Source organism: Diabrotica virgifera, chromosome 2 (genome assembly GCF_917563875.1).
Source record: "Diabrotica virgifera virgifera chromosome 2, PGI_DIABVI_V3a".
NCBI lineage: Eukaryota > Metazoa > Arthropoda > Insecta > Coleoptera > Chrysomelidae > Diabrotica > Diabrotica virgifera.
Genome location: NC_065444.1, coordinates 282472582 through 282709977, shown reverse-complemented (window position 1 = coordinate 282709977; position 237396 = coordinate 282472582). Strand labels below are relative to the sequence as shown.

General features: G+C 32.5%; 5 protein-coding genes across 9 annotated transcripts; 3 read left to right on the top strand and 2 right to left on the bottom strand.

Annotated features, from left to right (window-relative positions):
• Nucleotides 1-29902: 29902 nt before the first annotated feature.
• Nucleotides 29903-38180, bottom strand: LOC126879926 (uncharacterized). Its single transcript, XM_050643277.1, has 4 exons — nucleotides 37704-38180; nucleotides 37542-37642; nucleotides 35992-36265; nucleotides 29903-30198 (listed from the first exon to the last, which is right to left on the bottom strand). The coding sequence occupies exons 1-4, from the start codon at nucleotides 37749-37751 to the stop codon at nucleotides 30154-30156; spliced, it is 468 nt and encodes a 155-aa protein (XP_050499234.1). The 5' UTR covers nucleotides 37752-38180; the 3' UTR covers nucleotides 29903-30153.
• A 1713-nt stretch (nucleotides 38181-39893) lies between these two features.
• Nucleotides 39894-119943, top strand: LOC126879924 (glycoprotein-N-acetylgalactosamine 3-beta-galactosyltransferase 1-like). Of its 4 annotated transcripts, XM_050643274.1 has the most exons (10): nucleotides 39894-40122; nucleotides 47618-47716; nucleotides 76504-76565; nucleotides 100077-100187; nucleotides 104295-104456; nucleotides 104724-104841; nucleotides 105949-106087; nucleotides 107504-107663; nucleotides 108913-109134; nucleotides 115535-119943. In XM_050643274.1, exons 3-10 carry the CDS (start codon nucleotides 76551-76553, stop codon nucleotides 115697-115699), a joined length of 1092 nt encoding a protein of 363 aa, XP_050499231.1. In that variant the 5' UTR covers nucleotides 39894-40122; nucleotides 47618-47716; nucleotides 76504-76550; the 3' UTR covers nucleotides 115700-119943. The 4 variants fall into 4 exon arrangements, with proteins under 4 accessions (XP_050499231.1, XP_050499230.1, XP_050499228.1 ...); XM_050643273.1 differs by lacking the exons at nucleotides 39894-40122; nucleotides 47618-47716 and adding an exon at nucleotides 59690-59979; XM_050643271.1 differs by lacking the exons at nucleotides 39894-40122; nucleotides 47618-47716 and adding an exon at nucleotides 66040-66241.
• Nucleotides 119944-121293: 1350 nt separating this feature from the next.
• On the bottom strand, nucleotides 121294-135217 carry LOC126879925 (uncharacterized). 2 transcript variants are annotated; one of them, XM_050643276.1, is made up of 6 exons: nucleotides 135114-135217; nucleotides 131789-132257; nucleotides 130132-130254; nucleotides 126250-126423; nucleotides 123631-123931; nucleotides 121294-121512 (listed from the first exon to the last, which is right to left on the bottom strand). In XM_050643276.1, the coding sequence occupies exons 1-5, from the start codon at nucleotides 135123-135125 to the stop codon at nucleotides 123660-123662; spliced, it is 1050 nt and encodes a 349-aa protein (XP_050499233.1). In that variant the 5' UTR covers nucleotides 135126-135217; the 3' UTR covers nucleotides 121294-121512; nucleotides 123631-123659. The 2 variants fall into 2 exon arrangements, with proteins under 2 accessions (XP_050499233.1, XP_050499232.1); XM_050643275.1 differs by having other exon boundaries at nucleotides 123806-123931.
• Nucleotides 135218-145611: 10394 nt separating this feature from the next.
• Nucleotides 145612-193745, top strand: LOC126879923 (myrosinase 1-like). Its single transcript, XM_050643269.1, has 8 exons — nucleotides 145612-145787; nucleotides 167685-167969; nucleotides 172384-172787; nucleotides 177120-177214; nucleotides 181305-181604; nucleotides 187464-187601; nucleotides 190826-190929; nucleotides 193297-193745. The coding sequence occupies exons 1-8, from the start codon at nucleotides 145726-145728 to the stop codon at nucleotides 193586-193588; spliced, it is 1680 nt and encodes a 559-aa protein (XP_050499226.1). The 5' UTR covers nucleotides 145612-145725; the 3' UTR covers nucleotides 193589-193745.
• A 19020-nt stretch (nucleotides 193746-212765) lies between these two features.
• Nucleotides 212766-235739, top strand: LOC126879922 (myrosinase 1-like). The gene is made up of 8 exons (XM_050643268.1): nucleotides 212766-212930; nucleotides 219587-219868; nucleotides 224658-225061; nucleotides 225436-225530; nucleotides 227447-227749; nucleotides 229545-229682; nucleotides 230477-230577; nucleotides 235286-235739. The coding sequence occupies exons 1-8, from the start codon at nucleotides 212869-212871 to the stop codon at nucleotides 235584-235586; spliced, it is 1686 nt and encodes a 561-aa protein (XP_050499225.1). The 5' UTR covers nucleotides 212766-212868; the 3' UTR covers nucleotides 235587-235739.
• The last annotated feature ends 1657 nt before the right edge of the window (nucleotides 235740-237396 follow it).

The window sequence follows — 237396 nt, the reverse complement described above, 5'->3', positions numbered from 1 at the left end:
GGTAAAGGTAAACAAATGTATAATATATTAAACAATATTTTAAATCTAAGACTTTTCGTTAATAAACTGCTTTCTGGCTGCATCCCATATCTCCGGATTTTACAATATATAATCACGTAGAGACGACGAAAATAGGAGAAAGCAAATAGAGGACACTTAGGCCACGCATTTACCTTCTCTTCGTCTAGGAAAAGGACCGAAAGACAGTTTCTAAATACTCAAAAACTGAGTAAAATGAAAAAGATTAAAAAGGGTTCAAGGCAGGTTTTGTTTATATTCGATTCAGAGTTGGACTACCATCTCCATATAGCAACTATTTCAGCATCCTTATGCATCATCAGTGAAGATTATGCAGTCACAACTCTGAAGGGGATATAAACATTCTGCCTCTTTTAAGGCAAAACATCGCGATGCAATGAACCCACCTTTTGAGACGCAAATCAGCGACATCTCTCGTATTACGAGGAAAACAACGAAAAGCCCCAGATACAAGTCCCGGAGATATGGGATGCAGCCAGAAAGCAGTTTATTAACGAAAAGTCTTAGATTTAAAATATTGTTTATTATATTTTTATTTCAATTATTCTAATTGTTTAAAAATTAGTAAACTTTGTATCTGGGGCTTTTCGTTGTTTTCCTCGTAATACGAGAGATGTCGCTGATTTGCGTCTCAAAAGGTGGGTTCATTGCATCGCGATGTTTTGCCTTAAAAGAGGCAGAATGTTTATATTCCCTTCAGAGTTGTGACTGCATAATCTTCACTGATGATGCATAAGGATGCTGAAATAGTTGCTATATGGAGATGGTAGTCCAACTCTGAATCGAATATAAACAAAACCTGCCTTGAACCCTTTTTAATCTTAGTATAATATATTAGTTTTATTGTTGTGAGGACAGAAACAAAAAAGTTTATAATATTGTAGTGACTTTTAAATAGTTTTTAAAAGCAACAGGTACGTAATAATTGTTAATGTATCATGAGTATAAACCTACCTATTTGATCTGCCAAAATACATAGTATGTAATACTTTTATTTATATAATTTGATTACCATCAAAATTTCTATCAATATTCACCTAATATATTGTTTTTTTACTCTATGTTTTGTTGTATTTTTTCAATTCTAATCATTTCAATTCAAAATTAAAATAATTTGATCAATTTTCAAAATATCAAAATATCACAAGTTTAATCCGTTTAGTTAGTCGATCTTCGTAAATAATGACACATAGTGTCCGTGGCTAAGCGGAGAAGGCGAATGAATTCCAATACCAACCGCTCTTATCAGCGCTGGTTCGAGTCCCAATAGAAACTTTCTTTTTTGTTTTTTTTTAATACATTTTATGATTGTAAGTATATTTATTATATAATTGTATTTTCAGAAAATACGTATTTATTTAAAAAAATTTCGACAATTAATGTTCAGACATCATTTGTGGCTTGTTTAATGTGTTTGTGTGTGTTTTATTCTTTTATTATTTTAATTTTTGGCACTGTTCTAATAAAAATGTTTAAGAAGTAGTAAGTATAAATTAGTTTAATATTTAAACAAAATATAAATAAAGAGTATATTAATTTCGTTTAAATCATATAATAGAAGTATAACTTCTTACGTGCGTACAAAGTACACACACATTCTTGTTTTTTAAATGGAACACCCTGTATTTTATTTTATATTCGAAATCTTCTTAACTTTTCCATTACAAAAATATAAAGGTTTGGTATGTTATACAGGGTATTTACAAAGTTATAACAAATTTTATTTGAAAATTGTAACAAGTTCCACTCCCTGTATAAATAAAAATAAGCACATCGGCAATGGTTTATTGATGCCATATCTTTTATTTATTGTCAAAATTTTCATAAATGATTGATATTCCTAATTTTCTGTATATTGAATACAGGGTGAGTCAAAACGCAAGTACATCATTTTCTCAGTAATTTTAAATGAAATATCCTGTATTTTATATCACTATCGAAAAGTACTATTGCCGTACTTTAATTTTTATATAACATTCCCTATGTCCAAATTTATTAGTTTCTGCGATATTTTCATTTTTCAGAGCAAATTATTAGTTATCTTTCCAAATTTTAGGTAAGCCATGACTGAATTGTCTAAAACTGACAATTTACGATTAAGTACTGATTTATCAATCTGCAATCAAAGTGAGCTACAATTTTTGTTATTAACTTTTATTGCTATCTATTACTATAACGGATCTACGGAGCTTTACCCCACTAATTAATCGCACTGAATGGATAAATCGGTTTTTTATCATTTCAAACTATTCTAAAAATGTGGCTAATACAATGATATTTTAAAGTACGTTAATAAATCGATACAGATCGAGAGTTCCCTAGTTCGAACACGGCTGTTTCCTATCTTTTTTTAATTTTTTTAATAAATACTTAAAAGTTGATATACTTAAAATTCATATTTTATTAGTTAATTATTATATATAAATATTAAATATACCATTTTAAACAACCGAGGTATTATAAAAAGTACTTTTTTATACTAGTGTAATTTTTGGAATTATAATTATTTTAACAGTTAATAATACACCTACTAAAAATTCATATTTTATTATTTCGAAACATTTCCTGTATATAACAAAACCGTGTTATTGTAGAAAGTACTTTTTATTATATTGTAATCTTTGGTATTTGAAGCATTTTTTATTGTCAAATTATTTTATATTCTCTCCTATAAATAATAAAAACGTTTTATTATAAAAAAGTTGTTTTTTATAAAAGTGTAATTATTTTTAAATAAAACACCCTGAATAGCATATCATAATAATGAAATAGAATAGCATAGAATATTTTAGAATATAATAAAATACAACACAATAGAATAGATTACAATACAATATAATATAGAATAGCATAGCACAGAATAGAATTGTCTAGATGCCAAAGGTGACATCATATTTTTAGAATCCTAAAATGGACTAAAGGAGGCCCCTGTATCATTATCATCAATCAGCCTATCGCCTCCACTGCTGGACATAGGTCTCCCTCAGTTTTTCCAGTGTTCTCTACACTGGGCCGCTTGTAGCCAGTTTCCTTCTACTCTTTTTATGTCGTCGGTCCATCTAGTCGTTGGTCGTCATCGGCTTCTTTTATAGTTTCTGGGCCTCCATTCCATGTTTCGTAGTGTCCACCGTCCATCTTGTGTTCTAGCTAAGTGCCCTGCCCAATTCCACTTAAGCGTAGAAGACGTAGCTCTTTCGATGACGTCTTGAGCTCCTGATCTTTGCCTGATTTGTTGGTTTGTTATGTGGTCTCGAAGGCTCACGTTCAGTATTGCACGTTCCATGATTCGTTGTGTAACTCGTGAGTTTATTTGCGGATTTTTACGTCAGTCTTAAAGTCTATGCTCCATAAATTTGTACAAGCAAAACACATTGGTTTTAAACCTTTCGCATGACCCACATGAGAATTGAACTTTTTAGAATATGGCTTAGTTTGCCAAATGCTGGCCATGTAGACTCGCCTCTGTATTTCATGTGTTTGATTGTCTCTGCTTATTTTGATCTCGTGTCACAGATATTTGTAAGTCCCACTCATTACAAGATTTGTCATAAGTTTAGTTATCTCAAAGTTCATTTTTAATCCTGCTCTCTCAGACAGAGTTTTAAGCGAATGTATCATATTCAATACCTCGTATACCTCGTATTATACCTCGTATAATATTCAAAAAATTTGATATTTGATGGTTAAATCTTAGGTTTTGGACCATGCAGAGTTTTTTATAAAGAATAACTTTTTTTCGAAAAATTAATAATAAAAAAGTTTTCCATATGGATACAACTTACAGGGACATACTGTATACATATAATATGTTATTTGTATATACACATCATCTTATATATTTTATATACAGTGAGGACGTTTGAGTTGGAATAAATTCATTTTCTCGAGAATGGTTGAATTTGGAGAGAAATCCGGAGACAGGTCCATTTTTATTTTTAAATTATGACTTTTTAGCATATATATCATACTAGTAACGTCATCCATCTGGGCGTGATGACGTAATCAATGATTTTTTTAAATAAGAGTAGGGCTCGTGTGATAGCTCATTTGAAAGGTTATTTAATTCTCTATTCAGTAATATAAACATTAACATTATTATTTATACAGGGTGTACAAAAAACATGTTTTTCTATTAAATTAATTTACACAAAAAGAAAAATGTAACCAATTTATATAATTATAAATGCATTTTACTGCTGTCAGAAAAACAGGTAATAATATTTATTTCACAAATAATCATTGCTTTTCGCTTAAACGAAATGTTCAAACTGCCAAGAGACAGGTAGGTGGCAGTTTTAACATTGAATTTAAGCAAAAAATAATGTTTATTTGTCTATGTAACAGACATTTCTTTCTGTTTTTTGACAGCACTAAAATGAATTTTGAAATAAATGAATTACTTTTTTTTTTTTTTAACTAAGTTAATGGCACTGGCGTAGCCAAAAGGCCAGTCATGTTTTCTTATAGTTTTATCAACCATTGCTTACTTATACTTACATTTATATACGTGGTACATTGAGTAACAATAATTTGTATACAATACAATATTGGTATGTTAGTAAATGCCTAATGATTTTGTTTGCATATTTTTATTATTTTTTTATGTATTTTTTTTGTTTTTTTTTGTTTTTTTTTTAATTTTTTTATTTCTCTTCGTTTTATTAGGATTTATGTATTTTTTTATTGTTTTGTTTTTTTTTTATATTATTATTATTTTTTTATTTTTTAGTACATATTTTATTTTGTTGTTTGTCTTTTTTATTTATTTTTTTAATTATTTTTTCGGTTTAGGCTTACAATGAAAAAATTTTTTTTGTCTGTCGCAATACTGCTTACAATGTAATGTTAGTGATGTGTATTTAATTGTAAGGTTCTGAGTAGAGATGAGCATCGTTAGAATAACATCGATGGTCACCATCGATTGAACATCGGAACCGTACCATCGATGGTAATAAAACATCGAGCCTAAACATCGATGTTTTTTAACAAGATTGTTTACCTACAAAAATGCGTTGCTGCGCATAATTATTCGTTATTGCGCATGCGCGTAACGATTCAAGAATGGTTTTGTATCGAGTTGGAACAAACCTTTTGATGACATCAATAATTATATGAACAATATAGTGTAGGAAACAGAGGTTGAACCTTGCAAAATGGACACAAGTCAGGTTTTATTTTTTTTCTGGTAGATCAAGGGGTGCTTATTATAAGACTAACTTTTTCTGAAAAAATTTCGCCCCGGAACCCCCTTTTTCACCCCTCTAAAGGGGGTAATTTGTGGTTTTTGCGAAACGTAGCCCTTCCTGTACCTTTTACAAAAAAATTTTTTTATAGAAATATGAAGAGGACTATATTTTCTATGATTTATTTCCCGACAGCATATGTCTATCATCCACCGTTTAGCGGGGGTGGCGCCCCAAAGTTGACAAGTTTTTAAAAAAGATGTTTTTAAAAAAAATGTATTTTTCCCTAACTGTAACGGAAATTACGAAAAAGTCCTGCGACAATTTTTCACAAATAAGTGACTGATTTTTTGGTATAGGTTTTACTTAAGGGTAATTGCCCTATTTTTAATTACAGGGTGTTACATTTTAAAAAACCCCTTTTTATACCATCTGAACCGTTTATGCTAGAGTAAAAAGACGTTCAGCGATTACCCACGTACTGGTGCTATTTACAAATTTATATAATACACCCCCATTTTTTTCCCCGGAACCACCCAAAAAAAGAAGAATTAATAAATAAAGTGATTCTCTTGGAATCCTTCATACACAATGCCCTTTATTAATATGCTTCATATATCGTTTTGTGCACGTTATTATTACCCATGCATGGACACCAAAAGCGATTTCCTGGTGCAACCCCTGTAGCCAAAAATAAATAAATAAAATGGGGGTTGAAATTTATTTTTTGTTTTTTGCTTTTTGATCCATACGGGCATATGCTTCATCAATAGTGCTTTTCAAAAATATATATGGTTATTGCAACATTCCTGCGGAAACCACCCCTATCCTTGAAAATATACTGCAGAAACTACCCCTATCCCTTGGCGAGCATGTTTTTACGATTTCCTCATTACTTATGCATTATTTTTAAACAAAACTTATACAAGATTAAAGACCACTATTTACTCTAAAAATTAGGTTCTATTCATTTTTTTCGTATAAGCAACCGCTACGGCACAGTGGCGCCGTAAACTTCGTGATAAGCTTGGCGGGCTCCAGTTTTTGTTTTTTATTTCGTCACTTGTTTATTTTATTGATAAAGTACTTATGTAAAATAAAACAACACAGTGTAAGCTACAAATTATGACCTATACACATTTTATATTCTTTGCCCCCCAAAGCCACAGTGGTGGCCCAAAATCAATTTTTGCATATTTTCGCCACATACACGCATTTTATTTCATTAATGCTACCTTAATAGCACAATATTCACCCTTAAGTGGTCGCTAAGCAGTGGCGAATCCAGGGAGGGGTGATGGGGGCGATCACACCCCCTCAAACCAAAAGTGATATTATATTTAAAGATTATAAAAATATTCATTTATTTTTATAGAAATACTTATATTATTATTTTTATAATGATGGCGTCCTTTTTATGTTTTAGCGACAGTGGCGGATCCAGCATCGTTAAGGGGCGTGCCAATTGGCTAAATTTCTATAAAAATAAATGAATATTTTTATAATCTTTAAATATAATATCACTTTTGGTGTGAGAGGGGGGGGTGATCGCCCCCATCACCCCTCCCTGGATCCGCCACTGCTTAGCGACCACTTAAGGGTGAATATTGTGCTATTAAGTTAGCATTAATGAAATAAAATGCGTGTAGGTGGCGAAAATATGCAAAAATTGATTTTGGGCCACCACTGTGGCTTTGGGGGGCAAAGAATATAAAATGTGTGTAGGTCATAATTTGTAGCTTACACTGTGTTGTTTTATTTTACATAAGTACTTTATCAATAAAACAAACAAGTGACGAAATAAAAAACAAAAACTGGAGCCCGCCAAAGCATATCACGAAGTTTACGGAGCCACTGTGCCGTAACGGTTGCTTATACAAAAAAAATGAATAGGACCTAATTTTTAGAGTTAATAGTGGTCTTTAATCTTTTATAAGTTTTGTTTAAAAATAATGCATAAGTAATGAGGAAATCGTAAAAACATGCTCGCCAAGGGATAGGGGTAGTTTCTGCAGTATATTTTCAAGGATAGGGGTAGTTTCCGCAGGAATGTTGCAATAACCATATATATTTTTGAAAATCAGAATTGATGAAGCATATGCCCATATGGATCAAAAAGCAAAAAACAAAAAAAAATTTCAACCCCCATTTTATTTATTTATTTTTGGCTACAGGGGTTGCACTAGGAAATCGCTTTTGGTGTTCATGCATGGGTAATAATAACGTGCACAAAACGATACATGAAGCATATTAATAAAGGGCATTGTGTGTGAAGGATTCCAAGAGAATCACTTTATTTATTAATTCTTCTTTTTTTTTGGGTGGTTCCGGGGAAAAAATGGGGGTGTATTATATAAATTTGTAAATAGCACCAGTACATGGGTAATCGCTGAAAGTCTTTTTACTCTAGCATAAACGGTTCAGATGGTATAAAAAGGGGTTTTTTAAAATGTAACACCCTGTAATTAAAAATAGGGCAATTATCCTTAAGTGAAACCTATACCAAAAAATCAGTCACTTATTTGTGAAAAATTGTCGCAGGACTTTTTCTTAATTTCCGTTACAGTTAGGGAAAAATATATATTTTTTAAAAACATCTTTTTTAAAAACTTGTCAACTTTGGGGCACCACCCCCGCTAAACGGTGGATGATAGACATATGCTGTCGGGAAATAAATCATAGAAAATATAGTCCTCTTCATATTTCTATAAAAAAATTTTTTTGTAAAAGGTACAGGAAGGGCTACGTTTCGCAAAAACCACAAATTACCCCCTTTAAAGGGGTGAAAAAGGGGGTTCCGGGGCGAAATTTTTTCAGAAAAAGTTAGTCTTATAATAAGAACCCCTTGATCTACCAGAAAAAAATAAAACCCGACTTGTGTCCATTTTGCAAGGTTCAACCTCTGTTTCCTACACTAAATAGACAGATAATTTGTTCATAAACAATATAATCTGCTTTTTCCACTCCTTTAGTTGTAAATTTTTCTAATAGAGGCTTACGATTGCAGGTTAGGCAACTTTTGTTGCACACTAGTACATCAGAAAGAAACATCGTGGTTTCACCATCGATGGTCGAAAAACATCGACACATTAACATCGATGTTGAAAATATCGACCATCGGTGTGTGACCATCGATGTTTTCTTAACATCGAGCATCGATACTCATCTCTAGTTCTGAGTTGCTTGGCAACGTTGCGTTGGGCTGTCAACGGGACAGATGACAGGTAACCAGAAAATGGAAGTAAGCTCTTTTCTCATCTCTGTATTAGATATTTCATAATAAAGTAATCAAAGTACAATAGTTATTTGTATCACGGGCTCAAACATAACATTTTGGCGACGAGATAAAAATAAAGTGAAGTTCTTATTTACGATAGGGTTTATACAGAGAGGTGGTTTTAGTTATTGTAGCCAGCAGTATGGCGTTGATAGGGGGCGCCGTCCAATTCACCTAAAACCTTGAACTTGTCAAACGTCACGCGCATGTCCTATACGCTCCAACTCGTATACAGTCACTTCATCGAGAGCCCCAACTCATATACTTGACATTTCACATACTCAGGTGAAATTATTCGTTTTTAAGCTTAATTCCTTAATCGGACTAGACCACTTATAAATTTGCAGATGCAGAATTGGCTATTATTGACAGATGACAGCCTAGCTTGGAAAACAAATAAATTTTTATTTTTAGTGTTTATTTATACATACATTCTACAATTAGTGTAGGAAACAAAGGTTGAACCTTGCAAAATGGACACAAGTCCGGTTTTATTTTTTTTCTGGTATATCAAGGAGTGCTTATTATAAGACTAACTTTTTCTGAAAAAATTTCGCCCCGGAACCCCCCTTTTCACCCCTTTAAAGGGGGTAATTTGTGGTTTTTGCGGAACATAGCCCTTCCTGTACCTTTTACAAAAAATTTCTTTTATAAAAATATGAAGAACACTATATTTTCTACGATTTATTTCCAACAGCATATGTCTATCATCCACCGTTTAGCAAGGGTGGCGCCCCAAAGTTGACAAGTTTTAAAAAAATATGTTTTAAAAAAATATATATTTTTCCCTAACTGTAACGGAAATTAAGAAGAAATCCTACCGCAATTATTCACAAATAATTGATTGATTTTTTGGTATAGGTTTCACTTAAGCGTAATTGCTGATTTTTTAATTACAGGGTGTTACATTTTAAAAAACCCCTCTTTATACCATCTGAACTGTTTATGCTAGAGTAAAAAGATTTTCAGCGATTACCCATGTACTGGTGCTATTTACAAATTTGTATAATGCACCCCCATTTTTTTCCCGGAACCACCCCAAAAAAAAGAAAAATTAATAAGTAAAGTGATTTTCTTGGAATCCTTCACACACAATGCCCTTTATTAATATGCTTCAGACACCATTTTGTGCAGGTTATTATTACCCATACATGGACACCAAAAGCGATTTCCTAGTGTAACCCCTTTAGCCAAAAAAAATAAATAAAGTGGGGGGTTGGAAATTTTTTTTTGTTTTTTGCCTTTTGATCCATATGGGCATATGCTTCATCAATAGTGCTTTTCAAAAATATATATGGTTATTGCAACCTCCCTGCGGAAACCACGCCTATCCTTGAAAATATACTGCAGAAACTACCCCTATGCCTTGGCGAGCATGTTTTTACGATTTTCTCATTACCTATGCATTATTTTTAAACAAAACTTATACATTGTTAAAGACCACTATTTACTCTAAAAATTAGGTCCTATTCATTTTTTTCGTATAAGCAACCGTTACGGCACAGTGGCGCCGTAAACCTCATATATGCTTTGGCGGGCTCCAGTTTTTGTTTTGTTTTTCGTCATCTGTTCGTTTTATTGATAAAGTACTTATGTAAAATAAAACAACACAGTGTAACCTACAAATTATGACTTATCCTCATTTTACAATCTTTGCGCCCCAAAGCCACAGTGGTGGCCCAAAATCAATTTTTGCATATTTTCGCAACCTACACGCATTTTATTGCATTAATGCTACCTTAATAGCACAATATTCACCCCTAAGTGGTCGCTAAGCAGTGGCGGATCCAGGGAGGGAAGCTGGGGGTGATCACCCCCACCCTCTCAAACCAAGTGATATTATATTTAAAGATTATAAAAATATTCATTTATTTTTATAGAAATTTAACCAATTGGCACCCCCCTCTTAACGATGCTGGATCCGCCACTGTCACTAAAGAATAAAAAGTACGCCATTTTTATAAAAATAATAATATAATATAAGTATTTCTATAAAAATAAATGAATATTTTTATAATCTTTAAATATAATATCACTTGGTTTGAGAGGGGGGGGAGGTGATCACCCCCATCACCCCTTCCTGGATACTTCAGTACTTAGCGACTACTTATGGGTGAATATTGTGCTATTAAGGTAGCATTAATGCAATAAAATACGTGTAGGTGGCGAAAATATGCAAAAATTGATTTTGGGCCACCACTGTGGCTTTGGGGCGCAAATACCGTAAAATGTGCATAGGTCATAATTTGTAGGTTACACTGTGTTGTTTTATTTTACATAAGTACTTTATCAATAAAACAAACAGATGACGAAAAAGAAAACAAAAACTGGAGCCCGCCAAAGCATATATGAGGTTTACTGCGCCACTGTGCCGTAACGGTTGCTCATACGAAAAAAATGAATAGGACCTAATTTTTAGAGTAAATAGTGGTCTTTATTCGTGTAAAACTTTTGCTTAAAAAGAATGCATAGGTAATGAGAAAATCGTAAAAACATCCTCGCCAAGGGATAGGGGTAGTTTTTGCAGTATATTTTCAAGGATAGGGGTGGTTTCCGCAGGGATGTTGCAATAACCATATATATTTTTGAAAAGCACTATTGATGAAGCATATACCCATATGGATCAAAAAGCAAAAAACAAAAAAAAATTTCAACCCCCCATTTTATTTATTTTTTTTTGGCTGCAGGGGTTGCAGTAGGAAATCGCTTTTGGTGTCCATGCATGGGTAATAATAACGTGCACAAAATGATATATGAAGCATATTAATAGAGGGCATTGTGTGCGAATGATTCCAAGAAAATCACTTTATTTATTAATTCTTCTTTTTTTGGGGTGGTTCCGGGGAAAAAATGGGGGTGCATTATACAAATTTGTAAATAGCACCAGTACATGGGTAATCGTTGAAAGTCTTTAAACTCTAGCATAAACGGTTCAGATGGTATAAAAAGGGGTTTTTTAAAATATAACACCCTGTAATTAAAAAAAGGGCAATTACCCTTAAGTGAAACCTACACCAAAAAATCAATCAATTATTTGCGAATAATTGCGGTTAGATTTCTTCTTAATTTACGTTACAGTTAGGGAAAAATATATTTTTTTTAAAACATCTTTTTTAAAAACTTGTCAAATTTGGGGCGCTACCCCCGCTAAACGGTGGATGATAGACATATGCTGTTGAAAACAAATCGTAGAAAATATAGTCCTCTTTATATTTCTATAAAAGAAATTTTTTGTAAAAGGTACAGGAAGGGCTACGTTCCGCAAAAACCACAAATTACCCCCTTTAAAGGGGTGAAAAGGGGGATTCCGGGGCGAAATTTTTTCAGAAAAAGTTAGTCCTATAATAAGCACCCCTTAATACACCATAAAAAAAATTAAACCGGACTTGTGTCCATTTTGCAAGGTTCAACCTCTGTTTCCTACACTAAATATAATATATACAGTGCGTCCATAAAGTAACGCATAAATTCATTATTTCGTAAACCGGCGACTTTAAAGAAAACTCCCAAAACAGGTCGATTTTTATTTTTAATTTCTCATTTTTTGCCATATATATCATAGTAGTGACGTCATCCATCTGGGCCTGATGACGTAATCGATGATTTTTTTAAATGAGAATAGGGGTCATGTGATAGCTCATTTGAAAGGGTATTCAATTCTCTATTCACTAATGTAAACATATAATTAATAAATAAATACATAAACATGTAAGCGTATAAATATTTATACAGGGTGGTCAAAAAAATATTTTTTAATTAAAATAATCGAGACAAAAAGAAGAATGTATGTAATTTATTTAATTCAAAATGCGTTTTGCTACTGTCAGTAAACAGAAAAAAATTATTTGACAAATAAACATTGATTTTCGCTTGAACGAAATGTTCAAACTGGCAAGAGGCAGGTGGGTGGCAGCTTTAACATTGAATTTAAGCAAAAAACAATATTTATTTGTCAAATAAATTTTTTTCCTGTTTTCTGACAACATTAAAACGTGTTTTGAATTAGATAAATTACATACATTCTTCTTTTTGTTTCAATTATTTTAAATAAAAAAATGTGTTTTTGAACACCTTGTATAAATACTTATGTTAATGTTTATATTAGGGAATAGAGAATTGAATACCCGTTCAAATGAGCTATCACATGACCCCTATTCTCATTTAAAAAAAATCAACTATTAAGTCATCACGCCCAGATGGACGACGTCACTAGTATGATGTATATGCCAAAAAATCGGAAATTAGAAATAAAAATTTACCTATTTCGGTATTTTCCTTTAAAGTCGCCGGTTTACGAAATAATGAATTTATGCGTTACTTTATGGACGCACTGTAGAACCAGAACAGTCTACACGTTTATACTAAAGAAACATGTAAAAAATTGATGATATTTGACTCTGATTTACTTACTGGGCATTAGGGGGGAAATATTAGCCAATATGAAGAATAAAAGCTGTGATTGTGATAGGTCATAACTTCCCAGTGACTGAAGAAATATTAAATTCCATGGAGTTTTTTGGTGTCTACTGATAGGATTAATAGGATAGCATCAAATGGATGACGAATAATACGGGACATCGCTGAAGCCACTAATAGACAGGTTACACATTAAAAGTGGTATCTTGAAAAAAAGTTAAATCTAACAGCAAGTACTTTTGGACAAATCGTCTCATATGCAAAGGAAACAGGTCTCCACATAGTTTGTTAAAAAGCCTTGTTGTAGGTGAGTTAAAATATGTATATTACAGTACTTAGTAAATGAGAAACAAGAATAAAAATCCTAGAAGTTGTTCTGATAATTCGACCCCTGCAATGAATACCCTTGGTAACCAGCATTTATGATATTCTTCAGAAAAAAAGATAACAATTTCTTTGATTTTTTTAATTGCATGTAACATTTTTTCAGTGTAAGAAGTAATTATATAAATGTTAAACTCTTTCAGAATAAGAGGATAGGTTTTTGCATTATGGCAGTTACAGCTTTTGATATAAATATAAAGTGCATAGAATAATCTTGTAAGGGCACTTACGATGATCTTATCTGACACATATGTAGTACCTACCTGCACAAAATTATCAGAACTTAGTAGCGAATAAAGTTGTAACAACAGTTACGTGGCGAATAAAATTGTAACAACTGCAGTTACTGTGTTGTTCTACAAATAAGTCAAATATTTTTTACATTTATGGTATTACACCATTCGGATTTTTTCTTATAAATGCAGTTATAACTGTTATAAATTGAGTTAGGTGAGCTAACTAAATGACCATCAACGATTATAATTCAACTAAACTACAGGACAACAGGAAACTTTTATACTTGGATTATAATCGTTGATGGTCATTTAGTTAGCTCACCTAACTCAATTTAAAACAATAACCACACTGATAATATTGGCAGATAGAGCATAAAAAGTTGTACCAGAAGAACACTGTAAATAAAAATCGCCAAAAATGTTAGTTACAACGTCATTCTATGCAGGGGTCGAATTATTATTCTGCTTCTGTTTTTCAATGAGATTTTGATAATTGTTGTACATAAACCTCAAAAGATTTTTTTTCTTTGCAGGTGAATACAATGTTGATTAGGTATATAAAAACCATTCATTGGGCAGAATCCATAGAAAAGGAGCACCTTAGACAAAATTATAGTGTTAATTTATGGCTAACAGATTCGAGACTCCTTGGTGGTCCTGATGGAATTATTGAAGAAGAATTATGTTGTGTTAGCGATTATGATGAATTTTGTAGCTTATGATCTTTATGTAAGTAAAAAAGTACGGACTGCTACATGTTATATATAGAAAATACTAAGGAATCACTGAATTACGATATAAAATCTGTTTAGAATGTGGTTAATTGTAAGAGAAATAATTTTAATATTCCATATTATATGAAGTTTAACACTTTATTTGCGGATGGTTTTCATGTGAGCCACATAGTGCCACCATCAATGTGCATTGGATATATATGAACTTCTAAGACGAAAATAATTTCAAAAAAAAAAAAAAAAAAAAAAAAAAAAAAATCAATGGGAAAATCCCAATAGTTGGCTGTATACCATAGTTTAAAAAACCAATACAGAAGTAAAAACTTCGAGATGTATTCTGGTATAAAATCGTTTATTTAAAAACTATAAAATGTCATCGATTGCAGAACGTTTTCGTTCTAAACAGAACATCTTCAGTGCCTAGAATGAAGTATTTCCACGTTAGATTAAAGCAAAAGGTTAAAAATGTGACTGTTAAAATGAAAAAAGTGTGGGAATACTTACATCCTGCCGAGTATTTTGAAACTAGCACACCGTAAATAGTGTTAACATCATCATATATGGTTTACATAATGTAATATGTTAAAATGTTATGACTACAAGTCGATGTTAATGGATAAAGTGGAACACATGCTAAAAGGGTGCCATGGTTCCCTGCTCGAAGATACTAGGTACTTGCCAATTCAATGGGCACAGACCAACTGAGAAATTATGAAGTGGATTTACAATTTGACAAGGGTGACATGACATGACAAGATAAAGCCAATTTTTGGTTAAAGTTTCATTTGATTTTGGATTTTTTAATAAAATGCGGAGGTTTGTCTGCAAAAATAATTTAAATTATTTGAATAATAAAATCTACTGTAAAGTTTAAATTAGCAACTCTCTATTCCAGAATAACTTATAGATTCATTAAATTTAATGCAGATATATTACGTGGTTTAAGTTGTGACGTCATCGGATGTGAAATGACGAGTTGAAAGTTAAGTTTGTGGAAACAAGGAAATACACTACATAGTAAGATAATTAGACTTGCATGGAAAAACAAAGCTAAACAAGCCGAGAAAACCAGAATTTAAGAGTGTTTTTATGTGATGAAATGTTGGTTGCCTAACAAGGCAAGCAGACAACAGGTTGAAGGTAAATGGTAGAATATTGCGAGAAAACAGTATATATACAAAAGGTGGCTATATGTTGTGTTAAATTTATTATTATACTATTGTAATGAATAATTATGTCTGTTAAAAGTTGGAAAATAGTTGTTAACAAAATTAAATAACTAAAGATTACTGTTAGTGAGGTAGATATATGTGTGAAGGATATGATTGTATATAGTATTGTGAAATGAATGAGAGTATGTAATAAAATAATAAAATTAAACTATGTGACATAAAGTCTAATTCATCTTTATGTAGTTTTGAAAGGACTGAATGAATTGGAAGTAATGTATCTTGATAGTCTACCAACGTGGAATAGTGAATAAAATAATTAGAATGAGAGCTACCAATATAGGTCAAATTGTGGGTTGGTGTCAGTATGCAAAGAAGAATCTAAATTGAATGAGTATATGAAATAGAAAAGTATGAGATTGATTTCTATTGGTGATAGTGGAGTAAATAGACTGAACTAAATGATATATATTTAAGTGCACAAACTTTATGAACGTATGTGATTGTAACTGAAATCAAACAAATGCAAAATGTGAAAAAATTTTTATTTTAAATTGGGATAAATGGATATTGGAAGTTGCCTGATATGAATGGAAATGAAAAGATAGATGAAAAAAGAAGAATAGTGAATGCAATAAAACTTATGAAAGAAGTTTGACTGAATGGGTCGTAATGGATATAGGTGTGCAGTATCCTATTGTTAAGTAAAGTCTAAGAATCTAAAAAGAAAGCAGTGACAGAATGTTACTAAGTAAGGAAAGTGATATATATGACAGACCAGAGTGATTGGATGTATGGTGTTTTTTATTATTGTAAGCGGAGATGAGAGAAAATGAGTAAGTAACATAACAGGCAACAGGATAAGTGAGTGTGAAGAACATTCCAAAGAGACAATAAACCAGACCGATTTAAGGATTAATAATAATAAGAGGCATTTAAATAAATTATGAAAGAAATGGTGAGATGAGATATAGAGGACCTGAAAAAGAGACAGAGACACAAGGTCAAACCAGAAATGACTAGGAGTGGAGAAAAATATGAAGGATAGGAAAATAGAAGAATCAAAACTGTGTGAGGGATGGGATAGTGGGGGAGGCAGCAATGAAGTTGAAAAGAAATGCAAGTTGAGATATGTGTTAATGGGTGATTAGTATGGAAAGAGAAGACTGTTATAAACTAGTGGGGTAGTGGAAAAAGAGGGGGAGGGGGAAATGGAGAATAGGAGTATAGGGTTAGGGGGGTGAGAGGAAAAATGAGAGAAAACTAGGGTTGGATTAAGGGAATAGTTGTCGATGGATAGGAGTGAAAGGACGATTTAAAGTTGTTTGACGATTAACGCAATTGGGGCTGGTCCTCATGTCTCTGGAAATCTCAAGGTCCTCGTACAAATCCAGGCGTAGATTGTTTCTGTCTTGGATGTTATGAATTAATTTAACACCATCAGGGATGTCGAGATGATGATTATTAACTTTCAAATGATGGGAAAAGGCTGATGTAGTGTCTCTTTTAGAATGTTCAGCAGATCTGGTTGAGAGTGATCTGTAAGTCCTGCCGATGTAAGAGGCATCACAATCAGAACAAGTCAGTCTATAAACACCACTACGATTCATATAGTGTATTGTATCCTTAGTATTTGTCAAAAAGTGGCCAAGGGTATTTCCAACTTTGAAAGAAATATGTATATTCTCAGAAGAGTTAGATACAATACGTTTAATCTTTTCAGATAGATGTGGGTTATGATATGGTAGTGACCTGTAAATAGCAGAAGAGGAAGATGACTGATGGAAAGCAGAATTTTGAAGCAATTTAGATTCTCTTTTACGGATGAGTTTATCTATTATAGAGGGATCGTAACCATTGTTGACAGCTATTTGTTTTATAATGTTGAGTTCTTTGTTGAAAGAATCTGTTGACATAGGTATAGAGAAAAGTCTGTGTATGAAGCTTCTGAAAGCTGCTAGTTTGTGTGATAGAGGATGATTAGAAGAAATATGAAGAAATATGAATATAAAAAAATAATTTCAGTTGAGAATATAAGTCTTAACTCATTTTATCCACACTCAATGTTAATGATTCTGTTTTTAGTGAGCCACAATCAATTGTTAATGCTTTTGCCAATTTCTTCAGCAGTGTCCATAATGCTTCTTTTTCCTGTCCAGACCAGAGCAGTCATAGTCCCAATATCACTCATAGTGATAGTGATATTCACACTTAACTATTAAAATTTGTGACATTCTATCATGTTTACAGTGTCTTAATGCCAATAAAGGTCCTGATACATATAGAATATCTAATTTGTTTAGATTTCTGATGTACTGTTCTTTTAAATTGTGTAAGCCATATTCTTATTCTGGTATGATCAATTTATTGAATCTAGATTTTCTTCTTGTCAGAAGAGTTAACTTTGACTTCATATTTATTTTTAAGCTTGTAAATGAGATAATCCAATCTTCTGAAATGCTTCAGCTAATTTGTTATATTTCTTTCCGTTCACTGTGCCACAATTCACTTTTCTTTGTTCCTTATCGCAGAACTAATTATGGTTCAAATACAGGTATGATATTATGGTCTGACCACTATGCATGCAAATCAGTTACCTCATAATTGTTTAGGTTATGTATCAATTGCCTTAGGAATTTATTTATTGTATTTGAATCAGTCATTGCGAAAACAATCTTAGTCCATATTTTGGGTAAAATGACGATGCTTTTTGACGCCATGAAATTTACATTTAAACATATAAACATTTAAACTTTTTTTGCCTTTTAGAAAGATTCATTCATAACCCATAATACTTATATAAAATATAGTATTATCTAGGAATATCCAACTAATGAAAAGATTTTTACGTTTCCTGAAAAATTTACACATTGTAACATGTTTTCGCAATGACCGAATCATTTATGTATTTCTAATTTTATAAATATATTGTATATATTTTAATGCTGAATTCATATATAATTTTGACAGTGATTTTGTCTCATTTGTTAGTAATAAATACCTACATATCATTTAATTACCTAATGTATTAATGTAATATGTAATAAAAGTTCCTTTAAAAATTTATTTTTATTCCCAAAATACATTCTTAATAGAAGTAAGTTTACTAGACGTATTGCTTGGATGTCCAATGAAGGTCCAATTATATTGTGGACATCCTCTCAGGAAGCTCTCTCAGGAAGTTTATTAGCGCGACATTTTGGACCAAACTATGCCGTCTGATGAAGGTCCAAATGACACCCAGTAAACGTCCCCTCAGGACGTTAGGTGTATGTTTGGCAGCACCACATTTGGATCAAAATATAAAGTTGTTCATACTAAAATGGACGTTGGAGGGACATATGTGAAGGACTTTCACTGGACGTCCGTGTGTTATTAGGGAAATATTTTGAATGTGTATAAAATGCCCTAATTGTTTATTAAAATAATTTTGTTTTTCGAAATAAGATCTTCCTTTACTTGCACAAAAATAATATGTTTACTTATCTTAAATAATAGTTAATTAAGTGAGTCACTAGTTTATTAAGTATTATCTATGCTTTAATCCAGATTTTAACTAAATGCAATACATAACTGCCGAGCCCTATAAAGTTTAAGTGATATTTCTGCAATTAATTTTATATAAATTGAATAGAATAGAAAAAAGCTTTATTCTCAGGATTCACAAGTTTATACAAAAATAAAAATATCAGTAGGGAGAATGGTGTAAAATACAATTTATAAGGGTTTCTGAAACAACCTACACTTAACATAAAAATAACAGTCTCCTTGCAGGTCAGCTTGAAGGTATTATTCCACTTTGTATGGTCCTAGGTATATGAGTAACTGTTGAACAGACTTTCTATATTCTGTAGTTTTCTCAGATGTTGTTAGTCTATGTACTGGTACATTATATAGTTTATAAAATTGTTTGGTTTATGCCTACTATGCGAATTTATGCCTACTTCTAAAAATGAAAAGGAAGCATTCATATATGTATGTTCCTGTTATTGTTTGTAGGTTGAGTTTTTTGAAATTATCTCTACATGAATCCCTGTATTTCAAGTTAAGTAGAGTTCTGATTGCTCTTTTTTGTAATATAAAAACCTGTTCAGCCATACTACTTTCCCCCCAGAAAATTATTCCAAAAATCGCAATACAGAATGAAAATTTGAAAAAAAAATATATAGGTAACTAACTCGTTTACATTTTTCGTCCAAATAATTTGCTGTTATTCTGAAAGAGTAGCAGATAGATTCAGGGTATAAAATTGCAATTGTATTTACATAAATCACACTGTCTTTAGAATATGTATATGTATTATAGTACCTATAATCTATTATAATTAAAAATATTTATTGTGAATATTTACAAATTTAGATACAATTTGATCTAGATTTATTAGATTGTAAAAATGAATTGAATTACTGCAACTTAATGAATTACTGTCCATTTCAGAAGTTTCCAAACTACAGGCAATCTCCACTGCTCCCTCCAAGTCTAGATTCCTGGTGCCCAATAGTCTTGCTTGTATTCTTGTGGAACATAAAACAAATTGGTTCCTTATGGCAGACTTTAGATGTGCTTGAAAATTGCAATTTATATAGAAATTATTGCACTGATTCTCCTTCTACTTGCTGACTGCGTTTAAATATGTTAGTTTCAGCAATTTCCAAAGGAACAGGATTGTAAAAATTGTCCATTTTTAACAACTTCGTCCTATATTTTATCTATCATCTGCTAGTTATACACATATTTTAGAAATATATACTCTAATTTTCCAAAAACTACTTTATATTTTATTTTTATGATGTATTTTTATAAGATTTTTATTATACAGTGCTAGTCAAAAGTCCGTACCCCCCCTCGTATCTTTTGAACGGTTATACTTATAATATAGGTGTTTTCGTGGAGCACGTCCTGAACGTGTTCAGAGGAAGAACGCTTGCGCATTAGAATTTTGGCTGTTCGCGGTGTTGAAAAATCCTCCTCTGAATAAAAAGTTCTCTGTTCGCGGAGCGCAACAACTTGTCCTGAACGTATTCGGAATGCGTTCAACAAGTTATGGGATTAAAGAGAGGATTTATTGTCCGCACATGTGCAGAAGTTGATTTGACGAATTTATTTATTTTGTTAAGAGATTCGAGATTGTATTTCTAACCTAACAAGTTTAAAATTTTGAATTGTTGTGTTATCATACAAATTTTGTAAAAGGTAAGGTTTTTTTAATTGTATTATGTATTTCAGTTTCTTATTTTTAAAAACTTTTTAGATGATGAACCTCAGTTCAAGTGATGAAGATTTGGAAGAGATTGTAGGACTTTTAAATGTTCCAAAAAATGCAAATTTTTTTGAGGAAACTGTGCAACAATTTAATAACCAACAATTTATACAGCATTTTAGATTAAGTAGAGACTTAGCTGTAGATTTGGCAAATAAGTATGAAAGATCTCATTTCCACAATATTATGTAAAATTACTTTTCCTGTTTTGGAGTGTTGTTTGTCCTAGCGTAGATAAAGATAAAAGAATAAGGTTAGGCAATTGGCATAGGCAACCCAAAAAACATCCGGAAATTGTTCGTGCAGAAACAAATTCAGAATATATTCGGAGACACGCTTGCGCATATATTTGTATCCGGGTTAAGTTCAGAATACATTCAGGATGTGCTCCACGAAAACACCTATAGTGAAATTTGGAGGGAGGAAATGAACGGACGTATGCTTCTTAACTAGTCATGACAGGTGACGTAATTATGACAGATGACTTTACAGCGCCACTGTCACAGATAATTTTAAATGAGACCTTATGGAAAGTGATACCTCGTTAGAAAGGTATTGAAAATACCTATTCAGTCATACTAATTTTGTTTGAATTTAAGCTAATTTTGATGAATAAATACATAAATATAAAATTGTAGTTTCGCATTTAATTAATAAAAATTAAAAATTCCGCCTATGATTACTTGTCAAAAAGGTTGACGTTGACATAAAAACTACTAGAGAATTGAAAAACGTCAACTTTTTTAACAAAAAAAACCATAGGCGGCCATTTGAATTTTTATTAATTAAATGCGAAACTACAATATTATATTTATTTAATATTTTCACCAAAATCAAAATCAACTTAAACATAAAAAAATTAGTATGACTGAATAGGTATTTTGAATACCTTTCAAACGAGGTATCACTTGCCATAAGGTCCCATTTAAAATTATCGGTCACAGTGGCTCTGTAACGTCATCTGTCACTATTACGTCACCTGTCATGACTAGTTAAGAAGCTTACGTGCGTTTATTTCCTCCCTCCAGATTTCACTACTATAGGTATAGCCGTTCAAAAGATAAGAGGGGGGTACGGCTTTTGACTAGCACGGTATATCATTTTAATAGGTTAGGTAGGTAAATCAAATCTTCTCTTTTTCTTCCCATTTGTAATACAATCCAACAAACATAAAAGTATAAAATACTGTTATACTCTTATATTATATTTGTGGGATAATACATGTTCTATACTTTTTAATCGATATAATACATATAATAACGACATCATTAATTCAATTTCTAATTATATTATGTATAAATATTTATTCTCAGTATGTATGTGAGTTGGTATGTATATGAATAGGGTTGTATCCAACTTGGTGTGACTTGGTGATTATGCGTTTCCGTGACTATTTCTGTGTTACCGACATTTACAGTTTAGGCGAATTGGGGGCGACCCGTTGATAGGTAATATTGAAGCTTTTACCGGTGTTCCAGAAGAATTTGAATCCTACATAGAAAGATTAGAACATTTGTTTACTGTTAATAATGTTGAAGAAAATATGAAGGTTTCAATGTTAATCACACTGGGAGGTACGAGTCTTTTTCAGGTGTTGAAAAACTTGGTGGCCCCGAAGAAACCAACGGACTTTACGTTCCAAGAAGTGAAAGGGAAATTGATTAAACATTTTTCTCCACCTGTGTCCGAAATCTACGAACGTTTTGTTTTCAATCGGTGTGAACAAAAAGCTGATCAATCTATCTCTGATTACAGTGTAGAGCTAAGGAAGTTGGCAAATTCGTGTAATTTTGGACAGTTTCTAGAAGAGGCTCTAAGGGATAGGTTTGTTTGTGGGATTAGAGACGAAGGAATACAAAAGAAGTTGTTGGGTGAGGTAGATTTAAAATTTCAGAGTGCTTGTCAGTTAGCTTTGGCCTCAGAAGTAGCACAGAAACAAGTTAAGTTATTATCTGAGGGAGGTAATATAAATGTATTAAACAGAGGCAAGCATAGAAATCCAAAGTTTAGATCAACTCTCAGTGCAGATCAAAGTTGTAAAAATTGTGGCAGAAGTCATCATAGAGGTAAATGTCCAGCTGAAAAATGGAGATGTTTTTTTTGTGCAAAGTTGGGTCATGTCAAGAATTTCTGTCCAGATATTCGACCACAACCTGTGAATGTAGTACAAGAGGAAGAATATAACATTGATAGTGACGAGGTAAATAATGACATATTTAATCTTCATACAGTGAGTGATGTGTCAAATTCTGCATATCATGTAACCCTAAAGATAAACAATAAAAATGTAACCTTTGAGGTAGATACTGGTGCATGTAGAACAGTAATGTCTGTATCCAAATTTAATGATGTACTAAATCTAGCTTTAGCACCTGTAAATTACAAACTTACTGCTGTTTCAGGTCAACCTATTAAAGCTGTAGGTGAATGTACAGTGAATGTACATTATGGGAGTAAAACATGTGAGTTGCCATTGGCAGTTATAGAGTCAGGTAAGGAGTTCACACCACTACTTGGGAGGAATTGGCTCAATATCTTGTTTCCTGACTGGAAAGCTATATTTTGTATGGATGGGCAAATAGGTCATATAAATGAACGATATGACTTAATCGAGTCTATTAAAAATAAATATAAATTATTATTTGATGGCAATATGTGTAGTCCAATCAAACATTTTGAAGTAAAATTTAACATAAAAGATAATGTGATTCCTATTTTTAAAAAGGCATACTCAATGCCATATGCTATTAAGCCATTAGTTGAAAGAAAATTAGATCAGATGGTTCAAGTCGGTATTTTAAAACCTGTCAAACATAGTGAATGGGCTTCACCCATTGTAGTTGTAGCTAAGAAAAACACTGAGGATATTAGAATTTGCACTGATTTTCAAGTTACGGTAAATAAAGTTTTAAGTGTAGAGCAATACCCATTACCACTACCTGAGGATATTTTTGCAAGTTTAGCTGGAGGTAAAATATTTTGTTGTATAGATTTATCAGGTGCCTATCAACAGCTTAAAGTAAATGAGGCCTTCCAAAAATATTTAACTATAAATACACATATTGGCTTATTTAGGTTTACTCGGTTAACATATGGTATAGCAAGTGCACCAGCAATTTTTCAATCGGTAATGGATCAGATCTTAGCAGGTATACCAAATGTTCATTGCTATTTGGATGATATCCTTATTTCGGGTACTTCAATAGAACATGTAAGTAGATTACTGGAAATAGTTTTTAACAGATTAAGTAGTTATAATATCAAGGTAAATGCTCAGAAATGTTCATTTTTTAAAGATCAGGTTGAATATCTTGGTCACCGTATAGACAAAGATGGTATTCATCCTAATAGTGATAAATTAAGAGCTATTAAAGAGGCACCTGAACCTAAAGATATAACACAACTCCGATCTTACTTAGGATTAATTAATTACTATAGTAAATTTATCCCTATGTTATCAGGCCGCTTAAAACCGTTATATAAATTATTGGAAAATGGGCTTTGATCCATGAAATATAAATTTGTTTTCCCATACTTAATACATTGTGATACAATTCCAAAATATCAAGAAGTATATAATTTAAACTAGGATTTAAACAAAGGTTTTTAAGTTTTTCTACAGAACTTTTAGAGTCTGTGAATATAACAAATTTATCATCTTCTTGTTCTAAACACATACTAATTGCTAGTTTTATGGCAATAAGCTCTGCACTGAAAATTGACAACATTTCTGGTAGTTTGTATATTAACTTAATATTTTTAGAAGGGTAATAAACGGCACAACCAACTCCATGTTCCGATTTCGATCCATCAGTATAAATTTTTCCATACTCCTTCCACTTAACTGTACATTCCCGATAATGTTCTTTTTGTATAATATCACTGTTTTGGCACAAGTATCTAACATTAATATGAGTCTTTACTGGATATAGAAACATTGCATAGGGATAATTCCATAAAGGGATACCATTGGATTGATAAAGTTGTTCATATCTGTGTACATTGGTAATAAAACTTTCAACTAATAACGGTGTTTTTTTCTTCTCCCAATATTTAGATGTCAAAACCATACTGGCTAAACTGGATATTTTAGCCAACACCTTAGATTTCTGAGAACTTAACTTTAATACGAATTTGTCAGACAAAAATCTTCTACGCAGGTTCAGTGGTGGTTCACATGTTTCAGCTTCCATGACGTCTATAGGCGTGCTTCCCAAGTATCCAATACTGAGTCGAAGACATTTGTTTTTTATTTGATCTATTTTTTTAAGATTTGATTCCGCTGCTGAATGGTAAAATAAAGAACCATAATCTAAAATAGATCTGACAAGTGTTTTATAAAACAGTAACATTATTTTTGGATCTCCTCCCCAGGAGGAATGACTGAAAGTTTTTAATAAATTTACACTATTTTCTGTTCTTTTGATTACATAATTTATGTGTTCTTTCCAATTTAATTTACAATCTAAAATTACTCCTAAAAATTTAATAGAAGATTTGTAAGGAAATACATATTTTGATAACTTTATTTGAGAAGGACAACGAAATCTTTTTCTTGTAAAAGTAACTAATACTGATTTTTCTTCGGAAATTGATAAGCCATTATTGAAAGTCCAATTGTCTAAATTTTTTACTGCATAATTAAGTTGCTTATGGCCTATCTCAATGGATTTGTGACGAGTGTAAATAACAATATCATCGGCATATTGCAAAATAGATACATTTTGTGGGATGTCAACAATTAAATCACTTGAGTAAATTAAATATAATATAGGACTTAATATACCACCTTGTGGCAGCCCCATAGATGTTTGTCTGCATTCACAGAATGAGTTATTTTCTCTGAAAAATAGATTTCTGTTGTTGTATAGAATATATACGTGTTTAGCTAGACTTTGAGGAATTCCCATTTGACACATTTTTAAATATAATATATCTAATTTTACGTTGTCATATGCCCCTTTTATGTCTAAAAATAAAGCTGATGTTGACTGGTCATTGGAAAGTGATAGTTGAATATCTGTAACAATATTGACCAGGTTTTCATATGCCGATTTTTTTTTCGAAACCCAAATTGAGAACTATGAATAAGGTTATTAGATTCTAAAAAGAATTCTAGTCGTGATTTTATCATTCTTTCATATGTTTTTAAAACACATGATGATAAAGAAATGGCCCTATATGACGATGCTTGATTTTTTGGTTTTCTTGGCTTAAGTATGGGAACTAAAATATAGTTTTTCCATTGTGAAGGTATGTCGATTTTATTTAACCAAATATCGTTTAGTAGATTTAGAAGCAAAATTTTTCCTGGTTTAGAAAGATTAAACAACATAGAATAATGCATATTATCAAAACCTGGGGCTGTATTGGCAGACTTTTTAAATGCCATATCTAATTCTTGTTTTGAAAACTGATTGGTGAGATAATTGACACTACTATGATGTTCTGTCACCCCTGGACAGTCAAGAAATATTGGATCAGGTGATACATATGGAGGAGTTAAAATGTTATGAAATTCCGCTCGCCATTCTTCTTGATCTGATTGAGTTTGATTAGAGATTTTGCGATTTTTAAAGTTATTTACCTTTTTCCATATAGTCTTAAGGGGTACTGATCTATTGAGAGATTTACAATAATTTATCCAGCTATCTTTTTTAGTTTGCTTAAAAGTTTTTTTTGCTATAGCATCAGTTCTTTTATATTCTAACAAATTATCTAATGTGGGATTATTCATATATTTATGAAAACTATTTTTTCGTTTCTGTACTAAATACTGGCATTTTTCATTCCACCATTGTTTATTTTTATTTGAACATTGATTGGATTTAAATTTAGGTATAGAAAGGTTTGCTGTGGTTTCTACAATTTGTATAAAAGAATTGTAATCACCAACTTCTGTTTTACTAAACTGTTCATGGGAGTCCATATAATATAGATCCCAGTTAGCCTTTTTAATATTCCATTTTCTACAAGATAATGATTTATTAATTTTGGGAGACATATATATTTGTGTAATGCAGGGAATATGATCAGACCCGTAAAGATCCTTCAATGTTTGCCAATGTAGTAAATGTTTTATACAAGGAGAACAAATTGTCAAATCGATAGCTGACTGAGTTTGTAAATAATTTCCTATAAATGTAGCTGTTCCATCGTTTAGATAGACAAGATTATTTCGATCTAGGGCTTTCATAAGTGTTATGCCGTAGCAGTCTGTGTTTGGCCCACCCCAAGCAATATTATGCGAATTAAAATCTCCTGTAATGATTACAGGTGGCTTAAAAGAACTGAAGAATTTATCCCAAATATGCAAAGAAATTTTAGTTTTTGGTGGAACGTATAGCGATACAATAGTAATATTTTTTTTATCATTACATTTTACAATAATGGATGTTTGATTACAATTAGGTAGGAGAACAGAGATCGGTAGTTCCGTATACAAAAGTTTCGACTTAATAAGGATGGCCGTTCCACCACCAGTACGGTCCAAACGGTCATCCCTCACAATATTGTAGCCTGGAAGATTAAAATATTTATTGGATGTAAATCTAGTTTCTGACAAGCAAGTTATATCAATGTTTTTCTCATTTAACAAATATTGTAAGTTTTCTTTATTTGAATTTGCCGATTTAAGATTCCATTGACAAAGAGTTATCTGATCCATGTTCAAAAAGGTTATTTAAACTAGCTTTAATAATATTTGTAATTTCGTTTTCTTGTATATCGAATTTATTTTTGCTCTTTATTATATTTATGGTTGATAAAACTATCTGAAAAATTAAGTTTGAAATTTCATTACCTTCGTTTTCTGAATTATTTTCTTTTTGGATATTGGAAAGATATTGTTCTGTGCTCAAAATTCCTCCTTTTTTAAACGGAAGGTTAACTGAACTAACAATGGACTGGTGCTCTGACAATGTAGGATCGGGAGATAAAGGATACGATCTTTTACTTTTTTTTGGAAAGCTATTTAATTGTGCTTGAGAATATGAATGTGGATTTGATCGTTGAGAAATGGGTCGCGTATTGGACTGGTACGATATTGGTGGAAATGACTTGGACGATGTAGACGGTACATGAACATTAACTGAATTTAATAATGAATTTTGTTCTAGATTAGAATTAACTATTTTATTATCAATTGTGGTTGTAGTTAAATGCTTAGATACTATATCAGCGTAACTTTTTTTAGGAACACTACTATTTGCATCCTTGAAGGAACAATTTGACTGTGACATAATTTGTTTAATTTTTTCTTGTCTATTGTATTCTGGACATCTACTAAAATCGTTTGTAAAATGGTTTCCATTGCAAGAAAAACACTTTACTGTAACTTCTTCTGATGAGCAGGTTACTGTGTCATGATTCTGAGAGCATTTCAAGCATCTTATTTTAGAACGACATTGCTTACCAATATGTCCGTAACGATAACAATTATTACACATTACAACCCTTTGTTTATAAACTTCTACTTCGTAAAGAACCTTATTTATTTCTACATACTTAGGTAGAGTTTGACTTTTGAAAGAAACCAAAATGGTACTTGTGGGTATTAATTCTATTTCGTTATTTGAATTTTTTATTTTTCGATTCATTCTTTTAACAAATTCAACTTCAAATTTACGATGAAAATCATAGGCCCTAATTTTATTTTTCAAATAATCAACTGGTAAATCTTTATCAATGTGTCTAATAATTCCCAAACGAAATATTAAAAATTTAGGAATGTATGCAGACAAATTTTTATTTTTTAAAATGTGTGATTTTATTAATATATTAGCACTTAAATAATCTTTCAACAATACCCGAATACGATTTTTCCCTATAGACTGTATTTGTTTTATTTTATTATCAATTGCGGATATGATGTTAATATTATTTCTCCAATTTGTATTGCATTTAACTGCCCTGTATAATTATCCGTATTGTTTTCAATATAAATTTGAAAAGGAGCCGTGTCCGTAGACTGATAAAAGAATGTTGTTTTATCTTTTTTATCGTTGTCATTAGAAACCGATAAACTCGGTGTTGGATTTAAACTAGAATCTACAAACTTTTCTTTCGATACAAACTGATTTTTGTTGTTTTGTTCATTTGCATGTTTATTTATTAAAGGAGAATCTATAACTAAATTTAAATTATTTGAACCACTTATCTGATTTACAGGATCTATATTTTCTCCAGGATCTGGTTGAGGAGGGGGTTTCCCCTCAGTATCCACCTCCATATAAATGCACTAGGAACTCACAATATCCTTATATCTCTAACTATATTTATTAAATAATAATTAATATTACTACTACACTATTAATAATTGTTCTATACTTTAACGATGTTCTCACCTACGCTGTTGAAGTACGACTGATAAATGAATTACGTCCATTCTTCTTTTTGTATTAGTTAATTTAATGCAAAAAACAATTTTTTGCACACCCTGTATAAATAATTATGTTACGCTTATATTGCTGAATAGAGAATTAAATAACCTTTTAAATGAGCTACAACACGACCTCAACTTTCATTTAAAAAAAAACATTGATTACGGTATCACACCCAGATGGATAACGTCACTAGTATGATATATATATCAAAAAGTCATAATTTAAAAATAAAAATCGACCTGTCTCAAGATTTCTCTCCTAATTGACCCCTTCTCGAGATAATGAATTTATTCCAACTTAAATGTCCTCACTGTATATCAAATTGACTTGCTACAATTCAATTTTTTTTTTGTAGACGTAGTCAATAAATTTTTGAATCTAATCAAGCCCATCCTCACTTAGACGTCAGAAACGTGGACTATAACAAAAAGTGATAGAGAATGGTTAGGATGTTTTGAAAATAAAATCCTCAGATATATCTATAAAGGCATGCAGGAAAACGGATTATGGCGTAGACGCTATTATTTTGAGCTTTACCATATTTATAGTGAGCCTAGTATTGGTAGATCTATTGGTGGCTAGGCCACTTAGAGAGAATGAATGAGGTGGAGCCGTCGAAACACATTTATAGCCAGAGACCGGATGGAGTGAGAAGAAGAGGCAGGCCCAGAGCACGATTTAAGGACAAGGTGGAAGACAACTTGCAAGTGTTAGGGAGTGCGAAATTGGAAAAGCAAGGCGGAGGATAGGAAGGAATGAAAGCGGGAACAGGCCAAGACCCACCATGGGTTGTAGAGCCAATAATGATGATAAAAATAAGTTTTTCAATAAACTCACTAACTATAGTGTTTATTAAAGTAAAAAAATACATTTTAGATTACATAGTACTACAAAATAGAGCTCATAATTAGCTTATACTTAGATACTTACAATAATCTTCAAATATTAGATCATTCGAAAGTGATGCAGTCATACTGGTTACGTTAAAACTATACTAACAATATAGGTAACTAAGTAGTTATTAGTTAAACTAAAGTACATCATATATTATACAATTTATTAAAAAATATGTTACTCATCAGGAACATTTGGATCATCTTGTTCGCTAAGCATTTCCTAAAAACAGTATTTATTATTCTACATGATGATTTTAAAACAATAAAAGAAAAATTTTACAGTTTAGATCAACATTGAACAATATTCAGTAAAATTCATGTTGGTATATCGTCGGTGATGTGACAAGACCTTGCTATAACATGAGCTTTGTAGATGAAAAACCTTTTCTAGGGCTACCTCCTGTTTTCATATGATATTTCTTGACTTGATATATAAAATATCAACATTTTGTTTTATTAATTAAGTCAAAGAATATCATGACAACAAGAGGTAGCCCTAAAAAAGGTTTTTCCTCTCACCTACAAAACTCATGTTACAGCAGATAGGAGGTATTGTCACATCACCGACGATATTTGGTATTTATAGATTTGTTCAATGACAAGTAGTTAGAGTCTCGTCATTTGAGAAGACACTAATTTGCATATTATTGCACTGGATAGAAGTCAAAATTTCTTCCTAAAAGTTTCTTCTTAAGCCACGTCTTGGCATTAAATAATTTCAATACTCAGTAAAATTTCAATGTCAGTAACCAATCACCAACTTTAACACTTTCGCTGCTGACTTTTTTAGAGAGGTGTTACCCAGGAGCGGCAATAATTCGTTTTTCCAGAAAAACAATTAATATAATAAGAAAAATAATTAATATATAAAGAAAAATAATTATATAACGGAATTTTAGAAAAAATAACTTTATTTATTTTATAAAATATGGAAATTTGATTAGCAACACGGATTCCAAATTCGGGTTGATCAACACATTTTTCGCAGTGGCAGTAATATGTTGTCTGCTTTCTAATTTTGTTTTCGAAGCATGTTTTGAAACGCTTTCTGTTTGTTCGTAACTTATTTACCACAGGAATTTTTAAAATACTATGTCTGGAGGAAAATCTTTATCTTCTTATATACCCGTCTTCCACGTGCCATTCCAACTTTCTCAAATCATTACCGTTGAAGCATGTCTCATACTATCTGCAACAGTATGGGACAACGCCAACAGTAAAACCGGCAAAATTTGAAAAATGTTCCACCGATTCTAGGAACAAAATTCATCCTACCTTGAGGCATGCCTCAGGCTCCGCATAACGGAATAGGAATAGCCGAACGGCCTCAGGCTCCGCGGAACGGAATGGGAATAGCCGAACTGAAATGACTAAATAGTTCAAGCACAAGTCTATTGCAGATCATAGATTTCTATGTACACGCGGTATATACGAATGGATTATTATATTTTAGAAGTTTATGGATATGCATTTAAAACAGTGTTCATTTTAAATCATTATTCATCATCACCTAAAATATTGTTCTGAAGCTATTTCTTTGTGGCATTTATCTAATTTATTATTCTAAATGAGAAATAAGATTATACAATTTAACTTAAAAAATTATTTTATTAACGTTTCCACTTCCACATCGAACGTTTACATACAAAAGTAGTTTTTCTATGGATGCTATACAATGTGCAACTTCTCTCACTACTTACATACATTCAAAACGAACAATTTCTCAGACTGTGAGATAAGTCTGCCATTGCAGTGAGGAATATTTTTTCTCACGGGTTTCATACGTAGAATCGTGGTTTCCATGGTAACATCCACAATACAAACACAAATATGTTTGTCAAATAAAACGTGTCAAATCAAAACTTACCAGGAATTACCTTTCAAAATTGTTCAAATATAACTGGTAACTATAATTTTAAATAAATAAAAGTATATAAATATTAAGAATATTAAATACTTACATATGTGTATAATATGTATTTTATTTCAATTTTGGCATATAATTTACATCAAAGCACCTAAATTATTTAATTTTGAAGTTTGAACTCTTGACAAAAACGCATCCATAGAAAAAGTACAGTGTACAACACGTGAGAAAACGACATATTTCTCCCTCGCTTGATTTGCCAACAAACTTCTGCGCTCGTGAGAAATATGTCTTTCTTCTCTCTTGTTGTACAATATACTATTTTAAGTGTTTCAAAAATGTTGTATTTTGTGTGTTTTTTTTTGTAAAATATATAACTACATAATAAATTATTTTTCTTTATTTATTTGTTACATTTACATAAAAAAAAGTAGTTTTTAAGTGTTTCAAAAATGTTGTATGATGTGGTTGTGTTTTTTTTTTGTAAAATTTTTTTGAACATACTTATTCAAATAGCCTTAGCTCATTCCCCATATCTTCCACGATTTTTGAAAAAACACACACTCTTGTTATGTAGAATTTGAAGTTTTCAATATGGAATTAGAATTCAAAATAACTCTCTGCACTGAGGCTGAAAGCATTTGAGTCGATCGCATTCACTGGAAAAGTTTTAGAGAACTAATCGACAGCAAATATTTCTTGAGGATTTTTTGTCCGGAATTCTTTGTGGGGATATTTTGAATAAAAAATTTTTGTAGATTATTTGTCCGGGATTTTTTGTCCGGGGATTATTTGTCTGGGTATTTCTTGTCCTAGCGTTATGACGTCACAAAATCTACCTTCTGGCCATTAAAGAGAAGCTAACCATATTAATAAAATCCCTCAGGTGTAGTGTGCCTCACCACCTTATACTATCACGAGCCGCCCCTGCAACGGGTTACTGTCCCTGATCGGAGTCAAAGTGGGCCTTTGCAAAATATTTGATTTTTTCATTATTTTAAATAAAAGTGCATACTTTCAAGAATACTCTGAAAATTTCAGATCGATCGGAGTAAAATTACCAGAGATACAGCGTGTTGAATATCTCTACCTTCGACTCGCTTTGCCGCGGCCTTGCGCCAGCACGCTTGCGCATAGTGAGAAACGTTAAACAACTGTTCGCCTTCTCTTTTGTAGATTACTCCGCGATTCAGAAAACATATTCCAATGTGCATCACTTTACGATTTGGCAGACAAATAAGAAGATGAAGATGCAGTTGTCAAAACTTTAAACGCATTTTTCTCAAAACTGCTTTTTCAAATGCGGTGGACATTGTACCTGAAAAACTACTTGACTGATCTATCTGAAATTTTGCATAAATTTTCTTTAGACATTTCATGAGGTAACAACGTCGAGATATTTTTAGTTTTGTGCTTATTTTTTGTTCAACAATAATAAATCTGTTGATTTTCACAAAATTTTTACCAAAAATTTCGTATTTTTGACTTCTGAGTTATACAAAAAATTCAAAAATCATTAAAAATAAAAAGCTCAATGCTGTTACCTCGTGAAACTCATAAGCTAATTAAATCTTTTTGAATTTTTTATTTCGTATGATCCAGAGACAAGTTCTGATGTCAACCGCAAAATCCATTTTTTTGAGCTGCCAAAATTTGAGCTGTCAAAATTTGTCACCAATGGCTTTTTTTCAATATCTTGGATTAATTTTTTTTTATAATTCATTGTATTTGTATAATTCATTTACAATTTGTTTATAAACAAATTGTTCAACATTGTTAGCAGGGTACAAGGCAGGGTGAAATTACAAATAAAAATAAGAGCAAATACCTCAGCTAAAAACTTTTATGAGGACAATTTTTAACACCTTGGCTGCATTACGAGAGAAATAGACCTCGTATTAGATTAACTGTTGGCTGCATTGATCTTCACATAGCGCATGGTGGCAAATAGAGTACACAGTATATGGGACATATATAGTGCAGTCACTGAAGGTGGATATGAGCTATTATCTCCGATTTCGTTGAACCTCCCTCGATTTGCATGAAAATTGGTGAGTAGTTAGAGGATATCTGGAGGAACAAAGGTGATATGGTCCCAACTTGCGCTTTTACCCTGGGGGTGGGTGCCACCCCTTCTCGAGGGTGAAAATTATTTTATTAAAAATAATTACATAATTCGATAGAGGGACAAATGGATGGCGTTATGCATAACTCGACCAAGCGCCATTTCTTTAATATCGAGATAACAGCGGATTCTGGTGACACATAGCTAAAACTATCTTGGAAAAAATCCCTGTTATTGTCACGTTAACGGTTACTAAGAAAAACAAAATTAAACTAAGCGACATTAATCCACTTACCATTAAGTGACCATTAAGCAACCAAGAAACGAAAAACTTTGAAGCCATTTATCTCAAAACTATGTTTTAGCGCTTGGTCGAGTTATGCATAACGCCGTCCAAATTCTAAGTAAAATTTGTTTTATAAAGATATTAAAATAAATCATAAAACTTTTTGAGTTATTAAAGATCAAAGATTTTAAGTTTTCGTGAGACATATACATGTTTTGAACCGATTTTTCATAAATAACTCAAAAACTATAAGTTTTTACAAAAAAGTTATTATTACCAAAATTAAAGCTAATAAAAAAATAAATCAACAACTTACTAAAAATACCTTTTAGTTTTAAGCGAAAGTGAGTTATAGGTAATTGAATGTATATTTTTTTCGGCGAGTACCCAAATCTAAGTATTCGAGCTTAAATAATGGGAAAACGATGCATTTTATAACATAAACTTATTAAACATTTGTCAAAGTACTTAGAAATATCTATCAAATGAGCCTTCGAACAAGTTGATAGCATTAAAATTTATGCTAAAATTTTTTTTCAAAATTTATCTTTTAAAGTTTTTTCCAAAAAATGTTGTTGTTTTTTTTAATAAGTCCGTTAATTGTTAGGTTATAAGGTTCAGCTAAAAACCATTTGAAAGTTAATTCAAGGGCAATTAAAGACGTTGAATTTAATCTTTTAAACCCCTTACTTTTTTAAAACTAAAAGGTTAAATGGCCCCAGTTAAATGTTTCTCGCAGCAAAATTTAAGCTTTAAACGTTTCTATCTCGGTTATTTTTTACCCTACAGAAATAATAAAAAAAAAGAAAATATTTGATATTGAAAAAAATAAAATTTGGTTATTTATCATTTTTTACGTATATCGAGTATTTTTGGAGATATTATCAAAAGAAAATGAAAATTACGATCATTTTAAAAATTCTGATTTTTCTAAATCATACCTTTTTTCAAAAATATTTGCATTCTAAACCGATCAAAATTGTTGAAATCATTACTTATGCTAACATAAATAAATTATTGTAAGGATTCCTATAAATTTTAAATTTTTATGGAAACGGGGTATGTTTTATTTTTCACTTTTTCCTAAAAAATTCGAAAGGGTTGTCTTATTTTCATCATAACTTGCTTAATTTTAATGCTATTAACGTCTTTTGAAGCTCAATTGATAGGTAATCCGAAGTGCTTTGACAAGTGCTTAACAGATATATTTATAAAATGCATCGTTTTCCTGTTATTTAAGCTTGAATACTTAGCTTTGAAAAAAATTTACATTCAATTACCCATAACTCACTTTGACTTAACATTAGTTTAGTTCCTTAGGTGAGGAGTGTACTAAATTTTTTATTATCTTCAATTTTGTTAATAATAACTTTTTTGCAAAAGCTTATAGTTTTTGAGTTATAAGTGAAAAACAGCTTAAAAGCATGCATTTTTTTACGAAAAAATAAAATCTTTGATTCTCAATAACTCAAAAAGCATTGATTTATATTAATAACTTTATATAACAAATTTTGCTTAGAATTTGTCCTTATATCGATTTATGGTATTATTTTTGATAAAATAATTTTCACCCCCGAGAAGGTGTGGCATCCACCCCTAAGGTAAAACCGCAAGTTTGCATCATATCACCTTTGTTGCTCGAGGTATCCTCTAACTACTCACCAATTTTCATGAAAATAGATGAAGGTTCAACGAAATCGGAGGTGAAAACCTTCAGTGACTCCACAAATATGCCTTGTAATAAATATCTCTAAACACAGTCCAGGTGACCTTATTTACTATGAATAATTCTTACCTGTAATACTTCCACCAAGTGCTTTGATTCTTCCAACATTTCTTTACAAATCCTATTCTCTTCTTTTAACGTAGATATATTATCCTTTAATTTCTCAATTTCGTGTAAACTGTCATCTAAAGATTTTTCTCTCGTTTCAGCTAGTTTTTTCCAATAATCAGCGGAAGCTTCTTCAGATGTTAAGTCCTCAGCAGTTATAGGTGCTTCTCCTACTTGCACACTTTTATCTGACATCTGGCGCTTCTTTTTTACTGGCTCCAACTTTCCGGAATCACTAGGAAAAAAGTACATGAGCATTTTAGATATCAATCAGATCCAATATAACAAATATAAATATAAACTAAAGTGCATAGAAATTGGCCCACTTAAAAATTTGATCATTTTTGATGTCTCAAATTTCCTAAACCTGTTGGCTGATTTAAGTGACTTTTTAACATGTTATAGCCCTATTCTTTAACAATATCGCTGTAATAATATTGTTGCTAAAACGGTACATTTTCATTGTATACCGGGTGTATGAATCAAACTGTGTTTTCTTCTCAAAGTTTGCATCACCCTGTGAAATATTCTAGAGTTTATAAAATACTGATTTTAGACCAATTATAGCGTCATGTTTTATCAACATTCTGTTTTTTGATTCATTTGGTTATGTTGGACCATAAAAAAGTTAGGTAGGTACTTTAACAATTAGCCATGTTTTTCATCAATAGTGGGTGTTTTTAAATAAGTATGGCAAACTTTAAGGGTTAATTCTGCATAAAAAATAGTGACAGTTTGTTTTAAAAACGCAAATGCTTCGTTTCCGAGATAGGGGCTGTTAAAATTTTTCTTACAAACTGATGATTTATTAATTGCTTTGAAACCGGTTGAGATATGCAAATTATACTGCAGTGTATAAAGCACTGCCACTTATTATTTTGTACATTTGTACAAATGTTGGTAGTAACTAGAAAAGATTATCAGGCTGTAAGGATTAGAGGAAGATCTTATTTTTTACTTAAAACTCAGGTTAAAATAAAAAAATTATTTTATTTAAGTACAGTAGAACCCCAATTATCCCTGTGCAGATTATCCTTGCTATGATTTTCCATCACTTTTGAGGTTTCAAATCTCACTTTTGAGGTTTTATCAAAATAGCGTCACTGTAAATCACTCTACAAAAATTCTACCAGACGCCATATGGGAGCACTCGATAGAAATAGTGCTAAAGGCACTATTGCCATCGATATGTACGCCCATGTATGTGTGTATGTAGTATGTACGTATTACAGTGAGAAATAAATGTTCGGATTATCCGTGCATTTCAATTATTCGTGCGGTCCCGTGGAGCACGGATAATCCGGGTTCTACTGCAAATAAAAAATGTTGAGTCCAATTCATAGGCTAAAACTGTTTTATTTTCCTTACAGGTGAAACAACAAATAGAGTTTTTAAGTCTGGCTCGTCAGTTTAAAATACAAAATCATCCATAGCAACGCCCATACTTATGGGAATAGTAGGACCATCAAAAGCATTTGGTATTTGGAATCTCAGTAACAAAAAATGCATACCTTGTAGAATCTTTCTGACTTGGCCTTCCTATAAGATTTTCTTTATCACAAGCATCTCTTTGCAGGTCTTTAAATGTCCGTCTACTCTCTCTAATATTTTCCTAAAAATAAACACTTATAAGTTTAAAATTCGATCATAACCTGTAAATTAAAATGCATTACCTGATTTTGGGAAGCTATTGTAACTATTACTTTCTTCTGCGGCTTCATTTTAAACTATTTTTTCGTAAAAAGCAAGACTTCTTATTTTTCTTTCAAAAAATATCGTTGAAATTGTTTGCAACTTATTAATAAAAAAAACAAACAGTAATCAAAATAGCGGGAAACTAATCTTTTTGGATAACGAACGGTTAACGTTGACGTTCCAAAGTCAAACGTCAAACTGTCAAACCAAGTCAAACACAAACACAAATGTAATGAAGTTTGACGACTGAACAAAAACTTTTGACATTTTTGTGACAATCAAATTAAAAAATCTCAACTAAAAACCATGGAAAAGAAAAGAAAAACCATGGAAAAACCGTAGTAAAAATCAAAGAAAGATAAAATAACAATTAAAAGAAAGTTGTACTAAACATGTGAGATCAATAATAAGGGACGCCGAACGCGGCACGCCACGCGGCTTACTTGCCAACATTTGACTTGACACAAACATTCTACTCTTCTTCTTTTTTGACTTTGCAATCAGTGTTCCGCACACAGAGTTCACGAAATGTTTTTGTAAAACCTTTTATCATTAAGTCGCGGCCTACTTGCCAACATGTGCACAAACCATACATACTCAAACCATACATATATATGGTCTGTGAACATGTGATAAGAAAGTTCTACATTGTAGTATTGTACTCTGTGACTTAAAAAAGAAGAATTGTAGGTTAGACGTGCCGGGCGGCGGGTTATTTTAAAGATTTTAAAATATTTTGTAATGTAAAACATGCCCCGCTAACTCTAATAAAAAACATGTAATCGTATTTATTTTCCTTCCGTTTAGTCAGAGGCGCTGATGTCGGCATTGTGATTGGTGGAACATGACTTTTGACAAATCCTGCGCTATCTGTAATCTGTGTTCGTGTTCGTTCGTTCGTTGTCGTTCACTTATTTTATATGGTCGGTTATGTGATGTTGATCATAGAAGAGTTGATGTGTTTGGTGTTTGTGTTTAGTTTGTGTCACCATAAAAAGCTGATATTCAGTCGTGTTTTTTGATATTTTTGTTATTTCATAATCGAGTACCTTTTTAAAGGTAAGTTTTTCTGATTGTAGGTACTGTTTATCCAACAGTTTTAAAATACACATTTTATTTCGCGTTTTGTTGTTGGGTCTAATGGCCGATCAGCTGTTGTGTGCAGCCGATAAATTCAACAAGTAAACATATATTTAATCGAAATTAAATACTCATATTTCTATGTAAAATGTCACATTATTGTATAAATAAATAATTAAGAAACAAAAGTTGTTTGTGTTTTACCTTTATTGTCCACTTGAATAAAATAACATTAAATATTGGAAGTACCGTATGGAGGCTATGGTGTACCTAGCGTGGAGGCTAGATAACGCTACCCTTCCTATCCAATCAACAGCAAGAACGTTTAAAATTTCACACCTATCATGTCGAAGCTACAGACCACTTATGTGGAGGCCAGATTTGTAGTATCCTTCCAATTTTCCAGGTGCTGAAATACGTGACATATTTTTTGAAGGATAAGATCGCATTCTACCAAATCACACAACACTTTTTTCTATGATGTAAAATTAGTAAAATGTATGAAAGTAGCTACGCTATAAATTGAACTATATGCTCGGAAATAAAGTATGTATTTTTAGTTTTATTATGCTGTGGTGAAGATGTAAGTAAATGTAAACAAAGCACAATCAAGATGAAAATGGACATCTAAATAGGTATTACCCATGATGCAAATGGAAAATAAAATTAATACCTAAATAGTTGAAAATTGATTTCAAAACAGACAAATATGCATTGAAATCAATTGAAATACAGAATTCGACATTTTTAGTATGGGCCATTCCACGAACATACGCCTGTTTTGGATTACTTCGACAACGAATATTTTACTGTGCAACATAAGAAGTACGAAAGTAAATGGCGCTAATAATTATTCCAATAAACAACAATGTAATTTGCAATTTACTTTCGTTCTTCTTATTTTGCACAGTAAAATATTCGTTGTCGAAGTAATCCAAAAGAGGCGTATGTTGGTGGAATAGGGTATACATATTAAAGTGAGAAGAAAATCATACATAATAAATATTTCAAATTTCAGCTTATTTTGTCTCTTTATGCACAGATTTTGATTTATTATAGATCTACCACTATTGAGATACCTACATAAAATCAAATGGAAGTAAAACAAGAATTTAGTGAGGAGACATGTACATAAATATTGACATGGATAATGCTCATCTGGATGGCCTTAAATGTGAGATTAAAGAGGAGCTCAATACAGAAAGTAATGGGAACACCTCTAATTATTTAGGCTTTAAAGAATTTCCCAAAAATCCTGAAATATAACAAGAGGATAATGGATAATAAACTTAGCCTGTTTAAAGAAAACTGAAAAAGGTAAGCAAATACCATAGGCGTAACCAGGCGAGTTATAACCCCCCCCCCCCCAACATTGGGATGTACTTTGAGCCTAACACCATACCCCCCAGAGATCTTCCAGTAGTTGTAACCCCTTAGGATCATCCTGGTTACGCCGTTGGCAAATACATTAGAACCCCGATTATTCGTGCTCCTCAGGACCGGGATAATTGAACAGCAAGGCTAATCCGAACATTTATTTCTTAGTTTTTAGGAAGAAAAGACAGATATCGAGCACTGAATTTTATTTAATCTTGTCCAAGTATACTTTCGCTCCTAGAGCATCTTCAGGGGCATATCGTCAAGAAAAGGAAGGTATCCTCGAATGTCATTTATTAAATAATTGGTGGCAACTTAAATTAACATATTAACAAATACACTACACGAAGGACAAACAGATAAATTGGAGTGTTGGTATACTTCTACATTTTTTGAAGATGGAGGTACAATGAAGCAATCCTTATTTAACTGAAGTGTTCACATCATTCATCACTATCAAAAAATGTAGAAGTATACTGGCATTCAAATTTATCTGTTCGTGCTTCATATAGTGTATTTGTTAGATATATGTTAATTTAAGTTGCCACCAATCACTTAATAAATGACATTCAAGGATACCTTCCTTTTCTTGACGAAATGCCCCTGAAGATGCTCTAGGAGCGAAAGTATATTTGGGCAAGATTAAATAAAATTCAGTGCTCAATATCTGCCTCTTATTCTTAAAATTCATATATTCGGTTAACCACCAAGTATTTAACCACTTCCTATTTTATTTATTTCTTAGATAAAACAATATTTACCTACTATCTAGATATATATACATACAGGGTCTTCTATTGTGGCTGATATTGTAGTGGTAATTACATTGTTTTCAAATCTTCCGTTTTTCTGGAAATCTAATGAACTTTCTTATTTCAAATGGAGCTCCCTGTATATTTTTTACGTTTTAAAGTCCTTAAGAAATAGTGATTATTTTTCATGTTATATTCCTTATACCTAAATGCCGTAATTTTGGAGTTATTGCTACAATTAATAATAAAAAATTTAAACAAATTATAAAAATCAATTTTTTCGGCCCGGGTAGTCATTATTTTAGGTTCTTTGGATCATTGGGAACAAAAAGGTCTTTTGTAATTATTTTCCTCTTAGCTTAAGTTAATCGTTTCCGAGTTATAAACAATTTAAAACTGAAAAAAATCGAAAAATGACGATTTTCTAGGTTCGAAAACATCAGTAAAAAATATCTTTGAAATTACGAAGTAGGTACCTAAATTCAAACTCAAACCTTATTCTACTACCAGGTCTTGATAAGTAGTTTGGTCTTATTTCATTCTAAAACATTGTTTTTTAATTGTTAATGCAGATTTTTATAATTTGTTGAAATTTTTTTGTAATAAATGTAGCACTAACCCCGAAATTATGGCATTTAGGTATAGGGAATATAAACATTATACGCCAGTCAATGGGAGCAAGAATAGGATATTACCTCCGAATTCTATCCTACTGCATGGATTTTAATCAAATTTTGGGCCTAGCCTCTACTTATTTCCTAATTCAAAGTCTACCTATGCCGATGTGTGCTTTTATCCTGGGGGTGGTTCCCACCCCTTTAAAGGGGTGGAAAATTTTTTGGTTAAAATTACCACGGAATTCGCTAGATAACCTAATTCTAAGCAAAAACTGTTCCATAATTTTTTTTTGAAAACTTGATACTTTTTAGTTATTCGTGTTTGAAAATTGGCCATTTATTGAAACATATAGGGTAGGTGGGGGCAAAGGTACGCATTTTCTAAATTTTCATCTCTAGTGAATCTCCTAATACTTGAATTGGCACAGAGTATAGATGAAATTGAAATTGATACATTTTGTAATCATATTAGGCAAATGGAAATTCTTCAATATTATTTTTATAGTGTTGATAACTTTTTGAAAAAAAATTGTAAATGCGTACCTTTGCCCCACCCAATGGGGCAAAAGTACGCACGTGCATACTTTTGCGGATTTGAGACATTTTGCAATTGAGACAAAATTAGCTGATGGAATATCAAGCTCAACTTGATATTGACTTTGAAGATTGACTTGAAACATGCATTTGCCAAGTCTACCTCACTGGGGGCAAAGGTACGCACTGCGAACGTTTGCCCCATTTCAACGTTCGCAGTGCGTACTTTTACCCCATTTGTGTGAGTACTTTTGCCCCATCCGGAAACCAATAATATATCTAACCTTAATATGAAACTATGCACATATGAACTTCAAACTGTTATGTAGAAGAAGACTTCTAACAATCAACTTTCAACATGCCTAACCAATAATAATCTGAGTTTGAAAGATTAAGAATTAGAATCAATCAATTTTTAAGAAAAATTAGATCAAAAGGTACAAAAATGATTTTTACCTCATTTTTGTTGTTGTGTTCGCCCTGATTGCGCCAAAGTTTCTCATCCAATGCTACTGAGTAGTACAAACATATGCCACAAGATGTTGTCGCCAACATATAAGAAGTTATTGAAAAATGTAAGTGCGTACCTTTGCCCCGTGCATACTTTTACCCCCACCTACCCTAATACCTTTTCGAACAGTTTTTTGCGAATACCTTAAAAACTATGCATCTAACTAAAAAAACTATATCAAACATGTTTGTAGGTTATAAAAAAACAAAAAGACACTTGCCTTCATAAATCTTCTAGTTATAAGACAACAAGAGATATGGTAGGTGAAAATAGTTTTTTTTTGGTACATTCTCAAAATGGTGTATTCAACTTGAAATAACAGAGAAACGGTCGATTTTAGGTGTACAATGATACTAATTATTTTTGTAGTGCCTGAAAAAACCTTTGACATGAGCTATATTAAAGGTCCATTACATTAAAACTAAGCGAGATATGCTGCAAACAAAATTGATAACTAATGTATTTTAAGAAAAAATGAGAAGTAATTTTAACCCCCAATCACCAAAATGTAAATGCATCGTTTTCCTAGGAATAGAGAAGAAGCTTCTACAATACCTTTTATTATAGTGTTATTTCTATGTTCAAAAAGGTGGACGGGTTTAAAATGAATAGTTTTTGAAAAAAAAAAGATCAAATTATAGAGCGCATTTTTAAATTTTCTTAAAAATCTTCCTTTTTCTCCTTGTAACTTGAAAATGATAAGAGATACAGATAATGAAAAATAAAAAGGAGATTTTTATCTGAAAAAACCCTACATTTTTGTGTGGTATCTTTTTTTCGTATCTCTTATCGTTTTCGAATTACACGGAGAAAAAGGAAGATTTTTAAGAAAATTTAAAAATGCGCTCTATAATTTCATCTTATTTTTTTTTCAAAAATTATTCATTTAAATCCAGTCCAACTGTTTGAACATAGAAATAACGTTATAGTAAAAATTATTGTAAAAGGAAAACGATGTATTTAAATTCTGATGGATAAGGGGTTAAACATACTTCTCATTTCTTCTTAAAATACATTAATCATCAACTTTTTTGCAGAATATCTCGCTTAGTTTGAATGTAATCGACATTTAGTATTGCTCATTTTAAAGGCCTTTTCAAGCACTACAAAAGTTATTAGTATCATTATAAACCTAAAATTGACCGTTTCTCTGTTGTTTCAAGTTGAATGCACCGATTTGAGCATGCATTAAAAAAACAAACTCTTCTTGCCTACCCTATCCCTCTTTGTATTTTAACTGGAAGATTTATGAAGGAACGAATCTTGTTTGTTTTTTTATAACTTACAGAAATATTTTATAGATTTTTTGTGAGATACGTAGTTTCTAAGGTATTCGGAAAAATCCGTCCGAAAAGGTGTTATTTTTCAATGAGAATGGCCAATTTTCAACCACGAATAACTCGAAATAACTATTTCAACCACCAATAATAAGTATTGAGTTTTCAAAAAATGATTGTAGAACAGTTTTTGAAGGGGTGGGAACCACCCCCAAGATAAAAGCGCCATACTATATAGGGTAGACTTTGTTTCTTGAGCTATTCCCTACTTACTGTGAAAATATCAAGTAAATCGATGTAGTAGGATGGAATTCGGAGCCAAATACCCTCATTGACTGCCCTATTAAAAGTAATCACATCACTATCTATTAAGTACTTCAAAACGCAAAAAAATATACAGATGTTCCATTTGAAATAAGAAAGTTCATTAAATTTACAGAAAGACGGAAAATTTGACAACAATGTAATTACCACTATAATATCGCTCGCATTAGAATATCCTTACCTACCAAACTCGATAAAAATCGTTGTAGCGGTTTCCGAGAAAATACAGTGTTTCCATACTTTTTCGCTACCCTGTATGTACTTACTATAAAAAGATTGCGGAAAAAATAAATATTGCGTTATGAGTATATAGAGTTTCCTTCGTGATTTACAATGACGCTATTTTGATAAAACCTCAAAAATACAATTTGAATAATAGAAAATCGTAACACGGATAATCGGGGTTCTACTATTACGTATTTACGTTGAGGTGCTTATCCCATCTTTTCCACCATTAATAATATCAGTTTTTCAAACGAGAAAAAATAACAGTAAAATTCTGTCAAAAATTCAGTAGATTGGGAGTCAAATCAGTATATTTTTCAGATTTTAATATTTTGTTTAGACCCCCTCCGTGGCTCAGTGGTAAGAGCGCCTGCCTTTGGATCGAAAAAATCCGAAAGGTTGTGGGTTCGAATCTCACCAGGGTCAGAAATTTTTCATTTATTATAAATTAATAAATGAATATAGTTTCTGTCCTTGTGGGATCGGTACTCACCGGAGGGACCGCAGACGTTCGGATACAATTAGCGTCTCTTTGCAAAGACAATGACGTCGACTTTGCAAAGTAACAAGACACTTACTCAACACACACACTACACATGACACTAGGTACCTAACTGTTCAAAATTACCGTACCTACCATGCCAATGGCCATTAGTTGTCGAGGCATTAGCTAAATAAAAAAAAATATTTTGTTTACATTCTATTGTTTTACAATAATTCGTTTCAATATTTCGCAAAATTAAAACAAACTTAAACAAAAAAGAAAGAAAACAAAACACAAACCAGGCCACAATTTAAAATCGAATAAATTAAATTACACAGCTAGTGGCATCAAAGAATCAATAGTGGAGTCACTGAAGGTGGATATGAGCTATTACCTCCGATTTCGTTGAGAGAGAGAGAGAATATATTTTTATTGTCTAAGAAAAAATCTTGTTGACAAACACTGTTTAAGAGTTTTAAATAAATAAATTAAATTAAAATATGACTAAATATAAAATATAACACATAACACATTTACATTATATAACAACTACAAAATATGTAGTATTGTCAAAAATAAAAAACAAACAAACTACAAGCTGTAAAACTAAATCACAAACAATAATGACAAACAAATTGACAAAAAAAAATATACACAAGATCACAAATACATCAGCTCCAATGGTCCTCAAAAAATTCTGTCAGATCATAATAGGCCCTCTTAGCGAGCAGTCTATCTAATGAATTTCTAAACTTTCTAATAGTTTCCAAATTTTTTATTTCACTAGGTAGTTTATTAAAAATTTTGATGCCGTTAAAAATAAATGAGTCTTTGACTAGTGTGCTTCTAGGTGTAATCAAAGCTAAATTGCTAGCAAATCGTCCAGATCGATTATTATTTTCATATAGATGTTTATTCTTAAAAATAATGCTTGCCGTTTCCAAAATGAAAAGAGATACAAGTGTAAGGATACTGTGTTTAATAAATAAAGGTTTACACGTTTCTCTAGAATTTACCTGGCACAACAGGCGTACTGCCTTTTTTTGAAGCAAAAACACACTACTGAAAAGCTCCTGACTACACGCTCCCCAAAATGAACCTCCATCGATTTGCATGAAAATTGGTGAGTGGTTAGAGGATATCTTAAGGAAGAAAGGTGACTTGGTGCCAACTTGCGCTTTTACCCTGTATATGGATGCCACCCCTTCTCGGGGGTGAAAATTATTTTATTAAAAATAACCCCATAATTTGATAGAGGGACAAATTTCAAGCAAAATTTGGTATATAATTAAAATAAATCCAAACTTTTTGAGTTATTAATACTTTGAGCACCGGGTAGCAATGGAGAAAATAACAGGATGCATTTTATAACATAAACTTATTAAACATTTGTCAAAGTACATAAAAATATCTATTAAATGAGCCCCCGAACATGTTGATAGCGTTAAAATTTGTGCTCCAAAATTTTTTCAAAATTTATCTTTTAAAAATTTTTCCAAAAAATGTTATTGTTTTTTTTTAATAACTCCGTTCGTGTTTACGATATCAGGTTCATCTTAAAACTGTTTGAAAGTTAATTCTAAGTGCTATTTAAGCACGTTAAACCTAATCTTTTAAACCCCTTACTTTTTTAAAAATAAAAGGTTAAATGACCCCGGTTGCATGGTTTCCACAGCAAAACTTAAGATTTAAACGTTTCTATCTCGGTTATTTTTTACCCTATAGAAATAGTAAAACAGGTAAAATATTTGACAGAGAAAAAACTAAAATTGGGTTATATATAATTTTTTAGGTATATTGAGTATTTTTGGAGTTATTATCAAAAGAATATGAGAATTACAATAATTTTAAAAATTATGATTTTTTAAATTCTACCTTTTTTCAAAAATATGCATTCTAAACCGGTCAAAATTATCGAAAACATTACTTATGCTAATATAAAGAAGTTTTTGTAAGGATTACTATAAATTTTAATTTTTGTGGAAATGGCGTATGTTTTATTTTTCACTTTCTCCTAAAAAATTCGAAACGGTTCTTTTATTTTCATTATCACTTGCTAAATTTTGACGCTATTACCTTGTTCTGAAGCTCATTTGATAGGTATTCCGAAGTGCTTTGGCAAATGTTTAGCAGGAATATTTTATACATTGCATCCTTTTTCCGTTATTTAAGCTTGAATACTTAGATTTGAGTACTCGTCGAAAAAAATACACATTCAATTGCCAATAACTCACTTTGAACTAACATTAGTTTAGTTCTTTATCATGGTTCTTTATGTGAGGAGTGTATTCAATTTTTTATTATCTTCAATTTCAGTAATAATAACTTTTTTGTAAAAGCTTACAGTTTTTGATTTATATGTGAAAAACCGATTTAAAACATGCATTTTTTTACGAAAAAATAAAATCTTTGGTCTTTAATAACTCACGAAGTGTTGATTTATTTTAATAACTTTATATAACAAATTTTGCTTATAATTTGTCTCTCTATCGACTTATGGTATTATTTTTAATAAAATAATTTTCACCTACGAGAAGGGGTGGCATCCGCCCCAGGGTAAAAGCGCAAGTTGGCATCATGTCACCTTTGTTCCTTGAGGTATCCTCTAATTACTCACCAATTTTCATGAAATTCGATGGAGGTTCAACGGAATCGGAGGTGAAAACCTTCAGTGACTTCACTACAAGTGCAAGATATTAATTTCATTTTAGAAATACTTTGCTTGACCCCAGAATCCCTTAAGATGACGTCAGAGAGGCCGGCGAAAGCTCTGCCTAGAAACCATCGACACGGTGCAACCCAGAAGCCTGGTGAGTTTAATTTTAATATTAATTCTTTTATTGATGAACGAAAGTTCCACTTTTAATAGTAACAATATTAAAAGCAAAACTTTATTAGAACTAATCTTCTGGTTACACCATTCGTGGCTTGTACAATTTGCAAGCCAACGAATTGCCGGAGCTAAGAAGGCCGAGGGTGATCTATCAAGTTGCATCTCACTTCCCGCCTGTCCAGGACGGTAAAATTCCAACAAAGATTAGTTCCCAATACTCAATTAGGAGTAGAACTATAAAAATAATAAATAATCATTTTGTTGTGAACCGAAACAAGAGCCCTCTCTAACAAATCTGACAATTATTTGGTAGCTACTAGCGCAGTATATTATAGAGGTTCCGCAGTAAAATCACTCCTCTGTCGGCGCTTTGATCTCAAGAAGTAATACCGGCAGTACGCAATTGCTAATTTACCAGTTGTTGGATGCGGGTTTTCCCTGTTAAAATCCGTACGTTTCTATGCGACTTGCAATGCGAGAGTGGGGCAAAAGCGACTGCCAACATTGCGCGGTCGACATGCGCGACTACAGACTTTACTTCCAATTTTTCGGAGAGTGGTTCTACTGTCCCTCTTTATACTGTGCTACTAGCGTGCCCGTAGCGGTATCGCGCGTTCACACATGCCAGTAATACTCACACGCATGCGCCTTGCATCTCACAGCACGCTACTAAGAAGAAAAATCAAATTCTTTGCGACTAGCTAGCATGTCATGAACTAGCATGCCAAAACGAACACACTCGCCAGTTTGGGGACAGTAACTGGTACTTTGCTAGGTACTGGTATGCCAGTGTGCTAGTAACAGGCATGTGTATCTCCGGCTTAATGCGACTTAATAGTAGAATCAAGGTAGTAATTACATATTGGCATGTCTCGCAACAAGGATGAAAAGAAAAACAAAATATGCATAAGATGGAATGCAAACATAGACACGTGTTTCTGACTTCTTAGTCGTCATCAGTATGGTATAGCCAAGTTAGAGTAGGTGTAGTTAACTTGGGAAGGGATCACTACAGGAGCAATGCAACCAATTTGTGGCTGTAATGTTAGAAGACCCTCGCAGGATTCGAGAATAACAACTAACACAACCACGGAGGAAGCTACAGCTACCTGAGGAAAGGAATGCCAAACGTTTAAAACGTTTCAAACAATCAAATAACAAAGAGAGGTTAATGCGAGTTAATAATAGAATCAAGGTAGGAAGTACATAATATATCGGTCATAGGTAGAAAGTACTATAGTAGACGGACTAATGACGTAAATATAAACCAATGATTGATACATGTTATCATTTAACGTATAAACGTCGGCCAATGACGTAAATAAATATTTTTATTTATTTACGTCATTGATATGAACCAGCGAATCAAATTTTCGACGTTGTCAAATCTACAGTTTCTGAGATATACGGATAATATGCGTATTTTTAAATAGGATCAACCGTATATTTTACAATCTTCTGTTACAGTGTTTTTGTTGCCGATGCAGCATATAATCTGTTAATGGCCAATATTGACCATTAATATGCAGAAATTAGTGTAAACATTTTTACTACAACAGACAAGCAAATTCTTAGGTCATTCGAAGTATCTTCGTTCTAGGCCTTGATCCCGCGTAACAAAAAAAGTTGATTTGAAAATTTGTTTGCAAGCTGAAAATTTGTTAATAGCTTAACGGTGTCTAGTCGGACAAACTTTAAACACTGGAACAGGGGAAGCTTTAATTGTAGAACATGACTTTAACTGTGGAACGTGTCATCCTGACAAGTTTATTGTTGTGAAAACTAGCAGGTTGTTTTTAAATTTATTCAATAGCAAACTTTACATAGTCTGTGATGATTATCGGAAAATAGGCCATTTTTGGGAAAAGTTATTTAACCAGCAATTTTATTGCTGGAATCGAAGCTTATGATTATATATATATATATATATATATATATATATATATATATATATATATTATATATATATATATATATATATATATATTGATGTGATCTTGATTATTGATATGAGATAATATTCTTATATGTCACTTAATTTAATCAATGTATTAATACTAATCTAATTAATTAACCAGATCACATATCAATATGTTTTCAATCTCAGGGCGAATTATAAATTAATTACTTACTTTCGTGGCTTCAAATATTTCTTAATGGTTCCTAATCGGGATAGAAAAGAAAAGAGTAAAAAAAATACACATATGGGTTACAATTATAATCAAAATATTTTTTATTTTATTTAAAAGGCAATCAATGCTTAATATTTGCTATTTCTTATTATTCTTAAACATAACATTTACAAATGGGAATCTTATTTCCTTTTGGTTTTCAATTGAAAGTTTTTATTAACATTTAACTATTAGGAGTTATTAGGAACACTTCTATTTAACTTTGATGAAGCTTTTCTGATATTATTGATTATGTTATTCAATTTTTTTTGTGGAATTTAATACGAAAAACCCATACATTCATGTCCAAACAAATGAGACTGACCTTTTCCTGGTGAACTGAAAATGTCCTCACACAAGACCCGTTTCCTGCTATCCTTGGCTGCGATCAAACCTCGTCCTGGCTTCCAGTAATGTTCTCCTTTGAAAAACTAGCTCGAATAGCTCTCGTTCCTGCTTTTGTCGTGATGCTGTGTTCTACCTTTTTCGAAACTGCTATCAGCTACCGGGACACTCTTGGCTCAAGGAGGTTCTTTTACTCTCGACCTGGCCTACTTCTCGTTCCACGATAGATACTCCACACTCACGGAACTACCGGCTTTCTCACTCTCCGTACACTACCGTCTCTTACTCGACTTCACTTCTCGACAGTTCAAAACATTCTGATCTCACTTTGTCATCCATTCCCCTACTTTCTAAATATCCCTTCCAGATTCACAAATCAATCTTCCACCACCAACTCTCATTCGTAATATTCCTCAAAACCAATTTTTAATCTTTCTAAATATGCTTAATGGATTTCAAAAGAAAATATTTAATTCCCATTCTAAAATACTTTCTAACTATTTACAAATTTTAATGACCTATTCTCTCTTTCAAATGAGTCTTATTTAGCATAGGCTAATGATCGAAACCTTCCGCGAAAAACGATAATGAACTATCATCTATTTCACTGAGTTTTATTTAGCATAGGCTACTGATCGACCTTCCGAGAAGAACGATAATGGTACGCGTCATTCACTTTGTTTATCTAAGCACATTGTTCCGAGTTTCGTACGCTTATTCTAATCACTTCTTAAAATTAAATATAACAATTTGTTGTATACAGGTTGTTCTAAATTTATATGCCCGAGGTTGAGAAAATTAAAAATATTTTATATTAAAGTGAATTTTGTTTATAATTATCAAATTTTAATTTTTATATCAAATAGAAATATAACAAATCCCCGCCTTGTATTCGTTAAAATTTATCTGCATTTTTAAATAAATTTTCTCGAGGCAAAACCAACTCCCTGTATATTTCCTTACTTTAATCTACGTCTTATACCCCTTCTTCTTGTATTACTCTAATTAGTCCCACCTGTAGAGTAATTGTTTCCTTATTTTCAGTGTCCTCATCCTGTGTTAGAGTGTCGGCTATTATGTTGTCTTTCCCTTTTTCCCATATTAATCTTCTGTCTTTTTCCTCAGATTTTTCACATACTTTTATCGTGTATTCTGCATCCTCGTTTTCATATGCCTCCTCTTCAAATGCCACTGTTTCGATCATATCTTTTTCGCTTTCATTTTTTTGCTTTATTTCTTCTTCTCCTGAGCTCGTCTCTTCTTTTGAGGAATCCCAGGTTTCCTTTGTTTCTGATACTCTCAAATTTTCTTCTTCTGGGCTCAACTCTTCTTTTGAGGAGCCACAGGTTTCATTTTCTTTTGTCTTTTTCTGACTTTTTCTCCCTTTTCTTCTTTGTCCTTGCTTCGTTGCCAAATTCATTTCCACTGTTTGTTCTTTACCTGATTCGTCCGTATTTTGTTTCTCCTGTTCCTTGTCCTGTTCTTCTTCTTTTTCTTCTGTTAGATTCATCGTATTATTTTTAAAATCTATCACTACATGTTTTTCTGCCAATTCGTCAACTCCTACTATCATGTCATGTGACATGTTTGGCATTATTACACATTGTAGTGCATACATCTTCTTACCCAGTCGTACCATTACTCGTATGCCTTCATTTATAGTTGCCAATGTCCGTTTGTTTGCGCCCACTAAATTTACCCTAGGTATTTTGTAAATTAAATTTGTTAAGTTAACTTCTTCTATTAGTTTTCTGTTGACCAATGTTATTTCAGATCCAGTGTCTATCATAATTTTAATTGGTTTCTCGTTGATAAATCCATCCACAAATTTTAAATTAACTCCATTTTTCTTTTCGTTGTTTCTTGCCAATTTAATAAACTCCTTGGGGTTACAAAAGATTCCTGTTTGATTTTTGGTTTTTAGTGAGCGCCGTCGTGAAAAAACGCCGGTTGCTCATCGTTGTTTATATTTTCGTCATAATGTCTCTCTCCGTCATATCCATCTGTCTGGGTATTATTTACTTCTCTTCTATTTTCTCTTGGTCTGTCGGATCTGTTTCGGTTTTCTTGATATCCCTGTTCATTTTGTCTACCATTATTTCTGTTTTCTTGATTTGAGCGTGTGGTGTTTCTATTCTGGTATTCTCGATTTCTGTCCTCATTCCATTGCCTATTTCTTTGTTCATAATTTCCTCTTCCGTTGTCTCTATTTTCGTTTTCCCTTCTGGGATTAAAATCTCGTCTTGTATAGTCCCTCCTATTTTGATTTCTATCTCTGTAATCCTGTGTTTCTCGGGGCCTGTAATCTTCTCGCGACCTTCTTGATTTTGTTTCTCTTACACGTAATTCTCTTATTTGTAGGAATTGGCATAAACTATCTATGTCTTTGTAGTTTTGCAATGTGATATGGTCTTCCAGCGTTTCTTCGAAATGTCTTGCAATCAGTTCGACTAATTGTTCCGATGAGTAATTATATTGTAAATGTTTTGCGTTATAGTAAATTTGTAATGCATATGTCCTTTCTGATATACCCATCCTATCATTGTATTTCCCATTTTGCAATTCCTTGTTAATTTCCAATTGTTGGACTTTTCCCCAGAAATAATTCAAAAATTTTTGTTCAAATTGTTGCCAACTGTCAAATTCTTCTTCTTTGCAATCGAACCATAGGCTTGCTTCATTTTTGAGATGGTTTCTGATAGTTTCTTTTGCTGTTTCGAAATTTCCGATGTGTTGTATTTTCTTTTTCAGGCTATTTATGAACGGCACTGGGTGTAATCTTCTTACATCCCCGCCAAACCTTATCTTCACGTCATCTGTGCTATGTATAACCATTTCTCTTCTTTCTCCGACATTTTGTTGCGTCCGGTTTTCGGTGACTTGTTTTTCTATTTCTGTGATTCTTTTTTCCACTTCTTCTCTGTCTACTTGAATAGCATTTTCCAACTTATTTTCCAAATTTTCTAGTTCCTTTTTCTGGCCATTCGTTAACTCCTTTATTTTATCTTGAATTTTCATTTCATACTTTTCTATGCGTTCCTCCATTTTCTTGTTGTTCTCTTCTATGGCTTGTTTTGTTTCCTTCTGATTTTCTTGCATTATTCTTTTTGTTTCATCCATTTTTTGATCCAATTTTTGTTGTGTTTCATCCATTTTTCGTTGTGTTTCCTCCATTTTTTGATCCACTTTATCCATTTTCTTTGATGTTTCTTCCTGATTTTTCTCCATTGTTTGTTTTGTTTCTCTTTGATTGTCATCCAGTTTTTGTTGTGTTTCATCCATTTTCTGTTCCATTCTTTGTGACTGGAGTTGCATCATTTGTAATAATTTATCTATTCCTGATAATTCTTGCTGTTCTGATGCCATGATTGTCGTGTCTAAAATATCTTCTTGGTCTGAATGTTCTTTTTGTTTTTTGTTATCCTTGCTTTGGCTTCTTGTCACAGACATTTGTTTTCAAGAAGTATTATCCCCGCCAAATATGAAATTTTACTAGTATGTTACCAATACGACTTTTTTTTTTTACCCAAATATTATAAATTGTCAATAAATATATCAAATGTAAATATCGTAAAAATAAAATATTAAATCAGTTATGTAAAATTTGTACCTAAAGAGATCTAAAATTTTATGTTATCAAATGTAAGTATCTCACTTTTTACCACAGGCATATAAATTTTCAAATACCGGCTTTACTCTTTCTATCCTTCAAATTTGCCACTAGAAATACTTTACAATGCTTTCCACGTTGGACGACAGTTGATGTGATCTTGATTATTGATATGAGATAATATTCTTATATGTCACTTAATTTAATCAATGTATTAATACTAATCTAATTAATTAACCAGATCACATATCAATATGTTTTCAATCTCAGGGCGAATTATAAATTAATTACTTACTTTCGTGGCTTCAAATATTTCTTAATGGTTCCTAATCGGGATAGAAAAGAAAAGAGTAAAAAAAATACACATATGGGTTACAATTATAATCAAAATATTTTTTATTTTATTTAAAAGGCAATCAATGCTTAATATTTGCTATTTCTTATTATTCTTAAACATAACATTTACAAATGGGAATCTTATTTCCTTTTGGTTTTCAATTGAAAGTTTTTATTAACATTTAACTATTAGGAGTTATTAGGAACACTTCTATTTAACTTTGATGAAGCTTTTCTGATATTATTGATTATGTTATTCAATTTTTTTTGTGGAATTTAATACGAAAAACCCATACATTCATGTCCAAACAAATGAGACTGACCTTTTCCTGGTGAACTGAAAATGTCCTCACACAAGACCCGTTTCCTGCTATCCTTGGCTGCGATCAAACCTCGTCCTGGCTTCCAGTAATGTTCTCCTTTGAAAAACTAGCTCGAATAGCTCTCGTTCCTGCTTTTGTCGTGATGCTGTGTTCTACCTTTTTCGAAACTGCTATCAGCTACCGGGACACTCTTGGCTCAAGGAGGTTCTTTTACTCTCGACCTGGCCTACTTCTCGTTCCACGATAGATACTCCACACTCACGGAACTACCGGCTTTCTCACTCTCCGTACACTACCGTCTCTTACTCGACTTCACTTCTCGACAGTTCAAAACATTCTGATCTCACTTTGTCATCCATTCCCCTACTTTCTAAATATCCCTTCCAGATTCACAAATCAATCTTCCACCACCAACTCTCATTCGTAATATTCCTCAAAACCAATTTTTAATCTTTCTAAATATGCTTAATGGATTTCAAAAGAAAATATTTAATTCCCATTCTAAAATACTTTCTAACTATTTACAAATTTTAATGACCTATTCTCTCTTTCAAATGAGTCTTATTTAGCATAGGCTAATGATCGAAACCTTCCGCGAAAAACGATAATGAACTATCATCTATTTCACTGAGTTTTATTTAGCATAGGCTAATGATCGACCTTCCGAGAAGAACGATAATGGTACGCGTCATTCACTTTGTTTATCTAAGCACATTGTTCCGAGTTTCGTACGCTTATTCTAATCACTTCTTAAAATTAAATATAACAATTTGTTGTATACAGGTTGTTCTAAATTTATATGCCCGAGGTTGAGAAAATTAAAAATATTTTATATTAAAGTGAATTTTGTTTATAATTATCAAATTTTAATTTTTATATCAAATAGAAATATAACAATATATATATATATATATATATATATATATATATATATATATATATATATATATATATATATATATATATATATATATATATATATATATATATATATATATATTAATAATATAGGTATGCATAATATAGGTATAACAAAATATTCAAACAGATGCCAGTAGAAAAAAGAACAAGAGGAAGACCGAAGCTGAGATATTTAGAACAAATAGAAAATGATATAAAAACCTTAAAAATAAAAAACTGGAGAAAAAAAGCACGAAACAGATCAGAGTGGAGAAGAATCCTGAAACAGGCCAAGACCCAGAAAGGGCTGTCGAGCCAATGATGATGATGATGATGAATATAGGTATGCAAAGTCCGCAGATAGTGTGCTACTTTTTTTATTAACAAAATGGCGCCCCCAAATCGTGTTTTTTTCAATTTTTGCTCCATAACTCCGAACATTTTAACTTCACACCAAAAACCCCTTAAAAATTCACCGAAATTAAATTCTGCATAAAGACATGTTTTTCCCGATCTGCTCCGACAAAAATTTTCCTCGGAAAATGCGGGTTTTCCCAACAAAATCTTTAAATTTCAAATAAAGTTTTAGATAAGTAATTATCTACCAATAATTAAATAACTCGGTGACATAAAAGCTTTCTTGGTTTAGATTATAGTTTCAGAAGCCGGTGAAAATTAAACGAATATTTTAACAACAATTCAATTGTTAATTAATAATTTACGGTCGCAATAATAACCAAAATAATTATGATACACTGATCAAATTTTGAAATCTTATAAAGATGAGATGCCTGTTTAATATTTTGTCGACAAAATATAAATTTTTAATTTTTTTAAATAATCTTTAAATGTTTAAAAAAATAGTTATAAACAAATTAACGTTTCTCAGAAAGTTTTTATTATATTCTAATTAAAAAAAAAATAGGCGAAATGCGTATTTCAAAGATCTTGAAAATGAATGCTTTAAAACTATTTTGCAACCATTTGCAAAAAAGTTATGAAACAGCAAAGTAAACATACGATTATTACGTTGTTTATAATTTTTTTAATTCTTTCAAAACGTAAAAGTGAGTTTAAAGTACAAGCTAATTACTTACAAAAAATATCGATTATTAGTTTAATGGTTATATTTTAATTAAAGATTATAAATATTTTTTTTGTAATTTACACGCGCGAAAGTAGTGTACTAATACAGTAGTAGGTACTAATACAGTACCGTAGCTAAAATTTTCACTAGAAGCGATGACCGCCGCGCGACGTATAGTAGTTAATAAATAAAATTATGTATTATCGGCTCTGTACCAAGCCAAATTTCGCGCTAAAAATTACGAAAAAAATCATTTTTAATCTTTGATTAAAATATAACCATTGAACTAATGTTTGATATTTTTTGAGAGTAATTAGTTTGTACCATAAACTCACTTTTAAGCTTTGAAACAATTAAAACAAATTATAAACAACGGAGTAATCGTACGTTTACTTTGCTGTTTCATAACTTTTTTGCAAATGGTTGGAAAATTTTTTTAAAGCATTCATTTTCAAGACCTTTGTAATACGCATTTTAAGTATTTTTTAAAATTATAATATAATAAACAATTTCTGAGAAATGTTAATTTGTTTATAACTATTTTTTTTAAACATTTAAAGATTATGCAAAAAAATTAAAAATTTATATTTTGTCGACAAAATATTAAATAGGCATCACATTTTTATAATCTTTCTAAGTTTGATCAATGTCTCATGATTATTTTGGTTGTTATTGCGACTGTAAATTGTTAATTAACAATTGAATTGTTGCTAAAGTTTTCGTCTAATTTTCACCGGCTTTTGCAGTCATAATCTATACCAAGAAAGCTTTTATTTTACCAAGTTATTTAATTATTGATAAATAATTACTTGCTCAAAAAATTTATTTGAAAATTCGAGATTTTGTTGGGAAACCCCACATTTTCCGAGGAAAATTTTCGTCGCAGCAAATCGGGAAAACATGTCTCTATGTAGAATTAAATTGGGGTGAATTTTTATTTGAGTGTTTTTGGTCTAAAGTTAAAATCTCCGGAGTTACAGACCAATAATTGAAAAAAACACGATTTGGGGGCGCCATTTTGTTGATAAAAAAAGTAGCCTATCTGCGGACTTTGCATACCTATATTATTAATATATATCATAATATCATATAATATTCGATTCCAGCAATAAAATTGCTGGTAAATAACCTTTCTTTGTACTTTACTAATTAGACCAGCGTATTATAACAATTTTTTTTTCAAAATTTAAAGATTATGCAAAAAAACGAAAAATTTATATTTTGCTGATAAAATATTAAATAAGCATCTTATCTTTATAATCTTTATAAGTTTGATCAATGTATCATGATTATTTTGGTTATTATTGCGATCGTAAATTGTTAATTAACAATTGAATTGTTGCTAAAATATTCGTTTAATTTTCACCGGCTTCTTAGTCCTGTTGCCAAGGGGTACAACGGCCTCGTTAATTCAGATGGACTTACCCAAGTTTATTGTATGTATTTTGACCCGTAGAACACGAATTTCTTGGGTAACAGTTGATCCGGATGTCGATAAGATTGTTATAAACAAAGAACTTGAGGAATTACATAACAACGATTTTTCGCAAAACAAAACATTTTTTTGAATTTTTTTTGTGATTCTCAGCAAAAATGGTCTTACAAGTTTTTTTCGTAGGATGCATAGTTTTCGAGATAAACGCGGTTAAACATTCAAAAAATCGAAAAAGTGCAATTTTTGAACCCGAATAACTTTTGATTAAAAAAATAAAATAGCAATTCTGCTTACTGCATTTGAAAGTTCAAGTCAAATTCTATCGATTTTGATTATTTGCATTGCTAAAAATTAAGATTTTATTTGTTAAACAAAGCCATAAACACATAGTGTTTCCCGTGCCCAATGCATGCGTTTTAATGTACCTAATCTACGTAGAAATTGTCTGTATGCGCGCCTACTCGTTCGATTTCAAATGAGAAATGCATTGAAAACATCATTCAATCACTATGTGTTTATAGCTTTGTTGAACAATACAAAAATTAATTTTTAGCAATGAAAGTAGTCAAAACCGATAGAATTTTACTTGAAATTTCAAATGCGGTAAGCAGAATTACAATTTTATTTTTCAATAAAAAATTATTCGGGTTCAAAAATTGCAATTTTTCGATTTTTTTAAAGTTCAACCGCGTTTATGTCGAAAACTATGCATCCTACGAAAAAACTTGTAAAAACTTTTTACTTAGAATGGTCCAAAAAATACAAAAAAAATGTTTTGTTTTGCGAAAAATCGTTCTTATATGATTCCTCAAGTTCTTTGTTTATAACAATCTTATCGACATCCGGATCGACTGTTACCCAAAAAATTCGTGTTCTACGGGTCAAAATACATAAAAAACTTGGGTAAGTCCATCTGAATTAAGGAGGCCATTGTACCCCTACTGGCGACAGGACTATCTGGAATTACAATCTATACCAAGAAAGCTTTGATGTCACTAAGTTATTTAATTATTGATTAATAATTACTTACCTAAAACTTTATTTGACAATTAGAGATTTTGTTGGGAAAACCCGCATTTTCCGAGGAAAATTTTCGTCGGAGTAAATCGGGAAAACATATCTCTATGCAGAATTTAATTGCGGTGAATTTTTATTTGGGTGTCTTTGTTGTAAAGTTAAAATCTTCGGAGTTATAAAGCAAGCAGCACACTATTTGCGGACTTTGCATACCTATATTATTAATGTATAGGGTCTTATAATTCGATTCCAGCAATAAAATTGCTGGTAAATAACTTTTCCATGAATTTTGCTAATTAGCCCAGAGTAATAATATATGAAAAAATATTTGTCGGACAAATATATGTTAAAAATTTTAATAAGTCCGACACGTAGAACATGTCAAATGACAGGAATTAGGTTGGTGGTAAATAGCAGTCTGATTTCTGCATGAGAGTTTAATGAAAGTGTAACAAATCAGTTGGAAGTTCCCTCCGACACATCATTCAGTGTACATCAAAGTTTGTCCGACTAGACACCGTTAAGCTATTAAAATTTTCAGCTTACTATTAATAAACTTTTTTTTGGTACGCGAGATCCAGGCCTATTGTATACATTTGGCAACGTCGGAAATATAAAATTTTGAATCGCTCGTCCATCTAATATACATAAACCAACATTTTGTTACTACCTATATCATTAGATAGGGGGGTCACAGATATCTTTATGTTGCCATACTTTTCGCGCGCACTGTATACTTAAATCATGTTTTCATTAAAAATGCAAAATCGTTGAGTCTTTCCAGTCCTCATTTATTAATAAAATTATTTTAATAATGTCTTGTTTAAACCGATACCGATATAAAGTTACTATAATATATCTATAACGAAAGGAAGTAGCAGTTAGATAATATTATAATATTATCGTTATCGCCAAAATGTATTCCAGTCTAGTTTGCTACGAGATGGTTTGATATGAAATGGTGAGGAATAAAAATTGGAGTAAAAATTCTGTTAGAAGATGTATTTGTGTTACAGGTAAGAAGAAATTTAGATAATGTTGGTAAATTATTTATCTATTACTCTAATTTTAATGTTACAAAGTTATACAGTTCTACACAGTTGCACATGTTATCTGATTCTGTAAATGTTGTTGAAGTTTGGAATTTGGACAAGGGTTACAAAATTTTCAGCAACATCTTTTAAAACTATATATATTTCAATATAAACAGTGTTTCAGAAATAGCATAAAAGGAATAACTTATTTTAATATTAAGTGATTTTATGTAGAATTGAGAAATTTCTTTATTTTCTTTATTTATATTATCATCATCATTATCAACAGCTATTCCATCCAGTCAGATACAAGCCTTCTTTATGTATAGGTCATGTCTTCCGTTTCATAGCTATTAGTCCAAGCTGTGGGTGAAAAATAGGTCGATTTCAGGATATAATTCAGGAACTTTTGAAACCTATCAGGTCTTGTAAAGGAGGATAGCAGAAATAACTTCTACTAAAATGTAACCAAAAATTTTGTGCGCTTTTTATTCATTACGTTTTTCATTTGTTAAATTTGCAATTTTTAAAGATTTTAAATTTTTCGGCTTAGTATATTCATTTTAGAGAAAAAACTTTTAAACAGGAAGTTGTAGTAAATTAAAAAACTTATAATTTAAGCTGTGGCAAGTTTAATTTCGTTAATTTGTATGTATCTACATCTATTGTATCTATTATATCTTATTTTGGAGAAAAACATTGTACATATATGATGAAATTAAAAAATTGACTACGCTAAGTATGTATTATAATTTTTTGAAGGAAAATACTAATATCCGATGCTTTATATCCGATACGCATTTGAAAACAACACTGTAGTTTTTCCAATTAACATATTATGTACAAGTAGAATGCAAATAACCTAAATGAATGATAGATAAGTAATGAACTGCAAAACATTTAAATATGTTAATAGTTTTCGTATTATTCAGTATAAACTATTTTCACTTGTCTATTTTCATTTTTATAAGTCAAATCTACTGACACTAAGGTATGTTACTTTCATTTAATAATATTTTTTTTAGTTTTTCGACCTACTATAATCCGAATATTCGGATTTTTGTCTTTGTAGTATATTCACCCGACCTTCAAACAGGGTTGAGCATGGTGAATGCTTGTTGAGCTTTTCGTATCCTCATACGAATATCGTCTTCTGTACTTCCGTTTTCTGTTATGACACTTTCAAGATAACATGTTGTTAATAGTAAATACCATGTTGTTTTACTCCCTTCAGTGGAAAGTGTATTAAATTGGTTAGCCAGCCACAACTTGGAACCTTTGTCCTAAGAGGCGTATTCTAGATCGGTTAGGCGAATAGTTAACGTCCATTGTATCCCTCTTATGTCGGAGTCTAGTTTGGAGAGAATATAGTATACTGCTAGTAGCCCGATCAGGGAACACAAAATTTTGCGAAAACCTCCAAAAAAATAAAGGAAGGATGAAAATTTGGGAATAGGTAGTTGAAATTGTCTATTATTATATAAGAAAAAGTTTACAATTCTACATCCCCAATACGAGGTGAAAAATATTTTCTCGTGAGTGAAAAAATATACAAAAATGAATAACCATTTTCAATTTCGTTGCAAAACGAAAATACAGCCGAACCCTATTCTAGTCCAATCAGAGAGTGCTGCAAGCACCTCTACCGGTTTCGAAACTTATTAGTCTCTCATCAGGAGGCACATATGCTGCTCTCCCTGATCCAACCAAAACAAACCCCAGCGTGCAGTCCCGGATTGCAACGAACGAAATGGCATGGATGCCCTAGCGGCAACTGCTAGCAAAAAGACTAAGTTTAGAGACTGTAGAAGCCTCGGAGGTGTAACCAGAGAAGGTTCCCATTGTTTTCATTCTGGTGGGATGTAGGATAGCATTATGTTGTTTTATATGCCATTTGAGTGAAAACTTAGTCTTTTTGCTAGCAGTTGCCGCTAGGGCATCCATGCCATTTCGTTCGTTGCAATCCGGGACTGCACGCTGGGGTTTGTTTTGGTTGGATCAGGGAGAGCAGCATATGTGCCTCCTGATGAGAGACTAATAAGTTTCGAAACCGGTAGAGGTGCTTGCAGCACTCTCGGATTGGACTAGAATAGGGTTCGGCTGTATTTTCGTTTTGCAACGAAATTGAAAATGGTTATTCATTTTTCACTTACATTTACTCTGTGTGGAGTATGAAGGGAACCATTCTCGTTGGAACTTTACCGCGCTGAGCAGATGGGACGTGAATTGCAAATTATAGAATTCCCTCATCTTCCTTAGTCTCAGCATCCGTATGGCTTGCAAATTGTAGAAGCCTCGGAGGTGTAACCAGAGAAGGTTCCCATTGTTTTCATTCTGGTGGGATGTAGGATAGCATTATGTTGTTTTATATGCCATTTGAGTGAAAACTTAGTCTTTTTGAAAAAATATACGTTGAAAATAGGCCCGGAATTGGATAAAATGACTAATTCTAAGCAACTTTTGTTCTATATATAGAGTTTTTTCACTAAGTCAATACTTTTCGAGTTATTTGCGAGTGAATATGTTCATTTTTAACAAAAAAAAAATCATGTTTATGGACGGTTTTTCGCAGATAACTCAAGAAGTAAGTACTCTAGCGAAAAAAATATTCTTAGTCAAAAATTTAGCTTATAAAAAATGGTGTACGCGTGAGGTCTGCAGACCCAGTATAAGCAGAGTTGTAGCTAATGAAAAGTAGGTTCTTCTTCGTCAAATTCCAAATCGAATATTTCAACGTGAAATAACCAAAAAACAGAGCACTTTTCTGGGAAAATTCATTACAACTTTTTTAAAGTGTTTAAAAAAGGTTTATTTTTGTTTTTTAAAAAAATTTCTAACATTAAAAATAAGTGCGTTACGCTCAAAATATTGTTGGTCCCTTTTATTTTTTGGTGCAAAAATCGCGAAAATCACCCCCTAATTAGCGTTCCAAATAAAATTAATTGTAACCACTTCACAAGTTACTTTACTTATGTATTGTTTATATTATCTATGTTTCATTGGTTCAAATTGCTCAGTTTTGAAAAAAATTGGGTTTAAAATAAAACATTTTTTTTTATTTTGAAATAAAAAAATGGAATTGTTCATGGAATTAACTTAAAAATTATTAGTAATACCAGAAATCTTAAAGAGTAATAAAATGTACGTTTTTCTTTTCTGAATATTTTTCCTTTTTTGATTTCTTGTTATACTAAAATTGATTATGCTATGGCTGTTCAAAATTTGCCTAAACTCGTGATTAGTTACTCGTTCAAGCCATTTTAACTACAGCTTTTTCAAAAATAAGCACTTTGAACCGATGAAACTTACAGATCATATAAATAATACATAAGCAAAGTAACTTGTGAAGTGGTAATGATAACATTTATTTGTGATGCTAATTAGGGGATGATTTTCGCGATTTTTTTACGAAAAAATAAAAGGGACCAACAATATTTTGAACGTAACTCACTTTTAATGTTATAAGTTTTTTTAAGAAACAGACATATTCATTTTTTTAAACACATTAAAAAAGTTGAAATGAATTTCCCCGAAAAGTGCTTCGTTTTTGGGTTAATTCGATTTGGAATTTTATGAACAAGAACCTACTTTTCATTAGCTACAACTCTGCTTCTACTGGGTCTACAGACCTCAAGCATACAAGCATGTCTTTCAATTTTTTATAAGCTATATTTTTGCTAAGAATGTTTTTTTCGCTGAAATACTTACTTTTTAAGTTATTTCCGAAAAACCGAAAAAAACAGAAAAAACATGTTTTTTTCTGTTAAAAATGAACATATTCACTTGCAAATAACTCGAAAAGTATTGACTTAGGGAAAAAACTCTATAGACCAAAAGTTGCTTAGAATTAGTCATTTTATCCAATTCCGGTCTTATTTTGAATGTATAGTTTTCACCTTCGAGGGGGGGGTATACCCCACTATTTTTGAAAAATCGAGGGGATGTAGAATTGTAAACTTTTTCTTATATAATAATAGAAAATTTCAACTACCTATTCCCAATTTTTCATCCTTCCTATATTGTTTTTGGGGTCAGATTGTTCTTTGATCGGGCTATAGGTTAAAAAGAAACGGAGAAAGCACACATTCCTGTATGACTGTGAAATTAAGAGGAAACAGTAGCGATCAACAGGTAGCGTAAACGCGTTCCAGGTTTGCGGCTGTAATTTTGAATATTTTTTCGAGATATTTGGCACACGTATTCGTAATATAATAAAGAATGGCGGTACAGAGCCCAATTTGGAAAATATATTAATATGTGGAAATTACTCTGTAATTAAATACAATATTAAAAAAACGAGCCTGTACCGCCATTAGGAAGAACAAAAAAATACACTTTCTTCAAATAAACTTTTTTATCCGATGCGATGCCTAGATTTTGTGTCATTTTGGAACTACTAATGAAATAAAAATTTTTAGTAGTTTATAAGTAGTTTATAAAAAAGTTTATTTGAAGAAAGTGTATTTTTTTGTTCTTCTTAATGGCGGTACAGTATTGGTGGTTTGGAGGTAATGGCGGTTGTATTTAATTACAGAGTAATTTCCACATATTAATATATTTTTCAAATTGGGCTCTGTACCGCCATTCTTTATTATATTACGAATAAGTGTGCCAAATATCTCGAAAAAATATTCAAAATTACAGCCGCAATCTTGGAACGCGTTTTTGCTACCTGTTGATCGCTACTGTATCACCTTAAATAAAATTCGTCAATGTTAAACTCCTTTGTGTATCACGTTGCATTTAGCCTCAGATTCCAGGACTTTATAATAGAAATTATATTTTGCGGGGTGTTTTTTTAGATCTAAAACTGTCCATATATGTATGTATAACTGTGTATATCATGAGATAAGCTGTCAAAGGCACGCTCGAAATCGACAAAACCATATAAGGGTGTGTTCCGTTCAACCGATTGTTCCATTATTACCCTCACAGTATTGATGTGGTCTATGCAGGAGGATTCTGGTCTAAAACCTGCTTGCTTAGCTCGAAATTCAACTTTGTTAATTTTTTCAGTTTTTCAGTATGATGGTCGTGAACATTTTATTTATGACGATAAGGATGATTATTCTTCTCCAATTTTTGTACAGTGAGGTTGCCCTTTTTTGGAAGCTTGATAATGTTACACTTTTTCCAGACCGCTAGTAATAAGTCTATACAAATTTCTTCTTCTTCTTCTTTTTGTAGTTTGCAGTAGTAGTACAGATTATTTAAGTTGCTTTTCTCCCATTTGGTATCCTTTTTTTATTATTTCATCCATGATCAGGTTGAACAGTGAACGACTCAAGGAATCTCCCTGTCTTATTCCATTGCCAGCTTCAATTTGGTCAGTTAGTTCTTCATCTACTTTTACTTTTATTGTGTTGTTCTGGTAGATGTTTTCGATCGTTTTAATTATTCCTAGATGTACCTCTCTTGAGTATAAAGTCTTACGTCCTTTAATTTTGACCCTGTAAAATGCTGTCTAAGGCAAGCCGCACACCAAAGAAACATGAAACGTAAAACACGTTTCATGAAAATAAAACACAGGTAAACAAATCTTGAAGTCCGCCTACCAATGAAACGAGTGTGGTTCATGCTCATAAAACATTTTTATTTTCGGAGAGTTTCATAAATGGTCGGATGTCTGTTTATTTAGCAGTGTTTTATTTCCATGAAACGTGATTTACGTTTCATGTTTCTTTGATGTGCCTGTTTTAAGGTTCACGAAACATAAATATGCCGGTTTGTTGTATTTTTCGATTTCTCTTGAACTTGCCTCATTATAAATATAGCGTCTGTGCATGATCTTCCCGATCTAAAACCTTGTTGTTCTTCTGCTTACACAAATTTGATCATAATAAATTTGTACAAAAAATATTGGAGAGGTATTCAAAAAAGTATTTAGGCCAAGCAGAATAATATTATATATGCCCATAAATATTTATTATTACCTCGTGAACTTCTTATCAATATGAATTTATATTATACTTTTTAATTGTTTTAAGTCAACGAAACTAAATATGTTTTCGAAACCTCTTTTATTGCTATTGTTGTACATTAGTGACGGTTTATCGATACTGCAAGTATTATCCGCACACAACACTTTTTTATTTGTACTTGTCAGATTATTTTAATAAGTGGAGATAATAAACTTACAACGGTTCCTGGTATCAAATTAAGGCAGTGTTAGATCTTAATACGTTATCTTCCGTCATCAGTTTCTACCTGCACCATTTTGAATGTGAAATAAAACAAAAATAAGGTAATATACCTATTCACTAAAAATATATATATATATATTATAAACTAGTAATCTTTTTGTCAATAATTCAGTTGTTATTTAGAATCGTAGAATCGTATTTTTTATTATGAGTCTTTATTATTTCGATCATTTTCCTCATTATTATGATCGTATTCTTCATCTTTAAGTGTTGTCTCCCAATCGGAAGTTGGATATCATCATCACTATCTTTACTCTATCTACCGCTGCTCTGAAGAGTTCTATATTACTGCGTTTAAACCTGTTCCTATTTTTGAACCATGACACTCTCTTTCTGCCCATACTCCTTCCTCGGCTTGTCTTTCCCTGTATTATCAATCTTAGCGTTCTATATCGCTGTCCCTTCATTACGTGCCCCTGATATTGTAACTTTCTTATGTCCCAGATATTGTAACATTATTTTTATTTGTTTGTTATTTCGTATTATTTGCCCATCCCTCGCAATTCTTTCATGTTCGCTTTCTTCTATGTCCATATTCTATGTATAGTTCTTGCTTCAGTGTCTAGCTTTCAATTCCATATTGTAGTATTGAAAACACACGTAGCATCTCGGAGCTCTTACTCTCAGTTCTAGTCTAAACTCTTTATTGCAAAGAATTGTTTTCATTTTTACAAACTAATTTCTTGATATTGATATCCTGGCCCTTATTTCTGTTGTTTGATTACACAGGCCAACGATGAAAAATCTTTTTTGATAAAATTATCTCTATCTTATGTATTTTATTGTGGTGAGTCCGAACATCATATTAAAAATACTGTATCGCCCACCATTCTTTTAAAATTTAACATTTTTAATTGCATAATTACCTTTGAAACCTAATTAAACCGATTACTAAGGAAAAAGCAGCTTGGATTACATTCAAAATAGTTGTAACCAAGTTTTTAGGTAATGTGAAAGACCCTAACTACGAACTTATAGTAGCTAATTTATTAGATAAGTTTAAATGGCAGGGGAGCCCAAGCGGGGATTTTTGCAGTTCCTCGAGCGCGTCAGATTATTACATGGGGAGAAACCTTGTACCCTGAAAATGTACCTCTACCATATATTGGCTCTTAATGCAGGGGGTTCGTTAAGGGGGGCCGAAAAAAAAATCTATCCTTAGAAAAACTCGAAATCGTCAGATTAAGATAAGGTAAGTTAAGTACATGCAAAACAGTGTATATTTCAAAAATCTGAAGATTTGAGCGGGGCGTAAGGAAATGGGTTAAGTCCCAAAGTTTCACAAGAAAAAAGCGAATATTTCGCGAAATGAATGACGGATTAAAAAACTAAAAAATATGTACTCAATATTTTGCAAAAATCTATCGAATGATACCAAACACGACTTCCCATGGAGAGGGGTAGGGGTAAATTTAATATTTTAAAAACGAGTCCCGCAATATTTTGCGAAATGAACATCATATCGAAAAACTGAAAAATACACTTAGGTATTCAAAATTTTTGAAAAATCTATCGAATGGCACCAAACACGACCGCCCACGAAGGTGGGGTGGGGTGTACTTTAAAATCTTAAACGAGAGCCCCCATTTTTTATTGCAGATTTGGATTCCTTACGTAAAAATAAGTAACTTTTATTCGAGACATTTTTCGAATTATGGATAGATGGCGCTATAATCTTAAAAAAACGATTGTTGGAAATTGAAAATTAAATTAAAAATGGACAAGTCCCCACTAAAATGGAAAACTTTTTTTGGTTTTAGGACCTACTCTTCACAACCCAATAGGTCCCCAAATCGCTCGAGTGACTGCACATTTAGCTTACTTTGCTCCCCTACCAAAAGATTTGAGATGTCTAATGAGAATCAAAATCTACTTTTTGCATAACCATCTTGACTTTTTCTCTGAAAATGTGGGCGATGTCAGTGAAGAACAAGGCGAACGATTTCACCAGGATATCAAGGACAATTTATCCTATAAAATCAGGATAACAATTTTATCGTTAAGAATAATATGCTCTTCAGTCTTAACGATAAAATTTTAGTTTGCGAGATATTTGAAGTTTAAAATTAAGCGGCACAATACGTTAATCGAAATTACTGTACTACCTAATGTTTAACTTTAAATATCTCGAAAACTAATGACTTTATCGTTACGAGTGAGGAGTATGTTATTTACATAGAGAGTATGGGAGAATCGAAAATTGCGCTAAAATGGCAATTAAGCCAGTGGCGTAGAATTTGGGAAGGGCCAACCATGCATTGTTTCCTATCTTACGTCTTTGGTAATAGCCAGAAACGTTTATTTAACATGATTTCATAGGGTGTATAGTACCTACAGTTTCTGCCAAGTATAAAAAGGATATGTTGAATAGTTTTAAAATACTGAACAAAAATAGTTTTTAAATTATTAAATAACTCGCTGAGGAGCTACATTTTATTTAAGTGATTTGAGTTAAATCTTATTATTTTGAGGTCTAGAATCTATAATTCAGAGATTGGATATTCGTTATGAAACACCCGGTATATATCTATACATAGATATAAATATTTGTAAATGCAGCCGTAAATAGTAATAATGAATTATCACGTGGACTAATACAATAGGAGTATGTAGGTGTATTTAAACATAAAAGTATATCGATAAGTATTACGAAAGTCGTTAAAATACCGTCAAGTATCAAATTAATGCCTCCTTCCCACGGTCTGCGATTCTACGATTCCTCACGCACAGCCGACGACCACGGACGGCAACGCACCGCAGACAGAGCTCTTCCCATAGTCCGTAACAGTCTGTGTAGTGTTTGATTTAACCATTTAACTCGCTTCTTTTTTAATCTCTTTGATTTAAACAGTACTATCCTTTAATTGATTCTTTATGCGATTCTTTATGCGGTTCCATGCATCATATATAGGGTGAGGCATATAACTGGCCTATTAGAAATATCTCGAGAACTAAAGGCAACAGAATCATGAAAATTGGAATAAAGGGGTTTTGAGGGATGATCTATTAAATGAAAATGTTTTCATCTCTTTGCAACTTCCGGTTATACCGGAAGTTGCTTATAACTTGGTTTTTTTAAATGGAACACCCTATATATATTTTTACATTTTTGGATTCTCCTCAATATCTTCTTTCGGTGCCACTTCGGTATGCGGTCTACCGTCTAATATGTGGTCTACGGCAATTTAGCTGATTCGGCATGCGGTCTACGTACAAAAACAAATTAGAGAAACTATTACAAACATTACTATTTTATTATTACTAACAGCTTCACTGTTCAATTGGTAATTATACAAAGAGTCTACATTCTACCACATCCAATACTATTTTAATATTAAATATCATGCAACCGCAGTAAATATCGGTTTTTGCCTGAAAGGAGGAAGACCTAACCCTTCGGTCCAAACCCAACTTACGGGTATTAGAGTGAGAGAACCGCAGGGCAGGAGGTATTTGACCGCTGCTCGCAATCACAACCCACCCTTTTTATTATCACTAAACGGTCTTTTCAGCGTTTTAAATTAACACTCAAGGCCCATTTCGTTGATTCAAGTTTATATAGGCAACCCAAATTACACGCCGCTAATCCTCGGTTCGGGATTTAGACAGAATAACACGTGAAGTGTGAAGTAAAGCACAAGTATGACAAGTAAAGTATAAATATAAATAATAAATAAAAAGTTTGTAATAGTTTCTCTAATTTGTTTTTGTACGTAGACCGCATGCCGAATCAGCTAAACTGCCGTAGATCGCATATCAGACGGTAGACCGCATACCAAACTAGAAACTCTGCCGTAGACCGCATACCGAAGTAGCACCCTTCTTTCTTAAAATATGAGATTTTGTAATATTATACAGGGTATTTTAAAAGATATTTACGTTTTTTTTTATTAATTTCGTAGCAACATTCACACCCTGTAGAATTGTAATAGTTTGACATTAAAAACTCTGCTTACCTTCAAGTAATTTTTATACAGTCTATTATTGTTAAGAATCATTAGTAGAGCTAATTTTGAAATATTAGTATACAGGGTTGGTCGAAACTCGTAATGAATATTTTCTGAGCTTTCTTAAATAGAACACCCTGTATTTTAGTATTGTAATGGAATAATATTTCATAGTACTCTTTTATTTTATAAGTATTCCCTATACCTAACTGCTTTAATTTGTGAGTTATTGGTGATTCAAGCTAAACATTAATTGCAACAAAAAATACGTAAAATTTTATTAGGTTGGCCATGAAAATATTCAATCACAAACAATTTTTCAGAAATAAATACATATTAATCCAGACCGATCCTTAAAATTACAAATAATGGTTTAGCTAACAAAATGGCTACGTAGTTAAGATTGTTGCTGCGACTAACAATTAAGCACAAATTAAAGCAGTTAGGTATAGGGAATGCTTAAGAAATAAAAAAGTACCATAAAATATCATTTCATTACAATACTAAAATACAGGGTGTTCCATTTAAGAAAACTCAGAAAATACTCATTCCGAGTTTCGACCAACCCTGTATACTAAAATTAAAAATTTAGCTATACTAATGATTCTTAACAATAGTAGACTATATTAAAAATCATTTGAACGTAAGTAGAGTTTTAGTTGTCAAACTACTACAATTCTACAGGGTGTGAATATTGCTACGAAATTAATAAACAAACGTAATTATCTTTTAAAATACCCTGTATAACATTACAAATCCTCATATTTTAAGAAAGAAGACATCGAAGAGAATCCAAAAATGTAAAAATATACAGGGTGTCCCATTTAAAAAAAACGAAGTTACAAGCAGCTTCCGGTATAACCGGAAGTTGCAAAGAGATGAAAATATTTTCATTTAATACATAATCCTTCAAAACCCCTGTATTCCAATTTTCATGATTCTGTTGCTTTTAGTTCTCGAAGATATTTCTAATAGGCCAGTTATCTGCCTCACCCTGTATACATCGTTCCTGTTCTAATGCTCTGGAGCTGTAGAATTCCATAAAGTTGGTTCATTTTGATGCAGATTTAAAAAATCAAAAATAAGACCACACCGCACCTTTAATATAACCCCCAATTGGGGGGGGGGGGGTTATATTAAAAATAACCTCAAGAATCAATAGAAAAATATAAAGAAAATTTTAAAAATGCTCTATAGAGCTTATTCGAAACATCAATAATTTTAGACTTATTCGTAAATTAAAATTTCAATTTTTCTTATATTTTAGATAATAACCGATAATAACTTAAAAACTTAACATTTTATCAACAAAACTGTAAATTGATAAAATAAAGCTTTTATAAAGGTACTCAGTAAACTACAGATTAAATTAATTGATATTATTCAATTCACCCTGTACGGTGATATTTTAATAGTAGGGGAGGAAAGTATGCTAAATGTGCAGTCACTCGAGCGCTTTGGGGACCTATTGGGTTGTGAAGAGTAGGTCCTAAAAACAAAAAAAGTTAAGTAGTCCAAAAAAAGGTTAAGTTTTCCATTTTAGTGGGGACTTTCCATTTTTAATTTAATTTTCCATTTTCAACAATCGTCTTTTTAGATTATAGCACCATCTATCCATAATTCGAAAAAATGTCTCAAATAAAAGTTACCTATTTTTACGTAACGAATCCAAATCTGCAATAAAAAATGGGGGCTCCCATTTAAGGTTTTAAAGTAACCCCCCACCCCACCTCCGTGGGGGTCGTGTTTGGTGCCATTTGATAGATTTTTCAAAAATATTGAATAAGTGTATTTTTCAGTTTTTCGATCTGATGTTCATTTCGCAAAATATCGCGGGATTCGTATTTAAAATTTTAAATTTGCCCCCCACCCCTCACCGTGGGGAGTCGTGTTTGGTATCATTCGATAGATTGTTGAAAAATATTTAGCACTTATTTTTTAGTTTTTAGATCTATCGTTCATTTCGCGAAATATTCGCTTTTTTCTTGTAAAACTTTGTGACTCACCCATTTCCTTTCGCCCCGCCCAAATCGTCAGATTTTTGAAATATACACTGTTTTGCATGTATGTACATACTTAAATTACCTTATTACTCTGGGCTAATTAGCAAAATACAAGGAAAAGTTATTTACCAGCAATTTTATTGCTGGAATCGAATCTTATTATTGTATGTATTAATAATATAGATATGCAAAGTCCGCAGATAGTGTGCTACTTTTTTTATAAACAAAATGGCGCCCGAAAATCGTGTTTTTTTCAATTTTTGCTCTATAACTCCAAAGATATTAACTTTAGACCAAAAACACCCAAATAAAAATTCAACGCAATTAAATTCTGCATAGAGACGTGTTTTTTCCGATTTACTTCGACGAAAACTTTCCCCGGAAAAAGCGGGTTTTTCCAACAAAATCTTTAATTTTCAACTAAACTTTTAGATAAGTAGTTGTTAATCAATAATTAAATAACTTGGTAACGTAAAAGCACTTTCCGCATATATTATAATTCCAGAAGTCTATGGAAATTGAATGAACAGTTTAGCAACAATTAAAATGTTAATTAAAAATTTACGGTAGCTATAATAACGACAATAATTATGATGCATAAGAATAACTATGATTTTTTCATAAAAAGACACTATACCTATCTATTGTACTTTACAGAATTGAAATTGGACCATTTAAGCGGCCTCAGGAATATTTTAAAATTATAAACAATTTTTTGGTTTATAAACAAATAGAATATCTCGGGAAATATTAAACTAAATTAAATCGTGAAAACGGTATTCGAAAGACAGCGGCAGGACGCTTCTTTAAAAAAAAAGTTTAATTATGACGAGTGGTTCCTGACATACAACCAACTTTGACCGGTTGTATCTCAGGAACCACTCGTCATAATTAAACTTTTTTTCTTTTAATAGAAGCGTCCTGCCGCTGTTTTTCGAATACCGTTTTCACTATTTAATTTAGTTTAATATTTCCCGAGATATTCTATTTGTTTATAAGCCGAAAATTGTTTATAATTTTAAAATATTCCTGAGGCCGCTTAAATAGTCCAATTTCAATTCTGTAAAGTACATTAGATAGGTATAGTGTCTTTTTATGAAAAAATCGTAGTTATTCTTATGCATCATAATTATTGTCGTTATTATAGCGACCGTAAATGTTTAATTAACATTTCAATTGTTGCTAAACTGTTCATTCAATTTCCATCGGCTTCTGGAATTATAATATATACGGAAAGGGCTTTTACGTTACCAAGTTATTTAATTATTGATTAACAACTACTTATCTAAAAGTTTAGTTGAAAATTAAAGATTTTGTTGGAAAAACCCGCTTTTTCCGGGGAAAGTTTTCGTCGAAGTAAATCGGAAAAAACACGTCTCTATGCAGAATTTAATTGCGGTGAATTTTTATTTGGGTGTTTTTGGTCTAAAGTTAAAATCTTTGGAGTTATAGAGCAAAAATTGAAAAAACACGATTTTCGGGCGCCATTTTGTTTATAAAAAAGTAGCACACTATCTGCGGACTTTGCATATCTATATTATTAATACACACAATAATAAGATTCGATTGCAGCAATAAAATTGCTGGTAAATAACTTTTCCCAAAAATGGCCTATTCTCCGATAATCAGCCCAGACTATATCTTAATCTGACGATTTCGAGTATTTCTAAGGATAGATATTTTCCGCCCCCCCCCCCCCCTTAACGAACCAGCGAACCTTTCCGGCCCCTGTGTTTAGAGCCAATATATTGTAGAGTTACATCTACAGGGTACCAGGTTTCTCCCCATATGATAATCTGACGCGCTCGAGTTACTGCAAAAATTCCCGCTTGGGCTCCCCTATATAATATGCATTGGTACTACAGTTAATCCCAAACCCTTTTTTCAGTGCGTCATTAATTTTCATATAAGATTTTAACTTCATATAAAATTTTAAGAAAGTCGCAAATCATTACATGACATTTTAGTTAAATCTGACAGTTGTCAGAATATTTATATTTATATAAACATCAATATCTATACAAATATTTGCCAGAATATTAATAGTTAACATATTTTAATGTAAAAATAAAATAAAATTTCACTACGCAATGTCCGAATATACCAATTACATAAAATATTTATATTTACGTCGCTGAAAAATACTAACCTAAAAATTACAATTGTCATTTTACTATACGATATTGTGAATCTACTGTCACTATTGATTATTTTTGTGTCAAATTATCTTTATTCGCATCATTGATCTATTTAGAGTGTTTAAATCGCCTCCCAATTATACATCTATAAGTATAACGCTCGGTTTCATAATCAGTTAATGTGGACTTTAAATTTTAAGTTGGTACCTTTATCAATGCAATTCATATGGGTAAATGTCAACGTTAAAGTGAACTTTAGTTAATGTTCACTTTAAGTTGATTATTAAACCGGGCTTAAGTCATTTTAATATGCAAATACCCATCAAGGAATACATAATTCAGTTCAATGTATAATAATCACAGAGGTATATTTTTGTTTTCACCCAATTTTGAAAAAATGTGAAAACTTTGAATTATCCACGTCCGTCTGTCTGTCTGACTGTCTGTAATCACAACTCCTCCGTCAATATACCAGCTAGAATGACAAATGAGGCGTCAAATTAAAGCTTATAATCCAAGGATGGTACTAAAGGTGAGATATTTGACCTAGGCTGTCTGTTTGTCCGTCTGCCCGACCGCGAATATAACTCCTCCGTCGTTATACCAGGTAGAATGACAAATGAGGTGTCAAATGAAAGCTTATAATCCTAGGATGGTACTAAAGGTGATACATTTGATCTAGTCTGTCTGTCCGTCGGTCCATCCGACCGCGAATATAACTCCTCCGTCATTATACCAGGAAGAATGACAAATGAGGTGTCAAATGAAAGCTTATAATGCAAGGATGGTACTAAATGTGAGAAATTTGACATAGGACTTCCGGTTTTAGAAATGCGACCAGAAGTATGTACTGTTTTAAAGGCACCGGAATAGTACATGTGATATATAATTCGACGCTACTTCGCAAGAAGAGAACAAATGTATACTTCCGGTTTCATGACTCTGTTCATCTGTCTTTCCGTCCGCGAATACAACTCCTCCATTGTTAATACAGATAGAATGACTGGTTGAGAAAGGGCATAGTTAAGCGTATATCGAAGGACCACCAGCCATGGGCTGGAAAGAAAAGCGGTTTACAAGCTACAAACTTTATTGGGTGAAGAATGGTGAACAAAAAGCTAAGATGGTAATGTACGTATAACTGACGTATGACACTGATGTACGTATAACACTGACGTTGGACTGTCACTTCACTTCACTGTATAACTACTACAACGATAAGGTTTGCTGCGTACAGGAAAGTTCTAGGCTACGAGTAACACTGGCAACATTGCTTTTGCGTGAGTTTTAGCGGCAAGAAAATTGCGATAGGCGACTGTTCTTTCTGAGGACTAATAGCGAACCTTTCTACTCGAGGGCTAGTGGCGAACTGCTCTTGTTGAAGCTAGAGAAACGCGGTAAACCTTGCGTTTTGGTGACTTTTTTAAGGGACCGGTTGAGTGACTTCTGAGATCTAGGATTGGTTTGTGTAACGAACATTACATATTTGTATACAGGGTGAAACGTTATTTCACCAATGACAAATGAGGTGTCGAATGAAAGCTTATAACCCAAGGATGGTATTAAAGATGAGAAATTTGACATGGGACTTTCGGTTTTAGAGTTGCAACCGTATGAACTGTTCTTAAGTCACCGAAATAGTATAAGCGATGTATCATTCGACGTGCCTTAGGAAGATGAGAAAAAATTTTGCTTTTGGGTTTTATGTCATTTCCGCTTAAAATGCTCTAACCAGAAGTGCCGTTATAGTCGCAGAAATAGTCCATGTAACACATCAATCGAAGCGTATTGAAAAGTTGAGTTTTAATCTTTAGTTCCTGTTTTGAAGTCATTTCTGTTTAAACGATGATGATCCAAAGTTTAGTCAAAATAACTCAAAATTAATAAAATCGTATATCGATCGACGCAAAGATACACGATGCATTCAAAAATCGACTTCCAGTTCTACTTTCGATTACTTTGGGTGAAAACCTAGGACTTACGAAGTCCAATTACTTGTTTTTCTGTCACTTCCAACTGTAATGCGCTAAAGAGAATTCGATAATATGTGACGCACTGAAAAAAAAATGGTTTGGGATGATCTGTACTAAAGCTTTTTTCGTGTATATTTTTTCAATTTTTTTACTGGTGATGAGATAAGGTGGATTATGTATGATTTCACTTCATTTAAATTCTCATCACCTTATCCTAATCAATTTTGAAATTATTGTTCCAGGTAAAAGATACAAATATATGGTGATATTCGACAGTTTCTTATGAAATATGAGAGTTTTGGAGGTAAGTACAAATATGTATATACAAATATTGAATAAGTTGCATGTGTGAGTCTGTACTAAGTAAGTAATGGAATAAAAGACGTTCTCACAATCAATCTATTCACTCCAGACGACCGGTTTCGCTGTCTACAATGTGCACAGCAGCATCAGGTCGGGGTAACAGTAAACTAAATGATGCTGGTACCTGATGATGCTGTGCACATTATAGACAGCGAAATAAATAGATTTTTAATATTAGTTACATCAAAAGTAACGTTAGGATGTGTACATAACGTCATGAAAAAAGTCTACAATAGAAAATGGGTGGAAATGCATAAATGCATTTACAGTGCATAAAATGCTTCCAAAAGTTCATAAACATATCAAAATCAGTATATTAAGGCCCAAATTTTATTAATCGGGGGTTTTGGGATCGCTTAACATGAATACTCCATCAGAACCAACTACCGGAGCACCTGGTGGTCAGGCTCACTGCTAAGGCATGTCATCTTATGGAATTTAGAGGCTTTCCGACACTAAATTATGTAAACGGAGTACTAGGGCATGGCAGTCGCACTGGACACAATCCATGGGTCGGTTCTGATGTGATATTCGTGTTCATCAATCCCAAAACCTCGATCAATCTGTTTGTATCAATTTAGTGCCAAAATCCTCGAAACTCCAGAAGACGTCGCGCGTCGTGCCTTAGCAGTGACTCTGGGCACCAGGTGTTCCGGAGGTCAGTTCTGATGGCGTATTCGTGTTTGGCGATCCCAAAAACCCCCAAGTAATCTGTTTGCATCAATTTAGTACCAAAAACCCTCGAAAAATCAGATGACGTGCCTTAGCAGTTACCCTGGGTACCAGGTGCTCCGGGGGTCGATTCTGATGGCGTATTCGTGTTCAAAAACCCCCAAAAAGCTGTCGATCTAAATATATAATCTCAATTTAAGCATTTGGACCTATAATTAAATTTATATTGTGTCTCACTAATTTTATTAAGCTTATAATAAAATGCAAATGGAGAAAGAAATATTAGTACAATAAATTATATATCTAAGCTACATGAGATTAAGATTAATCAAAAATTTTTCATTTTATGAGACAGTGATGTAATAAATTCTTTTGTTCTCTGAAAAGGTTTAGACACGCTGTGACCAAACCTTTTGACACGACAGAATTCCCCGACCATTCTTGTCGGGATCAGCTCTACATACGTCCCGACCAAACTATCTGACAAAACGTAAATTTGATATTTTATTTCCATTTTGTCTAAACATTTCTAACGTTATAATTGGGATTACAAAAAGTGCAACGTTTTAAAATATACAGCTCCAAGTAGTAAATTTTCCTAGTTCACTTGGTAGTCAACGTTGGCCTAAGATGGTTGTTTTCTGGTAGGGTTTCACCATGTTCCCGGAGGTGATATCTTTTAACATCGGCGTTTAGCCTGTTCAATATTACCTTGGCATAATGTAGATCGAATTATAAATTCAACCAGTGTTTGGTTCTGGGGCTATTTAGCAAGTATTCAAATTCACTGATGATGGACTGATAGGTCCGAAATCGTTCTGAATTGGACAAGTTTTATCCAATCCATTGGGATTTTTAAATTTTAATAAATATACCAATTACATAGAAGTGGTTTTTTACTTCATGTTAGAGTTTTTTATATTTAAATATATTAGTAAACAATTAAGCATGCCGAATGTTGTAAGTAGTCTTGAGTAAACAAAACTTACACATGTAGGTATTAGTCCAAGATTGCATTTTTGTATATTATTATTGAGATAATAGTAATAACTTTATTTGGTACGCGGGATCCAGGTCTAAAAGTAACGTCGAGATCAGAGCAATTATTATTCATATACGCGTTACGGTCTCCTGCATATTTCTTTAAATAATAGTAAAATACCTATGTTGAAACGTCTAAAGTGCTGGAAGGGGGGCGGCAAATATTAAGTTGCACACGGGCGGCCAACACTGTAGCGGCGGCCCTGGCCAGGATGTTGGAATAGCAAGATCACCCGACCAAATCCGTCAGACAAACCTACACACGCTCCAACAGACAGATCCAACGTTGTCAGCCTCGACAGTCAGGTGGTTTAGTCAGGGCGTGTATAGACGTTTTTACTGACGAAGAACTGTACCAAAATTTCCTTGAAAGTGGCGATCGAGAATTAGCAGATGAACTGCTCCATAGCCTAGGGGTCAATCCATGCCAAGTGGTGCAATATAAATTAAGTTGGTTGCTTGACTATTTTTAATATTTTTTATTTTTCTACCTCTTAAATTTCAGTCCATAGAGACTACAGAATTCCATTTATTTTATTTTTTAAAAATTTAGTTTGCCGATGACTGCCATTTTTGTTAAAGCGTATCGATCATTTTCACGGAAAACATGGCTTCGTTTTTTAGCCAATATTTTCACTGAGGTTTGTCCTAGGACAATAAATCAAAAACCAAACTTTTTAGAAAAGTATGCTCTAAAAAACGGCCTATAGCATTATTTAATTTCAAACTACCCTTAAGGCCATAAATGAACCTCGAAGTTTGAAGAGGTAAACTAATGAAATTCCATTTTCAGCATTTTTTTAACAGCATAAGGCAAGTCGATAATGGTTTGTAATTTTTTCTGCAAAAGTCATACGTACATACTTTAAATAAAAAAAGTTTGAGCTTTGAGACTTGAGCAAATTTTTTCAAAAAAAATATCTCAAAAACGTAATTTTTTGAAAAATCTCAATGTCTGACCCCTTATATCTCTGATGGGCACGGATGGAAAAATTTGAAATTTGGCTTAATGTTAGCCCGTAGCAAGTAGAATTAGGAGTAAAAATTTGGAGTTGCAGACTTACATCATATAGGAGTTACAGGTCTGAAAAAATGGTCAAAAATCAAAATGGTCAATATTTGAGCGTTTGCGGGTAGGGTAATTAGAATTCAAATAAACTGTCTAATGAAATAAAAATTAATATATTTTCACCAGATTTCACAATGAATACAAATATATACAGGGTGGGCCAAAGAAAAGAGTTCACCTTGATATTTGGCAGTTATTAGATTTTAAGGGAATGCCGAAACAGGTCGATTTTTATTTTTAAATTAAAATTTTTTTATATATATATTTCATACGTCTCCATGACGTGTCATCGTCAGTGACGTCATCCACCTGGGCGTGATGGCGTAATCGATTATTGTTTTAATGGTAGTAAGGGGTCGTATGTTATCTGATTTGAAAGAGTGTTCAATTCTCTGTTCAGTAGTGTAAACAATAATATAATTATTTATACAGGGTGGCCAAAAAATAATTTTTGAATTAAATTAATTTACACAAAAGTAGAATGTATGTAATTTATTTAACTCAAAATACATTTTATTGCTGTCATAAAATAGAAAAAAATTATTATTTGGCAAATAAACATTGCTTTTCGCTTAAATTAAATGTTCAAACTGTCAAAAGGTAAGTGGGAGGCTGTTTGTGATTTAATTTAAGCGAAAAGAAATGTTTATTTGTGAAATAAACATTTTTTCTATTTTCTGACAGCAGTACAATGTATTTTTAGTTGCCACAAGACCCCTATAATATTCCCATTAAAAAAAATCATCGATTACGTCATCACGCTCTGATGGACGGCGTCACGTAGTATAAAATATATCCCAAAAAGTTGCAATATAATAAAAATAAAAATGGACCTATTTAGGCATTTCCTTAAAATCTACGTTTTAGGGTTTTAAAATTTAGGTAACTATTGCCAAATATCGAGGTGGACTCTTTTCTTTGGCCCACCCTGTATAAATTTATATTCATCGTGAAATCTGGTGAAAATAGATAAATTTTTATTTCATTAGATAGTTTATTTGAATTTTAATAACCCTGCCCGCAAACGCTCAAATTTTGACCATTTTGATTTTTGATTATTTTTTCAGGCCTGTAACTCCTATATGACGTAAGTCTGCAACTTCAAATTTTTACTCCTTACAGTGGCGGCCGGTCAGGGTCGGCAGTGCCGACCCACACATTTATAGATATAGATTTTTTTTAATATTTGTATCTGTGAAGTAAAAAAATCTATCAGATAATACAGACTAAATTTTATTAATGGTTTTTAAAAGAATTTGATCAATCCGAGCGTTAAGTGATCCCTGCGCATAACAGACTTCTCAAAAATGAATGATCCGAGCCATTCATCTGACTTTTCGGCTAGCCGTACCCAACTAATCCGTAGCTTAACGATTTACACGTAAAACTCAACGAAATATCAAGTCGTATTTAAATCTGCCGGTCGGTGTTTCATTTGGAAGCATGCATCGGCAGAAATTGTCAAAAATAATTACGCCGTTTTACGTCGTTTAATTGATATTGTAATTTTTTCAAGTTGTCAGGAATTATCATTTAGTGAACATGATGGATCGAAGCATTTGTTAAAAATCAAAGTAATTATAGAGAATTAATGAAATTGTTTTAGAAATATTTACTTTCTGATTCGAAGTGTATTCGTAATACAGAATGAACTAATACATATAATCAAATAGTTACATTTTGAATAACGTCATTGAATCTGAGATTTAGAAAACCATTTGCTTTTCGCTGGAAGTAGATGAAACTTCTGATTATCATGCCATTCACAGTTATCAATTATTGTTGTTCGATACGCGTTACGTGGCAATATTTATGAGAGGTTTTTAGGTTTTAGAGACGTGAGTAAAAGCAATACGGCAGAATATATTTTTGGTGTTTTAAAGAACAGATTAAAATTTTTCGATATCAAAAATAAATTGGTAGGGCAAACTGGGGAAATCTTATGACGGCGTTGCTGTGATGTGTGGTGAATTGAATGGTCTCCCGGCAAAAGTTAAAACTATTTCACAAGCTTTATTTACTCACTATTATGCGCATACATGATGCGCATATAATGAATTTAGTTTTGCATGATACGTGTAAAAAAATAAAGAATATCGTCTTTTCTTGCCAGTTTAGCTCACCTAAACGGATTTCTGCTTTAGAACAAATTTGTTTCGAAAAAAAAGCGAACAGTTTGTCAGACGCGATGAAATTTTAAATCTCGGTTAGTTTTATCTAAGCAGATTATCTCTGGTAGTTTTAGTATCTGTATATCGTATCTGACGATTTTGAAAGTGGCGATACCTCGATCCGTGAAGCAATCGGTTTGAGAACTTTATTAAATAATTACTCTTTTAATATTCTTTTAAATATTTTTAAGACAGAGTTGGCCCAAGATATTCATTGTTGTTCAAAATCAGTCAACTGACATTATTAATTCCGAAAATAGAATACGAAAGCTGGTGCAAAATCTCAGAGATTTTCGTAATGATAGTAGTTTCCAATATATTTGGATTCGCTTGATATTTCCGACCCATCCCAAAAAAGACACCGACATGATACATATCTCGAAAAACGAGTAGGTATATCTTGAAATTTTGGATACCTACTATTATGCAAATAGATACTCGTTTTTCGAATTTTGAAATTTGCAAATTTTTGACCTCTTTTACAATTCAAAATTTGAAAGTTACCTCCGCCAAAGCATTTCCAAGATATTTATTATTACAAGTGAGGTACTTAAAAATTATGTCGATCCAAATATTTTCAGAAAGTGGGATAAGTTACAAAATATGTATGTATAATTCTATGTAGTAAGTACTGCAATTCATTACAACAAACTGTTCATCAATTTTCTTATTACCACCAATTTCTGCCTCAAATAAACGGGATTTATCTTGTCTCAAAAGAATCAACACGTATCGTCGAAACACCATGAAACAAGAGAGAATGTCAAGTACATCAAATAAAAAAAAACAAAAAACAACAAAATCTCCTATGATGATTTAAGCGTTTTAGTTTGATGGTATACCTATATGAGGAGACAAAAAAACCTGCCGACCCTGTCTCCAAACCTGTACCAGCCCTCCAAAGAGAATTCAGGCATGCTACAGGAGTCAGAGTATCGTTGGCTACAATAAGAAGAAGAATTTTAGACTCAGGTTTGAGGAGTCGTCGACCAATAAGAGCCCCTCGGCTACAACCTAGACATGTTTTGGACCGCCTCCAGTGGGCCTAAGAACACATACAGCTCCCCCAAGAGTTTTGGAATTTTGTGCTTTTTTTAGACGAGACCAGAATCTGCTTAAATAGTGATAACCGGCGAATTCGTGTGTGGCGAGAGTCAACAAGAGCTGCACAACTAGCCACACACGAATTCGCCGGTTATCACTATTTAAGCAGATTCTGGTCTCGTCTGAAAAAAGCACAAAATTCCAAAACTCTTGGGGGAGCTGTATGTGTTCTTAGGCCCACTGGAGGCGGTCCAAAAAATGTCTAGGTTGTAGCTGAGGAACTCTTATTGGGCGACGACTCCTCAAACCTGAGTCTAAAATTCTTCTTCTTATTGTAGCCAACGATGCTCTGGCTCCTGTAGCATGCCTGAATTCTCTTTGGAGGGCTGGTACAGACATAGAAGAATTTCTAAGGATGGAAATTCTGATATATCTATTCTGTCGATCATTGGTAACTCGGGGTCCACCAGACCGAGCTCTATTCCGTATCGAGTTTGTCTCCAGGAACCTATTCCATATCCGTGAGACATCACTCCGAGAAACACCCACTCTTTCCGCCACGAACCGCTGTGAATGGCCTTCTTCAACTAAATCGATAATTCTTATACGGTCCAACTCAGAAATTAAAGTACAATTCATTTTTATTTAATCACGTTTTCGAAAATTTCACCAGAATAAATTTTTCAAATGTTTACACTTTGGCAAAACCAGGTCAATTAAATGGTTATTCAAATAAAATAAAAAACCAAGAAAGGTATATTTTTTATAAAAAAAGGTCCATTAAATATGTGATAAAGATACGGATTTATAAAAGCGTAAACATCGTGAATACGAGGGGTGATGCATAACTTTTGAAACTATGTGTATTATTAAGTTGTGAGGTAAAAAGAAATGAAACTACACTTGAGAGCAAAATAATCGACTCACTTGCTGAATTGTACACGTTAGAAGTCTCGAATTTCCTAAACCTGTTGTCCGATTCGAGTGATTTTTTTAGTACATATGTTACAGCCTTATTATTTAAAAAAAAATCGATGTAATATTATTACTGCTAGATAGGTAAAGGTCATTTTATACCGGGTGTAACAATCATACGGTGTTTTTTTCTTAAAGTTGGGAACACCCTGTGTAATATTCTAGCATATATAAAATATTTAAATTAGAACTCAATTGTAGTGTTAGGCTTTCTTAACATCTTGTTTTTTTGATTCATTCGCTTATGTTAGATAATAAAAGAGATATGTACTTTTATACTACAAATGAGGTATGCTATTTGGTCTTGAATAATATCATTCCAAATCTCGAGAGCTACCTCTTATGAGGTTCTAGGAGGTGGCAAAAGCTGTCGTAGTCTTCTGCCAATTATGTCTTACAAATTTTCGATCAGGTTAAGATCTGGACTATGCGATGGCTAATGCAAAGTCCGAAGATTTACCTGTTGTAAATATTAGGTTACAGTTCGTGAACGTGGTCATGCATTATCGTGCATTAGCAAAAAATTGTTACCAATATAAGGAGCCGATAGCATGGTAGCTAAAGTCTTTTGCTATGTAAGATCACTACTTGAACACACTCATCGCGGGTCAAATTCCTTGTAGCGCGTTCCATTTCCACCAAATAACAAAAAAACTACGGACTTAATTGAAACTTTAAATAATAAATCTACTCATTTTCACAACAAACCAAACACTTTTTGACTGTCAACCATTTTACATCCATTAAATTGTTAATTTCTCATAGCCTACTTTAGGCTTGTTTATTACACTAAGCAGAAAATGAGGATTTATTGATGAAAAACATCGCTGGCTTTAACGTACCTAACTTGTTTATTATCCAACATAAGCAAATGAATCAAAAAATAAAATGTTAATAAAGCCTAAGCCTACAATTGAATTTTAATTTAAATATTTTTTATATGCTAGAAAACTCCACAGGGTGTTCCGAACTTTAAGAAAAACACACAGTATGATTGTTACACCCGGTATAAAATGACCTTTACCTGTATAGCAACAATAATATTAGATAGATTTTCATAAATAATAAGGCTGTAACATACTAAAAAAATCACTCAAATCGGACGACAGGTTTAAGAAATTCGAGACTTCTAACGTGTACAATATCAGCAAGTGAGTCGATTATTTTGCTCTTAAGTGTAGTAGAGGTGAGAAATTTAGCGAGAAAAACCTGTAAATTTACGTTCTATTTATTGTTTTCCACCTTGAGACTTATCAGAGGAGTATGTCAACTAAAATTGTCACTGTCCTAGCGGCAGTTGCCAAACTCGTCCGATTCGTCTAAAGGTGGGAAACAATAAATAGAATGTAAATTTTAAGACATTTATCGATAAATTTCCCAACTCTATTAGTTTCATTTCTTTTTATCTTACAACTTAATAATATGTTTTCCATCTTTTGCGTTATTTTGCCGGTTATGATGCAGCGCGCTCATCACTGTATAACGCCTAGCGATGAATCAATTTCTATAACAGCTACTTGGCATTTTTTTCTCAGGTAAATATCAACTTTAAATTGTTCTTTTTGATAGATACCCTTAGCTAAATTGATAAGTATTTGTAAACAATACAATTATTTACATACTTTATCTAAACGAGATAACAAATCTGTCGGAGTTAAATGTTTTGACTATTAACGCCCAAGTATTAATTTGCAACGGTACCGTGAAAAAAGTTTTGATGGTTTCATTCATGCGGGTGAGTATTCATGTGAGATAGTAAACTCACATTATTCCTCTCATTATATTTGCACCATGTTTTAACGGGCAACACAATGTCTTTATTACTTTATTAATTACAAGCTAATGTCACTACAGCTGTTTCGGCAGAGCGTCATTCTCAAGTGATGAACTTTACTATGTGTTTGAACTTTAAAGTCTCTAACTGAATAGGCTGAGGAGTGGGGAGCTGTTTGTCTCAAGTTTGTCATTCAGAATTATATCGTATCCTTCTTCTTCTTTTAATAGAACTATGTCCTCTTTTTTCTGTTACAGTCTCTGCTGTGATCCTGAGCTCCAGCTCTCGTACCATCGTTTTTTGGGTCTTCCCATGGGTCGCTTGGTGTTGGGCTTCTGAGTCTTCGCCTATTTCGCCATACGTTCAGGGTCCATCCAATCTACGTGGTCTCTCCACATGCGGCATCGTGCTCTTACTTGTCCATCTCACATCTCACTACGTCTTGAACGCCTAGCTCTCTCAATGAGTTTTCGTTTCGTATTCTATTTCTGGGTGTGATATGTCTTATGGATCTTAGGGTTTTCAACTTTGTTGTTCTCTTTATTTGTTTGGTCTTTGTTGTCTCGGCCCTTGTCTCAGCTGCGTATGTCGGTACGGATCTAACACATGTCTTATAAATGCGGACTTTGATTTCGGTGCTCCGATATTTATTCCTCCAGATTATATCCCTCAGGATTATATCCCTCAGGAAACCAGATATTCTTGCTGCTTTCGTTGCCTGCTGTTTTGTTTCTTGCCACAGATGCCTATCGCTAGATATTTCCACACCCAAGTATCTACAATCTATTACCTGTTCGATTATATGGTCGTCCACTACTAATTTACATCTAATTGGGTTTTTAGATATTACCATCGATTGTGTTTTCTCTATGATAGTGTCAGGTTATACTTTTCTGCAGTTATTTTAAATTTTTGTAGTAGGCGTTGTAAATCATCTTCGTTTTCGGCTATTAAGATTGCATCATATGCGTAGCAAAGAATTTTCATGGTTCGGTTACCCATTTTGTATCCCTGATTCATTTTGTTAACACTAGCTATAACTTCATCCATTATTAAATTAAATAGGCATGGACTGAGGCTATCCCCTTGTCTAATGCCGACATTGATTTTGATTTCTTCCGTGAGCCCATGTGTGGTTCTTATTCTTGTTTTGCTGAATCAGAATTATATCTGTATTTTTTAATATATTAATTTCCATAGATTCTAATAAAGGCTGAATGGGTTGCATGTGAGAGTTCATTTTAAATGAAGTAAAAGACAGACGTCCTCTCAAACATCTCAATCATTTATTTATTGTAACTTCCGACGACCGGTTTCGCTCTCTAAAGTATGACATTCACTTAAGTCTACTTCACAAACAAAATAACAGGCACAGATTTGTTAGTTGTCTTTCACCAACTATCTCTTCACCCTCAAGAATTCCCAAATTCCATAAACTTGTTTACCTTTGCAACATTCTCCGTCCATAACTTAAGCAGAAATATCATGTTAATGAATACTGAGGTAGTAGCTCTTTGTAACCGAATCATTTAGTGACTTGTAACCGTTGACCTGAAGATGCTCTGCATACTTTAGAGAGCGAAACCGGTCGTCGGAAGTTAGAATAAATGATTGAGGGTACGTCTGTCTTTTACTTCATTTTTTTAATAAAGGCCTTTATTTTGAATATAAATAATTTGAAACTGTTCATTAAAAGAATGATTATGATCTAGAAGATGAAGTGCGTACGTAGAATCTGTTTCTAAAAATTTTCTATTGTTGAAAATCATGTTGTTTTCTGCTATTCGTTTGTCTAAGATTCTGCCAGTTTGACCAATGTAAGCTTTTGGACAGTCACCACATGTCAATTTGAATACAAGAAGCAGATGGTAGAAAGAGAAAAATGAAAGAAGGGACTCTCACTATGTTAAATAAAACCAATTGTGTTGAAAATTCCTCGGTAGAGTTCATTTGGATCTGGTTACCCATATTTTAGTGGTTAGAAAAATTACAAAAAATAAAATAAAAAAAAGAATGTGTGTGTACTTTGTACGCACGTAAGAAGTTATACTTCTATTATATGATTTAAACGAAATTAATATACTTTTTATTTATATTTTGTTTAAACATTAAACTAATTTATACTTACTACTTCTCAAACATTTTTATTAGAACAGTGCCAAAAATTAAAAGAATAAAAGAATAAAACACACACAAACACATTAAACAAGCCACAAATGATGTCTGAACATTAATTGTCGAAAATTTTTTTAACTAAATACGTATTTTCTGAAAATACAATTATATAATAAATATACTTACAATCATAAAATGTATTAAAAAAAACAAAAAAGAAAGTTTCTGTTGGGACTCGAACCAACGCTGATAAGCGCGGTTGGTATTGGAATTCATTCGCCTTCAACGCTTAGCCACGGACCCTATGTGTCATTATTTGCGAAGATCGACTAACTAAACGGATTAAACTTGTGATATTTTGATATTTTGAAAATTGATCAAATTATTTTAATTTTGAATTGAAATGATTTAGAATTGAAAAAATACAACAAAACATAGAGTAAGAAAACAATATATTAGGTGAATATTGATAGAAATTTTGATGGTAATGAAATTATATAAATAAAAGTATTACATACTATGTATTTTGGCAGATCAAATAGGTAGGTTTATACCCATGATACATTAACAATTATTACGTACCTGTTGCTTTTAAAAACTATTTAAAAGTCACTACAATATTATAAACTTCTTTGTTTCTGTCCTCACAACAATAAAACTAATATATTATACATCTGTTTACCTTTACCACAGTATAGGAGGAATTCTCCTATACTATGCCTTTACCTCCAAACCACAGCTGTCCTACAGCTGCCATATCGGATAATTTTTGACATGTCATTTGAACATCCAATCAGAACAAAGTTATAATGCGCATGCGCCGGGATCGTAGGTTTTAACATATAAAAATTCACCCTCATATCGCGCGTAAAGAAGTATAACTTCAAAAACGAAAACCTAAACTGAATAACTGAAATTTTAATAATTTATTGTTTTCGCTAAAACAAGCCGGCATATAACCATGCAAAAATATATATATATATTATAACACCGGTTCATAGCGTCCTGCGCCTTCCGGTTCTTATTTTCCAGCCGTGTCGATCTGTCCAATCTCCTGGTTGTAGATCTCTTTCAGACATGACTTTCTGGGTTCCACTTATCCAGGTAGTTTTCGGACTGCACCTTTTTCTTCTTTCCGGGATTTGCCATTCCAGTATCGGCTTTGGGCGTCGAAGTTCCTCCAGTATTTGTACATGGCCATACCAACAAAGTTGTTTTTCTTGGATTTCTTCTATTATGTTTGTTTAAATCAATTTCCAGTGCGAGCAACTTCTGTTCTGTTAGCTTATTCAGTTGCCTGGTTTCACATACATACAGTATCACGCTTATAAAGATGCTATTATATCTGTGTTTTCTTTTCTTTTGATACGGTTTTTGACCAAAGTAGTGAGTTCGGTGTTACTTTCTTTCCTTTCATAATTATTTCCTCTATTTCCAATTATGTTCTTCCACTTTGTTGGATTCTCGTTCCAAGGTATACATAATTAGAGCTTGGTTTAAGAACCATTTCATCCTCTAGCTGCAGCTCATTTTTCTGTCCTCCTATACACATATTCCTGCTACACAGGAAGAAGAGGAAGAGGAAGACCTCATATGCGATGGAAGGACGATGTTGTAAAAGCTGCAGGAATCAACTGGCAAAGCGCAGCCAAGGACAGACGGAAATGGAAAGATTTGGGGAAAGCCTATGTCCAAAGTTGGATAGAAATGGGCTAAAGAAGATACACATATATTTGGTTTTCTATGTATTGACGTATATGTCCCATTCTTTATATTTTCGAAACAGCCGGTTTGTCATAAATAGTATATCATCTTTATCCTGGGCTATCACCACCTGATCAAAGAACAATCTGACCCCAAAAAAAAATAAAGGAAGGATGAAAATTTGGGAATAGGTAGTTGAAATTGTCTATTATTATATAAGAAAAAGTTTACAATTCTACTTACAATTCTACATCCCCTCCATTTCACAAAAATGGAGGGGAAAACCCCCCTCTCCAAGGTGAAAAACATACATTCAAAATAAGTCCGGAATTGGATAAAATGACTAATTCTAAGCAACTTTTGTTCTATAGAGTTTTTTCCTTAAGCCAATACTTTTCGTTCATTTTTAACAGAAAAAAACATGTTTTTCGACGGTTTTTCGGAGATAACTCAAAAAGTAAGTATTTCAGCCAAAAAAATATTCTTAGCAAAAATATAGCTTATAAAAAAACTGAAAAAAAAGTTTTTGCTTAGGGTATGTAGACCCAGTAGAAGCAGAGCTGTAGCTAATGAAAAGTAGGTTCTTCTTCATCAAATTGCAAATCGAATATTTCACTGTAAAATAACCCAAAAAACGAAGCACTTTTCGGGGAAAATTCATTTCAACTTTTTAAAGTGTTTAAAAAAAGGTTTATTTTTGTTTTTTAAAAAAACGTTTAACATTAAAAGTAAGTGAGTTGCGCTCAAAATATTGTTGGTTTCTTTTATTTTTTGGTAAAAAAATCGCGAAAAACACTTCCTAATTAGCATCACAAATAAATTTTATCATTAACACTTCACAAGTTACTTTACTTATGTATTATTTATTATGATCTGTAAGTTTCATCGGTTCAAAGTGCATATTTTTGAAAAAGCTGTAGTTAAAATAGCTTGAACGAGTAACTAATGACGAGTTTAGGCAAATTTTGAACAGCCATAGCATAACCAATTTTTGTCTAACAAGAAAACAAAACAGCAAAAATATTCAGAAAAGCAAAACGTACATTTTATTACTCTTTAAGATTTTTGGTATTACTAATAATTTTTAAGTTAATTCCATGAACAATTCCATTTTTTTTTCAAATAAAAAAAAATGTTTTATTTTAAACCCAATTTTTTTTTAAAGTGAGCACTTTGAATCAAAGAAACTTATAGATAATATAAACAATAGATAAGTAAAGTAACTTGTGAAGCGGTAACGATTAATTTTATTTGAGAAGCTAATTAGGGGGCGATTTTAGCGATTTTTGTACCAAAAAATAAAAGAGACCAACAATATTTTGAGCGTAACTCACTTATTTTTATTGTTAGAAGTTCTTTTAAAAAACAAAAATAAACCTTTTTTAAACACTTTAAAAAAGTTGTAATGAATTTTCCCCGAAAAATGCTCTGTTTTTTTGGTTATTTCACATTGAAATATTCGATTTGGAATTTGACGAAGAAGAACCTACTTTTCATTAGCTACAACTCTGCTTCTACTGGGTCTGCATACTTGACGCGTACACCATTTTTTTCAATTTTTTATAAGCTATATTTTTACTCAGAATATTTTTTCGCTAGAATACTTACTTTTTGAGTTATCTGCGAATAACCGTCCAAAAACATGTTTTTTTTTTTAAATGAACATATTAACTTGCAAATAACTCGAAAAATATTGGCTTAAGGAAAAAACTCTATAGAACAAAAGTTGCTTAGAATTAGTCATTTTATCCAATTCCGGGCTAATTTTGAACGTATATTTTTTCACTCCTGAGAAAATATTTTTCACCCCGTATTTCCCAATTTTTGTAAAATGGAGGGGATGTAGAATTGTAAACTTTTTCTTATATAATAATAGACAATTTCAACTACCTATTCCCAAATTTTCATCCTTCCTTTATTTTTTTGGAGGTTTTCGTAAAATTTTGTGTTCCCTGATAGGGCTATTTAGCTGTATCCCAATACCAGAACATGATTTCCGCCATTTATTTAAGACCTTATTTATATGCATATGTATCGATTTTAAACAGTGTAGTCGATAAGCTGCATCCCTGTCGTAGTCCCTTATTCACCATGAAGCTATCGGATATTCTGTTGTTGATTTTTATTTTTGCTTGAATGTTATTATAGAATTTTTGCACTGTTTGATTAAAGTAATATTAATAGGGGATTTTTCCAGGATTTGCCATAATTTACACAATGGTACGGTATCATATGCCTTAGTTCGATCGATGAATAGTAGATGTATTTCTCTGTCTCTGGCTATTTTTTTTTTGTTGAGTTGGTTGAGCGTAAAGATATTATGATCGATGCAGGATCTTCCTGCTCGGAATCCTGCTTGTTGTTCAATCTCTAAAGGTACATATTCATTTTCTATTAGCGTTTTTAAAGTTTTTCCATATAATCTGCTAAAGGTGCAGGTTACAGTAATACAGCATTAGTTCTTGCAGTCTTCCTTGTTACCCTTTTTGAGTATTGGGGTTATCCATCATTTTTTTCCAATTTTCTAGTATGTTTTCTCTATTTGTGTAGTTGTTGAAAATTAAGGTTATTAGTTTGATCAATTTTGCAGTTCCATTTTTTATGATTTCCTCTGGGATTCCTTCTGGACCATATGCTTTTTTATTTTTTAGTGATTTTAGTGATTCTCTCAACGAATTCGTTATTTAATTCTACCTCTTGCCATATCTTTAAATCAATAATTTGAAGGTTTGTCTTTCAGTTTGAAGGTTTGTTATCGTTTCTTAGATTTCGAATGAACCTCCAAGCTTCCGAGGATCGGCTTTCACCTAGGTGACATTCCACTTCCTTACATCTCTGTTCTCAGTTATCGTTCTTATTTTTTGTTAACATTTTTTTATATTTGGTTAATTCTTCGCGGTATTGGGTTTTATCATGTGTTTTGTGACTTCAACCATTTATGATACTTTTGTTGTTTTATTTGTTTTTGTTGTTCAAGTTTGTCGCTCCGGATTATGTTTATTTTTCGTATTTGATATCTCCGCCATACCTAATGCTTCACTAGCTGCTTCCTTAATCGCAAATGTTATTTTTTCGTATATTGTATTGGTGCTACATGTCAGGTCAATTTGATCAAGTTTTTGATCCAGTCTGTTCTGGTATAGGAACCTAGAGGTGTCGTCATAATATAGCCCAGTTAGTTTAAATTTGGACTCTTTGATTATTTCTTCTTTCTTCTCTTTTGATATTTCATTTATTCTATGTTTGAAGGAGGTTTGTGCCAAGATATTAGTGGATAATGGTCAGATCCGCATTATACACCTCTGTAGACTCTTGTGTCTTGGATTTTTCATTCTGATTGTTGTTTTATTATAATATTAGTCTATAATCGATCGTAGTTGCACGTAATCGACCATGCAAAACTTTTATTGAAATAAAATAATTTATAACGGATGTTCGGATTTCTATATTATATTTATGACACTATAATATTATATCTTTTAAATAACTTTCTAGACAGTTTAGGATTTTAAAACTAGATAAATCAGCATTCTGTAAATAATGATTTCTTTGGAAGGTTTATGGGTTATATAGATAAGGATTAGTAAAAGTATAAGATATAGTTTAATCACATACGTTATTTATGATCTTGTTTTTTTTTAACTCTATAAATTGAGGTACAAAATTGTTATCTAGTGTAGATACCGAATAGGTATGTACTTCAAAAAGTCATATTAAGTAGTATTTCATAATATTCAATAAAATTACGAAATCTTTCTAATCACCCATTAAGTAATATTGTACTATTTGAAAAATTTTTAGTGTTACTTACCGTGAGATATTAGTAGAGATTATATTATCAGTTGCTCCATTTGACGGTTTATATACCAATAATTAAAATGCACGTCTATGGATAATATGCGGTCTTATTTAGTAAAATATAATAGATTGTTGACAACGATGACAGAAATTATTCTACAAAAAATTATACAAAAATTGACTACATTGTTACCTAATAAACTCAAAATAAATATATTTGTTTATTTTTGATTGTAACGGCTAATGTCACAAAACAAAATAAATAGATACAAATAAAAAATATATGCAACAAAGTCCAATAATGTCGTCTTTCAAAATTTTTAAATCCAGAAATAAAAATAAAAACACAATCTTATTTTGTTCAAAGGTAAGTAAAACCTAAACTACATTGAAACTGTATTTAAAAGTAGTTTTAGCAAAAACTTGAACTATAATTTTCTGAAATGTAAAGATTTTGACAATCCTTTTTAGCATCAATCGACAGATATACCTAGATGTAAACAAAAATATTAAGATATTTTGACAAACACGTTTAACAACCTACTAAAATCACTAATTTTTACTAAGGAAAAGAGCTGTAAAAATTACAATAAACTTAAAACAGTTTAAAACAATTTTAGTCCATTCTTTCACGGTTTTTGCTCTAAATTTTAAAGAACCGCTTGGATTGACATGAAATTTGGCATACGTATAGCTTACATGTCAAAGAAAAAAAGTGATATTGTGCCGATGTGTGCTTTTGCCCTGGGGGTGACTTTCACCCCCTCTTGGGGGTGAAAAAATATATGTCCAAAATAAGTCCGGAAATGGGTAAACTGACTAATTTTAAGTAACTTTTGTTCTATAGAGCTTTTTCGCCAAGTCAACACTTTTCGAGTTATTTGCGAGTGAATCTGTTCATTTTTCAACAAAATAACCACATTTTTAGACGGTTTTTCGCAAATAACTCAAAAAGTAAGTATTTTGTCGAAAAAAACGTTCTTAGCAAAAATATGTCCTATAAAATAGTAAAAAAATGGTGTACGCGTTAGGTCTCTGGATCTCGTCGAACCAGAGTTGTAGTCAATGAAAAATAGATTAATATTCACCAAATTTCAAATAGAATATTTCGACGTAAAATATCCAAAAAATTAAGCACTTTTTGGGAAAAACCCATTATAACTTTTTTAAAGTGTTTAAAAAAAGCTTTATTTCTGTTTTTACAAAAAGTTTTTAGCTTTAAATTTAAGCAAGTTACGCTCAAAATAAAGTTGGTCCTTTTTGTTTTTGCAAAAAAATCGGGAAAACCACCCCCTAATTAGCAACTTAAATGAAATTACTCTTTACCGCTCCACAAATTATTTTACTCATGTTGTCTTTATATGATCTGTAAGTTTCATCGATTTAAAGTGCTTATTTTTGAAAAAATTTGGTTTCAAAGTAAAATTTTTAAAAATTTAAATTTTGAAAAATATACTTTTTTTCAAAATAACTTAAAAATTGTAAGAGATACCAAAAATCTCGAAAAACAAAAAAAGTCAGATTTGCTTTTCTGAATATCATGTATTTTTTTGTTTTTGTGTTAGACAAAAATTGATTGAGATTTGGTGTTTCTAAATTTGCATACATTCGTGATCAGTGACTCGTTCAACCCCTTTTAACTACAGCCCTTTCAATAATAAGGACTTTAAACCGATGAAACTTACAGATCATATAAACAATATATACACGAGTCAAGAAACTTGTGAAGTCGTAACGATTAAGTTCATTTAAGATACTAATTAGGGGGTGATTTTCTCGAGTTTTTTACCAAAACCAAAAGGGACTAACTTTATTTTGAGCGTAACTTGTTTAATTTTGATGCTAGAATTTTTTTTATAAAACAAAAATGAAGCTTTCTATTTGAGTTATTTGCGAAAAACCGTCTAAAAGCGTGGTTATTTTGTTGAAAATGAACATATTCACTGCCAAAAAACTCGAAAAGTATTGACTTAGTGAAAAAACTCTATAGAACAAAAGTTACTTAAAATTAGCCAGTTTATGGATTTCCTGACTTTCTTTGGGCGAATATTTTTTCACCCCCAAGAGAAGGTGAAAACCACCCCCAGGGCAAAAGCACATATCAGCACAATATCACTTTCTTTCTTTGACTTGTTAGCTATGTGTATGCCAAATTTCATGTCAATCCAAACGGTTCTTTAAAATTTAGAGGTTTTGCAATATTTTACCGTTAAAGAACGGACTATTTAAAAACTGTTCTTGAATTAAATTTTTTTTGTCGAAATATATAAAATTATATTTAGGTAGATATATTTAATAAGAGGTAACTAGAAGAATCCGAATGACTTGAGCATTGAGCACCGAACGACACATAGGGCGCTAGAACGAGCTATGTTATGAGTACCTCTGAGTGAACATATAAGAAATGAGGACGTGCGAAGAAAAACGAAGGTGGAAGATGTAATTGAAAGAATTGCCCAAATGAAATGGAACTGGGTAGGACACGTGGCACGACAAAACATCGAAAGATGAACTAGAAACATTGTACAATGGAGACCACGCAATCACAGTCGTAGTAGAGGAAGAAGGAAGACCATAAAATCGATGGTTAAACGACAAGCAAAGCAAAAATGGGAAGAAAGTGGCACCAAATAGCATAAAACTGTGAAGAATAGAGAATTCATGGGGAGGCCTTTGTCCAGGAATGTATTCAAACAGGCGAAGAAAAATAGATATTTAATAATAATTTGTTTACAATAAACTAGTGAATTGTTTACTGTGAATTACTATTTTCATTTAAAACATAATTTATTATACTTTGGCTTATTTTTTGAACGTGTGCGGGTGTGAAGCTGAGGAGTGTTCATTTTTTGACCTGAGGGGCTTATCTTGAACATGAACACAGTATAGTATCTTCTTTGCTTTCATTTATATTTCTGTTGATAGTTTGTATTTTGCAATTTCATTATGTTTATTTTTTCAGCTTTTAAATGGTTCTTATTAAAAAATAGGTACTTACAAGACAATATTAAAATAGACACAAAATGTTCAATGTGTTTTAAATGTATTCATTTTTTTTCGAATCCTGAGAATATCTACTAATGAGTATTTTTGACAATTTAAACGCAGAATGAAAAATTGCATTATTGCCGAGGGCCAAAAGTCCCTCAGAATAACCAAAAACTTTCTTTTTAATGAGATATTTGAAATTAAAAGTCACACCAAATTTTCTCTTTTTTTACCTCTGTCACTTATTAAAATAAACATTATAGAAGTTTTCAGGGACTTTCGGCCCTCGGTAATAACATAAGGTAATCTTTCATTCTGCGTTTAAATTTTTCAAAAATACTTATTAGTTTTTCAGGATTCGAAAAAAATAAATACATTTAAAACACATTGAACATTTTGACAGGCGACGTTTTGCGCCTATGCCCTCAAAGGTCTTTTTGGTCCTTATTTTGATTAAGCGGTCTTAATCTCTAAAACAGGGAAAGATAGGAAAGAGCGGTCTTAATCTCTAAAACAGGGAAACATTAAAACATAATGCAGGGAAAGATAGATGGCAGAAGAAGCATCGGAAGAAGACGAATTTCATGGTTGAAGAACCTGAGAGAATGGTTTGGATGCAGCTCAAAACAACTATTTAGAGCTACTGCCTCAAAAATTAAAATAGCTTTGATGACTGCCAACCTCCGTAGCGGAGATGGCACCTGAAGAAGAGAAGAATCTCTAAAACAGTTGACCCTGTCATAAATTTTAGTACATAATTTACTCGAGGAAATGAAGCATTTTGGCTCGCAATTTTTTCGTCCAGCCTGGATTTACATGAAGATTTCATAGAAGGTAGGGAATAGTCCAAGGATCATTTTCTATATCATGCCGCTGTACGCTAAAACCTCGGGGGTGGGAATTTTTTATTACATATTATCTACGTAAATCGATGTAAAAAGTGATTTTAAGAAAAAAATGTTTTTTACATTTTCTTCGTAAAACTAATATTTTTCGAGTTATTCGTGGTTGAAAGTAACAGTTTCTCGACGGAAAATAGACTTTTTTAGAGGGTTTTTTGAGAATAACCCGAAAAATATGCATTTAATCAAAAAAACTGTAGATATCAAAATTGTATCTTTTAGTAACACAAACGAAACTGTTTTTCTATAATATTTTTACGGCCAATACAAACCGAGATATGGCATGTTAAAGGTTAGCTTTTTTCGTCAAATGCATAATTTGAAATAATCAAAGCCAAATAACGGGAAAACTTTGCATTTTTCCAGGAAAACTTACATGATGTTTTTTCAAGCATACAATAAGAGCTTTAAAAATAATAATAAAAAGTTTCTAGCATAAAAATTGAGCAACTTATGATCAAAAAAAGGTCGGTACCTATTTTCCTCTACGAAAAAAACAGTAAAAACAACCCCATAACTACCATTGTAACTAATGATTGGTCTTCGCCTTTCTGTAATTCCTTTTATATTTATATTATCAATACACCCAAGAAGTTTGACCTATTTAAAAGGCCTAATTTTAGAAAAATTAAAGTTTAAAGAAAAATTGATTATTTGCAATTTTGCATTTTTTACAATTTTCTTCAAAATATCTCCGAAAATACTGGAGACACGAAAAAAAGATAGACTACTAAATTGTAACTTTTTTAAAGGCTAAAATTTTCTTATGCATAGATTCTCATTACAGTGAACAGTTAGTGAGACATAGCTGTTTAAACATCTATTTACGAGCAAACATCCCCTTATTCGAGCACTTTAAACCCACTTCAAATAAAAATTAAAGGATCTTACGGAATTTAATTTAAACAGTCTTATTACTCTTCAAAAATCCTACAAAACTATTATTGAAAAAACTTTTATCGCCAAAAAATTAAGGAGCTATATTTATAAAATTATTTTTATTTTTCGAAAAATTCGAATAGTCCCCTTATAGAGCAATTTCAATGTACTTATACAGTGCTAGTCAAAAGTCCGTACCCCCCCTCGTATCTTTTGAACAGTTATACCTATAATAGTGAAACTTGGAGGGAAGAAATAAACGGACGTAAGCTTCTTAACTAATCATGACAGGTGACGTAATAGTGACAGATGACGTTACAGAGACACTGTGACCGATAATTTTAAATGGGACATTATGGCAAGTGATACCTCGTTTGAAAGGTATTGAAAATATCTATTCAGTCATACTAATTTTGTTTGAGTTTAAGCTAATTTTGATGAACAAATCAAATAAATATAAAATTGTAGTTTCGCATTTAATTAATAAAAATTCAAAATTCCGCCTATGATTACTTGTCAAACAGGTTGACGTTGACGTAAAAACTACTAGAAAATTAAAAAACGTAAACTTTTTTGACAAAAAATCCATAGGCGGACATTTGAATTTTTAATAATTAAATTCGAAACTACAATATTATATTTATTTAATTTATTCACCAAAATCAAAATCAACCTAAACCCAAAAAAATAGTATGACTGAATAGGTATTTTAAATACCTTTCAAACGAGGTATCACTTGCCATAAGGTCCTATTTAAAATTATCGGTCACAGTGGCTCTGTAACGTCATCTGTCACTATTACGTCACCTGTCATAACTAGTTAATAAGCTTACGTCCGTTTATTTCCTCCCTCCAAATTTGACTATTATAGGTATAACCGTTCAAAAGATACGAGGGGGGTACGGACTTTAGACTAGCACTGTATAATACCACAGAGCCGGTTCGTATACTGGATGACTAAAAAACTATTTTTCCACCTACCTCTACCGAAAGTATACTTTTCCGGACCTGATTGTAGGGAGCAAAGTTGTACTTTTCCTCCCTAGGGAGGAAAATATTTTTCCTCCCTAGGGAGGAAAAGTAAACGTGATGTCATAGTATTTCATTCATGAAATATAACTTATTGACGCCCTGTATAATATCTATTTTCTATTACGTAAGTATCTATATATTTTAACGTTTATTTAAAAACACTCTGTATTTGGCAGAATGGTAAAAAACAGTAAATTTTTATTCTGATTTAACAATGTTTACATTAATAATTTGACTTATATTTGACAGTTGACAGTTATATTGTACCTACTTGTTAATTTTAGGTCTAATAAATTTTGTTGGTTAGTTACATAAATAAATTAAGTAAAAATTAAAAAATGACTTGTTATTTGAGGAAGGTGGAAAAACCATATGTATAACATGGGAGTAAAGTGCCTTTTCCTCCCTTGAATGATTACTGCCCTCCGCTACGCGTCGGGCAGTAAACTTCATTCTCGGGAGGAAAAGTAGCACTTTCCTCCCTTGTTATACAAATAGCTATGTATGTGTATTTTTATATATTTGTAAATTCGTATTTTTGTGTAAATAAATGTTTTTGTAATTCTTTAATTCTACTTTTTTTTCTGTATAGATCTATTAAATTGTCTAATTATAAAAATTGCAATGTTATTAAGGGTGGTTTTTAAGGGTTGAAATATTATGATATTATATCCTAAAGCATAAAACAATCATTATTTAACCAGTCAAAACCAAATTTTACCTATATTAAAGTCTACAATGTTTTTATATAATTTTTGACAATAAGGGTAGTTTACACCCCTAAAAATCATCAACGCCCTTGATGATATAGAATATGAAGTACAGGGTAAGCTGATCCTAATCCCAAATTTTTATGTAAATTGATGCAAGCCGAAATTATTCTTTTAGGATAAGTAAACTTTTAATATAGCTCCAACAAGGGTAGTTTTAAGGGTTGAAATATTGTGATATTATATCTTAAAGCACAAAACAATCATTATATAACTAATGAGAAGCAAATGTTAACAGTATTAAAGTTTAAAATGTTATTTTAAATTTTTTACAATTAAGGGTGGTTTTCACCCTTAAAAAAACAAAAGCGTACAACGGCTCAATATAGAAAATGAACTAGAGGGTGAAATGAGCCTAATCCCAAATTTTTGTACAAATCGATGCTGGACGAAAAAATTGCGAGGTTTTGCCATTTTTACAGCTTCATTTCCTCGACTAATTGTTTTTAATATTTTTTTAAGGATAGAAGTTATTTTTGTTTGATTGGTGTAAAATTTAGGTTTTTATTATTTTTTAGGAAAGAAGCACTTTTTGTTTGATTGCCGGTGTTGTAGTGGGTTTTACGGTAGCTTTTATAGTCCTAGCGCCTAGTACTATCTACAAAGACAACCTAAAACATTTGAGACAGGTTAGTAAATATGTATGTAATTGTAGCATTTTGTATACCTAAAGACGAATCCACATCAATAAAAATTTACGTTGTACGTTGTATTTGACACAAAAATTTGCTCGTGTGGGTTGAACTTTTTATTGATGTGGACTGTGCGCCGCGTGGATTTATGCGAAAATATTTTCGTGATGAACAATACACGCTATCCGTCGTTCTGGCGGTTTTTCAGTCGACTTCAAAGAAATTTTCCCAGCACAGCACTGTTAATGTGGACTTGATTATCCACTTGTCGCTAGGTGGATTCGGCGACATAGCACAGAAAATATATATTTACATTGTAAAAATACTTGACCAGATTTAAATTTGTGCCGCAATAGTTATTTTCCTAACAAGTGCAGAAAGTCATACTTTTCCGCACGCGACTGTAGTTTGCCGAACGACGCGAAGCGGGAGTTCGGCAAGCAGTCGAGTGCGGAAAAGAGACTTTCTGCAAGCGTTAGGGACAATATTTTTTCTACGAGTCTTTAAAAAATGACCAAATCTTAATCAATTAATTTAATTAATATGAAAATACATACACAAATTAATTCTTTGACAAGGTTGTCAAAACTAAAATTTCAGCATAATTGGTTAGCATGACGACGATATTGGTTTCCATGACGACGATTCAAAACCACTGTTACTGTCTACTGATTTGACTTTCGAATATTATGTCAAAATTATTTTATTTCATCGAATTCTCGCGTTAATTTCATTAAAACATGAACACAATAAGATATATTTGAAATAAATTAGTAAATAATATCTAAATATTTAGTTTATTGCATGTATTATAATTACTTTAAGGCCATATTAACATATCTAAATTAACACGCTTGTGGAAAAGTAAAACGTTCTAAACTAAAATGAGAAAAAAAGAAAAAAAAATAAAAAAAAAAATAATTTAATAAAATAAAAAGATACTAAGATCTAAACCTCCGCGAGGTTGAATCGAGTTTAGGTCTTAGCGCGATAAAAAAATATACAAAAAAAAAAAAAAAAAAACAAATGTAATAAAAAAAATGTTAAAAAATATAATAAAAAAAATAATAAAAAAAACAGAGTAAAAAAAACAGTAGTACTAATAGTTTTAAATTTAGATACTAAGCATATATTTTGTAAAAGAGAGAATTCAAAACACATTGACTGGCCAGTTGGTTGCTTAAACCAGTGCCAATAAAACATAAACACACACACACACAAACTAAAATGCGTGCGCGAAAGTAGACATTTTTGCACGCAAAAAACATTTTTTTCTGTATTTTAAAATACAACACACACACACAAATTTTTATTGATGTGGATCCGCCTTTAGGAAGAATTTGTTTATAATATAATTGGAAAAAAGCATGATTACAAATCAAACAAGATGTTTTTTTGCCTTGGCCAGCAAATCTGAAGAGAATATTAATTAAAATTAATCACCCGGAAGTGCTTCCAAGAAAATTTTCAGATTAATTTTCTCTGTAATAGGTATCGCTACCGCTAGAGCATCCGATAAGCAGAATTATTTTTAGACAGCTTGGTTTCGTTGGTTTTGTTTCGATTCAGAGATGTTCGTGTAGCCCCACTGAAGACGTCTGGAGAGACAGAAACGTAAATATGGGGATGGTGGATCACCTCTGAACTGAAATGAAACATATATGCTGTTTTTTAATTTTTCATTTTACTCATATTTTGAGTACACGGAATCAACTTTCGTTGGAATTTTTTCCTAGACGAATAGACGGAATGTGACTGCATATTGTAGAGTCCCATTTGTCTCCTTTATTCGTCGTCTCCTTACCTTATAAATTGTAAAAAGCATACATTCAGGAAAGTGGTTCCAAGAGAATTTTCAGATTTATTGTTTAGATCTGGGACTTCTCATTTCTCTGAAGAGAATAATTTGGAAATAGGCCGCAAAATATAATGTTGATATCATTCTACCTGATATAATGACGAAGGAGTTGAGTTTACGGACAGACAGACGGACGGACAGGCATACGTGGATAATTCAACATTTTCACAGTTTTTCAAAATTGGGTGAAAACAACATCTTAAATTAGGTATACCATTAACTACTAAACCAAATTAAAAACAAAGTCAACATGTGGAGCTTATCAATAAATAAACAAACAGATTATGTAAACATCACAGCAATAATTATAAATATCATAATATTTTTTTAAGTTAATATTAACGAAATATATACCATTATAAAAACAATAAATAACGAAAAAATATATTTTTGATAATTGTCAGCACGATCTCAAAAGTTAAACGAATCCAGCGAAGGGCGATTTCCTATTCTTTGAAAATTACAAGCAAATGACTAGTGATGCACACCAATGTGTGCTTTCAGTCACGACTTACGGCACCGAAACACTGTCGTTTACTCAAGCCACAGCAACCAAACTTAGATTGGCCCAAAGAAGAATGGAACGGTTACTACTTGGACTAACTCTCAGAGACATGGTTAGAAAAGAGTAAATCATAAGGACAGGCGTCACAGATGTCATAGAGCGAGTAACATGGCTGAAGTGGAATTGGGCTGGTCATGTAGCTAGAATGAAGGACGTGAGGTGGGCCCAAAATATTACAGTGTGGAGACCACGAGCAGACAGAGCAAGTAGAGGTAACCCACCTACACAATGGACAAACCACATAAAAAGGACAGAACTGGAAGAAATTAGGGGAGGCCTATGTTCAACTTTAGATGCGGAAGGCTGGATGATAATGATGAAGAAGGAGTGATTAGTATTATTGAGAGAGTAATAAAGTTTTAAAGCCAAATCATAATTAATAAATAGCAAAAACAACAAAATTGGCGATATCTCCAAAGCATTAAACCAATAAGCATCTTAATCTTGGATTCTGTAACACAAATAACATTATTATCACGATATACACTGCTCGTCAGAGAAAACGGGCCACCCACAAAATGGGTCATTTTTGATGTCTCGAATTTCCTAAACCTGTTTAGTGGTGAAATTTTCGATTTAAGTGATTTTTTAATATGTTATAGCCTTATTCTTTAACAATATCGCTGTAACAATATTGTTGCTAGACAGGTAAATTGTCATTGTATACCGGGTGTACCAATCAAACAGTGTTTTTTCTCAAAGTTCACCACACACTGTGGAATATTCTAGCATTTATAAAATACTAAAATTAGAGCCCAACTACAGCCTTAGGTTTTCTTAACATTATGTTTTTTTATTAATTCGCTTATGTTGGATAATAAAAAAGTTAGGTTTTTAACAACTAGCCATGTTCTTCATCAATACAAGATATTTCTAAATAAGTATGGCAAACTTTAATGGGTAATTGTACATGAAAAACTAATGACCGTTTACTTGATAAACATTTGTCCGCAAATGCTTCGTTTCCGAGATACGGGATGTTTAATTTTTTCTTACAAACTAACGATTTATTGATTGTTTTGAAACCGTTTGAGATATGTAAATGAAATTTGGTAGGTTTTAAGACATAACATATTTTTTAACATGCATTCAGAGCCAATTTAATTTTTTTTTCGACATATCAGGGGCCCTGTATGTTGGAGACCCCGTATAATTGATACGGCTGATATAATACGGCTCTAGCTACTCCCCTGGCTCATCAGAAAAGTACTAAGAGGCAAAAAAGTTTTAAAAATATTGTATTTAACTAATGGTTCCACAATAATAATTTAATTGGAATGTACACTAAAGTTTGGGAGCGTTTAACACCTTGGCTGCGTTTAGAGATATTTATAAACTTACGTTGAGTGCATTACGAGACATATATGTCCCGTATGGCTCATTTGACATAGTGCGTTACGACACAGCCGACGCAGCCAACCGTTAATGCAATACGAGGTATATTTGTCCCGTAACTTAGCCAAGGTATTAAGGGAAAAACCCCCATAAAATTTTTACGGGGTGCACAAATTTCACTGTTATTTTTTTAAAGATGTACCTGTCTCATTAAAAAATCTCTAATAATAGTTTTCGATATACATATTGGAAAATATATCGAAAAGTCCCAGAATGTGATTTAATTTATGACCTACCTTTTTGTTACACCCTGTATATTAATTTACTTTGTATGCATTTTCTATAGGTAATCCATAGTCATGGACATAGCGATGGACATCATCACGATTTCCACAACGAAGATGAAATGGATGATGTTGACGTTGTAGGGGAGGTAGGGGAACACGGAGAAAATGACACGTTCCACCTAATGACAGATTCGTCCCTAGCAGAATCTCTTAAGAAAAAGGTAAACCATTTATTACCAATTTATTTTCTTTATTGTATTTTTAAGATGACCCTTATTGCATGTAATTACAATCTTATTCGTTGCTGCCAAAATTGCATTATATTCTATTCTATTCTATTCTATTGTTTTATGTCCTATTGTAGTGTATTGTATTTTACTCTTTAATTTTTTCTATCTTTTTATCTCTTTCTCCCGCTTTCTCTCTTGACTCCGTACTAGTGTTATCATGAATATCTTTAACAGATCTTAAAAGATCCCTTATTTTAGGTTAGAGTATTATGTTGGGTTATGACTGGACCAGACAACCATGAGAAAAAAGCAAAACATGTCAAGGCAACATGGGGAAAGAGATGTAACACTTTATTATTCATGAGTTCAAAAGCAGGTAACGTGAATATTTTATGTCGTAGTCGTAGTCTATTATAAAATAAAGGTACTCCGCAGTCTCTAAAATTTAGCTCAACTTATTGTAGTCAGTTATTCTTGTCAACTTACACATTATGCTCAACGATGTCTAACGATAATCCAAACCGTTGCAAATTCGTAAAATCGACTTTACTAGTTGCTTTGCTATCTGAACTGGCCTCTAGATTGACATTCTTACTTTGCAAATGGTTTTTAATGACAGGGCAGATCAACAACAGATGCAATCTTCATTTTAAGACGGAATTGATGGAAGAACACAGGAATAAAGAAACAAACGCTCATATGGTATTCATTGATCTTGAGAAAGCATATGATAGAGTTCCTCGAGAGATTCTGTGGTGGGCACTCAATAAGAAAGAACTTACTGGTGAATATGTAAACATTGTGAGAGATATGTATGAGGCAGTAACGACTAGTGAAGACAAAATTAAAAATGGGTGTATTAGGCAAAGTCTAGGTGTAGCCCCAATTTGATGCTAAAATGAGAGAGCATAAGTTAAGATGAATTCATGTTCAATGTCTAGACGTTAATCTCCCAATACGAAGAATTGCCGAAGTGCAGATTCCTGGAAGGAGTAGGAGAGGAAGACCAAAGAAGACCTGGGGGAGACGATTAGGCAGGACATGTTGCTAAAGGTCATTAATATTGATAAGACACCAGATAGAATTGTATGGAGAAATGCAATTAAGGAAGCCGATCCCGCATAGAGATAAGTCAAAGAGAGTGATGAGATGTTCTAACAATAAAACACTGAAAACGCTTGTTTTCTACACCCGCAAAATTTATTACAACTAAGTGACTACAGTTTTTTTGGCAGAGTGCCTTTCTCAAGTGATGATCACTTGAGAAAGGCACTCTGCCGATACAGCTATAGTCACTTAGTTGTAATAAATTTTGTGGAAGTATAGAAAACAAACGTTTTCAGTGTTTTATTGTTAGATCAAATGAACTTCCATCAAGTAACGGTCGAATCCATTAATATGTAAAGTTGTTTATCCATTAATTTAGTATGTTATAATCATTATTTAAGTTATTTTATTTGTATCCTTTAATCTGCTGTTTTAGATCCAAATCTACCAGCAATACCATTGAACGTAAGTGAAGGAAGAAATAATCTCTGGGCTAAGACCAAAGCTGCTTTTAAATATGTTTACGATAATCACATAAATGACCATGATTGGTTTATGAAAGCGGACGATGATACGTAAGTTATATCTTATCTAGGCCTGGATCCCGCGTACCAAAAAAAGTTGGTTAATAGCAAGCTGAAAATTTGTTAGTAGCTTAAGGGTGTCTAGTCCGACAAACTTTGATGTATGGGAACACTGGAACAGGGGAAGTTTTAATAATTGTGGAACAGATTACAGGTTTCGAACGTCAGATTACGAAAACGTCCCATGTATTTTGTCGGACAGAACTTCCAACTGATTTGTTACACTTTTATTAAACTCTCATGCAAAAATCAGACTGCTATTTACCACCAACATAATTCCTGTCATTTGACATTTACTACATGTCGGACTAAATGACTATTAAAATGCCCAACAATATTTGGCGGAGAAACATTTTTTCGTATATTATACTTTATAACTTTTCCCAAAAATGGCCTATTCTCCGATAATCAGCCCAGACTATATGTAAAGTTTGCTATTGAATAAACTTGAAAACAACCTGCTTGTTTTCACAATTATAAACTTGTCAGAATGACACGTTCCACAATTAAAATCACGCTTTAGAATTAAATCTTTTCCTGTTCCAGTGTTCCCGTATATTAAAGTTTGTCCGACTAGACACCGTTAAGCTATTTACATATTTTCAGCTAGCTATTAATAAACTTTTTTTTGTTCACAAAAGTTCCTAATCTTTGCTTGGTGAATATCCGAATTATTGTGGTATTATCTTAAAAATACTATACTGACGCAGAAAAGGCAGTAGAGGAAGCAAAATTTCAACTTTATAGATATTAAACGACTTGAGATTGGGCAAATTCGGGTTTTTCAATATTTGTTAACAAAGTGATAATAACAATATGACAGTCGTGATGTCACACTTCGACTGTCAGTCTTAAAATCCCTTCGTATTTTTCTATAGTGATCAGCGCGGTAGTAAGCGACAAAATAACGCAAAAGATGGAAAACATTAAATTGTGAGATAACAAGAAATGAAACTAGTGGAGGTGGGAAATTTAGCGATAAAAACCCATAAACTTACATTATATTTATTGTTTCCCACCTTTAAACGTGTGCCAAACTCGTCCGATGCGCCTAAAGGTGGGAAACAATAAGTAGAATGTAAATTTCTACGTTTTTATCGCTAAATCTTCCACCTCCACTAGTTTCATTTTTTTTATCTCACAACTTAATGTGTTTTCCATCTATTAGTTATCCGGATATCTAAGCAGATTTACTTAAAGCAAATTTCTATTAATGTATTGATACATTATCACAAAATTAATAGTAACATTTCAAATAATCTCTTGTTTTTGTAATTCACACATAAAGCATACACATAAGATCGTCCTCCGCGGCCTCAGAGTGTACCACTTGACCTATAATCATGGTTAGCACTCCAATCGGATAGGGAAAATTCTCTATTAAACTTATGGAGATCTATTTTGTAGGTATGTGATAGTGGAAAATCTGCGGTATATGTTGCTACCATTAAGTCCCGATACACCAATTTACTATGGTTGCCGATTTAAGCCGTACGTTTCACAAGGATACATGAGTGGGGGAGCAGGTTATATACTAAGTAGAGAAGCGTTAAAACGATTTGTTGAGGTAATATAATAGAATATATCTGTTAAGTGTTTTTGGCATTATACTGCATTTTCTTCATATTCATTTTTATTATCTGTATTTTCAAGATATGTAATTGTTTCTTGCGTCGTATTACTAAAGTATATTTTAATAAATAACTCTGTAATTTTGAAGACTATATATCAACTAGTAGGCTAGTTTCAATGACTACACAGAATGTCACTGAAGATGATCTGATTAGATCGAAAACGTTCTGACGTTTTTCTATAATCCATTTGGATGACCTTTTTAAGTTTTTAATAAATTTTATACCATTATACACACCGAAGTTTTTTACTTCTACTGTAAATTTTTTAACTATGGTATACAGCCAATCACTGGGACTTTCACTGTAATTTGTATACGTTTATAAATCAAACTGTCATTTTTTTATGCAGAATTACCCCTTAAAGTTGGTCATACTTATTTAAAAACACCCTGTATTGATGAAAAACATGGCTAGTTGTTAAAGTACCTAACTTTTCTATTATCCAACATAAGCGAATGAATCAAGAAACAATATTAAGAAAACCTGAGGCTATAGTTGGGTTTTAATTTCAGTATTTTATAGATGCTAGAATATTCCACAGGGTGTGACGAATTTTGAGAAAAAAATACAATTTGATTTGTACACCCGGTATACAATGACAATTTACCTGTCTAGCAACAATATTATTACAAGAATAAGGCTATAATATACTAAAATCAGACAACAGGTTTAAGAAATTCAAGACATCAAAAATGACCCATTTTTAAGATGGTACGTTAATTTCTTGGACACTACAGATAAATACATTTTTAAGGTGTCCGGATTTTTTTGACTAGGAGTATATTTTAGCTGTTGGTTTTAACATTATCAGATATCCACGCCATATATTTTTTACAATATCACAAGAATAATACAATAATTATACAGTGGCGGATCTAGACATTTGCTTTGGGAGGGAAAATTTGCCTTAGGGGGAGGGGGGAACTTCCTATGAAACACCAACTAAAAGACACAAATAATAACTTATAATGTGTGTTTATTGGATTCAATTTCTTGTCTGTCTGTCGGTGGTTTAAGTTTCATGTCAGCTAATATATTTTTATGTTTCAACAATTTTTTTTTAATTTTGGAACCTGTTAGGGGTGGGGGAAATTTCTCCATTTTCCCTCCACGTAGGTCCGCCACTGTAATTATTCAACATAATTATTATTAGTATTTTTTTAAATAATTTTAATATTTTAGAAAGCGCTGCCAGACAAAGGGAAGTGTAGACAAGATAATGAAGGCGCAGAAGATGTAGAAATGGGAAAATGTTTAGCAGCAGTAGACGTGGCCGCAGGTGATGGGCGAGATCCCGAGCTCAGAGGAAGATTTTTTCCTTTTGCCCCCAGCCATCACTTAATTCCTGGACATGTCGATAAAAATTTTTGGTACTGGAAATATATTTATTATAATGAAACTCAGGTAAATATGATCGGTTGAATTATCTTTATAACACATATTTTAACAACGTAATCTCTAGTTTATTGTTTCTTCTACTACCCTGCTGAAATCTTTGAAACCCATCATTATGACTCATTTCTTTATACATATATTGGCACTGCCGATTAAGTCGTATCCTGTATTACTGTTTTTATTTGCATGCATCTGCATTCTAAGCCGTTAAGTAGTCTTAACCTTTCGATGACCAACCTTTTTTTCTTACACGTATGACCAACGGGAGTCAAAAATGACCCCTGGCCAAAAATGACAATTGACAAAAAAATTAAGTTGTTCCAAGGAATAAAATAATATATTCATTAGAGAGATATTGCAAATTTAACTCAGCCTACGTTGCGCTATTTACACCGCGCTATTTTGACAGAATTGACATTTCTCAGACGTTTCATAAATGCAGATATTGCTCAACATTTTGGTTGCGGTATTTTACGGCTCAATTAAGATTAGTTATTTATCTAATTTGTCCTCAAAATCCAGAATTTAATTTAGATGGAAGAAAGGTTTGTATTTTCTTCCAAATAGAAATGTAAGAGAAACAAATGATCCTTGAATGTTCTTATAAATAAAAGATTTTCCTGTTGCACTCTTCATGTTTTTCTGAACTAACGTCAAATTTTCTGTAGAAGTCAATGGATTTTGACATAAAACTTGTTTTAATAAACACAAATCGTCATCAGACGTAAATCTAATTCGTTTGCTACTGTCTGAAGTACCCATTTTAGCAAATTATTACGAATAAATTTGGTTTAAATGAAAGATAAACAACAAACATAACCTGAAAACGAAATAGCGCAACGAATACCGCACAGCGTAACGACTCCTGTAATAACGGCAGGCCGTATTTTCAATAACGCAGCGTAAGCCAGATATCACATCTGCGCATGCTCTACTGTCAAAATAACGCGTGCTGTAATACAGCAAGTGCAAAAAAGACTCAGCAATATCTCTCTATTATTTTGGTGTTAGTGTTGTATCAATAAATGACTAATAAATATTAGTAAAACCCATTTTTAATTATTACATCTGAACAAAAACAGGAAACATCTTTTTGAAAAAACTAGAGAAATTTGAAAACATAGACTAATTTACGTTGCCACAGACACAACAAACATTTTTTTTAATATTGCAATGTTCCTTGCAGTCAAAATGTTTGCATTTTCTGAATTTTCAGAATTTTCTGTCTGATGATGGACTACGAATTTTACATTGGCCATGTTTCTTGAGATTTCCAGTTGGCTCTGCATCTTCAGAATCTTCTGAAAATTTTGTTAGTACCATATCTATAGTTGTTTGAATGTGTTTATGTAAACCTTGACGCGGTCGGGATGGTATAAAGGGTGTAACTAGCTCAAGGGCCAAATCTTGAAGAAAGAGCCTCCTTTCTTCAAGAATAGATTTTGAGAATGCGCAGTGCAAAATTACTCTGAATTCCACATAATTGACGGTAGGTATTTACTCAATATAAAATTGCAACATGGAAGGCCAAGAGGGGTCGTCTTTGACCCCAAATTCAGAAAAAAAATTTATTCGTGAAATATTTTTTTATTACCAAATGTGTGGGTATCTAGAATGATATTAAAGTCAGATAAAAAAAGAATGAATTAAACATTGAAAATAGTTCTAAATTTATTAAAAAATCAGACGTTAAACAGTCAAAATTGAACCTCGCTTGGTCATCCGAAGGTTAAGATTGCTATTCGATCTTCTATTCAATTTTTAAATGTATTTTGTATTTCATATTTGTACAGCTCTCTTCTATTATACCTCTTTATTTGAATACCATTTGGTCTATGAGCTGAAGGCCTCATTTGTTTCATCTTTAGACTCACCAGGCAATGGTTCGAATTTGAATCTGTCCCTCCGTAGTTGCAGCTATGTTGCATAAACATAAGCTTTTCATCTAGTATAATATGAAGAATTTGATTTATTGTTTAACTAGCCAGAGATGTCCAAGTTAATCCATAAAAATTGAAAAATAATTGCTCACAAAACTTTTTTTAAGTTGGTATAAGTGCCTTCTTGATACATTTCTACACAAATCTTAGTTCCTACTTACTATAACCCATTTAAAATTGTACACTTGCTCCAAGATGAACCACAAATCAATCTTTAAAAACATTACAAGTTTAAAAGACTTTGGACGCGTTTTGGCCCAACACGAGCCATCATCAGCACCTACAGGTAACAAAAATAGAAAGAAGAAAAAATCACCACAAACATTAAAATTTTTTTAAATTTTTTTGCTTCACATGTTGTGGTACAGGAATTATAATTGATAAGAAAAATTATATAAGGAGGTAGTACGTACTCTTGTGGATAATCTATGACCCAGCCTGAATAAAATGAGTACCTTGGGTACTCTGGCTATGTACTATGCCTCTGGCTATATACCAACGGATTGGCTGCTATCGACTTTTGTGACAATACCTAAAAAAGCAAATGCGAAAATATGTAGTGACTACCGAACGATCAGCTTGATGAGTCATATTGTAAAGATATTTCTACGAATTTTGCACTCTAGGATGTATCAAAAAGTAGAATAACAACTTGATGATACACAGTTTGGATTCCTCAATAACCTTGGAACCAGAGAAGCACTATTTATTATTCAGGTTATGTTACAGAGATGCAGAAATGTCGGACATACGGTTTATATGTGTTTCATTGACTTTGAGAAGGCCTTTGATCGAGTAAAATATACTGAAATGATTTCCTTTCTTCAGCAGGTGGGTATTGATGATAACGATCTACGCATTATTAAAAATCTTTACCGGCATCAACGTGCAAACATCAGGACTGGCCGGTACACTTCTAAACAACTTCAAATTTGAAGAGGAGTAAGGCTCCACTAATTTTGTCTCCACTAATAATTAACATCTATTCTGAGTTTGTTTTCAAGAAAGCAGTAAACAATGTTCAATGTATGTGGTATCAAAATGAATGGCGTCAATATTAATAATTTGAGATACGCGGATGACACTATGTTAATGTTAATTGCAAGCAATTATGAAGAACTTCAACATCTGATCAATAGGATTACCACAACGTGTGATGAGTATGGACTAAAGCTAAACACCGCAAAGACCAAGGTGATGGTTGTCAGTAAGACGCCAATACAACCGGAAGTAGTAACAGCTCATGGTGAACAACTGGAGAGAACTAATAGTACAACCTATCTTGGCTGTAATCTAAATAAGAACTGGGACATGACCAAATAAATTAAAATATGTATAGAGAAGGCCAGTGCTACATTCTTTAAGATAACGAAACTCTTATGTGGAAACAGCATTACGTTGAATCTGAATATTAGATTAGTGAGATGTTATATTGTGTTTTCTACTCTTTTGTACGGTGTCGAAGGTTGGACTTTAATGAATACACTTCTTAAAAAACTAAAAGCCTTTGAAATCTGGGTGTATCGGAGAATCCTTCGAATAATTGGGTGGATAGAGTTCGTAACGAACTTGTTTTGCATCGGATGGGAATAGTCACAGAAGACGACAGAACAGTTAAAAATCGAAAACTTAAATAATTTTGCTATGTTATGCGACACCAAGAGAGATATAATATACTCCATTTAATAATACAATTCAAGGTAAACGGAAGAAGAGAGCCAGGTTGAAGAAGAGCGTCATGGCTTAAAAACCTGAGAGAATGATTTAACAGATCTTCTGCGTCCCAAGTTGATAGCCAACGCTCGGTAATCGAGCACGGCACATGAACAAGAAGACCTTTGTTAAAACCAGAGGTAATAATCGGTTGAAGCGTAGCACTGGCCCTGTTACCTTCCTTGTATACCGTAGGTCCTAGAGATAGCAGACTTCCATGCTATAATCCCAAAGCCGCATTAGCGGTATAAAACGGGAGACTGTTATTACTATCTTGGATAGAGTGTATTTTTAGACCACATTTGTAAGTATGAATACATCTTATCTTTTCCTAGTACCAATTTAAAATATTTTTATACATATTATCCTGACTGAACTACGCAAATATTTAATGAAAATGAAAATAATCGGATTCTTTTTGATTCAAATCGAGTCATCCTCTGACACCGTGTTTCGGGGTCTACCCTTTTTCAAAGAGGCTTTGCAATAAGACTCTTGGGTAGACCCCGAAACACGGTGTCAGAGGATGGCAAGAGACTCGATTTGAATCAAAACAAAACCGATTATTTTCATTTTTGTTTTATAACATACTCTGTATGAAGTAAAAAAACAGACGTACTCTCAATTTTTTTTACTTTTTTACTTTTTACTTTTTTACGTTTCTTACTTTTTTTTACTTCATTCAAAATGAACTCTCACATGCAACCCATTCAACATTTAACATACTCTGTATTTATTAGAGTAATAGTTTCATATGGGTAATCTGCGATTCATTCTTCTTCTTCTTCTTCTTCTTCTTTTGGCATCATAATCCTGAATGGGTCTTTGCCTGTCTGGCTATGTTCTTCCATTCAGATCTCTCTTGTGCCCTTCTCCTCCATTGTCTTATATTCATCCATCTCGTCCTGGGCGTTCCTTTTTTTCGCCTTCCTACCGGCTTCCACTGTAATATCTTCTTTGTAGTTTTCGTATCTTCTTATCGCTTAACATGTCCCAGCCATGACAGTTTTTGACTTTTCACAAATCTTACAATGTCATACCCCTGATTCAGATCATTAACCTCGTCATTTCTCCTGATTCTCCATGTGCCGTCTTCCTCTTGCACCGGGTCATATACTTTTCTCAGTATCTTTCTCTCTAATGTTGGGCTTTATCTTTTTTTGTCATTACCCAGGTTTCACAACCATAGGTATGTGAGTTAAGGGGTAGTGAAGCGCAATACATGATGTCGTATCCTGTTAGCATCACTCAGCCTCTCCTACTCAATTCCTATTTTCATTTCCAAGTTGGTACACACCGATAACCTGAGCAACCCATGTTGCTTTCTGCACAGAGATGGCCTCTAAATACACATTTGAGGCCACCAGAAGGGGAGATTAGATATGTAAGTTCAGTCTAGAACACGCTGGTTTTTCCCCTTCAAATTAAGTGTATACTAATATATTATACGAAGCAAGTGGACTGTATTATTCTAATTAAGATCAAGTAAAATGAAACAGAAAATAGCTCAAAATACATTTAATGGTGAAACAAGGAATAAATTATAAACTCACACAAATATATTGAAAATCACGACAAATAGATACAAATTATGAAAGCTGAGAAAAACCCTTTTACGAAATTACATAAATATTTCCCTTGACCTAAAACCAAATCAGCTGTTAAAATATCGTAAAGGAAGTACAACAATAATTAATAATATTCTAAACAGCTGGCTGAGACGACAAAATATGATACCTTAACGGCACGTTTTTTTAAAGAAGAAACTAATTGGTCACACAATATTAGGGTATCAAGAACGTTAAAAATATATCAAAACAATATTAAACTTCGGTTAGGTCAATGGAATATAGAAGAGTATAATCAAAGGAAATTATTTTATTATGAGCGTTTACTACGAGAAAGGTACCCTATTAAAATCATAAAATCAATATATGGATGTAATATATGTCAATAAAGTGTAATGCTAAATAAAACACATGCAATAATTATTATAATACGATACAACACAGAAAAATGTAGAAATATGTTTAAAATGAATGTCTGCAAATTCGCGCACTTCGCGACGTTAAAAGTTATTTGGAGAAAAAGGGTATCTGATGATACCACAGCAACGTAAAATCTACTCTAAAACTTATTTTGGTACAAAAACCCCTCTCAGGGACCACACTCAGGGACGTACAATGCAGCAGGACATCACCTCCCAGCAGAGCAGCTCAGGAACGATGATGTATTTTCGTTCCGCGACGTAGTTAACATAATTAAAATGATGGCATTTCAACACGTTCCCAATAGTAATAAACCAAGTTGTAATTAAAAGTTCGTATATTTATAGTTCATAACAGCTCACATATTAGACCCGACCCTTTTTTACGATGTCTAAGAGCAACCCACGTTTTCGAGACAGTATTTTTACTATACGGGAAGAACCATAAGTTACAAAGAAAATTGCGGAACTGCAACAACCCCACTGGAAATTGGGTAACCAACCCCAGTGGAAGGTAGGATTGGGGCTGATGAAGAAGGGAGCCTTGGTCCTCCGATGAATGGGGGTTTGAGCGAAGGGCTAACAACCCTTCCCTGTAAAACTCCATTGTTGCGAATACAATGGTTAATCTGCGATCCATTATTGGAATATTTTCCTAGCGTCGTCGGTTTGGTACTTTAGTACCTGTGTTAACAGATTACTTAATTCGTTGTAGACATTCATTTCACTCATTTCAAATATTAAATGGTTATTTATTTCTATCTTTTAGGGAATGGATTGTTGTTCTGATAACGCTGTATCTTTCCATTACATCGAGCCTAGTATGATGTACGCCATGGAATATATGATATATCATTTGCGACCATTTGGAATTGCCTATAAGCCAGCATTACCAGAAAATCTTGACACGATAAATAGAGACACTGCCGATTGATAAAAAAATTTAACAGAATATTAGGCATTATTAAGGCAGGTTACTGTTAATAAGATACCCAGAAAATTCTGCAACTGTACAAGCGTCAAAAGAAGAAATATAAAAAATAAATTAAATTTCTTAAAATAATTTAATACCTTATAATAGTGGTTAAACATGGCCAGCAAGCTTACAATTTATAATAATATTCCAAAGTCTCTCTATCATTGACTTTCCTTTCCTATGTCTACTTTTTGATACATTTTTGCAATTGAATGAAGTTTCTTGGTTAAGATTTCGTATACTACCTTTTCTTCGATTTCTGGTACAAGTAGACGAATTTCTTTCAGTTTTATGAATTATTATTTTCACATTTTTCCCACTATCATCATCATCATAAATCAGGCAATCGCGTCCACTGCTGGACATAGGCGTCCCGCAGTTCTTTCTAGTTTTTCTCTGCACTGTGCCGCTTTTAGCCAGTTTTCCGCTACTCTTTTTATATCGTCGGTCCTTTTAGTCGGTGGTCATCCTCGGCTTCTTTTCTAATTTCTGGGCCTCCATTCCATGATTCGTAGTATCCACCGTCCATCTTGTGTTCTAGCTAAGTATCCTGTCCAGTTCCACTACGCGTCGTAGTTATTTCGATGACGTCTTGAACTCCTGATCGCTGCCTGATTTGTTGGTTTGTTATGTGATCTCGAAAGCTCTCACGTTCAGCATTGCACGTTCCATTGCTCGTTGTGTAACTCTGAGTTTATTTGCGGATTTTTCGTAAATGTAAAAGCCTCTGCTCTATAAGTTTGTACATACAAAACACATTGGTTATAAACATTTCGCTTGAGAAATATGGGAATTGAACTTTTTAGAATATGGCTTAATTTGCCAAATGCTGCCCATATAAGGCCTATTCGCCTCTTTATTTTTTGTGTTTTTGATTGTCTCTGCTTATTTTGATTTCGTGTCTCAAATATTTGTAAGTGTCTGTTTGTTATATTATAGTATTATTGTCAATAGTTATGTTTCCAATCATTACCAGATTTGTCATAAGTTTAGTTTTCTCAGTTTATTTTTAATCCTGCTTTCTCAGACAGAGTTTTCAGCGAATGTATCATGGAAACTGTATCTTGCAAGTTACCTAAGATTAATGCATCATCCGCAAACCTCAGATGATTTAATCTTTCTCCATTGATCTCTCTTTCTCTATTGATGCCTATATCTTGCCTTGAGTATTCTTAAATATTGACTCTAGAATTAAAGCTACCTTGAACAATTTTGGTGAAATATTGTCTCCTTTTTTCCCACTATAGTACATATCAAAATTGAACATTGTATTAAATGGTTATTTGAATCCGAATATTCAATATGTGCATAATTGCACTGCAAATAAGTTTCGATTTTGCACAGTATTTAAATAATTTACAAACTCTGGTTTGATGCAATAAACAAGTAGTGACTAGTTTATTGTGAATTTAATTCTCTATTGAGTTGTCGATACATGTAACTGTTTGGCTCTTCTTCCACCACCGCAACGTAACTACAACTCGACTGCAATGCAACTCATCATCATCATCAATGGCGTTACAACTCTTCGTTAGTCTTTGCCGCGTTTACAATTGCCTTCCATATTTGTCGGTCCTGTGCCACTATTTCAATCCCATTTGTATCAATCCCATTTTCTCCAGATCTTCTTTGACTTCATCTTTCCACCGTTTTATAGGCCGTACTGCAGACGTTCTTCCATCTGGCCCTTCTCAGAACACATAGTTTATAAGGCGATTGTCGTTACTGCGTATCACAAGCCCTGCCCATCTGAGTATATTGGTCTTTATATATCTGACTAGATTTTCCTTTCCGAATAGAGACTCTAACTCGTTAATGTATCTGCGCCTCCATTCCTTTGTCACGCTGTCTCCGCAAAGACCATATATTATTATTCGAAGAATTTTACGTGCCCACACTAGCAATTTATTTACTTCTCTTTTTTAGCGTCCATGTTTCGCTTCCATACGCGACTGCTGGTCGTATTATAGTCTTATATATCTGGATTTTTTACCTCGTGAAACAAGTTTTGACTTCATGACTGACAAGCCAGTTGAATCGCGATGAGTTGCGTGTCAATTCGTTTTAGGCCGCGTTTCAGTTGCGTTGGTGAGAGGACTTTGTGCTAAAAGCGCGTGTCCGACTCCTAGTTGACTGTATGGCAATTATAACGTGACTATATATGCAGTAGACTTGCAATAGGGAACTTGCACATTTTTTTTATTACATAATAATGTTCAGTTTTGTATAAAAATGAGATTTCCAAAATTTCGCGCTTCAAAAACTAATAATAACTTAGAAGTACAAATTTAAAGTCTTCGGTATCTTAAAATAGTTCAAACGACCCGTGACGTTACAGAGTTTAACTATATGGTTCCGTTTATGGTTATATTTAGGAATATTCTTCTTCTTCTTCTTTAGTTTATTGGCCTCCACCTACTTGGGTATTTGTCCAGCTCGTCGTCGAGGAATAAAGGAAAAATATTTATATTCTAATGACGTTTATCGTATGTCATTGTAATAAATATATACCAGTTTGTTAAAATTGGAGTTTGATACAGTTTTTGAAGGAAATGAAAGAAGGTTTACTATTGAAAATAAAACCATTTTGTAAAAGTACAAGTTTTCTATGAATAGTTCAAACGATCAAAAACGTTTATAATGTCTAATTTAAAATTATGCTTTTTCTCATGAGCATCTTTCAGTGTGCCACAGTTTTTCGATTTCATTCTAACGCATTAAATTGTATGTGACAGAAAAAAACATACGTCGGTGATTACATTTCATCGGTGACATTTATAACATTTATTCTAGTTGTCAATAGATGGCGCTATAATAAAAAAAAATTATTTACGAATTATGTAATATTATATCTACGAATATAATCTGTACAATTTATAAAAGACTATACAAATCAAAGAAAATACCATTTTATAAATGCAATAAACACAATTGATTTGTTTTTATGCCAAATTGCAAATAAAATGTGACAACTGTCAGATTTAACTAAAATGTCATGTTGGAATAAATGTCATAAATGTGTATTATCACGGACTTATCTTTTTTCTATCATTTGTGACGCACTGAAAAATGCTCATGAAAAGAAGCGTATACATACAATTGGTGTAGAATGTAAACATACAACCCCGTGACGTCACAACGCGTTTTTGGCTGGCTGGTATAAGTTGAATTTTTAGTCGTCTTTAGGGGCCAAACGAAAGACAAACAAAACTTTTTATCTTTGATACATGTTCTAAATTATGTTCCGTTATGATTTATACTATTTTTTTCGAATTTAAAATTTTATGCAAGTTCCTTATTGACTTGCGACGGTAAACGACGAGCCTTAGAGCGAATGTGACTTTCCTCTGAAAACTATACATTTTTTAAGAAATCAGCATCTTATTCAAACCATGACAAATATATACTGTCCATGCAGTTGCATAATCATCTCAAGATGTATGTATGTATAAAATGTTTATTGCTAAAATTATAGTTTCGTATCAGACTGGTATAAAAAGTACTTAGATAAATACAAAGGCTGTTATACTTTAGCGTATTGAATGTAAAGATCTATGGATGTATGCATGCATGAATTACGAGTGTATGTATGTATCACATCGTTTCAAAAGTTGTGCATCACCTAAAAGTATGCTCATTTTCATAGTTGATTGTTTCATGAACACCTTTTTTTAGATTTTTGTTTGGTATTTATATAGTTTGGGTAAAGGTTTACTCAAACCTCTTTTTTGTACTCATGCCGGGTGGAAGAAAATAAATATTTTTCGTATGTTAAGTTTGAGACACCCTGTATGGAAGACATGGTACAAGACGGTACAAGTGTAAGTATACATCGAAATCCTATTGCAGTCTTATCTTTTGTGAACATTTTGTTTGATGACTGTCCCTGATATCTTTAGAAACAAAGAAAATAGACGGTTTTATTTTTTAACATGTGTTTTAACCGAAACAAAAGTTTGAGACACCCTGTAGAGAGGAAAAGGTATGGTAAAATAAAAAAACTTAGCGGAATCCGTTAATCTGTTCAAGAAAAAATCAACTATGAAAATAAGCATAATTTTAGCTGATGCATAACTTTTGAATATAATGTGTATTACTATGTATATAGTGTAGATATCAAACTAAATGTTACAGAAGAATTGTATTTTATTGTATCGCAGTGATTTTTTAAAAAAGAATAAAGCGATTCTTGTTACAAACAACGTATTTATTATTTTAACTGTTAAAAAACATACGGGTTGGACCAAAGAATCTACCTCGATATTTGGCAGTAGTTATTAGATTTTTAAGGAAATGACGAAACAGTAGTGAGAACACGCAAAATAGAATTCTATTTTTCTGGCGTCACAATGCGAGAATCGACAGTTGCTAGGCAACGTGACGTCACTAAAATAGAATTCTATTTTGCGTGCTCCCACAGCAGGTCGATTTTTGTTCTAAGGGGGACACATTTTTACGTTACATATATCTGCCATTTGTCAACCCCTTCCCTTTACTTCTCCAACCTCTTATTTTAAATAGGGAATACCTATACCGTGTTCGGCACATCATTAAAAAGGCATTGAGATGGAGTATTCAGACATAATGATCGTTCACGATTTTTTTTTTTCGACATTTACACCGCCTTTGCAAAAAAACTACCAATTCATTTGAAGTACAACACCTATTAAAAAAGTAACGTAACGCCTATGGTTTGCTAACATGTAATTTTTCCTATCACGTAATCAGAGAAATGTTAACAATAGACCAGGCTAGTGATATGCCACTCAATGCATCGGGGTGTAACGCCAATATCAAGTACGGTAGTTTAGCTATCTTTGTCTGTCCTACGAGTGTGAGCGTATCTACCAAGAAGTGGGAGTAATGGAACGACACAGACACAGAGGCGGCGGCCATCATATGCTAGAGAAAGAAAGCTAAGCGCCGGTAGAGAGAGATAGATAGACCACCGACCCTAACTGTTTTTCGGCCCTGGCCTAATCTATGTGTTGTTATATCTATGCACGTAATATTTACTTTTGATATGACAGACAAAAAGACATATTAACAAACCATAGGCGTTACGTTTCATTTTTAAGAGCTGCTTTACTTCAAACGAATTAACAGTTTTTTTGCTAACACCGTGCAAATATCGAAAAAAAACCTTGGACGGTCATCATGTCTGAATACTCTTTGTCTGCCTTTCTAATGACGTGCTGCACATGGTATCTTCCCTATTTAAAAATAAGGGGTTATGGAAGTGGAAGAAAGTGGGTTGACAGAAAAATGACAGATGTATGTATCGTAAAACTGTGTCCCCCTTAGTACAAAAATCGACCTATTTCGTCATTTCCTTGAAATGTGATAACTATTGCTAAATATCGAGATGGACTGTTTTCTTTGGCCCACCCTGTATTAATGTTAAATCTTTTTTACCTATATTATTTGTAATTTATGTCATTTACCATGTAAACTGTGAATAACTCGTGTTAATGACCATAGATGTCACATGTACGTTAATTTAAATAAAAAAATGACTTTCTAGCAGAATTTGATGTTAAAAAAATTAAAACAACATTCTATTATTTTTTATTAATTATTCTCAATATAATCTAATTCTTACGAAAGAAATTTAATATTACGGTTATCTTTATACTGCGTTCTTCGTCCTTCAAAGGATCTAGAATTGATCATTTCTTCCACATCTCGATCGAAGCTTCTACTTGAAATTTTGTAGTCCTCTTGTCTGATTCTCGAATGATAATTTTGGTATTTTGGATAAAAGTTCGTAGCTAAAATAAAGGGATATACATATTTCATATACACTTTATTCATAAAATGTACCTACTTATGGAAAATATTGGGACCGTGCAAGTTCGGCAAAGCGACCTCTATTTCTACGCTCTGTACTTTTATTCGCACTTTTAATTATATTGGCCAATTATATTAGTCCTGGTTGCTGGATAATTGTTAAGGCCATAGTCCAAAAAAATAATAAGAAGAAAAAATAAGATGCAGGTTATGCTATGCAAACGTAAACAATTGTATGAAGTAAATAAAATTAGTTATTAAAATGCAGTATTGCAAGCAAAATACAAATAATTAAATTTACCTTTATATAATAATTGCACATCATATCAATATTGTGGAGCAATATATAATTTTTCTGCTTCAATGACAGAAGGTATGAAATATACGTCAATTTGACAATTTCAATTGACAATATGAATTATTTAAGATAGCTGCAATATTCTCCGCGACTCGCGCACGGTCGTTTCTCGTTTCCCTTCCAAGTACTTGCACACCGCGAATAGCAATGATGTACAATATAAAGCAATAAAATAATAACAAACGATAAACAAAGAGTAAAAGAGGAGATATATAACAAGGAGGCTGTAACGATGACACCGTCTACGGTTTTCGGCTGCAAGATCTTTCTGTGGTCCACCAATAACGTACCACTGCCATTAATGCTCTAATAATGAGGTACTTCGGCGCATGGATAAACAAAAAGGATTACTGAAAATAATAAAGAAGAGGAAAATACAATACTTGGATCATGTGTTGTAAATGGATCAATGTGTAGACCTGAGGTGAGACCTGATCTGAAAGACCTGAGGAGATGGTTCGACCGCCCATTCGCACTTGGATCCACTCGCACTTGCCACTTGTATCGCTAACCTTCGAAAGGAGACGGTACAAAAAGAAGAAGAAGGGTTTACACAGTTGGAGAAAGATAGAGGATGTTGTATAGTTGTAGATAATGGGAGAAGAACGGCTAAGCTATAGAGTAATTAACCTAGTATACGATATTAACAAACAATGTAAAACAAAAATAAGAGTAGGACATTTATCAACAACACAGGAATCCGTCAAGGTGATTCACTGAGCTCTTTCATATTTAATTTAATAATGGACAAAATAATAGAAAACCTTCCCAGAACAGCTGGATTTAAGATAAGGTAACACATTCTTTAGAATCGTTCGCTACGCTGACGATGCTGGCCGATTCTGAAGACAATATTCAAAGGCTACTGCATGCATTTAATACTAAAGCTAAATACCTAAATATGCTCATCAACACCGAGAAGACTAAGTAATTTCCAAAGATCCGATAAAATACAAATTAGAAATCGACTCCAAAACTGTGGAGCAGGTGAATCACTTCAAATATCTTGTAGCGGAAATAAAAAGCTATGGAAATCTCTCAAAAGAGGTCAGAGAACAAACAATGAATGCAGCTAGAATCTCTGGATGCCTGAAATCGTATGGAAGAACAAATATCTAAATACTGAAAGCAAAGTCAAAATATGTAAAACAACAATAAGACCTATTATAACATATGCGGCAGAAACAAGATCAGACACAAATAGAACATTACAAATGATGAGAACAGGTGAAATGAGAACACTAAGAAGTATACAAGGCAAAACTATACGTGACAGAATAGGAAGTGAAGACATCAGACAAAACTGTGGAATACAGGACATAGGAAGGTGGGTACAGAGACGAAGATATTGAAACAAACATAATAAAGATAATGGAGGATAGCAGACTCATTAAAAGCGCAAAAACGAATAACCCAGTAGGTAAAAGACCACCAAAACGATGGCGAGAATGCTGGACATCATCATCCGGAGAAGACTTGATGGCAATGAACAGAAGAAGAAGAAGAGAAAGATAGACATGATTACAAAATGGTTAGATTTTAATCAGCTATAACACAAGACAACAAAAAAGCAGAGTAAGCAATGAGCACCGAAAGATCAGAATTTAACACCAATCGAGGGTAAACAACATCTTATATTACCATGCATCCTTTGTATCGTTTAATTCTGGATTTTCCTGAAGCTTTTCCCATATAAAAATGATTGTTATTAGTTAAAAATAGATAGTTAAAATAAACTTACAATTAGAGTAACCTCATGAAAACCAGTAGTTAGTTATATCTTCTAAATTTAAAAAAATCTCCAAAATAATCCGCCACCTCATCAGTAAACTGTTGGTAAAGTTTGATAGGGTTAATGGGTGATAAGTCAAATGTGGCGCTACCGAACAACGGATGTGAAGCTACCAAATACTGACCAGGTCGGAGACGATTCTTGTAGGGATCTGTAACAGGATCATGCTCTTCGTGAACTGGTTTTATTTCATCGTTGTAAGTCATATCCCCAGGGTCCACAGGGCTAGGTGGATTTGGTATATTCTGTACTGAATTATAAATTATTATTTTCAAATTGCAGATACTAGCAGATGGATTTGATAAGTAGTTTTTAAAAGTAAAAACTCACTAAAAAAGTAAATAAAAAATTAATCTTTGAAATTTAGTAATTCTAACACCGTACTCTTTATTTTTCTTTTATTTTCTGCTTCCCGGACAACTGGAATGAATCAATAACAAGTATCCTAAAAAAAGGCGATAGATCAGACCTGAAAAATTATCGCCCAATAACATTTCTAAATGTTCTGTAAAAATTATTCACTAAAATACTGACAACCAGACTCACAACAAAGTTTGATGGATACCGGTCAAGGAAGCAAGCGGTTTCAGAAAAGGATTTAGCACTTCTGAACATCTACTAACGATGAAAATCTTAATCGAGAAAGCCAACGAATATCGCATGCCATTATTCATGGCATTCACCGACTTTGAAAAATTACAGATGTATAGATCTGGTAGAAGGCCAACATAAACAAAATAGAAATAACTCAGAGAAAAATGGAAAAATCCATGTTGGGAATAAAACTACACGACAGAAAATCAAACAAATGGATAAGAGAGAAAACAAAAGTTAAAAATGTAACTGAACATATTCTATTAGCCTTGCGACATCCAATATTGGACATAGGCCTCCCCTTCGCTCCTCCATCTTTCTCTATCCTGAGCCATGTGCATCCATTTTGAGCCTGCTTGGTGTTTTAGGTCATCTACCCATCTCATCTGTGGTCTCCCTCTCTTTCGTTTATATGCCCATGGTCTCCACTTTGTAATAATTTTATTCCATCTTTCGTCTTTTTGTCTAATCGTATGACCGGCGAATTTCCATTTTAGTTAAGCTATTTGACGAGTTGCATCTTTAACTTTTGTGATATTTTTTACCCAGGAATTCCTTTTTCTATCTGACAGTCTTACGTTGATCATTTATCTTTCCATTGCTCTTTGTGTTTTCGAAATTCTGTCCATATTCGCTTTTGTGAACGTCCATGTTTGACATCCATATGTAAGGACCGGAAGAATACATTGGTCGTAGATTTTCGTTTTTAGATATTGAGAGTATTTTTTATTCTTCAATATGAATCTGAGCTTACCAAACGAGGCCCACGCTAACTTCGTTCGTCTCTTTATTTCTGCTGTTTGGTTGTCTCTATTCAATTTTATTATTTGTCCCAAGTATAAGTATTCATTCACTTCCTCTATTTGTTAAACAAAACCAAATAGAGGAACTGAACATATAACAGGGTTAAAATGGAGATTTTCGGGCCATAATGCGAGACAGGAAGATAAAAGATGGAATGCTGAAATACAAAACTGGAAACCGTGAACAGGAAGAAGAGGAAGAGGAAGACCTCAGATGCGATAGAAGGACGATATTGTAAAAGCTTTAGGAACTAACTGGAAAAGCGCAGCCAAGGACAGACGGAAATGGAAAGATTTGGGGAAGGCCTATGTACAAAGTTGGATAGAAATGAGCTAAAGAAGAAGACCGGTAGAGAACATATTATAGGAATGCCTTAACTAGAGTAAAAGTATATGAAGGAACGGAACCAGTTCAACTAAAACGAGGAGTTAGACAGGGAGATACAATCTCTCCAAAACTATTTATTTAAGCGCTGGAGGATGTTTTCAAAATAATTCATTGGGAGGAACGAGGTATTAAAATCAATGGACAATATTTAAACACTTACGATATGCTTACGATATCATCTTAATCGCTGATACAAAGTATCCTTAAAACCCATGCTAGAAGAATTAAACGGTGAAGCCGAAAGAATAGGACTGAGGATAAATTACAATAAAACAAAGATTATGACAAACACGGTTGAAAACTTCTCGATCACGTTAGGTCAAAATATAATAGGACAAGTTAAGGAATATAGACAGATCTTAACGCTCAGCAAGGAAAACCAAACCGCAGAAATAAAAGGCGAATCAGACTGGGTAGCATCCGGTAAATTAAGCTACATTTTGAAAAACAAAAAATACCCGCAATATCTAAAACTCGAATTTTTAACCAGTGTATACTTCCTGTTTCCACATATGGCTCCCAAGTTTCCACTTACAAAGGAGAATATCGATAAAGTGGCAAAAGCGCAAAGATTGATGGAAAGACAGATACTGCATATAATACTTAAAGATAGTAAATAAACGTATGCTAAATAGAAAAAGAAATAGAAAACGTTTTCTATTTCTTCTTCGTCTGTCTCTTCTGTTGATTTATACATGCACATTCATACCTAAATTTAACTGTTTTAGTGAATTTTTATATGTTATAACATTTTTAACTTTTTTTATATACAGAATATACTACCTGAAGGTGCACCACCAAAAAAGTTTCCAAAATTAGGTAACAATGACTGAAAACTTTGTCCTATTTGGGGTATCGTCAGGATAAACGATGAAATACCATCCCCTAGACCTTGTCCAAAGTCTTGAGGAGAAGGGAGGATGCTGGTAAAACTGTTTACGATATTATTGAAAACACCTACAATATAAATTTTGTATATCGCAATATATAATACACATAATATTACAAACTATTATTATTACATCGTATATATTATAAGCGTTCTATTTCTATTTATGCATGGTATGTCCCCGTATTCAGACACCGTAATTAGGTTAACTTAGTCCAGAAAGCCACTGCGCATCCGCTAGGAAAAATATTCTGATTCGGATTTTTTGCACAATCTTACTCAAAAAGGACTCCTTTTAACAAATTTGTATGTTGCCAGGACCAAATAGTGGTCAACAATTTTTTAAACGTTTGTTTTTGTTTTTTTCCTAAAATTATTTTTTTTGCATGGAAAAAAGTTTTTTTTAGGTTTTTTGGATCATTCCAAACAGAAAAGGTCTTTAGTGACTTTTCTCTAAAAATGATAGTTTTTGACATATAAGCGATTAAAAATTGAAAAATTGCGAAATCGGCCATTTTTAACCCTCAAAAACTATTATATGTGAAAAACTATTATATGTGAAAAACTATTATATGTGAAAAACTAAAAATTTGAATGTTGCCAAGGTAGATATATATTCTTTAAACATCGATTGATGAAATCCCTTAGAGTTTTTTGCAATACAATATTCAAAACTCCTTTGTTTTTTAATTGTTAATCAAGCGTGCGCGACGCTATTTTCCACCATTGCATGTGTATACACACTATTTTGCACCGTGGCCAAGTATGGTGCAAATGAAAGTAATAAATTCGTTTTTTCGTAAACCGGCGACTTTAAGGAAAAATCCCGAAACAGGTCGATTTTTATTTTTAAGTTATGATATTGTGGCATATATGGTATACTAGTGAGGTCATCCATCTGGACGTGATGACGTAATCGATGATTTTTTTAAATGAGAATAGGGGTCTTGAGCTAGCTTATTTGAAAGTTTCCTCAATTCTCTATTCAGTAATATAAACATTTACATAATTTTATACAGGGTGTCCAAAAAAAATTTATTAAATTAAATTATTTGACAAAAAAAGAAAAATGTATGTATTTTATTTAATTCAAAATACATTTTACTGCTTTCAAAAATCAGAAAACCAAGTTAATTTCACAAATAAGCATTGCTTTTCGCTTAAATTAAATGTTCAAACTTCCAAGAGGCAGGTGGCTGGAAGGAGCTGGTTTGAACACTGAATTTAATCGAAAAGCAATGTTTATTTAAGAAATAAACATTTTTTAGTTTTCGGGTAACAGTAAAATGTATTCTGAATTAAATAAATTACATACATTCTTCTTTTTTTTCAAATAATTTAATTAAAAACTTTTTTTGGACACCCTGTATAAATAATTATGTAAATGTTTATATTACTGAATAGAGCACGAATTGAAGAACCTTTCAAATGAGCTAGCGCACGACCCCTATTCTCATTTAAAAAAATCATCGATTACGTCATCACGTCCAGATGGATGACGTCACTAGTATACCATATATGCCACAATATCATAACTTAAAAATAAAAATCGACCTGTTTCGGGATTTTTCCTTAAAGTCGCCGGCTTACGAAAAAACGAATTTATTCCTTTCATTTACACCATACTGTATACATATGCAACGGTGGAAAATAGTGTCGCGCACGCTTGATTAGCAATTAAAAAACAAAGGAGTTTTGAATATTGTACTGCAAAAAACTCTTCGGGATTTCATCAATCGATGTTTAAAGAATATCTACCTACCTTGGCAATTTTCAGTTTTTCACATAGTTTTTGAGGGTTAAAAATGGCCGATTTCGCAATTTTTCAATTTTTAATCGCTTATATGTCAAAAATTGTCATTTTTAGAGAAAAGTCACTAAAGACCTGTTTGGAATGATTCAAAAAACCTAAAAAACTTTTTTCCATGCAAGAAAAAAATAATTTTAGGAAAAAAACAAAAAAAAACGTTTAAAAAATGTTTGACCATCTTTTGGTCCTGGCAACATGCAAATTTGTTAAAAGGAGTCCTTTTTGAGTAAGATTGTGCAAAAAATCCGAATCAGAATATTTTTCCTAGCGGATGCGCAGTGGCTTTCTGGACTAGGCAATTATTGTAACTTTCGTTTCTGTTTTGTTTTAAAATAATAGAAAGGGAACATGTTTTATGTACATCTTTCATCTATTTACTACTGTGACGAATTACCGACCGCAAATAACAGGTTCCGTCTCGACAGTAACTCACGTATGGAGACATCTGGAAGACTCATCAGACGAGCCAGGAAAAGATTTCTCGAGAAAGATCGCTACGCATTGCTAAAGTTGAGCGGTTCCATTTTTCTGGAACGTTCAAGAACATGGCTTGTATTTTTGTATTCAATATCAATATGGATGGACTTTTTAGGAGTAGTTAGTCTGTAAAAATAAATTCGTCTGTACAGTTATATAAATAACATCGTATATAAATACGAACCGCCTGTTTCTTTGTAGTTATAAGTTATTACAGTAAATAACCGCTACAATACGAATCCGAAAATGCGAAGGTACACGGAAGACAAGGAAATAAGATATGGGAAGCATTCAGGACAAGACTTGGAGTACGTCAAGGAGACATACTAAGCCCATTGTTATTTATAGCTGTCATGGATATAATAATGAAAGCATGCAAACAAATGACAAATGCTTGTCATATAGGATACAGCCTCATGCAGAAGGTATCAATACACGCAATGACCTCGTGATTCTGGTACCTACAGCAAAATAACTGCAATAAAATTTTGCTATATGGAATAAAGCATTCAGAGATAGAGGACTAATAATAAATGTCAGGAAAACACAAGTGATGAGTAGGTATATCGCATTAATAAGATTTCCAAATCAGAATAGACGATGAAACAATTGAACAAGTGTCATGGTTCAAAAGGTACTTAGGAGGGTTTATTATCGAAAATGGAAATATTGAAATAGAAGTAGTCAGCAGAATTAGAAACACCAAAATATGTTTTCTCATGCTTTAGGGAAGGCTCTGCTCAATAAAAAGGAAATCACCAGATAAAGTTGAAGGTCAATTCCATCTCGCGAATCATGGATAATAAATCAACGGAATGCTTCGAGAATATGGGCTCTGGAAATGAAATATCTAAGGAGAGTACTTGCAGTCTCCAGGACTCAGGAGAGGTCGTATCTAAAAATAGGCAGACCTCAGCTAACATTGATCAACACCATAGAGAAGGCGTTAATCAAAAGAAATATAGACTTCAGGCAAGAAAAAACTGTGACAAACAGTAGAAGAGAATGGAGAAGAATTGATACTGCAGCCCCACGATAAAAGAGTCATAATTTATTTTTAGATTTTAATTATACCGTACGTAGATAAGAGTTTTTTTATTTCAGAAATATAAAATTTGATTTTCGACCCTGGCGTCAGCCGGTAAAATAAATAAAGATTATGTATGTATGTAATCATCGTCTATTTAAAGTGAAATTTTGTCCCGAACTTGATTTATATTTTTAAATCAAATCTTAGGTGTTTTAAATTAATTTGAACCCGTCTAGTCCTCCTTTTTGGTGAGACACCCAAACCACGTGGCACATATTTATAACATACCAAAGTAACCTGGCTGCTACGATAATGAAGCTTATATCAGGAAGTGACAAAAATATAGTAAAAATTGCCTTAAGTAAGTATCATTTTTACATCTTTATTTCTAAAACTTTTCTTTATGATTTGCTTTCTATTAATATTAACATACTTAGATATACTACGGAAAACACTAACCTGGTTGTTGAGCTTCTGAAGATTGATGTGATTGTCCAAAAATATTTTGAAACGGTCTATTTCCGAAAAAGTTGGAGAGAAATGGTCGGTTTGGTCTATTAGTATTGTGTGTTTCATCCAAATCTATAACAATATAAAGAACAATTTGCTAGGGATTCTTTAAACGTGAAAAGTATCCAATAAAGAATATGTGAAAGAGCACAATAATATAATTTTTGCAATACTTTTGGCGAGGAACTTTAGGCCCTCGGTAATAATGTAATGTCTCAACTGCATTTAAATTTTTCAAAAATATTTATTAGTTTTCTCAGCATTATATTAATATGTAATTTTTTATGAACTCTAGCTTCCCCGCAATTACTTTTTCCTTGATGAATCGTAGAAATTCTAAAATACGTCAGAATTTCTATAAATACAGAGATTTCTATACACAGATTTTTAATTTTCTCTTCATCATATTTTAATACTAATTATCTACGATCGCTTCCTTTGCTGATAACGTAGCAATACTAGCTGTAAATGAAGATCACATACAAGGCTCACAAGACCTGCAACACCATCTGCACATACTCAGTGAATGGTACACAAAATGGCGAACAAAAGTAAATAAAACAAAATCATCTCAAATAACGTTTACAAACCGCCACAACACATGCCTACCTGTAAGAATGGAAAATGTACGAATACCAACAGTAACAGACGCTAAATACCTTGGCCTCCATCTTGACTAACATCTTACTTGGAAAAAACATATACAGACTCAAAGAAGACAACTAGACTTAAAATTTCGGCAAATGTATTGGCTCCTTGGACGCAGATCAAAACACAACATTCAAAACAAAATTTTTCTGTACAAAGCAATATTCAAACCTATTTGGTACTACGGACTACACCTCTGGGGCTGTGCAAAGTCAACATCACTGAATATCATCCAAAGATTTCAGTCTAAAGTTCTAAGATCAATAGTGGATGCACCATGGTATGTAACTAATCAAACACTTCACGAAGACTTAAATATACCTTTCATCAGAGAAGAAATCCATCGAGCCTCGGAATCACAAAACGAGCGTACCATTCACTATGACAATGAGTTAGTAAGGGAATTATTTCATAATGGCCCTGTCACAAGGAGTAGATAGAATCTGGCCTCAGGACCTATTTTAAAACTTAAACATAAATAGAATAAGATGAGACATCATTGGAAGTCTCTTCTTCATGCCCAAAAACATGGAACAAATTTACTTAATACCCTTTTAATGATGTAGATTGTAAATAAACATAATTACACAAAAAAATTACCTATTCCCAACGAAGATAAATCCAAACAAAAATTATAATAGATATATTTAATAATAATACCAATATATTTTTTTCGCATTTTATTTGCATTGATACCTGTATACGTAACTTGAAAGATTTAGCAACTAACTTTATACTGTCGGTAGGTATGCGCGTACTTCATACTGTCGCTTTTATAAAAATTTACTCTCAAAAATTTTCCCAATTGCGCCTAAAGAAGTATAACTTCAAAAAAAAAGGAAAGTTTTGAACACTGGTTGATCATTACTAGTTTGTATTTCGCAAAAACGCAAAAGTAAGCAGAAGTTAGATATTTTTTTTTAATAAAAATAAATTTATTTTTAATTTCAGTTCCTACCTGTATCTTCTGATGCAGTTCCTTGATGATTTCCACCCAATGGTTTATGATGATTTCCAATTCCTGGTTTATGATGATTTCCAAATCCTGGTTTGTGATGACCACCAAAGATAGGTCTATGAGGTTTATGTCCACCCCCATAGGTGATAGCATTATCATCTTGAGATGGATATTGCGACTCACTTCCACCCACTGTTCCGCAGTTTATATTGTATTCGTAGTTATATCCGACATTTATATATTGAATGTCGAGAAACGTTTTTCCATTACCATCGGTTTTATAAATTTTTACCGGTTTTTTTCCGAATTTACAACCTGAACCTGAAGCTGCACCCGAGCCTGTAGGTATTTTTATTCTGGATTGATATTGCTCCAGATGAAAGTTATTGGGTAGGTCTTTACCGTTTTCACCTGGGGGAATAGTATGGCCAACATGAATTAAACTAAAAATTAGTGTAATTGAATACTCCTAAAACAAATAATAGATTATAAAAAACAAAAATTAATAAAATTAGAATGTAATGTTTTTTTCTACGATCGTTTTAAACTTTTTAATTCCATATTAGTTTTGTGCTTTGTTATTCTGTGTTTGAGCCATTGTGACGTTTCACCAACATAACATCAAAGAATATAGACGTGAGTAAAAATGGTAGAAGGGTACTGCCCTGTAACGTTTTAGCATAGGATTTTGTCTTCCCACTGAGTAGGTGCATAGACCTGGCAACGACTACGAAGTTTACGCGATCTTATTACCACAGCCCGCACCGCGGCCGCAACATCCCTCGTCAACAAGCCTGCCTTGAAGTGACAAATAAACGTTACCATCTGTTCCATATAAAAGCTTCTTCTAGGAGAGTATATATATTATTTGATAACATCTCTGACAATCCGAACAAGTCAACTTGTAGATAACAATGGTTCTATAAAAATAGTTTTATCTTAAAGAGAAAAAAAGAAAAGAGAAAAAAGAAGTATTGTCTTTGACTTTTGAAAACAGTTGTCTGTTTTCTAATACATTATATTTTACAATTTTCCGTAAAATATACAGCCTGTGCAATATAGATACCGTTGCACGTCATCCGCGTCATAGCACGTGACGTCACATGATATCAACACGAAATATTTAAGTTGTAGGTGTGTTCTTTTTAGAATCGTTTAGCCGAGTACACTGGAATTACAGCCACTGGACATATTTTATTATATACGGGTAGAAATATTAATGGAAGATTTATATTAATGTAAATTTAAAGAAACATACCCTAACTTGTTTCATTAATTTGTATAAGTGGAATATAAAGCGTTTTTATTAACCACACTTGTTCGGATTACATTCTTACTGTGATCGAACAAAAGTGACATTTTGGCATAAATTGGTAACATTTACTTGACAGTGGCGGTATCGATATTTTAGATTTGTTTTTATTGTCTACTGTAAGAAATTGTTTTATTATATTTATTGTTTTTATTATTTCCTTTAAGAGGCTACAGTAGCGTTCAACAGGTAGCAACAAACGCGGTCCAAGATTGTGGCTGTAAGTTTGAATATTTTGTCAAGATATTTGGCACACATATTCGTAATATAATAAAGAATGGCGGTACAGAGCCCAATTTGAGAAATATATTAGTACGTGGAAATTACTCTGTAATTAAATACAATATTAACCTTTGTCGAGCGGTATAATTTTACACCGGTAACAGACGGCATATGTACAATTGTACCTGTTATACATTTTCCTTAAAAAACGAGCCTGTGCCGCCATTAAGAAGAACAAAAAAATACACTTTCTTCAAATAAACTTTTTTATCCCATGCCTAGATTTTGTGTCATTTTGGACCTACCAAATTTTTTTATTTCTAACCAGAAATTGAGCATATTATACCTAATAACTAATTAGCCAACATAGCGAAATTGTCATTGTCATTTTGACAAACCTGCGTCAGATTTTCTCTTATCTGTTCTGTTATATTTATCGATATCTATTCAGTGCAGTTGTATATTACTTTAAAAATTCGTTATTGTTGTTTCATAGGAAAGTAGTGTTTATTTATAGTTAATTTATTATATTTTTGTGTAATAGAACGAAGTTGTTGGCCTATTTGAAAAAATAGATTATAGTTAATTGTGAGTTTTAGTTATATTATGTAGGTAGGTAAGTATGTTTTACATAAAAATATTTCGAATTCTAATGCGAGTATTAGAGTGCCTTTGGCGCTCTATGAACTAAATAAAATAAGACGGCTCTTGTTTCGCTTCACAATGAAATGATTATTTATTATTATTATTTCGTGGAAATACCTGTTAACATAAAATTTTCACCCATTTTGGTTTATTTTTATAAATATTTATTTACTAATAACAGAATTGTTTTGTATTACTTCCATTTAGCGCGCCTATGAGCGTATAATTGTCAAAATATTGATCTTAGATAATGTCAAAGATTACCACTGTTGCCAAAGTTTCGCGGACCTTGCGAAAAAAGGTATGATACATGATACTATCTCCCGAAGTTATATTGATGACGCGCTACTGTATGCTTTTAACGTTAGAACTTAATTATTGTTACTTATTTCCTTTGATTTTATTTATTTACATTGAATATTAATTTGTTTTGTTGTTTAATCTACTTCGCAATAATTAGTATATGATATACTTGATTTAAAATGAATTCAAGAATTTTTTTCAGTTGGGCAACAATGTCAACTTACATCTCTGACATAGATAATGACGTGCAACGGTATCTATGTTGTAGGGACTGTAGATACCGTTGCACGTCATTATCTATTACAAAAAATTCTTGAATTCATTTCAGGGCCGAAAGTCCCTGAAAACTTCTATAATTATTAGAAAATAATTATGGGATTAATATGTGAAATAAGTTACAGGGGTGGAAAAAGAGAACATTTAGTGTGATCTTTAATTTCAAATATCTCATTCGAAAGAAACTTTTTGGTTATTCTAAGGGAGTTTCGGCTCTCGGTAATAATGCAATCTTTCACTCTGCGTTGAAATTTTCAAAAATTCTTATTAGTTTTCCCAGGATTCAAAAAAATGAATGCATTTAAAGGACATTGGAGCAAAATATTGCGCATACGCCCTTAAAACAATTGATGGATACTTGATTAGAATTATGTTTTCAATAGCTTAATAGTAAAAATACTACGATTTTTTAAAAAGGTTAAAAAACTGGCTTAAAAAAACTAAAAGAGAATATAAAAAGTAATGAACAACAAAAAATTATAGGTATGCGGTGGAAAATCCTTTAAAAACAATTTCCTGAGCAATTTATAACAACTAAAATATTTGAAACTGCTTATAGTTACTTACTGTTTTCAACATAATAATTTACAAACTCCCACACTTGCTATCACTAAACCAGTCCAGTCGTAAGATCTTTGAGTACTGACCAAAAGAGACTTCGAAAGCGAAAGTAGGTACATTGGATGTAAAGTTATGCAAACAATTTTATTACTTACCTACACAATTTTGGGTTGTTTTATGACAAATTCGAAAATTAAACGTGATTTAGATTATTTTTCTGTTAAAAACGTTTTCAATATTGGAGGTCTTTTCCAGAGATGTATAAAATATAGCAATTGTTTTATTAAAATATTAGATATTAGAATATAATTACAATAAAGGGAGACATAGTGCAGAGAGTACAAACATACAAGTATTTAGGTTGCTGTGTGAATGAAAAATATGAATTATCACAGGAAATCAAATGCAGAATAGAGCAAGCGAGAACATCATTTAGGAAAATGTAAAAGGTACTAACCAACAGAGAGCTAAAAATTACGCTAAGAATACGCTTATTACGCTGCTATGTGTTCAGCATTTTGTTCTATGGAATGGAACAATGGACGCTCACGGAAAAAATGTGCAAAAGGATTGAGGCTTTTGAAATGTGGGCTTACCGCAGAATATTTAGGATATCGTGGATGAACAGAGTAACGGTAATGCAGCGACTAAACAAAGAAAGAGAAGTACTGAATATCATAAAACGAAGAAAACTAGAGTACTTTGCCCACGTGATGAGAAATCCAAAATATAAAATACTACATATAATGGGAAAGTGCGGAAAACATCCTGGCTTAGAAACCTCCGCCAGTGGTATGGAGTGAGCACCACGACACTATTTAGGTCAAAGCTGTGGACAAAGTAAATATCATGTGACTGGTCGCCAATGTTCTGGGAGGACAAGGGACTTTAAGAAGAAGAAGAAGAAGAATTGTTTTTAACTAATTATTAATTAATGACTTATTATTAAATTAATATTTCAAATTTCAACAACAGAAATTATATAGAAGTTATAATTATTGTTACGTGACTATACTCATAATATTATGACAGGAAGAAGTATCCAGGTGCGTGTATAGCTTCTGATTACAACTCAGTTGTTGCTGAAGTCGAATTAAATATGAAACAAATAGATCTAAACAAATATGTACTACATTGGACAAAGACACTATAAACAGATCCAAAATTGACGCAAAGTCGATCTCTCCATACTAAAAAACAAGAAAACAAAATTAGGTAAAATAACAAAAGAGGTCATTAAGAAGTGACAGAAAAAGGAAATAGACTGGATGACCGATAAAATACCTAAGTTAATGGAGAACAGAAGGATTATTAAAACTTACCTGCCAAGACACAAAGGGAAACTTTGCTCCGCTTATTTTTATAAAATTTTCGAAACATAGCTTTAGAGAAGAATTCTGAGAATATCTTACGAAGACAGAGTCACAAAATATAAAGAAATCTTGCTAAGACTTTCAAAAGAAACAGAACTGAATAATGAAATTAAGATAGAACTTAATACTTAAATACTTAGAATACTTAAACAACTGACTGGATCACAAATGAGGAAGTCCTCAGAAGAATGAAGAAGAACCTAGAGGCACTGACCACCATCAAATCTCGAAAGCTAGAATACTTCAGACACATTATGCGAAATGAATCCAGATATACTCTCCTACAAGGCTAGGAAAATCTATTTGGAAAGCAAGATCCAAGAAGAAGAACATCCTTATTAAAGAACCTCAGAACCTGGTTCAACACAACAGCTGTGCAGTTTTTATGCGCTGCTGCAGATAAAATAAAGATTGCTATGATGATTGCTAACATTCGTCACGGATAAACACATCAAGAAGACGGAGAAATATTATCATATAGATATTCATAAACATAGATATTTTCATACAAGTAAACAGTAATTATGGCAACAGTATTGAAATTGAAGTAGCAAAATGATACCAAGCCTTAATTTTAATTTTTAATTCCTCTTTATAATAATTATATATTTTTGTAAATGTGTAAACGATTTATTTAAAAATACTTTTACATAAAATAATTGAATTAAACATTTACTAACTAAAAACAATATAAATACGTCAGACATATTTCTTTCTATTTGGAATCATGAACAACGAAAGAAAGTAGGTTAACATTCCTACACTTTCAGTACATTTTTGGTCAACCACCTACAAAACTTCAAATTGCGTATTTTAGCAAAATAATAAATTAGTAATAAAAATCCTTGCACACTTACCTATATAGCATAGTTCAATTTAAAAAGAAATTGTTACAAGGTGCTCAAATCGCAAAATTTAAATAAATGTTGATAAACTGTTGTTTATTGCTATGATAATTATGATATTATATAATTAAGGATTGTGTCTATGAAAATATGGCCCTGAAAACTGAATTCATTAAAACGATTTTTAAAAGTCAACATTTATGTCCCATTTGTTATAAAAGGTATCGAAAAGAAAGAGAAAGAAAGAATATACTTCTTCCTTACGTGTCATCTTCGCGACGAAGGTTGGCAATCATAATTGCTATTCTAACTTTTGACACTACATCCCAAAAGAGTTCACTTGAGCTGCATCCAAACATTCCCTGAGGTTTCTCGCCAGGACATTTTTCTTCTACCTCTGAAAGAATAAACAAATAAGCCTTAAAAAATAGTGCACAACTAATAAGGGAACGAAAAAGAAGACTCAAGATTGTGAAAGAGATAAAAATTATTCTGAACTCAATACGAAGTTAAAGCCATTGAAGAAAGGTGGAATACTTTTAAAACAAAAATAACCAAGATCTAAGAAAGGGACGTAACATTCACGAAAAATCGCAGGTAGGTTCAAAGAGACAGGCATTTTAAAGACTTTTATGGCGCATTCGCCTCCTACGTTTTATCACTTCACTTACAATTCCATCTTCTCCAGGTGTTTTCTTGTTCTTCATACCCTTCTTGTACCCTTCATACCTTTCTTTTACCCTTCGCTGATTTTCAGAATCTCTTGTTGTTAATATAAATGCTTACATTGTAATTGTAAATAAAATAATAAATTAATAAAAATAAAAATAATCAACCTATAGTATATAAATTACGAGTATATTAAATTATATCTCGCCGTAGCGATGACGTTCGCGAGTTCAATGATTTTTCCCCATCCAAAAAGAAGTGCTATACATACATATATTATATACGCGTTGCGTGCGTCCTATACTATTTATACAGGGTGTCCAGAAACTCTACCGACAAACGAAGACAGGAGATTCGTCAGATAATTTGAAGACAATTTAACCCAATTCACCTAGTCCGAAAATGCATCTTAAGGTAGTTAGAGCTCTTTGAAGATGGCGTCAAGAAATTAGTTTTTCTTAAATACCTCCAGAACCCTTCTATTTAGAAAAACGAAAATTGGTATGTATATTTACTTTTCAGAGATGAATCGATTCCATCCATTGCAAATTTCTAGTACCGGTCATAGGCGTCCGTTTTGGGTAGAGCAACGGGTATTTTATCGCATAACTTTTTTGACCTTAACTTTTATGCATTTTTGACACCGGATTATTAAATTGTGAGGTATTCTAGAACTAAAAGGTACTCTTGCTTTAAGTCGGTAGGACACACCGTTCTCTAGAAAAATCGATTTGAAAATTTTTCGTTTTTGGAATTTGAAAAAAAAATTGAAAGAACTTTTCAACAAAAAACGAAGTATTTTACCAACAAGTAAGAGTAACTTTTAGTACTCGAATACCTCATAATTTAATAATCTAGTGTCAAAAATGCTCAAAAATTCAAGACAAAAAGTTATGCTATAAAATAACTGTTGACCTACCCAAAACGGACGCCTATGACCAGTACTATTCACAATTAATGAAATAGATTTATCTCTGGAATATAAATAAATGTACCAGTTTTCGTCTTTCTAAACAGTTTTTTTTTTATTTAAAAAGCGAAAAATTTTCAAATCGATTTTTCTAGGAAACAGTGTGTCCTACCGATTTAAAACAAGAGTACCTTTTAGTACTAGAATACTTCACAATTTCATAATCCAGTGTCAGAAATGCATAAAAGTTAAAGATAAAAAGTTATGCGATAAAATAACCGTTGCCCTACCCAAAACGGACGCCTATGATCGGTACTAGAAATTTGCAATGGATGGATTAGATTTATATCTTGTAGATAAATACGCGTACCAATTTTTGTTTTTCTAAATAGAAGCGTTCTGGAGGTATTTAAGAAAAACTAATTACAAGACGCCATCTTCAAAGAGCTCTAGCTCCCTTAGGAAGCATTTTCGGACTAAGTGAATTGGGTCAAATTATCTTAAAATTATCTGAAGAATCTCCTGTCTTCGTTTGTCGGTAGAGTTTCTGGACACCCTGTATATACATACACCATACACATTATATACATACAGAATTTATTTCGGCGAAGCGATGACGGTCGCGTAGATACACACCATCTCTTCGTCGACTTCAAAACAGCCTATGACATTGTTAAAAGAACTGCATTATATAATGCAATGATAGACTTTGGGATCCCACCTAAGTTAGTTAAGTAACTAACCAACTAAAAATGCAAAACGCAAGCTGGTGTATTAGAATTGAAGGAGAAAACTCTACGTTTTTTGACATTAATAATGGTCTAAGACAGGGGGACGCACTGGCGTGTCTCCTTTTCAATTTTACCTTGGAAAAGGCAATCAGAAAATTAAATATTAGAATGAATGGAACCTATATTTAATAGATCGACGCAAATTCTCGCATTCGCTGATGATATAATTATAGTGGGCAGAAGTATGAGAGACATGGTGCAGTGTTTTACAAGGCTTGCGGACGCGGTAAGTGAATAAGGGCTTGTAGTAAACGAGAAAAAAACCAAATATATGTTCGTTTCTAAAAAATCTCGAAAATTCAAATTAATAACAATACCTTTTAGTATGATACAATTGATCCAAAAGATGGCATGACCCAGACATCCAAAGTGAAAGTTATCCTCCAACACCAAATTGTTCTATATGGTCCACATAATGTTCAGAAAAAAGTCACACCATTTTGAGCGTCGGGTTTGGGGGGGAGAGGGGGAAAAATCGGTAAATTCGTAGTTTTTTACGTTTTTTGTCAATATTTATAAAACTATGCGGTTTAGCATGAACAACCTTCTATACAATAATGTCCTACATTAAATTTGAAATAAAAGAGGTCCTATGCATACTCCTTCTAAAATGAAAGGTTCCAAAGTTACGGAGGTAGTATAGTATAATTGGTCCAAAAAAAAGCCTAACCCAGACATCCAAAGTAAAAGTTTTCCTCCAACACCAAATTGTTCTATATGGTCCACATATTGTTCAGTAAAAAGTTACACCATTTTGAGCATCCGGTTAGGGGGGGGAGAAGTCGGTAAATTAGTAGTTTTTTACGTTTTTCGTCAATATCTCGAAAACTATGCTTTAGCGTAAACAATATTCTATACAAAAATATTCTACATAAAATTTAAAACAAAAAAGGTTTTATCCATAATTGTTATAGAATCAACGGTTCCAGAGTTACGGAGGGTGAAAAGTGGATGTTTTCGATACTTTTTATATTTATTGGGCAATTGATGATGATTTTGGGTGGTGAGGTTGACGTTTCTTCAGGGGCTTATCACTAAAATACCATCGGCCACTGAACTACCAAATTTTGATTACAAAACACAATCATGTTAAAGAAAATTTCTTTAATCAGTAATAATATTATAAATTGCCCAAAAAATAAAAAAAGTATCGAAAACCCTTTTCACCCTCCGTAACTCTGGAATCGTTGATTTTATAAAAATTATTTATAAGATCTTTTTTGCTTTAAATTTTATGTAGAATATTTTTGTATAGAATATTGCTTACGCTAATGCATAGTTTTAGAAATATTAACGAAAAACGTAAAAAAAACTACTAATTTACCGACTTCTCCCCCCCCCCCAAACCGGACGCTCAAAATAGTGTAACTTTTTACTGAACAATATGTGGACCATATAGAACAATTTGGTGTTGGTGGAAAACTTTTACTTTGGATGTTTGGGTTAGCCTTTTTTTGGACCAATTATTATACTATACTACCTTCGTAACTTTGGAACCGTTGATTTTAGAAGGATTATGCATAGGACCTTTTTTATTTCAAATTTAATGTAGAACATTTTTTATACAAGGTTGTTCATGCTAAACCGCATAATTTTAGAAATATTGACGAAAACCGTAAAAAACTACGAATTTACCGATTTCTCTCCCCCAAACCCGACGCTCAAAATGGTGTGACTATTTTCTGAACATTATGTGGACCATATAGAACAATTTGGTGTTGGAGGATAACTTTCACTTTGGATGTCTGGATTTGGGTCTAGTTATACCATGCTATTTGAGGAAGTCAAAGAATTCACATATTTTGGATCGCTAGTAAACGTAACAAACACGACAAGCGATGAAATAAAAAGACGCATAGCAATAGCAAACAGAACTGTTCACGGTCTCTAGAAACATTTAAAAAATGAAAATATAAAACTTGCAGTAAAGCTTAATATATTCAAGACCTTAATAAGACCAGTTTTGATATATGGGGCTGAAACGTGGAGCTTATCTCAAAATGATGAAAGGCTTCTTGGGATTTTTGAGAGAAAAATTCTTAGAAAGATTTTTGGGGCCGTAAATGAAAATGGGCTATGGCGTCGAAGATACAACTTTCAACCATATCAGTTATATACCGATCCAGACATTGTGAAATTCGCTAAAGTGCAGGAACTTTGATGGGCTGGACACATTGCTAGGATGTCAGATCACGAATACACGACGAGATTATCATTTTCAAAACCAGAAAGCACAAGAAGTAGAGCACGACTACGAAGAAGATGGATGATGATGTGGAAGAAGACTTACAGATTCTAAGGGTCAGAAAGATGGAGGGAAGTTGCCAGAAATCGACAGAAGTGGCGACTTCTTTACGAGCAGGCTAAGATCCCCAACAGCTTGTCGAGCCACTTATGATGATGATGACGCGAATTCAATGTCTTTCCCATACAAATAGAAGTGCTATACCTATATTATATACGCGTTGCATGCGCCCTCTACAAAGCATACACATAATACGTACAGAATTTATTTCGGCGAGGCGATGACGGTCGCGAATTCAATGCTTTTCCCCATCCAAAAGTGCACAACGTCGCTAAAAAAGTTTTCAATTCCAAAATTCAATATGTAGCAAATTTATTATTTTAAATAGTAAAACTTTAATATGATAATGAACAATTCGAAATTTAAACAACAAACCTTATCATAAAATATTCGGTTATGTCTAAGGACACAAAATAATTGTGAAAATAAGCACTTCTAATTATTCTTATTGATGGGTGTGCTTTCCGCGTCAGTTTAACTTTAACAAGCACTGTTGTTAGGCAAAAATTGCTTTGTATTTTTAGATTATTATATAAATTATGAAAATATGACCAAAAAAAGAATGGATGGATGAAAAGGAAACAGACAATGAAAACGAAGAGAGGAAAATGGGACAAGGCATATTCAGAATAACAAGAAAAATACAAAAAAAAAGATAAAAACAATTTAAACATGGAACGTGAGGACGCTACTAGAAGCAGGAAAAATGGAAGAACTAACGACATAGTTAAAACAATACAAGATAGATATTTCAGAAATTCAGGAAACCAGATGGGAGGAAATGGAAAATCGAAAAAGAAAATTATACAGCATGGTATGCAGGCGAAGTGAAACAGGGATTTAGAGGAACGGCTTTTATGATGATATAACGGAAATTAGACATAAAATTATGGAATTTTAACCCATAAGCTAAGGAATATCATACATAAGAGTAAACAGCAAACCGAGCAAGTTGTCCAGAATAAATGTCTATGCACCCACAGAAAACAGTAATAATAATAATAATAATAATATCGTCTTTATTATTTCTTCAATATAGAAATGTACATTTTTATATAAAACATAATATATATTATTTTCAGAAATAAAGGGCGAAGTTCATTTTCTGAAATGTCGCCATTTACAGAAAATGTTCTTCCACTTAACCCGAAAAAGAAAAAAAAACTTATCTATATAGTGCCATTATAAAAACAACAATAATTTCGTTTCATTTACCAATTTATTCGAGCTCGAGCATTATGTTCGTCCAGAACCAAAATTATGATTGAGAAATAAACAAATAGTCTCTAGATTTGGATTTAAACTGCCCAATGTTTAATACTTTTATTGTTGATGGTAATGAGTTATACAAATGACATACCTGATACCTAAAAGACCTTCTAAATATCTCTGTTTTAAATTTCGGTATTGCCAGCAAACCTTTATATCTAATATTTAAGTTGTGTATGTCCGTTCGATACGTGATTTTACGATGAAGATAAGACGGTTTTTTTGTTAGAATTATTTTATGATAAAGACAGACTGTATGATGTACCCTTCTATTTTCCATATTCAGCCACTCAATTTCCTTAATTTTATGTGAAACCCTTTGTCTTCTGCGAATGCCAAATATGAGTCTTAGACAGGAATTTTGAACTTTTTGAATTTTATTCTTGTAGTGAGTGGCTAAATTAGGACCGTAAAGAGCGTCAGCATAATTAAAATTTGAAAGTACAAGAGATTCACACAAAACTTTCTTAACATTAAATGGTAGAAAATGTCGATTACCGTATATAATCTTAATTGAAGCGTAGGCACGCTGTATCAATTTATTTATATGTTTCTCGAATCTCAACTCCGAATCCATTAATACACCCAAATTCTTTGCCACATCAACAACATCAAGAATTGAATCCTGAATTTGGATTTGGATTGATGGTAAAACTAATTCCCTTTGATTTTTTGGCCCAAATATTAATATGTTTGATTTACTGGAATTGATGCATAGGCAATGGTTTAAAGCAGCTTCTACAAATCTTTTTAAATCGGCATTAATCAGATCATTAGCGTTTTTTAAATTTTCGATTGGGAAACTGTAGTAGAGCTGAGTGTCATCAGCATATAAATGAGCTTGGCATGACTGAAGCTTAGAGAGAAGATTAGAAGTATATAGAGAAAATAATAAAGGACCCAATATTGAGCCTTGTGGAACTCCTGAATTAATATTCAAAGAGTTTGAATTTTGACCTTCTATATTAACATGCTGTTGTCGCCCTTCCAAATAGCTTATTATAAGTAACAACGCATCATAGGAAAATCCTAAATACTTTAAAATGCTTATCATTAATTCATGGTTAATAGTGTCAAAAGCTCTGCTAAAATCTAATAAAATCAATATAGTACATTTTCTGTCATCTATAGCCGTAAGTATGTCATCGACAATATGCAAAAGTGCAGTTGTGCAACTAAAGCCTTTGCGAAATCCAGATTGAACGTCAGGTAAAAGAGAAAATTTTTGTATATATTCCTTTATTTGAATTTCCATAGCTCTTTCCAATACTTTGGATAAAGTAGGTAAAATACTGATACCTCGCAAGTCTTTCATTTCTTTTGGATTTTGTTTCTTCGGCAATACCCTCACAACTGCCCTCTTCCACATCGCCGGACAGACATTCTCTGTTAAACAATAATTTATAATATGTGTAATGTAAGGTACGATATGAGGACAACAAAGTTTAATTAATTTAATATTTATACCATCACACCCTCTCGCATTCGTTTTTATATCTGATATGGTCTTAAAAACAAACAAGTCATTAATTTCCTTAAATTTAAAGTTTTCATTGAGTAATCTATTATTATTATAAAATTGATTGACAACACGCCAGTTCTATGAAACACTAGAAGAAAACGCAGAGAAAATCATTGGAGAAGATATATGATATAAGATAAGATTTCAACGCCCAAATAGGTAAAGAAATTGGCCTAAATCACATATACAGGCAATATATTAACAAGAAATAGCCAAACACATAAGAAAAAAAGGAATAACACCAGCTTTCAGAACTAACAACAACATAGGCAAATATATTAAGAACAATAAGAGCCAAAAGAGAAAGCAACTACAGAGTGGTGTGTACAAACTGACTTGTGGTGACTGTCCGAAAACTTACATCGGTCAAACTGGCAGAACCTTTGACAAACATATAGCAGAACATAAAAGGGCTTTCAATAATAGAAAAACTTATTTTACGTACGCCCTTTACCTTCTAGACCATAAACATTCTCTTAATAAACAGTATCAAATACTCTATATTCAAAATAAAAGCCTTAAGCTATCTTTATTAGAATCTATGGAAATTAATAAATTTAAAAACACAGACATAATTCTTATTTACTAACATGAGACAAACAGCTCCCCACTCCTCAACTTATTCAGTTAGAGACTTAAAAGTGTAGACACTTAATAAACATCTATCACTTGAGAAAGGTACCCTGCCGAAACAGCTATAGTGACCATAATTTTTAATAAATTTTGTGGATATAGTGAAAACAAATGTTTTCAGTTTTTTATCGTTAGATAAATATATTATGTATTCCTAAACAAATTATCGACAACTATTACTTGCAATAATGTACCGGTTGACAAACTTTGTTATCAAACAGTTTAGTTTGCATATGAGTAAAGTATAAAATAACTTCCAAAATAGTTTTCCTTGCAGTAGGTACTCGTGAAGTTGAAGATAATGATGAGCCCAAAGCATTTGACTTCACTTGGCTGCCTGCTTTATATTTGTATAACATTCAAGTAAGTCTTCAGTAAATCATTATTAGTAGGTATGTTGTTGGGATATCTAATAAAAGTGAAAAAATAACTGAAAATATTTTATGTAAAAGTCATTAAAACCCATAAAAAATTTTAAGGGTTTCAAAAATGTTAGCTGGTATATTAATAAAAAACTTTAGTTATAAATAAACATTAGGTACTTATTATCTTTATTGGCAGTTAACTACAGTTCCAGTCGAAAATGCATTTATTTTAACGTTTGGAGTTCCACATTTTTTAATATATTTTGAGAACGATTTCTGAACAAGTTGTCGAAACGTTAACATAAACGTACGTTCAACTGAAATTGTGGTTCTTCTTTTTCTTCTTCTTCTTCTTCAACCTGGATAAAGGCCGCCCCATGAGTTCTCCATTCTTCCCTGTTTTGTGCTATTTGGTGCCAATTTCTTACCATTTTTGCTTTGATGTCATCTAGCCATCGTTTTAGTGGTCTTCCTCTACTACGACTGTGCTCACGTGGTCTCCATTGTATAATGTTTCTCGTCCACCTTTCGATGTTTTGTGTGCCACCTGTCCTACCCAGGTCCGTTTCATTTAGGCAATTCTTCCAATTACATCTTTCACCTTTGTCCTGCTTCGCACGTCCTTATTTCGTATATGTTTCCTCAGAGATACTCCTAACAGAGCTCATTCGATCGCTCTCTGTGTCGTTCTCAATCTATTGGTTGATAGCTCTTTAAGTGTGATGTCTCCATTCCATAGGTCATAACTGGTAGAATACAACTGTTGAATACCATTTTCTTTAGATTTATTGGTATTTCTTTTGTTTTCAACACATCACTGAATCTTCCTACTGCTACACAAGGCATCGGATTCTTCTAGTTATTTCTGCCGTTTGATTCTGTTTGCCTAGTTTGATCGTGTGACCGAGGTATAGGTACTCTTCGACACTTTCGATCTTACTTTCATCTAAGTCGATGGAAGTAAGATCGAAATATATAAAGATAAATATATCTTGATATATTTGTCATAACTTTTGTTTTATTTAAATTTATTTTTACACCGACCTTCCCACATAACAATTTCATGTTCTTAGTAGATTCATAGAACATACTTTTCAGAAAAAGTATATACTTAGAATATGCGTAATTACCATTGCGAATGTGCAGAGCATATACTGAGTATATACTACATTACAGTACTTAAACGTTCTATGTATATACTTAGAATGTACTACCGCACTTCTTTTCAGTATATACCAAGAACATACTTTTTAGAAGATTCTAAGGAGGTGCTATAAACCTTCTATTTATATACTTAGAATGTACTATCGCACATATTTTTAGTATATGGGAAGAATATTCCAAGGAAGTGCTATATACCTTCTAGTTACATACTTAGAATGTACTAGGGCACATATTTTTAGTATATGGGAAGAATATTCCAAGGAAGTGTATCCTATATACCTTCTATGTATATACTTAGAATGTACTATCGCACATATTTTTAGTATATGGGAAGAATATTCCAAGGATGTGCTATATTTCTCAGAAGTATGTTTTCAACATCACCCAATCTCATCCTAGGTTCTACTAATATATTATATTTACATATTCTAATTGCATATTATGAGAATGTATAGTTATTGCATTCTACAATATTACGTAAAAAGTAAGTATAAAATGTATAAACTTTAGTTAGTTATATAGGTACCTATGTATAATAAATATTATATGGGTAAGTAGCCTATATATAAAATATAAGTAATATATTTAGTTATTATGTGCACATCAAAATAAAAATGTTGCTTATATAATTATATAATAGCCAAATATATAATATAATATGTATGTAAATTACTAAAATTTATAGGTATCTATATACATTATACATACTTTTACTTACTAGGTATTTAGGAAATATTGAAGTACCAATATAAATTTATTATTTCCAAGCTGCTTTTTATGTTCTTAAAATGTTTTAGTCCTTGTAGCTAGAAATACAGTCGCTTCTTCCTCACAGCGTAGACATAAATGCCTTAACTGTGCTGGAAACTATTTTCATATTTTGCCTTTTTGTTACCTACCCCCTTCCCTTGTGCAGGTATAAAATATGCAATGCAAGGGTCAGAATAACAATGAATGGCCGTTTCCGGATTCCCGAAAATTATAGGTAAAAATATTTTTATGGTATAAACTCAAATCAAAATGGTGTATTCATTTCAATTGAAAACGAAACGAGAATTTCTCATTTTTCTTCAATAGAATTAAGTTTTAAACTTTTTTACCATACAATTAAAACGGTTTAAAAAAAATTATGAATTAGATAGTTCAGTAGTACCTACCAAAATACCTAAATTTGATTAATTATTCTTAACGCGAAGTTGATAATCTATAGGCTAACATTATTCTTCTTCCTATAGGTACATACAGTATATTCCTTTTAAGATATTTTAAAAGTATATACAAGTATGTGTTACGCATATACTTTTGCATATACTTACGCATATACTAAGAATATTCGATTAAGGTATATTCTAAGAATAAACTTTTACGAACATTCCGAGATACTACGTACACGAATGTGCTCAGTATATTCGGTGCAAGAATATTCTTCGAAGCACATGCAAAGAACATGAAATTTAGAATGTTTTTTATGGTACATGCTATGCTTGTACTACGCATATACTAAAAAGGATATACTTCGACGAATGTTGGCAGGATATGCTTAGAACATGATGCGAACATCATTGTTATGTGGGTTCTGAGATTCTTGTTTTCTTTGATTTGACGTGAATTGTGGTTGGTTCATTTATATTCATATCAGCACTACAGACATTGTAGATTGGCTTCCAAAAACTTGGTTACTTCCCTCCATTCTTTTCCGGTCCCTTGCTTTTTCCAATCTCCAATGTCTATTTTTGACAAGTCTTGTTTCACTGCTTCCAACCATTTCTTCTTTGGACATTCTCTTCTTTTTTCCCCTTTTTGGCCTCCTTTAGTATTGTTTTAAGACTCTTAAGCTTTAAGTTCTCTGACATTCGTATAATGCAACCAAGCCATCTAGCCCTTTGGTATTTTTGTGATAATTATTGGTTTTCCATATATCCTCATTATTTCTTTAAGTATTTGTTTGTCTTCTCCAAGCATTCTCTGTCGTCTATATTCCTACGAATATTTTTCTGAGCACCTTTCTTTCCAGATCTCTACTTTTTTTCTTCCTGCTGGTTCGTAATCTAAGTTTTCTGGCTTATATGACTATGGGTCTGATTGCTGTTTCATAGACTCGCAGTTTAGCTGTTATTGACATATCTATTGCTGTCAGTATTGAATTGAGTGACCTTATCACTCTGCTCCCCTCCAATAATCTTTTGGCTATTACTTTTACTTCTTCTCTCGAGCTCTTTATGATTATTCTTCTTATTGCGCCGTATTCTTTTGAAGGTTGGCAACCCAAATGGCAATTGTAGCTTTGGAAACTGCTGCCTGAAAGATTTCTGCAGATGAGCGGTCAAACCATCTCCTCACCTCTTTCACCCCTCAACACATGACCCAAGTATTTTATTTTTCTTTCTTTAATTATGCTTAGTAAGTAATTCCTTTTTTTTGCTCATATGCCGAAGTACCTCATTGTTAGTAACTTTTTGTAATCTATAAGAGAGAGTAAAGAATGTACATAAATGTACATAAAAAAATTAAACGGTAAATTTACCTTGACATTTTTATCAATTTTATGTAAATCATTTTTATCTAAAGGACCCCGCACAAACCTTATGGAAAATAGGTCCCAGTGGATTTCGTTCATACTTTGGGAAAATACTCTTTGAAGCATTGTGATGAAAAGTTCTCATGGGCACAACTCAATCGTATGAAGGATTTTCAAGATATAGAGGCCCAAACTCGGAAAATTATAAGATTTACGGGGTATTCCAATTCCGTGAGTTACTGGTTATTTGGAAACATGTAGATGTTTGGATCAAAGAAAAGTACTATTAGTCTATGATTTTTTCCTGGCTATCCAATGGCGACCTTTACTTTGACCTTGACCTTCAACGGACGTCATCTTCTAGAGTCTTGAGGGTTTTCGGCATTCAATTGATATAAACAGATTACTCATGGGTTTTTGGGATCGCTAAACACGAATATGCCATCAGAATTGCCCTCCGGATGACGTGGTGGCCAGGGCCTCTGCAAGGGACATCATCTTCTAGAGTTTCGATGGTTTTCGGCATTTCATTTATGCAAATAAATTACTGGAGGGTTTTTCGAGGTCGCTATACACGAATATGCCAGCAGAACCGACTCCCGGAGCACCTGATTTCCAAGGTCAATGAAAGGGGCTCCTGGAGTTTTGAGGGTCTTTGGTACTACATTAATGCAAACGGATTAGTTATAGGTTTTTGTGGTTGCTGAACACGAATACGTGATCAGCACAGACACGGGAGCACCTGGTGCCTAAGACAGGATATCTTCTGGAGTTTCGGAGAAATCAAATGGATTACTCTTAGGTTTTGGGGTTGCTGAACATGCATACACTATCAGGTCCGAATTTGTGTTCAGCAACCCCAAAAACCTATAATTAATCCGTTTGCATCAATGTAGTACCAAAGACCCTCGAAACTCCAGGAGCCCCTTTCATTGACCTTGGAAACCAGGTGCTCCGAGAGTCGGTTCTGGTGGCATATTCGTGTTTAGCGACCTCAAAAAACCCTCCAGTAATTCATTTGCATCAATTAAATGCCGAAAACCATCGAAACTCTAGAAGATGACGTCCCTTGCAGTGGCCCTGGCCACCACGTCATCCGGAGGGCAATTCTGATGGCATATTCGTGTTTTCCGATCCCAAAAACCCATGAGTGATCTGTTTATATCAATTTAATGCCTAAAATCCTCGAAACTCTAGAAGATGACGTCCGTTGAAGGTCATGGTCAAAGTAAAGGTCGCCATTGGATAGCCGGGAAAAAATCCTAGACTACTAGTACTTTTCCTTGATCCAAACTTCTACATGTTGCCAAATAACCAGTAACTCACGGAATTGGAATACCCTGTAAATCTTATAATTTTCCGAGTTTGGACCTCTATTTCTTGAAAATCCTTCATACGATTGAGTTGTGCCCATGAGAACTTTTTATCAGGATGCTTCAAAGAGTATTTTTCCAAAGTATGAACGAAATCCACTGGGACCTATCTTCCATAAGGTTTGTGCGGGGTCCTTTATTTAAAATATCAATGACGTGCTTTATTTTTTTCATAATATATTTAATGTATTTAATATAGACAAGACGAAAACGGTTGGTTCGTTGGAAAATATATTCCCATGAGATTTTTTTGCATAATCACATTCATGAGACACCCCAGAATAAGGTTCAAGAAGTGAAAAGTGGTCCAAATTTTTTTTAACAATTTTTTTTAATCAAATTGCGGGGAGTGCATATAAATTTTCACTTCGGAAAAAATGAAACAAGATAGAACTTTTTGTAATTTCATTAAGAAATGTTTAATAAACAACATATCAAAAAGTTCTACTCGAGAAATGGGTGCTTCATTTTTTATTAAACAAATGAACTACGAAATTAGATGTTTTTTTAAATAACTCCGAAAATATAAATTTTAGAAAAAAACTGACTTGACGAATGAAAAATTCAGAAAATTTTACAAAAAAAAAACCTTATATAAAGAATTTTCTAAAATTCTATAATTTTTTATTTATAACGCTAAAGTCACCCTTCTCACAAACGTTGGCGCACTGTAAACTAGCGTACGGTGAAGTACACGGTTGAGTTATTTTAATGTAATTCTTTAACTAATGGATCAAATGAAATTTTACAAATTGAACATGAAAGAAGAATAATCAAGCTATCTTATGGTTATAGTAAAGAGAAATAAAATGTATGGGCATAAGTACGGTGTGGGCCGAAAGTGAGCCTTACATAAATTTTGTTTAAAAATGATTTAAAAATGTGTAACTAATACAATTTTTCTTATAAAACTCTCAATTTTGCACAACTTACCTTTCAAACATCTTACTACATGATGTTTCATCCAAAGAAAATCTTAAAAATTTAATTAAAATGATGTAATTTTTGAAATCTTCGTAGTTTTATAGAATCTTTTTTACTACATAGATTTTTACTACATAGAATCTTACTACATGATGTTTCATTCAAAAAAAATATCATAAATTTAATTCAAATGATGTAACTTTTGAAATCTTCGTAGTTTTATAGAATTACCACCGCTTTAAGACGGTGTTACTCAAGTTTGAACAGATCTATTACAGTTTTATAAGTGCTTTTTTAAAGCTTAGGATGTAATCTTTAAAATGCACTGAATTATTTTACTTTAGAAATGAAATAAACTATTTCTTTTTGAGAAAATTAAGGAAGATAACAAAAATGTAATACAAAAACCGAAAATTACCAGCTAAAAAAATGTTTATACAAAGTGATCAAAACTTTTTTCTGTAAAACTTACCTAAAATACATTGAATAATAAGCTTCAACAATAATAAATGTTAAGCAAAAAATTTTTCTTTAGCTCTTATACAGTATGTCTGCCTAACTTGGAACCTATTGATACCATCTTTATTATCAGTTTTGCGAAAAAAAGTGATTCTTTATAAAATACGCTGCATCGTATATAATCTAAGATGCTATCATCAAATATCAAATTTATTAATTTTATACGAGTTTTATACGAGGGATGTCAAAAAATATGAATTTCACTCAAGAGTAAAGTTCCTTTACATTTGACAATATCGAAAATTTGTTATCAAGAAAAGTTGTTTGGAAGTAAAAAATTTGTTTTAGTGTTCAATTACATCCTTCTAATTAAAATATTGTGAATAATAAAAGCACTTAACTCTTAAGAAAAATTCATATTTTTACATACCTCGTATAAAATTAAATAAAGTTTCATATCTGATAGTTGTATCTTAGATTTTAGACCAGGGAGAGTATTTTATGAAGAATAACTTTTTTTCGTAAGAGTTATAATAAAGTAGTTATCATAATTGTAATAAAATGATGATGATGAATATCCGTAATTTGAGAAAAATTTGAAATTTTTTTTTTCGATTAGAATGATGTAATTGTATATATAAACATAATTTTTAATTTCAAACAACTTTTCATAATATCATTTTTTGATATTCTGGAATATAAAGGTACTTTACTCTTTAACGAAATTCATATTTTTGAAACCAGATATTTTGTGTTGTATTCTACGCTTTTAAAGCAAGATTTTTCATATTTTTTTACATAACTCGTATAAAATTGAAAAAATTTGATATCTGATGGTTGAGTTGTAGATTTTTGACTATCCAGAGCATTTTATGAAGAATAACCTTTTTTATCGTAAAATTGATAATAAAAAAGTTTTTCATGTGGTTCCTAGCTACGCAGACATACTGTATAAGAGCTTCTGTATAAGATTTTTCAAATTGCAATGCCATATTCGGATTCAGCATAATCAAAAACAAAATAGAAACATATTTGATCAAAGTAAAATGATGAATTTAACGATATTTTTAAAATTATTTATACAAAACAATTGTTATTGTTTAAACAATTAAACGATTAAACAAATCTGCGAGTAGAACTTTTTACTTTAACACGTATATAAACTAACAAAAAAAGTTTTAGAAAAATATAAGCTTGTTTGAATTTTTCCGAAACAATGCATGTTTTCGTTCTAATTGCACTCCCCTGTAAGGTTTTTTGGACAATTCTGGACAAAAAAGGTCTGTTATAATTTTTCTCTAAAGTTAATAGTTTTCGAGTTATAAGCAATTTAAAATTTGAAAAACGCGAATACGGCCATTTTTAAGACTTAATAACTCTTTTTTTTTATTAAATTTTGCAAATTTACAATCTGCTATTAAAAGCTATTAGTAAATGTGAGTATTGCAAATACATGAGAGGAGAAGACTTAATAACTCGGTTAAAAATTATTATTTGAAAGTCAGAAATACGTGACTAAATCAAAGTTTAAAACCCACCCCCCTCCCCTACATGATCCTGAACAAATTTGTGTCATTAATTTATTACTAAGCTGTTATTTTTAATTATTAACAATGAGCGGTAAAATCGAATTGACGCGGCTGTAAATGTGAGTGCGAGTAATCCATCCATCCATCCAATGGCACTACAGCCCAAATCTAGCCTTGGCCTCCTTCAATAAGCTTCTCCAATCATTTCGATTTACCGCTGTTCTTTTCCATGAACGCGTTCCCAGGAAGTTCCTGGCATCCTCATCGACTTCGTCTTCCCATCTCTTTTAGGTCTTCCAACAGGTCTTCTTCCCTGCATTCTTGCATTCAGCAATTTTCTGGGGATTCTATTCTCATGCATGCGGACCACGTACCCTGCCCACCGTAATCTCTGCAGTTTAGTGTGTTGTGCTAGAGTTGGTTCGCTATATTGCTCGTATATTTCTCTATTATACCTAATTCGCCAGTTGTTATTTTCACTTATTGGGCCCAGTATCCTACGTAATACTTTTCTTTCAAACACATCTAATGCATTGGCAGATTTCTGTGTCACCACCCATGTTTCGCAGCCATAACTTACTATGGGCCTGATTATTGATTTATATAGCCGGAGTTTTGTTTTCCGGTGTACGTCTCGCGATTTGAATATGTGGCCCATCGCGAAATAGGCTTTATTTGCCAGCACAAGCCTGCTATTTATTTCCGGTTCTTCTTCATTGCTTGCAACCAGATCCATTCCTAGGTACGTGAATCTATTCACATGTTCTATATCGTAAAAGTATATCGTATTCACATGTTCTATATCGTGCGAGTAATACTCTGGGCTAATTAGCAAAATTCATGGAAAAGTTATTTAAGAATCGAATTATAAGATCCTATATATTAATAATATAGGTATGCAAAGTCCGCAGATAGTGTGCTACTTTTTTTATAAACAAAATGGCGCCGACAAATCTTATTTTTTTTTAAATTATTGCTCTATAACTCCGAAGATTTTAACTTTACAACAAAAACACTCAAATAAAAATTCACCTCAATTAAATTCTGCATACAGATATGTTTTTCCCGATTTGCTCCGACGAAAATTTTCCTCGGCAAATGCGGGTTTTCCCAACAAAAACTCTAATTTTCAGATAAAGTTTTTAGGTAAGTAATTATCAACCAATAATTAAATAACTTAGCGATATCAAAGCTTTCTTGGTATAGATTGTAATTCCAGAAGCCGGTGAAAATTAAAAGAATATTTTAGAAACAGTTCAATTGTTAATTAGGTAACAATTTACGATCGCAATAATTACCAAAATAATCATGATACATTGATCAAACTTATAAAGATTATAAAGATGAGATGCTTATTTGATATTTTATCGACAAAATATAAATTTTTCGTTTTTTGCATAATTATTAAATTAAAAAAAATGGTTATAATACGCTGGTCTAATTAGTAAAGTACAAAGAAAGGTTATTTACCAGCAATTTTATTGCTGGAATCGAATATTATGATCCTATATATTAATAATATAGGTATGCAAAGTCCGCAGATAGTGTGCTACTTTTTTTATTAACAAAATGGCGCCCCCAAATCGTGTTTTTTTTTTCAATTATTGGTATATAACTCCGAAGATTTTAACTTTACACCAAAAACACTCAAATAAAAATTCACCCCAATTTAATTCTACATAGAGACATGTTTTCCCGATTTGCTCCGACAAAAATTTTCCTCGGAAAATGTGGGTTTTCCCAACAAAATCTCTAATTTTCAAATAAATTTTTTGGGCAAGTAATTATTTATCAATAATTAAATAACTTGGTGAAATAAAAGCTTTCTTGATATAGATTATAACTACAGAAGCCGGTGAAAATTAAACGAATATTTTAGCAACAATTCAATTGTTAATTAACAATTTACAGTCGCAATAACAACCAAAATAATCATGAGACATTGATCAAACTTAGAAAGATTATAAAGATGTGATGCCTATTTAATATTTTGTCGACAAAATATAAATTTTTCATTTTTTTTGCATAATCTTTAAATGTTAAAAAAATAGCTATAAACAAATTAACATTTCTCAGAAATTGTTTATTATATTCTAATTTTAAAAAAATAATTAAAATGCGTATTTCAAAGGTCTTGAAAATGAATGCTTTAAAAAAAATTTCCAACCATTTGCAAAAAAGCTATGAAACAGCAAAATAAATGTACGATTGCTCCGTTGTTTATAATTTGTTTTAATTGTTTCAAAGCTTAAAAGTGAGTTTATGGTACAATCTAATTACTCGCAAAGAATATCAAATATTAGTTCAATGGTTATACTTTAATCAAAGATTAAAAATACTGTTTTTGTATTTTTTTAGCGCGAAAGTAGGCTTCATACAGAGCCGGAGCTAAAATGTTCACTCGAAGCGACTGACACGCAGCATACATAATACTATAATTTTATTTATTAAGTGTACGTCGCGCGGAGGTCGTCGCTTCGAGTGAAAATTTTAGCTACAGTACTGTATTAGTCTACTTTCGCGCGTGTAAATTACAAAAAAATATATTTATAATCTTTAATTAAAATATAACCATTAAACTAATAATCCATATTTTTTGTAAATAATTAGCTTGTACTTTAAACTCACTTTTACGTTTTAAAAGAATTAAAAAAAATATATAAACAACATAGTAATCGTATGTTTATTTTGCTGTTTCATAACTTTTTGCAAATGGTTATAAAAAGTTTTAAAGCATTCATTTTCAAGATATTTGAAATAAGCATTTTAACTATTTTTTAAAATTAGAATATAATAAAAACTTTCTGAGAAACGTTAATTTGCCTATAACTATTTTTTTTAACATTTAAAGATTATACAAAAAACTAAAAAATTTATATTTTGTCGACAAAATGTTAAATAGGCATCTCATCTTTATAAGATTTCAAAGTTTGATCAGTGTATCATAATTATTTTGGTTATTATTGCGACCGTGAATTATTAATTAACAATTGAATTGTTGCTAAAATATTCGCTCAATTTTCACCAGCTTCCGGAACTATAATCTAAACCAAGAAGGCTTTTAAGTCACCAAATTATTTAATTATTGGTAGATAATTACTTATCTAAAACTTTATTTGAAAATTAAAGATTTTGTTGGGAAAACCCGCATTTTCCGAGGAAAATTTTCGTCGGAGCAGATCGAGAGAAACATATCTCTATGCAGAATTTAATTGCGGTGAATTTTTATTTGAGTGTTTTTGTTGTAAAGTTAAAATCTTCGGAGTTATAGAGCAATAATTGAAAAAAAAACACGATTTTCGGGCGCCATTTTGTTTATAAAAAAAGTAGCACACTATCTGCGGACTTTGCATACCTATATTATTAATATATATATATATATATATATATATATATATATATATATATATATATATATATATATATATTGATGTGATCTTGATTATTGATATGAGATAATATTCTTATATGTTACTTAATTTAATCAATGTATTAATACTAATCCAATTAATTAACCAGATCACATATCAATATGTTTTCAATCTCAGGGCGAATTATAAATTAATTACTTACTTCCGTGGCTTCTAAATATTTCTTAATGGTTCCTAATCGGGATAGAAAAGAAAAGAGTAAAAAAAATACACATATGGGTCACAATTATAATCAAAATATTTTTTATTTTATTTAAAAGGCAATCAATGCTTAATATTTGCTATTTCTTATTATTCTTAAACATAACATTTACAAATGGGAATCTTATTTCCTTTTGGTTTTCAATTGAAAGTTTTTATTAACATTTAACTATTAGGAGTTATTAGGAACAACTCTATTTAAGTTTGATGAAGCTTTTCTGATATTATTGATTATGTTATTCAATTTTTTATGTGGAATTTAATACGAAAAACCCATACATTCATGTCCAAACAAATCAGACTGACCTTTTCCTGGTGAACTGAAAATGTCCTCACACAAGACCCGTTTCCTGCTATCCTTGGCTGCGATCAAACCTCGTCCTGGCTTCCAGTAATGTTCTCCTTTGAAAAACTAGCTCGAATAGCTCTCGTTCCTGCGTCTGTCGTGATGCTGTGTTCTACCTTTCTCGAAACTGCTATCAGCTACCGGGACACTCTTGGCTCAAGGAGGTTCTTTTACTCTCGACCTGGCCTACTTCTCGTTCCACGATAGATACTCCACACTCACGGAACTATACCGGCTTTCTCACTCTCCGTACACTACCGTCTACTACTCGACTTCTCTTCTCGACAGCTCAAAACATTCCGCTCTCACTTTGTCATTCATTCACCTACTTTCTAAATATCCCTTCCAGATTCACAAATCAATCTTCCACCACCAACTCTCATTCGCAGTATTCCTCAAAACCAATTTTTAATCTTTCTAAATATGCTTAATGGATTTCAAAAGAAAATATTTAATTCCCATTCTAAAATACTTTCTAACTATTTACAAATTTTAATGACCTATTCTCTCTTTCAAATGAGTCTTATTTAGCATAGGCTAATGATCGAAACCTTCCGCGAAAAACGATAATGAACTATCATCTATTTCACTGAGTTTTATTTAGCATAGGCTAATGATCGACCTTCCGAGAAGAACGATAATGGTACGCGTCATTCACTTTGTTTATCTAAGCACATTGTTCCGAGTTTCGTACGCTTATTCTAATCACTTCTTAAAATTAAATATAACAATTTGTTGTATACAGGTTGTTCTAAATTTATATGCCCGAGGTTGAGAAAATTAAAAATATTTTATATTACAGTAAATTTTGTTTATAATTATCAAATTTTAATTTTTATATCAAATAGAAATATAACAAATCCCCGCCTTGTATTCGATAAAATTTATCTGCATTTTTAAATAAATTTTCTCGAGGCAAAACCAACTCCCTGTATATTTCCTTACTTTAATCTACGTCTTATATCCTAACTTACTATCTACTTCATGTAATTCTGTCTTTTATTCGTGATATTTGTATACATCGTGAATATTATAAATTCCTCGGATCTTTTCCGAGTTCCTGTGCCTCAACTCATAACTATTTATCCCATTTTCATTATTCACGATGTAAGGGCCTTCGAAAACAGGCATCAACTTTGCGCAAATGCCCCCAGGAAGATTTGATACTCGTAATGCCCTCACGAGTACTTTTTCACCCTTTTGGAAAGTCACTGGTCTTCTTTTTCTATTTTGTTCCTGTCTTTGGATATATTTTTCGTTGCTTCGCCGTAATCTTCTCTGTACGGTTTCAATCACCTGTTGATATTCTTTTGGCTCTTGGTCTTCCCATGGCCTTATCGGCAGTACACCCTTCATGATGTATTCTGGGGTCTCTTTTGTTACTGTGCTCGGAATTGTATTTAGATACCTTTCTATTTCCGCCATTTTCCTGTCCCAGTGGCGATGTTGACCATCTGTTGCAATGCGAAGAAATTTCGTCACTTCCTGTATGAATCGTTCCGAAGGATTACTCTGTGGATGCCTGATGCTGACAAAATTTGTCTCTATTCCTCGTTCTCGAAGTTGTCCCTTGAAACGATCATTTCGGAAATACGTTGCATTGTCCAGTAGGATCTTTTTTGGTGTTCCTACTATGGCTATAAAATTGTCGATTTTTCTTAATATTTCCTCCCCCTTTGTGGTGCGGCAACTATATAATTTTACGTATTTTGAAAACACATCCACCATTACCAGAATATGTTTGTTCCTTTTAGTGGTCATAATTAGATCGCTTAACATATCTATTGCTACAATGTCTAGTTTGTTTCGGGCTTCAATATTTTTGGCAACATTTTCGTTTTTGAAATTCCGACTCTTATATTTTTGACATACATCGCACTTCTGGGTAATTTCCTTTGCAATGCGGTAATCCTGTCGGCTGATGTAATTTTCCCTAAAAACGAGCCAAACTTTTCTGCTACCGATATGCCCATTGTCCTCATGTAATTTCTTTATTATCTTTTCGGCCAATGTCTGTGTCACTAAATATAGTTCCTTTCCGTCTATTCTCTTAAAATATATGTCATTTTCTACTTCCGCTCTTCTTTTCTCTCTTTCCTCTAGGTCTTCTTGGTTTGTCCTTATCTCATTTAACGAATATATCCCTTCTTCTTGTATTAATCTATTTAGTCCCACCTGTAGAGTAATTGTTTCCTTTTTTCCCGTGTCCTCATCCCGTGTTAGAGCGTCGGCTATTATGTTGTCTTTTCCTTTTATATATCGGAACTCAAAATCATACTCCTGTAATAATAGAATGCCTCTATGTATTCTATTATTTACTAATCTATTCTTCATGATATGTACTAAAGCTGCATGGTCTGTTTCGATTGTGAATTTTGCTCCCAATAAGTAAAACCTCAATTTGTTTACGCAATATAGTACACTGGCAAACTCCAATTCTGTAACACTATATTTTCTCTCATGTGTTTTAGTCACTCGAGATATAAAACATATCGGCACTTCTTGGTCGTTTTGTATTTGAGACAAAACTCCTGCAAATTTTTGTATGGACGCATCAGTTCGGAGTATAAAAGGTAAATTGTAAATGGGGTGGTATATTTTCGTTCCTTTTGCGAATTCTCGTTTTAATGTTTTGAAAGCTTCCTCCTGTTCTTCTTTCCAATTCCATTTTATTCCTTTTTTAAGCAACTTTATCAGAGGGATTTCCTTTTGGCTCAAATCGGGAATCAGTTTTTTAAAATAATTAATCGTGCCAAGAAAACCTCTCAATGTTTTCAAATTCGTTGGTCTTGGGTATTCATCTATGAGCTTGACTCTGTCTTCGGCTAATCTTACTGTTTTGGTGTCCAATTGAAAACCCAAATAAATGACTTCTTTTTGAAAAAATTGACATTTTTCAATGTTTAATTTCAATCCCGCTGTGTCCAATTCTTCCAGAATTATTTCTATGTGTTTCAGATGACTCTGAGTATCTTGTGAAAAAATTAATAAATCATCGATATAATGAACTATGAAATTTTCGTGGCGATTCAAAATGGTATGTAGAGCTCGGACGAGTGCAGCACAAGCACTTTGCAATCCAAACGGCACTACCTTAAACCGGTAGACAATACCATCAATAGAAAAAGCGGTGTAGTTTCTACACTTTTCAGCTAACGGTATCAACCAAAAACTGTGTTTTAAGTCAATTTTCGAAAATATGTGTGACCCCGTGATTCTTCCAAAAATGGCCTCGATGTTTAGAGGTGATTCATATTGTGATACAGTGTGCTGGTTGATATTCCTGGCATCTAAACATAATCTCAATTCTCCACTGCTTTTCTTTACTATCACAATCGGGTTAACATACGGTGAATCACATCTTTCGATGATTTGATCTTCCAACATTTTATTTATTTCTTCTTTCACCTCTTGTCGATACTTGTATGGAATCGGGTAAGTCTTTGATCGAAAATTTCCCAAGTTTTTCACCTCAAATGAATGTTCGTACTTTTTAGCCACTCTGTTTTCCTCATTGATCAAATTTTCGTAGTTTCTTAACATCATCCGCAATTCTTTTTCTTTCCCTTCTCCACATATCAATTTTCTGTCTTTTTTCTCAGATTCTTCACACATGTTTACCGTGCATTCTGCATCCTCGTTTGCATATACCTCCTCTTCAAATACCACTGTTTCAATCATATTCTTTTCACTTTCATTTTTTAGCTTTATTTCTTCTTCTCCTGAGCCCGTCTCTTCTTTTGAGGAATCCCAGGTTTCCTTTGTTTCTGATACTCTCAAATTTTCTTCTTCTGGGCTCAACTCTTCTTTTGAGGAGCCACAGGTTTCATTTTCTTTTATCTTTTTCTGACCTTTTCTCCTTTTTTTTCTTTGTCCTTGCTTCGCTGCCAAATTCATTTCCACTGTTTGTTCTTTACCTGATTCGTCCGTATTTTGTTTCTCATGTTCCTTGTCCTGTTCTTTTTCTTTTTCTTCTGTTAGTTTCATCGTATTATTTTTAAAATCTATCACTACATGTTTTTCTGCCAATTCGTCCACTCCTACTATCATGTCATGTGACATGTTTGGCATTATTACACATTGTAGTGCATACATATTCTTGCCCAGTCGTACCATTACTCGTATGCCTTCATTTATAGTTGCCAATGTCCGTTTGTTTGCGCCCACTAAATTTACCCTAGGTATTTTATAAATTAAATTTGTTAAGTTAACTTCTTCTATTAGTTTTCTGTTGACCAATGTTATTTCAGATCCAGTGTCTATCATAATTTTAATTGGTTTCTCGTTGATAAATCCATCCACAAATTTTAAATTAACTCCATTTTTCTTTTCGTTGTTTCCTGCCAATTTAATAAACTCCTTGGGGTGACAAAAGATTCCTGTTTGATTTTTGGTTTTTAGTGAGCGCCGTCGTGAAAAGACGCCGGTTGCTCATCGTTGTTTATATTTTCGTCATAATGTCTCTCTCCGTCATATTCATCTGTCTGGGTATTATTTACTTCTCTTCTATTTTCTCTTGGTCTGTCGGATCTGTTTCGGTTTTCTCGATATCCCTGTTCATTTTGTCTACCATTATTTCTGTTTTCTTGATTTGAGCGTGTGGTGTTTCTATTCTGGTATTCTCGATTTCTGTCCTCATTCCATTGCCTATTTCTTTGTTCATAATTTCCTCTTCCGTTGTCTCTATTTTCGTTTTCCCTTCTGGGATTAAAATCTCGTCTTGTATAGTCCCTCCTATTTTGATTTCTATCTCTGTAATCTTGTGTTTCTCGGGGCCTGTAATCTTCTCGCGACCTTCTTGATTTTCTTTCTCTTAGACGTGATTCTCTTATTTGTAAGAATTGGCATAGACTATCTATGTCTTTGTAGTTTTGCAATGTGATATGGTCTTCCAGCGTTTCTTCGAAATGTCTTGCAATCAGTTCGACTAATTGTTCCGATGAGTAATTATATTGTAAATGTTTTGCATTATTGTAAATTTGTAAAGCATATGTCCTTTCTGATACCCCCATCCTATCATTGTATTTCCCATTTTGCAATTCCTTGTTAATTTCCAATTGTTGGACTTTTCCCCAGAAATAATTCAAAAATTTTTGTTCAAATTGTTGCCAATTGCCGAATTCTTCTTCTTTACTATCGAACCATAGGCTTGCTTCATATTTGAGATGGTTTCTGATAGTTTCTTTTGCTGTTTCGAAATTTCCGATGTGCTGTATTTTCTTTTTTAGGCTATTTATGAACGGCACTGGGTGTAATCTTCTTACATCCCCGCCAAACCTTATCTTCACGTCATCTGTGCTATGTATAACCATTTCTCTTCTTTCTCCGACATTCTGTTGAGTATTGATTTCCGCAATCTTTCTTTCCACTTCTTCTATGTCTGCTTGAATAGCGTTTTGCAACTTGTTTTCCAAACTTTCCATTTCTTTTTTCTGGCAATTCGTTAACTCCTTCATTTTATTTTGAATTTTCATTTCTTGTTCTTTCATGTGGTCCTTCATTCTCATTTCTTGTTTTTGCATGTGATCTTTAATTTTCATTTCATACTTTTCTATGCGTTCCTCTATTTTCTTATTGTTCTCTTCTATCGCTTGTTTTGTTTCCTGTTGATTGTCATCCATTTTTTTCTCCACTTTATCCATTGTCCTTTTTGCTTCATCCATTTTTTGTGACTGGAGTTGCATCAGTTGTAATAGTTTATCTATTCCTGATAATTCTTGCTGTTCTGATGCCATGATTGTCGTGTCTAAAATATCTTCTTGGTCTGAATGTTCTTTTTGTTTTTTGTTGTCTTTGCTTTGGCTTCTTGTCACAGACATTTGTTTTCAAGAAGTACTATCCCCGCCAAATATGAAATTTTACTAGTGTTACCAAGACGACTTTTTCTCACCCAAATATTATAAATTGTCAATAAATATATCAAATGTAAATATCGTAAAAATAAATTATTAAATCAGTTATGTAAAATTTGTACCTAAAGAGATCTAAAATTTTATGTTATCAAATGTAAGTATCTCACTTTTTACCACAGGCATATAAATTTTCAAATACCGGCTTTACTCTTTCTATCCTTCAAATTTGCCACTAGAAATACTTTACAATGCTCCACGTTGGGCGCCAGTTGATGTGATCTTGATTATTGATATGAGATAATATTCTTATATGTTACTTAATTTAATCAATGTATTAATACTAATCCAATTAATTAACCAGATCACATATCAATATGTTTTCAATCTCAGGGCGAATTATAAATTAATTACTTACTTCCGTGGCTTCTAAATATTTCTTAATGGTTCCTAATCGGGATAGAAAAGAAAAGAGTAAAAAAAATACACATATGGGTCACAATTATAATCAAAATATTTTTTATTTTATTTAAAAGGCAATCAATGCTTAATATTTGCTATTTCTTATTATTCTTAAACATAACATTTACAAATGGGAATCTTATTTCCTTTTGGTTTTCAATTGAAAGTTTTTATTAACATTTAACTATTAGGAGTTATTAGGAACAACTCTATTTAAGTTTGATGAAGCTTTTCTGATATTATTGATTATGTTATTCAATTTTTTATGTGGAATTTAATACGAAAAACCCATACATTCATGTCCAAACAAATGAGACTGACCTTTTCCTGGTGAACTGAAAATGTCCTCACACAAGACCCGTTTCCTGCTATCCTTGGCTGCGATCAAACCTCGTCCTGGCTTCCAGTAATGTTCTCCTTTGAAAAACTAGCTCGAATAGCTCTCGTTCCTGCGTCTGTCGTGATGCTGTGTTCTACCTTTCTCGAAACTGCTATCAGCTACCGGGACACTCTTGGCTCAAGGAGGTTCTTTTACTCTCGACCTGGCCTACTTCTCGTTCCACGATAGATACTCCACACTCACGGAACTATACCGGCTTTCTCACTCTCCGTACACTACCGTCTACTACTCGACTTCTCTTCTCGACAGCTCAAAACATTCCGCTCTCACTTTGTCATTCATTCACCTACTTTCTAAATATCCCTTCCAGATTCACAAATCAATCTTCCACCACCAACTCTCATTCGCAGTATTCCTCAAAACCAATTTTTAATCTTTCTAAATATGCTTAATGGATTTCAAAAGAAAATATTTAATTCCCATTCTAAAATACTTTCTAACTATTTACAAATTTTAATGACCTATTCTCTCTTTCAAATGAGTCTTATTTAGCATAGGCTAATGATCGAAACCTTCCGCGAAAAACGATAATGAACGATCATCTATTTCACTGAGTTTTATTTAGCATAGGCTAATGATCGACCTTCCGAGAAGAACGATAATGGTACGCGTCATTCACTTTGTTTATCTAAGCACATTGTTCCGAGTTTCGTACGCTTATTCTAATCACTTCTTAAAATTAAATATAACAATTTGTTGTATACAGGTTGTTCTAAATTTATATGCCCGAGGTTGAGAAAATTAAAAATATTTTATATTACAGTAAATTTTGTTTATAATTATCAAATTTTAATTTTTATATCAAATAGAAATATAACAATATATATATATATATATATATATATATAATCATAAGCTTCGATTCCAGCAATAAAATTGCTGGTAAATAACTTTTCCCAAAAATGGCCTATTCTCCGATAATCAGCCCAGACTATAAGATGCACCATTGACTGCCGGAATGGCATCTCTCTCGCACTCACCATTGACGGCAGCCTAATACGTGCATGGCGCTCATTATTATTACTTATAAATAACAGCTTAGTAATAAAATAATGACAAAAATGTCTTCAGGATCTTGTAGGAATGGCTTTAATATTTGATTTGGTCACTCTCTGACTTTCATAATAGTAACTTTTAGACGAGTTATTAAGCCTTGAAAATCGACATTTTTCGTCTTTTTTTTTCAATTTTAAATTGCTTATAACTCGAAAACGATCAAATTTAGAGAAAAATTATGAGACCTTTTTTTCCTAAATGGTTCAAAAAACCTAAAAAAATTGTCCGGGCCGAAAACATTGATTTTTGCAATTTGGTTAAAAAAAATTGGACCACGTTTCACGTGGGCGACTTCTTGAACCTTATTCTGGGATTTCATTGGAATATTTTTCCAACGAACCCGCCGATTTCGCCTTGTCTAATATATGTAATTAAAAAGTTTCCTATCCTATAAGCCCGCTCTAGTTAGTACTAACTCATTTCTGAGTCTGTCCGTCCATGATATTCTAATTCGAAGCGTTCGACGCAGATGTCTTCAACGTCTATGCTTTTATTGCGTGCAAGAGCACAGGCCAAACGTAACACTTTAGCATCTTGTATCGGAGGTTGAAAACCAACTCGCGATCAGTCAGAAATTTACGAAGCCTCAAAAGAGCATTTCTGCCTTGTTCTACACTGTTCTTTCTATTTCATTCTCTGGGTCCCAACCCTCGTTCAACAGACAACCTAAGTATTAATTTACATTGCCTGACTTGTTTGATTTCTTCTCCAGAGATATATATCCTTTGTGCTGGGATAATTATTTTTACGTATAATCATTGTTTTGTCTTTCTTCTTCTTCTTTGTTTTTTTTGTCATTCTTGATATTTATTTTGAAACCCCGAGCCTCACGTGCAAGAGTTAGATCATTTAAAACGCTTTGAAGATCTTCAATGTTGTCTGCCACTAATAGCGCTGTGTCATCGGCATCTTCTTCTTTATGTGCCATGCTTGTTTTCAACCCTTGGCTATCGTCGTATTAACAAGCTGATGAAATGTTTCTCGGTTGGCAGCTATATGAAACAATTCCTCGACTGTTCGACCTGTCCATTGTCTAATGTTACGCAGCCAGGACCGTTGTTTTTCTTCCAATACAGCGTTTTCCTTCGATTTTGCCCTGAATGATCAACCGGAGTAAGCGATATTTAGGTCCTCTCAATATATAACCGAAGTATTGAACCTTTCTCATTTTTATGACGTTGATTAATTCTCGCTCTTTGTGCATGGTCTCCAGCACACGTTCGTTGGATATGTGTAGGTACTGTCCACGGGATTCTGAGCATGCGACGGTAACACCACAACTCGAATGCTTCTAATTTGTTGACATTCTTCATTTTTGTTGTCCAAGTTTCACATTCATAGTACAAAACGGACCAGACGTAGCACTTCTATACTTGTTTGGAATCTATTAGCTTCCCGTCGCTGGTACAATGGAAATATTGAAATAGACACTGTGGACTGTATTCTTTACTTGTATTGAATTAAATAGTTACAAATACACTTCTAGGTCCGCGTACATGTTCTTACTTGACTACTTGTATATTACTACTAGTCAGTACTAGTTCCCGAATTCTGAATTCCGAGTTTATCTTTGAGGCACGCGCGGTGTTGCCACTGTTGCCATTTTAAATCAAAGTTAAAAGTCCGAACAATACTCTTAGATGTGTGGTCAATGACAGACTTCTACTGCACAATACAGAACGGCAGCTAATACCGCTTTTCCGTGCAAGTTCTATTCTGGTCGAAATCTCATCACTTTCAACTCTGCAGTCAATCCAGCTACCCAGATATCTAAAGCGTTCCACCCTTTTCAAGAATTTTGTTATCTGATTTTGGTACTGAGTCTTCGATATTAATTTTTCCGACCACCATCCATTTGGTTTTCTTTGCGTTGATTGTTAAGCCCTTTGCAATACATTCGTTGTTTACAGCGTTCAACAGCCTCTGCCATTATTATGGCGGTGTCATCTGCGTGTCTGATGTTATTAATGATTTAATCACCGATTTTAACACTTCCGCGTCGATTATTTAACGCTTCCTCAAAAATTGTTTCGGTATAGGCATTGAACAAGGTCGGTGACATCTCATTGACACATCTCTGCAATCAGCATATTTGGTTATATTATTATTATTTTTGGTCTAAATAACGTAAATCAAACTATTTATTAAATAATTAGGTACTATTAATTTTAATTTTTTTACAGCCTCGTGACTGCAGGAACGAAGGAAATTAAAAAATATAATAGAAAATTCCCAGATAATTTCCGCTTTGGTGTAGCCACCTCAGCGTACCAAATTGAAGGTGCTTGGAATGTAGATGGAAAAGGAGAAAGCATTTGGGATACTTACGTCCACAGAGTACCCTCCCCAATTAAAAATGGAGATACTGGAGATGTTGCATGTGATAGTTATTACAAATACAAAGAGGATGTCAAACTTGCTGCCGACCTTGGTGTAAAACTGTATAGATTTTCGATATCCTGGTCAAGGTACCCAATTTATAATTAAATCATTACTTTAATGAATATAGGTACTCAACCAAACTTATATGGAATCACTATGTATTTGAAACCTGCACCGTGTGGAAGCTATAGGTGTAAATATTTTAGGTGAAACGATAAGAAAAAGAGTTGCCGTGCCCAAGAACTGTATAGCAGGAGGAAGTTACGGAATCCCGAGTTAACCAGGTAGCACAAGATTGATCACGTAAATTGGTGTCTTCAACACCAAAACTGGAACATTGCAAATTGAAAAAGTGTGCTATTTTTTTTCACACGAAAGTAGGATGTGCAAAACCAAACGATTATCGAATTCGTCTACTTATAGGGCGAGGAAGAGAAGCAAGAACGGAAACTGCCAGATTTATTCATAAATATGAAAGAGGAAGGGTCATGTTCTGGGGAGGAATTATGATCGGTAAACAAATTCTTTAATTTTCATCCTAAAATCCTACTTTAATAGGTCGAAAGTATGGTGATGTGATTCTATAACCTGTAGTTAGGCTCCTGAGAGATGCGATGGAAGAAAATTTAATTTAGCATTAATTCGCATTAATTTAGCAAATAATAAAAAATATCAGATGATTCCGTATAAGTTTGGTTGAGTGTACGTATATTATATCCAAAAATTATGAGTATATTAGCAGCACTAAAGTAATAATTATTATTTGCATTTGCAAAATAGTGATAAGGAGTAGATACATATAAGTTTAAAAATTTTCTGATTTAAATGACTAATCTACAGTCAAATTCAAACGTAGTGGAAAATTCATAGGATTTTGTCCGAATAATTTATATCTTTGTGGGATCGGTACTCACCTGAGCGATCGCACACGTATGGATTTAATAAGCGTTTCTTTGTAAATGCAATGAAGTCGACTTTACTATTAAAGCGTCGTTTAAACACAACGATAAGTCACAGCAACTAGTTGTGATGACAAGTTGAAACGCTGTTTAGACGCTGCGATTCAATGCGATACCACCTTCAACCCAACTCCAACTTTGATAAGTTGTGCGATGCACCGTTTACACACAATGATAAGTTGCAACAACTCGATTCACCTTGATAAGTTGTTTGATTTATCGCTGTGTTTAAACGACCCTTAAGTAACAAGACATAGACTCAACACACAGGGCCTGGATTCCGTGCACTGTAGATATCTACAGTCGCCTTCTATCGATGTCAATTCTCATGAAAATATTTGAATTTTTAGCTTTAATTGAATTATTTTCTAGTTTTGCTAGGTTATTTTCTAATTGATGCTGAAGTGACACTTAGTAAAACAAGAAAAAATTTGAATTAAAACTAAAAATTCAAAAATTTTCATGACAATTGCCATCGACAGAAAGCGACTGTAGATATCTACAGTGCACGGAATCTAGGCCCAGACTAAACTTTGCTACACATTATTTGCCTGAACGATGGTAATTGATAGTAATACTAAGGTGTTTCTATAGTATGCGGTCTACCATCGCGTTTATAAACGCATAAATAAGAAGAATGAATATTTTTATTTTACAAATAATCCTTTGTTATATCTCTATTTATTATTATAGTTGAGAATAAGCTAATGTTGTGCATTATTCAAATTAAAATAATAAATTAAATTGATGTAAGTAAAATAATGAGGTATATCATGTCTTAAGAAAGTCTAAGCCATGAATAATTGTAATGACTTATTAAATTAATTTGTATAATATTCCTGTAAGTGGTGTTTAATATATTTTACTTTATACTTTTGCGGAATGTGCTGCAGTATTAGGTCTGGATCCCGCGTACCAAAAAAAGTTTATTACTAGTAAGCTGAAATTTTGTTAATAGCTTAACGGTGTCTAGTCTGACAAAGTTTGATGTACGGGAACACTGAAACAGGGGAAATTTTAATTGTGGAACAGGTTACAGGTTTCGAACGTCAGACTACGAAATCGTCCCATGTATTTTGTCCGACAGAACTTCCAATTGATTTGTTACCCTTTCATTAAACTCTCATGCAAAAATCAGACTGCTATTTATTACCAATATAATTTCTATCATTTGACATGTTCTACGTGTCGGACTTATTAAAATGCGCAACATATTTGTCGGACAAACATTTTTTCGTATATTATATAAAGTGTAACGGTCTCAAATTTACGTCTTATAAATATATCAGGTCCGGTCCTGTAGTGACGAATGAATTAGATGCAGTGTTATACTGCGAAATCTTTTTTGTATATATCCCACGATATGTGATGATATTATGATTTTTGTTTGCCGTCCAAATACTCAGAATTAATACGTTGTGTGTGTTTCGGCTAGTATCAAAAGAATTTAATGACTTTCTGGGACATAAAGACTGGGAAATGTTTATGTTACGAGCTGAATGTCGACATAAACAATGTCTTTAGTGTTGATAAAATTCTTAAGTAGTTGGGTTCTCAGAGTTGACCGTTGCAGCTGAGCCAGCAGTTTCTAAGCGAGAGCTGAGGACTGTTGCAGCTGAGCCAGCAGTTTCTTAGCGAGAGCTGAAAGACTTGTTTACGGAAAGTAAGTATTCCTGATTGATTTACAACTCCTAGTGGGATGGTTTTGGAAAGATACCCTGGTTTTTATTGGATAAAACTGCCTGATGTTTGTTAGAATAGGAGGTGAATTATTTTTTTGAGAGAAGGAACCGGCTCAGAAATTGGCACGGAAAGGAAGTCAACATCTAGCGATGAAGGTGTACAGTCACAGACCGATTTGGTCTAGGAGACGGTTTTTGGATTTGTGAGTTATGAGATGTAGTGATTCCTGATTCAGTATGTTTTCTTAGTTAGAAAACAAACTTTGGGTATAGTGAATACCACGAGAGTATATTTTGTGTCCAGTTGTCTAGTGTATTAGAAAGAATAGTTTCGTTATGTTGTTCTTAATAAGAAATAAATGCAAGTTCGCAACGAGTTTCTCCAACTTCATAATAAGATAAAAAAAAACTCATTTTTTTAACAAAATTTTTACTATGTTCAAACGAACAGTGCCTGTACATCGTTCCAATGTGGAATGTTCTATAATTATCAACCAATAGCAGTTACCTTTTTTTTGCTAATAAAACAAAACTTTGGGATTCTATTCTCATACTATAAAATGTTGTGAAATAGTACTTTAATTCAAACAATTGTAAAGTACTAAGTGAAAAGTGTTGAGCAACGACAGTTGCAGTTGAGCTAAACCAGATCCATGTAGCTCTCTCTAATCATCAATGCAGTCCAGGTCACTAGGTGCTCATAATAAACTGTTTATTTTTTTCTTCGAACAATCTCGCAAAAGACTTAACTTTACCAAAATCATTTCAATGTGTTTTTAATTTTTTTATTTTTTTAATAAACGTCTACTATGTTATAACTTTTATTGGTATTTTCTTTTACACACTTTATCTCTTTTCCTTCTTGTTGGAGAGAAGTACAGACAAATTTACGACCGCAATGGTAAGTACCAACCTACATCAAATGGAACGACATTGCAAGTAACTTTCTTTAATTTTGGATGATTGCAGTATTATTTTGATTTATTAATGGCGCCAAATATTATCTTTTAATAATTAATGTTATTTTAAAACCCATCCCTTAATTCTCTGAAGAATGTAGCTTACCGGAGCATCCCCAAACATAGCGGAGTAGAACATCACGCCTATGATCTACATAATTACACTGTTTTAATATATTTTTTTATTTTATTTAACGCTACTTAGGGTCGGTTGTTCGAACGCTAATCGACAATGATCACTATCAAATATTTAATTACTGTCAAAACTGTCAATGTCAACTTTGGTTGGGTTGCTAAAAACATAATTGATTACAATTCTGAGACTATAATCAATTAATATAACAATAATTATTAACATAATTGATAATAAATCTCATAATTTTAATTAATTATGTTTTCAGCAACCCAAACAAAGTTGACATTGACAGTTTGGTGACAGTAATTAAATATTTGATAATGATAATTGTTGATTAACGTTGGAATAACCGGCCCTTAATGTTTTACACAAATGACGTCACGTCAAATACTTTTTTGTTTATTTAATTTACCCATCTAGGCTTTTGTTTTCATTTACGCTACACAAATTCCGCCCACCGTTTAGGCAGGCTACAAAAGTTTACTATTGACAAACTTAAAAGCAACCTGCTAGTTTTCACAATCATAAACTTGTCAGAATGACACGTTCCACAATTAAAATCACGTTCTACAATTAAAACTTCCTGTGTTCCCGTAGATCAAAGTTTGTCCGACTAGTTACCGTTAAGCTATTAACAAATTTTTAGCTTGCTATTAATAAACTTTTTTTTTTGATAGGATTGAATCTTATAATATATAAGTACCGACTACTATTGAGCTATTGGTATATCGACTATTATTGAATCCTATTTTTACAATTTTTAGAGTATTACCAAATGGAAAAGCCGACAATATCAGTGAAATTGGTCTCAATTACTATAAAAATCTAGTTAAAGAAATTCGTAAATACAACATGATTCCAGTTGCTACCATCTACCACTGGGACCTACCTCAGAAACTCTATGATGAAGGTATTCACTGGAGTAATGTTAGTTTAGTACCCCATATTGTAAATTATGCAAGAATTGTTATAAAAAATTTACCAGACGTAGGAATTTGGATTACCATCAATGAACCAAAACAAATTTGCCATTTGGGATACGGCAATACATTGCTAGCGCCTGGTTTAAACAGCAGTGGGGTCTTAGAATACCAGTGTGCATATGTGCTTGTTAAATCCCATGCTGCTATTTATCGTATGTATAAAAAGGAGTTTCCCCATTATAAAGGTAAGTAGCCATAAAAAAAGATTATTACTCCACACGTCATTTTATAGTCATCATCATCAACTTATACGCGTCCACTGCTGAACATAGATCTCCCTCAGCTTTATCCATGTGTCTCTATCTTGTGCGGCTTGCATCCAGTTACTGTAAACACGCTTTAGGTCGTTGGTGGGCGTCCTCTGTTCCGTAGTGCTTCTTATCGTGGCAATACTCGACAATATGTTTTGTCCATCGGTTGTTTGATAATCTGGTGACGTGTTCTGCCCAATTCCACTTTAGCGACGCGATTCTTTCGACAGTGTCTGTTGTTTTTGTTCTTCGACGTATTTATTCGTTTGGGATTCGGTCTCTCAGTGTGACATCCAATATCTGACGCTCCATGTCACTTCGAGTAACGCGAATCTTGTTCACTACCTTATTTGTGAGTGCCTAAGTAAAGTGTCGTACAGGTCGTTGGCATGTATTACATGCCTACTACTCATCACTCTTTGACACATGAAAGTGCACTGAGGTCGTCGTAGCCGTTTAATCAGTCTAATATTTCTAACAGCAATATTTAAAATAGCTCAATCTTTTTTTCTATTTGTTCTAAAGTATTTATATTTGGTAGAATTGAAGAAAACATGTTAAACATGCTACAGGTTGAATTTAGAAATATTAGTATATATGAAATTTAATAAAAAAAAATGTTTCATCCGGCAAGCAGATGGGTACAGATCGACCTATATTCGGATCTTAGAATATATGGCCTCTAACTCTGCCTGAGTTAAATATTTTCTTGTACTCATTGAACCTAAGCGAGACACAACCTGCACCGGCGGACTGCGTAGACCATTCTGCGGATCCTACTATCAGTTCATGCGTTCGCAGGTCTAGCTTGGGAAGGTTTGTCATCGGCGTACAGTTTTCTTTCATTATTTAAATGTTTCCGCTCCATAAGTGAGCACAGGTCATATACACTGGTCAAAAATTTTCCTTTTTAGGCATATGGGTAAGTTCGATTTAAATACATAGTTCAATTTACCAAACGCTGCCCAGGCTAATGCTATGCGACGTGGGAGCTCACATGTCTGGTTATCTCTGTTCAACAGAATTCCATTTCCCAAGTACTTAATGCAGTCTGCTCAATACCCTTTCCATCAAAACAATATTACGATTTAGCGCCAGATTAGTCATTACTTGCATCTTGTTCATGCTAATATTTAGTCCGACCTCTAAGCAAGCGTGATATAATTTGATCAACAGTATTATTGCATCATTCATTCGATATAAAGACGATGTCATCTGCGAATCTCAAATGACTAAGTTTCTCTACATTTATGTTGATATTATATTCGTTCAGATCTGCCTTTTTACAGGTGTATTTTAAAAGCGTCGTGGCTAGCTTGGGTGAGATAGCCGTACTCCTCGCTGCCTCGCTGTATACAGAATTTATTTGTTTCTTGCTCAGATAGCCGTTCTAGCCGTGGCATTTTGGTATATCTTATGTTACAGTTCAAGTTGATTATCCAGTTGGAGTTGACTATTCCTAGTTCGAGTCAACTCAAACTGCTGGTTTTAGTAAAAGTTGATTTTAAATATAAGATGAAGATTTTTATTCAACATTTACTAGTAAAAATAGACTCCGACTAGAAAAAGTGTACTCTTCCAATGCCATTTATTAAGAGTTGATTCACACAAACAACCGATTCTAGAAATTAAACGTTACTGGATATGTTCGAATCGTGATACGTGGTTGAAACGGTCAAAACAAAGAGACGCACACTCATCAAAAAAGCACGTGAGATTATACTCGTATAATCTACATTTACTGAATCGATCCAGAAATAGTCAACTTAAACTAGTAAGAGTTGATTATATTTTTCTCGCCATCTACTTTTACTAAAAAGGGTTAGGAAGAGTCGACTTCAACTAGTAAAAGTTGAATTAAATTTTTCAAATCAACTTTTACTGCTCGTTTCAGTTGGAGTTGACTCGAACTAGGAATAGTCAACTCTAACTGAGAATCAACTTGAACTGTAACATATATGTTCCTTTTTGATTATGTTGGTAGCGACGGTCTATTCGGCATTCTGTCAATGTTCTTAATATTTTCTGGTATTTTATGGTATCGAATGCTTTCTCGTAGTCGACGAATATCAGTGCGAATGGCTTGTTGTATTCCGCAGACTTCTATATCAGGTTTTTTATTACCAGTAAGTGGTCGTTAGTGCTATATCCAGATCTAAATCCAGCTTCTTCTCTAAGTTGATATAAGTCTAATTTAGCCTCAGGACTTTTTTTGATAATTTTTGTGAAAAGTTTATATATGCGTGATACCAAATTGATAGTCGCATGGTAGTTTTTAGTACAGTAGATTCCCTCTATAACGAGAACTGAAATGGCGGACTAATTACCTCGTTATAAGCGGATCTCGTTATATAAGACAACAATAATATTGAAATGTTTTGATGCCTCTTACGTAGTTTATTAGGTGTCGATGGTCGACCTGAACAATGAAACTTCGTACCATCGTAAATTTACCATCGAAAATTGTAACTTTCCTTCAATATGTATTCAATATCGGTCGATAGATAAACAGAAAGAAGTTTGTTGCAGGCGGTGTTTATTACACCACTGGCCTCGATAATAACAAAGATGTTAAGAATTTCTATATACAAGCAGTTGGGGTATTTATTTATAGCCATTACTTCGCTAAAAACAGGTAAAAAACATATTTTTCAATTTCATTTTTCCTCGTTATAACCAATTATGTCTCGTTATAGAGGTATTATAATTCAATAGGAATTTCATGGGACATCTAGCGGACCTCGTTATAAGCGAAATCTCGTAATATCCGTGTTCGTTATAGAGAGAGTCAACCGTATAAGGTATCTACTCAAAACACCGTATTTTTATCTCCTTTACAGGACTTCGATCAAAATATCGGCATTTCTTTAGTGGTGCTTCTTTGAGATGTTTGAGGTCTGTAGAACTTCTGTAATATCTTTTTCATAGTTTACGTATAGTACATAAATTTTTTGGCAAATTTTTTTCTATAAAAAAGATTAAACCAGATCATCTGTCTCCTCATATTCCTTATTTTGAAGTTCTTAAATATTTTGCATTGGATTATACTTAGTTTTTCAAGTAGTTGTTACAGTTATCATGGTCTATCGAAGTACTTATCTAACAAAGGTCTGTCTCAAAAAACTCGTATAAGGCTGTATAGAACATTGGTAGTCCCCGTTCTCACATATGGATCAGAGGCATGGACGCTAACTAAAACAGATGAATCCGCTCTATCGATTTTTGAAAGACATGTGCTACGCAAGATATTCGTAGCGGTCTGTGAGAACGGAATATGGAGGCGTAGATATAACTTTGAACTGCAAAATATATATAAGCATACGTTTGGAGAAAAAGATAGTATCACTGTAATAAAGCGAAACCGCTTGCAGTTGGCAGGACATGTAGCCCGGGTCCCTGAATCGAACATGATAAAAAGATTCTAACAGCTCAACCCGTGGGAATGAGAAGACGGGGTAGACCAAAGTTGGGGTGGATGGACGGGGTAACACAAGATGCCGAGAAGATCGGAGTCGGTAACTGGAAAATGCAAGCAAGGGACAGAACAGAATGGCGTAGAAAGCTTAAGAAGGTCGAGGCCCTCTCAAGATGATGATGATGATGTTACAGATAAGTTCCCCCGCTATATTTTCTGTTTTTGTGATATTATCGTTCTCTACTGAGTTCTTTCAAACTTACAGTTAGATTCTAGGATGGCAATTTTTCCAGTTGTATTTTAATTAGTTTTGAATAAGTTAAATGAGTTAGGAACTTAAATTCAAATTATTTATCCTCTCAGATTTTTAAGATGGAAAAATAATGCACAACAGTGTGGTGAAATTCTCGACAGGGGAATCTATAATTGCATTCACGACCTGTCGTTCATCGTGATAACAAACGTCAGCGAACTAGTTCTTTTTATACCTACAAAAGTGAATAAACATATAAACTAAAATAAAGCTGATTCAGATTTGATTACAGTACAGAGCCTCCACTATGTGCTTACACGTATTTCGGATTTACCTTATCCTCATCAGAGGAGATGTGTAGAGGCACTGAACTGGAATCAAATTTTACATCTTTCAGGTGTAATTATTAAAATAATTATAAAGAATGCAACTACCACCATCTATGAATCGTCAAATAAATCAGGAACTAAAATTCGAATTATTTTTCCTCTGAGCTTTTTAAGATGGAAAAATAAAGCACAACAGAGTGGTGATATTTCTCAACAGGCTAAATCGCAATTTTAATACATATAATAATTTTTATTAATTTAATTTTTAGCTAAAATGTCCATAGTCATAGATTGTCAATGGATAGAGCCTCAAACAAATGCGCCTAAAGATAAAGCAGCCGCTGAACGACAAAGGCAATTTGAAGTAAGAATATTAACCTCAATAATTGTGTTATTAGACCAGGTCAATTAAAACAGAAAACACATTGCGTGTTTTCAGTGGAAATGCATAATTTCATTATAAAGTGCATCAAATGTATCCAACAGTGCATAAAAGTATAAAAATCTCAAACTCGATATATTAAATGCCAGATTTTGTTATTCGTGGGGTTTTTGGAGTTAATGAACACGTATATGCCATCAGAACCGACCTCCGGAGTATCTGATGCCCAAGGTCACTGTTTAGACACGCCATCTGGAGAGTCGAGGGTTTTCGGCAATAAATTGATGCAAACAGATTACTCGGAGGTTTTGTGGTCGCTGAACACGAATACGTCATCAGAACTAACACCCGAGGTACCTGGTGCCCAGTGTCACTGCTAAGGCACGTCATTTTCTAAAGTTTCGAGGGGTTTCGGCAATAAATTGATGCAAACAGAGTACATGGAGTGTTTTTGGGGTTGCTGAATACGAATACGCCATCAGAACCGACACCCAAAGCACATGGTGCCTAAGGTCACTGCTAAGGGACGCATCTTCTGAAGTTTCGAAGGTTCTTGGGCACCAGTTATATGATTTCTCGTTGTCAGGAATGTATCCACATAAATGTCGACGTATAATTACATAATCGACATAATTATCCGCCACACTAATGAGGAGACAAAAAGGAAGAATGCGGAAAAAATCGACAAATCTGAATTACCTACTGGCTTTTACTGGTATTTTAATTTTGATGTACATCGTAATTTTGTTGTAAGGTTTTTACATCGTTTATATTATTCTTTTAGAAAACGCTGTGTTTACTAATCATAAGATTCTTAAGTTTAATCCTTTTCTAACATTTGTAATAACTCTCAATAAAAAATATATTAGCTATTTTCGAAGTGAACATTTTTACCCACCCTTGGAAATACATGGAACCCACATATGGTTGGGCGTTTAAGGGTTAAGGGACTGCGTTTTTTAAGCTGCACTACATGGGATCCGTATTTCCCCGATCAAATCCGATCCGACGTCGGACAATCTATTAAAGCGTAGTGCGTAGTATTAAAGCGTAAATCGCCCGATAGCGGATCGGGCTTCCCACTGCAGTGTAGGCACTACGCTTTAATACCTTGTGTTTGTTTTCAATCCGACGTCAGATCGGATCGGATCGGAGAAATACGGATCCAATGTAGATGCTCACTTACTCGGGGGGTTTTTGCCGTTGCTGAACATGAATACATAATCAGAACCAACCCCCGGAGCACCGGCTGCCCAGGGACACTGCTAAGGTAGGTACGTCTTCTGGATTTTTGAGGTCACTGAACATGAGTAGGTATACCATCAGAACAAACCCGCGTAGTACCTGGGGCCAGGGTTACTGCTAGTGATGTTGAAAAAGTAACTATTCGTTACAAAGTACTCGTTACTTACGAATACCGAAAGTAACGATTACTATACAGAGAGGCAAATCGTTACTTTGATTACTTTGATTACTTCGTACCAATCGTATCAGAGCGAGTAACGACTATTGGATCTACTATGATTACTTTGATTACTCTAATTACTTTATACCAATCGTATTAGAGCGAGTAACGACTATTGTATCTACTTTTATTACTTTGATTACTCTGATTACTTCGTTACTTCATCCCAATCGTTTCAGAGCAAGTAACGACTGTTGTATCTATTTTATTACTTTGATTACTCTGATTACTTCGTACCAATCGTATCAGAGCGAGTAACGACTATTGTATGTACTTTGATTACTTTGATTACTTCGTACTTCGTGAAGATCGTTATCAAAAGTAATCAAAGTAATCAAATCCTATACAAAATACCTAGCTACTGAGAAATACAATTCTCGATATGATTACCGGTATTAAAATACAAAAGTAATCATAGTAAGCAAAGTAACGAATACTGTAAATGATTATACAAAATACGTACAGTCATTATTTGATTTGATAATTCCTTGCTGTTTCTCACTTATTTTACAAAACATTAACAGTGTTATTATAGTTAAGTTTCCAGCAACAATAATAAAACTTTTTAAGATAAGTCACACAACTACTATCTCATATGGAAACCTATTAAATATATTATTTCCCATATAGGACATTAGTTTTTACTTAAAAAATAAATTATTTGTTAAATTATCAACACCACTAACAACTTAATGTATTGCTTCAAAAATATTACTAGTCCTTGAACCTTATAAAATTTAATGTGAACAATTTTTTCATGTGGAAAACGCAATATGTTTTTCAAGCTCAAAATTCACACCGTCCGATGATTTAAAGAGTGTTTCTTCAACCGGTTGCAAACATTTTAAGACATGGGAGGATTTTTATAACCCTTTCCAATATACATAGGTATCCTTCCTCATTAAACTTGACAACATAAGATCGAAAGGAATTTTTGGCCTGTTCTATAACTTTGACAATGGCAAGGTTCCCAAGTGAAAACTTTGAGAAATGATATTTTTTACAAAGATTTGATTGAAAATGAATCCTCTTCAGAAAATTCTTATGTATTCTGCATGACTGTCTTGGAGTGAATAATAAGACTCTTGAGCAGTTGATTTATCATGATCTTTAACTAATGTTCTCATTGCTAGGTACTGCTGTACATTCATCTTTATCATTATAAATACACTAGGTCTTCTTCTTCTTAAGGTGCCTATCCGTTCCGGATGTTGGCGATCAGCATGGCTATCCTAACTTTGCTTGCTGGTATTCTGAATAGTCCGGTTGTCGATGTATTAAACCACTTTCTCAGGTTTTGAAGCCAAGATATTTTTCTTCTCCCTGGTCCTTTCTTTCCAAATACCTTGCCTTGAAGAATGAGTTGCAACAAGCCATATCTCTGTTCATTCCTCATAACATGGCCAAGATATTCTAGTTTGATTGTGTTAATAATCTCGCATTCCTTGCCTATTCTACGTAGAACCTCAACATTAGTCACACGATCCACCCACGAAATTCTCAAAATGCGCCTGTAACACCACAGCTCGAATGCCTCGAATTTTCTCAAAGAAGCCTCAGAAAGTGTCCAGGCCTCTACTCCGTATAATAACGTAGAAAATACATAGCATCTACACTAGGTACTCCAAGAAATTAACGCACCACCTTAACCCATTAACGCCTAATGGTACCATATGGAACGAACAAATTGCGTACGCATCGGAGTCTATTTACCATATTGTGAGGTAAAATTTCTCAGAGAGATTCGGCCTATTTATAGTTCAAGATTACCTTTTCTGAAATGAATAACTCAAATTTAGTTTTATACCTATTTTCCAATGTAATAAATTTTTGAATTTACGGTTGGATTTCTTTGTGCCAAAATATAAACATTTTTTCGTATAAGTATTTTATTTATTACTGTTTGTACTAGGATCCTCGTTTTTGTTTTTAAGAGATTTTTTTCAAACTTCAATAAATAACTTGTACAGGTTTTCATAATATTTCATCTTTTGGTTCTTTCGTAATTGGGTCAAAAATATGTGTGTTCCCAAATGGAACCGCTAGGATGTTTGCTGGATATGTTGTTTTCACTATTCTTTTTTTACTTTTCTTATTTTTAGAGGAATTTCTTTGAAAGAAGATCTGGATGTAGCTTTCGAGAAAAACAAAAGTAATAACGATGTTTCTACCGTTTACATAGAACCTCCAGATAGTGCATAATATTTTGACAAACGAAGATTAGGCAGATGAAGATGACGCGGGTTTTATTGATAATCTAAATCGTAGCCAGCTATCTTCAGGCGCGGAAATTGTATTTTCGAATGATACTAGAGTCAAAGGCACTGCTGAAGACACGATCGTAATAAAAACCACTTAGCTCCCCCACCTGTGGTTCTTTTTTGACTTGTCTTTAGTTTGTATTGTTCACGTTAGAATCTATGGAGGGAGGTAGCATGGCTAGATTTTTATTCCTATCGTGTATAAACATGCCACATTTTTTAAAATCAGAAGCAATATTAATTTCTTCTACAAATTTTAATTATCTAAGTTTCATTTAACTATTTTCAGCTTTAATTTATAATAATTATGAAAGACTGCAAATTTTTCATCCATCATATATTTTAGTGTGGAATATACTGTAACCCCATCTTTAATGGTGACTGGCCAAAAGTAGTGAAAGACAGAATAGGTTTTAGAAGTTTGAAAGCTAACTTAACTAAATCCAGACTCCCAGCTTTCACTGAAGAAGAAATAAATTTTATAAAAGGAACATTTGATTTTCTGGGATTAAATCATTATTATACTATGTTAGCTAGGGACGAAGCAGGAGAAGCGCCATTTAATGAAACCAATTATCAAAATGACGTTGGAACTGTTGACTCATTCGATCCCAAATGGGTTGTAGAATCAAACGGAATATTTGTGGTATGTAATATAAATATTTTCTTTCTTATTTAATTATAGTTGCCTACAATAGTGATAATATTTCAATGTAATCAAATTTTGGATTTTGAAGTTTTGTCCCTACTAAGTTGTCTCCTCAACACTAATAAATCTAAAACCGTCTACACACGTTCTGACAACCTGACCTCCTGACACGACAAAATTCCCCGACCATTTTTGTCGGAGTCAGCGCTACACACATCCTTACAAAAGTATCTGACAAAACGTAAAATTATTGAAGTTATACTTCTTTAGGCGCGATTAAGAGTAAAATTTCATAATACTGCGCGCATGTGCATACAGACAGTATGGCGTTTAGTTGCTAAATATTTCTAGTTATGTATAAATATATTTATCAATGCAAGAAAAGGTGTGAAAAGAATATTAGTGTTTTTAGTAAATATATTTATTATAATTTTTGTGTCTTTGGATTTGTCTTCCTCAGGAGTAAGATGAGTATTATTAAAACATTTTATTGTATATTTATTATACTTCACCTTGTCTGTTTGTTACCGTGAATTGTCATTAGGTACGTCCGAACCGATACAGACACAGTCCTCGTAGCGTATTTGGTATAGCATTTAGTCGAGGCGTTGAAGGATTGAAGTGTCGATTTTTTTGCAGTTAGACGGATTTTAATGCGGATTGGTGCGTTGGATACGTGAGAATGTCATTAAATTTTGTGAACTAATGTAATGAATAAGAAATCTCAAATTGCATTTGTGCATAAGAAAAGTGCATTTCAAAAGTGCATTTTGAAATAGGTAATTATTATGTGCAGGTACCTAGATGCTTTTGTGTTTACGAATATTTTGTATAAATGTACCTATTTACGAATGTTTCTTCTAAAATTTAGGAATATATTAATTTTATAATACATTTAAGTAGGTATGTAGTAATTTTTTTTACAATTTTTAATTACCTATTTGTTTTTGTTTATACCTAATATCGCCCGTGTCTAGCAAGTGTCTGCGTAGGCTAGCGGTATGTGTATCTAATTACGGACGTGTTAGTACTTGGTTCGATTCCCCTAAGGAAAATTTTTTTGTTTATTATTAATGGTTATTGACATCTTAGACTATAGACCAGGGCGCATCTGTAAAAATATTAGTACACTTGGACGTTGAGAGGTGACTCATATTTTTTTGCAGAAATTGCCTGAAAATAACTCATATAATAATATTTGAGTTATCCCCCCACTCAAAAACGTCCGGAACATTGTTTAAATAATCAAAATATCAAAAAATGAAGGAAAAATTCAATTTTTTTCTTCGTTTTTTGATTCTAACTTTAAAAGTATTCATTTCCGAGAAAAGTTGTACTGACATAAAAGTTGGGTAATTAAATTTACTGTAATATAGGATCCGTTAAAATTTTTAAAAATTGTGACCCTTGTTGCAAAATAGCAATAATTGCGAAAGAAAAAAACGATAAAAAAAAAGTATTCGCATTTTACATTTTTCAACCATTTATGCTACACTTGGACCTTCATATTTTACCCAGAAACACTTTATGATATTATAAGAAAACATTACTATGAATTTCATTAAGATCGGTACAATAGATTTTGCAAAATAAATTTGGCAATCCAGATTTAGCAAAAAATTTCATTTTTTAAAAATGTTGCAGGACTGAAAATAAAGGCGACAGCAAGTTGAGTTTTTTTGCATATAGAAGAATACTGTACCTTTCATTTTCAATTTGCAAAATTAAAATCGGTTAACCACTACGGCGTCAGGGATTTTTGTAAACAAACATTTTTTTTGGTGCTACGCGCAGGACAGTAGATAGTTTGCTCCGATTGGGCATTCCAATGACCTTTGATAATGATTGATAAATTTTATAATTTTTAGTACATTTTGATACAAATATATAAATTTGTTTATTGCAAAATAAAAACACATACTCTGTCCTTTGTAATAACACTTTTTTTGACAAAAACTTTCTTTGTTTATATATTTTAAGTTAGAGAATAAAATTTTATTATTTTTAATCATATGCAATGGTTTAAACAATATTTCACAAACAATAATAAAGTTAGTTTGATTTTTGTGGAATTAAAATATTAAAATACAACAAAATATAGAGTAAGAAAATAATATATTAGATAAAGATTGGAAGATATTTTGGTCGAAATCAACTTGTGTGAATCGAACACCGCTGTCCTGCGCGGAGCACCAAAAATTAATGTTTATTTAAAAAAATTCTTGAAGCCGCACAGTGGGGCAGGAGAGCTAAAAAGTTGGCATAAAATGAAAATACCAAATTCAGTATTTTCTGTCGCATTCATTTTAATTAAATAGTACACAATCCTACATATGATTTGGCATCATTTTTTTCCCATTAAATCCCCCTCCACCAGTTGGGACGCGTCGCAAAGAGCACATGGTCCCGTGTTAACAATGCATAGGCCGCGATAACGTGATTCGACTTACGTTTGATCCACTTATTTCAAGTCAAAAGTTAATTTACCAGTAAAATTGGCTACGGATATTTGATCTTCAGGAAAGTGACAATATTATTACAGATGTGATATAATAATTAAGTAAATACAGTCTCTTATAATATGTTGTTTAAAATTACCTGTACAAAATATCAAAATATGCATTTTTCAAAAAGAGCAAGTGATTTGTTAGTGTTCCCAGACTGATCCAACTTTAATTTTGTTTTATTTTGAAAGCTTGAGTATTATTCTTCAAAAAGTCATTTTAACTTTTTGCTCATATTTGCTCCTTTTTTTATAATTGTATTTTTTGTGAGGTTATGTTGACCTAATTAAATTGAATAACACTCTATTCTAATTTTTGGTTATTTGCATAATTCAATTAAAATAATTCAAGAAAGTGTATTAGATCCAAAACAAATTAAGATGTATTCCACTTTTTGTTGATTAGTAGTGATCCACTGATCACAAGCAAAAGAAACATAAAAAGAAAGAAATTAGAAGACCTGCCAGTGGAAGCACTGCATATTAGTGCATAATATATTATGTTTCAAATCTCCGAATGTGCAAGATGTTGACGTCACATCTGATGATTCTGATGATGATCTGTAGTTTAAGTTTTTCAATATTTTACTTACGAAATTTTATGTTATTTTTATAAATATGCGGTAAATGGTTTTAAAGAACAATTTGGTTAAACAAATTTTCAAAAATAATGTTAACACAATTGTTTTGAGATATAAATAATATTAGATAATAAATCTACATAAAAACAAGTAAATTAGACTGTAGATTTATTTTAAATTAAAATGACTAAACTTCAAATATCATTTAAATCAATATCGGTAGTAACTACGGACATGCAGCTTTGAAAATTTTGAGCTAAATACTTTTTGAACAAGCCATCCTTCAAGGAAAAATATTTGTAAAGCGAAGCCTAGCAAGAAGAAGAAGAACATCCTGGTTAAATAACTTCAGAACCTGCTTTAACACAACATCTGTGCAGCTTTTCCGCGCTGCTGCAGATAAAATTAAGATTGCCATGATGATCGCCAACATTCGGCACGGATAGGCACATTGAGAAGAAGAAGAAAACATTGAAAAAACATCGTTTTTGTTTATGTACACACAACTTATAATATTTGAAAAAAAAATTGGCCATAATATATCGACAATGATTTATCGACAACTTATGTTGTCTCTTGCCCCACTGTGCGCCGTGGTGGTTAAGGGGTTTTAATTTTAAAAATTGTAAATGAAAGGTACAGTATTCTTTTATACGTAAAAAAATTCAACTTGCTATCTGCTTTATTTTCAGTCCTGCAACATTTTGAAAAAATGAATTTTTTTGCGAAAGCTGGATTGCAAAATGTATTTTGCAAAATCTATTAAACCGATCTTAATAAAATTTACAGTATTGTTTTATTATGTCATATAGTTTTCTGGGTAAAATATTAAGGTACTAAGTGTAGTATAAATGGTTGAAAAACGTAAAATGCAAATACTTGTTTTTTATGGTTTTTTCGCAATTATTGCTATTTTGCAACAAGGGTGACAATTTTTAAAATTATTAACCAATCCTATATTGTAGGAAATTTAATTACGCAACTTTTATGTTAGTACAACTTTTCTCGGAACTGAATACTTTGAAAGTTATAATCAAAAAACGAAGAAAATAATCGAATTTTTCCTTCATTTTTTGACATTTTGATTATTTAAACAATGTTCCGGACATTTTTGAGTGGGAGGATAATTATTATAGGAGTTAATTCCAAGAAATTTCTGGAAAAAATATGAGTCAGCTCTCAACGTCCATCTCAAAACAGATGCGCCCTGGGCTACTATTATATGGACTTAAAAATGATTAAAAATAATTAAAATAATTAATCGGGATGTTGCCCAACTATTTACCGAGTTGCAAATTTATAATAATTGCCTATTTCAAAATGCACTTTTGAAATGCATTTTTCTTATGCACAAATGCAATTTCAGATTTCTTATTCATTACATTAGTTTACAAAATTTCCTGACATTCTCACGAATCCAACTCACCAAATTGCATTAAAATCCGTCTTACTGCGTTAAAATTCGACAGTTAAAATTCGGCCAGAGATCGAGAGGTCTTGAGTTCGCATCCAGTGCAATCCTATACTTTTTTTTTATTTTTTTGAAAGCAGTAAGCAAAAAATTAGTTTGGTGTTTAAAAAAAATTAAAACAAACTGTTTAACAGTGCGTACAAAGTACACACACATTCTTTTTTTTTTAGATATTTTACTTACATTTTGTCTAAACATAATGTGTATTATAAGCCGTATTATTTAATTTCTAACGTCATAAATGGTAAATGGTATATGTAAAATTATCATTTTACTTACATTTTTTCTAAACATAAGCTGTATTTTTAAATTTCTAACGTCATGATTGGAGTAAAAAAATGCAACATGTTAAAATATACAGCACCAGTAGTAAGTTATGTACTCTATATTATAGACCTTGGCATATTTAACACGTCATTGGTGTTCACCGCTTTACAAAAGCCATCCGTATAGATTATTAACAATTACATATTCATCCTTGTTGGAGTCAGAAATCAGGCCAACAGCGCTACACACGTCCTGACACGACAAATTTGCCAGGATTTTGGAATAGCAAGACCACCCGACAAAATCGGTCAGCCTGACTGTCACGATTACTCATCACTTTTGTCGTGCAATAAGCCTACACAAGCTCCAACAGTCAGACTCAACGTTCTCAGCCCCGACAGTCAGGTGCCTTTGTCAGAGCGTGTGTAGACGATTTAAGGCCCTAACACGAATATTAAAAATCAGGTTATATAAAACATTGATAAGATCGGGTATGAGAAGTAGACGCTGAGGAAAGCAATGGAAAAAAAATCAGATGTTTTGAGAGAAAAGTCCTCAGAAGGATCTTTGGACCCTATCACGACCCGAGTACTAACCAGTACTGAATGATAACAAATGAGGAGGTCAAACATGTGAGGGATTAAATCCCAACGTCTAAGATGAGCTGGCCATGTCCTCAAACTCCCTTACCGCCTTACCAAGTAATTCTGGGACGGAGCCTCGACAGGAAGAAAGCCTTTAGAACATCTACGAATGTGATGATTAAGTAACATATGTTCAGATATAATAACAATGGACTACCCACCATCAGGTATCAGTTTTTTCCCTTTTATCCCTACTAATGAATAATCATTTGGCCGCAAATTATTATTTCGGATAATTTTCTTGATTACATTAAAAAAACCATTTATCTGCAACGGCGAAGAGAAGACACGACAGACATTCGTTGATGCGGTGCAAATGACCTTGAGAGTTTCAGTTAAATCTGTTCAATTATACTTTTCAATGTACTATTTACTTTCTTCTTATTTTAGATCGTTCCAAGCGGAGCTCTAAAAGTTTTGAGATGGATTAAAGAGACATACGGAAACCCAGATATCATAATAACTGAAATAGGAATGAGCGATAATGGTACTTATCTCAATGATCACGATAGGATCGATTTTTACACAGTGAGTAATTATATTATATACTGAATGCAATGTTTAGGAGGAAATAAAATAACTACTACTACTAGACAGTGTCGGTTTACAGCATTCTCCGACGCCTTCCGACTCCTAACCGCCATTCTTCTCAGTTTAGACCTGGAGGGATTTCTCTTTCATCTAGTTCTTTTTTATTCCCTTCCTCCAGCTTCTTCTCGGCCTTCCTTTTTTCCTTCTTCTTTGTGTCCACGCCAAAAATCTGTTTAGGAATCCTGTCATCTGGCCTTCTCTGTATATGGCTGTACCATATTAGTTGTTTTTTTTTGTATGTCATCAACTACTGTATGTATAGTCCAGAAAGCCACTGCGCATCCGCTAGGAAAAATATTCTAATTCGGATTTTTTGCACAATCTTACTCAAAAAGGACCCCTTTTAACAAATTTGCATGTTGCCAGGACCAAAAGGTGGTCAAAAATTTTTTAAACGTTTTTTTTTTTGTTTTTTTCCTAAAATTATTTTTTTTGCATGGAACAAATTTTTTTTTAGGTTTTTTGGATCATTCCAAACAGAACAGGTCTTTAGTGACTTTTCTCTTAAGTTGATAGTTTTTGACGTATAAGCGATTAAAAATTGAAAAATTGCAAAAGCGGCCATTTTTAACCCACAAAAACTATGTGAAAAACTTAAAATCTGAATGTTGCCAAGGTAGGTAGATATTCTTTAAACATCGATTGATGAAATCCCGAAGAGTTTTTTGCAATACAATATTCAAAACTCCTTTGTTTTTTAATTGCTATTCAAGCGTGCGCGACACTATTTTCCACCGTTGCATGTGTATGCAGTATGGTGCAAATGAAAAGAATAAATTCGTTATTTCGTAAACCGGCGACTTTAAGGAAAAATCCCGAAACAGGTCGATTTTTATTTTTAAGTTATGATATTGTGACATATATGGTATACTAGTGACGTCATCCATCTGGGCGTGATGACGTAATCGATGATTTTTTTAAATGAGAATACAGGTCGTGTGCTAGCTCATTTGAAAGGTTCTTCAATTCTCTATTTAGTAATATAAACATGTACATAATTATTTATACAGGGTGTCCAAAAATTTTTTATTAAATTAAATCATTTGGCAAATTGACAAAACAATTAAATTATTGGACACCCTGTATAAACAATTATGTAAATGTTTATATTACTAAATAGAGAATTGAAGAATCTTTCAAATGAGCTGGCACACGACCCCTATTCTCATTTAAAAAAATCATCGATTACGTCATCACGCCCAGATGGATGACGTCACTAGTATAGCATGTCTGTCACAATATCATAACTTAAAAATAAAAATCGACCTGTTTCGGGATTTTTCCTTAAAGTCGCCGGTTTACGAAATATCGAATTTATTCCTTTCATTTGCACCATACTGCATACACATGCAATGGTGGAAAATAGTGTAGCGCACGCTTGATTAGCAATTAAAAAACCAAGGAGTTTTGAATATTGTATTGCAAAAAACTCTTCGGGATTTTATCAATCGATGTTTAAAGAATATCTACCTACCTTGGCAACATTCAAATTTTCAGTTTTTCACATAGTTTTTGTGGGTTAAAAATGGCCGATTTCGCAATTTTTCAATTTTTAATCGTTTGTATGTCAAAAACTATCAACTTTAGAGAAAAGTCACTAAAGACCTTTTCTGTTTGGAATGATCCAAAAAACCTAAAAAAAATTTGTTCCATGCAAAAAAAATAATTTTAAGAAAAAAACAAAAAAAACGTTTAAAAAATTTTTGACCAACTTTTGGTCCTGGCAACATGCAAATTTGTTAAAAGGGGTCCTTTTTGAGTAAGATTGTGCAAAAAATCCGAATTAGAATATTTTTCCTAGAGGATGAGCAGTGGCTTTCTGGACTAGTATGACTCCCATCGTTTCTCGTATTCTATCATTTGGTATCCGATCACTTCTTGATTTGCCTGCTGCTTTTCTCCAGAAGTCAATTTCTGTTACTAGTAACGTTTTCTCTATTCTGTGTTTCAGTGGTCAAACTTCACTGTCATACTATGTGATTACACTTTTAAGTAGGGTATTGTATATGAGCTGTAGATATTTTTTTGTCCCACAGAATGCCGTTCATCATGGATATGGCTTTTTGACCCTGTATGTTTCTGTCTTTTATAGTAGCATGGAGTGTTCCGTCTTGAGTTATATTCATGCTCAGCTACTCGTATTCATCACATTGTTTCAGTTCTACCCCATCGTCTAATGTAATGGACTGCTTTGTACCTCCAATACACATGGCTTCAGTTTTCTTAATGTTGACTTCGAGGCCCCATTTGTTATATTATTAGCTTCCGCGTCATATAACTCAAGTCGTCATGATCCTGAGCAATCAGAATTTGGTCAGCAGCGAAACATAAAGTGTATAACGTTGTTTCATAATTGAGAGGGATTCCCCTGCTATTACATTTTCTTTTCCACAGCTTGGGTGCTTGTTCCTGATAGATTTTGAAAAGGAAAGGCGAAATACAGGAACCCTGCTTCTATCCTTTCATGACCTTAAACCCCTCAGACATCCTTGATCCAGTTTTAATTTTTGCACTTGTTCCATTATACAGACACATTTTATGGTTATAAAATATCTTATAACCATATTAATATTTGTGAGTCATCTATGACTGTCATTGCCTCTAGTGCCATTGCCATGATCTGATATTATTGCATCCTCAAAGATCCTTGCTGTCATTTCTTCATTTCACTTTCTTTTCTAAGGAAAAAGTGAGCTTAGCATCCTCCAAGACTACCATCTCTCACATTCTATGGTATCACTCCCAATATGTAATAAATATTAAAATTCGAGTTTCGGCTCTACTTTGGAGCCATTGTCAAGAGGAATATGGTTCCGTTCGAGTCCATACCAGTTCGTACCAGGAATGACGTACCAGTATCTGAGGTCTCTAGCGGCACTGAAGGCTCAATCTGCTTACTCCTCAGTGTCAAATGAGCAGAGTCACTTTCCATATTATAATATGTATGTATTATTTCCCTATCTCTATCCCTATCCATTCTACGTCATTTGTTAGCCAGGAGTATTTTCGTTTTTGTGAAACCCTTTTGCCCTCCATTAGACTAGGGAGGTTATATTTCTCTTCTCGATAAAATGTCCTATATAACCCATTTTACATGGTGAGTGTGAGGTTACAATTTTTGATTTTATAATATTAAGTAAATATATTTGCGTTATTTGCAGGAATATTTTTGCAACATCCTTGATGGTATGGATGAAGGAGTTCGCGTTTTAGGAATCATAATGTGGAGCCACATTGATAATTTTGAATGGTTTCTTGGTTACAGGTAATAAATTATTAACTGCTTATTACGCACTGCTAACTTTGGTAAGCTTATTAACTGCTTACCAAAATTATTAAAACCAAAATTATTAAATACCAATAATTTTGGTATTTAGAAAAAACATTAATTTGACGACACGACGTTTCGGCAAGGTCGCACTTGCCATTGTCAAGTAGAGGCGGAACTACCTGACTTGATATTGGCAAGTTCGACTTTGCCTAAACGTCGCGCGTCGTCAAAATGGTTTTTCTAAAAACGAAAATTATTCAACGTGGAGTCAAACCCGGAAAACCACAGAAACCACATATAGCTCTCGCTATATCAAAAAATAAAATTGTTTTCAGCAAAAACTTTTCGTTTATAAATTTGCAAAGTCTGTGTGTTATTGCGTCGCCGCTCCTGCAATACTTATAGTAGATTTATCGATGGGTTCTTATGTAGTTTTGTCTTCTGAATCCAAATCTGAAAACGGCATTTCGATATCTCTAATCGTCTTCGAGATAATCGACTTCGAAGTCTAAAATGTGACGTCACAATCCTTTTATTTTCCGCCGACACACTAAACGTCATCTGAATTTGTTAAGCAAAGCATAGGTTATTTACATTTGATTTTGACATTTCGTGAATGTCAAATTAAATTTTAAATTAAGTATTAATAAAATATCAATGACATTTGATAGTTAATTTAATTATTATATACAATAAATAAGATGTTCAAAAATACAATTTGAGTATATTTTGAAAGCAATAATTTACTAATAACTTTACAAAGGTTTATACGAGTATACGGCCTCCCCTTTAATGGGACTACCTAATGATAAATGGACAATGTCGAATTGGCAAAATTACTGACTAAAAACACTAGTCAGTTGTGTCTGAGTTTGGCGAACCGAATATATGGAATGTTGTTTGGAATAAAAAAATATGGTCTTATATGTGCAATTACATCCTTCTAATGGAAAAAAATATTTGAAGATTTTTCTCAAATTATGGATAACAACAACATTTTCATTTATAACTCTTTTATTTTTAATTTGACGAAGAAAAGTTATTCATCATAAAAAGCTCTTCATGGTCTAAGATTTATGATGCAACCGTCATATATCAAATTTTATTAATTTTATACGAGGTATATAAAAAATATGAATTTCGATCAAGAGTAAAGTACCTTTATAATTCACAACATTTAAATTAGAATGATATAATTGCACATTAAAACATAATTTTTAATTCTGAACAACTTTTCATAATAGGAAATTTTCCATATTATGAATTAAAATACGTAAATAAACAAAGTTTTCGTTATGATAATGCTCGCATTTTTAGCTTGTTTGATTTTTTCCCTTGTTGCGAGATACGCCATAACACTTTACCTATATTATTCACTCGCATATCCCTTTCTAGTCTGTTGGTCTGTTGGTAACAACAACAGACTAGGAAGTAAGTTGGATTTATATCAGCCAAAAGAGCAAGCAGGTTTTAGGGCGCAGGATATGGCACGAATGATCATTTACAAGTAATTAAAAACTTAATAGAAAAGAGGGTTGACTATAACAAGTCAGTAGTCTTGATGCGACATCAAGCGTGAAACTGGCAGATGAAAAGACCAACGCATTTAAAATAAAACGGGGAGTCACAATTCGACAAAATTGTTTACAACATTATTGTATATTATGTTTAGGAACGCAAATCTGAGTGAAAAAGGAATTAATGTCAACGGCGAAATACTTAGTCATTTGTTATAATATTTGTTTAAATAATATTGTAATGTTGTTATATGTGTTTTTGGATTGAAAACTTAGTATTTTTCTTAGTAGATGTCGCTACGGCATCCCAGCCATTTCGTTCGTTGCAATCCGAGACTGCACGCGTCGGAATATCCTGGTTCAGTCAGAGAGAAGAGCATATGTGTCTACTGACGAGGAGCAAAAAAATCCCGAAACCGGTATAGACGCTTGCTGCACTCTCTGATTGAACTAGAATATAATGCAGCTGCGTCTTCGGGTTGCAATGAAATTGAAAATGTTTATACATTTTTAATGTTTAATTTATTTACTCTATTTTGAGTACGTAGGAAACCTTCTCGTTGGAGCTTTTACCACGCTGAGCAGATGAGATATGAATTATATGTTGTGAAATTCCCTCATCTTCCTATATTCTTGGCATCCGTATGGCTTGTATTTATTAGAAGCCTCGGAGGTTGTTACCAGAGAAGGTTCCCACTGTTTTCAATCTGATGGGATGTAGAATAATATTTAATGTTGTTTTATGTGTTATTAGATTGAAAACTTAGTCTTTTTCAAAATAAATAATTTTTATAAGACCTTTTAAGACATGTCATTTTAAATCATAAGAAATTTATTATTTTAGTGCTCACTTTGGATTATACCACGTTGATTTTAAACATTCAAACAGAACCAGAACCCCTAAAGCATCTGCGGGATTTGTGAAAAATTTATGTAAAGAAAAAACGCTCTCTTGTGGTAATCCAAGTAAATACAGATCAGTCCCGGTGGCACTTCCTGAATGGAAACCAAATGCTAACGTTTCTTTATGGAATAACGGTACTGGAAATAGAAACCATACAAAACCAAAAACGAGACCAAATCCTTCAGGCAACAGTATTGGCGTAAGAGACAATAATAAACGGCGCAAAAACTAAGGTTGTTAAAGAAAAAGACCATAAATATCAGTATTCAGTAAGAAGAAGCTATTACAGATTAGTTAATTGTTTTGTTATTTTCTGGTTTTTTTTAGTTTGAAAATTTACTGTTGTTATTATTAGTTGTTATTAAAAATGAATAAATGATTGGAAGATACATGTGTTTAATATTTTTATTTAGCGTATGGTTTACATCACAGAGTAGATAATTGAATTAAATTTAGATTTATGCATTATACAGGGTGTTAGTAAATAAGTATAAAAAATTTTAAGGGCTAATTCTACATGAAAAATTAATGCCAGTTTGCTCTATAAACATATGTCCGCAAATGCTTAGTTTCCGTGATACGGGGTGTTGAAATTTTTATTTCAAACTGCCAATTTATTTATTGCTCTAAGACCAGTTGAGTTATGAAAATGAAATTTGGTGAGTTTTAGGAGGTAGTCATTACACATTTTTTGACATACAATTAAGAATTTTGTATTCATCATTGGCGCGCCTACGGGTAATGGTCGGAATTTTTTTAAAGAAAAAAATAGTACGTCACTGAGATATTTCGAATTAAAAATTATTTTTAAATTCCACGTCTAATTTGATAAAACCTGATAATGATAAAAAACCTTTCCTGTCTTTTTTTCATATGGTGCACCGCTTTTATGCAGAAAAATAAAACATCTTGACGCGTATTTTTAATTTTTTTAATACATTATCAAGAAATATCCAATATAATGATACTAAACTGGAACAATAACAGAAAATATTACTAATAAAATTTTAACTAGATGAAGAGCCACAACATATGTTAAAAATGACCTCCTTCAGAGGTTATAGAAGAATTTTATATTCATCATTGGCGCGCGTACGAGTAATGGTCTGAATTTTTTTAAGATAAAAATAGTACGCCACTGAGATATGTCAAATTAAAAATCATTTTTCAATTGCTGGTTCAATTTACGTTAAAAAATCTTTCTTGCCTTTTTTCATATGAGGCGCCGTTTTTATGCAAAAAAAAATAAGACATCTTAACGTTTACAAAGTATTTGAACTAAGTTTCTATGCATATGGAAACTACCTCAAATACTTTGTAAGCGTTAAGGTGTTTATTTTTTTTTATAAAAACGGCGCCTCGTATGAAAAAAAGGCAAGAAAGATTTTTTGTCGTAAATTAAACGAGGAATTCAAAAATAATTTTTAGTTTGACATATCTCAGTGGCGTACTATTTTTTTCTTCAAAAAATTCAGACCATTACCCGTACGCGCGCCAATGATGAATATAAAATTCTTGTGTTATCTGTAAAGAAGATCATTTTAAACATTTCTTGCAGCTTTGCACCTAGTTGAAATCTTAAAAGTAATATTTTCTGTTATTGTTCTAGTTTAGTATTATTATATTGGATAGTTCTTGATGATATTAAGAAATGAAAAATACGCGCCAAGATGTTTTATTTTTCTGCATAAAAACGGTGCATCATATAAAAAAAAAGTAAGAAAGGTTTTTTATCAAAAATTAAACGTGGAATTTAAAAATAATTTTTAATTTGAAATTTCTCAGGGGCGTACTATTTTTTTCTTTAAAAAAATTCAGACTATTACCCGTATGCGCGCCAATGATAAATACAAAATTCTTAATTGTATGTCAAAAATTGCGCAATAACTACCTCCTAAAACTCACCAAATTTCATTTCCATAGCTCAACTGGTTTAGGAGCAATAAATAAATTGGTAGTAGAAAATAAAAATTTCAACACCCCCTATCTCGGTAACGAAGCATTTGCGGACATATGTTTATAAAGCAAACCGGCATTATTTTTTCATGTAGAATTGGCCCTTAAAAGTTTTCATACTTATTTACTAACACCCTGTATAATACATTATAAACAGATGTCCAGGTTTGATATATATTCTATTGACCCTTCGTTTGCGTCCATTCCAAAGTCTGTAGGATCACCTGCGTATGCTTTGAATGGGCAGTCCTGTATTATGTGCCTCACCGTCTGTCCTGCAGTGCCGTGGTGACAAGAAGGTGAAGGAATTTTACCCCATCTGTAAAGGGAGTCGGCGCATCTTCCACAGTTTGTTCTAATTCTAAGGGCTGCCCAAATCTTACGAGGACGTTCAAATTAACCAGGTTTGTTTATTATGTCTGGTAGACAATGGTAATGGCCCAGGCAACCAAACGACGTTTTTATAACGTAGATAGCACGTCATAAAAATGACCAATTGACGTGTTTCTATGACGTAGTACCGACGTTGAAAATCACGTGGATTTGTCTCATCGATTAGACGTCATAGTTGTGACGATTTTAAAACGTCAAAAAGGTGACGACTCTTATACGTCGGTAAAATCACGTTTTTAATACTTTTAAAAAGTGACCTTCTTTCTGATGCTTCAAAATGGGTAGTTTAAAAAATAGGTAACATGAAACCTATATAGGTCTACGTCTACGTCCCATGTGTCGAAGATACACTACCATTCGTTTAAGATCGCTTGTGCATTAGAAGCAATCTAACATTGATTCTGCATGATTGTACCAGCCCTCGCATTATAGAATTTTCACTATTTATATAAGTATACCTACTTATATACTGTGTAAAAACTGAAACAACATAATAAACTAATAAATAATTTATTAACAAATTATCCAGCATACTTAATGTCTTAATTTAACGCTGTCCATTAAATAAAAAAGAATCATGAACAACTCATTTTGGAATACCTGTATACAGTAGTACTGCCGTCCTAAGCAAGAAGGCAGTATCTCCAATTTTTACAATTTTCGAGTTTGCTCTTTTATATGGGTTATTATACAATTATTAATATACCTAACAAAGAAAGCAGTAAGCCTTCATTCCTGGGTCTGGTAGACTATTAAAATTGCAGTAACTCAACTTGTTGTTAGGCATTACTTAGTTAAGAGACAGTAAGTATCTTATACAAGACTAAAAAGCAGTATCTCCTACAGAAAAAAATGGAGATACTGCTTTTTAATTTAGCAACTGCTTGACTACTTTTACTACTTTTAAGCAAGTGTGTATTAACATACCTTGTTTAAAAGCAGTAACCGCCATTGCGCCATTTTCATTAAAATTTATAAAAATATCTTATAAAAAAATAAACTTATCCAATGATATGAAAAAGAACTACAACGCAGTTAAACAATTCTGAAATCCATAAATATTTTCATGGTGGCTCAGCCCCGTTTATTAAAATCTGCATTATCTCGAAATTTACATTTGTGGAGATACTGCCTTCTTTCTTAGGAAGGCAGAGTACATGAGCGTCATTTTTCTTTGCCATCTCATAGCTAAATCTTGTAAACTGCTGAAGCAATCTTAGAAAAGATGAACATTAATTTAAAACTCGATAACACATCATTAGTTCATTAACAGAAAATAAACATAACCTCAAACAGTTGTCAAGAAGAATACTGCATTAAAATAACTCACAGAGCAAAAACGAATACAAATCTCTTAATTAACATGTTTCTTCAACTAAATACCTAAATGCAAAGTCTTATTTTATCACACAAAACACAAACCACGTAAACAATAAATGGGAAATTTCTTATGAACATTATTTAACGAAATTGTTTGGAGTAATACAAACGCAAGCTCCTCCCAATTTTGTGACGTCAGACTTAAACTGTCTGAAATGAAAACGTTTTTGAAGTTATACTTCTTTAGGCGCGATTGAGATTGAGGGTGAATTTATATTGATCTGCGCGCATGCGCACACCGACAGTATGGTATTAGTCGTTATACGGGCTCTGATTGGGTGTTGAAATGATCTGCCAATAATAAATAATTGTTCAATATGAAGGTAAACAAATGTATAATATATTAGTTTTATTGTTGTGAGGACAGAAACAAAAAAGTTTATAATTGTAGTGACATTTAAATAGTTTTTAAAAGCAACAGGTAATGTCGAAGCGAAGATCGGTGGAATATGCGCATTTTATCAATGAAATTCGATATTTTTAAGATATTCCAGAAGCCGCTACAGATAAAATGTTTTACGACCTATTCATCATTCATAATTACTCAACGGATATTAGTACAGTTAAAATAATTAAGACGATAACCGGATAACATTGATTTAATGAGTAAAATTTAGTTTTTTTTACTTTAATGACAAAAAAAGCAAGCCCATTAGCAGAACCCAATTAAAAATTATTTTGCACATCATATTTGAAACATTATTTGGTTGAAAAATCTCATTTTTGTTGGCAAAAAAATATATTAATTTGTTTGGACTAAATTACAGTTGTGCTTATCTTAAAAAGGATATGTTACTATCAACATTCGCACAGTGTTGCCAAGCTGAATTTTGTTATTTTGGGTGTAAATTTTTTCCACGGATCTCCGAGGGTACAATACGTAATAATTGTAAATGTATCATAGGTACCCACCTATTTGAACCTACCAAAATACATAGTATGTAATACTTTTATTTTCATAATTTGATTACCATCAAAATTTCTATCAATGTTCACCTAATATATTGTTTTCTTACTCTATGTTTTGTTGTATTTTTTCAATTCTAAATCATTTCAATTCAAAATCAAAATAATTTAATTGAATTCAAAAATGCCAAAAGCTTAATCCGTTTAGTTAGTCGATCTTCGCACATAATGACACATTGCCTCCGTGGCGAAGCGTTTAAGACCAATGAACCCCAATATACCAACCGCGCTGATAGCTGATTCGAATCCCAATAAAAACTTTTATTTTTTTATTTTTTATACATTTTATGATTGTAAGTATATTTATTATATAATTTTATTTTCAAAAAATACGTATTTAGTTAAAACATTTTCCGACAATTAATGTTCAGAAATTATTTGTGGCATTTTTAATGTGTTTGTGTGTGTTCTATTCTTTTATTACTTTAATTTTTGGCACTGTTTTAATAAAAATGTTTGAGAAGTAGTAAGTATAAATTAGTTTAATATTTAAATAAAATATAAATAAAAAGTATATTAATTTCGTTTAAATCATATAATAGAAGTATAACTTCTTACGTGCGTACAAAGTACACACACATTCTTTTTTTAAATGTATTTTAACCTCATTAATCTTACGTATTTAAAATAACCTACAAAAGACGTCTATATGACGTAATTTTCAAACACGTGTATATATTCAACCAAAACTTACACGTTATATGACGTCACTTGGTTGCCTGGGGGCAACCAGCCTGGGGGTCTTACTTTCCCATTCTTCTCTCCATCGGGCATTTAGATCAAAATTGGATTGCTGCAGCGCTTGAGCGGATTTCAGGGGAGGTAACCTGGATTGGAGACGATTCCATAATTTGTTGTATCCTTTAACCAAGGCATGTTCGCGACGTAGGTTGGATGGTGCTATGTTAAGAGTGGGTATTCATATTGTAGGAGTGGCCATAACTGCGCCTGTTATGTTATTATTGTGCCACATTGTTATGTGGGCATAACAATGGTGGTAAAGCACCACGTAAATAGTTGGCAACCAAAGCTACTCGTAAGAGTGTACCTGCCACGGGGGAAGTTTAAAAAACCCATCGGTATAGGCCAGGTACCGTAGCCCTTCGTGAAATTAAACGTTATCAGAAAAGTACTGAGCTACTAATTATAAAACTAACTTTCCAACGTCCTATCCGTGAAATCGCTCAACATTTTAAAGAACTCAAAACGTAAAAATTTTGTCGAAAAAAATATTCTTAGCAAAACTATAGCCTATAAAAAAGTGAAAAAAACGGTGTGTATATTAGGTCTCTATACCTAGAAAAAGCAGAGTTATAGCTAATGACAAATAGGTTCATATTCGAAAAATTCCAAATAGAATAATTCAATGTGAAATATCCAAGTAATGAAGAATTCCTGGGGAAAACACAAAACACTTTTCAAAGTGTTTAAAAAAAGCTTTATTTCTGTTTTTATAAAAAAAATTTCTAGCATCAAATGTAAGCAAGTTACGCTCAAAATAAAGTTGGTCCCTTTTGTTTTGGCAAAAAAAAATTAGGAAGATCACCCCCAAATTAGCAACTTAAATGAAATTAATCGTTACCGTTTCACAAGTTACTTTGCTTATGCTGTGTTTATATGATCTTTAAGTTTCATCGATTCAAAGTGCTTATTTTTGAAAAAAATTGGTTTTAAAGTAAAATTTTTAAAAATTTTAATTTTGAAAAAAATGCTTTTTAAACGCTTTTATTTAGTTCAATAGTTTGCGTCAAATCTTTAGACGTTAATTTGACTGCCTTTTCTTCAATGCAAATGAATGAAAATTTGCAGACATATGTATTCGCGGGAACAATACACGAATGTCAATAAAAAAAATGTTCATGTTTATTAATTGTTTAAATAGAAAAAAAAACGATTTTAATGAAAAACGCTTAAATTCTCTTGTTTTTTACAATGTAAAAACTTGAAACTTTTGCGGATTGTATAGCTAATAATATAAACAATACATAATTTCACTTTTTACGTTAATTGTTTGCGTTATGCTTCATTAATAAACAATAAAGTTTCAAATTTTTTGCCGATTCCGACTACTTTTCATGTTCGTACATCATATGTTTTATATATACAGAGAGAGTCTGTAAAGTGGAATAAATTCAATATCTCAAATACTAATTGTTTTTTTGGAAAATGCTCAGACCCGTCGATTAGTATTTCAAATTGTCCTTTTTGACATTCAATAATAATGTATACAGGGTGTCCCAATTTAGAGATATGACGTCATCGTCGATTTTCTTAAATGGCAACACTGTCATTTTGATAGCTAATTTGATAAGGTTTGTAAAGTTATACATAACTGCAAAATATCAAATTTTTATTCTCTACCATTTACAAGATAATAGAAAATAACAAAGTTATATCTGTAATTTGGAATATATTCAATAATAAAAATACTAACTGTTTTTTTGAAAAATGCTCAGACCCGTCGATTAGTATATCAAATTGTCATTTTTGACATATAATAATAATGTATACAGGGTGTCCCAATTTAGAGATATGACGTCATCGTTGATTTTCTTAAATGGCAACACTGTCATTTTGATAGCTATTTTGATAGGGTGTGTAAAGTTAAACACAACTGCAAAATTTCAAATTTGTATTCTCTACCATTTACAAGATAATAAAAAATAACAAAGTTATGAAGAACAAGAAGTAATCAAATAATAATTGAATTTATTTATTTCAATTAAGCAAATGCTCATAACGTTGCCCATTGACAATTTGACAATAATTGAGGGCAACATTATGAGTTTTTGCTTAATTTATTGAAATAATTAAATTCAATTATTAGTTGATTACTTCTTTTTCATAACTTTGTTATTTTTTATTATCATCTAAATGGTAGAGAATACAAATTTGAAATTTTGCAGTTGTGTATAACTTTACACACCCTATCAAAATAGCTATCAAAATGACAGTGTTGCCATTTAAGAAAATCAACGATGACGTCATATCTCTAAATTGGGACACCCTGTATACATTATTATTATATGTCAAAAAGGACAACTTGATATACTAATCGACGGGTCTGAGCATTTTTCAAAAAAAAACAGTTAGTATTTTAATTATTGAATATATTCCAAATTACAGATATAACTTTGTTATTTTCTATTATCTTGTAAATGGTAGAGAATAAAAATTTGATATTTTGCAGTTATGTATAACTTTACAAACCCTATCAAATTAGCTATCAAAATGACAGTGTTGCCATTTAAGAAAATCGACGATGACGTCATATCTCTAAATTGGGACACCCTGTATACATTATTATTGAATGTCAAAAAGGACAATTTGAAATACTAATCGACGGGTCTGAGCATTTTCCAAAAAAACAATTAGTATTTGAGATATTGAATTTATTCCACTTTACAGACTCTCTCACGATATATTTTAATGTTTGAAAAGTGTAAGACTAAAAAGTAAAAAATAAAAAAATATGAAAAAAAATTTTTAAGAAACGCTTTTCTTTAGTTACGAGTGACTAAAATTAAAAATATTATAAAAAAATCAACTAAAAAGCAAAAAATAAAAAAATCGAAAAAATCTAACACATTCGTTATAGAAAAGCGTGAGGCGAAAACCGTTTATTCGATGAACACGCGCCACGCTTTACTTTGACGGATGTGTTAGATTTTCGATTTTTTTTTTATTTTTTGCTTTTTGGTTGATTTTTTTTATAATATTTTTAATTTTAGTCACTCGTAACTAAAGAAAAACGTTTCTTAAAATTTTTTTTTTCATATTTTTTTATTTCAAAATAACTTAAAAATTGTTAGAGATACCAAAAATCTTATACAATAAAAATAGTCGGCTTTACTTTTCTGAATATTTGTATTTTTTGTTTTTCTGTAAGACAAAAGTTGGTTAAGATTCGGTGTTTCTAAATTTCCATACACTTATGATAAGTGATTCGTTCAAGTCCTTTTAACCACAGCTCTTTCAGAAATAAGGTCTTTGCACCGATGAAACTTACAGATCATATGATCAATACATACGCGAGTAAAAAACTTGTGGTAACAATTAAGTTTATTTGAAATGTTAATTAGGATGTTAATGTTAATTTTCCGGATTTCTTACCAAAAAAAAAGGGAACAACTTTATTTTGAGCGTAACTTGTTTACTTTTGATATTAAAAAAACAAAAATAAGCATTTTTTTAAACACTTTAAAAAAGTTAAAATGAGTTTTCCCCAAAAAAGTGCTTCGTTTTTTGGTTATGAATTTGACGAATATGAACCTATTTTTCATTAGCTATAACTCTGCTTCTACTAGTAGTGACCTAATATATACACCATGTTTTTCACTTTTAAACGTGCTATATTTTTGATAAGAATTTTTTCTTTCGATCAAATACTTACTTTTTGAGTTATTTGCGAAAAACCGTCTGAAAACGTGGTTATTTTGTAGAAAAATTAACATATTCACTCGCAAATAACTCAAAAAGTATCACCTAACTTGGTGAAAAAACTTTATAGAATAAAAGTTGCTTAGAATTAGTCATTTTATCCATTTCCGGACTCATTTCGAACATATATTTTTCACCCGCAAAAGGGGGTGAAACTCACGCCTAGGGCAAAAGCACACATCGGCACAATATCACTTTTTTTCTTTGACTTTTTAGCTATGTCTGTGCCAAATTTGATGTCAATCCAATCGGTTTTTTAAAATTTAGAGGTTTTGCAATATTTTACCTTTAAAGAACGTACTATAGAAAAATTAAGAAATAACCAAATCCCTGAAAAATGGAAAATCTCCTGGTTCTGGTGACATCACTGCAGACACCTCTCCAGGAACAGTTAAGAAAACTCTTCCAAGATTGCTTAAATGGTGCCGAATTACCAAAAGAATGGAAATTATCTATCATGTCAACCATCATCCACAAAAAGAGCAGCAAGGATCAGTGTGAAAATTACAGAGGAATTGCGGTAATCAGCACAATAAGTAGGATGTATGGGAAACTTATTAAGGTGATTCAGTAGCGATCAACAGGTAGCCAAAACTCGTTCCAAGAGTGCGGCTGTAATTTTGAATATTTTTTCGAGATATTTGGCACACGTATTCGTAATATAATAAAGAATGGCGGTACAGAGCCCAATTTAAAAAATATATTAATATGTGAAAATTACTCTGTAATTAAATACAATATTAAAAAAAACGAGCCTGTACCGCTATTAAGAAGAACAAAAAGATACACTTTCTTCAAATAAACTTTTTTATCCGATGCCTAGATTTTGTGTCATTTTGGAACTACTAATGAAATAAAAAATTTTAGTAGTTCGAAAATGACACAAAATCTAGGCATCGGATAAAAAAGTTGATTTGAAGAAAGTGTATTTTTTTGTTCTTCTTAATGGCGGTACAGGCTCGTTTTTTTAATATTGTATTTAATTACAGAGTAATTTCCACATATTAATATATTTTTCAAATTGGGCTCTGTACCGCCATTCTTTATTATATTACGAATACGTGTGCCAAATATCTCGAAAAAATATTTAAAATTACAGCCGCAATCTTGGAACGCGTTTTCGCTATTATAGCGAAAATGATTATAGATATTACGAAGCAGAGGAGCAAGCTGGCTTTGGAGCTGGGCGGTCCACAGTAGACCACTTGTACTCTATTACGCAAGTTATTGAGAAAAAAACAGCCGTCAATAAAGAAGTTCACCTGGTGTACGTAGACTTACAAAAAGCATATGACAGTGTGTTTCTCAGCAAACTATGGTCAACCCTACACCAAACCAACATTTTAAACATGGTCTTATCAAAGCAGTCCAAAGTCTGTATAATGGAACGACTACAAAAATTAAAACTGGATCAAGGATGTCTGAGGTATTTAAGGTCACGAAAATATTGAAGCAGGGTTGTTGTATTTCACCTACTCTTTTTAAAATTTATCTGGAACAAGCACTCAAGCTGTTGAAAAGAAAATGTAATGGCATGGGAATCCCTCTCAATGACGAGACCACATTATACACTTTATGTTTCGCTGATGACCAAATTCTGATTGCTCAGGATCATGACGACTTGAGTTACATGACGCGGAAGCTAATAGAAGAAATATAACAAACGGAATCTCGAAGTCAACATTAAGAAAACTGAAGCCATGTGTATTTGAGGGACAAAGCAGTACATTACATTAGAAGATGGGGTAGAAATTAAACACTGTGATGAATACAAGTAGGTACCTGGGCATGAAGATAACTCAAGATGGAACACTCAATGCTGTTATAAAAGACAGAAACATCCAGGGTAGAAAAACCATATCCATGATGAACGACATTCTGTGGGACCAAACAATATCTAAAGCTAACAAACAGCTCATATACAACACCATACTTAAAAATGTAATCACATGTGGCAGTGAAGTTTGGCCACTGAAACAAAAGACGGAGAAAATGTTACTAGTAACAGAAATGGACTTCTGGAAAAGAGCAGCAGGCAAATCAAGAAGAGATCGGGTCGCAAATGAGAGAATACAAGAAATGATGGAAGTCACACATACAATAATAATATTATTGTATGTGTGATCATCTTGTATCACTTCCATCATTTCTTGTATTCTCTCATTTGTTACCCGATCTCTTCTGATGAATAGTTATATTTTAAATGTAAATAAATAAATAATTTTAAATTTTAAGATCTAACAATTTTAATATTTTAAATAGTAAAATAATAATATTGTATAATCTATCATTCGAAATTTAAACAACTAATATTATCATAAAATATTCGGCATATTCAAGGACACTCACTATTTGTGAAAATAATCATTTCTAATAGGGAACTTGCATAAATTTTTAAATATTAAAATAATATTAAAAAACATAAGGTAACATGATCTTAAAACGCTTGCATGCGAAAAAAACAAATATTTTTAACCCGTACGCTAATTACGGCGCTTTGAAAATGCTATAAAATTCAAATATCTTAGGAGGCTCTTGAACGTCCTTCTATTGGTCTGACGTCAGAGGCCACAGTCATCTACGTCTACGATTAGGTATTACGGGTGTATTACATTTTAATCGTATTTAAATGGATATTACCAGCTATTATTTGTATTCTTGCATAGTTCTACAATCAGTTTATTTACTTTAAAGTCAAATTTATAAATCTTTAGAAATTACTAATGTGTTTATAACGTATAAGTATTATTACTCACGAGGGGTTTTCAAAAGAAAGCGATTAAGTACAACAGTTCATTTTAATCGTCTTTAATTGAAAATTCCTACGTATTATTTATGTTCATCTTATATATTGTAAGTAGTTCCCCAATCAGCTTAGTTTCAAACTGAAATTGGTACCATTATATGTATTATAGTAAACGGTTTTCCCCGTGGGTTTCATCTACCTAACTCTAATCGAAGGATTTCGTATATCCTGGAAAAGATTACGGTGTAATTTGCATAATAATAAAGAAACTAATTTTTTATGAAGTTTATTATATTTGATTGTAATGTTTATTAGTACCTACTGGAGCCTTTCATTATTGTGTTCAAAGCCTTCTGAGAAAAGATTATGGTGATTAGCAGACGTACCGATAGCCAACAAAACCCTTCTTTACAAAGTTAATAATACGCATAAATAAGAAGAATCATTATTGTAATTTTACAAGTTAATATCTTTATCATCTCAGCTTATATGGGCCATTCCACGAACATACGCCTGTTTTGGATTACTTCGACAAGGAATATTTTACTGTACAACATAAGAAGTACGAAAGTAAATGGCGCTAATAATTATTCCAATAAACAACAATGTAATTTGCAATTTACTTTCATCTTCTTATTTTGCACAGTAAAATATTCGTTGTCGAAGTAATCCAAAACAGGCGTATGTTCGTGGAATAGGGTATACTCACACAGCATCCCCCGGTAGACCGCAAGCTATAGTAGAAACATGACTGTAGACCGCATACTATAGTAGCACCAATACTTTTTAGTTACTCTTACTTTTATTACTAAGTTTTGTTTATTTTTAAGTTACTTGTTTCTTTTTTCAACACAAGAAACGACAAAAGTAATTTCATAAAAAAGAACTTTTTGATGCATCTAGGTGCATCCAGGCACTATACAGTACTTATATTACGCAGATTTGTTTTCCATTTTGATAAAGTATATTACACACTAAATACACTAAACTACACTAAATACAATAACATAAATACCGAGCAAACGTCACAGTTATTCGACACGCACAACTGGCAATGGCAAACTGCATTCAAAGCAAACGGGCGAAAACGATAAATGTGGCCTGTGACGTCAGACCCAAGCTCGCGCTTTTGAAATTGTTTGAAACGGAAATTTTAGGCGCGGAACTTTGATCAGATGTTGTACGTACACTATTCATTGTTAAGGCGTAATATTTTTAATATAACATTTTTAAACATAAATTAACAATTTTATGCAAAAAAAATTTTTAGTGCAAGTTCCCTATTATTGATGGATAAGGTTTCTGGATCAGCTTAGTACTGTTGTTAGGAGAATAATTTACTAAGCTCAGCTCAAAGTCAATAGGGGACAAAGAGATACAATAGCAATGGAGATTAAGAGCATCCTGGAGAATAGGATACTCAGTGAAATTCACTAAAACAACCATCAAATCAAGCGCAGGTGGAGGCAGTCCACAAGGAGTAGTTCTGTCACCTCTACTTTGGGTAATCTTGGTAGATGATCTTCTCAAAAATCTATCTACAAAATAATTTTACTGTCTAGAATACGCTGACCATACTGTAGTTATCGTAAGGGGCAAATTTGCCCAGGTTGTGTATTGGAGAATGCAAGCATACCTGAATACAGTTAATAACTGGTGTAAACAAGAGAGACTGATAGGCAATATTCAAAAAACATAAATCATCAACTTCACAAAAAAGACAGCATTACAATGCCTAAAACTACCGATGCTGAAAGGAACAGAGATTCCATACGCCAAGGAAAGAAAATACCTAGGGGTATATTTTGATCATGGCTTACATTGAATACTCAAATACTGAAAATCACACAGAAAGCTACTATGTTGTTGGGCATATGTAGAACAATGTGCAGCAGGAAGTGGGGGCTCAACTCCAAAATGACCCTTGATTATACACAAGAGTTTTTAGACCACTGATAACCTATCTGTCTGTGGCATGGTAGACAAAGACGCAGCAAGTGGGAGCAATAAGAATGCTAAGTAATACACAAAGACTAGCAAGCCTGTGTATTACGGACAGTGGCGGCCCGTGAGGTAGTGCCATAGAGCCATGGCACTACCTTGCTAACTATCCATAAACATATTTTTTATCTTCAAAACTTTTTAATTCCTATTAATTTTTTTGTGTGTATTTCTTTTGATCTTCATAAATTATATAAAATATGGCAACTATGGGCGCAATACAATCCCTGCCGACAGCGGAGAGTATTCGACAGGAGAATCTCCTTCGCGCCGAAGTCAGTACTGGCACGAGTAAAGAGAGAAAGATTTTACGAGCATGATATGTAAGTGACAGAGAAAGAGCTATATTGGACTATTAGTATATCTTAACATTAGAATCTCTGTGCCAGGCACGAGGGTATGAAGCCAGGTCTATTTATTTTGAGTTTCTTTACGTGCTGGTTTGTCGCTTTTATTATGTATATTTTCTGTTAAAAAGTTTTTGTATTTATAATTAAACTTTTGGTGCATCATGATCGTGGGTATTTTGATAATATTTTGATTATTTCTTAAGTTTAATTTATTAATTGACAATAAAGATTAGTATTTTAAATTTTTTTTTGGTGGTTTTTCGCTAGAAAAAAAAAGGTTTAGCTTTAAGAGGTCACGACGAAAAAGAAAATTCATAAAATAGAGGCATATTTAAGGAGCTGGTCAATTTTAGCGCCGAATTAGACAACGACTTAAAGGTTCATATTATTCAAAGTACCAGATCTTTCAAAGGTCTACCTTCTCCGGACATTTAGTTGCTTCTAATTTATTTATGTCGGAGAAGTTTTCTGCTTATAAGCATCAGTTCTCCGAATCATTTCTTAATGAACCATGGAGACTGGAGACAATTTTAATTTTTAAGCAAAACTCGGTTTAAAACTGAATTAGAAGTAGGTACTGTATTAGCGAGACGAATTAAGTACTACCTCTGGGGCTGTTTCGCTATCGGTTTTATTGTAGAGGAAAGGTTCAAAAAGCACATTTGAAGAAACTATTAAACTTTTAAGTATTTTAGTTACCATTCCTATATCAACATCTGAAGCAGAACGCTGTTTTTCGATGTTTACATCGAAACCTAGTGCTTTAGGTATGCTATCTGCAGAAAAGCATTTTGTAAATTGTATTGATAATTTTAATTATAAAGTCATTGAAAACTTTGCAACCAAAAAATAGAAGAATGAACTTCATATATCGTAAACTTTAAAAGTGACATTACAAAAATTTGTGCATGTGTGTGAATAATGAAATAGTATTATTTTTATAAATTGGTAAATAGAGACTAAATCGTAATAACAATTTTCAAGCACTATCAGCAGTAAATGCTGATGGTAGGTTAAGAGGTTTTTATTATTAATTAATTTACGGAACTGTTTTGATCAATGTTGGACAATTGCTTGGCACCTCAGATCAATAAACTTAAGATATGTACATAAGATAAAAGTATCCGCGCATTTTTTTTTTAGTTTTTGTTGTCAGTATACCTTTTTTTGACAATATCGTGAATCCGTCACTAAAAATTTTGGCGGCTGCCCGAGTTGTGGCACTACCTTCTTAAAGTGGTACGAGCCGCCACTGATTACGGAGCCACAAAATCAACTCATACAGAGGCGTTGCTGAATCTATTAGTGCAGTCTAACCAGATTGCACAGATTAATATAGCGTTGCACAGGCAGTAACAAGAACAGTTTACAAGAAAGTGTTCTCACAAATCTCTGAAATGGTGGAGGAATTCACCACGACAAAGACAGAAACTTACAGAAACTTTTGCCAAATTTTACGGCAGACCTAATAAACAAAGATAAAAAATCAATCAAATCATAGTAGGTCTGATAACAGAGCAAGTAAGCTGAATAGGCAATAGAAGTTGATGGGATGATGATGATGGGATATGGCAGATGATGACTTATGCAGATTCTGTCGCGTAGAAGAAGAAATAGATGTCAGTTTAAAAGACTGGCAAATTTGCGGTTCTTTGCATTAAGCGAAGAAAAGCCACCGAAAAAGAGTTACATGGAAGGTTCAATCTCAAAACTATTAGATCTTTTAAAAAGATCAGACTAGAAAATGTAATCTAGGGCTAAAGGACTACAAGAGATATGAAAAATGTCGCAGTGGAATAGGTCAAAAGCAACCTCATTAAATAAATCTATCTAAATAGCTGAAACTAATAAAGATGAAGTAGTTTTGAATCCTAATAGCAATATTAAAAATATTAAAATATTACTAAAAGATTTTTAAATTGAAAACTTATTGGTCCATTTCCTTGGTAACACATCCATGGCTTCTAAAATTTGCAAGCCAGATGGATGCTGAAGCGAAGAAGACAAGAGGGAATTCAAAAACTTAACAATTCACGACCCCGTCTGTTCATCTGGTAAATTCCAACAGAAAATGGACCTAGTTACTCAAAGAAGTAACGACCAATATAAAAATAAAATAAAAATTCAATTCAAAACAATCTTATTTTTCACTTAGAATACGGAGCGCAGTCTAGCACTCTGAATCGACGATTTTCGACTCTTGTTGGAGTCTCATCGGAGGGACGTAGGCCTGTTACTCCATACTCTAAGTGACCAACACCGAGAGTTCATCTCCCACACCGCAACTGACGTGAATGGACTAGGTGACTAGCGTCATTTGGCAATTGAAAGATGAAGTAGTTTTCAATCCTAATAGCAATATTAATAATATTTAAAAATATTAAAATATTACTAAAAGATTTTTAAATTGAAAACTTATTGGTTCATTTCCTTGGTAACACCTTCATGGCTTCTAAAATTTGCAAGCCAGATGGATGCTGAAACGAAGAAGACAAGAGGGAATTCAAAAACTTACAATTCACGACCCCGTCTGTTCAGCTGGTAAATTCCAACAGGCCTACGTCTGTCCGATGAGACTTCAACAAGAGTCGAAAATCGTCGATTCAGAGTGCTGGACTGCTCTCCGTATTTTAAGTGAAAAATAAGATTGTTTTGCCTTCGCATTGCAACTGAATAAAAATGGAATTTTTATTTTATTTTTATATCGGTCGTTACTTATTTGAGTAACTAGGTCCATTTTCTGTTGGAATTTACCAGCTGAACAGACGGGGTCGTGAATTGTAAGTTTTTGAATTCCCTCTTGTCTTCTTCGCTTCAGCATCCATCTGGCGTGCAAATTTTAGAAGCCATGGAGGTGTTACCAAGGAAATGGACCAATAAGTTTTCAATTTAAAAATCTTTTAGTAATATTTTAATATTTTTAAATATTATTAATATTGATATTAGGATTGAAAACTACTTCATCTTTCAATTGCCAGATGACGCTAGTCACCTAGTCCATTCACGTCAGTTGCGGTGTGGGGGATGAACTCCCTTTGAGACACACGGATCTTTTGCACTGATCTCCTTGTCTTGGTCAACGTTTCCGCTACGTAAGTCAACACTGGCACACTGATTAAAGGTTTTTTTCTTTTAAGGCATATTGGTATGTCAGAGGATTTGAAAATATGGCTTTGCTTGCCGAAGGCTGTCCAATACGACGAAGAATCTCAACGATTTGGTTGTATTTTCCTATGTGAATCACGACCTAGGTATTTATATGCCATTACCTGCTCTATTGATCTTGTTCGTACGCATATAGGTTTGTTCCAACACAACGAAGACCGTCCTGAAACGATCACGAAACTGCACGCAGATAGCAAAATAATACGTTCCATGGGTTATTTTGTTTACTCCGCAGTTTCGTGCTCGTTTAATGACGGTTTTTCGTTGTGTTGGAACAAAGCTTATATCTTCGCTTACTACAAGATTTGTCATCATCTGGGATTTAGATATAATATTAATTTTCAATCCACCTTCTAGCGAGGAAAGGTAAAGCTGATTTAGAAATTCTTTGGCCTCATTTATCCTATCAGCTATTGGTACAATGCAAACCTGAAATGGCTGAGCCTTTTTCCGTTTATGTTTATGCCCTTATCGGTCAGTTTTGCCCTTTTACATATTATAGGTATATTCCAAAAGTGTAGTGAACAGTTTCGGCAATATGGTGTCCCCCTAACGTACTCCAAGTTGTATCGAGAATTTCTGGGTTTGACAATCACCCACTCTAACACTGTCTGTTGCATTTTGGTATATGTATGTGTTTAATTATATTTATACAGGGTGTAACGAAAATACAGGTCATAAATTAAATCACATATTCTGAGACCAAAAATAGTTCGAATGAACCTAATTTACCTTAGTACAAATATGCACATAATAAAAGTTACAGCCCTTTGAAGTTACAAAATGAAAATCGATTTTTTCGAATATATCGAAAACTATTAGAGATTTTTTATTAAAAATGGACATGTGGCATTCTTATAGCAGGAACATCTTAAAAAAGAATTATAGTGAAATTTGTGCACCCCATAAAAATTTTATGGGGGTTTTGTTCCCTTAAACCCCCCCAAACTTTTGTGTACGTTCCAATTAAATTATTATTGTGGACCATTAGTTAAACTGAATATTTCTACAACTTTTTTCCCTCTTAATATTTTTTCGATAAGGCAGTTTTTATCGAGTTGCGGCTTCTTTTTTAATATGTTTACATAAAAATTTTATGGGGGTTTTGTTCCTTTAAACCGCCAAATGTTTGTGTATGTTCCAATTAAACTTTTACCGCGGTACCATTAGTTAAACACAGTGTTTTTAAAACTTTTTTGCCTCTTTGTATTTTTTCGAGAAGGCACTTTTTATCGAGATATTACTTCTTATTTAATATGGTTCAAAATATACCTAAAAATGTAAATCATAAATAAATTTTCATATTATTACCAAGTCTCCATAATCGTACTTAGCCATATACAAATATGTGGTGGATTTGACAAATATTCAAAATATCTCGATAAAAACTGACTTTTCGAAAAAGTACTAAGAGACAAAAAAGTTTTTAAAATATTGTGTTTAACTAATGGTACTACAATGATAATTAAATTGGAACGTACACAAAAGTTTTAAAGGAACAGTTTTGGGGTTTAAAGGAACAAAACCCGCATAAAATTTTTATGGGGTGTCCAAATTTCACTATATTTTTTTCTTAAGATACTACTACCATAAGAATGCCACATGTCTATTTTCAATAAAAGATCTCTAATAGTTTTTGATATATTGGAAAAAATCGATTTTCATTTTGTAACTTCAAAGGGCTGTAACTTTTTTTATGTGCACATTTGTACTAAGGTAAGTTAGGTTTAATCGAACTATTTTTGCTCCCAGAATATGTGATTAAATTTATGACCTGTATTTTTGTTACACCCTGTATACGGATAGTCAAGTCAGCATTCCGTCAAGACTTCCAACATTTTTTGTTGATTTATGGTGTCAAAGGCCTTTTCATAGTCCACAAATATTAAAGCTAGTGGTTTATTATACTCCGTACATTTTTCTATAAGATTACATAATATATAGATATATTCTGTATTCGTAGCCAAATTATAAACAGTGAGTATTTATTTGTAATATTATATACCGGTTGACTGACTGCGTTATCAAACATTTCAGTTTACATATTATGAGTACCTAGTAGTATAAAATAACTTCCAGAAAAGTGATCCACGCAGTACTCGTGAAGTTGAAGATATGATGAGCCCAAAGCATTTGACTTTGCTTCGCTACCTGATTTATATTTGTTTAACATTCAAGTAAGTCTTAAGTCTTCAATTTACACACAACCAAACGTACCTATATGGAATCATCTGATATTTTTTTTTGTATTTTAAGCGAAATAAAGCTGAATTTAATTTTCTTTCATTGCATCTCTCAGTAGCCTAACTACAGGTTACATAACCAAATCAACATACCTGCAAGCTGTTAAAGTTGATTGGATGAAAATTAAAAAAAAATTTACCGATCATAATTCCTCCCCAGAACACGACCCTTCCTCTTTTATATTTGTGAACAAATCTGGCAGTTTTACATATTCTACTTTCGTTTGAAAATAGCCCACTTTTTTCCAATTTCCAATGTTGCAGTTTTGGTGTTGAAGACACTGATTTACGTGATCAATCTTGTATTGCCTGGTTAACTCGGGATCCCGTAACTTTCTCCTGATATATAGTCCTTGGGCACGGCAACTCTTCTTTTTATTGTTTCAACTAAAATTTTTACACCTATAGCTTCCAAAGGTTGCAGGTTTCAAATAAACTGCTCGTCAAAAGTTAGGGATATAGAAATTTATGCTGATTTTCATAGTTGATTTTTTCGCGAACAGACGGATTCCGCTATTTTTTTTATTTTAGATTTTTCTTTAGTATTTACACAATTGCGAAAAGGTTTACTCAAACTTATTTCTTGTACTTATACCGGGAGCAAAAAAAGAAATGTTTTTCTTATGTTAAGTTTGAGACACCCTGTAGGGAGAACGAGGTACAAATGTGAGTATACATCAGAATCGTATTGTAGTCTTATGTTTTGTGAACATGTTGTTTGAATGTCCCTGATATCTTTAGAAACAAAAAAATAGACGTTTTTGTAATTTAACATGTGTTTTAACCGAAACAAAAGTTGAGACACCTTGTAGGAAGAAAAAGGCACAAAGGTGAGTATAACTCGATATTATGTTGTAACTAGACCGTATTACTCTTTAATATGTGTTTCTATGTTTTACATGTGTGATGTGATGCATGTCGTCAGTTAAAACACATATTAAAGAGTAATACCGTCTAGTTTCTTTGTTATTAAAGATATTAGAGAAATTAAAAAAATTAAATATTCACAAAATGTGAGACTACAACATTATAATATCGAGGTATACTCACCTTTGTGCCTTTTTCTCCCTACATGGTGTCTCAAACTTTTGTTTCGGTTAAAACACATGTTAAATTACAAAACCGTCTATTTTTTTGTTTCTAAAGATATCAGGAACATTCAAAAAACAAAATGTTCCCAAAACATAAGACTACAATACGATTTCGATATATACTCACATTTGTACCTCGTCCTCCCTACAGGGCGTCTCAAATTTAACATAAGAAAAACATTTCTTTTCTTCCACCCGGTATAAGTACAAAAACAAAAGTTTGAGTAAACCTTTTCATAACTGTGTAAATAGTAAATACTAAAAAAAATCTAAAATAATAAAAAAAATTAGCGGAATCCGTTAATCTGTTCACGAAAAAATCTACTATGAAAATTCAGTAGACTTTTATATATCCCTAACTTTTGACGAGCAGTTTATATGGTGATTCCATATAAGCTTAGTTGAGTATATTCTTATTAGGCTGTTGTTATGGCTAAACTATTAAAAGTGCAAAAATAAATATTTTTGGATTCAAACAGGTTACCTTGATTATTAATAAAGAAACTTTAGTTGTAAATAAATATTATTTTTATTATCTTTAATGGAAATAAACCACAATTTTAGTTGAAAGTGCGTTTATTTTGACGTTGCGATTTCCACTTCGAGTTTTATCGTATTTTAATTTTTGCTTTCAGTACTTTCGTTTTCAGACTTCTGTTAAAAGCTATTAAAAATCTTTAGGTACCTGAGGGTAAGCCAAATTCAGTAATCTTTTAATATCGGTTTCAACTTCTACAGGCTTTCGTTATATTTTTGATATCGAACTTTCAGCTTACTTTTGAAAAGCTGCTTTAGAAGCTGCTAGGTATATCTTATCTTTACTACACCTGCATCTTTAAAGCTTGAACGAGAGAAGTGCATCCTGAGGAAGAAATTGCAAGTTTCCGTTTCTTTCTCAGGCTATCATTTGCTCTAACTGCAGCTTCGCATTTAAAACGATAAGCTTCCCATGTTGTTTAACCATCGAAGGTGGGTGATTTTAAAATTTTACTACATACTTCTAATTGCGCCTGGTTTACCTAAGGAGGATGATGAAGCTGTTTGTTTAGATTCAACATTAGTTATATGAAAACATTATTAGATAAAAAAGTTTGGGTACCAATTTTTCCTTCTAACTCAGATATTTGTTGTATTTTTTTAACGTTTTGTTGTTCTTCTTTAATAGCCATCCGCGACGAAGATTGTAAATCATCATGGCTCTTCAAACCTTCGAAGCAGCTGCTCTGAACAGTTGACTTGAGCTGCAACCAAACCATTCTCTCAGGTTCTTCAACCAGAAAACGCACCTCCTTTCTACGCGACTCCTACCCTCTATTTTTCCTTGAATTATGAGTCTCAAGATGTTATATCTTTCGCTTCTCATTACTTGTCCGAAATATTGCAATTTCCTTTCCTTTATTGTGTTTTCTATTTCCCTCTCTCTGCCTATTCTCCTTAACACTTCTATATTCGTAGCTCTATCTATCCATGAAATCCTTAACACTCTTCTTAATGCCCATATTTCAAACACGTTCAAAAGTCGATTTATTGCATTTGCAGCTCCATAGTGGAACACCCTGTGTACATAACATTCAATTAGTTTTATTCTGAGGGTCAATGTTTTTGTTGTTGTACATAGTTATTTTCTAGATCGGTTTTTATATCTTTCTATTTTTCTTCTACCAGTACTTAAAGAGAGAGAGAGGGAGAGAGAGAGAGAAATCAAACAGTGAGCGTGAAATCGGGAAGAATGTAAAAAAGCTGTAGAGACAGTTTCGAGGGCATAAAATAGAAGAAGATGCGCTGATCGGATATCATTAACTTTTGGCTAATAAACGCAAAAGTGCGAAATACTCCATAAGGTGGGGAGGCAATAGAGAGGGATAGAATAAAATAAGGATCAATTAATTTTATAAAATTTCTTTATTTATAACGGAAATAATTTTTTCGGATTTTTACTTTGAATATATTTGGCGAATTTTTGTAGATCATGATCTAGAACAAATATTGCAGAATGTAGATCAAAATGTTTAAAATGGTAAATCTACCTTGACATTTTTATCAATTTTATGTAAATCATTTTTATCTAAATTTATTTAAAATATCTATGACGTTATTTATTATGTTTGTAAAACATTTAATTTATGTACAGGTTTTTGCGAGGTAAAGTACAGTGATACCAAATAAAAAAATAAACAAAACATAATTAAATTTCAAAATACAACATTTAGGGGAACTCAGGAAATATAGATAAAGGATGACAAAGAATAGAAGATATTAAACCGGCAGCAAAAACCACAATCCCAAGAAGAACAAAATAACTGATAATGAATGATTTGATGACGAATGTAAAGAAGGTATCGGGAATAAGAGAGCCGAAGTAAACGGGAACTAAAGAGGATAATAATGAATGGGTTGCATGTGTGAGTCCATACTAAATAAGTAATGAAATAAAGACGTTTTACACAAACAATTTTATTTTACAACTGACGACCGGTTTCGCTGTCTATACTTTGCACAGCATCTTCAGGTCCCGGTTAAAAGTAAATTAAATTACATGATTCCGGTCATCCCTTATATCTGTTACAGTTCAAGTTGATTATCCAGTTGGAGTTAACTATTCCTAGTCCGAGTCAACTCAAACGGCTGGTTTCAATAAAAGTTGATTATAAATATAAAAGGAAGATTTTTATTCAACATTTACTAGTAAAAGTAGACTCCAACTAGTTAAAGTATACTCTTCCCAATGCCATTTAGTAAAATTTGATTCACACAAACAACAGATTCTAGAAATTAAATGTTACTGGATATTAGGCCAGGAAATGAAGCATTTTGCCTCGCAATTTTTTCGTTTATCATGGATTAACTTGAAATTTTCACAGAAGGTAGGGAATAGCCCAAGGATCATTTTCTATATCATGCTGCTGTACGCTAAAACCGTGGAGATGGTTGCCATCCCATCTCGAGGGCTGGAATTTTTCATTACATTTTAACCAGGGAAATCGATGAAAAATGTAATTCTAAGAAAAAAATGTTCTTTACGTTTTCTTCGTAAAACTAATATTTTTCGAGTTATTCGCGGTTGAAAGTAACAATTTTTCGACGAAAAAATCGACTTTTTTAGAGGGTTTTTTGAGAATAACTCTAAGAATAACTTTGAGAATTTGGCGAATGGATTTAGTGTCCGCAGTCATATAAACCCAAATAAACAAACGACAAACAACTTTGAGAATACTGTTAATAAAAAAACTGTAGCGTTAAAAATTGTATCTTTTAGAAACACAAACACTATCCTTTTTTTTATAATTTTTCTATAAGCAAAACATACTGAGATACATGTTAAAGGTTAGCTTTTTTCGTCAAATGCATAATTTGAAATATTCAAAGCCAAATAACGGAAAAACTTTGCATTTTTCGAGGAAAACTTACAGAATATTTTTTTAAGTATACAATTAGACCTTTCAAGTTTCTAGCATAAAAATTGAGCGACTTATGATTAAAATAAGGTCGGTGCCTACTTTTTTCTACGAAAAAATCAGTGAAAACAACCCCCTAACAACCCTCCTAATTAAAATTGATCTTCGGCCTTCTGTAATTTTTTTTATATAGGGTGGGCCAAAGAAAACAGTCCACCTCGATATTTGGCAGTCCCCCACCCCTTTATTTAAATAGGGAACAGGGGTCGTGTGCTAGCTCATTTGAAAGGTTATTCAATTCTCTATTCAGTAATATTAACATTGATATAATTATTTATACAGGGTGTCCAAGAAAAATTATTTTAAATTGTATTAATTGACACAAAAAGAAGAATGTATGTAATTTTTTAACTCAAAATACATTCTACTGCCGACAGAAAACAAAAAAAATATTTATTTGATAAATAAACATTGTTTATTGCTTAAATTCAATATTCAACCTACCAAGAGGCAGATGGGTGGCAGCTTGAACATTGAAATTAAGCAAAAAGCAATGTTTATTTATCAAAAAACATTTTTTTCTGTTTTGTGACAGCAGTAGAATGTAATTTGAATTAAACAAATTACATACATTCTTCTTTTTGTGTCAATTAATTTAATTAAAAATTTTTTTCTTGAGCACCCTGTATAAATAATTATGTTAATGTTTATATTACTGAATAGCGAATTGAATAACCTTTCAAATGAGCTAGCACACAACCCCTATTCCCGATTTAAAAATAAGGGGGGAGTGGAGTGGAGGGGTTTAACAAATGACAGATGTATGTACCGTAAAAATGTGTCCCGCGTAGATCAGAAATCGACCTGTTTCGTCATTTCTTTAAAATCTAATAAATACTTCCAAATATCGAGTTGGACTGTTTTCTCTGGCCCACTCTGTATATGTATTATCAACACACCCAAGAAGTTTGACCTATTTAAAATTTAGAAAAATTGGAGTTTAAAGATAAAACAATTTTTTGCAATTTCGTAATTTTCACCATTTTCTTCAGAATATCTCCGAAAATATTAGAGATACGAAAAAATAATAAAGTACATATTAAATTATATATTTTTTAATAACTAAAATTAACCTGTGCAAAGCTTTTCTTTACAGTGAATATTTAGCGAGGTATAGCTGCTTAAAACCTCTATTTACAAGCAAACCTTCTTATTCGAGCCCTTTAAACTCACCCCACTTAAAAACTAAAGGATCTTATAGAATTTAATTTACATAGTCTTATAGCTATAAGATAGCCCACCAGTTATAGAAAAAGACGAAGATGACATCGATCTCGATAAAGATGACTAAAAAACTATTTGTATTTTTATTTTTAAACTCGTATTTTTGTGCAAATAAATGTTTTTCTACGTATGTAATTCTATTTTTTTTTCTGTATAGATCTATTAAAATACTTATAAAAATTGCAATGCTATTAAAGGTGATTTTTAAGGGTTGTAATATTATGATATTATATTTTAAAGCATAAAACATTCATTATTTAACCAATCAAAACAAAATTTTACCCATATTAAGGTTTACAATGTTTTTATATAATTTTTGATAATAAGGGGTAGTTAACACCCCTAAAAATAATCAACGCCCTTGAGCATGAATAGAATATGAAGTACAGGGCGAGATGATCCCAATCCCAAATTTTTATGCAAATCGATGCAAGCCGAAATCATTCTTTTAGGATAAAATAATTTTTTTATATGTATATAGCTCCAACAGGGGTGGTTTTAGTAACAGAGTGTTACTAATATCTTTGTCTAATGCCTGATTGCACCAACAGATCTTAAACTTAAGACGTGCCTTAAGCTCAGCTTACTAAACATACGCATTGCACCATTGAATATTGGATTAATTTTCAGCTTGCCACAATGGACTGTCACGTGGATTACATCTTAAACTTCGTGTCAGTAAAGACGTTAAAATTATGGATCTATAAGCTGAACTGGGCTAAGCTGGAGCCTAAGATTTGTTGGTGCAACCAGGCAAAAATAACTCAAATCAAAGTATTTATTAAAAATTGTTGACTAATTTTAATACTTTTATTTGCAGTCTCGTAGCTGCCGAAAGTCAGGAACTTCATTATAATAGAAAATTTCCAGATGATTTTTTATTTGGCGCAGCTACTTCAGCGTACCAAATTGAAGGTGCTTGGAATGTAGATGGAAAAGGAGAAAGTATTTGGGATACTTACGTTCACAGAGTACCCTCCCCAATTAAAAATGGAGATACTGGAGATATTGCATGTGATAGTTATTACAAATACAAAGAGGATGTCAAACTTGCTGCTGACCTCGGTATAAAACTATATAGATTTTCGATATCTTGGCCAAGGTAACTTAGAGTCTAATTAAATTTCTACATTAATCATTTACACTCAAAAATATAAGTATATTTTTTCCATTTTATCTTTGCCCATGCATCATGATTCATTTTCAAACAAGTTAAATCAAAACTTAAAGTGAAACGTACGTCGATGTGTAGTATCATTGATACGTACTGTCAGTGGTAATAATTAGGAAATGGTTATTATTCCGTGGACGTCTTTTATAAAGTTATTTTATTAGATTTAATAGTACCTAAGGTTGAGAAATACAAAACTATCGAGAGACTTACATAAAAAACAATTAATATTTTTAATAGGGAAACAGTACTATAAGTGCAATTTTTTGACAAATTGAGTTATCAACACTACGATACTACTAATATTCGTCTTTGTCTTGAGACCGAAAAGTGAGAATTGCAACTCTTCCTTTGTTTAACTGAAATATTATATTTATTTTTTTATAAATATAAAACCAAATAAACTTTATTGATAAATAAATAAAACTTTATTGATTTATAAAACTAAATAAGAAATAAATTCAAATAACAACCAACAAATCGGCTAATGTCACTGTCACTTAAAACAAATCTTAAAATCATAAACGTCAATAGGGCTTTTCATTCACAGTCATTTGTTTCGAGCTTCTGTCATATGTCGTATAATCCGTGTATATTAATATTATACACAGATTATACAACATATGACAGAAGCTCGAAACAAATGACAATCGATGAAAAGCCCTATATTCATAGTAAACAAAGGTATCAACGACATGCCATATTGTTTATCCTTGTTTAACTTATTGTGGTTTCTATGGACAAGCGACTTAATTTTGTGTTACTACATAGTTTCTGTAAGTAAAAAAGAGACCTAGTATAAAAAGTAATTCGTGAATAATTTCATGCATGGGAAAAGGAGTGGAAGAACTTTATGTATATTAGCAGCACTAATATTTTTTACAATTTGCATAATACTGATAAGGAACATAAGTTTTAAGCAAATTTATAACCGATTTAGATATCTAATCTACAGTCAAGAGTCAAATTCAAATGAAATCGCGAAAAATTCCTAGAATTATGTCTGACAAGTAACGTCTCACTTTTAGAATAAAATTTCATATCCTACTGAATTAAAACATGTCTCGTCAAGCAATTCTAAGTCATGGTTATCATAATAGTTCCAACATACCCTGGAGCAGATATTAGATATGAATGATCATATGATCCCAACACTTCAGATACCGACAAGGGTCAGGCTAAAACGAATAGAGAAAAAACATCAGCAAAATAAAATGTTGAAAAAACGTGGAAATTTTTGCTTGAACGTATCACCCAGATATTAGAAGAACATAGTGTTACAAATAGATACAATGAGTTTCTGAAACTGTTTTCTTGTGGCATATATAAGTTAAATATTGTGTTTACAGTTGAGTCCGCGAGTCTTTACCCGTGCGTCATTAATACCTGGCGAGATAAAACACATACTTTTTATCTAGCATCATTCTCTTCCACGCATGAAACTCATGACAAACCAGCTGCCGTTTGTTATTAAGTAACAACACATGTTATTTTTATGAACCATCTAGACTCAATGCATTGAAAAGAGATAGGTACAAAAAAAGACGATTCGGTATGTTTTCATATTTTAAGCACAATTTGTTTGACGTTTCTGCTTTGTTTATTTTTGTGGCTGTCAGTCAGTTGAATTTTTTGCGGTTTTTGTCTAATTTTTGCGTTTTGAAGTTTCTTTATATTACACAAACAGTTGTTTTCACAACTAATTTTATATTGGGCTCTGAAATTTTAAGGTAAATAATTGTATTTTGGCAATTAATATTTAAAACATACAAAGCTAACGTCACTCACACAGTAAAGAAATGATTGTGTTTAGATTTCAGGCAAAGTGAATAAAATAACAAAAATAAAATATGTTATTGAATTTTTTTATAAATTGTTTATTTATTTATAAATCAATAATAATAAAATAATTTATTAAGCTACTTCAAATGTAGCTGTAGGTAATTCTGCACAAAAATTTTGAAGCAAAACTTACATTTGACATTCTATATATTTGATAACGTCAAATTTTAAAATTAAACCCGTAATCGGAACAGTAGCCACTTTCTGTCAGTTGTTGTTACGAGAAATAAATTTCCGACTTATTTCGTATGCTTTAAATGATGACGCACGGGTAAAGACTCGCGGACTCAACTGTATATGGGATTTGCCACAGTCGTTTGTAATTTACTTATTTTCAACTCAAAATGATTATCGGATTAGCCCTGGGGGCTTATCTTTATCTCCATTATTAGCTGATATATTCTTGGAGGGTTTAGAACAAAATATTGTATATGAACAAGACAAACAACTCAAAGTGTGGTGGAGATATGTGGATGATGTATTCTCCATTTGTCCTCATGGACCAGAAGCATTGGACAAAATCCTGACCGACATCAACAATAAAGAAGAATCAATCAAATTTCCGTTAGAAAAAGAAACAAACAATTTCAATTCCATTTCTGGATGTGCTAATCACCAAAAAAGATCAACGACCAGCGAGCAACGTTTACAGAAAGTCAACCAACACCAACAGATATTTAAATTTCCATTATAATCTCAACATAAACATCAAAAAAGAATTATCAAATCATTATATGATAGAGCCCCTGACATCTGCTCAGTGGCAGATACAAGGGGTATCACGGGGATCATGACCTCCCCCCCTCCCACAGGCGAAAATAAATATCAATTTACTAATCTTAAAAAAAAACTAAAAAAGAGAAACCTAGAGCCATCAAACAAAAAGAAATTTTGGGCCCATCCAAAAAATAATTGAAAACTCACTTATCCTAGGAATGGTAAGACTAAGTGACCTTGCATCGGAGAAAAGTAATTAAATTACCCTCAAGATCCATGAACCCCTCATCGAAAAAAATTCTGGATCCGCCACTTCACGTGCTCCAATGAAAAGGTATTTCAGAAAGAAAAAAAATTGTATGTCTATTATACGTAGTAGAAATAGAAAATAAGTCTTCTAGAAATCTATTAATTTTTACTTTAACGTTCCTCTTTTTATTGATTGTTTTTTCATTTCATCTATTAATATTAAAATGAGAGTTGTTAAGACAAAAGTATTATTTTTACAGTATTCATCGTCAATGATGTTACAACCCTATAAAAGAGCCTCGACCTTCCGAAGTCTATTACGCCATTCATTTCTATCCATTGCCAACTGTTGCCAGTTTGCTGCGCCTATTTTTCTACCATCCTCATCTACACCATCCTTCCATCTGAGTTTTGGCCTACCCCTATTTCTACTTCCCACATGTTGTGATATAAGGATTCTTCTAGAAGAGTTGTTCTGCCGTGATCTTGCTAGATGTCTAGACCATCTTAGTCTTCCCATTTTCATAAGAGATACTACGTCTTTACCACCAAATATGTTTATTTCTGTGGTATATCTCGTAGTTATATCTCATCCTACTCTGAGGCCCTACAGGAGTTCATGAACAGAATCGCAGAAGTCAGTCAGAGATACGGACTTTCACTAAACACTAAGAAAACAAAATGTATGATTATCTCTAAGAACAAACAGCAATTTGGACGAATCAGTGTGAATGGTCAACAAATAGAAAGAGTAAAAACATATACCTACCTTGGTACGAACTTCAATGAAAATTGGGACCATTCTATAGAAATCAAATGTAGGATAGAGAAAGCAAGATCTGCATTTCAAAAAATGGCAAAGTTGTTCAAATGTCATGATTTGTCGATATCCATAAAAGTCAGATTACTACGATGTTATGTCTTTCCTATACTGTTGTACGGAGTTGAGTTGTGGACTCTCACAGACGCCACCTGCAAGAAAATTGAGGCTTTTGAGATCTGGCTTTATCGTCGGATCCTAAAGATATCTTATACCGACCACATTACTAATGAGGGTGTTTTGCTGAAAATGCAAAAAGAAAAAGAGCTGTTAATCAAAATGAAAACAGCAAAATCGAATACCTCGGTCACATCATGAGGAACCGTGAAAGATATGGACTGCTGCAACTGGTCTTACAGGGAAAAGTAGAGGGAAAGCGAGGACGAGGAAGGCGAAGGATTTCGTGGCTGAAAAATCTACGTACGTGGTTCAACACAACCACTACAAATCTTTTCAGAGCAGCAGTGTGCAAAGTACAGATTGCCATGATGGTCGCCAACATCCGAAACGGATAGTCACTACAAGAAGAAGAAGTACATCATCCTCCAAACATTATTTTCACAGATGCCACCGAATATTCCTCTCAGGATCCTTCGTTCAAATATAAGCAGAAGGTTTTCATATGCCTTGGAGATGATCTATGTCTCTGATCTCTATGTCAACACTGGTTATATAAGGGTTTTGTATATGGTTATTTTTGTTTTTTTTTTTGATTAAGTTTCTGCTTCTCATATGTCTACTCAGTCCAAAATAGCATTTGTTTGCTAGGATTATCCTTCGCTTGATTTTTTCCTTCATGACGTTTTCCTTGGTGATCAGGTAGCCTAAGTATGTGAATTTGTCCACTACTTCTAGGGTAGAGTTATCAACTGTGAATTGGTTATCGATGTTTCTGGCTCTATTGTTAGGTGTTGATGCTATCATCTTAGTTTTCTCCTTTTACTTGCAGGTCCATATTTTTTTAGGCATTTGAGAAGGTGGTATATATTTCTTGTAGCTTGCGTATTGTGCAGGCAACTAGGTCCACATCATCTGCATATGTCAAAATTTGGGAAGATTTATTAAAAATATTTCCTCTCTTGTCTGTTTTAGAGTATTGCCTACTGGAAAAGCCGACAATATCAGTGAAGCTGGTCTCAATTATTATAAAAATCTAGTTAAAGAAATTCGTAACTACGGCATGATTCCAGTCGCTACTATCTACCACTGGGACCTTCCTCAGAAGCTCTATGATGAAGGTATTCATTGGAGTAATGTTAGTTTGGTACCATATATTGTAGACTATGCAAGAATTGTTATAAAAGCGTTACCTGACGTAGGATATTGGGTTACCATCAATGAGCCAAAACAAGTCTGCCGTATCGGATATGGTGCCACTATGCTAGCGCCTGCTTTAAACAGCAGTGGGCTCTTGGAATACGATTGTGCCTATGTGCTTGTTAAATCCCATGCTGCTATTTATCGTATGTATAAAAAGGAGTTTCCCGATTATAAAGGTAAATATAAAAAAATTTGCAGCCCCTACTAATATTAGAACACTCTAATATAAAAGATGTTTAAACCTCTCTCAAAGTCAATAATCGAGATATTATTAATTCTTGGATTCAGTGACCCCATGTTATGCATGTTGTAATTTAAAGGTATATATAAAAAATAACCCTGGTGATATAGATTATTGTGGTAAGTAGGTATTTATTAATGTAAAGACGATTGCGACATGCTTGGGCTAAGTCGTTACAAATTATCGTTGATGTTTATACTCGTAGTTTGAATACCACTAAATAAAGTATTGTAATCAGATGGGAGAAGTTTTATTAAACGTTTAAGTATTTAGTACATTTTATTAATTATTATTAATTTAATCTTTTAGCGAAAATGTCCATAGTCATAGATTGTCAATGGATAGAGCCACAAACAAATGCGCCTAAGGATAAAGATGCCGCTGAACGACAACTTCAATTTGAAGTAAGAATTTATAAACTTAACCGCTATTTTGATAAGAATAATCAATATTTTACTGGTTCGGTATATGACAGAATACCTAAACTTGTCTTCTTCTTCTTGTGCCACTTCAATCGGAGATTGGAAATCATCAAGGCCTCACCTCGTTTATCCTGACCTTGTTTACAGCTGACCTAAAGAGTTCATTAGTGGTGCAGCCAAGCTACTCTCTCAAATTCCGCAAACATGACATTCTCTATGGCCTGGATTCCGTTTTCCTTCTATTTTTTTTGCATTATATTTTGAAGTACTTAATGCGTATTTATGTCCTCTCATCAGGTGACCCAAATATTCGAGTTTTCTTCGTTTTATCGTTAACAATATTTCTGGGTCTTTCCTATCCTTCGTAATACTTTAAGGTCTGTGACTCTCTTAACCCAACTTATCTTCAGCATTCGACGGTGGCACCAGATCTCGAAACTTTCAATATTTTTTATGTTGTTCTGTTAGAGAGTCCAGACCTCTACAGCGTATTAAATACGTAGCCTCTTAGCATTCTTAATCGTAGAGGGATGCTTATATTTCTGTTGCAGAAGAATTTTCTCATCTTTATGAAGGTGGAACTGGCAATTTCGATACGTCTTTTTATTTCATTATTTTGATCTCCAGTTTCGTTTATCAAAGTTCCCAAGTATTTGTAACTTGATACTTTTTCAATTTGAATGCCGTTTATACTAATATGTGCTGGTTATGTCATGAAGACCATATACTTGGTTTTTAATATTGATATTCATATATCTAAAGTTGTACTATCCCTATAAAATTTTACCGCATTTTTATATACTTCGCCTGTTCTTTGTCTGTCTCTTTGTCACTTTGTCCTGGAAAAATCTTGTACCTAATCGATTTTAAACATACGTACTTCCCGACTAGCTATTTCTTCAGAATAGCTCAGAACTTGATGACAATGCAATATTCAACAGCTTTTACGTGGATGCATTGAGTTTTATTTGGAATTTTAAGCCATTTTAAATTTTTCTATGGTAAAATTCGTTCTCACTTTCTCAAAAGATGACGCTACTAGTTTTCTCAATAGAAGGCGTTACTTTCTATGTCATGTAAAATTTTTTATTCATTCAAAAATAAATATGTTATTAAAATTAATTGTGTCCTATAAATAATATAACCGTGGTATTATTTTTTATAAAATAAAAGTTATATAAGTTATTTTTTATAAAAGTGTAATGATTCTATTATTTTGTGATTGTCAATCAGCGAGCTTGTATAGTATCTATGGACCTTTATTAGCATTAAATTAAACTAATTATAAAGGATGTCACATTTCTCATTAAATAAAGTATTTTTCTATGGATGCTATACAATGTGCAATTTCTCTCAATACTTATATACATTCTAAACGAACAATTTCTCACGCAGTGAGAAAAGTCGGCCATTGCAGCGAGAAATATTTTTTCTCGCGGGTTCTCCATACATATGGTCACCGTTTCCATGGTAACATGCACAATACAAACACAATTATTGTTGTTAAACAAAATGTGTTGAAGCAATACTTACCAGGAATTACCTTTCAAATATGTTCAAATATAACTGTTACATAATTATAATTTTAAATAAATAAAGTATATAAATAGTTATTAAAAATATTAAATACTTACATAAATATGTGTATATTTATTTTATTTTAATTTAGGCATATAAGATACCTATAAGCACCTAAATTATTTATTTTTGAAGTTTGAACTCTTGACAAAAACGCATCCATAGAAAAAGTACAGTGTACAACACGTGAGAAAATTACGTATTTCTCCCTCGCTTGATTTACGGCACTCGGCTCGTGCCAACAGACTTTTGCGCTCGTGAGATATATGTCTTTTTTCTCACTTGTTGTACAATATACCATTAATCATTATATATTTTAGTGTGGCTTATATTTCAATCCCATCTTCAATAATGGTGACTGGCCAAAAGTAGTGAAAGACAGAGTAGATTTTAGAAGTTTGAAAGCTAACTTAACTACATCCAGACTCCGAGCTTTCACTGAAGAAGAAAAAATATATAATAAAGGAACATATGATTTTCTGGGATTAAATCATTATTATACTATGTTAGCTAGGGACGAAGCAGAAGAAGCGCCATTTAATGAAACCAATTATGAAAATGACGTTGGAACTGTTGACTCATTCGATCCCAAATGGGTTGTAGAATCAAATGGATTATTTGTGGTATGTAACATAATGTTTTTCTATGTAATTATCATTACAACAATTATATCTCAACATAACCTATTTTTTATTAAGATTTGTAATACTGAACCAATCTCACAGTTAATTTTTTTTATAAATGAATTGCCTATTTATGAACATTATTTAATTTCATTTCTATCAAGAGAATAAGGGAATTATTTCTATCAAGAGAATTCTAATAAGGGAATTAAAGTTAACGGCATAATTGTTAATAACATCAGTTATGCCGATGACGCAGTGATAGTGGCAGTGACAGATAACATCGAAGATATTTCTTTTAAATGATTTAACTCTTGCAAGTGATGCTCGGGGTTTAAAAATAGATATCAAGACGGCAAATGCAATGATTATAACTAGAAATATTTACCTCAACGCAAAAATATATGTATCTGGAGCAGAAATCGAACAAGTCAGGCAATTTAAATACTTGGGTTGTCTGCTGAACAAGGGGTTGGACCCTGAGAATGAAATGAAGAGCAGAGTTGAACAAGCCAGAAATGCTTTTTTAAGGCTTCGTAAATTTCTGACTGATCGCAAGTTATATTTCAACTTCCAATACAAGATGCTAAAGTGTTACGTTTGGCCTGTGCTCTTGTACGGAATTAAATCATTGACGTTAAAGGCCAGTTCCATTAACAAACTTGAAGTGTTTGAAATGTGGTGCCTGCGTCGAATGCTTAGAATATCATGGACGGAGAGAGTCAGCAATGATGAAGTACTAAGAAGAGCGAGCTTACAGGATAGGAAACTTTTTAATCATGTTAAAAGTAAGAAGATTGCATACTTGGGGCATTTATTACGAGGAAAGCGCTACACATTTCAGCAACTGATACTCGAAGGAAAGATAGAGGATAAGAAGGATCTGGGACGAAAAAAGATGTCATGGCTGCATAATATTCGCCCATGGACAGGAATCCAGAGCTATAAAATGCTTCGTAATGCTGCTGAAAACAGAATTATTTAATCCTGAATATCTAACATCTCATGTGACAAGACAATGTATGATGGACGCCTACGCAGAAATGCACGGCACCTTATGAAGAAGAATAATATGTTTAATCATTTTAATTGAACCTTGAGTCTCCTCGTGGTATGACGATGATGACGGAGCATCATCCCCTTCCCCTCCCCGTTGCGGAGATACCCCATAGCGAAAATGGTCTAACTGGCTGTGATCAGTATGGATTAAATCTCAACATTATGAAAACTAAATGAAACATCCTGTAAAAAAATCTAAAAAAATGCATACATGATGACGGTATCCAAATCGGAGATGCAGTTCTCAACAGAGAGGGTAGTAACTAGTAACGGTAATAACAGTATACCTACTCAGGTATCAGTTTTATCATCATTGTGCCTCAAGATATTATTTCTAATTATTTATTTTCTTGATTGCTTTTAAAGTACTATATGATTAGCACGCTAATAGCCGGCAAAATAACGCAAAAGATGGAAAACATAACACGTTGTACAATAAAAAGAGATCAAACTAGTAGAAGTGTAAAATTATCGATAGGAACCTATATAAGTTTACATTAAATTACACAGTTTCCCACCTTTAGACGTCTGTGACAGTTGTCATGCTCCTTTGATACGTCTAAAGGTGGGAACTTATGTAATGTTATGTAAATTAATAAGTTCCTATCGATAATTTTACACCCCTACTAGTTTCATCATTTTTCATTTCACAACGTGTTATTTTTTCCATGTGTTGCGTTATTTTGCCATTTATTAGCGCGCTCATCACTGTATACTACATATATTCTAATTTTAGATAGTTCCTGGTGGTGTGTTTAAAATGTTGAAATGGATTAAACAGAATTATGGAGATCAAGATATCATAATAACTGAAATAGGAATGAGCGACAATGGTACTTATCTCAATGACAAAGATAGAATAGATTTTTACACAGTGAGTAAATTTACATATAATATATTTAATGCAGCTTATGGGAAGAATTAAAACAACTTACCATGTTAATATGTATAAGAGTTCAATACTGTTGGAAAATCAACTGTATTTTTATAAATTTGTATTATTTTAAATGAACTTACCGCCACCCCTTTATATCGCCAGATGTCCGAATACCTTATGTTGTTAAAGGCCAGACTTCCTTGTCTCAGATAGCTTTCGTTTCCTCACGAGATCTCTTGGATTAAAAATCGATGGAACGTAAAATTCTGGATGTGAGCCTTCAAGACCACATAACAAACCAACAAATCAGGCAAAGATCCTCAAGACGTCATCGAAAGAGCTACGACGCTTAAGTTGAACTGGACAGGGCACTTAGCTAGAACACAAGATGAATGGTGGACAAGACGAATCATGGAATGGAGGCCCAGAAATCACGTTACTATATAATTAACTTTCCCTGGGAACGAAATAATACGTTCCATAGTACTGTGCAGGACGGTGATCGTTACATGTACGTTTCTCAGTCGTGTTGAAACAAACCTCATAAAAAGTGTAGGTATCGGGAAAGTGGCTACAAAGCGGCTAAGTGTAGAGAACACTTGAAATAACTGAGTGAGGCCTATGTCCAGCAGTGGCTGATTGATGATGATGATAACATTGGCACTGGTCTTATCATTGTGTTGTAGAGTACTTCTTACCTAGTCGCTTAATAATTATTTCAAACGTTTCTAAATCTTTGCTATACTCTACAAATGTTTAATACATGTAGTTAATATTTACGTTATTTTTAGGAATACTTTTGCAACATCCTTGAGGCTATGGATGAAGTTAAAGTTAAAGGAATCATATTGTGGAGTTTAATGGATAATTTCGAATGGAATAGTGGCTACACGTAATAAAACTCATTTTAAGTTTAATTTTATATGCTGAATGCTGATTGAAATTAAAATAAGTGAACCCAGAAAAAATACTCGAAACAAATGACTTGTTATAATGTATCAACATAGAACAAACACTATAACATTAGAAAATAGATATACTATGTTTTTTAAGCTACCTTCTGTCTGTTTTGTTCCTAGCAATAGGTATATCTGTTTGCTCCATCTCGTTCCCAAGTGGCCTAGTCACCACAGCCTGTTTATTTTGATGGACCTAACAAGACTAGTCCAGGGCGCATCTGTTTTGAGATGGACGTTGAGAGGTAACTCAAATTTTTTTGCAGAAATTGCTTGAAAATAAATCAAGTAATAATATTTGAGTTATCCTCCCTCTCAAAAAGGTCCGGAACATTGTTTAAATAATCAAAATGTCAAAAAATTAAGGAAAAATTCGATTTTTTCTTGGTTTTTTGATTATAACTTTAAAAGTATTCATTTCCGAGAAAACTTGTACTAACATAAAAGTTGCGTAATTAAATTTCCTACAATATAGAATTGGTTAAAAATTTCAAAAATAGTTACCCTAGTTGCAAAATAGCAATAATTGCGAAAAAACCATACAAAAACAAGTATTGGCCTTTTACGTTTTTCAACCATTTATGCTACACTTAGGACCTTTATATTTCACCCAGAAAAACTTTATGATACAGTAAAACAATGCTGTAAATTTCATTAAGATCGGTTCAATAGATTTTGCAAAATAAATTTTGAAATCCAGCTTTCGCAAAAAAATTCATTTTTTCAAAATGTTACAGGACTGAAAATAAAGCAGATAGCAAGTTGAAATTTTTTTTTTGCTTATAGAAGTGTACTGTACCTTTCATTTGCAATTTGCAAAATTAAAATCGATTAATTACCACGGCGTCAGGAAATTTTTTAAATAAACAATATTTTTTGGCGCTACGCGCATGACAGCGGTGTTCGATTCACACAAGTGGATTTCCACCAAAATTTCTTCCAATGTTTATCTAATATATTATTTTCTTACTCTATATTTTGTTGTATTTTAATATTTTAATTCCACAAAAATCAAACTAATTTTATTATTGTTTGTGAAATATTGTTTAAACCATTGCATTTGTTTAAAAATAATAAACTTTTATTTTTTAAGTTAAAATATATGAACAAAGAAAGTTTTTGCTAATAAAAGTGAAATTTCAAAGGATAGAGTATGTGTTTTTATTTTGCAATAAACAAATTTATTTATTTATATCGAAATTTAATAAAAATTAAAATGTATCAATCATTATCAAAGATCATTGGAATGCCCAATCAGAGCAAACTATCCGCTGTCCTGCGCGTAGCACCAATATTTAATGTTTATTTAAAAAAATTCCTGACGCCGTGGTGTTAATCGGTTTTAATTTTGCAGAATTGCAGATGAAAAGTACAGTAGACTTCTATGCGCAAAAAAAATTCAACTTGCTATCTGCTTTATTTTCAGTCCTGTAACATTTTGAAAAAATGAATTTTTTTTTACGAAAGCTGGATTGCAAAATTTATTTTGCAAAATCTGTTAAACCGATCTTAATGAAATTTACATTATTGTTTTACTGTATCATAAAGTTTTTCTTAGTGAAATATGAGGGTCGTAAGTGTAGCATAAATGGCTGAAAAACGTAAATTGCGAATACTTGTTTTTGTATGTTTTTTTTTCGCAATTATTGCTATTTTGCAACAAGGGTGATTTAAATTTTCAACTAATTTTATATTGTAGGAAATTTAATTACGCAACTTTTATGTCAGTACAACTTTTCTTGGGAATCAATACTTTTAAAGTTATAATCAAAAAACCAAAAAAAAATCGAATTTCTCCTTAATTTTTTGACATTTTGATTATTTAAACAACGTTCCGGACCTTTTTGAGAGGGAGGATAACTCAAATATTATTATTTAATTTATTTTCAAGCAATTTCTGCAAAAAGATTTGAGTCACCTCTCAACGTCCAAATGTACTAATATTTTTACAGATGCGCCTTGGTCTATACTAGGTTCGTGTCTAGACGATCTGCATCGCCTTTTGTTATCGTCCACATGTCTAACGCATAAGTGAGGACGGGCTTCATAAGAGTTATGTGTGTCAATATTTACGAACTCTTACTCTTTCGACAGTATATGTTCCAACCATTAGATCTTCGGGTTTTGCTAATTGATAATTACTTGTCACCTTCATAAACTTAGTTTTATTCGTATTAACGTGTAGCCCCTTTCTTTTTGATGCTGCTTCCAATGCCATGAACGATTGGACCAGGTTCACCTTTTTTCTTGCAATAATATCGATGTCTAAGTGTATTAATTGGAATACTGAATTGTACTACTGCTTTACTGTACACATCTATTGCTGTACACATCTATAATTCACAAACAAATGGTGATGATCAATTCCATACCCATATGTTTTTTTTTTCAAAGCTTGTTTTAGAAGCAGTATTGTCTTAGGACAGGAGGTGAACGTTGCAAATATTTCTACACGAGTGGCGTTCTTAGATATTTTAAAATAAATATCAGACGCCATCTAGTGTCCTTAAACAAAAGGAACAGATTAATGTAAAGCTCGTAGGTTGCTTCTGTATAATCTAGGTTGCGCTAGTTTGTGGAAGACTGCGTGATTGCGTATTAACCAGCCTTACACGAAAATGGTATTCTCTTCTTAGTCTTCTTCAACTTTCAAGCAAGGTCCGTCTGAAGAGCTAAACATAGCGAAACACGTTTCATGGAATGGCGAGTTAGACGAGATCTGAATATTCCGTTTCGTATATAATTTGCAAATTATTTTTATAGTGTGTTTAAAGTAGGAGGATACTGAGAACATCAGAAATGAAAACGTTGAGGTCAATAACTGGGAAAACACTAGAGGCAGAATACCGAACGACAGACTAAGAGATCTCTGTAACATACAAGATATAATACGGTGGGGAAGATAGAGACGACGAGAGTGGAGTCATGTGACGAGAATGGCCAGAAGTCAACAGGCAAGCCAACAGGCAAGAGAGGAAGGCCCTTTAAAAGGTGGCAGATAGATGGCAGTCAACATCACAGCTACGAATACAAGTTCAAAATCGGTTAAGAACAGGCCAATAGGCCTAATATAAGAAGAAGAAGGAGAGAAGAAGTTTAAAGTAAAAATTTACAACTATTTATACTTTACTAGCGTTCTTAGATATATCAATTAAATAGTAATAAAAGACGAACGAACTTCCAATTAGAATGTAAAAAAGGCAAAGTATATAGTTTCCGTAACCCAAAAGGCAGAAACAATACGATCAACGAAGTAAATAATATTATTAATCTGCGAATAAGAAGGAAAATATAGTGTAAGGCGTAAGTTAGGGATATGGAAAATTATGCTCAGTTTCATAGTTGATTTTTTCAGATTCCGCTAATTTTTTTTATTATTTTAGATTTGTCTTTACTATTTACAAAGTTGTGCAAAGGTTTACTTAAACTCATTTTTTGTATTTATACCGGGTGGAAGAAAAGAAATGTTTTTCTTATGTTAAGTTTGAGGCATCCTGCAGAGAGGAAAAAATACAAATACAATGTGAGCATACATCGAAATCGCATGGTAATCTTATGTTTTGTGAACATTTTGTTTTTTGAATCTCCCTAGTATGTTTAGAAACAAAGAAAATAGGTAGTTTTACTCCTTATGATGTGTTTTAACGAAAAAAAAAAATAAATTAACAATAAAAAATAATAATTACCAAAACTTTAAAAACAGAAAGTCACGTAACGTAAACAGCTCTTATCGACACCTGTAAGAGTTATTTGTCGACCAGGTAAGCGGTATGCACAGTGCAACATAAGAAAGACAAGAGTGTTTAATGGAGGCTCTGTGATGTAATGGGGTAAAATTTCCCTGAGAGTAAGTACGGATTTGGTATCTACGTGGAGGTTTTTAAATAGCTATAGGTACATTACATAGATTTGTTTGCTTTGAACACTCTGTTACTTTCGCACTATTTATAGGAAGTAATTTCATCTTAGTGGTATGATAATACAGCCTCCTCGCGTATCGCATGTCGTCAGTTAAAACACACATTAACATATTAAAGCGTAAAACCGTCTAGTTTCTTTGTTATTAAGGATATTAGAAAAATTTAAAAAGTAAATTGTTCAAAAAATTTGAGACTACAACATAATATCGCTGTATACTCACCTTTGTATCTTTTCCTCCCTTCAGGGTGTCTCAAACTTTTGTTTCGTTTAAAACACATGTTAAATTACACAACCCTCTATTTCCTTTGTTTCGAAAGATATCAGGGACATTCAAAAAAGAAAATGTTCACCAAACATCAGTCTACAATATAATTTCGATGTATACTTACATTAAATGTAAGTACAAGTTTTGTACTTCGTTCTTCGTACATGGTGTCTCAAACTTAACATAACAAAAACATTTCTTTTCTTCCACCCGGTGTAAGTACAAAAAAGAAGTTTGAGTAAACCTTTGCACAACTGTGTAAATACTAAAAAAAATTGAAATATAAAAAAATAGCTTAATCTGTTTACGAAAAAATCAACTATAAAAATGGACATAATCTGCTAACTTATACCTAGCAGTGTATGTACACATATAAAAATATTAACTAAACCTATTATTATATCTTTTTATCTTTTAAATCTTGTCTATATTAAATTGTAAGGAATTTAATTTTTTAGTGCTCACTTTGGGGTATATCACGTTGATTTTCAAAATCCAAACAGAACCAGAACCCCTAAAGAATCTGCAGGATTTGTGAAAAAATTATCCAAAGACAAAACGTTGTCTTGCGGTAATCCAAGTAAATACAGATCAGTTCCAATGGCACTTCCTAAATGGACACCAAATGCTAATGTTTCCATATGGAATAACGGTACTGGAAATAGAAACCATACAAATCCAGGAACGACACCAACTCCTTTACGTAATAATAACAATGGAAATGGCAATGGAAATAGGGGTAAAAACAAAGATTGTTAAAGTAAAAGATCCTATCAGTATTCTTTAAGTATCACAAATTACTTAAATTGTTTTGTTTTTTTTTTGTTTCAAAATTCAGAAGTTTACCATTGTTACTTACCATTGTTACATATTGTTATTTATTATTAAAAATTAATAAACGATTAAAATATATGTGTTTAGTAAAATTGATAGAGAAGTCAAAAGCAATATTAATAGGTTATTGATTATGTACTGTAGAAAGGAACTACAACGTTAACGGGGTTTTATTATTTGATATGGTCAATGGATCTCTATATATGAAAAAACCGCGGAGTGCTACCATTTACAGGGGTGCGTTTTTGAGAAATGGGTGAATTAGTCCCTGGGCACAGGTTACATTAGGGTGAGTTCTATGCACTTTTGGTACAAACATATCTACATAAAAATTGTTCCTGGTGAAATTTCCTATTTAAATATCACTTTTTAAAGTCAATGATACTTTTTTTTACAAAAATATATTCAAAAGAAAAAGCACAAAGAAACCCAAAAGAAAGAAATTTTGTTTTTTTCCCATAACTTTTGTCCACGAGGATATAGGTATAGACATTGCTTTACAGAAAAAAAACCTATACATTTCTTCTTTAAAATGTTGGTTAGTAGAGGTAATTAGGATTTATAGTTTTCGAAATATGATTTTTCAAAGTTCGCCACTCACAGCAATTTTGGGCAATTTTCCTTGTTATTTCGCACATATTGTTCTGTAACTTTTTTCTACGTAACTTGAGATATATGCAATGGTACATGTAATAGGAAGAGAGATGAATTACCTTTAAAATGGTCTACTGCATAACGTTGTGTGGCTTTTTCGAGATTTTATACCTTTAACGATTTTTCATATTTCTTACGATTATTTTTAAAATTTCTTATTATAACTTTTTTTCTTCCTCATTTAGGTATATATTATATAATAAAAAAGAAAGCTTATTTTGTTTCCTTTAAAACGGTGTATTATAAAAAATTCTAGGATTATTTTTGAATAAAATGCGCTTTATAAGATATGCTTTTTCAAAATGTAGTAAGTACTTGAAACGATTTTTGATTTGAGGATTATTTTTTAAATTTCTTATTATAACTTTTTTATGTGATTGTATGTTATGACTGAATTTTATTTTTTAAAGGCATTACTTTGGATCCACTTGACTGGGGCTGACAAACTTCAAAATATAGATTAGGTAATTCCAATATTTACTGTCAAAGCTCCTGCACCACAAGCTTTGCTTGAAAAAATAGCATGTAAATGTACCAAAGGATGTACAAAAAACTGCGGCTGTAGGAAGATAGGAATTAGTTGTTCAATATTCTGCAAAGGGTGCATGGGTATTAATTGTGAGAACTCTAAGCTAACTGAGGTGTCAGAGGAAGATATTGAAGCTAATGCTAACGAAGAGATGGACTATGATTTTGAAAATTTTTTAAATGTCAACGTTTAAATAATTTTTAACTAAGTTTTAAGTAATTTTAACTAAAGTGATGTTTTCTAAGACTAATGTTTATGTAATTTTTGTAAAAGAAATAATTTAAATAATACAGGTTAAAAAATATCAAAGAATCACTCGGTTTCAATTATTTAAATATAGATGAGACACCATTTTAAAGAACAGAAAGTAAACTCTCTTTATTGAGCAATATATAGTATATCCATGTACAAGAAAAAAAAGTTATAATGAGAAATTTAAAAAATAATCCTAAAATCAAAAATCGTTGCAGCTACTTATTACATTTTGAAAAAGCATATCTTATTTAAAAATAATCCTACAATTTTTCATAATACACCATTTTAAAGTAAACA

What these genes read in the sequence shown, in the direction of transcription:
- LOC126879923 (XM_050643269.1), top strand. Translation starts at nt 145,726, where the DNA reads ATGATGAGCCCAAAGCATTTGACTTCACTTGGCTGCCTGCTTTATATT. An exon ending in GGAGTTTCCCCATTATAAAG is followed by an intron (nt 172,788 to 177,119) that starts GTAAGTAGCCAT and finishes TTTAATTTTTAG; the next exon opens with CTAAAATGTCCATAGTCATA. An exon ending in AACGACAAAGGCAATTTGAA is followed by an intron (nt 177,215 to 181,304) that starts GTAAGAATATTA and finishes CATATATTTTAG; the next exon opens with TGTGGAATATACTGTAACCC.
- LOC126879924 (XM_050643270.1), top strand. An exon ending in ACCTAAAACATTTGAGACAG is followed by an intron (nt 100,188 to 104,294) that starts GTTAGTAAATAT and finishes CATTTTCTATAG; the next exon opens with GTAATCCATAGTCATGGACA. An exon ending in ATGAAAGCGGACGATGATAC is followed by an intron (nt 106,088 to 107,503) that starts GTAAGTTATATC and finishes TCTATTTTGTAG; the next exon opens with GTATGTGATAGTGGAAAATC.
- LOC126879925 (XM_050643275.1), bottom strand. An exon ending in AACTGCATCAGAAGATACAG is followed by an intron (nt 130,255 to 131,788) that starts GTAGGAACTGAA and finishes ATATTGTTATAG; the next exon opens with ATTTGGATGAAACACACAAT. An exon ending in TTTTGGTGGTGCACCTTCAG is followed by an intron (nt 123,932 to 126,249) that starts GTAGTATATTCT and finishes TTTATAATTCAG; the next exon opens with TACAGAATATACCAAATCCA.
- LOC126879926 (XM_050643277.1), bottom strand. Translation starts at nt 37,751, where the DNA reads ATGAAGCCGCAGAAGAAAGTAATAGTTACAATAGCTTCCCAAAATCAG. An exon ending in CAATAGCTTCCCAAAATCAG is followed by an intron (nt 37,643 to 37,703) that starts GTAATGCATTTT and finishes GTTTATTTTTAG; the next exon opens with GAAAATATTAGAGAGAGTAG. An exon ending in ACTTGGTGGAAGTATTACAG is followed by an intron (nt 30,199 to 35,991) that starts GTAAGAATTATT and finishes TACTGTTTTTAG; the next exon opens with GAAATGCTTAGCGAACAAGA.
- LOC126879922 (XM_050643268.1), top strand. Translation starts at nt 212,869, where the DNA reads ATGATGAGCCCAAAGCATTTGACTTTGCTTCGCTACCTGATTTATATT. An exon ending in AACGACAACTTCAATTTGAA is followed by an intron (nt 225,531 to 227,446) that starts GTAAGAATTTAT and finishes TATATATTTTAG; the next exon opens with TGTGGCTTATATTTCAATCC. An exon ending in GAATGGAATAGTGGCTACAC is followed by an intron (nt 230,578 to 235,285) that starts GTAATAAAACTC and finishes TTAATTTTTTAG; the next exon opens with TGCTCACTTTGGGGTATATC.